General features: G+C 39.0%; 2 protein-coding genes, 4 long non-coding RNA genes and 1 other non-coding gene across 9 annotated transcripts; 4 read left to right on the forward strand and 3 right to left on the reverse strand.

The window, feature by feature from the left end:
- Positions 1-398: 398 nt before the first annotated feature.
- Positions 399-4,773, reverse strand: LOC133253822 (uncharacterized). The gene is made up of 2 exons (XR_009738454.1): positions 2,902-4,773; positions 399-2,252 (listed from the first exon to the last, which is right to left on the reverse strand). It is a non-coding gene; the product is annotated as an uncharacterized LOC133253822 (long non-coding RNA).
- An 83-nt stretch (positions 4,774-4,856) lies between these two features.
- HDAC2 (histone deacetylase 2) lies at positions 4,857-40,027 on the forward strand. Its single transcript, XM_061427534.1, has 14 exons — positions 4,857-5,173; positions 17,529-17,641; positions 18,751-18,868; positions 21,053-21,127; positions 21,646-21,784; positions 24,293-24,434; positions 28,123-28,215; positions 28,297-28,405; positions 33,671-33,811; positions 34,041-34,149; positions 34,799-34,929; positions 35,645-35,800; positions 38,594-38,651; positions 39,660-40,027. Exons 1-14 carry the CDS (start codon positions 5,122-5,124, stop codon positions 39,688-39,690), a joined length of 1,467 nt encoding a protein of 488 aa, XP_061283518.1. The 5' UTR covers positions 4,857-5,121; the 3' UTR covers positions 39,691-40,027.
- A 16,719-nt stretch (positions 40,028-56,746) lies between these two features.
- On the forward strand, positions 56,747-90,439 carry LOC133253827 (uncharacterized). 3 transcript variants are annotated; one of them, XR_009738462.1, is made up of 6 exons: positions 56,747-58,822; positions 59,484-59,535; positions 82,401-82,654; positions 83,167-83,266; positions 85,631-86,394; positions 90,137-90,439. It is a non-coding gene; the product is annotated as an uncharacterized LOC133253827 (long non-coding RNA). The 3 variants fall into 3 exon arrangements; XR_009738463.1 differs by having other exon boundaries at positions 90,203-90,439; XR_009738464.1 differs by lacking the exons at positions 56,747-58,822; positions 59,484-59,535 and adding an exon at positions 76,011-81,298 and having other exon boundaries at positions 90,137-90,438.
- A 19,057-nt stretch (positions 90,440-109,496) lies between these two features.
- Positions 109,497-113,357, reverse strand: MARCKS (myristoylated alanine rich protein kinase C substrate). Its single transcript, XM_061427535.1, has 2 exons — positions 112,696-113,357; positions 109,497-110,898 (listed from the first exon to the last, which is right to left on the reverse strand). Exons 1-2 carry the CDS (start codon positions 112,795-112,797, stop codon positions 109,999-110,001), a joined length of 1,002 nt encoding a protein of 333 aa, XP_061283519.1. The 5' UTR covers positions 112,798-113,357; the 3' UTR covers positions 109,497-109,998.
- A 649-nt stretch (positions 113,358-114,006) lies between these two features.
- On the reverse strand, positions 114,007-114,586 carry LOC133253825 (uncharacterized). The gene is made up of 2 exons (XR_009738460.1): positions 114,498-114,586; positions 114,007-114,218 (listed from the first exon to the last, which is right to left on the reverse strand). It is a non-coding gene; the product is annotated as an uncharacterized LOC133253825 (long non-coding RNA).
- Positions 114,587-115,819: 1,233 nt separating this feature from the next.
- Positions 115,820-200,310, forward strand: LOC133253826 (uncharacterized). The gene is made up of 5 exons (XR_009738461.1): positions 115,820-117,080; positions 187,527-187,628; positions 188,249-188,378; positions 199,237-199,562; positions 200,113-200,310. It is a non-coding gene; the product is annotated as an uncharacterized LOC133253826 (long non-coding RNA).
- TRNAS-GGA (transfer RNA serine (anticodon GGA)) lies at positions 117,712-117,784 on the forward strand. The gene has a single exon. It is a non-coding gene; the product is annotated as a tRNA-Ser (tRNA).
- Positions 200,311-288,358: the final 88,048 nt, after the last annotated feature.

Genomic DNA, 288,358 nt, shown 5'->3' on the forward strand with positions numbered 1-288,358 from the left:
GCTGGTTTTAGAGAAGGCAGAGGAACCAGAGATCAAACTGCCAACATCCCCTGGATCATCGAAAAAGCAAAAGAGTTCCAGAAAAACATCTATTTCTGCTTTATTGACTATGCCAAAGCCTTTGACTGTGTGGATCCCAATAAACTGTGGAAAATTCTGAAAGAGATAGGAATACCAGACCACTTGACCTGACTCTTAAGAAATCTGTATGCCAGTCAGGAAGCAACAGGAAGCAACAATTTGTTCACATTACTGAGTTTCTAATTAATCAACCCGGAAATGTTTTTATCTGAAACTGTCTGTATTATATGAAGTGGTAAATTTGCTCATATTTACAGCAATTTTTTTTATCTTGTATCAGTTTGTAGGGCTAAAATAATAATATACCACAGACAAGGTGCTTAAACAATTGAAATTTATTTTCTCACAGTTCTGGAAGCTGGAAACCAAGATCAAGACGTTGGCAGCTTCCGTGTCTCGTGAGGCCTCTCTCCGTAGCTTTTGGTTGATCACCTTTCGCTGTGTCCTTAGATGGTCCTTTTTCTGTGAGTACATGCCTGGTATCTCTTCCTCTTCTAATACAAATAAAGGCCATATTGGATTAAGGCTTTATCCTTATGATCTTGCTGCTGCTGAGTCACTTCAGTCATGTCCGACTCTCTGTGACCCCATAGACGGCAGACCACCAGGATGCCCCGTCCCTGGGATTCTCCAGGCAAGAGCACTGGAGTGGATTGCCATTTCCTTCTCCAATGCATGAAAGTGAAAAGTGAAGGTGAAGTCGCTCAGTCGTGTCTGACTCTCAGCGACCCCATGGACTACAGCCTTCCAGGCTCCTCCATCCATGGGATTTTCCAGGTAAGAGTACTGAAGTGGGGTGCCATTGCCTTCTCTGATCCTTATGATCTTAGTTAGCTTTAATTACCTCTTTAAAGGTCCTGTCTCCAGGACTGCACAATTGCACTCATTTCACATGCTAGTAAAGTAATGCTCAAAATTCTCCAAGCCAAGCTTCAGCAATACGTGAACCATGAACTTCCAGATGTTCAAGCTGGTTTTAGAGAAGGCAGAGGAACCAGAGATCAAATTGCCAACATCCACTGGATCATCAAAAAAGCAAGAGAGTTCCAGAAAAACATCTATTTCTGCTTTATTGACTATGCCAAAGCCTTTGATTGTGTGGATCACAATAAACTGTGGAAAATTCTGAAAGAGATGGGAATACCAGACCACTTGACCTGCCTCTTGAGAAATCTGTATACAGGTCAGGAAGCAACAGTTAGAACTGGACATGGAACAACAGACTGGTTCCAAATAGGAAAAGGAGTACGTCAAGGCTGTATATTGTCACCCTGCTTATTTAACTTATATGCAGAGTACATCATGAGAAATGCTGGGCTGGAAGAAGCACAAGCTGGAATCAAGATTGCCGGGAGAAATATCAATAACCTCAGATATACAGATGACACCACTCTTATGGCAGAAAGTGAAGAGGAACTAAAAAGCCTCTTGATAAAAGTGAAAGGGGAGAGTGAAAAAGTTGGCTTAAAGCTCAACATTCAGAAAACGAAGATCATGGCATCTGGTCCCATCACTTCATGGGAAATAGATGGGGAAACAGGGGAAACAGTGTCAGACTTTATTTTTGGGGGCTCCAAAATCACTGCAGATGGTGACTGCAGCCATGAAATTAAAAGATGCTTATTCCTTGGAAGGAAAGTTATGACCAACCTCGGTAGCATATTGAAAAGCAGAGACATTACTTTGCCAACAAAGGTCCGTCTAGTCAAGGCTATTGTTTTTCCAGTGGTCATGTATGGATGTGAGAGTTGGACTGTGAAGAAAGCTGAGCTCTGAAGAATTGATGCTTTTGAACTGTGGTGTTGGAGAAGACTCTTGAGAGTCCCTTGGACTGCAAGGAGGTCCAACCTGTCCATCCTAAAGGAGGTCAGTCCTGGGTGTTCATTGGAAGGACTGATGCTGAGGCTGAAACTCCAGTACTTTGGCTACCTCATGAGAAGAGTTGACTCATTGGAAAAGACCCTGATGCTGGGAGGGATTTCGGGCAGGAGGAGAAGAGGACGACAGAGGATAAGATGGCTTGATGGCATCACCGACTCAATGGACATGAGTTTGAGTGAACTCAGGGAGTTGGTGATGGACATGGAGGCCTGATGTGCTGCGATTCATGGGGTTGCAAAGCGTCTGATATGACTGAGGGACTGAACTGCAGTGAACTAAACTGAAACAGCCTAAATGAAAAGGAAAATAAAAAAGTATACATACATAAGCTTTAAAAGTATATATATATGTATATACACTTTGCTGTACATCAGAAACTAACACATTGTAAATCAACTATACTTCAATTAAAAATTAAAAATAATAAAATTATTTAAAAGTAGTTAATATAACAAGTTCCTAGACCAATCAAAATATGTAAATATATGTCCAGGCTCTTTTCACATGTTCAAAGGTAGGTTCCATGGATACCAATATTAATAATTATTACTAGTGTTATAACAATAATCCTAATACTCCCATGTATTCACATAGTTCTTCATTTTTTAAAAACTATTCTGGGGACTTATCTAGTGGTCCAGTGATTTAAGAATCTGTCTTGCAGTGCAGGGGACACAGGTTCAATATCTGGTCGGGAAACTAAGATCCCACATGCCATGGAGCAACTGAGCCCGAGCACCACTACTACTGAGCCTGTGTGTCACAACTAAGACCCAAGGCAGCCAAATAAATATTTTTAAAAAAATCTATTCTGTATTAATTTTCTTATTTGAGGTACTCTATATTCATATGAGGAATTACTCTCCAAGTAATACTGCCCCATTTTACAGATGAGGGAATTCAGACAATTGAATGACTTACGCATACAGATACACTTACCTGCAAGACAAACATAGTCTCTCCTCTCATGACACTGTTCTAATGAGAAGTTGCAGACAACTGCAGTATGGTGAGTGTTGAGCTAAAAGGGTACAAGTCACAACCACCAAGTGAGGGGCAGAAAAAACAGACTGGAGGCTGGGGAAGAAGTAAAGTCAAGGAAGTCTTCCAGAAGTAAACAAAGTCTCATTTCAGTTTCCACTCTCCTGGCTCTGAGAATGTTAGTTTCTACTAAATTAACTTATTTTATTCTCAGAATATACCAAGTTGATTTGGGGCTTGATAGCGTAAAAGCTGTAAAATAGTATCATGTAATTTTTAACCTCTAAAGTCAAAGTTTCTCACTCTGATTCTTGTACCAACTGTGTCCCTTACCTGGGTGCTTGCTAAAATCATGGACTTAGGTAGAGGGGGATGGAGGCTACCTTGGATTGATTTTTTTCTAAATTTCGTGGGGGTGAGATCCAGGAAAATTGCTGCTTTAAGTATGAACTACCTGGAGATTTTGAAGTCAAATATTTAATAGCAAAATTAAAAGGATAATTTTGTTACTGGCTCCCAATGATTCCTGTTTCAATAAGGACTTTTATTTGTTTTTTGATAGGGATGGGAGAGAATGTGTATTTGGGGAAACCTACAAATGGTAAATGGGCTTCCCAGATGGCTCAATGGTAAAGAATCCGCCTGCCAATGTAGGAGACCGGAGTTCCAACCCTGGATCAGGAACATTCCCCTTGGAGAGGAAATGGCAACCTGCTCCAGTCTTCTTGCCCAGAAAATCCCATAGACGGAGGAGCCTGGGGGGCGGGGGGAGGGGGCCACAGTCCACGGGATCGCAGAGTGAGACAGGGCTGAGTGACTGAGTCTGCACCTATACACAGTAAATGGTATACGGGAATAAGTTTTACCCATGCACTGTCAGCATCCCCCACCCCCACCCCAGTCACCTACAAGGTGGGTGGCTTACAGTAGGTAAAGGCTCCACGTTTGATGACTTATTGAACACAGGGGCAAAGGTATTTATAACGTCCCAAAGTTCTGAAAGTCCTTTCTCTGAACTTTATGCTGCGATCTTCCAGTGCCCGGCCAGCAGAAGCAGTCATAATGGAGTAGCTAGGATGTGTGGACTTTAGAGAAAGGCTGAAATCAAACCCCAGACCATCAACCTTGGAGAGGACCAAGTGCGTTATAAAGTCCATTTATAAAGAAGAATAGAAACAATACTTAACGTCCCAGCTTACTCCCAGTTGTTGGGAGTCTCAATCGAGTTAACACATATCTATTACAGATATAAATGAAATACATCATAAATTAAATACTTAGAACCCTAACACATACATGCATGCCATTACTGCCTATTTAAAGTCAGGCAGTACTCTCTGCTCTTTCATGTCTGCAATAGGTCCCCTTAACAGGGGGGACCTCCTCCGAGGTCAAAACCTCCTCCGAGCGATTATCAGCAGAAAATGAAAAAAATAAATGAAATGCACGACGACCCAGTACAGGGATCGTGGGTTGCAGCTCGGCGGGTTCGAGAAGGTAGAAGGGGTGGGATAGTGGTCTCTCAGCGCCCGGCTCCGAGCACGTGGTCCGTCCCGGCGGGAGCTTCGCGACAGAGGGGGAGGGGAGCAGCGTGGGACTTCGCGGAGGGGGTCCAGGCGGCCCGGGCTACGGTTGGGGAGGCGCCGACTGCGCAGGCTCAGGATAGGCGCAACCACTGCGCGAAGATTCGAAGGGGGGGAGCGTTCACCCGGCTCCACGCTCCCTTTAGTTACCTAATCTAAAAGCGAAAGCCTGCTCTTTTTAAAAAAGAATCCTTTTACGACTGTATTGGGTAGCCGTCCTGTGCAAGTTGCTCATCATAAGAAAGCCTCTTTTCCCAAATTGAAGAAGCCTCTTGCCCCCTCCTCCCCGTGGAGTCGCAGTGGACGCGCCCCACCTCCCCTCGGCCTCCGGAGGTGGTTTGGCGGCCCCCTCCCCCTCCCCAGTGTCGCGAGTTGGCGCCGCTGCCACCCCCTGGTCCGCGCTCTCGGCCCTTCGGCCGGGCGGTACCCAGCCCTCCCGGCACCCCCCCTCCTCTCCTCCCTCCGGCCTGCCCTTCCCCGCGGGACTGCCACCGTCCGCCTTCACCCCAGCCTTCTCTCCCCGCCGGAGCCGCGGAGGCAGCAGTAGCAACAGCAGCAAGAGGAGGAGCCGGAGGCGGCGGTGGCCGGGGAGCCCATGGCGTACAGTCAAGGAGGCGGCAAGAAGAAAGTCTGCTACTACTATGATGGTTAGACATCGGGCAGGCGGGAGGGTGGGCGGCCCAGGGCTGCGGCGCCGGGCCCGGAGCCGCATCGGCTCTGCGGCCGCCGTCGTGAGTGGTTGCGCCGGGTGCTGAGGGGTCAGGAGGAGGGACCGACTTTTGGCAGCATCTTAACCCATTCCCGACCCGACGCCGTCCGGCAGCCTCCGCGGGGAGCTAAACGGACGCCCCACTTCTCCCTCCGGCCGCTCTCGCTCCGCCAGTGCGGTCCGCCGCCGGCCTGCCCTGGCTTGGTGCTGGTGCGAAGGGGACGGCCCTCCCTCGCGCCTGTCCCGCCCGCCGCTCGTGGGAGGGAGGTTTTGGGGGTCCCCTGCTCCGGCCGCCTGCACCCGACTTCTCCTCGCGGGCCCAAACAGCTACCCCGGCCCAGACTGCACACAAAGCCCCACGGCCCCGAGAGCTCCGCCCCTCCAGCCCCCATCCCTCCCCTCCCCGCCTCTCCGCTCCTCTGTGTCCCCGGCTGGCCCGAGCGTCTCCTCCTTTTCTCTGCCGCCGGCCTCACCCCGGACCCCTCGACCGGGTTGGGTGCTGGAGAGTAGCCCCTGAGGTTGGGGGCCCACGTCCACCTTGAGGCTCGTTCGCACCCCTCTTTTGCGTGGACTCCATCCCTCTCCTTTGTTTGCCGGGTTCTCTGAGCGCCACTTTCTCAGCATTCAAATGAAAGGGCTTCACTTCCTCAATAAAAATGAGGGTTTTCGAGTTTGAGGTAGTCAGTCTTCACGGGAAATGTGACGGTGGTGGGGCAGCGTGCTGTCGCTGTTGCTGCTTGTGTTGTAGATCAGCCTCGATGGGTCCTGGCTTGCCTCTCTGAGAGGCGGTTACCACCCACTTCTTTGTTGCTCTTTGTTCGATCAGGAAATACACCCTGCTTTGGAGGTGTAGGACCGATAGGTTTGGCATCTGGCTTGCGAAAGCTGTTTCTAGGTGGTGGGAGTCCTGGTGTTGGAAAACTTTGAGGAGTACAGCAGAAAGTACTAAATAATCAGATAAGCTTGAGCTCATGGAACAGTAAATTATAAAAATCAAATGATTTCGTTTTAGAGGTTCTGACCTCATTTGCAATTTGAACAGTCTTTTTGAATCCCATTTCCTGTGCTAGTCTAAATTACACTAAAAGAAGTGGTTACCTTTTTTATAGTTTGCACGAAGACCTTAACTTATTAAATAGTTCCTAGTTAGGTTACTCTCCAGAGAAATTCTGAAATTTAACAAAGAAGCTAGGTTCTGAAAGTCCATCTGATTTGTGTGAAGCAATAAAAATTTTGGAAGCTGTTTCCTACATTCAGTGTATCATAAACCGTAAAATCGTAGACTAATGGAAAGATCTTAGAGGACTAGGTCAGAATAAATCTAGACTTTAATTTTAAAAATGGCCATATCATGTCTCTTCAGTTAGCAAGCATGAATCATTTTTGTGCCTGTTTATATAAAATAACCACCTGTGTCATTTGTGGAAAAATCTGAAATCTTACAGAAGAAATCTAAGTGTTAAATATTAACAGCCATGTTTTTAAAGTATTTTTTGAGAAGACTGCATGTATATGTGATACAAATTGATTTAAAATTATGCCATCATGGAGGGGTGGAGATGGGAGTAGATTTTAACTTTAATGTAAATTACTGAAGTTTCTTAGAATTGATTTTTTAAGAGTCCATGCGTATTTTGGGTCACTGCCTTGACTTGGGTTCCATGACCAAATTGAAAAGTAAATAACCACGTGTGTAAGTTAATTTTTAAAATGATATTGTTTCTAAGGTTTAGAGATGTGTTAGCAGGGCTTGGGGTAGAGAAGAAAGGTTTTAAAAGGTTAGGGTAACTGGTACTGAGGCTCTGCCTGCAGCTGTTAGTTGCTGTTGACAGTGATAGACTGATGAAGTGAGCTGCTTGAAACTTCTTGTCACTAGCCTTGAACTGCAGAACCAGAAGGTACACTTAAGTAGCAGTTTTATCAACAGCTATTCTTTTCCTGGGCCCATTTACAATGAGTCTCCATTGAGGGGCTGGGAGCAAGTATTGAGCCCAAGGGCAGGATGCAGACTTGATAGGAAGAGTAATCTTTGTGATGTAGTCAGTGCTTATAGTGGACCGTTCAGCTGCTTCATCTGATGACCGGCAGCAGGTGTGTAATTGAATGTTTAGATGTCTCGGGTTAGGGTATCTGTCTTTTGTCTATGGCTCTTCCTTGAGTAATTTTTAGAATGGAATATGTAATTGCTTACATCGGGAATATGCTTTGGGTTCTTTTTGTGGGGGTGGGCTAATAAAATATTTTGCACAGGTTATTAAATTGAATAAGTATCATTATGCTAATTCTTTGTAGGTGATAGTATGTTAAACTGTGCATAGTTAATTCCAAAAGCTTAGATTTTCATCACCAGAAAAACCCTATTTTGTCAGCTTATAAAGATAGTGATAGTAGTTTTTTTTTTCTTTTTTTAATTGTGAGGAAAGAGCTTGTGCATCAGAGAACTGACTCTAAGATAGACAAACATCCAGTATTCCTTGCTGGGGGAAGTTCTGTGGACGGAGGAGCCTGGCAGGCTACAGTCTGTGGGGTCCCTCGGACACCACTTGGCAACTAAGCAACAACATCAGTGTTGAAAATAATAGTGTCAGTGTCAATAATTTATGAAACTAGAATAGCTGTTTTTAACTTGTTGTAAAGGGAGTAGAAGGAAGAAAGATCAAATGGGAAGCAGTGAGGTATAGCAAATTCTGTAACCATAGGGATCCTACCTTTAGGCTTACTGGGACCAACAGGCCTACTCTTGGTGACACAGAGAGAATGTCTAGCAAATGAAAGGGACTTCTAAAGACGTATGTTGTTTTCTATGTTCACATTACAATCTCAGTATCATACCGTTTAGATCACTGGAATGAGAGTTTCAAGGCATTGATGGATGAAATATCCTTAGACCTTTGAGAAAAAGTAAGAGAAGTTTTGGGGCTTCCCCGCTGGCTCATGGGTAAAAAATCCGCCTGCAATGCAGGAACCACAGGAGATGCAGATTTGATCCCTGGGTGGGGAAGATCCCCTGGAGAATGGAAAACCAATCCACTCTAGTATTCTTGCCTGGAGAACCCCATGGACAGGGGAGGCTGGCAAGCTACAGTCCATAGGGTCGCCAAGAGTCAGACATGACTGAAGCAACTGCATGCACAAGAGAAATTTTTACTTTTGCAGCTTTTGACTCATGACTCGTTTCCTAAATCTTGATCACCTAGTATATACTGCAAGATTGTTGATAATCTATAAAACGATATAGTTATATCCCTTCTGGCTTTAAAATAATGTGATTTCTAGGAATTCCCTGGTAGTCAAGTGGTCGCGGTTTTGAGCTTCCCCTGCAAGGGGCACGGTTTCAATCCCTGGTCAGGGAACTAAGATCCCACATGCCACATGGCAAAAGAGAAAAAAAATAAAATGATGTGATTTCTGTACTTAAATATAATTAGCAAACCAAGCTGTGTTAGGCTCTGATACATGTACACGTATCTGTATGTACTGATACATGCATCAGTAATACTTTATCAAGAAATGTTAACTAGTTTGTTTTAAATTAGCTTAAGGCCAATTACCTTTAGTGTCTGTTTTATTGTATATACAATATATTAATAATAGGGTTGTATATCACAATTTATATGATTATATGCATTGCTCTGTGTTGTATTTTTCCGTTCTCTGATAGGGTTCATCATAAGATTTGGAGAAAAGTGATTCAGAGAAAATCACTCAACACTGTACAAAGATAGACTATAAAAGTTACCAGTATCATGTCTCCCAGTATACACCGAGTCTACTGTAGCACAGTATGAGAATTCTACTTGGCAGTCAACTATTGGCAGATTTCCTTAGATTTTATTTATAACAGTGATGCCAGAGCCTTTGCTGCCGCTGCTTAGTTGCTCAGCCATGTCCAACACTGTGCAACCCTATGGACTGCAGCCTGCCAGACTCCTCTGTCCATGGGATTCTCTAGGCAGGAGTATTGGAGTGGGTTGCCATGCCCTCCTCCAAGGGATCTTCCCAACCCAGGGATCAAACCTGGTCTCCTGCGTTGCAGGCAGATTCTTTACTGCTGAGCCACCAGGGAAGCCCAAGCCTTTTGCTAGGTAGTCTTTAATATATCTGCATGGGTTCTTAGTGGAGAAGGAAATGGCAGCCCACTCCAGTGCTCTTGCCTGGAGAATCCCATGGAGGGAGGAACCTGGTACGCTACAGTCCATGGGGTTGCAAAGAGTCAGACTCAACTGAGCGACTTCACTCACTACTATGGGTTCTTAGATATAGTATAAACATTATTATCCTTGAAATAGGTAATCTTTTCTTTGGAGGCAAATCTGGATACTGAATTATAGCAGCAGTTCGTAAATACCAGTGGTTTTATTGCACATCATTTATTTAAACATAGCCAAACATAAGACTGAGATTTTCATGTACTCGAATTCTCTTCCCCAAGATTTTTTTTTTTTACCATTTACTTCCTTCATATTTCACCTTAACAGAGAAGCTTTTCCCTTTTCCCTTAATCCCTGTTAACTGTTTTTTCTCCCTATCGGTTACACCTAATTTTTGTCTTTCTTCCTACTGCAATACAAACTTCATGAGGATAAAATCTGTTTTGCTGATGTCTGTACTTCTACCTTTTCATACTGTTCGTGGGGTTCTCAAGACAAGAATACTGAAGTGGTTTGCCATTCCTTTCTCCGGTGGACCACATTCTGTCAGACCTCTCCACCATGACCCGCCCGTCTTGGGTGGCCCCACACAGCATGGTTTAGTTTCATTGAGTTAGACAAGGCTGTGGTCCGTGTGATTAGATTGACTAATTTTCTGTGATTATGGTTTCAGTGTGTCTGCCCTCTGCCCTCTTGCAACACCTACTGTCTTGCTTGGGCTTCTCTTACCTTGGACGTGGGGTATCTCTTCACGGCTGCTCCAGCAAAGTGCAGCTGCCGCTGCTTACCTTGGACGAGGGGTATCTCCTCACGGCCACCCTTCCTGACCTTGAACGTGGAGTAGCTCCTCTCAGCCCTCCTATGCCCGCGCAGCCACTGCTCCTTGGATGTGGGGTTGCTCCTCTCGGCCGCTGCCCCTGGCCTCGGGCATGGGGTAGCTCCTTATGGCAGAAAGTGAAGAGGAACTCAAAAGCCTCTTGATGAAAGTGAAAGAGGAGAGTGAAAAAGTTGGCTTAAAGCTCAACATTCAGAAAACTAAGATCATGGCATCTGCTCCCATCACTTCATGGGAAATAGATGGGGAAACAGTGTCAGACTTTATTTTGGGGGGCTCCAAAATCACTGCGGATGGTGACTGCAGCCATGAAATTAAAAGATGCTTACTCCTTGGAAGTCCCTTGGACTGCAAGGAGATCTAACCAGTCCATTCTGAAGGAAATCAATCCTGGGTGTTCCTTGGAAGGAATGATGCTAAAGCTGAAACTCCAGTACTTTGGCCAGCTCATGCGAAGAGTTGACTCACTGGAAAAGATTGATGCTGGGAGGGATTGAGGGCAGGAGGAGAAGGGGATGACAGAGGATGAGATGGCTGGATGGCATCACTGACTTGATGGACGTGAGTCTCAGTGAACTCTGGGAGTTGGTGATGGACAGGGAGGCCTGGCATGCTGCGATTCATGGGGTCGCAAAGAGTTGGACCCGACTGAGGGACTGAACTGAACTGATACTCTACCAGCCTTAATAAAGATAAAGGTTTTTTTGCATTAATGATGAATAAATGATAAATACCTTGTACTTTTACAGCTGGAATCCTTTTATATATTCTAATTCTTAAAGCCACTCAAGTTACAAACAGGCAGGATGAGTGGCATTTTATTTATTTTCTCCATGAAAATAGATTTGTGTATCTGACTCAGCTCACCATCTAACCTTTTCTACATAGTCTAGTTTTAATGTCCAAGGAGAGAGCAACACCTGGTACCTAAAAGATTTTTCTTTTTTCCTTTGGTGACACAAGTTTGGAACTACTGCCACTGCTACCATAAAAAAAGAAAAGAAAGGGTTCCTCTGCTACCAAAAAAAAGTATTAGTAATTATTTATTTCCCTTAACAAAAACTTTAAATGCATGTGTTGACAAATCCTTAAAGGAAACTATTGCAATTGGGGAGAAAGGTTAATTGTCTCTTTGGAAATGATAATAGCATTGAAAGGTGGGTGAGGTCAGATTTAAAGTTCAAGTGTTGGGGTGATGTCAATTTTGAGTTCAGAAATAATTAAGTGGAGTTAAAGTCCTTAATCTGTGTTGTGTAGACAAAAGATTGAAATCCTAAGAAGAAAATATAAGACTATGTTAGAAATAAATACTGGAGAGGGTGTGGAAAAAAGGGAACCCTTCTACACTGTTGATTGAAATGTAAATTGATACAGCCACTATGGAGAACAGTATCGAGATTTTCCTTAAAAATCCAAAAGTGGAGCTACCGTATGATCCAGCAATCCCACTCTTAGGCATATATCTGAAGAAGATTCCCTGGAGGAGGAAATGGCACTCCACTCCAGTATTCTTGCCAGGAGAATCCCATGGACAGGGGAGCCTGGCAGGCTACAGTCGATAGGGTCACAAAAAGTCAGACATGATTGAGCAGAGAGGCATTTATCTGGAGAAAACTAACTTGAAAAGATACATGTACCCCAGTGTTTATTGCAGCAATGTTTACAGTCATCAAGACATGGAAGCAGCCTAACTGCATCAACAAAGGAGTGGTTAAAGAAAATGCAACACACACACACACACACACACACACACACACACAGTAATAGTATTACTCAATCATAAAAAGAATGAAATAGTGCCGTTTGGAGCAACATGGATGGACTTAGAGATATCATACTAAGTGAAAGGTAAGTCAGAGAAGGACAGATATCATGATACCATTTGTATGTGGAACCTAAAAAGATTATATAAATGAATTTATGTACAAAACGGATTCAGACTTAGGAAACACATTTATGGCTACCAGAGGGGAAAGGTGGGAAGGAGGGATAAATTAGGACTTTGTGATTAACATATACAAACTATTGTATATAAAATAGATAATCTGTATAATACTGTATGGCACAGGGAACTCTACTCAATATCCTGTAGTCACCTATATGGGAAAAGAGTGTGAAAAAGATACATGTGTAAGTATACTTGAATCACTTTTCTGTACACTTGAAACTAACGTGACATTGTAAATCAACTATACTCCAATATAAAGAAATATTTTTAATTAAAAATGTTTTTAAGAAGGAAAGGTAAGACTATGTTAGATAGTAAGTGAGGGGACCTTGGTAGGGTAAATTTAGACAAGGGAAGCCCCTGAAGGCGTAGAATGGGGCAGACTCCTTAAAAGAGTTTTCTTTCATAAGACACTGCAGACTTCAAAGGCTACATAGTTAGAAGAGAGCTGGTGCACTTAACAGAGGAAGCTAAGGGGAAGACATGGGAAACTCTAGGGTCAGGCCAGGTAGTAGAGAGCCAGACCACCCAAGACTGTGTGGTTAGAGATTTGGACTTTATTCAGGAAGCAGAAAGCCACGGAAGTTTTCTTAAGTGTCCGAAAAGTGGAGAAAGGATGAGAAAGAGTGATAGAATGTAAGACTGAAAGTAAGAATGAGTATATGTTGGTTCACATACAAGGTAATGAACGCAACTGATAGACATGGACATATTTAAGAGATTTTAGGAGTAAAACTGATAGAATTTGTTGATTGGGTTGGAAATGGAGTTGGGACTTTGTGACCACTAAATAAAAGATGGCTCCTAGATTTTTGAATTTTGAGCAGTTAGGTGCCTTATTCCAAGAGAAGAGGATTTAGAGCAGCACTGTTGATTCACTTACTTATTACTCAAGCACCCGCCTGGCACACAGTAGGCTCTTGATGTGTTAGATGAATGAGTGAACTTACGAGACTTGATAAATAAAGGTTGGTGGAAGAATGGCTGTGGGGTGGTATGAAATCCAGGAAAGTGGTATCATGGAAACCAAGACTGAGTATTTCAAGAAGTAGCCAGTGTGTTAAAGTCACTAGTGGTCTATCTAGTCTGTGGAAGACAAAAATAATACAGTATATCTCTGTTTTTCTTGAATCATTTTTTAGTCAACTTTAGGCATAAAGGTTAATTTCATAGTCCTGAAATCCAAAATTATCTGAAAAGTGAAAACAAAACTGTACAACTCATTTGGAATCAAAGCTTAACTTGAATTAATTTACCATCTTTTTTATCATCCCCTTATTTTGAATATTTACACATTTTTGCTGCAGAAATATTAATGTTTGCTTACAGAATGCGGCCCAGACTTAAGGTTGTCACAAAATATATGGCAAATATATCATATTACATTTATAAAATCAAATATATCTAGTCTCGAGAACTTTAAAGAAAAGAGATTGTAGACCTTGTTAGCCACTTCTATTCTGGGAGCTTCTTGAAGAGTGAGCAGTTTTGAAAATTTTTGCAGGTAATACCTAAATCTTTTTGGTAATTACTTCACATTGACAAACTTTGTTGTATTCAACGAACCACTTCAAGCTAATTTTTCTGACTACTTACTTTACTGGTAAAGCATTTTTTAGTATTATGATGAAAATCGGGGTAACATTTTAAATGCCCAAATTACATTGCATCCTTGCTCAGTTGTGTCTGACTCTTTGTGACCGCATGGTCTGTAACCTGCCAGGCTCCTCTTTCCATGGACTTTTTCAGACAAAGATATTGGAATCGGTTGCTATTTCCTAGTCTAGGAGATCGTCCCAACTCAGGGATTACACCCATGTTTCCTGCATTGGTACTGCACCGCCTGGGAAGCCCCCAATTACGTTCCTGACCATTTAAACGAGGTGAATGAAATCCGTAGATTTCTGCAACTAAGGAAAGCTATTTATCTTTATGGAAAAGTGGATGTCTGCAAAGCAGCCATGTAGAGAAGTTTGTGATACGGTTAAGCAGTTGTTCTAGTACTCCCTTACATTTTGGAAGAATTCTGCATAAACCAAATAGCAGTTGTCTGTAGCTTGGCTGCCTTTGTGGACATGTGTCATTTACATAGTGAGCATGTTCTTGGTAGAACTGGGCCCCCAAAGTATAGCCAAGAAACTTGTTGAAAGCTGTGTATATGCATATAAAATTTGAGGACCCTGTTGGTAGATAGGTAGTTTTTTTTATGTTTATATTCTTTAAATGTTTGTATTCCATTTTGTGTCCTTTTCTTGTCAGGCTTCCCCCTACAATTTCTTTCCAATGACTCTAAGTGCTGTTACTTTCCCAGTAGCTACTGCTTAAGAAGATTGGCAGAGTTGCTCTGCCCGAGTTTGAACCTAGTTCTTCTACTTGCTAGCTGTGTGACTTTCACAGTATCACATGACTTGTTTACATTGCTCCATCTTCACTTTAATAAAACAGGAACAGTAGTCATATTAATAATACCTACATCATAGGGTTGCTGAAAAGATTGACAGATAATAACATGTGAAGTGCTTGGAACAGTGCCTTCTTGGATGCTCTGAATAAATGCTAATTGCTACTAACATCTTTTTTTTCAAGCACTCTTGCTGAGAAATTGCAGCTATACTTTCCTTCTGCAGATTATTGTTGTCTTTCTCATAATTAGTTCAGTTCAGTCCAGTCTCTCAGTTGTGTCTGACTCTTTGCGACCCCGTGGACTGCAGCACGTCAGGCCTCCCTTTCATCACCAACTCCCGGAGTTTACTCAAACTCATGTCCATTGAGTTGGTGATGCCATCCAACCATCTCATCCTCTGTCGTCCCCTTCTCCTGCCTTCAATCTTTCCCAGCATCAAGCTCTTTTCAAATGAGTCAGTTCTTCGCATCAGGTGGCCCAAGTATTGGAGTTTCAGCTTCAACATCAGTCCTTCCAATGAATATTCAGGACTGATTTCCTATAGGATGGACTGGTTGGATCTCCTTGCAGTCCAGGGGACTCTCAAGAGTCTCCAACACCACAGTTCAAAAGCATCAATTCTTTGGCACTCAGCTTTCTTTATAGTCCAGCTCTCACATCCATACATGACTATTAGAAAAACCATAGCATTGATTCGACAGACCTTTGTTGGCAGAGGAATGTCTCTGCTTTTTAATATGCTATCTAGATTGGTCATTGGAGAAGGCAGTGGCACCCTACTCCAGTACTCTTGCCTGGAAAATCCCATGGATGGAGGACCCTGGTAGGCTGCAGTCCATGGAGTCACTAAGAGTCGGACACGACTGAGCGATTTCACTTTCACTTTTCACTTTCATGCATTGGAGAAGGAAATGGCAATCCACTCCAGTGTTCTTGCCTGGAGAATCCCAGGGACGGGGAGCCTGGTGGGCTGCCGTCTATGGGGTCGCACAGAGTCGGACACGACTGAAGCGACTTAGCAGCAGATTGGTCATAACTTTTCTTCCAAGGAGCAAGCATCTTTTAATTATTAGATTAGTGATAGCTTTTTATTGAATTCTCAGTATGTACATAGGTAGAGTATTTGATCTTAAGATATGGTAGATATTAGAGACATTTCATCTTGATAATTTTTACACAGAGAAGATGGAAGTTATGTGAAGACTGTATGTGCTCAGCTGCTCGATTGTGTCTAACTCTTTGCGATCCCATGGACTGTAACCCACCAGGCTCCTATGTCCGTGGGATTTTCCAGGCAAGAATACTGCAGTAGGTTGCCATTTCCTACTCTATGGGATCTTCCTGACCCAGGGATCGAACCTGCACCCCTTGCATCTCCTGCATTGACAGGTGGATTCTTTACCTCTGTACCACCTGGGAAGCTAGAGAGTCTTTATTTTTATTCTTGTTATCTCCTTTAGTAGGGATGATAACTTAGAAATACCTTCCTTGCATTAATTTAGGCCCGTGATACTTTGTAAATCTAGTGAGCTTTCCATATCTAAGAATTCACTGAGACCAGGATGCTTTCAAGGAACTTTAGTGTTGTCATGATGTAAAGCAGACATCATGACAATTTACAGCTAGGAAATTAGCTGTTAGTTTCCTATACTCTCCCCATAGCTCTGCTTTGCTACTTGTCTGTATTGTCTTAGCTTTATTGTTGGCACAGATTAAGAAAAGTTGACCATGTGTATATATGAGTTGTTTTCAGAGGAAAGCTTGTTTTGAAGATGAAGAGTTAAATAAATTAAAGGTGCAGCACCAACAAAATCAGTTAGTAGTAGTAGTAGAAATGAATATGTTATAATGTTACAAAAGTGAATGTTCATCCTGGACTACTATTAAAATATATGGAAGAGAGAAGCAGAAATTTTTGAATTCCAGTGTTGTTAAACAAACCAAAAAAAGTGTGTATTTAGGCAGGATTTTGAAAGATATTTTTGATCTACAAGGGGAGTAAACATCATTCTTTAGGGTTTATTATATTTATTTAAGGTGAGTTCAAACCATTGCAATCAGATTGGCTCAGATTTTAGACTTGGTTATTTAAAAACTAGAATTAGTACTGAAAGTAATTTCTGATAAACATTGTTGAAAAAATTGCCCATTGCATTAGAAAAATGGTGTATATTTAAGTGGCATCCTTAACACTTTTTATTATAGAAACACTGGCTCTTTACGTACTTAAAAGTATTAATTTTATTGGAATTTGGTAGGCAAAAATCTGGGTTTTTGGTGTTATTTAAAGTAAACCTTATGTGTAAATTGTTAAGACCTGGAATGTGAGATATCATAAAAAGATAGGAATTATAACTTTTTAATCATGAAGAATGAGGCAAAATATCCTCAGTAGCCTGAAAAATGTAGTAAGTATGTCATAACAAAACTTTATTTAGGATCCCAGTTTCAGTTACCAAAATTCCTTATTGACTGATATGGATGTATAAAACATTTCAGCCACGGTAATACCACCTGTATAGGATTTGAGGATGCCAGTGAATCATCTAAGAAGGAATAAATCATACTCGTGAAACTCCTTATGTACCTTACGCATCTGAATTTTCCATTGAAATCTAAAAGCAGGTGTCACTTTAAGGAACAGTAACTCCTTTTTGTAACTTGAGTAGAGTATTTTATTTATGCTAATCCCAAACTTCTAGTAGACTAAAAATCAGAAAAGCTTGCTTGCCTTAATATTTGAACAAACATAATGTATTGATGGAGTCCTCAGAGTGTAAAAACATGCATAGTATCTTGGTTTTCTAATACTTTGAGAGTTGCAGAATTTAATATCATTATTTAATATTTTAAATAAAGCTTATTTTATTTAGATGACATCTTCTAATAGTGAACAATAAATAGTTCATTAAGATTCTCTTGTCTGTATTGTTCATTTTGTCTTTCCTTTTTTAGGTGATATTGGAAATTATTATTACGGACAGGGTCATCCCATGAAACCTCATAGGATCCGCATGACCCATAACTTGCTGCTAAATTATGGCTTATATAGAAAAATGGAGATATATGTGAGTATACCTTTTGGTAAATATTCAGTTTTCTTTGTTTTTTACCATTGCTTTGAATTGTTTTCAAAGTTGGAGGGCATTTAGCAGATGAAAAGGACTGGAAGGAAACAGAAAGTCCTCTTTCTTTGTTTCAGTTTTCAGAGAGAACTTGAGAGTGTGGGAGCTGTGGCCTCCTTTTTCCCTTTTTCCTTCAACCATTTAAAAAAAACAGTCTCCCTCCCCCAGGTTTTCCCATAACTAGAGACCAATTCAATTTAGCATACTAAATATTTTTGTTAAAATAATTATTGACCTGTCTACGCTGCTGAAGAGTTGATCTGGGACTATTACAAAAGAATTAGGTAGAAAATTAATCATACAAATATTTGTTGGCATATGAAACACTGTATTAGTAAGCATGCAAAGTGTCTGTTGTGCAGAAAAGATAAGAATGTAGATAAACAGATAGAAGATGCAACAATTCCTGTCTGTTGGGTGAGAATAGGACGGCTTGGAGCAGTGAACAGAGTTGGGCAATATGTGTAAGCATCTTTCTTTGAGATCATAGACATTTAGAGAAGAGGAGTTGAATAGGAATTGCATTCAGGAAGCCTTGTGGAAGAAGGGTGTCATAAATGAAGTGAACTTCCTAGGAGCAAGGATGATTAGGATAGTCAAAGGAAAAGGAAGAGAGATTGTGAACTAATAGAAAACGAGTCTCATTTTACCTGGATGAGTCTCAACCTTCCTAAAAATTAATGGTCAGTGATGAAATTACTGGCTATGGAGCAGAAGGTTTATGATAAAAAATGTTAGAAAGTAGAGTTTTTGCACATGGGTTTGTCTTTAGAAGGATTGACCCATTTCCACTAAAAGAAAAGGAGTGATTAATTCATAGTTGGTGTTAGACCTGTGTAATCCTTTTTAAAGGAATATTGTTTTTGAAATTGATTACTGCTTTCTGAAACACACATGTATAAATTTGGATTTGCTTTGAAATTTATCTCTTTTATTCTGGCAGACCTAGTTCTTTTGAGCATAGTGGTAGGGGACATTGTATACTTTGTGTTTGGTAACCCTGATCTAACCAGTTGTAATTCCACAATTCTGACATTTATTTTTCTTCACAGAGGCCCCATAAAGCCACTGCTGAAGAAATGACAAAATACCACAGTGATGAGTACATCAAATTTCTACGTTCAATAAGACCAGATAACATGTCTGAGTATAGTAAGCAGATGCAGAGATGTACGTTTCTATGTTAAAAGTGTATATTAGTAGTGATAAGTATAAATAAGTACTTTCAGAACTTGCAATTAGAGTTACCTAAATCTAGATATTTTCCTGATCTAATTATTTTAATTGTTTGTTTATTTTTAAAAGTCCATATGACAATACTAAAACTGCTTAAAAAACAAACAAACAAACAAAAAGCAGCCTACCTGAAGCTTATTGGTCTGCCAAACTGCCAAAGAGCTATTTGGATGTTCTTTGCTCTTTGTTTTGGTTTGTGTTAACTTTGAGATAGTGGATGTTGGTAGGGAAACCTCACTCCCCTGCTTTTAAAAATATGACTGTACTTTGGCATTAGTCTGGTGTGTATATTTCTTGTCTTCTATTTGTGTGCTTTAATCCAGACTATTCCAGAAAGTTCCAAAAAAGCAAAACTTGAATTTGCCTCTTGTAGGCAACTATTTACATTGCATTTACAACTATCTGTTGGTGCTGCTAAGTCATTTCAGTTGTGTCCGACTGTGTGCAGCCCACCAGGCTCCCCCATCCCTGGGATTCTCCAGGCAAGAATATGAGTGGGTTGCCATTTCCGTCTCCAATGCGTGAAAGTGAAGTCACTCAGTCGTGTCTGACTCCTAGCGACCCCATGGACTGCAGCCTACCAGGCTTCTCCGTCCATGGGATTTTCCAGGCAAGAGTACTAGAGTGGGTTGTCATTGCCTTCTCCATTACAACTATCTACTTTCAACTTAATACAACTTAATTCAACTTAATACAGCTATCATTGTATTAAGTATTGAGAGTAATCAGAGATGATTTAAATATATGGGAGGATGTTCCATTGGTTGTATGAAAATACTGTATAAGGGATTTGAGCATCCCCAGAATTTGGTATCATCTGGGTCCTAAAAACAATACCTTGTTGATACCAAGGGACAATTGTATGTATATCTGTATTTTCCTTTGCTGTATCAATGAAGCTTTTGATTCTCTTCTATACAGTGTTCTATTTTGTAGATATTTTATTATAAGAGATTGAATGCAAGAAGATAGAGTGCAAGATGTCTTTCTAAAATGACTAGAACAGTGTTTTTTAAAGCTTGATACTGGAGTTCATTCCAATGTTTTTATTGATGGACTTCAGTAATGATTTTGTTAAAAGAAAACAGTATTGTTTGTTCAGTAATACTAAATTAAGTATAGTTGCTAGACATCTTATAAATTCATAGAATTTGATGTACGTTTTATTTATCTCAAATTTGATTCAATAAAATGTTGTATTATTAATTAATATTAATAGATATTATTTGCCCCTGTTTTTTCAATGGGGATTTAGGCTTAGATTAAGTCATAGCCCTAAGATAAAATGAACTAACAGGATTGGTTTTAAATTTACATAATTCTGAATTGTATTAAGATAATGGTCATATCTGAAGAGCAGGAAGCTAAAATGTATACGTTAAAATAAATGAAGGATGTGCAAAGCTATACAAAGTAATGACCCTTTTTCTTGAAGAGGATATAAATTGAGGGGTGAGGAGAACTGAGAATGGGTTGTACGATCTATGTCTATTTCGTCCTCTCAGTACTGAGAAGCTAAATACGTTGTGATGTGCTGTGTATCTATATGCATGTGTTGTCTCCTTGTGCATAAGTCTCTCTCATCTGCATCTTGGCTGTTAGGAGCTTAGTTAATTCTTAACCATCTTTTAAGATTAACATTAACCATGGATGTGGGCAACCAACTGTTATACTTTTTTGGTAATCAGTACATTTCAAAGTTATGGATGTTCTGTATACTTAAAGTAGTTTTAAAGAATGTAAATCATAAAGCAATTGGACTTAAATTTAAACTTTTTAGGATTTTTATTAATTTACTGTTGTATATTTAAGGAGAAATGCCTAGGAAATTTAACCTCATATTTTAATTAAATAACACCAAATACTTTTCTATTTTGATAGCTATTGATTTGTTTAAAAAGCAGATATTTTCCACAAATAATCATGTTAAGAATTGGTGGCAGTATTTCAGATAAAATATTTTAACTGCCTTGGATAAAATTGCATACTTTACTACTGTGATATGCATATTTTATGAATGCATCAAACAAATGTTATTTTTAGGATATAGTTTTTGTAAGAAAAGGCTTTCATTGATTCACAGAATGGATTGAAATTAATGAAATCCGTCTTCCACAGTTAATGTCGGAGAGGACTGTCCAGTGTTTGATGGACTTTTTGAATTTTGTCAGCTTTCAACTGGTGGCTCAGTTGGTAAGTGTCTTGATTTCGTCAAATTTAAAAGTTGATTTAAACTTGTGTGTATTTTTTGAGATGTTTGTTTGAAACAAGCTTTAATAGTGGCTGATTTTCGTAACAAAAGCAGTATGTGTATAGTATGCGTATAGTATGCGTATAGCTGTTTACAGTTACAGTTGTTTTCAGTGGCGCGCCACCCCCCCCCCCCAGTTTTGTGATCATAATGTCACAAACTTTTTATTTGCAGCTTTTTACTTCAGTTGCATTTTCACTTACAGACTTCTTTTTCCTCCCTTTCTTCTAGCTACCATTGTCACTACCGCTTTCCAACTATGTGCTCTGATTTAACCAGATCACAGCTACAGGAAAATATTTACCTAAAGAGAAACTGTTAGTGCCCATGACAGTGATCCTCCTATGATTTTATACTCATTTGCTTATGCATGACATCCTCTTTCCTCTAGGGCTTTTCTCTAGTTATAGTAACTTTTAATTTTGAACATTTAAAAATTTCTCCTATCTTTAATTGTTAGCTGGTGCTGTGAAATTAAACAGACAACAAACTGATATGGCTGTTAACTGGGCTGGAGGATTACATCATGCTAAGAAATCAGAAGCATCAGGATTCTGTTATGTTAATGATATTGTGCTTGCCATCCTTGAATTACTAAAGTAAGTTCATTGTGTTTGACATTTTTCCTGTAAAAAGTGTTTTAATTTATAATAAAAAACTGTGCCTTTTTTAAAACGTGAACAATGGGTTGAAAATAGTTAATAAATCATGTACAGATTCATTCTAAACCATTGTAAAAATGTAGGAAATTTGGCTAGTTCTTGTATGATTAAGAATGAGAAGTGCATATTAATGTCTGAGAGTTTATTAAGTACCTTCCTAAAAGTATTAGAAGTAGCTTGACAGTTTAGATTGGAGATGTAGTTCTAACTATTGAAAAAAAATGACGTGACCTGAAGTTTGTGTTTTAACATTTTGTAAGTTTTAACTTTTCAAGAAAAAAATTTGAAACCTGTGTTGAAATTTGTTTACCTGTTGAATGTGACCAGTTCACTGCCTAGCTCCCTCATAGAGTGAGGTTTTGTTCTCTACTAATGGATATAATTATCTCTATCTCTAAATTGCTAAAGGAGGTTTTGTTCTCTACTAATGGATATAATTATCTCTATCTCTAAATTGCTAAAGGAATCAGTTTTAAAGTTTTTCTTGACTGTCACTTGGAGAGAAAGATCTATAGAGGTATTTGTGATTTTGGAGATTTACAAAGTTAGACTTTTTTTTTTTAAACTCTCATTAGATAACACATCTTAGCCGATTCTACTTAAGATTGTAACAAATTGGTATTTTTCTCAAATTGAAAATGTTCTTGCCTGAAGTTATTCCATGCATGCTATTTATAAAGGCTGATTTTTCAGTCACTTAAAATTAGATATTGACTCAATAAACAACTGAGCTGTGTTATTTGACTAATAGAGAGCCAGGAAAACCACTTGAAATCATTTGCCTTGTTTTAACTCACTGTTGGTGTTGGTTCCTGTGTCTTCATCTCAGAGCAGTAGTTCTTGCCTGCATGCTAGTAGTCAACAAGCTTAGTCCAGTTTCTCTGGACACATTTCTTCAACTGGTACAAACTTGATTTAATTAACAGCAAACAGCTTTTGAGCCATTCAGACACTGTTCACGCTGTGTGAAAGTCACTCAGTCGTGTCCTACTCTTTGCAACCCCATGGACTATACAATCCATGGAATTCTCCAGGCCAGAATACCAGAGTGGGTAGCTATACCCATCTCCAGGGGATCTTCCCAACCCAGGGATCGAACCCTGGTCTCCCACATTGAAGGCGAATTCTTTACAAACTGGGCTGTGAAGGAAGCCCGTTACACGCTATTTTTATTTTATTATTTTATAGAAAGTCTATGATGAGACATTGTTTTCTAAGTTTCTGAATGTTGCTTTCCTGTGAGTTGAGGATATTCTTGTGAGGGCTTAGTCTTGTTTTGTCAGCCTGTATGTATTACATTCTTTTAACATGGCTGTGGTAGTATTGTAAAATGAATAATAGTACTATACCATCTAATTCCATAAAAATCATCACTTCCTTGTGCCTTGAAAGGATGATATATGACATTCACTTTCTTTATTTCTTGTTTTGACATGAGTTATCACTAACATAAGATGTCCAGAATGATGATACTTGTGACTCTGAAAATGCATTCGGATTCCGCTGTGATTGGTCGTTCTCCAAGCAGCACTGTCAAGTGATGAGAAGCTTGTGGTTTCTGTCACAGCCATTCAGTTGGAAAGAAAAAGAAGCCATAGAGAATAGTGAACAAACAAGCATGGCCATATTTTGTTAACACTTTACTTATAGACATTGAGAAGGCAGTGGCACCCCACTCCGGTACTCTTGCCTGGAAATCCCATGGATGGAAGAGCCTGGTAGGCTGCAGTCCATGGGGTTGCTAAGAGTCGGATACGACTGAGCGACTTCACTTTCACTTTCCACTTTCATGTATCGGGGAAGGAAATGGTAACCCACTCCAGTGTTCTTGCCTGGAGAATCCCAGGGATGGGGGAGCCTGGTGGGCTACCCTCTATGGGGTCGCACAGAGTCGGACACGACTGAAGCGACGTAGCAGTAGCAGTAAAGACATTGAAATTTAAATTGCATTTAATTGTCACATATGAAATTAATGTTTTTGATTATATTTTCAGTCATTTAAAAATGTAAAAAAAAATATGTTCTCAAAGACTGTACAGAAGCCATTGTCTGCATTTGAACTGTGTCACACCCTATTTTATAATACTAAAGATTTACTAGAGAGATGTGAGATGCTTTACAGTAGCAATTGTAACTAAGGTGTAATCTTTAATTATAAATATATAGAAACATGCACTATGTTTTCAAAGCAGAATAAGAGATATTTCAGAAAGTAAATACATTTTCTTACCTAGATATAAAGGTTGTAAAGAGAAGATTTATAAGATCTGAGGTTCAAACTCTGACTTGAGGGTGGTCTCTTTGAATGGTCTCTTAGGCTAGAAGTAAAGAAAAGAAAGGGGATTAAACATTCTGGAATGTGGGAGCTCAAAAACAGGTGTCCTAAATCTATGGTAGTTCTTCCTGTCTTAAAACCTTATTGAAAACTTATGGCTTTGTTTGCAGGTATCATCAGAGAGTCTTATATATTGATATTGATATCCATCATGGTGATGGTGTTGAGGAGGCTTTTTATACAACAGATCGTGTAATGACTGTATCATTCCATAAGTATGGGGAATACTTTCCTGGAACAGGAGACTTAAGGGTAAGGTTGAATTCTGTCTGAATAAATGTTATGAGATGAACCTAGAGGAGGTTAGTAATCTTACACCTGAACTAATATTTTTCTGGATCATTAATTTGAAGCTTATATGAAAGATTAAGTCATTTTTATGTGCTGTAATGTTGTTGTAATTCACTTTTTTGCTGACTATAAGCAAAAATTCAATAACTTTAAGGGCTTTCTTTTGCTGAGCTTTTTATTTGGTTGAATAAATACTTTGGAACATCCACAAAGCATGAAGCAGTTTTTTTGATGTTAAGTTTGAATCATCAAACCCTACTTGATTGTAGCCTATATTGCTATTGAACATAAAGATTGGTGGGATAAAATAATTGACTAGAGTCTTTTTAAGGTTTTTGTATTGCCCTCTTTTTGTGATTTGTCTTTAATTACTCAGACTTTAATCTCTTTTTTTCTTTAGGCTTCCCTCTCTCCCCCCTCATTTCTATCCCCCAACTCCCTCGCAATTTAGGGAGAAAAAGAATATCATAGCTTATCCTGCCTGCCTATTTATATATTAAGCACATTTATTTCTATTATATTTCTGTTATCTTCTTTCATTTAGTGCTTTGAAGTCCCCCCCACCTTTTTTTTTTCTTTTTGCTTCACTAGAGGTTTTGATTTTTGAACCAAACTACAAGCACATTGAAGTTTATTCAAAAATTTATACAGCTGCTTTTATTTTTTTTTAAACAAAAAGATTTTTATTGAGGAATAAAGTCTACAAATGAAAAGGCACAGAAAACATGAACTTTAAAAACACTAAAGAAATACATATCAGTATACATTTAACTCAAAGCAAAAAATTTGTTTACCATTTCCATTTTATTCTCATCTTTTTACTCTATAGGCCTTTGTGGGGAGGGTCAGCTGCTTTTAATTTAGCTGTATTATATGGGAGATTTCTTTTAGCATGCCATTCAACATTAGTCCTAAACTATTATGTTAAGGTAAGTTTTAAGTCTGTGATATGTCCTTATGTTAGAGTTTAACAACCAAAAGTTTAGAGTGGGCTTAAAGTAGTCTTCAAATATATGATTTAATTGTTTGATCACAAGGTTGTGTTCTTTCAGTAAGAGTGCAGATGATGAAACTTTTCTTTACCCGTAAGTGGGTAGGAGGTCATTTGTTTCATTTATTTCAGTTTAAATTATGTGGCTTTTAAAATAATTTATATTTTCAGTTCTTTCTTGCCTTGGTAGCTCATCCAGTGCCTTTACCCACTTGGTCTTATCTTACAGACCAGTGATTCCCAATGATCCTTAAACTAGCAGAGTCAGTTATACTGGAGAACTTAAAAGCACATATTCTCAGACTCCAGAAATTCTGAATGATTCTATTCTGCACACTAAAATTCAAGAACCACTGCTCTAAACCAGTAGAATTTGTCTATAACCATTGCACTCTGATGGAAATTAAGCAAAAACTTTCCCAGCTTTAAGCTTAAAGAAATTACACTGCAAGACAGTGTAATTTTAACTCATCTCAGAAATGGCAGTGGAAGCCTCTGTTTAATTTCTAACAGTGTACTTAGAATTGTTTGAAGTTGGAAGATACTGGAAAATGTGTGTTTTAAAGATTGAAAATGACTTTCAACATCTCTTTTCCTCTCAAGATTTTATACTCCTATGAAATGTCACATTTCTTTTCCCTTTAGGTATTAAAAGATATCCCCAAGTTTAGGAAACTAAGATCAGTTTCCTACATTGTACGTGTTGTTGTATTTGGACTTTCATGAAGTTCAAGTATTATATAATTTAGTAAACACTACCATTTCTACCTGAGAATTCATTCTAAATCAGAAAAGAAGTCTACTGTGAGCTTAGATCGTTGTTAAAACTATGCTTGCATTATTATTAGATCAGTAGTCTGTAGATGGAAGAAAAAAAAACAAAGGTGTGATAAGTAGTAGTAGTAGTCGTCGTAGGTGTAGTAGTAGTTACGGAGGGTATAAAACTTGGTCCAATAAGGGCCGCAGTTCTGAACTGTGAGTGAGAAGTGCTTTTAATTCACCTTTAACTCGAGTGAGAAGTGCTAACCAACTTTCTGTATTCTGAAATCTTAGTGTCAATGTGTATTCCGACTGTGTTTTTTTACTACAGAAGTCTCAGGATTTACAGCATTTTAGTTTGTCCATATGTGTTTAGTTTGTATTTAGTTATATAAAAATTTAGATTCTTTAAGAAAAATTGTGGGAGTGTGTGTGTAATTTCATGCTTTTTCATCAAAAGTTGGATCATAACAACTCTAATATTGAAGGGTAAAGGGTAAACTATGCTCTTTAAAAAATGGATTCAAGCTGAGATTGTTCCATGAGAAAAAAGTGAATAACATGTATTTGTATTAGTAATCCTAAAGATTCATATATATTGAGACATTATACAATTGACCCTTGAAAAACAAGGGGATCAGGGATGCTGACTCTCCTGCGATTGAAAATCTGCGTATGACTGACTCCCCAAAAGCAGGAATACTAATAGCCTCATGATAACATAAATGGTCAATTAACATATTTTGTACATCTACATATATTTTATGCATTCATGACATACTTTGTTCTTAATTTTCAAAAATATTTCTAAGTGCAGTTCACATGCAGGTTTTTTCATGTTGTTTCAAACCTCCAGAAAAATTTTCTAATACATTTATTGGAAAAAAAATCTGCACAAAAGTGGACCCACCATTCAAACCTTTGTTGTGTAAAACAGGTCAATTGTAATGAGAAATGTCTCTACCATCTCTTCTAAAATTATACAGTTGACTCTTGAACAACACAGGTTATGAACTTCTGAGGGACTTTTTTCACTAAGTAATTACTTCAGTGCTACACAATTTGCAGTTAATTGAATCCACAGATGCAGAATTGTAAATATGGAGGACAGACTGTAATGTTAAACTAAAGTTTTCAACTATGCTGTTGTTTATACCCCAGTGTTGTTCAAAAATCAACTATTCATAGTGTGTGTGTGTACATATATACACATATACATAAACATAGATTTACACATGCATAAATTATAATTAATAAAATAAGTATATATGTTTTGTATGTGTGTAGCTGGAACTCAGTTTCTCTCTTTTGCTTCTTTTGGGAGGTATTAATGCCTTGAGTGATACTTTTTTAACAAGTAGAAACAAAATTTATTTCAAGCCTAGTTAAATAAGACAGATTTCAGTGTTTTAGTCTGTAGCTGTTAAAACTTCAAGAAAGTCTTACCAGTATTAATCAACTCATACCAGATTGTGAGCCACAAGAAAAGGTTTTGCATTAGAGACAATGCAGGACAACCCTGTCCTGCAGGGTTCTTTGGCTCAGAGTTTGAATTTCCTACAGTTTGACTGGTAAATTTGTCTTGTGTATTTTGTTTATGACAAATTTCTTGAGTTAATATTTAATTTCAAACTGCCCTTAACTGTGTTAAATTTCTTTCCTCCCCAAAATAATCATTACAGATTAACTAGAATTGGTTCTTTTCAGCTTTATAAATATCCATAAATGTTGAAATACATACTTATTCTATATTATTTCCTCTCTCAGCCTATAAGATGAATTCAGAATTGGGTTTGTTACCTACTCTTTTAAATCTTTTTAAAATATTTGAATAATTAAATATGTCAAACTTTTTATTATAATGTATTCTCTAAGATCTACTTACACTATGTATTTTAGGATATTGGTGCAGGAAAAGGCAAATACTATGCTGTCAATTTTCCAATGAGAGATGGTATAGATGATGAATCATATGGCCAGATATTTAAGCCTGTAAGTATTACTATTTTTTAAAATGAAAAGGAATTCTAAAATGTTTTTTAGAGATATTAACATTTGTTACCTTATACATAGATTATTTCAAAGGTGATGGAGATGTATCAGCCTAGTGCTGTGGTGCTACAGTGTGGTGCAGACTCCCTATCTGGTGATAGACTTGGTTGCTTCAATTTGACAGTTAAAGGTAAGCGATTTGAAGGGTGATACTCCAGAAAAAAATTTTCTTCTTCCTAAGAACCTCCCATAAAAATTGTCTTCTTTTACCTGCTACTTAACACGGAACCACGTGTGTCTTATATTTTTTACAGGTTTTTGGCATATGTATGTATGTATTTCGAATTGATATATATAATTACAGTTAACCTAGTTTCAGTAAACTAGGTCTTTTATTTTGTCAAATTTATATATACATTTTTATGTGAGCAGTTTTATAAGACTTGTTGCTGTCCCAACCAAGGCAGTGATTTTCTTCTCTTTTTTTTAACTTATATTTGTTTATTTATTTATTCTGGTTTTATTAAGATGTAGTTGACATGTAGCCATGTAAGCTTGAGGTGCACATTATAATTTGACTTCAATAGCATGATTTCAGCATCGTGAAATGATTAACACAGAAGGTTTAGTGAACACTCATCATCTCCTATAGTTAAAACATTAAAGAAATAGATTGAAAATGTGTATATTTTTCTTTGTGATGAGAACCCTTAGGATTACTGTCTTTAACAGCTTTCATTTATAATATACAGCAGTGTTAATTATCTGCATCATCATGTACATTTAATCCCTCATACTTATTTATCTTTTAATTAGAAGTTTGTATCTTTTTATTATCTTCATCTAATCCCCTCCCCACCTCTGGTAATTACAAATCTGATCTCTTTTTCTGTCAGTTTGTTTGTTGTTTGTTTTTGAAGTATTATTGACCTGCACCATTATAGTAGTTATTTTCTGGTCCACAGCATTGTAATTTGATAATCTGTACATTTCCAAATGATAACCATGATAAGTCTAGTTGTCATCAATCATCATGCAAAGATATTATTTTGCTGTTGACTGTATTCCCAACACTATATTTCATACCTGTGTCTCATTTATATTGTACTTTTTAATCTCCTTCATCTGTTTCTCTCCCCTCTTGCAACTATCTTACTTGTTTTCTGTAACTATTTCTGTTAAGTTATATTTGCTCATTTGTTTTTTAGATTCCACATATTACACTTAGCATAATTTTCAACATTTTTGGTTGATTCTTTTGGTGCTTACCTTTCTTAAGACAATATGCAAGCTTTTTTAATTTTTTTTTGGCCATGCCGTGCAGCTTATGGGATCTTAGTTCCCCAACCAGGGTTTGAACTCTGGCCCTCAGCAGTGCAAGCCCAAGAGTTCTAACCATTGGACAACCCGGGAATTCTGCAAGCTGTATTATTATTTTTAACTTAATTTTAACCTTGTATATTTACTTTCCATTGTGAAAGAAAAGGGAGTCACCACTGTGTCCCTAACACATGCATTTACCCTTCCAGTATCCCATTTTTGCGGTTTAAATCTAGACCAGAATTTTAGTTATGGTAGTCATTGTTTATGGCATCATCAAAAACATTAAAGCATGGTTCAGCTTACTCAATTTTCCTTTTGCATAACTTGTTTTTCTGTGCAATTTTGTCATTTCCTTCGTTTTCTCAGTTACTCATTAATAAATGAAGGTGGATCAGGTTTTCTATCAGTTTTACCTTCTTGAAGAACAGCCTTCTGACCTGTTCTTGTTTGGGTGAATTTCCTCTGTAGATCTGTTAGAATGTTGAGCTGTTCTTTGCTTTTAAGTGTTAAAATCAACGTGATAGAGGTCCAGACCAAAGTAAAGATCACCATTATGGAATGAGCTGCTAGGGTGTAAGAATAAATCTGAAAATATTTTATAAGTTTTGAAAATTTATCGTACGTAGGTTAGTAGTATTAATCATGGATATTGTACAAGATTTTGGAGTTGTTTTCCTTGTGAACTTTTAGGTAACAAGTTCATGTTCTACTTGAATTCGCTCATAAAAGGTGAAGAATTCTCAGGTAGAACTTTTTCCAGTACTTACTATTGGCTTAAACGGAAATTAACAACTAAATTTAGATTTTAAAGACTATTTTATTTAATATTAGGATGGCTCCTGTGCCGGGCAGCATTAGAATTATTAGATAATCAATCTATTCTACTTATATTAGGTTGAACGATTTGAAATTATCTGTTTCCTCAAAAATGGATATGATCTTCTTAAAATCTATCTAATGTCCTCAAAGTGTGCATTACTTTGTCACTTTTCTTGTCTTAACTTTTTGAAAGTCCTTAATGCCTTTGTGTGTAAAAGTAATAGCTTTCATAACTATAAGCCACAACATTTACTCTTACTGTAAATCTACATTATATTTCAACTGACTGATAGAATGTAAGTTGTATAAAGCATATAAAGGTATTTGCAATCCCAAAGCTTAAACTTGATTCCAAGCTTTTTCCAGTGCCAGCTTCAAATCAGATTTCTCAGGTCTGCTAAAGTCAGTTTACCTCTTGTCCGTCTCCTTTCTATCTTCGTTTATATTGTTACGATTGTATGTTCTCCAGTCTTCATTTTTATAAGTTTTAGCCTTTAGAAAAATCCCTTTATAATCATTTTTGTCAGATTCTGAGATGAAGGAAAAGGAAATGTCCTTTTTTAGCCAGCTTTCTTTACTTAGAAGTCTTTAAGTTAATTTTTTGTTTGTTTCATCTTTAAAAATACCCAAATGGCTTTCCCCTATTATAAGAAGCATGCATTTTTGTAATTGCAGTAATAAAAATTGGGTTGTGACTCATATAATGTGACTATTGAATACTTAATGAAAATGCCCACAGTTATAGTTACATGAAGAAAACTTTAAGCTTTTAAAAATTAGGAAGAATTGGAAGGGAATATTTAAAAAAAAACTATCTTTGGATGATGAGGCTTCACTGGTAGCTCAATGGTAAAGAATCTGCCTGTCAATGCAGGAGACTCATGGGTTCGATCCTTAAACTGGGAACATTCCCTGGAGTAGGAAAGGGCAACCCACTCCAATATTCTTGCCTTGGAAATCCCATGGACAGGGGAGCCTGGTGAGCTACAGTCCATGAAGTTGCAAAGAGTAGGACATGACTTAGCAACTGAATACAACAGCAGCATCTTCAGATGATAGATTTTTAGGTAGTTTTCTTTGTACTTATTTTGATTTTTCCAAATATTCAACATGTATCAGTTTCTTCTGTAATTGAAGGATTTTGTTCTTGCTTTAAAGGTTGACTTATGTTCCTGAATGATGATAATACAAGAAGTTACTAGTGACTTGTAATTGATTATTGAATTATGACATCCAAATGAAATATTTTGTTTTTATGTTAGGTTTATATTTAGATTTCTATACAAAGAAATTTGTTAAAGTTGTTTTTAATAGTAATAATATAAATAAGTTAAGTGTCCATAATACCACTATCTAAAATAACCTATAGTTAAGCCTTAGAAAGCATTACTACGAACAAAGCTAGTGGAGGTGATGGAATTCCAGTTGAGCTATTTCAAATCCTGAAAGATGATGCTGTGAAAGTGCTTCACTCAATATGCCAGCAAATTTGGAAAACTCAGCAGTGGCCACAGGACTGGAAAAGGTCAGTTTTCATCCCAATCCCAAAGAAAGGCAATCCCAAAGAATGCTCAAACTACCACACAATTGTACTCATCTCACACGCTAGTAAAGTAATGCTCCAAATTCTCCAAGCGAGGCTTCAGCAATACATGAACCGTGAACTTCCAGATGTTCAAGCTGGTTTTAGAAAAGGCAGAGGAACCAGAGATCAAATTGCCAACATCCACTGGATCATGGAAAAAGCAAGAGAGTTCCAGAAAAACATCTATTTCTGCTTTATTGACTATGCCAAAGCCTTTGTGTAGATCCCAATAAACTGTGGAAAATTCTGAAAGAGATGGGAATAGCAGACCACCTGACTTGCCTCTTGAGAAATCTGTATGCAGGTCAGGAAGCAACAGTTAGAACTGGACATGGAACAACAGACTGGTTCCAAATAGGAAAAAGAGTACATCAAGGCGGTATATTGTCACTCTGCTTATTTAACTTATATGCAGAGCACATCACGAGAAACGCTGGACTGGAAGAAACACAAGCTGGAATCAAGATTGCTGGGAGAAATATCAGTAACCTCAGATATGCAGATGACATCACCCTTATGGCAGAAAGTGAAGAGGAACTAAAAAGCCTCTTGATGAAAGTGAAAGAGGAGAGTGAAAAAGTTGGCTTAAAGCTCAACATTCAGAAAACGAAGATCATGGCATCTGGTCCCATCACTTCATGGGAAATAGATGGGGAAACAGTGGAAACAGTGTCAGACTTTATTTTGGGGGCTCCAAAATCACTGCAGATGGTGACTGCAGCCATGAAATTAAAAGATGCTTACTCCTTGGAAGGAAAGTTATGACTAACCTAGATAGCATATTCAAAAGCAGAGATACTACTTTCCCAACAAAGGTCTGTCTAGTCAAGGCAATGGCTTTTCCAGTGGTCATGTATAGATGTGAGAGTTGGACTGTGAAGAAAGCTGAGCGCCGAAGAATTGATGCTCTTGAACTGTGGTGCTGGAGAAGGCTCTTGAGAGTCCCTTGGACTGCAAGGAGATCCAACCAGTCCATTCTGCAGGAGATCAGTTCTGGGTGTTCTTTGGAAGGAATGATGCTGAAGCTGAAACTCCAGTACTTTGGCCACCTCATGCGAAGAGTTGACTCATTGGAAAAGACTCTGATGCTGGGAGGGATTGGGGGCAGGAGGAGAAGGGGACGACAGAGGATGAGATGGCTGGATGGCATCACCAACTCAATGGATGTGAGTCTGAGTGAACTCTGGGAGTTGGTGATGGACATGGAGGCCTGGCGTGCTGCGATTCATGTGGTCGCAAAGAGTCGGACATGACTGAGTAACTGAACTGATCTGAAACCTGTATAGTCTTAAGTAATTTTTTTGTTCATGTCTGTGGAGAAAAGTGGTAACAAAACATCAGTTTAGATTAGGTTGTACTTAATATTTCATTGTAACCTCACTTATTTTTCCCCCCCAGGTAACCTTATATGAACATAGGATTTTCATATCACATTAATAAAAATGTGTTATATTTTAATCTTAATATAGTTGTATACTTGACTTTTCCATCAAGTACGCTTGTTAACATAGCCAGTTATGTCTTAATGAGTTTTGTATATTGTGTAAAAGGTGTTTGATGAAAGTTTTAGACTAGAAATTTTCTTAAAATTTTTATGTATTATTTGTTTTTTAAATATTTAGCAAAGCCATTTTGGTTGAGTAAAATTTTGTTTATATTTTAAAATTTTTCTTTTCCAGCTGTTAACAGTGTGTAAATATATTGTTACCCAAATCTTCTTTGTCTTAGGTCATGCTAAATGTGTAGAAGTTGTAAAAACTTTCAATTTACCATTACTGATGCTTGGGGGAGGTGGATACACAATCCGCAACGTTGCTCGGTGTTGGACATATGAGACTGCAGTTGCCCTTGATTGTGAGATTCCCAACGGTAAGTGTTCTTATTGTGATGTCTTTATTGGATGAACTGTCTGTTTGTAGAAAAAGATGGTTAGGTCATTAGAGTTGATTCCAAAACTATGTAAATAGGAGAGCAGCCACTAAATTCATTTTGTATTCACTTTTAAATATTTTCTCTGGAAATATTTTACAACTTGAGTCTGGATTTTGTGTATGGATTGAGCTTTTAATATGTAACTTTATTTCATTATTTTTAATAGAATTGCCATATAATGATTATTTTGAGTATTTTGGACCGGACTTCAAACTGCATATTAGTCCTTCAAACATGACAAACCAGAACACTCCAGAATATATGGAAAAGATAAAGTAAGACATCATCAAATTGATTTGATTAACATTATTAATGTAACTTTTGAAGCTTTTAGAAAGTCATGTGCAGTAGGTCAGTTTAACTTTATACATAAGGTATTCCCTTTTGTCAAAAGTATTTGAAACCTTAAGATTGTTGGTTTCTTTAATTTTATAAAATGATGGAAAATGTATAATAGATTATAGCTCAAAAATACTTCCATTTTCTGTTAGTTAAAATGGACTTTTTTGTTGAAAAGGGCTGTATAAGTTGTATATTTTCTTGCTTTACACAAAAGTGAAATTTATTTTCATTGAAACATTTGATAAACCTTTCTCTAAGAAATAGAGTTTGGAGAGACATTGTTTGTACCCAGGCCTGGGTTTGTGCCCTCACTCCATGACATTTGGCAAGTTAATTTGCCTTTATGCTTATATTTCCTCATCCTTGAAATGGGGGATGAAATTTAGTATCTACCTTGTAAATTTTGAGGATTAAACAGGTTAATAATAGGTAAAGTATCAGTACCCAGTAAATGTTACGATTTTAATTCTTAGGTTAAGCTAGATAAAAGATGCAATTTATTTTGCTTAATGTTTCCTCTTTCACTGAAAAGGAACTTGAAAGAAAATATTTTTTCTAATAACTATGCATGTTGTAATTTAGACAGCGTTTATTTGAAAATTTACGCATGTTGCCTCATGCACCTGGCGTCCAGATGCAAGCTATTCCAGAAGATGCAGTTCATGAAGATAGTGGAGATGAAGATGGAGAAGATCCAGACAAGAGAATTTCTAGTAAGATAGTCCTTTGATGTGTATTCTGTTACATTTTTCTGGTTTATTAAAAGCACACTACAGACTGAAGGTTTTGGTTGCCCAAGAACTTCACCTGTTTTCATGAGCACACTATTATTACTGTCTATTTTCATCATTTTTTAAATCTTATGTAGATTTAATTTCCTTTGTCTCAGAGCCTGATTTGAGTGTCAGCAATTTCATTTTCTACAAATTAACCACTTATGTGTAGTGTAAGTTGAATAACATTAAGCACCTTCTGTTTGATTCTACCATCTAATTCCACTTAATATGATTTGTAAGCTTTTAGCCTAATAGTATGCTATTATGGTATAGACATTCTAACATAATTGACATAAATGATATTTCTTATTTTCTCTCCTTCCCCTCTCAGCTCTGAAATAAAAGGTTACTTTTTATTTAAAGACATCACTCCTACTTCCTATCAGGAAAGCAATATTTTTTTCCTCCAAAGTTTTTTTTTTTTTTTAATGAGAACCTCTAATGTTCTTCGTATTCCTTTGAATTATTTCTTCCTAGATTAAAGCTAAATTTTCAATGTTTAGCAAGCCATGCATTCAGTTATAATCTTAAAATCTGTTTCCTTACTTTTAAATATGACTGGCTAGTTCTTCTATAGAGCAATGCACTTAACAGTTGTAAAATCTGTGACTGCCTTTGTCAAAATGTTATTAAAAATCTTTTAATGTGTCAGTTCGAGCATCAGACAAACGAATAGCTTGTGATGAAGAGTTCTCAGATTCTGAGGACGAAGGAGAAGGCGGTCGTAGAAATGTGACTGATCATAAGAAAGGAGCAAAAAAAGCTAGAATCGAAGAAGACAAGAAGGAAACGGAGGACAAAAAAGCAGGTCAGATTTATTTTTTGATGTTTTAATTGTAAGTTTTTGAAAGTGAGCAACCAGGCAATTTTTATAAGATCCTGAAATACTTAAACGAGTATCAGAAATAGGTGAGTATGCTAAACAAATAGGTGACTTTTTTTCCCTCCATGTAAGTAAACTTTTAGTTAAAGCTCTCCAAATATTATTAGTCACATTTGCTTCTATGATATAGGAAACTATCTCTTCTTGGCAACATAGGCTTAAAATATTGAACGTTGCACTGTGATCTAGACTGAGTGAGAGAACAGACTGGTTATAGACCCATATGTAGCCCATGAGCAGAGCGGAAATTCTAAGCTAATTTGTAACTGCCTGTAAGTTTATTTGATGAGAATAAAGCATAAAAGAAGACTCACATTATATAACCTTAGACCAGTTTCACCATTTTGAAAAGGCTCAGAGAACAGACTTTGTTATAATTTGAAAGAAACGTAAAAGCGATGGAAAGATGGGAAGGGATTTGAGAGCTGGGTTAGGAGGAGACAATACTTTCTGATGTCTTAACTTTAAAAATGTGTCTTGTCTGTTGAGGCAAATGTGTCAGTTTGTCTGTTGAGAAAATAGATGATTTAGGGCATTGCATTTGCTTTCAGAGTGTGTTATCTTTTATCTGAGTTTCCAGAGCACTTACACATATCTCAGTCATTTTATTTAACACATCATATTATAACACCTCATTAGGAACTTTACATCTCTCCCTGCTAGATTGAGCTGCTCTTGGCTAGAGAATGCAGTATCTTAAATACCTGAATTCTTGTACTTGGTGCATTTCCTGCTGGATACCTGCTACCTATATGCAGGTAACGGTGAGGAGCACAGGTTTTAGTTGACCTGTTAATTTTGACCCTATAGCATGTGGAAAACAGATTCAGAGGTACTGGGCCAACATCCTTTTTCTATCATATTGAAGTTACGTGAGTAAGCTGGCTCTCGTGTTCTTTTTTTACTAGAGAGTGTTTGGAATCTGTAGCATGTCTGCACATCTAGTTCTGTTTTGTTTGTGGATTGACTCCACTATAGGCTACTGTTCTCTGTCTATCATTTTATAATTTTAACTTCCCAATGTATTACAATGATGGCTCCAGTCTGCTCTTGTGTACTGATTGACATCCAGAGATTCCAGCTATGATTGAGGTAAGAAGGACTTAACTTTAGCTGTAGGATTTTTCTAGTATTTTTCTTTTCTCTGTCAATTTGTCTTTTCTGTAGTTTTTGTTTGTTGTTTGTCTTCCTTTCTGGCATTTATTCTTGCTTTTTAAACTTTTATCTTTCTATGCTTTTTCTTCCAAATGGGAAAGTGGGTGCACTAGAGTGCTTATCTTTCATTGCTGCTTTAGCTGAAAATGAGAGTGCCTTTTGATCTGGCTTTAATGGCCTGGTGGTGGATTAATCTCAGTATTTAGTTCCTAAATACTTCTGTTGCTGATAGTAATTGATACTTAAATTTCTTAGTTTAATAATGAAATTCTTCTTATAGTGTCTTGCATTTGTTAAAATCTTGCAACATACAGATAAAAGAAATACTACCATAGAAAACATTTTTAAAAGTCTGTAGTTCAGACCCTAAAGTTAGGAATATTTCTTTGCTCTTCATCCCTCCCCAAACCACACTTGGCACTTTTGTTTACATATCTAAAATAAAGCCAGAAGCCAAAACAAATGTCATAATAAACATGTTGCTCTATGTTTGTATTATAATCATTGCCTCACAACTTTGATTCATTGGCTTATCTAAAGAAAAAATTTACCACATTTTGGCTAATTTGTTTCAATGATCTTGAATGGATAGTGTTACTCTTACTATTTTGTTAATTTTTATTAAAATGGTAAAGTTCTGATACTTATATAGTGAAGGTTTAAAAAGTAATGGCTGTGTATATGTATGGCTAAGTCCCTTCACAGTTCACCTGAAACTGTCACAACATTGTTAATCAGCTATACCCCAGTACAAAAGAAAAAGTTTAAGAAAGAAAAGAGGGTACTAGAAAAGAAGGGTACTAGCGCTAAGAGTCGGACACGACTGAGCGCCTTCACTTTCACTTTTCACTTTCATGCATTGGAGAAGGAAAAGCAACCCACTCCAGTGTTCTTGCCTGGAGAATCCCAGGGATGGGGGAGCCTGGTGGGCTGCCGTCTATGGGGTCGCATAGAGTCAGACACGACTGAAGCAACTTAGCAACAGCAGCAGCAGCCTAACCATTATTTAAAAAAAAAAAAAACTATTGGTTATATAAGCAATAGAATTTAGCTTCTGTTTTGTCTCTGACCTTAACTGATTCTGTCCTCTTGTCACAAAACTCCAGCCAAATTGGTCTTGCAGTTTTTCCTTCCAACCTAATTCCTTGTTGCCTCAAAGTCCTTTTGAGCTTTCCCTCTGTTCAAGGTACTTCTTCCCTTTTCCCACTCAAAAGTGATTTGTTCTTCAGAATGCCTCTCAAAGGTCACTTGTCATAGCCTTTCCTGATCTACCATGGTGTTTGCGCATGTCTGTTGGCTGAATGTCTTCATAGTATATATCCTGCCTATAATGCTGTGATCCCATAGGGCAAAGTTCCCAAAGGCGGGACTGCAAATGTTGCATTGATATTGAACCTCTGTCATTTAGTACATCTTCAGAAGCTTAGTTAGTTGTTGATTTCATGAACAATAATATTGTGTATGGGAGTTTTTTATATTTTAAGTAAGATATATTTTAAAATAAAATATATGCATTTTATATTTCAAAATAGGTGTTAATCTTTTCCCAATTTTTGTTTTTAGATGTTAAGGAGGAAGATAAATCCAAGGATAATAGTGGTGAAAAAACAGATACCAAAGGGTAAGCTGTATTCTTTTTCTATTAATTTTTATATGCTATAAAAATAATGAGTATGTTTACTGGGGTTGGGGTGAGTATACATATATTCTTTGAGAAGTACTGAACTAAACCTGGAATATCATCAGTAGGTTGTTATGAGATGCTCTGAATTTTAGTATGGTATGTAAGACAATATGGAGAAGGCAATGGCACCCCACTCCAGTACTCTTGCCTGGAAAATCCCATGGACAGAGGAGCCTGGTAGGCTGCAGTCCATGGAGTCGCTAAGAGTCGGACACTACTGAGTGACTTCACTTTCACTTTTCACTTTCATGCATTGGAGAAGGAAATGGCAACCCACTCCAGTGTTCTTGCCTGGAGAATCCCAGGGACGGTGGAGCCTGGTGGGCTGCCGTCTGTGGGGTTACACAGAGTCGGACACGACTGAAGTGACTTAGCAGTAGCAGTAAGACAATATATATGTATCTTAACCATTAGCTTATATTTCATTTACTTGCTTGTTTTTCATTTATGTAACATGCCTTAAAAAATTACAAAAGCTAATAATAATCAGTGTTGTAACTGAATGTATTAAAATAGGTCAGTTTATATTCTTGAACATAATTTATCTAAGCCTTGTTTTGCTATTAACTTTTATATAGACACTCATCATCTTTCATGGTGCTCTTATTTCTATATACATGATTTTTTGGTGTTATAAGACAGGTAAATTTTAAGAATCACTGGGCTAGTATAACATAATTTTTTAAAAGACCATAATTGAGCTTTCTGTTGTCAGAAAGCATATAGATGCTTGGCCACACATAATTTTGTGTTAGCCTTCATAGGATGACTTGGAATAGGTTGTAAAACCCTCAGAAGGTCAAGGCAGTCAGTCAGTGCTCCAAAAACTCAAGGCACTACCAGCTTACATGTTTCTTGGTGGGAACCATAGGACTGATCTATTGGTCATTGCATTTAAACTGAGATTGTGCAGTTTTTAATATTTCATATTGCCTCTTTTAACAGAGCCAAATCAGAACAGCTCAGCAATCCTTGAATTTGAGTCTCACAACTTTCAGAAACCATAAAAAAGTGAGAAAATATTGGAAAGAAAAATGTTTTTTCTTTTTGAAGACTTCTGGCTTCATTTTATACTACTTTGGCATGGACTGTATTTATTTTCAAAATGGCTTTGTTTTTGTTTTTCTTGGCAAGTTTTATTGTGAGTTTTCTAATTATGAAGCAAAATTTCTTTTCTCCACCATGCTTTATGTGATAGTATTTAAAATTGATGTGTTATTATGTCAAAAAACTGATCTATTAAAGAAGTAATTGGCCTTTATGAGCTGATTTTTCCATCTTTTGTAATTATCTTTATTAAAAAATTGTACTTCGATTGTCTTTTGTCTGTTTATTACAACATGGAGTCTAATTTCATAGGCTAGTAACATGACCGTTTCTGTAGAAAAATAGAATACCCTAAAGCTGAAAGATACTGATGTCCTAAGACATCCATGAACTGTTTAGGAAATTACTGTGTTTACAGTAATTATTATTTCTTACTCTAATAGGAGTTCTACCATCTTGTTCTCTGTAGGTTAACCAGCCAATATTGGTGAAGATTAATATCTCATAATCATAATTTATCTTAGATTAATGAAACAAGCTATGCAGTTGAGATATAGGAATTAGCTTTGAGCTGAACCAAAGATTCTCAAAAACTGGTAATCGATTCTGAGTTGAAAGAAGAAATCTATGATCAGAAAAGGAAACTATAGCTTCCATACTGAGCTCTGTGGGACTCTTTTGCCAACCCCTACTATATACCAAGTAGACAAAGAATTGTATAGTGTGTTTGAACAGAAATTTCCTGTGTTTATGTCAAGGCTAAAATAAAACCTGCTGTTTAGACAAAACCTGGTTCTTGTACTGCATATTCATGGTACCCAGGTTCCACTATTACACCCAGGCTTCCAAATGAAGGAAATAAACACTTAAAAGTCATTTATCATGAGTTTATTGAATGTCTACCCACTTTAAGGCTTTGAGCATGCAACTGAACATAATGGGAAAATGCCTGCTCCCACAGCTTACACTTTAATGGTAGGAAGCAGACAAACGGGGTAATTTGTGCTCCTAGGATATGCAAAGGAGAGCAAAACATTTTAGAAACTTGCCAAAATCAATGAAATCTTTTTGTTGGGCCAAATTGATTATTTTGAGTTAAAAATTTGGACAGTACATCAGTCAAAAATATTTCTCTAAAAGCTCCTGTTAAATACTTCAGCATTTACAAAAACACCTGGACTTTTGTAATGAGCAGCTGTTCTCTCACCTGTATTTAACAGATATTTCACTTGCCATGTTGGTTCCAACTCTTTTTTTTCTTTAAATAAGTTTAAACAGAAGAAGTTGAAGCCCTCTTTATCCACTTTGTCATTTGATTCCCTTACGACTCTTCAGAAGTAACCATCCCTTATGCCTGTTTTCACTCTTGCTGCATATCTTGTAAGCATTCAAGCCCTTGTAGTGTTAGGAATTATGGAATTCAGTCCTTCATTCGTGAAATAGTTACATACATTTAGTGTTTGTGAAACACACAATGGTATTGCACATGTACACTTACGTAACTTGCTTTTTTACATTTTGATTAACCCTGTTGAACAAGTCCAACTCATTTTAACTGCTCTGTGTTAAGTTTCCATTTTAAGGACATACCAAAAATTTGTTTTAGTAGTGTAGTGAACCTCCTTGGTTACATTTAGGTTTTGTTTTACTATTTACAAATAGAAGCATCTACATAAAGCTGAAGCCTCAAGAGAATAATATGAAACATGAAAGCTCAGCAAAGTGACGTGGTACAACATTAATACACAGAAAACAGCAACTGGTAATATACACAAACAGCCAGATTTGCCAGAAAAAGTAAGGTCCTATTTATAAGAGCAGTAACAAAAATTCTTATAAATAAAAAATATAAAGAAGCTATGGTTCTGGCATATACTGAAAAAGATCATAAGATGTCAAGATAAATACCCTAATACATATGGAACAATATTGGATAAAATAATTCAGATTGATGAAGGAAGAGATTATTCCTTGAGTGGTATTGGGATAATGGGCAATCAAATGGATGAAAAGAAGTTGTATGCTTTCCATGAGAAGAGTCAGATTAGCTGGATGTTGAATTTTATCAAAAGCATTTTCTGCATCTATTGAGGTAATCAATTTTTATTCAATTTTTTCACGTGATTTAAAAATTAATTTTTAATTAAAAAATATAAACATAATTTCTGGTCAAAGGGATGGAAATTTTATACATCCTTATAGCTTTCATTTCCTTTTTTTCAAATTGTCTTGTGATGACTTACAAATTCATCAGTTCAGCATTTCTGGGACAATAGTGACTATCTTAAGTTTCATTTCTTCCTTGGAAGATTTACCTTGTGGCTACAAATCCTAACAGAGTCTTCTGGGAGAATCATATGGTCCTGATAGGGGTAGTCACTATCATTTCAGTTTTAAAAATGGCACTTTAAAACAGACCTCAACTTGGCAGGGAGGTAGGGGGAGTGGAGAAGCTCTTAAGGAAGATACTGCTATTTTCTCAATTTTTCTCATTTCCGTATGGCATGGATGAAAGCTTCCAAATTCCACTAGTCAGATCAGATCAGTTGCTCAGCCGTGTCCGACTGTTTGCTACCCCATGAATTGCAGCACGCCAGGCCTCCCTGTCCATCACCAACTCCCGGAGTTCACTCAGACTCACGTCCATAGAGTCAGTGATGCCATCCAGCCATCTGATCCTCTGTCGTCCCCTTCTCCTCTTGCCCCCAATCCCTCCCAGCATCAGAGTCTTTTCCAATGAGTCAACTCTTCACATGAGGTGGCCAAAGTACTGGAGTTTCAGCTTTAGCACCATTCCTTCCAAAGAAATCCCAGGGCTGATCTTCAGAATGGACTAGTTGGATCTCCTTGCAGTCCAAGGGACTCTCAAGAGTCTTCTCCAACACCACAGTTCAAAAGCATCAATTCTTCGGCACTCAGCCTTCTTCACAGTCCAACTCTCACATCCATATATGACCACAGGAAAAACCATAGCCTTGACTAGACGAACCTTTGTTGGTAAAGTAATGTCTCTGCTTTAGAATACGCTGTCTAGATTGGTCATAACTTTCCTTCCAAGGAGTAAGTGTCTTTTAATTTCATGGCTGCAGTCACCATCTGCAGTGATTTTGGAGCCCCCAAAATAGTCTGACACTGTTTCCACTGTTTCCCCATCTATTTCCCGTGAAGTGATGGGACAAGATGCCATGATCTTCGTTTTCTGAATGTTGAGCTTTAAGCCAACTTTTTCACTCTCCTCTTTCACTTTCATCAAGAGGCTTTTTTAGTTCCTCTTCACTTTCTGCCATAAGGGTGGTGTCATCTGCATATCTGAGGTTATTGATATTTCTCCCGGCAATCTTGATTCCAGCTTGTGTTTCTTCCAGTCCAACGTTTCTCATGATGTACTCTGCATAGAAGTTAAATAAACAGGGTGACAATATACAGCCTTGACATACTCCTTTTCCTATTTGGAACCAGTCTGTTGTTCCATGTCCAGTTCTAACTGTTGCTTCCTGACCTGCATACATATTTCTCAAGAGGCAGATCAGGTGGTCTGGTATTCCCATCTCTTTCAGAATTTTCCACAGTTTATTGGGATCCACACAGTCAAAGGCTTTGGCATAGTCAATAAAGCAGAAATAGATGTTTTTCTGGAACTCTCTTGCTTTTTCCACGATCCAGCGGATATTGGCAATTTGATCTTTGGTTCCTCTGCCTTTTCTAAAACCAGCTTGAACATCAGGAAGTTCACGGTTCACATATTGCTGAAGCCTGGCTTGGAGAATTTTGAGCATTACTTTACTAGCGTGTGAGATCAGTGCAATTGTGTGATAGTTTGAGCATTCTTTGGCATTGCCTTTCTTTGGGATTGGAATGAAAACTGACCTTTTCCAGTCCTGTGGCCACTGCTGAGTTTTCCAAATGTGCTGGCATATTGAGTGAAGCACTTTCACAGCATCATCTTTCAGGATTTGGAATAGCTCAACTGGAATTCGGTCATCTCCACTAGCTTTGTTCGTAGTGATGCTTTCTAAGGCCCACTTGACTTCACATTCCAGGATGTCTGGCTCTAGGTCAGTGATCACACCATCGTGATTATCTGGGTCGTGAAGATCTTTTTTGTACAGTTCTTCTGTGTATTTGTGCCACCTCTTCTTAATATCTTCTGCTTCTGTTAGGTCCATACCATTTCTGTCCTTTATTGAGCCCATCTTTGCATGAAATGTTCCTTTGGTATCTCTGATTTTCTTGAAAAGATCTCTAGTCTTTCCCATTCTGTTGTTTTCCTCTATTTCTTTGCATTGATTGCTGAAGAAGGCGTTCTTATCTCTTCTTGCTATTCTTTGGAACTCTGCATTCAGATGTTTATATCTTTCCTTTTCTCCTTTGCTTTTTGCTTGTCTTCTTTTCACAGCTATTTGTAAGGCCTCCCCAGACAGCCATTTTGCTTTTTTGTATTTCTTTTCTATGGGGATGGTCTTGATCCCTGTCTCCTGTACAGTGTCAAACCTCAGTCCATAGTTCATCAGGCACTCTATCTATCAGATCTAGGCCTTTAAATCTATTTCTCACTTCCACTGTATAATCAAGGGATTTGATTTAGGTCATACCTGAATGGTCTAGTGGTTTTCCCTACATTCTTCAATTTAAGTCTGAATTTGGCAATAAGGAGTTCATGGTCTGAGCCACAGTCAGCTCCTGGTCTTGTTTTTGCTGACTGTATAGAGCTTCTCCATCTTTGGCTGCAAAGAATATAATCAATCTGATTTCAGTGTTGACCATCTGGTGATGTCCATGTATAAAGTCTTCTCTTGTGTTGTTGGAGGTAGTTAATAACTAATGCTACTAGCTTTCTGTCAATAGGAGATGCTTTGAAGTTCTTAGAGTGGAGTAATTTGCCTTCATCTTCTGATTGATGTGGCTTCAGTAAAATTACTACTGAAGCTTCTCTGATACTGGAATTCATAACGTTTCTTATTGTATTGTGATATAAATGACATGGATTTTCAAGGTTTTATGAGAAAACTTCAATTTGTATGCTATCACAAGTAATAATTTTTGATTGTTTAAGATCCTTTTTTCTTCACAATCTTGTGCAAGTTACTAACTTCTCTGTGTCTTAATTGCTTCTTAACTTAAAATGAGGAAAATAATAGTAGTCCTCACCTCATTAAGGCTGTTGAGGATTGAGTTGATACAGTTAATGCTGTTAACTACTACTGTTGTTATGTCAGGTAAACAGAGATAGATGGGACCAGAACTGTGAGGGAAGTCTTAAATCTTCAAGTGTTATTTAAACATCAAAAATTGCTTCTGAGCCTTGTGTTTGAGTTTGATGCCTATTAGTACCAAAATACTAGGCCATGGTGGATAGGGAAACAATCTTTTGAGAACTAGTTTCAGCAAGGAATCTGTTAACATTTGGTAAATTTAGGGGGATCTTAGTGTCCCTGCAGTTAATTCACTGAACAGTAATCTGTCAAGCAAAATGGTTGTGAATGGATTATGGAAAAAATGAAACTATTAAATTGTTGTTGTCTGTTTACATGAGTAGCAATATTAATGTGAAGCAATAATCCTCAGAAGGGTTACAATATAAAGAAGCTACTCAACAGTTGCTGCATTTTCTCCAACTTGCCACAAGATGGCAGATGTTCCATTGTTTAAATTTTTTTTTTTTTTTTCTATTTTTTTGTTCATTTTCTCCTGTTGTCGCTTGATGGTCCATTGAACATGCTGAGTAACACTCATTGACAAGTTCTTTTGAATGCAGTGTTAAGACTCCATACCATTTGAATTAAGCTACAGTGTAGTTTACTGATTGGAATTTTTCTTTAGGTAGAACAATTAGAATACTAATTCCTGAGTTTTACATCCATAAAACAGTAGAGTGTATCTGGTAGTAAATGTTATTTGTGACTTTTCTAGTCAAAAGTAGAATGGAAATGAATATTAGAGCCAGAGTAGTTTTCTATTTTGGTTGGGAATGGAATCATTTAAGATACACAATAGAAGAGAAGGAATGAAATTTGATTCTAAAAAATGTAGTTCAGTATATAGTGAAGTTCATATGCAGGGATACTGGACTGCATATGAAATAGTTCCACAGCATTTGTTACTAAACTAAGTACCTAACCTCTTTGATCTTTGAAATTATGAAACTTTGAAGTAGTATGATTAGGATATTAGTTAATCCTGGTGGAATAAATTATAAAGGAGAACTGAACTTGGTTAAGTTGTTATTTGCTCTTTACTTAAGAATGTTTACTCCAAATGTTGATAAAATATGTACATGTACATTTATTTCTAAAATAACATGAACAGTAAAATTCTGGATTGGTAAATTTTTTTTCCAGGACCACCTTGTAACCAATGGTATGTGTTTGAGAGTAAGTTCAACAAAGTAATGATTGAAATCTAAGACTAATCTCTCAAGTTATGAATTTTGGTTCTATTGGTAAATCAGAAGCTTCTGGCTTCTCTTCTGTATTCTTTAACTTAGTTATCTTTTTTGTTTCTTCAGAAATCAACATTTCAAGGGTGACCTTCCTATACAGTAATTGCCTGATATGCAGGAAAAGTTTTTCAGTAAACAAATACCAAAAAAAGGTCACTGCATTCTGGCAACTAGTAAACTGAATGTTTGACTTAAGAGACAAGTGTTTCTCCTTTTGCCTTTTTTAATTGCATTTTTGCTGTGTCTCTAGGTGAGAAACACTTCAAAAATCTCCTTATTCTGTAGTCTAGCTGGAAAGTTCAAACATGGGTCACCTTTGATTGAATTCTAGGTGGGACTGAGCTATTAAGGGCACCCTAGTGTGCTCCTTTGCTAGATAACAGCCTTCCAGGTACAAGAAAGGAAGACCTACATCTCATCAGCCTTTCAGAAGTGGTCTGAAATGGGCTGAATTCTAATTTCTGAAGGATCCACCTGATGCGGACATACTCTATCTTCCAGTAAAAGATTTTTCTCTACAATCTGAAGTTCAAACTGTTACTAGCTATCCTCTTCCCCGTTAATCAATGGCAAATCTCTTTGGTGAATTGTAAGAAGTATATTATTTTTAGACATATTTAGTCGTATAATGTTCACATGTACTAGGCTTAGGTGCAATTTCTGTGCTGTTCCTTTTAGATGGTGAGTACGTTTTGGAAATCTCCAATTAATCTCAAATTTGGAAATCTGAGATACCTTGAAGTAAATGGTAAAGCATTGGGGTTTCTTAATGACTCAATGCCATCGTATTTCTAGAGTTAGAAAACATTGTAAGTTCATTTTATCTCAGATCTATTTCTAAATATGATGGGCAATAAATCTGAACTTCCAGGTATGCACCACAGATCCTAAAAGTTATTTCATGGTGAACAGCCTCATCTCTAGCCTTTTTTGTGCTTCTTACTTGGCCTGTTCAAAGCACCAGCACCACTTAGAGCAGCAGCAGGTAAAGAGCAGTGCTCTAGAAATCACAAATGTGGAGTAGGCCCCAGCTTTACATTATTTATTGAAATATTATTTACTTTATTGTTTTGGCCTCGTCATTTAAATTGCTATGCCTCGCTTTACTAATCTATGAAACTGGTCAGGTAACAGTTGACGAATACTTTGCTTTTCCATCATGTCTCTTCTTTTACTTGGGGTAGACATTACAAATTGATCTTTGTTTTCTGGCCTTAAAATCCTTCTCAACCCAGATAGCCATTACAGTTAATCAGAGATGGCATTAAATATGAAATGCTTTTGCCATCTCTGGCTGAAAGATCTTTCAAGTCCAAAATTAATAGTATGTCTTTTTGTTTTTTGTGTTTTTTTTTTGAATGTGTAGGGAAATATTCTGGTTTTGTAGAGCCAGCACCACACCTGTGTTCACAGGGCAGCGCTGTCACTTAAAAGTTTAAGGATTCCCTGCTTTCCTAGAGAAGTTTCTCAAAGCCTGGTAATTATAGATATTATGTAAAAACAGCTGTGTTTGCTGCTGTCTGGTCTCATTCCAGTAGCGAATCAATGCAGATGATTTGTCAGTCTTCCCAATCTTTAGTAGCACTGAGGTGGGTTTGTGGTGCTGTTGCTGTTCCTTTGCGGTTTTTTTGTTTGTTTGTTTGTTTTTTATTTTTTAATTTTTTTTTAATTTTTTTAACAATAATCAGTCCTAGCAATCATGTACACATACGAATACACAGTCTCACATCCCATAGCTATATATTCCTAAAATACAAACTTTTTAAACTTCAAAATAGAACAGAAGTCCTGATTAAAATTAGACATGATGTCTTTTTTTATCAATGAGAAATCAAATATTAATATGTTTTCTTTTTTTTTTTAATCTTTTTTTTTTTCTTTTTTTTTTCTTTTTAACCCTCCTCCCTCCTCCCTCCCCATACCATCCCTCTGGGTCGTCCCAGTGCACCAGCCCCAAGCATCCAGCATCGTGCATTGAACCTGGACTGGCATCTCGTTTCATACATGACATTTCACATGTTTCAATGCCATTCTCCCAAATCTTCCCACCCTCTCCGTCTCCCACAGAGTCCATAAGCCTGTTCTATACATCAGTGTCTCTTTTGCTGTCTTGTATACAGGGTTATCATTACCATCTTTCTAAATTCCATATATATGTGTTACTATACTGTATTGGTGTTTTTCCTTCTGGCTTACTTCACTCTGTATAATAGGCTCCAGTTTCATCCACCTCATTAGAACTGATTCAAATGTATTCTTTTTAATGGCTGAGTAATACTCCATTGTGTATATGTACCACAGCTTGCTTATCCATTCATCTGCTGATGGACATCTAGGTTGCTTCCATGTCCTGGCTATTATAAACAGTGCTGCGATGAACACTGGGGTACACGTGTCTCTTTCCCTTCTGGTTTCCTCAGTGTGTATGCCCAGCAGTGGGATTGCTGGATCATAAGGCAGTTCTATTTCCAGTTTTTTAAGGAATCTCCACACTGTTCTCCATAGTGGCTGTACTAGTTTGCATTCCCACCAACAGTGTAAGAGGGTTCCCTTTTCTCCACACCCTCTCCAGCATTTATTATTTGTAGACTTTTGGATCGCAGCCATTCTGACTGGTGTGAAATAGTATCTCATAGTGGTTTTGATTTGCATTTCTCTGATAATGAGTGATGTTGAGCATCTTTTCATGTGTTTGTTAGCCATCTGTATCTTTTTGTTTGTTTAAATAATAGGTATGCAATATATTTATTGGTTGTTGAATATAATATACTTACTATCAATTCTTTTTTAACAGCAGCCTTTCCCTCATACCTAAACATTTACCCATAGAGGTTAATTTTTAAATTTTTATATCAATTCATTATTCCAAAAATTGCTATTGGAAAAATATAAAAGTCACAAAAACGGCTTCCCTGGTGGCTCAGTGGTAGAGAATCCGCCTGCCAATGCAGGAGACATGGGTTTGATCCCTGACCTGGGAAGATCCCATGTGCTTCGGAGCACAAGCCTGTGCACCACAACTATTGAGCCTATGATCTAGAGCCCAGGAGGTGCAACTGCTGAGCCCATGTGCCACAGTTACTGAAACCTGTGCACCCTAGAACCTGAGCTCCATAACAAAAGAAGCCACCTCAATGAGAAGCCCAAGCTCCACAGCTAGAGAGCAGCTCCCACTTGCCTCAACTAGAGAAAAGCCTGTGCAGCAATGAAGACCCAGCACAAACTAATTTTTTTTTAAGTCACATACAATTTATGCCCCTCTCAAAAGTTACAGAGACCAAAGATTGCCTGTGCCAGAGTCTAATCATGAGAGAAAACCACAATGTGATTTGAACATGACAAGTTTTATATGCTATGCTATGCTATGCTAAGTCACTTCAGTCGTGTCCGACTGTGTGTGACCCCGTAGACGGCAGCCTACCAGGCACCCTGTCCCTGGGATTCTCCAGGCAAGAACACTGGAGTGGATTGCCATTTCCTTCTCCAATGCATGAAAGTGAAAAGTGAAAGTGAAGTCGCTCAGTCGTGTCCTACTCTTAGAGACCCCATGGACTGCAGCCTACCAGGCTCCTCCATCCATGGGATTTTCCAGGCAAGAGTACTGGAGTGGGGTGCCATTGCCTTCTCCGAAGTTTTATATAATCATTAATTATAACAAAATTAGACTAATGAAGGATTCTCCACTGAAAACTAGGGAGACTTAAAAAAAAAAAAAAAAGGTAAAAAAGAACAGATATAAGGAGAGGCCATTGGCCCTGAGAGTATCCCAAGATGAGCCCACCACCTGACCCAAGACTGAGACCCAGATTCTGGAGAGGATACATCTATGGCTCTCTGGCTGGCAGAGAAGTCACTGGGGATTGCATGGATGGAACTTGCTGGGAATCCACCCTCCAACAGTTGCTAGAAATTCTCCTAAGGTGGTAGGGAGATGCTGCTGCCCATTGTGTGATGGGTCCACGTGCCAGAGAACTGATTGGTGATGCAGGAGCCAGGTGCCAGAGAAGCCATTCACGCTGCAAGAACCTGCGGAGAAGAGCACACTGGAACCAGAGAAGCTCCTCCTCCAGCGCCTTTTATTGACACTTGGTATTGTGCCAGCTGGCAAAGTAGAAGTATTTAAAAATCAACTCTAGCATTGTGGTGCAGCCAATAAAGGATCTATTTGGAACTGAGAGGAAATAAACTCATAACTGGCCTGATCTTCTTCCCAAAGGACCCTGGCAAGAGCTATTCTTTGTAATGGAGTGGTAATAAAACTTGTTTTAGAACACTTGCTGAAGCCAGGTAACATTGGAGTAGCTGTAACTACTTAATGCTTAGTAAAGCTGTATAAGATAGTATAAAGATCACTACTTACTGTTTTTTTGGCCTTGGACAAGTTTCCCAAGCTCTGAGCCTCAGTTTTCTCATTTATTAAATGGAAATAATATTAATTTCGGATAGATATAAAGGTTAAATAGGAGATTGTCTCTGGTCCTTCTTAAAACCACTAATACATTTTTTTTGTTTCTCAGATTCTCAATCATGTCCCACTCTGCAAGCCCATGGACTGTAGCCTGCCTGGCTCCCCTGTCCTTGGGATTCAGCAAGTAAGAATACTGGAGTGGGGTGCCATTTCCTCCTCCAAGGGATCTTCCTGACTTAGGGATTGAACCCGCATCTCTTATATCTCCTGCGTTGGCAGGCAGATTCTTTATCACTAGCACCACCTGGAAAGCCCAGTAAAATATAAAAAGGAGCAAAAACTAAGTCCAAAAGGAGAATGGAAGTGGATACCACAGCAAAAAAAGAAAAATGATCATTTTGAAAAGTTACGGAAAGTGGTGACTGGAACCAGCTCCTACAAGGATGAAAGTCAGGAAGCAGTGAACTCCAGAAAGGCTTAGAATGGGAAGCATCACTGAAAGCTGCAGTGCTGAATGAGAATGAAAACGGGAAAACTGTGATGTCTTCAAGAGGATCAGCTTGATCTCCCTAGCCTGAGAAGCCCAACAGGCACCCCTGTCCTCCACCCCAACAGAAGAGGTTTGCCCTCTACAAAAGCTGGACCAGATTGGCTCTGGGCTCAGAAACAGAAGACCTGAGGTGACACCCTGAAAAAATAAAAGCCTTAATGCTAAACTGTGAGACCCGCTGTGTCTCAGTATAGATCTCCTCATGCTTATAATTCTTGGAGAGCATTGAGCTTATTAGATTTGTTTGTAGATTCATGTATTTCAGCAAATTTGAAAAGGCCAACAAAACTGACAGTTTTAACTCAGCTGACTAAGAGAAAGAGAATGCATAAATAATTAAAATCAGCAACGTAAGTGCAGACATTGCTAGCAAACTTACAGAAAAAAAAGAGGATTATAAGAGAATACTATGAAGAATCATGCCAACAATTTAGTAAACTAGAAGGTATGGATAAATTCCTAGAAATACACAAATTATCAAATCTGACTTAGACAGAAAATCTCAATAGATATAGCAAATAAAGGGGATTGAATCAGTTCAACAACAACAACAACCCAACCTCCCTACAAAGAAAAGTCCAGGACCAGATGACTTCACTGGCGAATCCCACCAAACATTTAAAGAAGAATTAATGCCAATACTTCTCAAACTCTTCCAAAAAGTAGAAGAGGAAGGAGCACACTATCTCATCCTTGAACCCAGTCTTTCTCTGATACCAAAGCAAGATGAAAATATAAGAAAAAACTACAAACAAATATATATATATATATATATATATATATGTGTGTGTGTGTGTGTGTTAGTTATATATATATTATATAATTATATATTAGTCAGTATTGTGTGTGTGTATATATATATATAGTGAAATGTTATAGGAATGCAGTACTAATACAATGTGGATGAACCCTGAAAACATTACAGTGAGTGAAAGAAGCCTGATACACAGGATCACAGATCATATGATTCCATTTATATGAAATACCAAGAATAGGTAAATTGTTAGATAATGCAAACTAGTGGTTACTAGGGTAGAGGGGGAATTTGGAAATAAGTGCTTAATGGGTATGAGATTTCCTTTGGAGGTGATGAAAATGTTCTAGAACTGGATAGAAGTGATGGTGGTACAACATTGCAAATGCACTAAATGCCACTAAATTGTTTGCTTTAAAATGCTCAATTCTATGTTATGTGAATTTTGCCTCAAAAAAAAAAATCTACATTTCTGTTAGAATCTCTTCTAAATATTTCTTATAGCGTTCACAGTACTGGCCCTAAATCTAATCTAATCTACCTTCTAGTCTCATGAAAGAGGCAGCATTAGATAAGCCAACAAGTAGACAATTATGTGGTTATGATTGTGGTCAGTGCTATATACAACAGAAAAAGGTGTGGCATAAGAAGAATATGAAGAAATTGAGTTAGATTGAGAAGTGAGGGATAGAGGCTGTCAGGAACGTCTATCTAAGAAAGTAACTTTTCAATTGAGAGCTAAAGAATGATTAAGAGGGTCTTACCTGGTGGTGAAGAATCTGCCTCCGAAGGCAGGGGAAGCAGGCTCAATCCCTAATCAGGGAACTAAGATGCCACATGCTGCAGGGCAATTAAGCCCTTGTACCACAACTAGAGAAGCCTGCATGCTGCAAAGAAGACCCAGAGCAGCCCCCACCCCCCAAAAAAGGAAGGAAGAAACAGCTTTGTAAATCAAATATACTTCAGTATAAAATGAAAATTAAATTGAATTTTAAAATAAAGAATGAATAGAAAGTGTCCTAGTGAGGAGTTAGGTATTACAGACTCCAGACAGAGAAGGCAGCATGCCTAGTGTCCTGCAGCAGAAAAGAGCTCGTACATGTGAGAAATGCAAAGAGTGGCCCAGCTCGGGCCCAGTGAGTGCCCTGAGTGACCTCAGTCAGTCCCTTGAGGGGCACAAGAGTTGCTCAGCGCTGTGTGGACACCCTTCAGTCTGCTCAGACTCTGACAATCCACTTCAAGTCTCCTGGAGGTGTGGGTAATTTCCTTGACTCTGCCCTGTCTAATAAATTTTTCAAATCAATTTTTTTCAGAAAGAGAAGGTAAAGAAAAGAAAGAAGGGGAGCAAAAGATCAAAATTGGAATCTTGTCTCTGCCACTACTAGTACTTAATTTAAGGTAAGTTATTTACTGTTGTTATTCCATAATTAATCAGTTCATTGGCTAATTAATTATCTTGTAGGGAGAAAAAGATGTCCTGTGGTCAGTAAATTAGAGAAATGTGTTGATTGGCTGAACACTTTCTGATCTTTGAATATATTCCTCTTTCCGTTTCCTATATTCAATCCGTTGGCCTTTGTTTCTTCCTTCATAATAACTTTCACTTGTGTCTATTTAAAAATCATATGTTAACATTATATACTAGGCATCTTAAAAACTATAATTTAGTCCTCACAAGAATTATATGTTATTTCACATTCATTTTCTAAGCAGAGAAACTGAGATTTAGCGAGGTTGGATATTTTGCTTGGGGTCACAGAGCTCATACATGATTGAGCTCTGATTCAAAGCCAGTCCTTTTTAACTCTGAAGGCTGTGGTTTTCCCAGGAGCACAGGCTATTTTCTTTCCATTCTATTGCCGTAACTTCCTCATTTTCCCTATGAACAATAGCAACGGCCTCCTGGTTTGCCTTACTTCCCTCCATCCTCTCTGCTTCAATCCACACTGTCCCACACTCTACCCTGCCGCCAGGTTAATGTCTCTTAAACACATATACCCCCAAAATCAAGGTCCCAAAAAACTTCTGATTGAATCTGGCAGAGGAGAGAGCTGAGGTTCCACTGGATTCATAGAACTTTAGCTGAAGGGAAAATTTTTCTGCACCCATTAAAGTTTTCAGAGGAAAAGAAGATGATAAATTATTAGAAGAAAATGAGACAGTTAAAACCTTCCAGAGTACTTGAGGTCAGGTGGGATAGCCCTCAGGTCAGGTGGGATCTGGAGAGGCACAGGACGTGCTGAAGGGACGAGCCAGTGGTCTGCGTATCGGCCTGCTCTCTCCTCTGTTCCCCACCCCACCAAGGGGAGGTGGGTCCCTCTCCATCACACAGGAGACCTGGTCTGGGAAACCTACCAACAATCCAGGATGGAAACTGCAAAAGGAAACTGATGTTTTGATTAAGCAAATATTTGAAATTATTTCATTCCAAAGAAAAATATCCCAATTAAAGTGCCAAGCATTGAGTATTCACAAACAGAAAACAGATGCAACATGTGTTCAGTTTGAAATCGACTTGGGAATAACTCTCCTGAAACTGAATGTGGACATATTTACACAATATAATTCATAACAGAGCTCTGGAAGGGTTTCTAAGAGGAGACAAAGGAGTACTATACACACATTTAGCTATCCCTGGAGTATGGGCATGTACCAAATGTAATAAATATATGTCCGCTATTTAGCTCTGCAATTTCCACATGTTTTTTAAGTGACTGCATTACTGATTACATAAGACACTAAAATCTTTTTAGAAATACGTATAATGGTAATGTTTTTAGAACCAAATTATAAGAATAATTAACAATTGGGAAATGTATTTTTTTCTACTTCTCAAGTTCATTGCTATCCTAAGAAAAAACTTCTTCCTGATTTGGAAAATGAACTTGGAGCCAAGATTTACTTTCTCTTAGGAAGGAAACTTCCATAAAGATTTTTCATCTTTTGATCCTCTTAGGAAAATGAGGTTTATCACTCTTTAGAAAACAAAATTCTTGATGTTTTCTTGCATTCCTTTTACACAAACATAGAAGTGTTTTTGAAGTGCAAAAACAGAATCATAGTTTTTTTAAATAGCTAACTTTTAGCCAACCTTCCATCCAAGTGAATCAAAAAGTTTTAAATCCATAAAATACTCCCACATGTTTCTAACTAGAAAGATGATGGTGGATACCAAATTGTAAACTTTTAGTCAATATTGTCTCAGTATTTTTGCATGTATTTTTTTGTTTTGTTATTTTTGTTTGTTTCAGCAAACGACAGTTCTCACATTTTGAATGTGTGGTTTTAGCAACAGTTCTCACATTCAAAATAAATTTATATAGACTCTATTCAACAAATGTATATTGAGTATTCCCAAAGTATGAAAAATTATACTGTGCTGTTAGCTTTCCATTTGGATTAGACTTTTATATTGGTTCATATATGTGTTAATTTTATTGACTAATTCTTAATTTTTTAATTAAAAAAATTTAATGTGATATATTTTGCATTCAGTGAAATTTTAAATTATCAGTCCTATTAAAAAGGTAGAAGAAGATTAAAAGAAGATTAAATGTAAGTAAAATTAGAAATATATAGCATATAGTAAGCATATGGTGTCATAGTGCTTCAGACGGTAAAGAACTAGCCTGCAATGCGGGAGACCTGGGTTCGATCACTGGGTTGGGAAGATCCCCTGGAAGAGGTCAGGGCAACCCACTCTAGTATTCTTCCCTGGAGAATCCCCATGGACAGAGGAGCCTGGCGGGCTACAGTCCATGGGGTAGCAAAGAGTCGGACACGACTGAGCGACTAAGCGCATATGGTGTAAGACTTGCAATATAAGCTTGTGTGGACATCTAAGATAGTATGTTATTGGCCCTAGTCGCTCCTCCCCCACTTGCTCTTCTCCATGTCCACACTTTGCTGGATCTCTTTTCCATTCTCTCCCACAGCAGGCATGCCTCTAACTGACTGACTTAGATTGAGTTCATTCTCTACCCTGGGCTTAGTCATTCGAATTGCTTTGGTTAATAGAAGGAAGCAGTCAGTACTTTGCTAGCTCCAAGACTAGGCCTCAAAAGATTTTTCCACTTTATCTCTTGTGCTCCTCCCATCCCTGGGTGCGACATGCCGGGGGCTAGCAACAGGTCCCAGAAGTAGGAATGTAGACATGGAGGGTGAGTTGCCCCAGGCAACTTGTCAAACACAGCCCAGAGCAGAGCTCCCAGTTCACTTGGACCCGGAGCCCAGCTCATATCTGCTATGTTACTTTTTAGGACTGTCACAACAAAGTACCACGGGCCAGGCTGTGTAAACAACGTAAATGTATTTTCCCAGAGTTCTAGGGGCTGGAAGTCTGCAATCAGGGCCTGGTAGGGTTGGTTTCTTCTGGTCTCTCTTCTGGTCTTTCAGATGAGTCTTCAAGATGACATGGTGTTCTCTCTCTATGTATGTCTATGTCCAAATCTCTTTTTATTAGAACACCAATGAAATTGGAATAGGGCCTGCCATAATGACCTAATTTTAACTTGATTAATTCTTTAAAGGCACTGTCTCCAAATACAGTCACATTCTGAGGTACTAGGGATTAGGATTTCAAACTATGAAGTTTTGGAGGACATGATTCAACCCATAATATTGGCCAAACTTAGTCTAGATCAAGCAGCCCAACAGACTCAGGAGCTATAATAATAAATTAGCATTTTAAGGCACTAAATTTTTAAGTAGTTTATAATAAAACTAACTAACCAATACAAATGATATAATAAGGTATTTACATAGTTACAGGTGATGAGATTTTGAGTAATTTAAAAATATTTTCTTTAAGAGCGACACTACATATTCTTTTAAACTAGTGTTTTTGACTATAAAGTAATACTTTTCTATCATTTTAAAAACAGAAGATATAGTAATATATAAAATATCAAAACAAATATCCAGGGACTTCCATGGGACTTCTGTGGAGGTCCAGTGGTCAAGACTCTATGCTCCCAATGGAGGAGGCACAGGTTGGACCCTGGTTGGGAAACTGAGATCCTACATGCTATGCAGATCAGCCAAATATATATACATATCTGCCAACCTGAGAGGAAATTATCTTCCTATTTACAAACATACATTCATACATATTTTTCCACTAACAGTCATACATATTTTTACCAAAACAGGTATTCTATCATACATACTTTAAACTGCTTTTTTTTAATAAAAATTTTTTCCAAGGAGAGCATTGTTAGTAAGTATAGAGCTCTCTCGTAATTTTAATGACCACATAGTATGCCATTTTATCAATTTCCAGAATTTATTTACTAACTTCTTGTTGACTATTATATAAATTGTACTTGGAGAAGGAAACAACAACCCACTCCAGTATTCTTGCCTGGAGAATCCCATGGACAGAGGAGCCTGGCAGGCTATAGTCCATGGGGCTGCAAGAGTCGGGCACAACTTGGTGACTAAACCACCACAGAAATTGTACTCATTTTTCATGATTTTTATTTTTCCACTAAACAGAAAAAAATGTAACATATCCTTCTAAAATCCTGTGGGACCTGGGATTGAAAACACAAGATACATGTAGAGACTATTCTTGCTAACTGTAGCTTATTGTAAGATTTAGTTTCTCCCAGTCTTACATAGATTTCTGCCAGTTTTACCTTGGTGTAAAGGTAAGTGGATTGAAATGAAAATTATGATAACAAAAAGAGAGGGGATATATGAAGACACATAACGGGCTCACTTTGCTGTGCAGCAGAAAGTAGCACAACATTGTAAAGCAGCCATGCCCCTGCTGCTGCTGCTCACTCACTCAGTCATGTTCAACTCTCTGTGATCCAATGGACTGCAGCCTGCCAGGCTCCTCTGTCCATGGGCTTTCCCAGGCAAGAATACTAGGGTGGGTTGCCATTTCCTCCTCCAACTATACTCCAATAAAAATTAACTTTAAAAAAGAATGATGGTTTCTTTTAAGCAGAGCTGATGGTTTCATTTTATGAAGCATGAATCCAATCAGAATCTCCTCAGTTATCTAGAAAGTGTGTGATGCTGGCCTATGCACTCCAGAAGTGAAGCAGACACAAATGTGGCTTCAAATATCTTCCTCCCGAGCAGGGGGAACAGACAGGGAGGTGTACAGTTGACCCTGAGGAATCGCCACCTTAAGTCCACAAGGTTGCATACGGAATGAGGAAGTAAGTTAGGAAGTAAGTTCAATGTAAATTTGGGAAAGAAGTATGTTTTCTAATGTTTTAATTGATAAACTATACTTCTTCTTAAGAACACTGCTTTTCTTTCTTTAAAAAAGTTTTTTTTTAGTTATTTGGCTGTGCTGGGTCTTAATTGCAGCACTCAAGATCTTTGATCTTTATTGCAGCATTTGAACTCTTGGTTGTGGCATGTGGGATCTAGTTCCCCGACCAGGGATCCAACCTGGGCCCCCTGCACTGGGAGTGCAGGCTTAGCCACTGGACCACGAGGGAAGTCCCTCCTTTTCTTCTTGGTTGTTCTTTCTGAATAAGAGAAAAATAAAATTAGTTTCCCTCACATCTGGATAAATTTAACAACCCTCTATCTCTCTAAGGAAGAACCTCCCAGGTGATTATTTTCTTTGAAGTTCTAGGGTGGTTACTTTGTCCCTGGAGGTTTGGCCAGCCACATGTTAGTTGCGGTTCTGGTTTCTTTCCTGCCTCCTCCCAGTCCCTCTCAGTCAGCCTGGCCACAACAGGAGGTCAGCACTGATCTGACAAGAACCCTACCACTTCTGACCCCTCAAAGGTGCCCGGTGGTGCTAAACTGTTGGTGCCATTTGTTCCCCAGTTTGGACACCCCTCCTTGGTGGTGACTGGGCACCAGAGAATCTTTACTTCTGGAGAATGTGGTGGTGATGTGCTTGCAGCGTTTCTCCTCCAGGAAGCAAGGTGCTCATTGTGTAAGTAATGTTCCACATAGAAGTGTTTTTCTCTGCAAAGTCAGGAGCTTCCTTGGAGGGAACAATATTTTTATCTAAACACACTGTTTGAATTTAGGTTAGTGTGATACAGAAATTGTACAAAAGCCATGCCAACCTACTTTCTTCACTTCTGTCAGTAAATTTAGAAAGCACAGATTAGTGTAGCTATATTGAGCTTCATTTCATTTAATGCTTTTAGCAATGCTGTATGTTTTTAATATTAGGATTCTAGGGGAAAATATGCCATCTGATAATGTAAATGACAAATGTATTTACTGTAAACTTACTTGCTTTGGATACACTTGGTCAAAGGTCTGGGATTGCATAATGATGAGACTGGGGACCGACAGGTGTACATATATTCAGTCAAGATGAAAAGGTCTGGGTCAAGGAAGAGATTAGATTTTATACTAAAGGATTCGTTAACAGAGGAAATATTAGAAGTGGAAGATAAGGCTAGAGTCATTATAACAACAACAATAATAATAGCAACATTAATGATAATTACAACAACTGTAGTTAATTGAAAGGTTCCTATTGCCAAGCATCAGCCTTAGCATGTCATATACTTACATTGTTTCTTCTCCACAGCATTATAGAGATAAATATTAATATTATCATTATTATGTCCATTTTTCAGATCAGGAGATTGAGGTACAAAGTGATTAAGTGACTTGATCATCACCTTAAAGGTAAGAAGCTACAGAACTGAGATTTTTACCAATCTTGGGCTTTGAATTACAGCAGTATACAACTTATGACCATCTTTCACTGCTCTGAACTGTGCAAGTTATTATTATCCATACTTTTGTAATAACTATAAACACTGAAGCGGAGAGAAAATTGCTCAAGTCTTCTTGAGAAACACTGTTGCAGGGAGCTAAGACCCAGGCCTCCCTCGCAATGGGCTGTATTATACCTACTATAGTCATTGCCAGATATCCTTGTCTAGATCTTTCTAAACACAAGATAAAATAGTACTTTTCAGGAATTGCTTTGGGACCTTTGCACAAAGTTTCCTACTGACAAATGCACTGTTCTTGCGGAGGACACCCTCCAGAACGTAGGTACTGGGTTGTCCAGGGTGGTCGGCTTGCAGTAGTTTCTCTCTGGCTGCCTCTCAGAATCATTAATAATGACTTTACCATCCATACTTTCTACACAAATGAACCCCACCCTTCCTCCTAGACCCACTCCTCAAGCCCTGTTTCCTCCTTAGTCACCTCCTTAGTCACCTCCATCCACTTCATTCCAAGGAAGTCCCTGGGCCCAGCCTCCTGGAGAACAGTGCCACTGTCAGTCCACGGATGGCCCAGGTGGTGATCCTGGCAGCCAGGTTGCTAAGGGGAGAGGGAAAAAGAGGCACTGCCCCTCTCTCACGTGCTCTTCAAGGTCAGCAGAAGCTGCCTTCTCGGGAGCACAGCAAGATTCCCGACCAGTCGCGAGAGAGGGGTCGTTTCTTTACAGATTTAACAAAACTTGAGAGTGATGAATAGCTTTGACATGTCTTACTGATGTCATGTCCAACAGGTATCTATATCCACATTGACTCTTACAAGCTGTGAATCTAACAGCATTTGGGGTAGGCATTGCACGGCCCAGTAATTAAGTTCATCTCAGGCCTCCTTGTTAAGGCCATTGAGGTCTATTACATCTTGCGTTTTCATTGACTGCAGAGAAGTCTTTGAAATTTTATTGTAATTTGTCCTGTGAATCTGGGCAGCAATCAACACTAAGTACAAAAAAGGAACAAACTGCTGATACACACAGACAACATGGATAAACCTCAACACCTTTATTCTAATTAAAAGACGGTATATGGTTCTACTTATAAAATTCTAGAAATGGCAAAACTATAGCAATAAAAAGACCAGAGGTTGCCTTTGGCCAGAGTTTGGAGGAGGGGGCTGACTTCAAAGGAAGGACACAAGAAAAATTTCCAGGATGGCAGACATGTTTTTATATTAATATCTTATGGTGGTGACTATAAGACTGTACAATTTCAACATTCATCAACTATACATATAAAATGGGTGAATTTTATTATGTGTAAAGTATACCTTAATACAAGTGGAGGAAAACAAAGTAGCTTTAAAGACAATGTGAGAGGAATAAGCATTATGAAAATTGAGAGGAAGGGGTCTGTTCAGATGACTTTAAAGGAAGATTGGTTTGAACACCCAGACATGTCATAGAGGCTTCTCCTAGTTTAGTTCTGCAGGTCTCCCACTGCAGGGTTTATGAAATTCACTGTACTGGGTTGTATATACAAAACCATGTTTCTGTGGATCACTTCTTGGATAATTTAAGGTATTTTCAAGAGTAACTTTGACTACACACGTTTGTGTTTCCTGTTCACTTCAGGTCCCATCGGGCTAGAAGACACAGGTCCACAGTCATAGTGCTGGGATGGGGCAGCTGGGTTGGATTTTAAGGTCAGGATCTAAGGCTGGACAAACAGCCTTCGAAAGAGAAAGCCGCCCTCTCCACCCATTCCCAAGGCTCACTCCCAAAGCGAGCCGTATTGCGTTCATCATAACTGGCTACCACATCACTTCGGGTGTTCACACTGTTGCTTCAGACACACAACTGCAGCAGTTGTTAGCTTCCAAGAGGGAGGTGTTTGCAGAGCTGGCCTCGTAATTACTTATGTTGGCGTCAGCTTCTCCTGGCATCACCTTGATCAGGGCTGTCACGTTCCCCCAATACATAAGGCGGAGGTGAACAGCTAGCAGCTATGCAATCACCCAGGCCTCACTTTTATCTTGGCAGGATTCTGTGTTAACTTCTCTGGTGTTGACTTGGTCTCTTGACAATGGAATGTTAACCATTCACCCTTCCCTAAGTGTCAGCCAACACGCATTAACGCTCTCTTCTGACTCCATCCAGGCCTTTGCACATACTGTCCCTCTGCCAGGCCAACTCCTCAGCATCCTTAAAGACTCCACTTATATCCCCTGCTCTTCAAGGCAACTCTCCCTGCTGCTTGCCACCCTCCTCCTCTGCAGTTGGGCTGAAGAGCCCCTCCTGGGGGTTTCTCAGCGCCTGGGTTTCCACCTGCCCAGTGAGGACATTCATCTGCGTCCTTATTGGTCTCCCCACTTGGCTCTGTGTACCCTAACCCAGAGATGCAAAGAAGATGGCTACTTTTCTTCTAAGCCTTATTATGACTTGTAAGAGTCTGGAAAATTTGTGTTAAATAGTAGAGGAACCGAATATCATCCCTCTAGGGCTTCAAATGAGATAGTGGATGTAAAGCATAAAACCTAACACCTGACGCACAGTAGACACAGTAGACAGTATTAGTCTTGCGTTCACTCCCCTAACTCCTCCAAATCCCGATTTTGTCTGACTCTGTCCCGCGGGGAGAAGTGATTCAATGGAATCCACTCAGAGTGATCCCTCACTGCAAGGAATGATGGGATTTGGTTGGGAAATGTATATTTCTGGAATAGTTTCAAACTGAACTAGTTTTAAGAGGATATAGGTTCATCGATGAGGACATTTTATAGAGTGACAAATGATGACCTCACTTCTTGGGGATATATCTAGGAAATTAGCTTGTACATTAGTTAAGTGATAATTGCATTTTGGTGTGATCTGAAACTCAATAAACACATTATTGAAAACTGATAATTACAAATCATAACAATAATAGTAGATGTTTAAATTTACTGTGAATATTATTGAGCATATTCAGAACATGGCAAAGAAATATTTTAAAGTACAAATTCAGTTCTAGAAGTTAAACTTTTTTACCATTAAAATTAGTTAAATATGAATAGGTGGCACAGATTTGATCAGGTGATAAGGACTATTTTGGCCACTAGAGGGAGCTCATACTTTAAAAAATATTTGTAGGGACCGCACTGTGCCACCAGCTGCCAATGTGGGTTTTAAAATTAGTAATGAAGGTGCCCTGAATTTTTTTTTTTTTTTTTTTTTTTGCAGCTTCTTTCATTATTAACGTTCCAAAGGGATGGATAAGTGACAAAAATTGTAAATCAATATGAATATATTAGAAATGTTTTCTAGCAATGTTCAAAAGGGTAATCTCTGATGGCACATACAGTTACAGATATAAATTACTTTCTCTTTTTTTCCAGAACATAAACTGTTTTTTTAAAGGTACTTTCTTCTAAATACAACATTTATTCAAAAGTAAAAGTTTTAGAATTATTTGTTTTCATTTTTTTCACGGATGGGAGAATTGGTATCATAATTTTACTATTTCACATATAATACGTGTGTGAAATATATAGTGTTTCAGGGTCATATGAACCTCTGGAATGTCTCCTAAATCTAGTTTTACCCTCTTCTTACTGCCACACCAAGTGCAAGAGCTTGTTCTCCCCAGATGGTCGTAACACTTTTTTATTGGCCTCCTCTCTGTCATAGACGACTCCTGCCTAGTGTCTCCCAAATGCAATTGACTGTATTTATACACTGCTCTCAGACTAGTTTTCCTGAAAAAAGTTTTTTATCACACACCTTTCTGCTCAGAAACCCATAGTAATTCCCTATTTCTATAAAACAAAGCCACAAATTCCTTCTTGGCATTTAAGATCCAATTCGATATCACCTCCTCTTCAGGCCCACGAGCTTTGGGCTGGATTAATCCTCTATTTTCCTCAAGTTCTTTTTTTTTTTTTCCCCCAAGTTCTCATGGTACTTTTTCTCTGTGAAAGTGGAAGTGTTAGTCGATTAGTCATGTCCAACTCTTTGAAACCCCATGGATTGTAGGCTGCCAAGCTACTCTGTCTATAGAATTCTCCATGCAAAAATACTGGAGTGGGTATCCATTCTCTTCTCCAGGGGATCTTCCCAACCCTGGGATCAAGCCCAGGTCTCCTGCATTATAGGCGGATTCTTTATCGTCTGTGCCACCAGGGAAGTATTGACCTTTATTTTATGGTTCCTTGTGAGCATGTCTCAGAGAAGGCGATGGCACCCCACTCCAGTACTCTTGCTTGGAAAACCCCATGGACGGAGGAGCCTGGTAGGCTGCAGTCCATGGGGTCGCTAAGAGTCGGACGTGAGTGAGCGACTTCACTTTCACTCTTCACTTTCATGCATTGGAGAAGGAAATGGCAGTGTTCTTGCCTGGAGAATCCCAGGGACGGGGGAACCTGGTGGGCTGCCGTCTATGGGGTCGCACAGAGTCAGACACGACTGAAGCGACTTAGCAGCAGCAGCGAGCATGTCTAGTGTAATATCCAAGAGCAACTTCTCTAAATGTATGAGTCCTTCCTCTGACCAGACAGCAAGATTTGCCTTAGCAAGTATTTGAAGCCAAAGTTCTGCCTAAGAGGACCAGACTGGGGAGACATTCAGAGGCGGCATGGATAGAACCTGGTGTTCTATTGCTATCAAGCCATCACACAATTATTGGTTTAAAGTAACAATTTGATATTATCTCTCAAGATTCTGGGGATTGTCTAGACCCAGCTGGATCATTCTTGCTTGATGTCTCAAGTGTGTTTGCAGTCAGATCGTGGCTGGGCTGGAGTCATTTGAATGCTCAACCAGGCTGGACATCCAAGATGGCTTCTTCACTTATGCATCTGCCATCCAGGCTGAGAGGGCAGAAATCTCTAGGGGCTCCCCAAGCATTTTGTTCTCTTCATGCAGTTCTTCCATGTGAACCACATAGGATTCCTCACAGCATGGTGGTCTCAGATTAGACTTCTTACATGGCGGCTGACTTTCCCCTGAACGGCCATTTCAAAAGACCCTAGTATGAGCAGCAAGGCTTCTTGGACGTCACATGGCATCACCTCCTCCATAGTGCCGGTCCAGACTCAGTGTGGGAGGGGACTGCACAGAAGCACTGTACTGGGAGGAGTGGTTGTTAAGGGGCCATCTTTGGAGACTAGTTCCCTCACCTGCCAACATTTTCAATATGGAAATCACCTGAAGATAGACCAGTCAGAAGAACTGAGAAGATCAAGGTGATGAAAACTTAATTGCAAGACAAAAGGGAGGGTCAGTCAATATTGTTTAGTATGTCCATAGATCCTTTTACATTCTCCCCATCGAGAGATGGGGGTTATGTTTCCTCCCTCCAAAACTGGACTGGCTTTTCTGACTGTGATGCTATGTAACTTCCAAGGAAAGTTCAAAAAAGGCAATCACGATATTTCTAACTTGCCTGTTGGAATACATGCTCTTGTTACCTTCAGCTTCTATATAAGCAACCTACTTTCCTGAGGCTGCCATGTTGTGAGGAAGCCCAATACAGTTCACATGGGATATTGTACATACGGTCATTATTTAGATGTCATATAAAGTGCAGGCTGGGAATTCCCGATATCCTCTCTCTGGAGGGATGTTTAAATTCTCAGATGCTTAGGAGAGGGTCACGGGATTTGGATAGAGAAATGATTTTGTAACCCTAAAGACCTTCTTAAGACAAAATTGAAGGCTGAATTAGGACTTGGCATGGGCAAGAATAAAGTTACAGAAGGAAGGATACAGAATATCCATCAAATAACTTTGGACCAGCTGCTTTTTCCCTCCTATTTTAGGCTAAGTGTTTAGTGTACTGTTCTTTCCTTTAGTTCACCCTTTGAAACTCTTTTCTCTTTTCTTTTCTTTTTTGTGTGTGTGTGTGTTTTTGAACTTTTGTATTGAGGTATAGCTGATTAACAATGTTGTGATAGTTTCAGTTGAACAGTGAAGGGACCCAGCCATACATATACATGTATCCATTCTTCCCCTAAACCCCATTCCCATCCAGGCTGCTACATAACATTAAGCACAGTTCCATGTGCTATACAAAATGTCCTTGTTGATTATCCATTTTAAATATAGCAGTGTGTACATGATCATCCCAAATGCCCTCATTATCCCTTCCCTCTGGCAACCATAAGTTCATATTCTAAGTCTGTGAGTCTCTTTCCATTTTGTAAGTTTATTTATATCATTTCTTTTTATATTCTACATATAAGTGATGTCATGGATTATTTCTTCTTCTCTGTCTGACTTACTTCTATCAGTATGACATTCTCTAGGTCCGTCTGTGTTACTTCTAATGGCATTATTTCATTCTTTTTAATGGCTGAGTAATATTCTTTTGTATATGTGAACCACATCTCTTTTATCCATTCCTCTGTCGATGGACATTAAGTTGCTTCCATGTCTTGGCTATTGTAAACAGTGCTGCCCGAACATTGGGGTGCATCTATCCTTTCAGATATTCTCTGGATATATATCCAGGAGTGGGATTGCAGGGTCATATGGTAGCTCTACTTTTAGCTTTTTAAGGAACCTCAATACTGTTCTCCATAATGGCTGTAGGAATTTACATTTCCACCAATAGTATAGGAAGGTTCCCTTCTCTCTACATCCTCTCCAGAATTTGTTTGTGGATTTTTTTGATGATAGCTATTATGGCTGGTGTGAAGTGATATCTCTTTGTAGTTTTTATTTGCATTTCTTGATTAATTAGTGAAGCTGAAGATCTTTTTATGTGCCCATTGGCCATCTGTGTGTCTTCTTTGGAGAAATGTCTATTTAGGTCCGCTGCCCATTTTTTGAGTGGGTTATTTGTTTTGATGCTGTTAAGCATCATGAGCTGTTTGTATATTTTAGAAGTTAATCCCTTATCGGTCACATCATTTGCAAATATTTCCTCCCAATCTGTGGGTTGTGCTTTCACTCTATTTATTGTTTCCGTTGCTGAGCAAAAACTTCTGAGTTTGAGTAGGTCCTATTTGTTTATTTTTGATTTTATTTCCAATTTCCTGGGAGATGGATCAAAAAAGATGTTGCCGTGATTTCTGACAGAGTGTTCTGCCTATGATTTCCTCTAGGAGATTTATAGTGTCCAGTCTCACATTTAGGTCTTTAATCCATTTTGTGAAACTCTTTATTTCTTTAAAGATCATTTCACTTAAAAGTTAAAGACTTGCCATGGGCGCTGTAGGTGTGAAAAGCCTGGAAGGAAACCGTTTGGGCATGTTTGGGGAAGTTATGATTGGAGGGGCACTGGCGCCGGGGTCCCACACCGACGCCTTTAGTCCTGCTGCTCTGCTGCTTGTGTCTCTGCAGCTCAGTCGAACATTCCCAGAAAAGTAGTAACAAACAAGCATCCAGTTAAGGAAAGAAGATGACATCGTTAGAGAAAAGAAAATGGGAAGACTTCTGGTCAAGAAGATGAGATAGTTAGGGGGAAAAAAAAGTCTCGAACCACTGGTCACTCTTTCAGGCTTCCCAGTGGAAACTTGGTGCTTCAGATAAACAAAGGCATTGGCAGGAAGGAAGCTGAAGCTCAGAGGAGGGGGCTGGCAGGCCCACGCAACTAGCAGGGACAATTGGAAGAGAAGCCTAGGCTGGCAATCCCTGGGTCTCTTCTTCAACAACTTTTGGGTCCCTCTTTCAGAAAGAAGGCTCCTGGGGACACCCTCTGGCCTGAGGGACGTGGGAGACTCTGAAGCTGCCCAGAGAGCAATAAATACAGGTTTTTGCGCTTGTAACTGGAAAGAAGTGGGCAGCACTAGAAGCAATAGGGTTGAGGGTATGAGGGACCTTCTTGCCAAACCCATTCCCAGACTTCCTAACTCTCTAGGAACAGAAGAGAGAATGCCATGGCCAGTTTCCTGTCATTCAATCAGTGGAGTCGGGGCCCCCACAAGTGTTCACTCTGAGAAAACAAACGCACAAGAGAAAAGGACGAAAAGCCAGCTAGGCAACTCCAAAGGAATCAGTGGCTAAGCTCATGGGCAACCCGCTTCAGTGCAGGAAATAAGAAGATCCGAGTGAGGTCATTTATTTTGGGGTGGGGGGGGAGGGGCAATAGTGCATACCTGCGCAATTAAGTCAGAGCTCCAGATTTGGGGCGCAGGGAGGAGCAGCCTGCCCGCACGCATTGTAGAGCAACCAGCCTGCTTGCAGAGCAGTCGCCAAGTCCCTTAGGGTCATTAAGAAACTAACCGAAGTTCAACACCAAGAGCTGCTTTCCTGGGAAGTTGCCCCAGGGAGGAGGGGTGGGGGCACTGGAAGGTAATGAGAGTTCCTAGGAGAACTTTTGTGATCCACTCAGAGTATGTTTGCAAATTCCTAGATGCATTCAAAGAGTTACCTTTTCATGAAAATGCCTTTCCCTCAATAGATCGTACTGATGTTTTGGAGTCACTTCTTCAGTGACTTCTTCAGTGATGCGATTTTCCTTTATGGCCTTTGATCGTCAACTCCCTGCGTGATGTTACTTTGGGGTGAACAATAGATAATAACTTTCTCATGGACTGTTTTGCTCAGCATGTGTTTCTAGAGACAGCTTGAGGAGCTTTGGGGTGTGAAAGAGTATCAGCATGGCCTATCACACAGTATTCTGTACCAAAAAATGAATGAGTTTAGGTATTACAAAGAAAAGAAGGCATAGGTCAAGAATCCAGAAAGGTCAGTAGCTCACCGTCTTTCAACAAATAGAGATTCCTTCACTCTTGGGTGGTACTTCCCACTCTTTTACAAAAGGTGGTACCTTTCTTTTGACTTAACTCATTCTGTTCATATTTTCCAGAACTCCAAATAGGCAGAATTGATTAACTTAAAAGTGGGGGTGGGGAGAGCAAATGCTCAGATAAAAAAAAATCTCTCCTAAGGACTTTTAAGTGGATCCGGCTGCTTTCACCTGATAACTGCTATCTTTTCTGACACTTTCTACTCTGGGTTATGACAAGTCACACCAGCCTTGTGAGCTCACAAGTCACATAGAGGGAAAGGTGGGGACACCTTGGTGCAACAATGGACCCAGAATGGGAAAGCAAAGGGAATGGGCAGCTGGCCACATTAATCAGATGATTTTGTATCCCAGGGAAATGTACAGGCTGCTTCTGGGTCTAAGATGCAACAAGACATTTCTTTGCAGGCTCCTCGCACATGCCACAGAGAGGGCCCTGACCTGGGCCTGCTGGTCTTAACGTTTTCCTTTACATTTTTTTTTTCCACTTAAACTTTTTCTCTGGAAACAATCACCTGGTGAAGATTCACCCTAGATGTCAGTGAGGCGTCACTAGGCACAGCTGGGTTCTCACACCGGTAGAAATGTGTATTTTATTTTATTCTACAGCAGCATGCAGCTCGAGGGATCTTCATTCCCCCACCAGGGATCAAACCTGCCGTCTCTGCAGTGCAAGTGTGGAGCCCTAACGCCTGAACCACCAGGGAAGTCCCAGGAATGTGTCTCAAATGGAATGCCCTGGAATGATTCATGGGGAATCCAGTGAACTGTTTGTGGTACAGGCCTCTGTTGCATAGATGTTGGTACAGGCAGTGCTTTTTCAAAATGGTAGAAGTTACAACTGAAATTTAATACAGTTAAATATATCTACATATATATTCATATCTAAGACAGCTGCATAAGAAAAATGCAGTTTTAATGTATCAAATGGGACTGCTTTTCCCTCCCCAACGTAATAATAAAACTTCCTCTTTCTCTCCTGCAACTTTGCTATGTTTGATTGTGTGCTTAAAGCAGATAGTCTAAAGAAGTTGTAACTATTGCCCTGTGATTGGCTTACAAGAAGCTGAGAAATGAAGAGTTCACTGTTGTGATTATTTAAGTATAACAGCTGCAACAATAAAAATGCCTATATTTGACTGCATTGGAATCTCATAAAATGTCCGTTTAAGTTACCCAAATTCAACCACCATTAGTAATAAGGGCTGATAACTGCCTTCTGGTTGTCTCAGTAGCAGATTATTTGGACTGAGCTTCCAACAGGAGACTGACTCTTCACCTGGGCTCAGCCAACAGTGTTGTGTTCTAATGTCGTATGAAAAGGTCACTTCATGTGACATACTTAGAGCTTGTACGGTGGAAGATTTTGAGATCTGTTTTGACTCTTCACTGTTTCTATCATACATATGGATGATGTGTTTCCACCTGGATACATGATGGTGTTCCAGTGAGGACTAATGGAGACAGGCAACCACGAGACATTCCTCTCCATGTGCTCTCACTCTTGATGCTTTGACCTGGAAATTAGAATTAGGAACATTAATATCAGGGAAATGGAAGTCAGTTACCCTGACATTCTCATATTATTGGAGAAAAATCTAAGTATAGAGCTTTATTATTAAAATCAAGCAATTTTATTAGAAACAAAAATATTTTCCTGCTTTTTTATTTCAAGTAGAATATTTGTCTGAAAACTGAGATTTTCTGCAGCCATCTTGCTGGGGTTCAGATGTGAGAAGGGATTTTTGCTCTCAGTTGAAACCCTCTACATCCCAATGCCACTCTTGTGCTCAGAGACAAATAAGTGACTGAGCTTGGTTTGGTTTTAAATCATAGTTAGGATGGAGTGTTTGGTAAGGGTGTTTGAGCAGGGACTGGGCCTAAGGTTGCTTGGCTCATGAGGCCTGATGTTTTTCCTGACTGAGGTGCTATGATTGAATTTATATGTTTTTATGACTGCAGGCTTATTTCCTGGGTTTTCAGATTTAAAGAAACTATTTGAAATAATAAACTTCCTTTTTCTCTTGTGATTGAATCTATGCTGGTAATAAAAAAAATAAGGAACAGCTGTGCAGAGGGGTAACCATGACTCCAAAACTTCTTGCCAACTTTAGTTAACAACAAAGGCCTGAAATGCAAAAAGTGAAAATCTTTTTGGGAGCCAGCATTCTGGTCAGCTTCATCCTAACCCTTGTGGTATTCTTGATGTTGCATGCTTGGGAGAAAGCAGTGAATCACGGGGTTTTAATCCTGGAGATTTGGGAGCTGGGGGAAGCATTATGGTAGAATTTCCTTTTTGCTACCTGGTCTCATTTATTGGTAAATCTGAACCCCACCATCAATCCCTCTTTTCCTCTCTCCAGGTATATATACCTACTCAACTCCCTAATGAAAATAAACTCTTCAACAGCAGACCTCATCCTAGACAAAAGCAGAAGGGAGCTGAACACGGACTTAAGGAAAGTGTATAGATTCCTTATCCTCTACAGAGAGAGAGAAAGTACAGAAAAATAAACATTTTTATTATCTAATATACACAATTTGACCTATGTTTAGTGCCATGCATTATTATTATACTGGAACCTGAGTCTCAAGAACAAGCTTCTGGAATGCCATTCTGGTCTGCATGTTTGATTCTGTCAAAGGTGTTTGGGAATTGAAATTCTGTCTTATTTCCCCACTAAACTCACAGTGATTATACATGATTTTCTGAAACTGAGCAGAGCCAATTTCTCATGTCTACAAATGGTTCATATTGACACAAGGTGGTGAGGAGATTGCTGAAATGGCTGTATCTTGGGAAAACTTTATAAGAAAGATGGTGTATGAGAAATGTTTGATGAAGGAAAAGGACAGACAGGTGGAGAAGAGAAGCCAGGGGGAGTTTGGAAGGGGGCAAAGAGCTTGGTATTGCAGGAGTGGGTGTCATGTGATGGGGTGGGATGAGTGGAACCGATTGGCTAGAACTGAGACCTCTGTCGAGTTAAGCAAAGGGTTGCAATGGAAGTGGTGTTTGGCATGAACCTTAAACTAATGGTTATGATCTCTAATTTAAAGAAGTAGGTTAGCAACTTAGATTCATGAAATGATTGAATGTTAGCTGTTGGTAAATTTCTCAGTGAGGTGCTATAGTTAAAATGGATAACCGAGGACCTACTGTGTAGCACATGGAAGTCAGCTCGATGTTATGTGGCAGCCTGGATGGGAGGGGAGTTTGGAGGAGAATAGGTGCATGTATATGTATGTTTTAGTCCCTTCACTGTCCATCTAAAACTATCACAACATTTTTTGTTAATTGGCTATACCCCAATACAAAATAAAAAATTAAAAAATTCTGAGTGAGGGATAATGTCATGAAAAAGAGGCATGAGAAAGATTATTCTTAATCCCTATGGGAGAATCTGGAGGAATGAACTGTAGAAAAGGTTGAATAATCTACAGTGGGGCCTAAAGAGCCATGACTTGAGTCAGGTGTGTAGCAAGAGAACAGATCAAAGTATTGTACGTGAAGGAAAGAATTACTGTGAGAGAGTGACTCCAGGGTTAGAGAAGAGGCTAAGAAACACTGTGGTTGAAGGGAAACCCAAGGTAAAGTAATGCCACCAATGACAATGGAGGAAGTGGAAAGAAAGAGGAACTGCTGCAGTAAAAAGAATGATCAGTAGGTGTAGAGTATGGCACGTAACAACTTCTTGAGAGGTAAAGTTAGCAGAAAGTTGTGGTACATAAAACATTTTGTTGATGTCTAAATGGCCATGTTTAAATTTTATGTTGTTATTATTGCTGTTCAGTTACCCAGTCATGTCTGAATCTTTGAGACCCCATTGACTGCAGCACGCCAGGCCTCCCTAACCCTACCCATCTCCCTAACTTTGCCCAAGTTCATGTTCATTGCATTGGTGATGCCATCCAGCCATCTCTTTCTCAGCCTTCTTCTCCTTCTGCCCTCAGTCTTTCCCAGCATCAGGGATTTTTCCAATGAGTCAGCTGTTCGTATCAGGTGACCAAAATACTGGAGTTTCAGTTTCAGCATCAGTTCTTAAGATTGACTGGTTTGACTTCCTTGCTATTCAAGGGACTTTCAGGAGTCTTCTCCAGCACCACAGCTTGAAGGCATCAATTCTTTGGTGTTCTGCCTTCTTTATGGTCCAGCTCTCACAACTGTATGTGACCATGGGGAACACCATAGCCTTGACTATACACACCTTTGTCAGCAGAGTAATGTCTCTGCTTTTCAACACACTGTCTAGGTTTGTCATCACTTTCCTGCCAAGAAGCAATCATCTTCTGATTTTGTGGCTGCAGTCACCATCCACAGTGATTTTGGAGCCGAAGAAGAGGAAATCTGTCACTGCTTCTACCTTTTCTCCTTCCTCCTTTCCCCATTTGCCATGCAGTAATGGGGCCAGATGTCATGATCTTAGTTTTTTTTAATATTTAGTTTTAAGCTGGCTCTTTCACTCTCCTCCTTCACCCTCATCAAGAGGCTCTTTAGTTCCTCTTCACTTTCTGCCATTAGCGTGGTATCATCTGCATATGTGAGATCATTGGTGTTTCTCCCTCCTGTCTTGATTCCAGCTTGTAACTTGTCCAGCTGGGCATTTCTCATAATGTGCTCAGCGTCTAGGTTAAACAAACAGGGTGACAGCAGACAGCCCTGTTGTACTCCTTTCTCAGTCCTGAACCAATCATTGTTCCATGCAGGGTTTTAACTGTTGCTTCTTAACCCACATATAGGTTTCTCAGGAGACAGGTAAGATGGTCTGGTATTCCCATCTCCTTAAGAGCTTTCCAAAGTTTGTCATGATCCACACAGTCAAAGGCCTTAGCTTAGTCAATGAAACAGAGGTAGGTGTTTTTTTGGAATTCCCTTGCTTTCTTTATGATCCAGCAAATGCTAGCAATTTGATCTATGGTTCCTTTGCCTTTTCTAAAACCAGTTGATGTCTACAAGTTCTTGCTTCACATAATGCTGAAGCCTAGCATTCAAGATTATAAGTGTGACCTTACTAGCATGGGAGATGAGTGCAATTGTCTGATGATTAGCACATTCTTTGGTACTACCTTTCTTGGGGATTGGGATGAGGATTGACCTTTATTAGTCCTGTGGCCACTGCTGGGTCTTACAGATTTGTGGACATATTGAGTGCAACACTTTGATATCATCATCCTTTTGGAGAAGGCAATGGCACCCCACTCCAGTACTCTTGCCTGGAAAATCCCATGGATGGAGGAGCCGGGAAGGCTGCAGTCCATGGGGTCCCTGAGGGTTGGACATGACTGAGCAAATTCACTTTCACTTTTCACTTTCATGCATTGGAGAAGGAAATGGCAACCCACTCCAGTGTTCTTGCCTGGAGAATCCCAGGGATGGGGGAGCTTGGTGGGCATCATCCTTTAGGGTTTTGAATAGTTCTACTGGAATTCCATCACATCCACTAGTTTTATTAACAGCAGTGCTTCTTAAGGCCCACTTGACTTCACACTCCAGAATATCTAGCTCTGGGTGACTGAGCACACCATCGTAGTTATTTGATTCATTAAGATTACGTAGATAATGTAAAAGACTTCTCAGAAAGATGTTTATTTTGATCTTTACCTTAGTGACAGCAGTTTGGCTCACAAATGTGTCTTTTAGCAGCTGGTAATTTCTTCCAAAGAATCACTTCCTTGGCTCTGGGAAGGCACACTTTAAGAAGTGCAAGAGCTGGGATATGAGGGCACAAGAAGCAAAGTAGATGAACAGTGACATGGGGAGATTAAAACAAAAACAGAGTGAATGTATGTACCATGTCAGGAGGTCTTGCTTGTGCTTAATGGGTTCTGGAAAATCACTGATGGTTTTTTAAGCCAGAGGGTGACATGGTCAAATGCATGTTAGAAAAACCCAACTGGCAGCAGTTAGGACTGGAGATTAAAGAAGAGGGGATCTTACAAGTGAGACTGCTGCCTGCAAGGGAATTATTTAAAGAATGAATAGAAATCCCATTTGCTAGAAAATATTAGTTATGAAGATTCTGATATTGGGACAACTAAATCACTTGGGCTAAATTTCCATTATTTTTAGACTTAACAGTATGAACAGGGTATATTAGAGCTATACTACAGAAGGTCATTGGATAGTTAGAGGTTGAAAAGGAGAAGAGGAGACTTGCATGGTGGTTCAGTGGTTAAGAATCTGCCTTGCAATGCAGGGGATGTGGGTTTGATCCCTGGTTGGAAACTAAACTGCCACATGCCACGGAGCAGCTACTGAAGCCGCGTGAGCCACAACTAGAGAGTCTGTGCGACACAAAGAAGGGAATCACATGACACAGCAAATATCCCAAGTGCAGCAACTAAGACCTGAGGCGGCCAAAGAAATAAAAATTAAAAAAGAAAAAAGGAGAAGGTATATAGAATATTCTTAGGATATGTGTGTATACAGAAAGAGAATTGGTTTACTCAGCTGTGGGGGCTAACTAAACAAGCCCAGGTCCACAGGATAAGCAGTTAGGAAGGGAAAGTAACTAGCCAGCTCAAGTTCATGGATTTCCAATTCATTATTCTGAGAGAAAATTATACCAAACTGTTGCCTCCACTTTTGATAGGAAGAAACTGGTGACAATTTCTATTTTCAACTTTTTTATTGTCAACTGTTTTTAAATAAGAAAATGAATGTAAGGTCTTCTCTGGTGGCTCAGTGGTGAGAAGTCTGCCTGCCAATGCAGGAGGCATGGATTCTATCCCTGGTCCAGAAGGATCCCATGTGCCACAGAGCAGCTAAGCCCATGCACTACAACTGTTGAGCCTGTGCTCTGCAACAAGAGAAGCCACTGCAACGAGAAGCCTGCACACTGCAACTAGAGGGTAGCCCCCACTCTCCACAACTAGGGAAAGTTCTCATCAGCAACAAAAACCTGGCACAGCCAAAAATAAAGAAATAAAATTTTTTTAAAAAAGAAAATGAATGTGAAATACCAAGTCAGGCAATACATTAAAGATTTCAAAGAGTAAGACAATGTAAATGAGGAGCTAGATCATATGAAATTGCTGGAAGAAAAAAGAGGAGAGAATAAAGAGAAAGGAGGAAAAAAGAGAGGAAGGCGTCTAGGCTGGCATTTGCTGGAGTAGACACCCACTTAGACCTGGCAATACTGCCACCCTCCAGTGGTTTGGACTTTTTATTAAAGAGTTTCAACTATGCCGTGCAATCCTTAACTTACATTGCTAAAGTAATTTATTCTTTCAATAGGTATCTACTGAGCCTCTACTACATGCCACGTATGGCATATGTAAGAGCTAGGTAAACAGCAGTGAGCCAAGGAAGGCTTGTTGTGGCTGTTTCATTTACCACATCTTTTCTCAAGCCTATGCATAATGAAGTAGGAATACATATAGGGAATGTAAGATATATTTTCATCCTAAGATAAAATCAGAAGATTAAAGAAATTCTAATCTGATGTTTAAATATTTCTCTGATGCTTCTATGTTTTTATTTTCATAGAAGGAAGTCATGATTATTACCCCTGTTTAGACACTTCCAGTCAGACATTACATGGTTTGTCCAAAATGATGCTTGTCCAATTTTTTTGAAACTTAATATAGATAATGAACAAAAAAAATCCAGAAAAACTGTGATTTTCCCAATGTTAAAATTTGATCATCAATAATTTCCCTTTGGTCTTCAGGAATTAAATTTGTTTAAAGGTTTTAAATTATCTTATAAGAGGCCTTGTCTTTTAAAGTATTTACATATCAAATAATGTGATGCTTAGAATTTTCTTCAAAATAATCTGGAGAAGAGAAAGTACATGAATGTATGGATGAAATAGGATTATGGAGTTGACAATTATGTTGAAATAGGAATTGGAGTTGATAATTATGAAAGCTAGGTGACAAGTACATTGTTGTTGCTGTTCAGTTGCTCAGTTGTGTCTGACTCTTTGAGACCCCATGGACTGCAGCATGCCGGGCTTCCCTGTCCTTCACTATCTCCCGAGTTTGCTCAAACTCATGCCCATTGAGTCAATGATGCCATGCAACCATCATCATCCTCTGTGGCATTCCTTATACTATTTTGTCCACTTTATATATATTTGACACTTTCCATAATAAAACACTTTTTAAACTATCATATGATATATAGAATAATATATCTAAATATATATGTATATATGGCATGTAATATATAATATATTTAATATAAAATATATAAACTATTATATGACTTTCTGGTGTGCTTAGAATCAGAATGTGAATGACAGATGAATTCAACCCAGAGAATAAGAATTCTGCCACAACAGTCCTTCAACAGTGTTTTCAACCCTCTGAATGAAATGCCAATGTGATTTAATGAGTCAATTCAATGGTCTTTATAACAATATTTTATGTGTACTATCCTTGAGGGTCATGTTCTTGAAAAGAATTAGATAACTAAGAGAAGAAAAGAAAAACTTGTAACATCTCAGTTGTTTAACTAATTTGGAAGGAAAATAAACAAAAGTGTTTTTAGAGCCAACTTGAACATTTGGTGTCCATGGAGAAATGAAAACACTCTGAACTGAGATTGTAGATACAAGGCAAACAATACTACTTACCGACTGGAGAACCACGGCTGAGCAGTCACGTGGCGGGTGCTGTAAGTGGGCTCGCCCGGTGTGCACACAAGCCATGTGTTTAATACAAGTATTTATGTTGAGTGATTCCATAAACACAGAGTTTATGAAGAACTGGGGCTTATGAGAGTGTTTACATAATAACAAATACCTGATGGAAAGTTTAACTTATAATAATCAATTTTAGTGTTCCTGAACATCTGAACTTTGGGTACTTTGCAGTACTTCTAGTGTTTACTGGATACTTATACTGCCCCAGGCCCCGCTCCGGGAACCGGAAAACCCAGAAGCAAAATGAGCAAGTTCTTGCCTTCATGAAGTTTATATTCTAATGGAAAAAATGATCAACATAATAGAGATGTATGTGTTGAGGAACAAAGTAAACAGGGCTGAGCAGGAAGTACAGGAGTGGGCGGGTAGATGGAGGAACAGTTGTCATTTTATAAAGAGAGCTTGGAAAAGGGGCCTGGCTAAGGACACTTATGATTCTGTCAACATGCAGACATTCGGGGACAGAATGCCATGCAGAGAACAGTGAGTCCCAGGCACTGAGATAACAGCATCCCTGAGGTGCTAGAGGACACCAAGGGGGCCATGGATCAGGAGCAGAGAGAGCAGGGGAAAGAGATGGAAGCAAAGTGGTCAGACCAGGAAAGAGGTCTGAAAGGTCTCTCCACCCCCACTGGGAGCTCGGCAGCAGCAAAGACTGCTTGTTAAAGTGGTCGGGGTGAGTGGAAAATGATCAAGTCCCTGGCCACCGCCTTAGTCCCTGATGGGACCACTGAGAAGAGTCTAGAAGGCTGAGATGGAGCCTGTCAGCTCAGCAGTGAGAGGCTGTCCAGGCAGCCTACTTCCCACAGCTGAGCTTGAGGTCTTTCTGGAAGCTCACATATAGACACAAGCAGAGCCTCCTTTCAATAAGTAAAATATCCAGGTTTCTCATGGACATGGGAAGAGAAAGAAAGAGGAAAAGAAAAAAAAATCCTGGCTTTTTCTTTTTATTTATTCATTGGAAGGACTGATGCTGAAGCTGAAGCTCCAATACTTTGGCCACCGGATGCAAACAGTCAACTCATTGGAAAAGACTCTGACGCTGGGAAAGACTGTAGGTAGGAGGGGAAGGGGACGACAGAAGATGAGATGGTTGGATGGCATCACTGATTCAACAGACATGAGTTTGAGCAAACTCCAGGAGACAGTGAAGGACAGGAAAGCCTGGCATGGTATAGTCCCTGGGATCACAAAGAGTGAGACACGGCTTAGTGACTGAACAACAATGACAGTTCACACTTAGGGTTTTACCCCTCCTTTGGCTAAGTCCTGCTGTAAACTTAGAAGCCTCCAGGGAATGAGGTGGGCAAGCCTAGCTGGCTTTTCTCTCCTTAGCACCCCCTCCATCAGTTACTGAGTGTAGCCTGAAGGGAGAAGGGATTAGAAGGAGGAAGTTCCCATCCAGTGAGGAGTAGGGGCCTCCCCTCCCGGTTATTGTCTCAGAGGCGGGGCTGATAATTTACAGTCAAGGATGTATTCATGGCCTCCGAGGAGAGAATTTCAATCCAGGGCCAGAGACAAGGCTTGATCGCTCAGAGCTTTTGTGTAGCAGAGTCTTGCTGCTGCTGCTGCTGCTGCTGCTGCTAAGTCACTTCAGTCGTGGCCGACTCTGTAGGACCCCATAGACAGCAGCCCACCAGGCTCCCCCATCCCTGGGATTCTCGAGGCAAGAACACTGGAGTGGGCTGCCATTTCCTTCTCCAGTGCATGAAAGTGAAAAGTGAAAGTGAAGTCGATCAGTTGTGTCTGACTCTTAGTGACCCCATGGATTGCAGCCTACCAGGCTCCTACGTACATGGGATTTGCCAGGCAAGAGTACTGGAGTGGGGTGCCATTGCCTTCTCCAGTGAAAAAAGGAATAGAGAAAGCCTCTGACATAGACACCAGAAGGGGGCAGAGAGTGCCCCACTCACTAGTTTGGGTGGGGCTTTATATACTTTTTCAACTGGTTACTAACAATAGAAAGGTCTTACCAGACCCACTCCCACAGCTTGAGTCTTAAGATAACAAGATTGGTCAGAAGGTTCCTTCCTGTTAAGGAGAAGCAGGTCCTGTTGTTATATAGTCATTAGTATAGAGCTTAAGGTAAAACATACCCTGGAGCTAGATGGGTGAGGAGGAGGCACTCCCCTCTGCACGAAATTTAATGAGGCACCCCTAAAGTGCAGTAATCAGAATAAAAGTAATATCTTAGTGGAATTCTATAAAACAGAAATTAGTGCAAAAAACCTTGATGAATGAGCTATCCCATCCTTCACAGCTGGTCTAGGACAGGGGTTATCGGCACCTGTGGCTTTGCTCTGCAGCTTTGAACCGTTGAGGCAACAGAGAGCTCCACTGACCAGCACGCTCTCGGACCATGTGTGCGCCTGCAGCCCACAGATCCACCAGACCTGCCATTCAGCACCTCTGTGACCAAGTCCTTCCTCACTTTGCCAACCTGGTGTGCCTCTCACTCCTCCAGACCCAACTCAAGGATCCTCTGCTTCATGAAACCTTGTGGACAGAGTGTTTGTGTCCCTCCAAAATTCCTATGTGGAAATCCTAACTCCTGAGGAGCTGGAATCTTTGACAGGTGATTAGGTCATGAGAGTAGAGCCCTCACGAATGAGATTAGCACTTCTATAAGAAGAGACGCCAGCAAGCTTTCTTCTTCCCCTCCACCAAGTGAGGAAACCATTAAGAAGGCTCTCACCAGAACCCAATCCACTGGTGCTTTGACTTCTCAGCCTGCAGAACCAAGAAAATATCAATTTGTTTAAGTCATACAGTCTATGGTATTTTTGTTATGGCAGCTTGAACTGACTAAGACAGTGACCCAGCCTTTTCCCTTTTCCCAGAAGTTACTAATTCCATTGCATCACCCTCATATCTCACTCACCCTGATTTTGCATCTCTCCAGTAAACCATGACATCCTCTAGATCACAAAAACCTTTCTTCCACTTCTTCAAGATCCTGCAGAATATCTGGAGCATAGTAGATACCTGGAATTTTCTCTCAACAATGTATTTTGGACATTATTATGTTTTTTTTCAACCATCTAATCTATTTTGTTTTACTGATGTACCATAGTTTGTTAAACAGTCTCCTAGAGATGTTTAAGTTTTTCTGATATTTTGCTAGAAAATTCATGCTGCAATGACTTTTGTTATGTTGACATCACTTTGCACATGAATAGAGTATTTGATCAACAATTCAGAGACAAGGAAGAATCACATTTGAGATTCTGTTCAAGTTTTATGTTTTGCTGAAACATCATAAACTTTTAAATTCTCACTATGTAGCACACCTTTTAGCATTTTTCTTTCTTCTTCTGCATATGTCTGACTCATAGAACTAATTATTTAAATCCTAAAATAGCTTTGATACATACAAACAAGTTGAACGTCAGTGGCATCTGTCCCTTCATCCAGTTTTTTTGGTGAGGACACACAGTGAAGCTCAGCATAAAATTAATGAAGAAAGAAAAGAAGAGAAAACAAAAAGCCATGACTCTAATGCATTTACTGTTGAGTGGCTCTTGTGGGACTGATCAACTACATAGAGCTTTCTGAGTATTACTTTGCAGATTTAAAAAATAGAAGCACATGAAAACAATTACACAGGAAAAAATCAAGGAAAGTTAAGAGAATTTTTAGGTTAACTAAATGAAGCAAAAACATAGGTTTAGAAACATCTTTGAAATTCAAACTAGATTTCTTGAATTATTTTGGAATAGCTGAGGACTGATGCGAAGAACCGCACACTTCAGACACAAATCTGCCTTCCAATTCACTGCTGTTTTGTAAGAGATAGTTTGTGTGTGTGTGTGTGGGTGTGGGTGTATAAAATACAATGTTAAAAAAAAAAAAATCAGGCCAACCATTTATAAACAAATCTTCCTAAATTCCAAGAATTTTCTGACAAAGTATGTCAACTCAGAATGTCAAAGACCAAGTTAATTAGCTGAAGGCTGACCTCAGAGGATACTCATTAGGCCAAGTGTTTCCAACTGCACATTGCAAAGTGATGGAAATGGACGCCTGAACACCCGAGTTCTGCACTCCTCCGGGTGTTCACCCTCAGCAGGCTCCTCAAAAATGCAACTGTAGCGGATATAACCTCTCATTTAGGGGTTGTTATAAACCTTTCTCCAGTCTCAGGCCACAGATGGTCTACTGAGTTCCACCGAGAAGAAAAATTTCTGCAGCGCTTGCTCTCCTGGCCCTCAGGTGAATGAACATGGTCCAGTAGGCTCACACCACCCTGCTGACCTTGGGCCTTCATTGCGAGCCACGTGACGCATGTTTAGGGTGCCTAAGACATGTAATGCCTCAGCTTGGGCTAAGGCGGGAGCCTCTCTGCAGGTAAGCACATCCATCAGTCACTTCCTGACACCCCTGGGCTGGGACCCTTTCCCTGGATAGAAACAAAAGAGATTCCTGCCTTCTTCCTGTTATCATTTTCATTTTCCTCTTTCACTTTGTTTTTCTGTGATCTCTAACTCCAGCCCTCTCCTGTCTGATACACTAAGGCACATGCCACCCTGGGAATGTTACGTCATTGCTAGAAGGGTTAGTTCCTATCATCTTTCTTCCCATTCTAAACCAAAAGAAGCTCATGCTGTTGCAAAAAAAAAAAAAAAAAAAAAATCTAAAGCTTTCATATTCATAAAGAGTCTAAAAGGACATATGAGGCACTTAAGTAGAGATTACCTATTGGATGGGTGTAGAAACTGGACAATTTGGGGAAAAAGATGGGAAGGATACCTTTTGTTGCATATATTTTTGAACTGCTAGTTTTTGAGCCATATACATTATCTAGTCAATGAAAGTATAATACAAAAATAAATAAGAAATATATCTAGAAAAAAATTACTTATTGCTACTCAGATCTCACTTTTCCATAGAGAAAATAATATAATAGGTCTATTTTGTTTTAAGTATATTAGTTTTGACAAATAAGTTTTTCTTTTTACTGAAATGGCCATAAATATGAATTATACTGTATCTGCATTATAGTATAAGGCAATAGATTTTTTTAAATGTTACTTCAACTTTCCTTTCTTATTCCATCCAGTGTGTAATAAAAATTTCTTGAGTGAAATGTTAACATTTGCAAAGTGCTTTCAAGTTTGCAGAGTCCTTCACATGCTCTGTCTAATTACGACGTTCACAGAAGCAGCCTGGCACAATTCTTTACTTTGCAGCTGAGGAAATGAGTTCTGACTTGTTCAAGGCCACAGAGCAAGCCAGTGGCAGAACTAGGATTTGAATCCAGTTCTCTTGGCTCTGAATGGTGCCTTAATGTTTTCTCTAATTTCAGGGTAAAATTCATACATGAAAAATTTAAATTCAGCTTGGAAGACTAGAAAGGAAAATGAAAAACTTAAAAACTACCCTACTGACACCACCATCATAACTCAAACATGTATTTTGCATTTCACTGTTTCCGTTTCTCTGCTCCTAGGTCTCCAGTGTGCTGCCCAGGAATGCTCATCACCATCTCAGAATCCAAAGTGGACATATTAATAGTGTCTCCTGACTTTGAAAGGAGTTAAGAGCAGAGAGCAGAAAATAGTTGGTCTGAATGGGAAATGAAAATCAAATATTCTTTTATTCTAAAGGGCGCTGTGAACAAGAATTAATAATGTAAGATGCAAGACATGCTATATAGCACTCTGAAAAAATATGATGCCTACGTATTTAGTTTAAGGCAAAATGGTTAAGTTGGATTTTTACATGTGTAACATATTATGAAAAAATGTGAAGAAAGGAGAATTTCACTGATGTTGAAATTTATGGGTTTTTTTTCACTCCCACAAGCAATTACCATTTTAGCAGAAACTGGAGAAAACCAAACATTTATTTATATCATTTAAGTGTTCCATTTTGTCTTGTCATCATCTTTTGGTTGAATACAAGTGAGTTTTTAATTGAGAAAATCTTAACAATCTAACTGCAGGGATTAAACACACGCAAACATGTGCTGTTATTCCTTAGCGTAGTTGTTTAAGGATTCTGGAATCAGGGTGCCTTGCTCAAGCTCTGTCCTCATCTTTCCTACCTGGGAGACTTTGGGCAACTAACTCAAACTCTCTGAAGACTGACTTCCTACCTTAGAATTATATGACAATCAAGTAAGATTATGAATTTAAAGCGAAAGTATACTTCTTGAAACACTGCACTGATTTGTTCACGCATACATTCAACTAATACTTACCTGTTATGTGCAGGCCTCGAACCCAGCCCCGGAGAGACAGCAGTGAACAGAACAGCAACCCCAGCCCCAGGGAGTTTACCTTCTCTGAAGGGAGACAGGAAATAACAGATAAGGTAAGTGCTACTGAAAAAAATCAATGGAGAGAGGAGAGAATGTCTGGGGCACAATTTTAAGTACATTGACTAGGGAAGACGATGCTAAGAAAGAATGGCTTTCCTAAATATTAGTTGTTATTATTATCATAATCTATTATTCTACATTCACTTACCCCATTTGCAAGTCTTTGTGAGTAGATGGACGAATCTGACACGGTTGGTGGCAAACAGAAGATTATCAGACACACACCGTCACCACAACCACGCTCATCCCACTTCTCTGCAAATAATTTAATATCCTAGAATTGTTCTCTGGCCCCCCTGTGATTAAACACCTGTTTTATGTGCAATTTTAGAATACATCTGGTGTCAAGGTTATAATAATGTTATGATATAAACTTGATATGATATATGATATGAACTTGTCAAAATAAATGTATAGAGTATATCTGTCTCTTTTTTAAAAAAAATGCTCTCTGCCATGTGGCCTGTCCATTTTGATTTTCCTCAACTTGGCAAAGTCACTTGCTCTGAGTCTAAGCCTCTCTTTGAAGCAGTTGTCGCATCTGGAGCAAACAGGCCCCAGCATCTGGGGTCAAAACATAGGGAATAGGTGTTTTATTAATTTGCAGGAAAAAACAGAATCCTTATCCAGATCCCTTTTATTATGATGACTTAGTTTTTCCCTTTCGTTTCTCACTTTCTTATACTTTTCTTTCTACCTTTTCCCTTCTTCACTACCTTTCTTCTCTCAGAGTCCAGCTTTTCATCCTCTCTTCTTTCCTGTTTTAGCCCTCTTCTCACTGTGAACCATTTAAAGTCTAGAGAGCAGTTTGCCATGGAGTGAGAACATCTTAGGCTCTAATGCAGGACAGGAATCCCCCCAGTTCCCAGGCCTCCGTTACCCTGGGCAGTTTGAGTCATCTGTAGGCTTTGCCCAAATCTCTCATAACAGGGAAAGAGAAATGGTGCCATGCACCAGCTGTGTGGTCCCAGGGAACTCAACCTCTGCAAGTCTCAGTTTCTTCAACTAACACAACTATACTTTCTGGTTAAAGCTTGTTTTGTAAGTTAGAAATAATATTTGAAAAGTACTTGGTCCCTTGGCATTGCAATGCAACTGCTGAGTGACGTACATGAATGAAGTTTTGAAGGATTGTGGTCTGCTCATTTCAATTCCAGTAAGTATATTAAGAACATTTTTAAGGGCCTGGCATAGTCTAGGCACTAAATAATGAGTTATTATTACCTTACTTGGCACCATCCTCAGTAGTTTTCTCTTTGAGCTTGATCCTTCCTTTCTGTTCTTTCTGGTATGTCTGTTCTTCTCTAAGATGGGCTTTATTTTTCTCAGTTTCTTTGCATGTTCCTGAACCACAGGTCCTTTCTTTTCAAGTCTAAAGACCCGGGCTTAGGCCTGGGCACGTGTCAGCCGAGCATTGTCTTTCACAGTGAGGCGTTGGCAGTGCCAGGGCAGGAACGGGGGGCTCCTTGACTGCGGGAGTGGGGCCCTTCCCTCACTGCACCATATGGCCTCTGAGAACCACATTTGATTTTCATTTAATTGAAATTCTTGTAGTAAACCACAACAATAGCATTAGCAGTAACCAGCTCTTTTAATTGTCAGAAGAATCTTTGTCTGTTTTTGTGCAGATGTTGTCTTGCGCCCAGGGCAGCTGTGAGTGTGTGAACGCCTCATCAGCGATTGCGGACACTGCCCAAATGGTGATCAGCACAGAAACCTTATAAAATTACCAACAGACTACCACTTCTGTCTGCCAGCACTTTCAATGCCAGCCAGCCTTGGGGCTTGTTTTGTTTGTTTTTTTTTTCTATTGGAGTAGGTTGTGATTTAGAATGAGTGTTTGTGGACCGTAAATGAAAATATAGGCTCACACCCAATTAACTAGTTTTGACGAATCAGAAGGGACATACATGGTTTATTTGCAAGAATGAACAACAACCTAGAAAACTAGGGATCTTTTTCTCCCTTCCTTTCCCTTAATAACCTAGGACAAATGTAATCAAACTCTCTTTCCCCCTCTGTCTTCATATGCTATATGTTGTGAGGAATACCAAAGAAGTGAGTTATACTTCCTGTCCTTCAAGGGCAAATATAAGAAGGTTGAATCACAATGACTGTGGTTTGAATCATTTACCAGGATATAAAAATATTAAGCTGAAAGTATCTATTTACATGTGATTCTATCTCTTTTGACGTCCAAAAGATGTGAGTGACATAACATCTCAGTTAGATGCAATTCCCCCAGTACCGAAGTGAACGTCTTTGTCTTATTCTTGCTTGGGTTACATAGTCATCCAATTTCCCCCAATGCCTCCTGCAACTCTCCCTCAATGACTTCTCTTATTTGTACTTTACAGGATCTCCAGAGACTCTACTTCTGTGAGGCCACCTAAACTATGATCCCATAAAATTAAAATGATGAGATGGAAAACCACAGAAAGCACCACACACCTGGCAGCTGAGCGGAACTTTGTGTTGCCAAAGGGGCCCAGGCCTGGGCTTCTGCCATGTGATTCCCTGCCCACCTTCTACCCAGAGGGGACTGCTAATTTTTAAAAATAGGTTTAATACAGTCGTACACTCTAATGTACTCTGTACTATCTTCTTCCTGTGGGTGCACTTTTCAACTGTTACAAGAAGTTCAGTCCCTTGTGAAGCATGAGTTTGTAAAGATTTATATCAGTTTTGTTGTCTCTGTTAATTTTAACCAAGTGGTGTATCCTGATATATTATATGAATTTAGAGTTAGTAGATCTCATTTCTGGAGAAGGAAATGGCAACCCACTCCAGTGTTCTTGCCTGGAGAATCCCAGGGATGGGGGAGCCTGGTGGGCTGCCGTCTATGGGGTCGCACAGAGTCAGACACGACTGAAGTGACTTAGCAGCAGCAGCAGCAGCAGATCTCGTTTCAACACTCTAGAGTTTGGAAAGTGTCCCAGAAGCCAGTAAGAAACCAAGCTTCTGCAGAACTGTGGGCAGGTGCTTTCACCTCTGTTTTCTCATCTGTCACCAGGGCACTACTATGGCCATACAAGTCTGTATACAAGTGTCATACAATTTCAAGGAGACTGTTCACATCGTAACTGAACAACAAAGCGGTCTGTCTGTAACAGGAAGATAGGTGAGCAAATTAAATCATATTTCAATCCCTTTGAGCTAAAATTTAATCATTATGACAAGGTGGTATTCCAACTTTTCTCTAGATTTTCTTCACATTTACTTTTTAAAATATCATTTTTTTTTAAACAATGCTTTCAAACATATGTTCTGGACTAAATTTGGTTTAGAAAATAGTTTTAAGTTTTGTACTATTTTCTGTAAAAGAATGAAATGGTAAATATTAAAAATTTTAGTGTTTTAAAACTTTACAGATTTCACAAAACCCAAAAATACATAATAAAAATAGCTTGCCACGGAGGTCTTCTACACAATGATTTAAACTGAGATTGCTAACAAATTAAATGGATTATTAGGTGTTTAACACTGTTGCTTTCCACTGTAATTTGAATGGAATACAGTTGGGCCTTAAACATCACTATAGACACTTTGCTCTAAAGCAAACCTATCTTTATCATTGGTCTTGGAATCTAATCAAGGGAGCTTAGGTGCTGAATTGCTGATAGAACTCCCTTGATGAACTGATTCTCCCTGTTAAGCAGCCCTAATAGTGTCAGAATCCAGTTCTTTTCCTATAGATAGTAATATGTTTATGTCAAATTGCTACACTCCATATCCAATTAGAAGGACACAGAGAAGCTTCAAAGTTTATTAATACCTTGTTAAATGACATCAGGTAGCTTTGCTTTGTAATTTCCAATTCAGCAAGATCTTACAGTTCAATGTGCAGGAAGTCTACAAACTTGAAGCCTAGCGTTTCCCGCTATAAATTAAACCTGTTTCCTTACTGGTATAAGCAAAATACTTAATGATGACTCTCCTCTTTCAATATCCTTTCACAGCATTAAAGATTCTTTGGTCTTATTTTTTTCACCTCTAGAAAAGGATATTAAAAAAAAAAAAAAACTTTCACCATTTTAAGGACTCTCCTTGGAAACCAAACCTAACTTAAAAACTGAGTAGAGAATTCCCCATGATATCTCAGTGCTTGCTCCGTACCAGGCACTGTTTGTGATATTGTTCTATTACATATGTTATTACCTCATTTAATCCTCACAACAACCCTAAGAGGTAATTCCATTATTGTTATTTTATAGGTGAAAAACCTGAAGAGGCTAAGTAGGTTACCCAAGGTCACATCATTAGAATTCAGCAGAGCAGAACCTTACTCTTAACCACCAGTCCCCACTCCCCATCCCCGCTTTGAGCTTACTTATTTGGTAGCCAAATTTCTAAACACTGATGATGCATGTAACTTATTGCCTTCGGAACACTTCTGGTAAGCAATGTTATTACAGGTTTATTATAGTGTTATTACAAGCTTGCTAACAGTACACACTCATCAGTGAAAAAAATGATGCTCTAAGCGTGCCTAGCCTGGCGCTGGCTCCTCCCAGACTTCTTCCACCTGTTTTTTTTTTTTTTTTGATTGTCTGTTTTGCAGATGATGCCTTTGATATTCCTTTTTCGTGTTGAATACATTGAATTTCACTTTAACTCTGAGATATTGTCCGTGCAGAATTTTTAAGGGAACTAAAATATAGAGATTGCATAGAAAACAGACTAGAATTGGTAGTCGAAAAGTAAAAAAGAAAGTCGATAAAATTACAATATAAACAAAATATAGTATTCTGAATTTTTCATACGATAGGCTAAAAAACTTCCTCAGAAACAATTTTCTATACGTCATTCTTATTCAACCATTACATGGGACAAATGTATATTTTCAGATAATTGGGGCAAAGCTAATGACTTCAAAATGATAAAAGCCTAAACAAACGGGAGCCATAGTTTGCAAGCTAAAACCCTATTTTCAGTAAGTCTAACTGTTAGTGTTTAAACTGCCCAGGAGTGTCTTTGCTCTTTGAATTGAAAGTCACTGCACACCAGTGGCCTCTTTGTGTCACTGGTGAGCTTTCCTAGGCCCCATTCTTGAATGTGTTTCCACTTAAGTGTCACAGACTTTCTTGCAAAGGCCACTGGAGATCATGGCTTTTATCACAGACAATCTTTTCCCAAGACATATAGGATTCAGGATGAAAAGAACTCTCCTGGCTAATTTATGTTGCTTAGAAAGCTGAAACAGATAAAGGAATCGCCTCTAAAAATCACCACCACACTGTAATATAATCAGGAACTGGGTGAACTCAACAATAGAAGGAAGTTGAATAGGCTGACCTTTCCCAACTTGTTTTTAAACTGACATGTGAGTGGAAGTTACTGGTGTGGTTTAGTTGCAGCTTCTGTTTTCCTAAGAAATTTGGAATTTGATCAGGGAAGTAGCCTTGTTCTTTAGACATAGAACAAGAAAGAATACACCCATCTTTCTGGGGTGTGGGGAGAGTAGTGGGTATTATTGTAGCTGGGATCCATTTCCCCAAAAGATACAAATAAAATTACCAACCAGTAACTTAAACAAGAAGTACTATTTATCTCTTACTACTGACCCATATAGTTCTACACATTGGTAGAGCTTGAGGGGAGCAAGGTTTCAAAAGGAGTATCAGAGTACACTGAGTTAATAAAAGGGTCTCTTCTCTCAAGAAGTTTTTACAGTTTAACTCAAAATTTTGCATTTTAAACATGTTTGAAAGTGCTTAGCTTTCTTCCATCATCATTTGTCAACTTTAAAAGTTATATCTGTAGTGTCTACATAAATTATGATTCCCAGGTTTTCTTACATGGTGCTAGAATACTATGTAGGTAGTATATTATGCTGTCTTTTCATGTAAATATACTAACAAGTCGCCAAAAAGTAGGAGCTGTTGTTAAACCATGTGTTTAGAGTTGAATATAAAAAATACAGTCATTTGACCCATGCCTGAGTGTTATGAGTGGACTTACCCAATTTACACTTATCAGTCAAATAAAACCTCGGTAATACATTTCTAATAACCAACACTAGAAGCCGAACCCCAGTCAGTCATTCCTTGGATTGTATCTGCACCCAGAATCATCCTGTGTTTGAAATCTTTGACTTCAAACCAAGAATCAAGTTGTCTTCTCCTTGTCTAACTTCCCTGCCCTTATTCCCATTCTGGGTCCTCTCCATCTGCTCATTTCTCATTGTCTCCCATTTCTACTGAATTCCTGTCTAGGATTGCAGGGCCCATCACTTTTATACCCCTCATACTAGGGTCCTTCCACATTCTTTTAACTTTCTCCCATACCTGTCCTGTCCATTGTCAACTGTGGATCAGTTCATTATTTGTTTTCTCTGTATCTGAGTCAGTGGAGAAAAATCTCATTGCTGTTGATGGCAGGATTGCAAGCGCAGATATTTTTTGACCTGGCTCATCTTCTTGTTCTTGCTTCTCTTACTCATTTCCTATAGAAATGCTGCCAAACTTTTTCATTCTCTCTAAGCCTTCCCTCTTATCCTGAAAAACTCATATTCAAGGGATGACCTTGCCTCCTCTTTCACATAAAAAACAGAAACCATAGGATTGACCCATCTCGATTTCTTCTCACTATAATTTACCAATATTTTCAGGCTTTTCACCCTTCAAGCCCTAGCATAAAAGCTACTCTGAATCATTCTCTCTCAGTACAAATTGTCAGTTCTGTTTTCTGAGCTCCAATAATGTTATGAATATAAATCCTATAAAAATGATGGATTTTTAGGAATATATCTTAAATTTCCTACTGTCTATTAAATATACCTAATGAGATAACAATTCATATTTTAAGGCAAGACAGGAAAAGTTGAAACATCTGGCCCTTTGGACCTCCTTCCTCCCTTCTAGGATGCATCATCTCAGTCACTCAGTAGTGTCTGACTCTTTGTGACCCCATGGACTGTATCCAACCAGGCTCCTCTGTCCATGGGATTCTTCAGGCAAGAATACTGGACTGGGTTGCCATCGGGCATCTGTATTATGCATAACCTGGATCTGTCCAATGGCAGAGATGCTTGCTCAACCATGAAGATCAAACTTTCTCCTCCTGGTGCCAGCCCTGCCACTCCTTAAAAGGTGACCTTCTTTTCTCAGTCCTATAAAGGGTCATAATGACCTACTACTTGCCTTGTGTATGCACATGCATGCGTGTATGCTAAGTCATTTCAGTCGTGTCCTACTCTTTGCCACCCCATAGATTGCGGCCCACCAGGCTCCTCTGTCCATGGGATTCTCCAGGCAAGAATACTGGAATGGTTGCCATGCCCTCCTCCAGGAGGTATTCCTGACCCAGGGATCAGACCCACGTCTCATATCTCCTGCATTGGCAGGTGGGTTCTTTACCACTAGTATCACCTGGGAAGCCCGTGCATGTAGATACTTTCGGTGAATTTTATGTACAATGCCAAAATATTATTTTGCTTAAAGATAGCAACTGCTAGAGAACAGACTAGGTCAGATGACCTGGGGAGATATTAGGCCTTACCTAACAGAAGTTCTTAGCTTAACCTATTACTTATATCCTGATTAATGTTACTTGCTATATTACTTATATTCTGCTTATTTATGAAATTATTGTTTCTTGTACTACCAGATGTGTGACTGAGCTGCTGATAAAATTAATGATGATTAGATGACTTGAAATGATTGACCAAATGTATAATTTTATGAGATCAATGGCTGTGTTAGTAAAACTTGAGATATGGGAAGAAGCAACAAAAGAGAAACATTTCCTGAACCATAACAGACATAATAAGTTAAGACAAATAGTCCAAAGGCTTTTGGCTACTGTTAACAAGACTTAGTTCAGTAATAGCACATTACCTGTCAGTGAACCCCTTAGCTGACCTGGGAATGAGCAACATGGGACAAGTTGGTCATGAAATGCCTCCCAAATCCTCATTTAAGTTAAGGCTGAAAAGGGGGGATTATAAGAATTTTGCCCACTATCAAGTTCTATAAGAATCAAGTCATTATCCACTACAGATGCTGACATATAATACACCCGGAAATGAATTCAGGGTGAAGATCTGAGCACGTTGTGCTCTGGGAAAACTGACAGAACTGGCCCTCAGATAGTCAGAGGTTTTCAGGAGAAAACTTTGTGAACTCAGTGTCTTGCATCTTCCTGTATGTAGAAAAACTCTAAAGTTATTAACTAAGATACCTATTCCTCACAAGGAGCAAGATGTGTGATTGATTACGTACATGTGCCCCTTCTCTAAAATCACGAACATACTGGCCTCTCCCCTTACCTTTTTGGAATAGTCCTTTGAGCTATCAGAAAGACTGTTTTCTGGGTTATAATCCTCAGGTTGGCTTAAGTAAAATTTTCCATTTCTTTCCGAATTGACTATTGATTGTTTCATCACGTATCTTTAGGAAATGTAGCCTGTAATAATTACTATGTTATCATTTTTATAGTTTAACATTTTAAAATAAATACTACCTTCATATTATGAAACATTCAAAAGGTAAAAAGAGAAATCACTGAACATTCTTCCTCTGGGTCTAGCTACCCAGTTTCTTGTGTATTCTCTAAAGACGCTCCTGGGTGCATGTAAACAATTAAGTATTCTTCTCATCCACACTTTTTGTATTGACAGTACTATCATATTATATACACAGTTATATACCCATTAATTAACAGTGCATACCGGAAATTATCAGATCAGTATATAAAGTATTACTTTTTTTCTTTTTGGTAGATTAAAGATGGCCACAAGTTCTTTGCCATACTTTTACTTAAGAGAAAGAGTCTATTTCCCTTGCTTTGAATCTGGCCTGGCCTTATCACTCATTTTGTCAATAGAATGAGTTAGAAGTGATTATTTCTAAGGCTGACCCTTAAAGAGAGCTACAGCTTTATGCTCTGGCCACACTCCCTCTTGGAAGTGAGCCATCTTGCTGGAAGAAGCCCAAGCCATAAGGAGAGGACACATGGAGAAGAGCTAATGCTAATACACTATGATCAACAGTCTCAGCTTACTTTCAGCCCAACAACCAGCACCAACTGCCAGCCATCTGAATGAGCCATTTTGGACAATACAGCCTCATTGAGTCTCCAGATGACCGCAACCCCAGCTCATATCACATAGAACAGAACTTCCCCAGCTAAGCATAGTCACCCGTCGAATTTTGAGAAGAAATCAATAATTATTATTGTTTTAAGCCACTATGTTTTAGGGTGGTTTGTGAATAGCAATAAATAACCCCAAAGCCAAGTATTCCATCATATATATATACCCCTACTTTACTCAACTTTTATTGATGGACATTCAGGTTGTTTCTACTCTTGTTACCTTTTTGCTACTACAAACAATGCTACAATTAATAATAATGTATATGTGTCATTTTACATGTATGGATATAATTGTGGGATGAATTTCTAGAAGTAGAATTTCTGGATACAAGGAAGTATGTGTCTATAGTTTTGATGGATATTATAAATTGTTATCAGAGATTTTGCTGACTTACACTACTATCAAAAATGTAATAGTAAAGAAACTTTGTATTCTGTTACAAGTTAATCACTAAGGGGATGCTGCCGTTAAGCTCAAATTATACATACATGGTGACCCTTCTTTGGGAAACCTGCCCCTCTAATAATGAACATTAAGCTAAAATGCCTTTGTGTAGCTCACAACAAATATCCTGACCAGGCTCACCTGGGACTGGCTGTTGTAAAGATGAAACTAGCGTATCCCCTCCAGAGTCTGACCAGAACCAGGACTTTGCCTACTCCCTTTGGCTCAGATGGTAAAGAATCTGCCTACAGTGTGGGAGACCCAGGATTGATCCTTGGGTTGGGAAGATCCCCTGGAGAAGGGAATGGCAAACCACTCCAGTATTCTTGCCTGGAGAATTCTGTGGACAGAGCAGATTAGTGGGCTACAGTCCATGGGGTGGCAAACAGTTGGACATGACTGAGCAACTAAAACTTTCACTTTTAGTGTAAAAGAAGCCTGAACTCTAACTCTGGGAAGAAAGTTCTTTGGAATTCTTGTCTACCATCTTCTCAGTCTACTGGCTTCTAAATAAAGTCATTATTCCTTGCTCCAGCAACCTGTCTCTCGATTGATTAGCCTGTCATGCAGCAAGTAGTACAAGCTTGGACTCGGTAGCAATAATACTTGAAAATTCTCCCATAACTCTCAATAACACTGTGTTATCAGATTTTTTGATTTTTGCTAATCTAATAGATAGGAAATGATATCATTTTAATTTGTAGTTCTAAGTGAAGTTGAATATATTTTAATATATTTCAGAGCCATTATATTTTCTGTTAAGTGAAAGGTCCATGTCCTTTGCTCAGATTATATTAGGATTTTTTTTAATTTATAAAAACTCTTCAGGGAATTTAATCCTTTATTTATAATATAAGCTGTAAATATTTTCTCCCCAATTTGTCCCCTTTCTTTTGACTTTGCTTAGAGTACCTCTTGCTATGTATAGCTTTTTGTTTTTATGGGTCAAATCATCAGAATGGGGTCTTTCCCATTCTAAGAGTTTGAAATTGTACCTTGGATTCCTCTTCATATTTTCGTTTTAATTGTTTATTTCATTTAAATCTTTTCTAAAGCATGAATCTAAATTTGTTTTCCAGTTGGCTTTCTGTTGTATTTCCTAATCTATTTACAAGTCTTCCTTATACCTCTTGATTTCCTCAAGGGCAAGAACCTTGACTCTTTATGGACATGTCCTAAATGCCTAGCACAATGGCTCATCTATAAGAGACTGTTGGTAAGTACTGATAACCATATGAAAGAAATTTTCATCCAGCCCTAGTTCCACAGATAAAACCACTCTTGTTGACATTATCTGGGCAGAGTTTGTTGAGAGAGAACAAATATGCTACTTAAAAGAAAATTATTTTAAACAATGCATTTTTTTTTAAAGAATTTATTGAATTTGTTACAATATTGCTTCTGTTGTTTATGGCCCTGAGGCATGTGGCGTCTTAGCTCCCCAACAAAGGATTGTGCCTGCACGCCCTGCATTGGAAAGTCAAGTCTTAACCACTGGACTGCCAAGGACGTACCTGGATGCTGTGTTTTTTTGTTTTTTTTTTAATTTTTATTTTATTTTTAAACTTTACATAGTTGTATTAGTTTTGCCAAATATCAAAATGAATCCGCCACAGGTATACATGTGTTCCCCATCCTGAACCCTCCTCCCTTCTCCCTCCCAATACCATCCCTCTGGGTCGTCCCAGTGCACTAGCCCCAAGCATCCAGTATCATGCATCGAACCTGGACTGGCAACTCGTTTCATACATGATATTTTACATGTTTCAATGCCATTCTCCCAAATCTTCCCACCCTCTCCCTCTCCCGTAGAGTCCATAAGACTGTTAACAAGCACATTGGAAACTCTAGGACTCAAGTCTCAGTGATGTAGGAATACTTCAGTCTCATTTTTATCTGGATATACAGTGTTGCTCCATGTCCTTTGTGATAGGTTCCAGGACCACTGAAGAAACCAAAATCCCTCAGATCCTTAAGTCCCTTATATAAAATGGCACAATATTGGCCTATAACTTACTCACATCCTCCCATATACTTATCTCTATGTTACTTACGTAATGTAAACACTATGTAAATAGTTGACTATAAGGCCAATTCGAGTTTTGCTTTTTGTAACTTCCTGGAATTTTTTTCTGAGTATTTTCTCTCTGTGGTTGGTTGAATCTGAGGATATGAAACCCACAGATACAGGAGGGCTGACTGTATTTCCTATCTATTAGGTATAACTGCTCTTTCTCTTAATGCTGATTATTAACTCAATGCCTGAAATGCCAAAGTCTTATTACCTTGCACACAGACCTCTTTTTAAAAAAATATTTATTTAGATTTATGTATTTTTGGCAGCACTAGGTCTTCATTGCTTTGCACGGGTTGTCTCTAGTTGTGGCGAGCAGGGGCTACTCTCTAGTTGTGGTGCATGGGCTGCTCATTGCCGAGGCTTCTTTTGTTGCAGAGCACAGGCTCTAGGTACATGGGCTCAATAGTTGTGGCTCATAGGCTGTAAAGCAAGGGCTCAGTAATTGTGGTGCACGGGCTTAGTTGCTCGGTAGCGTGTGGGATCTTCCCAGATCACGTACTGAACCTGTGTCCCATGAATTGGCAGGTGGATTCTTATCCACTGCACCACCAGGGAAGTCCAGATACAGACCTCTAATAGAAGTCTGGAAATCACCTTCAAATTTACCTAATTATCAAAACTTTTTACCACCTGGTCTCCACTCTAGACTTCCAAGTGATTAACATTTTTAATGGTTCCTTGTAATTGCTCTGATATGATAATGTATGCAAGCACATGTGCATTCAAAAATATTCTTTCTTCTTTATTTTCATTCCTGTGTGTTTTGGTCAGAAGAGGAAATGTTTTAGGAATGAAGATATAATGAGAAATTTGAGAAACCACACGATATCACTGTGATGAGCTGTGGTTGAGGGGAACCCAAAAAGATAACAAGAGTAGTTCTTTCTTTCCAAGTATGGCCAAATAATGATGAATGCATTTACTTAATTCCCCTTAAATGAATCAAGTACCTCTCTTCCATGGGTAAACTGTGTTATATACTGTCTTTTCCTTGTGTTTCTCAAAAGACTACAATAAAAACATTCTCCTTAGAGGTTTACTTTATTATTATTATTTTTGCTGCTTTTTGTGTTAGTTGTACATACTTCACATAGTGGTTGAACATGTAATAAAGATATATCTTTATCTTTGATGACTTGATGACATGGCTATCCTTATAGCAGATTGTATTCATTCAGAAGGGCTTCCCAGGTGGCTCAGTGATAAAGAATCTGCCTGCAATGCAGGAGACTCCCTGAGTGCAGGAGACATGGATTCCATCCTTGGGTCTGGAAAATCAACCTGGAGAAGGAAATGACAACCCAGTGAAGTTTTCTTGCTTGAGAAATCCCATGGACAGAGGAGCCTGGGCGGTGGGCTGCAGTCCATGGGGTCCTGAAGGGTCAGACATGATTTAGTGACTAAACAACAATAATTTATTCAGAAACTATGAAGTTGCCTATTTGAAATTATTTCCAGTAAAGTTTGTTAAAATACAACAGATCCGTTTGTCAAGCTTCAATACTCCCCACCCCTCACCCTCCACCTCTGTCTGAGCCAAGTGAAAAAAAAAGTGGAATTCTTATGAAGTTTAGTAGATTCCCAATAGGGTAATGCCCTAGGAAAATAACAAATGTTAGGCTGCAAAAATAATTGTGGTTTTGGTGAACTTTGACGTTTGATATTGGAATACATTCTTAAATATATTTTAATGTGCATTTCTCTATTTTTTTTTTTTGCTAATGACTTATTACTTGCTGTGTATTTTATATTTATTTTAGTCTAGGGAAATAATATTAGACAAAAAGCAAATTCAAGCAATTTTCTTATTTGAGTTCAAAATGGGTCATAAAGCAGTGGAGACAACTCGCAACATCAACAACACATTTGGCCCAGGAACTGCTAATGAATGTACAATGCAGTAATGGTTTAAGAAGTTTTGCAAAGGAGATGAGAGCCTTGAAGATGAGAAGCATAGTAGCTGACCATAGGAAGCTGACAACGATCAACTGAGAGGCTCATTGAAGCTGATCCTCTTAGAACTACATGAGAAATTGCCGAAGAACTCAACCTCAACCATTCTATGGTTATTCAGCATTTGAAGCAAAGTGGAAAGGTGAAAAAGCTCGATAAGTGGGTGCATCATGAGCTGACAAAAATTTTAAAAATCATCATTTTGAAGTGTCATTTTCTCTTATTCTATGCAATAGCAACAAACCATTTCTTGATTGTTTTATGACATACAATGAAAAGTGGATTTTATATTCAACCACCAACAACCAGCTCAGTGGTTAGACAGAGAAGAAGCCTCAAAGCACTTCCCAAAACCAAACTTGCATCAAAAAATTCTTCAAGGATCTCAGTAACTTTTTGCAAGGAAAATGCTTCCACAACCGGCAGGAGGCAGAAAATGTTTAGAGTTTGTGGAATCCCGAAGTACAGAATTTTACACTACAAGAATAAACCAACCCATTTCTCATGGGCAAAAAAATGTGTTGATTATAATGGTTCCTATTTTGATTAATAAAGACGTGTTTGAGCCTAGTTATAATGATTTAAAACTCACGTTCTGAAATCACAATTACATTTGCACCAACCTAATAGAATCTGATGTATCTATTTCAGATGGTGTTACTGAATTATGTCCTGCTGATTTTGGAATCTTGATCATTGATGTGGCTAATATATCAATAAAAGTGGGGAAAATGTTAGTCACTCAGTTGTGTCTGACTCTGTGACCCCATGGACTGTAGCCCACCAGGCTTCTCTGTCTGTGGAAGTCTCCAGGCAAGAATACTGGAGTGGACTGACATTCCCTCCTCCAGAGGATCGTCCCCACCCAGGGACTGAACCTGGGTTATAACTAATTAAATGTGGCTAATTATATCATTAATTAATGTGGCTAAAATATATCATTAAATGGTATAATTTTCTATAATATACAGTAATGGTGCTTACTATATGACTTTTGTGTTTATATCCATTTATAATATATCAAGGCATAACTCCAGGTTCTTTGAAGGACACTGCTTAATAAAGAGCAGTGAAAACTGAGGAGTTGATGGAAATTCTGACATTACTTCCACCTTCTTCCCCTACCACTGCTCTTACCATCCACAAGAAATTGTTCATGACCTCAGTTTGGAGTCATCTTTTACTCAGGAATATCGCATCTGTAACAGGTATTTAGTGCTTTAAGATGGCTAAAATTGCTTTGACACTCCTCCCACTAAGAAGTTGTGTCCATGTCCTTCTTTCCTAGAGTCGGGATACACTCTGTGACTCTTTTAACCGAAACAGAATAGCAGAAATGAGTTGTGCCAGTTTCTGAGACAAGGCTGTAAAAGACTGGCCGCTTTTACACCCTGTCTCTTGGAGGGTATCTTGAATCTTCACCTCAGGGAGGAGTTAGCTGCTGTGCGTGAAGCCTGACTATACTGACACAGCCATGGGTGAAGACTACATGCTAAGTCTTTGCTGGCCCAGCCATCCCAACCTGGGCACCAAGACCAGTAGTCAAGGAGCCATGTTAGGCCTCCTAATCCCAGCAAACATGCCAAGAAAAAAATGAAGATCCCAGACATATGGCCTCAGTCTAGCCATCCCAGCAGCTCCCAGCTATTCAAGCAACCCCAGCTGTGGCCACAAACGTCATGTATCAGACTCTCAAGCTGTCCCTGCTGTGCTGGCTCTAATCCCTGACCCACAGAATCATAGGCATCATGGACATAGTAAGAGTTTCACAGGTGTGTATATATTTGTGTATATAAAATTTTGCTCTTTAAAAATAGATGGTTTATTATTTATCCATTATATAGCAAAAAAGCTATTGGAAAAGAAAAAATTTAGATTATTGTTGCTATATACCACTGAGTTTTCAGGTGGTTTATGATCTGATAATAGATAAATGAACATGCATCTTCTATATTTTATGTTTGAGGTTTCCCTGGTGACTCAGTTGGTAGAGTCTGCCTGCAGCGCGGGAGACCTGGCTTCAATCACTGGGTCGGGAAGATCCCCTGGAGAAGGAAATGGCAACCCACTCCAACATTCTTGTCTGGAGAATTCCCCATACAGAGGAGTCTGGTGGGCTATAGTTCATGGGGTCACAAAGAGTCAGACACAAGTGAGTGACAAATGCTTTTATTTAGTAAAATTAAAAATATAAACATAGACAACATATAAACTTAAAAGATATATCAAATAGTTTTTTAAATAATATTCAATTTGTTTTAATGTCTATGTGATTAAGACTATAAGGTCATTGAATGTTTGACTTAGGAGAAATCATATTATGGATTGGTAGTAGTAGTGTTGGTATTGTTTTTAAGATGAGTGACTTTCCCACCAGAACAGATTTGAAGCATGCGGTATATTCACTCATATGTTCCCAGATCCCAGTCCTTTCACTAGACCACAGTAGGTGTTTAACAAATGTTTACTAAAATAAGAAATGAAGTATGAGATAAATACTTAAGTAGAAAACTCTCCTTTTGTTTTAATATCTTTATCTTGGACATCCTAAAACATGTTGCAAAGAGTTGCAGTGCACCAGCAGAGTGCATCTGAGGTATTCAATATTAAACCAAAAATTCAGATATATAATAACAGTGAACACTGATGAATGCCTCCTAAATGCCAGACATTAGAGTTGATGCATTCCTTCCTACTAACTGACATTCTTTTTATTCTCAATTTTACACACAAGAACAAACAGTGAGGCTCAGAAAAATAATATACCTGATACTGTAAAAAGTTTTCATGTGACTTCAGCACCTAAGTGCCTAATACTGCTTCATTCTTAGACTTTTTTACACAATAACATTATTTACTAAACAAATTAATATAAAATATCAATAAATTAACTTTATTTTCTAAATAAAATAACACAATTTGACCACATTGACCACGAAGAATAGGACCTAAAGAACACAAAAGTAAGAAAAGTCAGTAATCTTTATTCTGCCCATTTCTTCTTTATTGTGGGCCACATTTGTATGATGGTTATTATACCTGCCTGTTATAAAAGACTAATCAGTGGTTGAAACCAAATTAAAGATTCTCATACAAAGAATTTTCAGAGAAATCAATTTCTGATCCAAAAAAAACTTCCTTTAACCAAATCTTAAACCTCATTCCATCATTGTTTTCTACTCTATAATTTTAAGGATTCAGAAGATATGATAGTATATTCCAAAGACTTCAGGTAGCAAATGAAAGAGGTGAAAAATTAAAACTAGAGGGGAAATTTAAAAAAAAATTTTTAATATTAATAGTAGTGAGCACATTCAGATTTATGCCTGATTTTATATATATATATATAGAGAGAGAGAGATTTATAAAATATTTGTATGCTTGCTATATTAATTTAGTATACATACATAAATTTCTGTATTAATTATATATATATAACTTGTAAATATAGTTTTGATAACAAAATTGGTATACAGGTCAATAAGAAATTAGGGAGGAAGCATGCTTTATGAGGAAGCATGCTTTTTGGAGTAGAATGTGGCAACCCACTCCAATATTCTTGCCTGGACAGAGGACCCTGGTGGGCTACAGTCTGTGGGGCCGCAAAGAGTTGGACATGACTAAGTAACAGAGCACATGCTTTACAAACAGCTAGTTTTAATGAGTCTTCTTGATCTAAACAGAAAAGTATCAAAACTCTTCATTTTCTCATTACATATGTTCATTCTGTGTTTTAACTTATGGCAGAAATGTTTCATAGGAACTATTCACTTTCTATTACTGTGACTGTATTTTTTAAATTAATTGTACTGGTTCTTTGCCCACTAAACATTAATAAGCATGAAGAATCATTATGTTCTATATAAGAATGTTGAAAAATGTAGATTTTCTCAAGAGAGATGAATAACAACTTTCACTATAGTCTTGAAAATAAAACAAATGCTAGTATATTTTTTGTTTATTTTAATGTCTTTTTTTTTGGCCACATGGTACAGTATGTGGGATCTTAAGTTCCCCAATCAGGGCTCAAACTCACACCCCCTGTACAAGAAGTGCTGAGCCTTAACCACTGGACCACCAGAGAAGTTCCGTGTTTGTTTTAAATAAATACATCATTGGAGTGCTCATACATTTCATTTTTGGATCAAATGGAATTTTAAATTTAGAAGGTATGTACCAATATAGTTTTTAAAATTCTAATTAAAAATTTTTTATTCTCATTCCAAAATATCTACCAATAGTTTACATTTTTAAAATATTGAGACATATACGATAAAAAGAAAATCAGACATTTATTTGTACTAGTGTATTTCAATACTAGAACTATATAGTGTCCCAGAGATGGAAGGAAAATAACATTGTTAAGATAATTAATTTTTCTAGTTAAAAATCAATATTTTATAACATGACCTGACCAAGTCCATATGCTTTTTTTCTTTATCGTTTCACTGTGTTCTCTAATCTATAAAAATGTTATATATTTTAAATTATCTATTGCCTCGTCCAGTGCTTGCCAATTTCTAAAAAGCACTAAAATAAGTAGCTCTAGGCTGTAGTTTGTTTAAAAGAGAATATTACTTTATGGTCACTTAAATTCAACTTTCTCAAACTTCTTTATAAAAGCAACCAATTAATCTTGCCATAAGAGCCTCTGGGCTCTACAGTGAGTATAGTTTTTCTTTAAAAATTGCAATATCATTGACCCATACTCCATCACAGAAGTTCTAGTATTTTGCCAGGGAAATTAGTGATGCCTACTGGGCAATATGTTCTATTTAGTGTACCACTTCATCGAGTGCTAACATGTATGTCTCTATCACTAGTGACTGCTGAGTCTCCTCATGCCAGACATTGTTCTTACTACGTGGAGTAAGGTGTTAAGTTGATAGATTTTGACGACATTTAAACTGATTACTCAGCAGTAATTATTGGGTAAAAGAAAAAAAGACTGCACTGTCTCCCGTTTCTTTGAAATTGTATAAACAGAAGCCTTCTTGACATGACACCTCAACTAAAATTTAGTAAGGGATGTTCCAACACTTAAATATGTAAATTCATTTAGTTTGAGTAAAGTAAATATCGAGTTATGTTTATTTTTTAAGCACATTCCCCAGTATCTTAATAAAATTTAAACTGATTTCATTTATTGGTTCTATAACTTTAAAAGATAATCTACCATGAGTCCATTGGAGCATCATTTACATTGTTTATATCAAATAAGTTTAATTCTATGAATGTATAATGATACTAAACAAAAAATACTATCATTGGTCATCTTTGGAGGATATTAGGGAACCAAAGCTTTATTCTGAAAATCAGTAATTAGAGGGAAGAAATCAAACACTTATTCTGCCTTTCCATAAACAAATGTGCCTCAGGACAACCAAATGGTTGACGAAGGAAAGTTTCTTTTTATATAATTAGCTGCTCAAATCATATAAAAAGGAAACTCAATAAGAATAATGCCATTTTATCACTCTAAATTAGTTAATGGATTTAAGCAAAGATAAATTACTTCAAAAATCACAAAAAGTCAGGTTGCCTTCTGATAGACATACACACCATTGCCTATGACGTAGTCCTTTGAACCTGAATCTGATCAAGCCTCTTGATCTATTGATCAATTTATAGAAAATACAAGAAATACAGAAAATACAGAAAAGATGAAGGAATATGTTAAATGACAACAAGAAGTAGGGTTGGCAAAATTCACACTGTGGAAATTATAGGACAAACAACTCAGTTTCTTGCACAAATAAATTGCAAGGAAAATAAACAGTGATGGATAAATTCAGACATAACATTACATAGTATTTTTAGACATTTTTTTATTATGGCTGACAATATTTTTAATTTTATTTATTTATGGGTGACAATATTTTAAAATTGTAGTTATTTATTTATGGCTGCACGGGGTCTTTGCTGCTGTGTACAGGCTTTCCCTATAGTTGTGGCGAGTGGGTGCTGTTCTCTTGCTGCTGTGCACAGGGTTCTCCTTGTGTTGGCTTCTCTTGTTGCAGAACACAGGCTCAGTAGTTATGGCTCACAGGCTGTAAAGCATGGGTTCAGTATCAGTAGCCCATGGGCTTAGTTCTGGCATGTGGAATATTTCTAGACTGGAGATTGAATCCATGTCCCCTGCATTGGCATGATTCCCAACAACTGAACCACCAGGGAAGTCCCTAGACAATGTCTTTTTCTTTTTTTTTAACTATTTGTGTTTTAGAGATTGTTCCTGTTGTTGTTCAGTCGATTAGTGTCTGACTCTTTGCGACCCCATGAACTGCAGCACGCCAGGCCTCCCTGTCCCTTGCCATCTCCCAGAGTTTGCCCAAGTTCATGTTCATTGCATTGGTGATGCCGTCCAGCCAGCACATCCTCTGACGCCCTCTTATCCTTCTGCCCTCAATCTTTCCCGTAATCAAGGACTTTTCCAATGAGTCGTCCGTTCACATCAGGTGACCAAAATACTGGAGCTTCAACTTCAGCATCAGTCCTTCCAGTGAACTCAGGATTCATATCCCTTAAGATTGACTGGTTTGATCTTGCTGTCCAAGGGACACTCAGGAGTCCTTTCCAGCACCACGGTTTGATGGCATCAATTCTTTGGCATTCTGCCTTCTTTATGGTCCAGCTCTCAAAACTGTACGTGGCAGCTGGGAAGACCATAGCCTTGAATATACAGACCTTTGTCGGCAAAGTAACATCTCTGTTTTTCAACACACTGCCTAGATTTGTCATCACTTTCCTGCCAAGAGGCAATCATCTTCTGATTTCATGGCTGCAGTCACCATCCACAGTGATTTTGGAGCCCAAGAAGAGGAAATCTGTCACTGCTTCCACCTTTTCCCCTTCTATTTGCCATGCAGTAATGGGGCCGGATGTCATGATCTTAGTTTTTTTTAATATTTAGTTTTAAGCTGGCTCTTTCACTCTCCTCCTTCACCCTCATCAAGAGGCTATTTAGTACTTCTTTGCTTTCTGCCATTAGAGTGGGATCATCTGCATATCTAAGGTTGTTGATGTTTTTCCCGCCTATCTTGATTCCAGCTTGAAACTTGTCCAGCCTGGTATGTCTCGTGATGTGCTCAGCATATAGGTTAAACAAACAGGGTGACAGCAGACAGCCCTGTCATACTCCTTTCTCGATCTTGAACCAATCAGTTGTTCCATACGGGGTTCTAACTGTTGTTCCTTGACCTGCATACAGGTTTCTCAGGAGACAGGTAAGATGGTCTGGTATTCCCATCACTCTAAGAGTCATGATGCACGTAGTCAAAGGCTTTAGCGTAGTCGATAAAACAAAGATAGATGTTTTTCAGAAATTCCCTTGCTTTCTCTATAATCCAGCGAATGTTGGCAATTTGATCTCTAGTTCCTCTTCCTTTTCTAAACCCAGGTTGGACATCTTGATTCATGTCATGCTGAAGCCTAGCATGGAAAATTTTAAGCATGACTTTTCTAGCATGGAGATGTGTGCAATTGTCCGATGGCTAGCACATTCTTTGGTACTACCCTTCTTGGGAATTGGGGTGAAGGTCGGCCTTTTCCAGTCCTGTGACCACTGCTGGGTCTTCCAGATTTGCTGACATAATGAACGTAAAACCTTGATGGCATCATCCTTTAGGAATTTGAATAGTTCTGCTGGAATTTCATCACATCTACTAGCTTTATTAACAGCAGTACTTCTTAAGGCCCACTTGACTTCGCACTCCAGAATGTCAAAAGAGATACTTCCTATCAACTCATTAATAAAGATTTAAGATAGAGATATCTATTTTTCTAATTTTTAAACTATCATTTCTTTTTTCTAGGGTAATATTAATAATAAAAACCTCAAGCTAGAAACCAGTCTCTCTTTCTTTGAAGGAAGAGAAAAAGTAATCATGTAGAATTCTTTACATCCTGACCTAAGGACAGACAGCCTTTCCATTCTTACCCTGGAGTTTGCTAGGGCTGCAATAACAAATAGTAGACTGGGTTGGCTTTAACAGTAGACATTTATTTTCTCAAGTTCTGGAGACTAGAAGTCCAAAATCAAGGTGCTGACAGGTCTGGAGTCTTCTGAAGGAGATCTGCAAATCTCCTTGTTTTGCAAATGGCCACTTTTTTCCTGTGTCCTCACATGCTCTTTTTCTCTAAACACATGTGTTCTGGGTATCTCTCTGCATGTCCAATTTTTTTTCTTCTTATAAAGACATCAGTCACATTAAATTAGGGATGACCCTGACACCCTTATTTGAACTTAATCACCTCTTTAAGATTCTGTCTCTAATAAGTCACATTCTAAGTCATATTCAACATGAATTTTGCAGGGATGATTCAGCTGATAACAAGGCCTTTCAAAATCTCACCATGTTCATTTGTAATATCAATGCCATGTGCATGTGAGCTAAGTCACTTCAGTTGTGTCTGGCTCTGCAATCCTATGGACTGCAGCCTGCCAGGCTCCTCTGTCCGTAGGATTCTCCAGGCAAGTGTACCAGAGTGGGTTGCCATTTCCTCCTCCAGGGGATCTTCCTGACCCAGGGATCAAACCCACATCTCTTATGTCTCCTGCATTGGCAGGCAGGTTCTTTACCATGAATACCACCTGGGAAGCCATGTTAACTGCTTAAAATGGTTTGAAATCTAGAAAAAACTTCAGTGTTGATGTAAAAGCTAAGCCCTTGAAGCTCATGCAATTAATTACAAAGCTACACTTTGCAAATAGTCTGTAGCCAAACATTTCTAATCATTGACTCTCATACCCTAATTCTCTAGACATGAGCCCTCCAATATGGCAGCCACATGTGGCCATAAAGTGATTTTTATGTACACTTGGAATGAATGGTCCAAACTGAGATGTCAGTCTAAATCACTGAATTTCAAAGGGTTATTAAGGAAAAAACAAGTCAACTAAGTAATTTTTTTATTGATTACAAGTGCAAATATTTTGGATATGTAATTATTAAAATAAGTTAATGTTTCTTATTTAAAATTATGGTTACTAAAAAAGTTTAAAATGACATTGTGGCTAGAATTATATTTTATTGGTTGGTGCTTTCCCAAATGCAGGTATGTATCATCTGAATTAAGACTTGCTTTGAGTCTTTCTTAGACTTCCAATTTATAATTCATCACAAATCCCTTCTCTTTCTGCATCCCCACTAATCTACCCAGGGACAGAATTCTAGCACTTTATCCAGTCCATAACACATATTTCAAACCTAAGAGACACTTGCCATTTGTTGGGAAGACAATCTGTAATGCTAACAAATTCAACTGAAATGTTATATTTATTGAAATTCCAAGTGATGAGTAATCCTATTGCCTTTCATCTTTCCCCTGAGAGAATAAGAGTAGTTGACAAATATACTCTCACTTCTCACTTACTAGTAGTACTAAGAAGTCTTATGTTCTAATTTCACCAAAACACTAGAACTGAGATTATTAGGGTTTCTAAAAATTTTAAAGTGATTATTTTATGTACACGCAGCTGCTAGATCCTATGGTGGGATATGTGTTTTGGTTTGTTTTTAAAAATGTTGATGAGTTGAGAGGAAAAACCACAGATAGTATTTGAAGATCAAGAATTTATCACTTTTTTAGGAACATAAAATATGGTTAGCATTCACACCTTTTAGAAGTATTTATTTTCCATTTTTAAAATAGCATTGTTGGGTGTAATTTAAAGGAGTGCTAGAACTTGAATCCCCAACAGGGACCGGCACATTTACAGACTGAAAGCATTTTAAAATTTCTGTTTGCTATACCATGGTTTAAGCTCTTTCATATAGCTGGAAAGTGGACAGGGGGAAAAATGCTCAGTTTGCACAGTGAATAATTAAAGGAAAGATAAAAGCTAATAGCCCTGTTACTTAACCAATTTTTTAATTTTCAAAGCTAATTGGGCTATGTTCAACTACATGCCCCTCCCAGTTGGATCTACCTGATATATAGAAAAGCAAAAAGGAACCCTTCCTCCAAATCCTTAACCTTAATTGCAAAAGTTTATTGTTTATATCCATGAGGGGGAAATGTAAATAAATTACATTGTTTCTCAAATACATTAAGTTCTATCATTAAAGTTTTTGACTTGTGAGCATTGTAACTCACTTTCAATGGATTTAATTTTATATCCTACGTATGATGTCAAGCATACCTTCTAAATTCCTTAAACTGAATAAGTTATACTTACCATCAACACTGAAGATGTAAAATTTTTCTCTAAAACTTGCATTTTATAGTTAAATCTGTAAAAAATCCTATTTTAGCAAGCTTGATTATATCAACTGTTAAAACTTTATTTTACAAGCAATAGGAATTGGATCAAATAATTATTATAATCCAGAGGAATTATTTTATAACCATAGCAAATGCCATTATACACACTGCCAATACAGATTTAATAGACAATACTGAACTGTACAAGAAGTTATTTATTTTTCCTTAATCTCAAAGCTATTTTAGTAATACAAAAAGCCATATTAACATTTCTCCATTAGAAAACAATGTGATGTACAAAACTTTGGATGAAAAGATATATGTCAAATTTCACTTAATCATTTGGTGGAAAATCCACCACTTCATCGATACCACCCAAAGTGTTTTAGGCAATGATTAAAATCAAAGTAAGCATCTTAATAAACTCCAGCTGTTAAAAAAAAAACCAGACCTAGCAATATAGTTGGCTACATAGTATTTTTGACTACTCAGGGTTACTTTTTAAAATCCATTTTTTTTTCTGAGTCCTACCACATACCAAGTGCTGTACTTGTCCAAGTAGGTATTTGAGGAAAAGTTGGTAAGGTAGAAGACCCCATAAAGCAGTCCTTTGGTTACCGTATTTGACTTTTAACTTTTAAATGTCCTCCAAGATCAAGGAACCCCAACTAAAAGTACACACTCTTCCAAGTGTTATTTGATTTTATTAGTGGGGAGGGTGTTGGTAAAGAGGTCATGAACTATTATTTATAATCCATTATTCCAATTAAAAGCACATGTCAGAAACTAATTTGTTATTTTTCTAATGAGTTTAAGATCTGGCATTCAGTTATTACCAACGTGGTTCACCCTACAAGGCACACTGCTCAAAAACAGCAAAGCAGGTATGCATAAATGCTTTTCTTTGCATTTAGTGAAGTAATATTTGATAGCCATATTTATCTTAAAATTCAGTTTTTTAAGGTTCAGTGAAGAAAATAAATCCAGTTATGGGGTGGTAAAGAGCAAAGAAAGTTAACTAGTAAATTATTTCTATACAAAGAAATTTTATTCTCTATCTTTTCCTTTGAATAACAAGATACTAACACACTATTTTCATTAAAAAAAAAAAAAATGCTTGCAACTATTGAACTGAAGCAAGTACAAAGGCCCATAAACCAACAGTATCGTCCATTCATCACCATTACTTCTTTACATTAAGCTTGTTCTCCTAAAGTATAATGCATACTCTAAGCTATAACTTGGAAATTAGCCAAGCACTAAGCAATTACAATGGCAGGTAATACACCATCAGTTTTTAAAACACTTTCGGTCACTTTTCATGACCCACCTCCAGTTTGAATTGAATATATTCTCAGTATAAATTTGTTTTGGGATCCGCATGACAAAAAAAAATGTAATTTTATGACATTTTCACATAAGACATTTAAATAGTCTTCAGTTCATACCACTTTTGTATTAAATGATTCATCCTGACATGCTATATATAACTACAATAAAAATAACCAATTTTTAAAGAAAACTAAATGCAGATAAATGTTAACAGATTTGACATGGAATGTTGTAAGATATTCCTGTACGTAATCTGATACTACTGATTATAAATTTACGAGTTTGAAAAACTTCAGATTAAAAACCACAAGAAAAATTTACTCTTGATGGCATGCAAGATCTTTTTCAAAATGAAACCAGGACCTCAAAGTTTCAGTATTTTATCAGAACATAAAGAAACACAACAAATTTGTACATTTTATTCACATTTATTTTTCGCTTTTAGTGTGCTCACAGAAAATTAGAACACCTTAAGCAGGAGTTTAATAGCAATTTTTGTAAGCAAAGTTACATTCCATCTCTAAGTCAAATTGGTCAAAGCTTCTCCAGTATTTACAAAACATGATAGACAAGATGCTACACAAAACCATTGCATCTGAAGATTTTTTCCTTATTCTCAAAGACGACTGGAAAAGAAAGCATTGTCTGCTGTAATCAAAAACATACCACAGTATAAACAGTAACCATTCCACTTATCACAGCTTGGTTGAGTTTAAAATTTGTGTTTAAAAGGTCCAAGATGACTGCAGTTTTACAAAAATGGGCAGGGTGGAAAGTTGCAAACTTCATGTGCTTCTGGATATCAAGATTTGTTTTTATACAATAGTCACAGTTAAAAACACCCTGCTGGTAATACATAATTACACTTTATTAAGGTCATAAACCAGCAATAAACAATAAAGCCTATACAACTTGTAGTTCTACTTAATCACTGACTGGTACAGCTAACATGAGATAAGTGAAAAGTTCCTATGGTTTAAATGAACTCCTAAGACTATGATCTTTTTAAAAATCTGGGTATCGGTGTTTTTTTTTTTTCCTCTTTCCTTCTTAGTCAAGACTTGTAGTGTTGTAAACCTGCCTCACAAAATACATCGTAATAACTTTTCTTAAAAAAAAAAAAAAAAAGACTAAGCCTTTACACCATCATTTCTAGTGGTACATTATCTTGGCAATGTTATGCACCACTTAAATTTCTCCATGGTGGCCCCTATCACTTCATCTGATATCCCTTTTTGACCCACCCATCTCCTTCATATATGGGCATGTCCATAGATTGACAAAGAAAGTTTACAATTTTGAATAAAGATGCAAAGTATGCAAAAAACATTAATACTGATGCAAAAAATAAAAATAAAAGAGAAACAAGGCAGAGGAAGGTATTTAAGCTCTCCTCGACCTGTTGGAATGGTGGTAACAGAATGATCTGAGATGGGATCTGTGGGGAGTGGGTTAAAAACAAAATTTGTTGTTTAAAAAAAAGTAAAATAAAAAAAGACATCTTTAAAATCAATCCCTGGTTGTAGACAAGTTCTCCAAAACCAGTACCTGGCACCACTCCAACAAACAAACGGGGGGAGAAAAGTTCTTCGATTATCTCAAAAAATCTTGCCCTTTTACTCGGCTGCCTCCGCTGGGGGCGCTTCTGGACTGCACTCGGGCTGGGCCTCCTGTGAGGGGGCTGCGCAGGCTGACGACGCCGGGGCGGCCGCCGCCTCCTCAGCGGGGGCCGCCTCCTGCTCTGGGGGCACGCCGGGCCCGGCGGCCGAGGGCGCCTCGCAGCCGGCCGCGCTGACCCCGGCCTCTTCTGCCTTCTCTTCAGCCTTGCTGGGCTCCTCGACGGCCTTAGCCTCCTCGCTGGCGGGCGGCTTCTCGGGCGCGACGGCAGCCTCCTCGGGCTTGGCCTCCTGCGGGTCGCCCCCCGCCGCCCCCTCCTCGCCCGCGGCCGCCTCCTCGCCTGGCGCCGCTGTCGGCTCCCCGGGGGCCGCACCCGCCTCGCCGGCGGCCGCAGCAGCGCCCCCCGAGGCCTCGTCCTTGCCGCCTTCGGCGGAGGCGCCGGCGGCCCCTTCGGCCTCACCGCCCTCTCCTGCCTCCTTCTTGTTCTTCTTGAAGGAGAAGCCGCTCAGCTTGAAAGACTTCTTGAAGGAAAAGCGCTTCTTTTTTTTTTTCGGGGTCTCGTTGCTGGGCGAGGGCGTGGCCCCGTCCTCAGCCTTCGGCGAAGACGTCGAGGAGGCGGCAGAGGCGGCCTCCCCCTCGGCGGCCGTGGGTGAGCCGGGCTCGGCGGCCTCGCCCTCCACGGGGGCCTCCTTCTCCACGGGGCTGGCCCCGGCGTCGGGGGCAGCGGCGGCCGGCTCATCTTTCTCGGCCGCGGCAGGCGACGCTGCCCCACTCCCGGCGGCCGCGGGCTCCTCCTTGTCGGCCGCCGGGGCGCTGCCGTTGGCCTGCAGCTCCTCCTTGGCGCCGGGCTCGGCGGCCGCGGGAGAAGCATCGCCGTTTACCTTCACGTGGCCATTTTCCTGCGGGGCAGAGAAAGCGGGAGGTCACTGAGGGGGCCCGGGCCTGTCATCCCCGCCCCCACTTATGGACCGGGAGGGTCCACCGTCCCTCCGGGCCCCTCAGGTTTTGCAGATCCTCTCCCTTATGGGGAGGCGGGGTTGGATGCCCCGACGAGAGTTCCTCGAAGACCTGGGGCAGTGGTGTTTGGGGTGCCTAAAGGCACTGCGGGGGCCTTGACCACGCAACAAACTCCGAGGCCTTAAGAGGGCAGAGACCGAAACGTGGAAAGCAAAGGGTAACCCATTCCAACCTTCGCCTCATGGGCTTTAGGATAAGAGTCCTATAATAAATGATACACCAAACGCCCGTTGGAAGGAGACACAGACACAGTACCAGAGCCAGTGATCTGTGCCTAGGTTACACGTCCCCTTTTCTCCCTAAACTCCAAAGGCCTCTTCAAAACACCAAGAACTCCCAGGGGGGATCCCAGCGTTCCAGCCCGAAGCGCATGGACTGCGCGCGCGAAGGCCCTACGCCCCAAGACCTGGGGTCGGCAGGGGGCGCTGCGCCTCCACCAGCTGACCTTGGCGCAGGCAGGCGCGGAGGGGCGGGGCCGCCCGGCCACCCCGCCCTACCCGGTCGGGCCCTGCCCGCTGGCCGAGGCGCCCCCGAGCCCGGATAGCGCAGCCCAGAGTCCGCAAACAAAGCTCAGGTGGCATCCTGGTCGGCATAAAACCAACAAGGCAGGGGGAAAACCATTATTTCAGAGGTCTTGTCTCTGCTTCCACGCCCACCTTTGCCTGTGATTCTGAGAAGCCCGGGCGCGCCCCGGCGGCTCATTTTGCATTTTTAACGGGTTCAAAGCCTCTTGGCAGAGCCTGCCTTTCCTATTAGGTTAGGGCAGGCGAAGCAACACGGTCTCTGCTCTAGGAAAAGAGGCGTGGTGATTGCCCGGTGTTTGAAGCAGCCACCCTTGGCCGACCTCTCGCGCCCACCCAACTGTGGCCATCTGCCTGGATTCGGGCAGCGCCGGGGCAGCCCCCGCAGTGGTCCAGGCGCCACGCACACCAACAATCTCGACTGAAACACACGAACTGCCTCCTGTTGACCATCTGGACAGGTTCTTCAAGGACCCACAGTCTTCCCACCCTAGGGAGACCATTTAAAAGTCAGATGGGTGTGTAATTCCACAGACAACTACGAATAAAGACTTAGAACAGTGAGAAAAGCCCATCGAAAGGTAGTGAAACCTGCCCACCTCCAGCCACCCAGCAACCTTTCCAATAACCCAGGTCACGCCACCTCGGTTTACAATAAGACAGCTCTCCTTCCCTCCTCAGCCTTTCTTCACCGCCATCCCTACTGCGCTCCCCCCACCCTTCTCTACCCACACACATACAATCACACCAGAAATCCTGAAGGCGACCCAGTCTCGACAACAGAGAGCCACCAAAACACCTTTGTGCCCACCAAGCACAAATGCAACCTGGCTGGGGGTGGGGGTGGGGGTAGCACCTAGCTAGTCAGGTTCTGCCAAGCTCCAAACACGCCATTTTAAACGATTTATCACTTCTTTCCTCCCGTCTACACAAGAATTCGCCAGGATTCTCTGGGAACCATTACTTTGGGAGTCAGAGGAGACCCCACCTATGAGAAATTGACAATTTGGCTATCGCTTTCCATTCAACTTTCAGACTGGAATCTGGCCACGCTTCTCTCCGCCGAATGCGCCTCGGGCACGACCAAGGAGGGAAGGGGAAGGGCCGGGACTAGAGAAAGACACCAAATAAATGACCAGAACCACAGGTAGAATTTACCTGCCCATTCGCTTTAGAAGGCGACGAGGCCACAGCCGCCTCCCCGGGCCTCTCCGCGGTGGCTTCTCCCTTCGCGGCGGTCTTGGAGAACTGGGCACCCATGCTGGTCTTCAACAAAGAAACTCAACAGATCCAAGGGGGGAACAAAGAGCTTCGGGTTGGTGTAACGACGGGGCAAGCGGCGGCAGCAGCGGCAGCAGCAGCAGCGGCGGCAGCAGCACACACACCGGAGGGAGGGGGGAGTGGGGGTGGTGAAGAGGACAGAACAGAACCGATTAAATACACGCCGGATAAAAAAATTTTAGTCGTAGAGATCAAAAAGCAGCAGCGCAGGAGGGAGGGGAAAAGGGTGGAAAAGTCGAGCACAAAAAAAGGAGCCCAAGTGTAGTTTTTTAAAAAAAAGAAGTAATAAAAAAATCCCAGATTTGTAGCCGCACTGTAGACAAGAGGAAAATGGAGAAATCTCCCTGGTTGCTAATAAGATGCGGGGTCCAACGCCCAAGTGCACAGATGAATGGGCTCGCGGGCGCTGACGCGGCCCCCGCGCTCGCCGGCCAATCCGCGCGCCGCACACAAAGCAGGGGGTGGGGCCTGCGCTCCCGGCGAACAATGGAGCCGCGCTTTGCAAACGGTTTGAAAATCAGCCTCAGACCGAGAATTAATGTCCTTCAAATAAATAAATCAATTAAAAAATACCTGCCTTTCGCCTCCTTCTGCTTGAAAATAATAATGCAGTACTGGATTGGCTTGCTTTGTTTGTAATTAATTAACGCGGGGGGGGGGGGCGGGTACTTGTGGATGAGGGCGGAGAAAGCGTTAACTTGACTCGCTTTGGCTCTAGTCGGTCTATAACCGTGTCTGTCTCCTTCCACTCCCTCCCCTCCCCCATCTTTCCGTGTGTTTATGTGTATGTGTGTGTATGTACGCAAGTTTTTTAGACAATGGTTGGGATTTGGGTGCAGCATGTTTTCTATGTCTGTTCTATATAGGTTTCACAGATCTTGCACAGGGTTTGTTCTTCTAACTGTTGCAAATGTGAATTCGCCCCAAATCGAAAGGTATTTAAACCAAGAAGATCGAATTTCATCAAAAGAGATTGCGAGTTAGAATTAGGTCTGTAGGCCAGATGTGGAAAACGCAAAACCAGCAAGCAGACGAAGCCACACTCCCTTCTCTACTACACATTGACATGAAATAAAATATTTTGAGATTGGCCTCTGCGCTCGTCAACCCTCGCCCCTCCCCCATCCCTTATTAGTGATTACCACCGCCCCCCCCCCCGACACACACAACATTATAAAGTGAGAATCATGAACAAAAGATCGAAAAGGCTTGCATTTTATCACTGTATGAAATGACGGTTTTCCTCTATGGTGAAATGAGACAGTCTAGAGTGTGCGAATCCATATTTACAGTCGGGATGCGATTCGCGTCGCTATGAATCTTTTTCAGTCTGCTGCCAGGATCAGATGGACTCTCTTTTTTCTGAACGTGTGTGAATGTGCAAGCAAGCGAGTGGGATCCTAGAATGAAGGAGGCAGCAGCGATAAAATTCTGAAAAACCGGATTGATTATTACAATTTCTAAGGAGAAATTACATATTGAGAAATACCAAGATCCATGAACGCTCCAAGCCTAACTTGGGTTAGAGAAAAAGCTTCTATAAGGAAACCCAGGGTATCTCCAACTGCATCTCTTGTCGCGGAAATACCAGACGCTATTTGTGCGTGAAAGACAGCGCGCTGATTTAAATAATGGAGGGGGAGAAGGTAGGGGCAAAAATCAAGGATACACACACTTACACATACTCTTATAAGCATTCTCCTACCACCTACATTTTTGCTCCCAAAGTTTTCACTCGTGTCCAAATCAGACTACCTTTTTTCGTTTACATTTAGTGATCCTGAAAAGAATAACCTTTCGTTTATGGAGGTGAGAAGCAGTCGAAAGAATGGTTCATTTCTCCTGGTGCTGGCTCTGAATTCTCAAACAGTTTTATTTTTCTGCTCATTGTAGGGAAATGGGTCACACTCTAGAGTGAAAAAGACGGTTGGTTCAAGCCAATAACTCTTTGTTCAAGTATTGCTTTGAAAGTCACCAAGTTGCAGATCTTTACAAGCTTAGTCTTCTCACTGTCCACTACTTCAGATGCATCATTATTCCATCACGAAGTCATACTCCCCAGAGCCGACGTTAAGGCGTTTCCGTCGAGGTGTATCTTGCCAAACATGTTATCACCCTTAAGGGAGCCCGCTGGCCTGACCCAGGACCCCAGCTGCCGCGATGGATACGAATCCCTTGTAATAGCGGAGTTCCAACTCGAAAAGCAAACTGGTTGATTCAAAAACCACCATCCAGGCGATTCTCAATAGCTCTTTTAAACCGTTGATATCCACCCACCCCCAACGTGAATCGTGCCCCTTTCTTCTGCATCCCCCTCCTGGTTAAACTTGGGGTGTTGCTAGCTAGCTGTCGAATTTTTTCCAGACGCGTTCTTAGCCCTCCATTTGGGGGCTGCTTTTATTGCTCCTTTGTTACCAGGCTGCCGTGTAGCTTTCCCCCCTTTTCTTTCTCGAATGCCTATTTGCCTAGTATCTGCTTGTCTCCTTGACAACGGCCGGGGACGATTCGGAGCCCAGGGCGGGGGGAGGGGGAAGGGGCGGAGCCGGCGAGAGGGTGGGCAGGGAGGTGGTAGAAGGGAAAGAGGTGCTGAGCGAGAGACAGGGAGACAGACAGCGAAGCAGATGGCCGCGCGAGGGGGCGGGGCCCAGGCGGGGCGTGCGGGGACCCCGAGCGTAGCGAGTGCGACGGAGCCAATCAATTCCCTCAGCTGCACCGGAGCTAGAAAACAAGTGTAAACACGTAGATTCCCTCGCCTGGAGCGGTCGGGTAACTTAGTGTGGAAAAGAGTTTTCTTTAGATAGGAAAGCGCATTTCTAGCGCAGGTTGGAAAGTCGACAGGCCCCAGTAACTGGCGGGGGAGGCAGCTTGCGGGACGCTGCCGGGGGTGGCGGTTGCTGAGGGCTGCGCCAGTGTCGCCTCAGACTCCCCCGGCATTGGGCCAGACGGGGGGTAGGGTGGGGGGGAAGCTCAGAATGCTCGAGGGGGTGAAGGCGGAGAATGGGTGGGGAAGGAAGGGCTGGAAAATGGGAAGAGGTCGCTCTGTCTCGGAAACTACATAATGGCTGGGAAGGACTGCCAAACAAGACTGAAACCGGTAGGAAGTTGTACAATGTAAGTACACAGTTCCTCAGGAGTTCGGTGTTCACACACCCAGAGCTAAATGTTTCAAAAACACCTTTAAGTTAAAAAAAAAAAAAAAGATTATTTATATAAATAAGACTAAGGAACCCAAGTGGTCATAGTGAAAATGTAAAACTGGTAACCAACTCACCAGGAGTACAAATTCTTTATTTGCATTTTTAAAGCACACACTAGGATATTTCTAAGATGTTAACGATCTGTATATAGTTTTCTCTAGAAGAAGAACGCTTTATTTTATTTAAGATATCTCAAAGTTATTTTTTCCCCTTATGTTAGCAGTAGAAGGAATTTTTAGAAATGGTTCCACAGATTCTTGAGGGACTACTGTATGCCGCACATATTGATGTAGGCCTTGTTTTCTCACTAGTGAACAAGAGAGACGAAGTTCCTAGCCTCAAGGTGCTTACTTCCCATGCCGTCGCTGCTTGCAGGTTCTTGTTCCTCACAACTTACTGAATCCTTGTTCCCTTGCTCCCTGTAGTGGAAGGACAGAGTCCTAACCACTGGTTTTGTTGTTGTTGAGTTGCTAAGTCATTTCCAACTCTTTGTGACCCCATGGACTGTGGAACGCTAGGCTTCCCTGTCCTTCACTATTTCCCTGAGTTTGCTCAAACTCATGTCCATTGTGTCCATGATGCCATCCAAGCATCTCATTCTCTGTAGGCCACTTCTCCTGCCCTCAATCTTTCCCAGCATCAGGGTCTTTTCCAGTGAGTCAGTTCTTCGCATCAGGTGGCCAAAGTATTAGAGCTTCAGCTTCAGCATCAGTCCTTCCAATGAATATTCAGGGTTTATTTCCTTTGGGATTGACTGGTTTGATCTTCTTGCTGTCCAAGAGACTTTTAAGAGTTCACTAGCACCACAGTCGGAAAGCATTAATCCTTTGGCACTCAGCTTTCTTTATAATCTGACTCTGTACTGCCAAGGAATTCCCAAGGAGCTTGCATTTTAGTAGATAGTCTGCTTTAGAGGAAGTGGATTATCTAGTTTCATCTCTTCTCTTAACAGATATTGTCAGTTGGCAGAACCAGGAATAGAGTTCACTGCCTTGATGATTCCAAGTCTCCAGCTTCTTCCATTACTTCTGGTGCTTACCTTCTTTTGATGGCACAGATTTATTGGTAGGTTGCTTATTCATTCCCGAATTACTTAATTCAGCTCCTGCTGAGTACCTGGAAGGTGCTAGACATTCAGCTGACACCCCTGACGCCAGGGAAGAGGATGAACATGTCTGTCCTCACTTGTAACTTCCATTTCACATTATTATGTCTTAAAACTTCTTAGAATATGAAGAAAGAGAACAAAGGATGGGATTATGTGTGGCACTTTCTAGATTCCAAATTAAATATACCTTTTTCATTTGACATTCATTCAGCATTCATTCATTCAGAAAATACAAGATCCCACTGTATTTATGGTGTTATGCTCCATTTTTCATCTCAGATTTTATATTATCTGAACTTTAATTCCACATAAGTTGATTAGTTTGGAGTATAGCATGGAGCAGAGCAGACACAGCCTCTCATTCATTCAATAGGTATTTTTTGAATTCCTATCACGTGCTAGGCATGTGAAACATCTGTGAACAAAAGAGACAAGAAATCTTTATGGAGCTTACATTTTAGACTAGGGAGAAAAACAAAATTTAACAAATATAAATAAGCAGTTTATCTTTTTACCTTTTCACACTGTTCATTGGGTTCTTGAAGCAAGAATACTGGAATGGTTTGCGATTCCCTTCTCCAGTGGGCTTCCCTGGTGGCTCAGAGGTTAAAGCATCTGCCTGGAATGCAGGAGACCCGGGTTCGATCCCTGGGTCAGGAAGATCCCCTGGAGAAGGAAATGGCAACCCACTCCAGTGCTCTTTGCCCGGAGAATCCCATGGAGGGAGGAGCCTGGTAGGCTACAGTCCATGGGGTCGCAGAGTCGGACACGACTGAGCAACTTCACTCACTCACTCACTCTCCAGTGAAAGAAAAGAGTGAAAAAGCTAGGTTGATACTCAGCATTCAGAAAACTAACATCATGGCAGCCTGTTCCATCACTTCAGGGCAAATAGATGGGGGGAAAAGTGGAAACAATGACACATTTTATTTTCTTGGACTTCAAAATCACTGCGGATGGTGACTGCAGTCATGAAATTAAAAGACACTTGCTCCTGAAAGAAAAGCTGTGACAACCCTAGACAGTGTTACTATAAGACAGAGACTTCACTTTGCTAACAAAGGTCTACATAGTCAAAGCTAGGTTTTTTCCCAGTAGTCATATACAGATGTGAGAGTTGGATCATAAAGAAGGCTGGGCACTGAAGAATTGATACCTTCAAATTGTGGTGCTATGGAGTACTTTTGAGAGTCCCTTGGAGAGCAAGGAGATCAAACCAGTCAATCCTAAAAGAAATCAACCTGAATATTCATTGGAAGGACTGAGGCTGAAGCTCCAATTCTCTGGTCACCTGATGGGAAGGGCTGACTCATTGGAAAAGACCCTAATGCTGGGAAAGAGTGAGGGCAGGAAGAGGGTGACAGAGGATGAGATTGTTGGATGGTATCAGTGAGCAAACTGGGAGGTAGTGAAGAACAGGGAAGCCTGATGTGCTGCAGTCCATGGGGTTGCAAAGAGTTGGACATGACTTAGCAACTGAACAATAACAACAAGCAGATTATATGGAAAACTAGCAGTACATTAAGTGTTGGGAAGGGGGTGGGTCTGGAACAAAGTAAGGGGGATGTGAGTGCAGGGTTTGAATTCTATATAGGAGGGCAGGAAAGGCCTTGCTTGCTGAGAAGATAAACTGTGAGCAGATTTGAAGAAGTGAGGGAATTGATAAGGTGCTTCTAACCTAACAAGAGAAGTAAAAATTAAACAAAAAGATCACAAATAGGTAAGTAATTATAAATAATAACATGTGCTCTGAAGGAAAATTTGGGTTTAAGAAGGCCACTTCAAAGTAGGAAACCTAAAGAGGAAACCTTTAGGTATAAGTAGGCTTTAGCCTGGTAAAGAGGTGGAGGGTTGTGTTCAGATGGAGGAAAGCCCCCGAGGAGGGAAGAGTTCAAATGGATTTGGGGGGAAGGTCAAGAGATTGGTTTGGACATGTATTTGGATGCCTTTAAAATATCCTAGTGGAAGAGTTAAGTGTGCAGATGTAAGAGTCTGGAGCTCAGAGTTTGGTTTGGAATGTAAATAGAGATATGTGATCATTCCATATGTAAATACTTTCTGAAGCCAAGTCATGAACGTACACCAAGAGAGTGCAGAAGCACACCCTAAATACCTTCTGCCTTAAGAGGCTGGGTAGATATGTGTCAGTTATACCTTAATAAAGCGTAGCATAATTTAACAAAGTAATAAAATAATTGAACAGTAAAAACAAAAAGAGTGAGGCTGGGTAGAAAAGGAGGCTAGCTGGCAAAGAAGATTGAGAAGGAACCTCTAAGGAGACAGAAAACCGGAAGAGTGTGGGGTCTGGGAAATCAGTGAAGACAGTGTCTCAGGGAGTGGTTAGTTTTGTCAAATGCTGTTGAGAAGTCAAATAAAAGACTGAAAAGTTTCCATTGGTTGTTGCTGGTTACGAAACAGTGTTCTGTATGCAGAATATAGAAGTTACTAGTTACGGGCTGCAGAGCAGTTTTTATCTTACGTTGAAAGTGGAATCCAGATTTAATATGTTGAACAGTTAATAGGAGGTAAAGAAGATGACAATATAAATAGTCCCTTCTTTATGAAGTTTGACTGGGTAGAGGGTGTAGATAGACAGGGAAGTAGCTGTAATGGGATGATAGAATATTTTTTGTTTGGATTTGGGTTGACTTGGATGGAAGATAATAGAGCAAAGTTGACTGCTCTGAAAATTAATCCAGTAAAAGGGAAATGTAACCAGTATAACATTGAAAAGGAATAATGAATGGAATGAGTCCTCTAAGAATGAAGGAGGGGATGGAGATGTAGGGCACATGCTGAAATACTGAATTTTGAAAGACTTTGCTCCTTTCCTGTGACAGAAGAGGATGGTCAAGACTGACTCCCAGGAAGATGAGAGGTTTTCCTTCTGATGGTTTTTACTTGCCTTTGAAATTCATCAGCTAAGGGTGAAGAAGAGAAGTTTGAGTTTGATTATGTTACAGAAGGTAGAAAATAGTAATTGGGAAGCACAGGATTGAGACTTTTGGGTATAGTAAGATTTTAAAGCAATAATGAGTGCCCATTTGATGTTGATAAATCCCGATGATGATTACTCAGTATATCAGAGTTTCTCTCTTGGTATAAACTCTTAAAATTATTTAATTTGGGCTGTACTGGGTCTTTGTTGCTGCATGCAGACTCTGCCTAGTTGCAACGAGCAGGGGCTACTCTAGTTGTGGTGAGCGGGCTTCTTGTTGTGGTGGCTTCTTTTGTTGCAGAGCACAGGCTCTAGGGCGTGTGGGCTTCAGTAGTTGAGACTCCTGGAGTGTAGAGCGTAGGCTCAATAGTTGTGGCACACGGGCTTAGCTGCTCTGTGGCATGTGGTAACTTCCTAGATCAGGGATCAAATCTCTGTCTCTTGCATTGGCATTCTGTACCACTGAGCCACCAAGGAAGCGCTCATACAAACTCTTAACTGAATAGTCATATTTATTACAATCCTCTTTAAGATTACCAGCTATTCACTTTCCCAGCTTATACCCAATTTTTCAAAATTATAGTTGATTTACAGTGCTATGTCACTTACTGCTCTATAGCAAAGTGACTCTGTTATACACACACACACACACAGCCTTTTTCATATTCTTTCTTGTATGGTTTATCACAGGCTATTGAATATAGTCTCCTGTGCTATATGGTATAGCCCCTTGTTGTTTATCCATTCCGTATGTACCAGTTTGCATCTTCTAATGTCAAACTCACAATGCAACCCTCTCCAGCCTTGCCACCCCCTTGGCAAACACGAGTCTATTCTCTGTGTCCCTGATTCTGTTTCTGTTTCATAGATAGGTTCATTTGTGTCATAGTTTAGATTGCACATATAAGTGATATCATGTGGCATTTGTCTTTCTGACTTAACTTTACTTAGTATGATATTCTCTAGTTGCATCCAGGTTGCTGCAAATGGCATTATTTCGTACTTTTTATGGTTGAATAGTATCCCGTTGTATATATGTACCACATCACTATCCATTCATCTGTTGATGGGCATTTATGTTGTTTCCACGTCTTGGCCATTGGGAATAGTGCTGCTACTAATTGTATGATGCCTATACCATCAGTATCTGCACAAAAATATAGATTAAACTGACTGCTTTTATAAAGCTCTATTTCAGTTAATCCTGTATGGTTTTGTACAGATATGTATAAACAGAATGGAGTAGGGAAGAGAACCTACTAGGCACTAGGTACTGTACTGTGTGAGCTTGTGCTAGGCTTCTATTTCACCCGTACAGCAGACCCATGGACTTGAATAATTATCCCCATTTTACAGATTTGGAAATTGATGTTCAGTAAGATTTGGAAAGTGAAATTCAACTACTATGTTAACCATTGTCTGTTGAGGGCTATATGATTTTAGGAATCTAATAAAATTTCAAATGATAGTAATAGCACAATGGAATCTCATAGTAGGGGCTTCATTAATTTTTTAATAGGTACCATGTACTGAATGGAGAAGGCGATGGCATCCCATTCCAGTACCCTTGCCTGGAAAATCCCATGGACGGAGGAGCCTGGTCACTTTCACTTTTCACTTTCATGCATTGGAGAAGGAAATGGCAACCTACTCCAGTGTTCTTGCCTGGAGAATCCCAGGGACGGCAGAGCCTCGTGGGCTGTCATCTATGAGGTCGAACAGAGTCGGACACGACTGAAGCGACTTACCAGCTTACCAGCGTGTACTGAAATGTTAAACTTTGCTTTTGTGTTCTTTATTAACTATCCAATAACACTCAAATAGAAAGATTTCTTTCATGGTTGGGAAATATCAGCATCACTGGTTATCTGATCTGAAGACTCAAGGATTAACACACCTACAAAAGGAATGAAGTTTCTGGAATGTTAGATCCCCTCCAGATACTTAGGTGATTACTACAAAACCGCTGGAAGCTTGAGTATGTTTCTGATTACTGCTCTTCAGGCATATTGATTAATTTAGCAAGATTTTTTATATTTGAAAAACTTACCGAAGGGTAAGATACATTCTAGGTGATAGAAAGATTAAAGAAAAAAAAGGAAGAAAACAAAATTTTAAAGAAAAAAGTTTTTGCCAGAAATTTTGAATCAAAGCTTATCTACAGTAGCATTCCCTAGAAGTTGCAGTATTTACCCTTCAAGGGACAGGCTGAAAACTTTCCATGTCAGCTTTTGAAAGACCTGAGTTAGAAGGGAGAGAGAAACAGGCAAGTAAATAAAGAAAAGCAATCAAAGTTAACATTAAAAGGATCAGGTTCCTAGTCTTACAGAGTTATCTAATTAACTAGTTAGCCAGAAGGGACAGTAGAAAATTCACATGGAAAAAAGTTGACTCTTCAGTGTGATAGCATAGGAACCATGTAAAGGTTAGTTTTTCATTGTTATTTTAAAGACATAAATACTTTCTGATATTAAAAAGTAGATTAAATCCCTGGCTAGAATGAGATACTTAAACTAGTCTATGGCTCAAGAAATTAAATTATAAAATTATATTAAATATCTTTATTACAAATAATAATGGCATCTTTAAAAAATGATATGTTAACCTTTAGAAATCACTTGTTGCAATCAATAAATTGACAAGTGTTTATTAAGCTACTACTAAACCAGACCTCTGTAAGACCCCCTCTGTGTAATGGACATTTCAGTGTCTTCAGTGCTCTGTTGGGCTTTCTGATGGAATGATTGGGAAGGATGCTGACATTCATTTGCTCAGCTGGTATTTATTAAGTTTCTACTTTACACCAGGCACTGGATAATAGCACTCTGCCTATGATAGCTCACCGAATCCCCAGAGGTTACGTAATACGCTCAGATTTTTGTTGCTTATAAGTGGTCTGGGCTGGATTGGGTTGTGAATCCAGCTCTTGGTGGTTCCAAAGCTTCTGGCACTGTTTCCCTGGATACCATGCTGTATTAGAGTAAGAATTTTATGGGATGTTTCCAGTTCTCCTGGAAGTTATAAAAATGCCCAAGAGACACTAAAAATTAACTAAAAGGCATTCAAGTTCATTTATCCATTGTGAGAGAAATACTTAGGGCCAGGTATAAAATGAGAATTAGTATTCAAAAAATGACACACACACACACACACACACACACACACACACACACACTCACTCACTCAGAATCTGAAAGATCAGATTCTTGAACCTGGCACCATCCTTAGAAACTTTATCCATAATATAGTTATTGCAGAGTAGATACTGGTATAATTAAATTAAAACATGGTTAAGTTGCACTCAGAACTTACCTTTATCTTTTCTGGAGACAAAAATGTGAGTCTGGGTGAGGGCAGAGTGAAGCCGTTGGAATGTAGGTAAAATAGAATGTAGAACTCAAGAGAGGAAGTTACTTTTGGGAAGGAAATCAAGATATGAGATGTGTCTGGGAGCTGAGACCAGAGATGAGAAGGTGCAGACCTTCACAGCAGCACTGTGGGAAGTCTGTGAGCTTTCCTGGGAAGAAAGAAAATTGTAACAGAGAATGTAGGGGTGGTAAGAATGGGGTATTCTTCCATTAAGTCTGCAGTTGAAATTTGATGTACATTTTGGTTGTATGTGCTGCGTAGCTCAGTTGTGTCTGACTGCTTGCGATCCCATGGACTGTGGCCCCCCGCCAGGCCCCTCTGTCCGTGGAATTTTCCAGGCAAGAATACTGGAATGGGTTGCATTTCCTCCTCCAGGGGATCTTCCTGACCCAGGGATCCTACCCATGTGTCCTGTATCTCCTGCATTGGCAGGCAGATTCTTTCCATTGTGTCACCTGGGAAGCCTCTTTGGTTGTACAATAGGTTTTAAAATGTAAAGCAGTATTACGTATATTTCATTTGATACTCACAGTAAATTCAGGCATCAGTTAATTCCCAGTTATAAGAGAGCTGAATAATTTGCCTGAAGTTCTACATATGGCTGCTCACACCCGCCAGTATCTTGTGGTCGGCTGGGACAGGCAGGGACTGTCTCAATGGCTCTTCCTGCTGTCTCTGCCCTTGTGTAGCATTTTTCCGCTCCCATTCCACCTTAATAACTTAATAAAAAGAGAATCATGCCACATTTCAATTGATTTTGAGTTTTATTCTCATTGCTTCAAATATTACTTCTATGCTAGTGATGTTAAAATCAGAAATTCCTGTCCTAACTGCTACCCCACATTCCAGATGTGTATTTTCTGCTATATCATTACTGATCTGGGCGTTGCTGTGGGTATTTCTCACCACTCCCTCAAACTCAGGTTATCATTTTCCCACCTAAACCAGCATCACATTATGAAAGGATTTCTTTGGTTTTCTTGACATTTTGACTTATTCCTCTCCTTGACTTTCCAGGCTAAGAATAGAACCATATGTAAGACCTTCTTCAAGATTCAGTATGACCAAACTAGTCTGCTACCAATTAGAATTAAAAACTAAAACTACTGGTTCCATGTTATGTATGTATGTATGTCTGAGTCCCTTTCCTGTTCACCTGAAATTATCACAACGTTGTAATTGGCTATACCACAATACAAAATAAAAAGTTAAAGTAAAAAAAAGAAAAAACTAAAACAAACTAACCATCTAAAACAAAACCTGAAGCTTTTACGTGTTTAGTCAGCCCATAAACTTCTCTTTCCATCTCTACTATCTTTCTTTAACATTTTGAACACAGTTTTCTTATGTTGACTATTACTATTATTTACTATTAATAAATTACTATTCATTAGACTTTATAAAAATAATTCTATAACAAGGAAAGTACTGGGATTTTCATTGTATAATTTATTGAAACTCAGAATACTCCATAGATCATCTTTCTCAAGTTATGTTGATTTTTTTTCCTTTCAAACATCTTTCATATTTTCTCAATACGTGGTAAAACTGATGTCAAGATATTTAAGGCATCTGCCTAAATTACCTCATTGCTAGTTTCTCCCCTTTGTAGGGCAAGCATAGACCATATGCCTAGGGCAAGCATATGCCACCAGAAGGGGTAAAATGTCCCCCTGAGAGGAGGAGAAGAGAAAACAGCAGCTAAAAAAAAATCATAGACATTGCCTTCTGATTATGTGGACAAGACCAGTTTTTCCTTCTTCATGAAAAAATTTTGTATGTAACATTTCTTTTTCTCACACTGACACTTAATTTCCTTGGCTGGATCTCTTTTTTTTTTTTTTATCTGCATTGTTTTTTAAATGTCCTAAGTACTTTTAGTGAATTTAAACTATACAATGTCCATTAATTGACTAAAACAGGTAATAATTCTCCCTATATTTTTAATTGGAGGCTAATTACTTTACAGTATTGTGTGGTTTTGCCATACATTGACATGAATCCGCCATGGGTGTGCATGTGTTCCTCATCCTGAACCCCTCTCCCCTCTCCCTCCCCATCCCATCCCTCAGGGTCATCCCAGTGCACTGGGCCTGAGCACCTTGTCTCATGCATCGAACCTGGACTGGAGATCTGTTTCACATATGATAATACACATATTTCAATGGTATTCTCTCAAATCATCCCACCCTTGCCTTCTCCCACAGAGTCTAAAAGACTGTTCTTTACATCTGTGTCTCTTTTGCTGTCTCACATATAGGATCATCATTACCATCTTCCTAAATTCAATATATATGCATTAGTATACTGTACTGGTGTTTTTCTTTCTGACATGTCACTCTGTATAATAGGCTCCAGTTTCATCCACCTCATTAGAACTGATTCAAATGTATTCTTTTTAATGGCTGAGTAATATTCTATTGTGTATATGTACCACAGTTTTCTTATCCATTCATCTGCTGATGGACATCTAGGTTGCTTCCATGTCCTGGCTGTTGTAAACAGTGCTGCGATGAACATTAGGGTACACGTGTCTCTTTCAATTCTGGTTTCCTCGGTGTGTATGCCCAGGAGTGGGGTTGCTGGGTCGTATGGCAGTTCTATTTCCAGTTTTTTAAGAAATCTCCACATTGTTCTCCATAGTGGGTGTACTAGTTTGCATTCCCACCAACAGTGTAAGAGGGTTCCCTTTTCTCCATACCCTCTCCAGCATTTATGACTTGTAGACTTTTGGATAGCAGCCATTCTGACTGGCGTGAGATGGTACCTCATTGTGGTTTTGATTTGCATTTCTCTGAAAATGAGTGATGTTGAGCATCTTTTCATGTTTGTTAGCCATCTGTATGTCTTCTTTGGAGAAATGTCTGTTTAGTTCTTTGGCCCATTTTTTGACTGAGTCATTTATTTTTCTGGAATTGAGCTGCAGGAGCTGCTTGAATATTTTTGACATTAATTCTTTGTCAGTTGCTTTGCTTGCTATCATTTTCTCCCATTCTGAAGGCTGGCTTTTCTCTCCCTATATCTGTATTCTTTTCATTAGAAGGGAAAAGATATCTGCAATTTTGAGTTGACAAAATTCATGTTGTTATAATGTGGTGTCTTGAGAGTATCTCATAATAAGCAAAAAACTATTATTATATTTTAGACATTGTTTTTTTAATAATAATTTGATATTTGATTCATTCAATTTAATGGGAGAAAACAGTGAAAAATTATTTGACACCAGATAGGTAAATATTATTATGTCTGTATCTTTCAACTTATTTTTTTAAGTTGTTAATGAGTCTTGAGAATGACTCTGAAACACATTAAGATGTAGTTTATGTCACTGTATAAATATATATGTTACATCATATATTATTTAAATTTGAATTGTATATTATATATCACATATAACTATTATAGTGAGTGACTATGCATGGGGTAAAATAGGAAGTTGAGAACATTGATTTTCATTGCCACCACATCCACACTTATAGAAACAAGCAACTATACTTTGAAATGATCACTTTATCAGAACACCCATCAGACAAATGCCAATCTTCAGATCAATTTGGGGAACATTCCTCTTTGGTTGGGCCTCATGAACCACACAAGAAACTGCTTCAGTACTTTATAATTGTGTTTTATGATGATAATTTTTATTATTATAAACTGTGTTACCCACTTTGATCACTCACTTTAATAATACTAACATCTTCTAGGTACCTGAAAATGTGTTCAGTTAACTTGTAAAGTATAATTTTATTCACTGTGCTTTTCAGTTCAGTTCACTTCAGTCACTCAGTCGTGTCTGACTCTTTGCAACCCCATGAATCACAGCACGCCAGGCTCCCTGTCCATCACCAACTCCCGGAGTTCCACCTATACCCATGTCCATTGAGTCGGTGATGCCATCCAACCATCTCATCCTCTGTTGTCCCCTTCTCCTGCTCTCAATCTTTCCCAGCATCAGGGTCTTTTTGAATGAGTCATCCCTTCGCGTCAGGTGGCCAAAGTATTGGAGTTTAATCTTCAACATCAGTCCTTCCAATGAATATTCAGGACTGATTTCCTTTGGGATGGACAAGTTGGATATCCTTGCAGTCCAAGGGACTCTCAAGAGTCTTCTCCAACGCCATAGTTCAAAAGCACCAATTCTTTGGCGCTCAGTTTTCTTTATAGTCCAACTCTGACATCCATACATGCTGCTGCTGCTAAGCGCTTCAGTCGTGTCCGACTCTGTGCGACTCCATAGAAGGCAGCCCACCAGGCTCCCTGGTCCTTGGGATTCTCCAGGCAAGAATACTGGAGTGGGTTGCTATTTCCTTTTCCAATGCATGAAAGTAAAAAGTGAAAATGAAGTAGCTCAGTCTGATTCCTAGTGACCCCATGGACTGAAGCCTACCAGGCTCCTCCATCCATGGGATTTTCCAGGCAAGAGTACTGGAGTGGGTTGCCATTGCCTTCTCTGACATCCATACATGACCACCGGAGAAACCAGTGGTTTCTGGTTTTGGTTTCTGGACCTTTGTTGACAAAGTAATGTCTCTGCTTCTTAATATACTGTCTAGGTTGGTAATAACTTTCCTTCCAAGGAGTAAGCGTCTTTTAATTCCATGGCTGCAATCACCATCTACCATGATTTTGGAGTCTAAAAAAATAGTCTGCCACTGTTTCCACTGTTTCCCCATCTAATTGCCATGAAGTGATGGGACCAGCTGCCATAATCTTAGTTTTCTGAATGTTGAGCTTTAAGCCAACTTTTTCACTCTTCTCTTTCACTTTCATCAAGAGGCTCTTTAGTTCTTCTTCACTTTCTGCTGTAAAGGTGGTGTCATCTGCATATCTGAGATTATTCATACTTCTCCCAGCAATCTTGATTCCAGCTTGTGCTTCCTCCAGCCCAGCGTTTCTCATGATGTACTCTGCATAGAAGTTAAATAAGCAAGGTAACAATAAACAGCCTTGACGTACTCCTTTTCCTATTTGGAACCAGTCTGTTGTTCCATGTCCAGTTCTAATTGTTGCTTCCTGACCTGCATATAGGTTTCTCAAGAGGCAGGTCAGGTGGTCTGGTACTCCTATCTCTTTCAGAATTTTCCACAGTTTATTGTGATCCACACAGTCAAAGGCTTTGGCATAGTCAATAAAGCAGAAATAGATGTTTTTCTGGAACTCTCTTTTCCGATCATCCAGCGGATGTTGGCAATTTGATCTCTGGTTCCTCTGCCTTTTCTAAAACCAGCTTGAACATCTGGAAGTTCATGGTACATGTACTGCTGAAGCCTGGCTTGGAGAATTTTGAGCATTACTTTACTAGCGTGTGAGATGAGTACAATTGTGCGGTAGTTTGAGCATTCTTTGGCATTGCCTTTCTTTGGGATTGGGATGAAAACTGACCTTTTTCAGTCCTGTGGCCACTGCTGAGTTTTCCAAATTTGCTGGCATATTGAGTGCAGCACTTTCACAGCATCATCTTTCAGGATTTGAAATAGCTCACCTGGAATTCCATTATCTCCACTAGCTTTGTTTGTAGTGAGGCTTCCTGAGGCCCACTTGACCTCACATTCCAGGATGTCTGGCTCTAGGTGAGTGTGAGTGATCACACCATGATTATCTGAGTCATGAAGATCTTTTTTGTACAGTTCTTCTATGTACTCTTGCCACTTCTTAATATCTTTTGGTTGTCTGTAAAATTAATACTTGTCTTCAGAGAGTATGCCACTCTTGGGATGAATTCGCTGTGGTATAGTGGAACTCCAGTATTTCAGGACATGGGTTCAGTTTCAGGTGCAATCAATTAGTAGCTATGTAATGACCTTCAACAGTTGATAGGTTCTCTGAGCCCTTCGCAAGAAAGGGATAAAAATTTGTATCTTAAAGAGTTGTTGGAACAACAGACTGGTTCCAAATAGGAAAAGGAGTACGTCAAGGCTGTATATTGTCACTGTGCTTATTTAACTTCTATGCAGAGTACATCATGAGAAACGCTGGGCTGGAGGAAGCACAAGCTGGAATCAAGATTGCTGGGAGAAATATAAATAACCTCAGATATGCAGAGGACACCACCCTCATGGCAGAAAGTGAAGAACTAAAGGGCCTCTTGATGAAAGAGGAGAGTGAAAAAGTTGGCTTAAAACTCAACATTCAGAAAACAAAGATCAAGGCATCTGGTCTCATCACTCATGGCAAATAGTGGAGAAACCGTGGAAACAGTGGCAGACTTTAATTATTTGGGCTCCAAAATCCCTGCAGATGGTGATTGCAGCCATGGAATTAAAAGACGCTTACTCCTTGGAAGAAAAGTTATGGCCAATCTAGACAGTGTATTAAAAAGCAGAAATATTACTTTGCCAACAAAGGTCCGTCTAGTCAAGGCTGTGGTTGTTTCAGTAGTCATGTATTGATGTGAGAGCTGGACTATAAAGAAAGCTGAGTGCTGAAGAATTGATGCTTTTGGACTGTGGTGTTGGAGAAGACTGCTAAGAGTCCCTTGGACTTCAAGGAGATCCAACTAGTCTATCCTAAAGGAAATCAGTCCTGAATATTCACTGGAAGGACTGATGTTGAAGCTGAAACTCCAAGACTTTGGCCACCTGATGTGAAGAACTGACTAATTTGAAAAGACCCTGATGCTGGAAAAGATTAAGGGCAGGAAGAGAAGGGGACAACAGAGGATGTGATGGTTGGATGGCATCACAGACTCAATGGACATGAGTTTGAGTAAGCTCCAGGAGTTGGTAATGGACAGGGAGGCCTGGCGTGCTGCAGTCCATTGGGTCGCAAAAGAGTCGGACATGACTGAGTGACTGAACTGAACTGAAAGAATTGTTAATGTATTACTGTTTTAAATTGTACTTTGTAAGAGGTTTTTTGTTGGCATCAGAATGAAAATAGGCAGGAGATAAGAGCAATGTATTGAGGTAGTACATTTAATAGTCTGGGACTTAGTAAGCACTAGATAAATGGTAAATGTGGGGATTCTTTTTCATCTTGGAATAAGGGGGAATCACAGAGCTGTTATTAAGAACTTGTTTAAATAAGGACTTGTAGTTAACCCATATCTTCACTTTTCCCTTGTGCAGAATTCCTTCAGGAATTCTGAGAGAAGCTGACTTTAGAGACTAGAGAAGGTGCTGGAAGGCAATAGAATTGGTAGTTGTCTTTTTCTTCCAGCAAGTCAGGTGCTCTCATGAGGGAGGTGAGATTGTATTTCTCAATTAATATTAATTTTAATTAGCATTTAGACTTTTACATGATTAAGCAAATACTGTATCTCCACATTTTCTTTTTTTTATAACTATCTTTTCTTAATCTATGCTTTTCCTGAAATATCCTGCAAACCAGCGCTGTTTAATGTAAGTCATCGTTTTGCCCTCTTCTCTGGGACGTCTCTTTATCTGAGACCTAGCTGGGAGAGACAGCAGAGAGATGCCAGAATAAACAGCAATTTGAAAAATTCGCATTAGATTTTTTTTTAATCCCACCCTTCTTATAGAAAGTACAGATAGAATAATGAGTTTTTCCGGGTTTTCTCTCTTTTTTCCCTGAGTGCTAATTAAAAATTTTGTTATCAGCAATCTCTTAATAATTTATTTATGTCCTGGGTTTTTCTTCTTATCCATATGCAAATTTAATTTCTGAAGTTTTGCTTTTTCCTCAAGTTTTGAGAAAATATTAAAAAGAGATAATTTATAACAAACTACGGTCCTTGCTGTAATTATCATCATCATCATGATTTCAAAATGTAAAATGTGTATACCAGGAGGTAGGAAGCATCATAAACTCTCTCTGGTGTAGCAGTTAATAATTTTACAATCACATAAAATTAGCTTTGGGTCCAGGCTCTGTGAGACAAGCACTGGTATCATTTCAGCAATAGAATAGATACCAAGGCATGGAAAGCTTGACCCGATTTTGCTTAGATCACTCTGAAAATAAGCAGCGAATGTGCTCCAGGGGCCTGGAAACTGAGTTTAAAAATGCCCTTTCCCTTTCAGAGCAAGAACTTTAGAACTTCATGGAAGATTGGACATCAGGTTCAAATTGTGTTCTTGCTATGCAGAGCCACCAGTATCATGTGATTCAGAGTTGATGTCTGCCCCAGAGCATCACTGCACCAGAGCATCATGTGGCAGTGGTAGCTCTCTGGAGTTATTGCATCCTCATGGAAAAATTATGGACTTTTATTAATAGATCATGTCTATATCCAAGGTCAGCTTTAAAGGTTGGATTTGTGTATACAGTCCTCCCATAGTGTATGCCTGAGTTTGTATCCAGGACCAGCCTTGGATATCAAAATCCCTTGAGGCTGTAGTTCCACAGTCTGCCCTCCTGTATCTGAGGATTCCTCATATGTGGACTCAGCCAACTGCAGATCTTAAACTTAGTGTGTGATCCCTGGTTGGTTAAATTCATGGATGGGGAACACACATGAATACCTGAGAGCCAACTGTCATTGTTGTTCAGTTGCTAAGTTGTGTTGTGACCCCGTGGACTGCAGCATGCCAGGCTTCCCTGTCCATCACTATCTCCTAGAGTTTGCTCAAACTCATGTCTGTTGAGTCGATGACATCATCCAACCATCTCATCCTCTGTCATCCCCTTCTCCTCTTGCCCTCAGTCTTTCACAGCATCAGGATATTTTACAGTATGTTGGTTTTTCCCATCAGGTAGCCAAAGTATTGGAGCTTCAGCTTCTGGTTCAGCATCAGCCCTTCCAATGAATATTCAGTGTTGATTTCCTTTAGGATTGACTGGTTTGATCTCCTTACAGTCCAAGGGACTCTCAAGTCTTCTCCAGCCCCACAGTTCGAAAGCATCAGTTCTTCAGCACTCAACCTTTATGAAGTGCAGCTCTCACATTTGAACATGACTACTTTAAAAACCATAGCTCTGACTATATGGACATTTGTCAGCAAGGTGATATCTCTGCTTTTTAATATGCTGTCTAGGTTGGCCATAGCTTTTGAGCAAGCATCTTTTAATTTTGTGGCTACAGTCACCATCTACAGAGATTTTGGAGCCCAAGAAAATAAAATCTGCCACTGTTTCCAGTTTTTCCCCATCTATTTGCCATGAATTGATGGGATTGGATGCCATCATCTTAGTTTTTTGAGTGTTGTGTTTTAAGCCATCTACTCTCTCTTTCATCTTCATCAAGAGACTCTTTGGTTCCTCTTTTCTTTGTGCCATTAAGAGTGGTATCATGTGCATATCTGAGGTTGTTGATATTTTTCTTGGCAGTCTTGATTCCAGCTTGTGATTCATCCAACCTGGCATTTCATATGATGTACTCTGCATATAAGTTAAATAAGCAGGGTGGCAATATACAGCCTTGATGTACTTCTTTCCCAACTTTGGAACCAGTCCATTGTTCATGTCCAGTTCTAATTATTGTTTCTAGATCTGCAAACAGGTTTTTCAGAAGTCAGGCAAAGTGGTCTGGTAGTCCCATCTCTTTAAGAATTTTCCACAGTTTGTTGTGATCCACACAGTCAAAGGCTTTAGCATAGTCAATGAAGCAGAATACCTGAGAGCCAACTGTATTAATATATTCATTGTAAAGAACAGGGGTATTAGCAGACTCACACAGTTCAGCATTTTACTCTTATAAAATTTTCAGTGCTTTTGTATTAACCTGATCTTTATAAAAACTAGAGCTATTTAGATAAATATGAAAAATAAGGAAAAGAAATGAGTGAGTAACAAAACATAGCTCTAGACTTAAGACTTTGTAACTCTGCCAGTTAGTTACCTGACCAAATAGTTTTGTATAAGGTGGGAGCTATGTTAATAAAAATACTGCACATTGCTAATTCTGTTTTTTTCCATAGAAATTTTTAATGAGAAAAGATATATGTTCGTATTGCAATTTTTAAAATGCGATAGGAGAATATAAAGTAACTGAAAAAAATTCCCTTTCACTTTTCCTTCTTTTAGGAATTCTTTACTCTCTGTTAGTTGCTTGTAATATTTCTTTTTGAGTTGTTTTCCTATTCCTTTTCATGCTCACAGACCAATATGTACATGAGTTTTACAAATGGAATGAATGAAATTATTTTCTATAATCTATTCTATTCTGTGACTTTCTAAAACTTCATATCTTCAAGAATGCCCTTAAGAGTCCATATAGAAAAACCTCATTCTTTTCAAGAGGCACATTGTGTTTCATAGTTCATATGGAAGTATTAAAATGTATTTAGTCATTCTTATTTGTGAATATTTAGACAAATATTTAAATTTGTCTCTATAGTATCATTGGCTTCCCTGGTGGCTCAGATGGTAAAGAATCTGCCTACAATGCAGAAGACCCAGGTTCGATTCCTGGGTCAGGAAGATCCCCTGGAGAAGGGAATGGCTACCCATTCCAGTATTCTTGCCTGGAAAATTCCATGGACAGAGGAGCCTGGCAGGCTACAGTCCATGGGGTTGCAAAGAGTTGGACATGACTGAGCAACATTAAAATATATATATAGATTTGTCCACATCTGTAAGTATTTCTGTAGGATGGATTGTTAGAATTAATATTGTTTATCAAAGGTTATGATTAGTTGTCATAATCCTTAACATATTGGTAGATGTTGCCAAATTGACCTATGAAAATGTTTTCCTTGTTTGTTTTCAGATGTATAGTGATAAAAATGCCTATTTCCCCATTCCATTGTCAAAACTGCATAGCACCAATTGTTTGTTTTTTTTTTTTTCTTATATGATGAGAAATTATTCAAAACATTAGCCACTTTTCATGTTCTTTGATCACTTTTTCTTTTGCTCATTATTATTCTTTTACCTTATTGTATTGGATTGTATGTTATTAATTTGAAGGAGCCTTTTGTTCTCTACGTATTATAGCAACTAGCTCTTTCTGTTATGTGTTGCAAATATTTTCTTCCAGTCTGTCTTCTCTTTTAACTTTTTATGTTGTTTTTTCCCTTATGTCTTCTGGGTTTTCTGTCTTGTTTAGAAAGGACTTTGTTGCCTTAAAAGTACATACGTATTCTCCTGTATTTCCTTCCAATTTGCTTAAATTCAACTAGTTAATATTTGCGTAAGTTCAACTACTTAGTAACAGAATATTTGTCTAAGTTCAACTAACAGAATAAAGATTAGAATCCAAGTCTTCTGACTGGTGTTACCCCACCATAAGGCAGCTTCTTCTTCGTGCCCATTCTTGGTGCTATCTCTCTTTTTAAACCTACCTTCATGTTGAATAATGAATCTGATTGAAGGAAATATAGCATAAGCTCATAAGTCTCTGAATCTTAAGAAATGAACAGTAGACTCTTATAAGGTTAAAATTTCTCAAATTCAAGTAATACTTAGGTTGACAGAATTTTGGAATTTATTTTTAACCTAATATTTCTTTAAAGGCCTCACATAAGTGAAACCTCAGCAAAACTTCTTAAATATTTGTCTCAAACTTCATGTACAAAATAAAACTATAAAATGTCATCACATTCATAAAATTGAGAGACATTATAATTAAGCTTAGCATTTGTCTTGCATTTAGTGTTGTTGCAAAACAGAATTGTTTGATCACCGTCAACACTTGACGAAAAGATGGAGTTTTAGCAATTATCAGTACAGTGTGACTCTTATCATCAAGTGCTTTGACACTAGAATAAATCTGCAAATTTCAGTAAATAAATATGAAACTGCTGCTGCTGCTGCTGCTAAGTCGATTCAGTCATGTCCGACTCTGTGCGACCCCATAGACAGCAGCCCACCAGGCTCCGCCGTCCCTGGGATTCTCCAGGCAAGAACACTGGAGTGGGTTGCCATTTCCTTCTCCAATGCATGAAAGTGAAAAGTGAAAGTGAAGTCGCTCAGTCGTGTTTGACTCTTAGCCACCCCATGGACTGCAGCCCACCAGACTCCTCCATCCATGGGACTTTCCAGGCAAGAGTACTGGAGTGGGGTGCCATTGCCTTCTCCAAAAAATATGATACTAGGGATCTCTTATCAAAAACTTATATGGAAGTAGATTCTGACTTAATGATGCATCCTAACAGCTTCTACAGGTGGCTAGTCAAGAAGCAAGCCTGATGCATTGTGTCCCTTCATTATACAAAGATCTCCAGCACTTTCTCTAGAATAAGTAGGTGTGTATGCTAATTCCATATCATAAAAAGAAGAACACTGAAAGATTTAACTACCTTTGTATCATTTTCCCCTGTTTTTAAGCACAGGACCTCAAGTAAAATGCAGTTATGCCTGTTAGATTAGAACAAATATAACAGTAAAACTTTGAAGTGTGTAGTGTAGTCAGCACATGTAAATGTTGATCCAGTCAAAAACAGATTTGGTGGTGGCTTAGTTGCTTAATTGTGTCTGATTCTTGCGAACTCATGGGCTGTAGCCCACCAGGCTCCTCTGTCCATGGAATTCTCCAGGCACGGATTGGAGTGGGTTGCCGTATCCTTCTCCAAAGAATCTTCCTGATCCAGGGATTGAACCTAGGTCTCCTGCATTGTAAGCAGATTTTTTACTGATTGAGCCACCAGGGAAGCCCAAAAACAGATTTAGTAGATAATATAAATGTGACTTGTTCTAAATAAAGTTTAGGAAAGACCTTGTCTGAAGGAATCAAAGATGAGAGGAACCAGGTTGCCCAGAATGGAGGCCAGTTGAAGAAGTGAAGATCACAAAATAGAAAAAATATTGTCTTGACTCAGGAGGTACCTGAATTTCTAGTCCTTGTGGAGACAGTCATCAAATACTGGAGAAGGTTGGGGTATCTTCTTGAAGCCATCTGTGAGAAGGAAGGTTCTGACATGCTTGTTTTTCAAGGGGGTTGATCTTACCTTAATAATGATCCAGTTATGAACCTTCCATAATATCTGTTGTACAGAAGCCAAGGGAGTGTCCCACAAGTGATTGATGGGACTTAAATTAAGTATTGAATTTTAGTGAAATCCTTACATCACTCTACACAGAGGTCTCACAGGATATTCTGACTCCTGCTTTTGGTGTCTGTGGGTCTCCTCTGGTGAAATTGATAATGGGAAGTCATGGTGCAGAAGGTGATCCAGTACATTAAATACCATTTCTGCTTTGTTTTGGTGTCTTTATCTAGGTACTCTTGACAGGAAATTCATTATTTTTAAAAATGAAGTATTTCATTTTGAAATTGAAAATGTTTACAATAATTGTGTGTCAGCTTCAATATCTCTACTATGTGTTCCTTGTTTTCATTGCTGTTCATGTGAAACCCTCAAGCTCAATCAGGCAAACCTCCACTCTTTCATGAGGCAACCACACATGGAATGAGAACACTTATTACCTGATACCTGATAGACAGGAGTTACAGATAGCTCTCTCAGGATATCACTGTCCCAGCTTTTCACTGAAGAATTGATGCTTTGTTGGCTGACCCATATTTTCTCTCCTAAAGAACATTTGGAAGGGATCTTTGTCTGTAACTTGCCTGGTTGGCAATTTTGTTTCTTTCCTAGCCAAGAAGCAAGGGGTTCATCAAACCAAATTTGAACCTTCAGCTCCACTTGAAAAATCATGGTGGTTGGTGTAAGAATCAGCAAAGTCTTTGAAGTTCTCTAGCATGCAAGACAAATTATAATTTGCTTCTTAGCTGAAATGTAAGTTTCCTTTTGAGTTGTTTCGTATCCTTAGCACAGAGTTCCCAGACTTCTATAACCACCATCATGGGTATTTTTATATTAAAATTATACATTTTGTTTCTTCTTTCTCTCACTAGGTATATTTCATCCTTTATTTGAATAATTAGGCCTAGAGAATACAAATTTAGTCTTGAGTTGAAGAAATTGAAGTTACACAAAAATTGAAATTATTGTGAACCATTTTATTATCATGCTGTATTTTTATATCCAGTAAAGCACCAGCAATGGAGTTTAATCAAATATAATAGAAATTCACTAAAAATGTGAATCTTCTATAGACATTATCAATTAATGGAAATGGATATTCTATTTAAAGTTACTATAAAATATTGGCTATATTCTCTGTGGGGTATAATATATTCTTATAGCTTATTTGGTTTGTAATAGTAGTTTGTGCTTCTTAATCCTGTATCTTCCCCATCTCTTTTCTCTCTCCCCCTGGTGACCAGTTTGTTCTGTGTGAGACTGTTTCTGTTTTATTATACTCATTCATTTATTTCTTTGGATTCCACATATAGGTGATAGTGTATTATTCTTACTCTGATATATTTCATTAGGTGTGATACCCTCCAGGTCCATCTGTGTTGTTGCAGATGCAGAATTTCATTCTTTTTTATGGCTAAGTGATATTCCATTGTGCATGCGAGAGTGTGTGTATATGTGTGTGTGTTTGTATACCGCATCTTCACTATCCATTCACCTGTTGATGCATGCTTGGGTTGCTTCCATGTCTTTGCTGTTGTGGATAATGCTGCTGTGGGCATTGGTGTGCATGTATCTTTCTGAATTCGCACTTTCTTTTTCTTCAGATATATGCCCAGGATTGGGATTGCTGGTCATATGAAAACTGCCTATTTTCAATTTTTTGAGGAGCCTTCATGCTCTTTTCCATGGGGCTGTACCAATTTGCCTTCTCACTAGCAGTATACGGGGATTCCCTTTTCTCCACATCTTTGCCAGAACTTGTTGTTTGTGGTCTTTTTATGATGTCCATTCTGACAAGCATGGGGTGACATCTTGCTGTGGTTTTTGATTTGCATTTCTCTAATGTTGGTGATATTCAGCATCTTTTCAGATGCCCATTGGTGTTTATATATCTTCTTTGGAAAAATATTTATTCAGGTTTTCTTTCGAGCACTGCTTTTTTACGATTCTTCTTGCTCATAGCTTTTACTGTCCGGTGTGTCCCCAGGGTTTCTCTTCACTCTGCTGTTAAGTCTGTGCATCTCAAATGCCCCAAGTCAGGGAATCTTCTGGCAGGTCAGTCACTACCCATAGAGTATGTCTGTTGGACCAAGCCCTAGCACCAGATTAGCACCAGCATAGAGATTGATGGTTATCCTGGTTTAGTAGTTGTTCCAGACTCTGCCCCAAGCAAATGTGACCAAGGGATTGTTGTCATGTGATGTCTGCATTTGAGAAGCTTCTCAATGTGTTGTGTGGACACACTTGGCACCAGTGTAACTGGCAGAAGAAAATAATCATTCCAGGAGAATGACCTTTGAGGTCACTTCTATCTCTAAGAGTCTCTGACTAATTCTAATGAGATTTAATTCTGAATGAGATTCAGTTAGTATGTGTTGGATGATTGCTGCATGCCAGGTGTTCTTCCATACACTGTCGCATTTATGTCTTGTAACAAGCTAGGGAGTTGTTTTTACCTTCATTCATTGAATCTAAGATGCTACTCGTTATAAGCCAAACCATTATTTTATGTACCATTAAGATTGAAAGAATATTACCGGTTAAATTTTGACACAATATTCTCTTATTCCTTAGCATTTGATTGAACTGCACATATCAAAACAGCTTTCTTACTTATACAGACATAGTTTCTTATTACATATCATTTGTTATGCATTGAAAAGAAAATATAGTAAAATAAATGAGTTAAGGTATCCTGGAAAAAATAAAGATGGATATTCAATAAATCAGTCAACACATTTATTTAGTGCTTCTGAGTTTAAAGATTTTAAAGTGCTGCTATCAGACTTTTCTGTGATGACAATAGAGCTTCCTAGAACCTGGAAGTGATGGCATTCTCACTGTACTGGATAGTGGATCATTTTTTAGTGAGAGTTAGCTAACCAACCCTCCCCTCTATCATCGATCACTAACCTCACACACTAAAACGTTGACTTCTTGTTGTACTCACAGAAAATAGAACCCATGAGGTGCTCATGAACTTTTAAGTTGAAGTGCCATTATTGAAATTCATACAATGTGATATAACAGTGTGTGATCTACAACTGAAATAAATGATTACTTCTGTGAGATTAAGAAAAACTGTAAGTTAAATATGAGCATATGTGGTAAGAACTGCTTCTCTTCTAATTGCCCTGCTGTCTTTAAGTGCTTTTATGCTCTTTATAAGCCTAGTATTGCCCTCACTGGTTGGCCTTTGGTAACTTACCCTGTGGAAGTTTTCTTCCAGAGCACAATCTTCTATACCAAGAGTTAGCAACATTTTTATGAAAAGGTTCTGATATATTAGTTTCCTAAGCTGCCACTAAACATACGACTAAACAACAGAAATTCATTTCTGTTCATGTTTGAAAACAACAGAAATTAATTCTCTTATGGTTTCGGAAGCTCTGAGGAAGAAACTGCGTCTTTTCGAGTTTCTGGTGATTGCTGGCAAACCTTGGTGTTCCTGGGCTAGTAAATGCCTCACTCCAGTCTCAACTTCTGTCTCCACAAGATTCCTTCCTTCTGTGTGTCTCTGTATCTTTTTTTCTAATAAGGACACAAGTCACTGATTAGGGTCTCTGCACGAGCAAGCTATTCTAATATGACTTCATCTTAATTTCATCTACTAAGACCCTATTTCCACATAAGATTGCATTGTGAGGGTTCAGGCTGACATGAATTTATGAGAGATTCTGTTTCTGTTGAACCCATTACAGAGGACCAACTTTGTTGTCACAGAAGAGCAACCATAGATAATACATAAACAAATGAGTGGGCTGTGTCCCAATAACATTTAATTTATAGACACTGAAATTTGAATTATATATAATTTACACATGTCCTGAAACATTGTTCTTTTGATTTTTAATGCAAAAATTCAAAAGACATTTTGTTGGCTATATCAAAACAGGCAGGGGGTGAGGATAGCCAAATTTGACCCACATGCCATAGTTCACCAACATCTGATATATAGTAGTGGCTAGCAGACAGAGGTGACAATAGGGTAATTTTTCTCCCTTCTGCGCTTAAACAAAAGAACCAAATTCTGAGAAAATCTGTTTGTGATTTACATCAAGCACCTTTTGTTAGATAGCTTCATGTTTCAGCAGAGAGGAAACCAGACTGATCAACAGTGATGCCTGTTTGGCAGCATCATTCCCGGTGTGCTTGCCAAAATTTTGGTGAGGATTTTGCTGTCAAGATTAAGAGGTGATGCAGGCTTAAATGAAGAACATGACCTGGAGTCTTTACGTTGAAGGATTAGAGCATTTCCCTCATGGACTCATAGTACTGTTAATGCCAAATGTTTGAGAAATGTTTGAGTATGCTTTTGAGATGATTTTAAATTAAAGGCATTTTGTGATTTAATACTACATGGCATTCTGGTGAGATGTTGTCAGTCCCTAGATACTCATTCAAGGCCAGATATTAGATAATACTCTGAACATCTGAACAGACTTTATCTTCTAATGCTAAGAGTTGTTAAGTCATTCGGGGGCAAAAATAATCTAAACATTCGGGTTTATCATGCATATTGTTTCTAGTAAGATTTATGTAGTAAAAATGTTTTGAGGCTGTTATTAAAGATTGTGATTATCTATCTGCTTTTTCTAATTAAAAAACCAATACATGATCTTTGTAGAAATTAAACTAATGTCTGAAATTAACAATATATAAAGTGAAAGTTTCCCATAATCCCAATTCCCAGAGAGAATTTTTGAAGAGATGTTGGTAGTTATTTTTCCAAAACTTTCCACCCCATGTTATTATGGAAAGCAAATGAAAAAATACACTGAATAGATATTTTGTATGTTTTAAAGAGAATTGGGGACAAATTTTGTGAACATAAAGACAAAGTATTATTAGATATAAATACCTAATTACACATTAAACTTATAGTATGCTGATAATAAGGTATGAAAAAGTCCTATTTCCTGATCTTAAGACATACATCTTTGGCTTTGTTTTGTTTCCAAAAAGTAGAGAATGACCCAGTGTAACTAATAACTTTCATATACACATATATGATGAAATTCTGTTATTTGAACATTTATTCTGTCTTGAGTTCAGTGGATCTTTTCTCTCTACCACAGAGAGACTAAGCAGATACCCAACTTCTTTGATGACATCAACATTTTAATGAGGTTTTCCCATCCATAAAGTATATTAGCAAACATTTTATCTGGCTGGGAATTGAGAAAATCCTTTAAGCTCCAGTTTAGTGTAGGGAAGAGTTGATTTCCAGGATCTCAAGTGGATTTCAGTGTTGACTGGTGTGGTTTATGCACTAGCAGTCTGGAACAGAATGGCTGACTTACCATCATTCCTAGATGACATGGAAATCTTGTATACAAAAGTGGATAGATAATTCTCCACTTGTACACAAAAGTGGGTAGATAATCTTAACAGTATGCCTACAAGATGCCAACATACTCTTATTACTAGTGTCATATGGGCTTTGGGACCAGACAGACCTGGGCATGAATCCTAACGTTATTGTTTTTATCTACGGGGAGCAATAAGTTACTTAAACTGAGTTTTGGTTTTCTTATCTACAAAATGGGTATAAACAGTACCCACTTTGTAGGAGTGTTGTAAAGATTAGTGCTATTATGAGTAAGTGTCTTAGGAGGAGCGCAAATAATTTCTTTTTTATTGCTACTATTTGGGACATCTTTAGATGATTGAGAACCCCATGAACAGTATGAAAAGGCAAAATGATAGGATACTGAAAGAGAAACTCCCCAGGTCAGTAGGTGCCCAATATGCTACTGGAGATCAGTGGAGAAATAACTCCAGAAAGAATGAAGGGATGGAGCCAAAGCAAAAAGAATACCCAGCTGTGGATATGACTTGTGATAGAAACAAGGTCTGATGCTGTAAAGAGCAATATTGCATAGGAACCTGGAATGTCAGGTCCATGAATCAAGGCAAATTGCAAGTGGTCAAACAAGAGATGGCAAGAGTGAATGTCGACATTCTAGGAATCAGCAAACTGAAATGGACTGGAATGGGTGAATTTAACTCAGATGACCATTATATCTACTACTGCGGGCAGGAATCCCTCAGAAGAAATGGAGTAGCCATCATGGTCAACAAAAGAGTCCGAAATGCAGTACTTGGGTGCAATCTCAAAAATGACAGAATGATCTCTGTTCGTTTCCAAGGCAAACCATTCAATATCACAGTAATCCAAGTCTATGCCCCAACCAGTAACACTGAAGAAGCTGAAGTTGAACAGTTCTATGAAGACCTACAAGACCTTTTAGAACTAACACCCCAAAAAGATGTCCTTTTCATTATAGGGGACTGGAATGCAAAAGTAGGAAGTCAAGAAACACCTGGAGTAACAGGCAAATTTGGCCTTGGAATACAGAATGAAGCAGGGCAAAGACTAATAGAGTTTTGCCAAGAAAATGCACTGGTCATAGCAAATACCTTGTTCCAACAACACAAGAGAAGACTCTATACATGGACATCACCAGATGGTCAACACTGAAATCACATTGATTATATTCTTTGCAGCCAAAGATGGAGAAGCTCTATACAGTCAGCAAAAACAAGACCAGGAGCTGACTGTGGCTCAGACCATGAACTCCTTATTGCCAAATTCAGACTTAAATTGAAGAAAGTAGGGAAAGCCACTAGACCATTCAGGTATGACCTAAATCAAATCCCTTATGATTATACAGTGGAAGTGAGAAATAGATTTAAGGGCCTAGATCTGATAGATAGAGTGCCTGATGAACTATGGACGGAGGTTCGTGACATTGTACAGAAGACAGGGATCAAGACCATCCCCATGGAAAAGAAATGCAAAAAAGCAAAATGGCTGTCTGGGGAGGCCTTACAAATAGCTGTGAAAAGAAGAGAAGCAAAAAGCAAAGGAGAAAGGGAAAGATATAAACATCTGAATGCAGAGTTCCAAAGAATAGCAAGAAGAGATAAGAAAGCCTTCTTCAGCGATCAGTGCAAAGAAATAGAGGGAAACAACACAATGGGAAAGACTAGAGATCTCTTCAAGAAAATCAGAGATACCAAAGGAACATTTCATGCAAAGATGGGCTCGATAAAGGACAGAAATGGTATGGACCTAACAGAAGTAGAAGATATTAAGAAGAGGTGGCAAGAATACACAGAAGAACTGTACAAAAAGATCTTCATGACCCCGATAATCACGATGGTGTGATCACTAACCTAGAGCCAGACATCCTGGAATGTGAAGTCAAGTGGGCCTTAGAAAGCATCACTACGAACAAAGCTAGTGGAGGTGATGGAGTTCCAGTTGAGCTATTCCAAATCCTGAAAGATGATGCTGTGAAAGTGCTGCACTCAATATGCCAGCAAATTTGGAAAACTCAGCAGTGGCCACAAGACTGGAAAAGGTCAGTTTTCATCCCAATCCCAAAGAAAGGCAATGCTAAAGAATGCTCAGACTACCGCACAATTGCACTCATCTCACATGCTAGTAAAGTAATGCTCAAAATTCTCCAAGCCAGGCTTCAGCAATATGTGAACTGTGAACTTCCTGATGTGCAAGCTGGTTTTAGAAAAGGCAGAGGAACCAGAGATCAAATTGCCAACATCTGCTGGATCATGGAAAAAGCAAGAGAGTTCCAGAAAAACATCTATTTCTGCTTTATTGATTATGCCAAAGCCTTTGACTGTGTGGATCCCAATAAACTGTGGAAAATTCTGAAAGAGATGGGAATACCAGACCATCTGATCTGCCTCTTGAGAAATTTGTATGCAGGTCAGGAAGCAACAATTAGAACTGGACATGGAACAACAGACTGGTTCCAAATAGGAAAAGGAGTTCGTCAAGGCTGTATATTGTCACCCTGTTTATTTAACTTATATGCAGAGTACATCATGAGAAACGCTGGACTGGAAGAAACACAAACTGGAATCAAGGTTGCCGGGAGAAATATCAATAACCTCTGATATGTAGATATCAAAAGCCTCTTGATAAAGGTGAAAGTGGAGAGTGAAAAAGTTGGCTTAAAGCTCAACATTCAGAAAATGAAGATCATGGCATCCGGTCCCATCACTTCATGGGAAATAGATGGAGAAACAGTGGAAACAGTGTCAGACTTTATTTTGGGGGCTCCAAAATCACTGCAGATGGTGACTGCAGCCATGAAATTAAAAGACGCTTACTCCTTGGAAGGAAAGTTATGACCAACCTAGATAGCATATTCAAAAGCAGAGACATTAATTTGCCAACAAAGGTTCGTCTAGTCAAGGCTATGGTTTTTCCTGTGGTCATGTATGGATGTGAGAGTTGGACTGTGAAGAAGGCTGAGCACTGAAGAATTCATGCTTTTGAACTGTGGTGTTGGAGAAGACTCTTGAGAGTCCCTTGGACTGCAAGGAGATCCAACCAGTCCATTCTGAAGGAGATCAGCACCGGGATTTCTTTGGAAGGAATGGTGCTAAAGCTGAAACTCCAGTACTTTGGCCACTTCATGTGAAGAGTTGACTCATTGGAAAAGTCTCTGATGCTGGGAGGGATTGGGGGCAAGAGGAGAAGGGGACGACAGAGGATGAGATGGCTGGATGGCATCACTGACTCAATGGACATGAGTTGAGTGAACTCCGGGAGTTGGTGATGGACAGGGAGGCCTGGCGTGCTGCGGTTCATGGGGTCGCAGAGAGTCAGACACAACTGAGCGACTGATCTGATCTGATCTGATCTTAGTTGATTGAATCCAACTCTCTAATTTAACAGAAGAAGAAACTGGATTCAGAGGGCTTATTGCTCTTAGGTTGCTTAGGTAGTTGGTGGTAGAACAAAAAAGATAATTTTGACATACTGATCCTTTTTCAGTATTCTTTCCATTATGCATCTGTTTATTCTTTAGTCACCATTTATCATGTACCCCTCAAGTTCCTGGTATTGTGCTGAACCTTGAGAACATAAAGGAGAATAACGTATAGAATGTGTTGGAAAGCTTACAGTCTAGTGAAAAACAAATGCATAAACAGATAAATTATTGGTCAGTTTTTTAGAGGCTGTAATGGAATGATTTTATACATATTTATAAAAAATGGTTAAGATAGTGGTCTAATTCAGCTTTGGGGAACCATTAAGGCTTCATAGTGGCAGCATGATATCTGAGTTTAGCCTTGCAGTATGTTTTGAAGATTGCAAGGCATTTATGTGTTTGTATATGTGTGTGTTTAGGAGAGGATTGGTGGTTGGAAGTGGTATTTTAGGTAAAAGAAATAGGCTGTGCAGAAGTGATGGAGGTGTTATATTGTGGCATATTCATGACAGCTTTGATAGCTTGATGTGGTTTGAGTTGTGGGAAGAGGTGAGACCTGAGTATGTAACGCAGCATTTCTTATTCTACTGAAATGCTGTCATGCATTGTCTGGTAGCTGGTGTACTAACAAGAATTAAGTAAGGGGATAAATCAGAGAAGGCAACGGCAACCACTCCAGTACTCTTGCCTGGAAAATCCCATGGGCGGAGGAGCCTGGAAGGCTGCAGTCCATGGGGTCGCTAGGAGTCGGACATGACTGAATGACTTCACTTTCACTTTTCACTTTCATGCATTGGAGAAGGAAATGGCAACCCACTCCAGTGTTCTTGCCTGGAGAATCCCAGGGATGGGGGAGCCTGGTGGGCTGCTCTCTATGGGGTCGCACAGAGTCAGACACGACTGAAGTGACTTAGCAGCAGCAGCAGCAAAAGCAAGGTGATAAATGAACGTCTGTGAACTGGTTTGGGAAACTGCTTACTGTTTATAGCACCGGTCCAGCTTCAAAACAATGGGATGAAAATAAACATTTGGAACCCAAATTGTACAAAGAAACTCCTTATAATGGTTGATTTACACATAGTAGGTGCTGAATAAATACTGGCTAAATATTTTTATCCAGTAGTCCAGTTATTACAGAGTTACTTTTGATATGAAGCTTTAGGATAACGTAATAATGTATACAGTTCCATAGAGTACAATAAAACTGTATTGACAATATTGACATATATTACAATTATGGGTCTTTGGTTATTAATTACCATTACAATCTGATTAATGTTATTTGACTCATTTTCTTGATATTTAATTGAGATAAATTTGATTTTTGATGGTTGCTAATTGGACAAGGGGTATAGTCTGTACTGTTATAACTATGTATCCTTATTTCATTACATTATATCTCCATGTCCAGTTGAAATTATGTGTCATGTAGTTTCCCTGGTAGCTTAGACATAAAGAATCTGCCTGCATTGTGGGAGACCTGGGTTTGATCTCTGGGTTGGGAAGATCCCCTGGAGAAAGGAATGTCTACGCAATCCAGTAGAATGCCTGGAGAATTCCATGGACAGAGGAGCCTGGAGAGCTTTAGTCCATGGGATTGCAGAGTTGGACACAACTGAGTGACTAATGCTTTTTTCTTTCACTCACTCTTTTTACTACCTTTATCTATTCCCTGTTTTTTATTTTGTGGAGATGACTTACAGACTTTTTTTTTTTTGGTATGTGTGTGATTAAAAAGTCCCACCATGTGTCTCTTTGCAGCATAATCTAAATTACATCATCTTTAGAAAGCAGTTTGTTTTCAGTCTACTCCTCTAGACTTGATATCCTAACATAACCATATTTCCACATTCCTTTTTATTTTGTTGATTCCATGATTTATTATATTTCTTCTTGGTTTTTCATGGAGTTTTCACTGGGGCATGTTTATTGTGTTGCTGGGCTTGTTTATTTATTCAGAAAATCTTACAACTTTGTGGTATAATTCTGAATATGATCTGATTATAGATACTTTAGGCTTTGTTTTGTTGAAAAGGATTTCTTATTTACATTCATTAATGTGTATTAATCAGGATCATCCACAATTCAAGAATAAGAATATCTAGACAGGCTAGAGGGAACTGCTCAGAACTTTGCTATTCAAGGGGCAAGGGGAGGTGAGGAGTTGAGCAAAGAGGGTGATGTAAAATGTCAGTGTCAGGGTATAGTAAAAGAAATGTCAGGGGGTCTCTGATAAAATTTTTGCAATTGGTTTTATTTTTTTTAAGAATTTATGCTGTAAGTTTATTTGGAGAAGGCAATGGCAAGCCACTCCAGTACTCTTGCCTGGAGAATCCCATGGACGAAGGAGCCTGGTGGGCTGCAGTCTATTGGGTCGCTAAGAGTTGGACACAACTGAGCGACTTCACTTTCACTTTTCACTTTCATGCATTGGAGAAGGCAATGGCAACCCACTCTAGTGTTCTTGCCTGGAAAATCCCAGGGACGGAGAAGCCTGGTGGGCTGCCTCTATGGGGTCGCACAGAGTCGGACACGACTGATGTGACTTAGCAGCAGCAGGATGCTGAGTTCAAGAGTTTGATCCTTTTTTCAAAGAGATTGCACCTCTTAAAATGCTCTTCATATCTGCCTCGTGGATTATTTTTTAAGCAGTTTGTGTCTTACTATTAACATAAAGGTGCAGCAAATCTAGACCCAAAGTATAAAGTCATCAAAGCTGGTAACCTCCACTTGTTTTCCACTGAAAATGGTGTATTCTTCCCTGGAGCCTCCTCATTGTGCCTCCTACAGACCACAGAGGTTGTGAACCTCTAGATGCTCTGTCCCAAAATAGCCTGTTGGAAGTTCTGTGAAAGGCACAGAAGCTGAAGGTGGAAGCACACCAAGCACTCCTTTCCTCACAACTTTGTTCCCCTGTATTGCAGTTGGTTTTAAAAAACTTAACCAAACTATTGTTTACTTCCGGGTCATCTTTAGGGATTCTGAGTCTTAAAGGATTTGCTTCGTCCCAATGGCTTAGTCAGTAAAGAATCTGCCTGCTTTGCAGAAGACCTGGGTTGGATCCATGGATCAGGAAGATCCCCTAGAGAAGGGAATGGCAACCCACTCCAGTGTTGTTGCATGAACTCCATGGACAGAGGAGCCTGGTGATCTACAGTCTAAGGGTCGCAAAGAGTTGAACACAACTGAGCAACGAACCCTAACACACTTGGTTCCATTAGTTGAGTAACTTTCTTCAAGTAAAATGATAACTGCTCACAAATTCAGTGTTTTAAAGTCTAAGAGGTCTTTTGAGCATAGGAATAATCATTCCTTGAACAAGTCACTGAAGAGAAGTTTCTAGAAATTTCTGTAGCTGTGGCAATCATTTTAGGCAAAGGCATCAGTTATCTTTTGCTGCATAACCAACCACTGTAAAGTCTACTTGTTTAAGAAAACAACATTTATTCCTTCTCCTGTTTTGTTGGGCTGGCCTGATTAAGGTTGGAAGGTTGAGGATGGCCTCACTCACTCACATGGTGGGGACTCGTCTGGATGATGTGGGATGATTGAAATGCCTGAGGCCTTTCTCCACGTGGCATCATCCAGCAGGCTATCAGGTCTGGACTTGTTCATAAGATCCTAGAAGGAAAAGAACGCAAACACCGTTGAGCCTTTTTCAAATGTCTGTTGTGTCATGTTTTCTAATATCCCATTGGCCAAAGCAAATCATACAGCAAAGCCCAGATTCTCCCTTCTTGATGGCAGAGACAGCAAAAGGGGCTTGCATAGAGGGCTTAGAGAAGTTTGTGATCATTTTGAAATTGATCTCAGCCAGTTACCGTAGAAATTATTCTACATGTTTGTTAAGAGGTTGTAACAGTGAGCAAAACTGTCTATAGCTTCAAAAATTACTACATTCATGCAGTATTTGCCACAAGCTAAGTCTATAAAACTTAAAAAAGAAACAAAACAGCTATCAATTTATAAGGCATATAAAATTTATCCCAATTTTAAATTCTTCTGAATTTAAGAAAGAAAATAAGAAAATCCACTAACATTTCTATATTGCTTTTCATTTTCATTCACATCTTTTAAAAAAATATTTCAAGCCTCTTGGAGAAGTATTAGATCATTATCCTCATTTCATAGGTATAGACTGATGCCTATACATGTTAAGAATCTTACTCGGAATCACTTAACTAGTAAGAAAGGTGGGTTTTGCACTTATTTCTTTTGGTAGCCTTGCCTCCAAGCTGTACCCAGGAGTCCCTGGGGGTGCCCCATTGATCATTTAATGCAGCAAAGGACAAATAAAAGTAGTTAGTAGTCATCTCTGTAAGTTTAAGCCATACCATGTATGTATGTATGTATGTATGTATGTGTGTATATATATATATATATATATCATGCTTTCATTCCATGAAAAGTCTGAAAATCTATTTTTTTAAGGAAAAAAAAATATATAAATGATACTCTCATCAACAACTTAGTGAATTCATTTTCTGTCTGTTTCATTTCTGCAGACTGTTAATATATATTCAGTTATTTCCACATTAAACTTACATGTTTACTGAATTTCACAAATTTTTCTGGATCATAAATATTAACAGTTCCTATATCCATTTTACCATAAGAAACTGGTTTATCTTATATATACACATATACTGAAATTATGCATATATATGTATGTATGTATGCATATATGTCCATATGTGTAAATAAATATCACCTTATGTCTATTATTTCACTCTGCACAGACATGGTTTTCCAATAGAACTTGTAGACATTCCATGCATTCAATGTATAGCCCCAGAGACAAGCAGGTTCCCAAAGATTTTTAAGTGAGAGATCAACATTCCTTAAGCCTGTACTTTCACACAGTATAATACCTTACATACTTGATGGGAGGTTCAGATGAGGTAATATAGGTAAAAATCATTTGTAAATGCTTAAAAGCTATAGAAACATGAGCTATTAATACGAACTTGCCTTAAGGAAATACCATTAAGAGGAGCCAACATAATTATTTTAAATTCTTAATTACTGGATTTACACAAATTCAAGGATTTTTGGAACCACTCTCTGTACTTTTCCTATTTATTTAGGCTCACTGACAAGAAATATCCCAGGTCTGGAAATAATCATAACTGCTTGTGACTGTACAGAGCTAGGGACTTAGTCTAGCAGTGAAATTTTATGGATAACTTCTCTTCCCCATCACTGGGCCTCATCCCCCAAAAGAAATGGAGAGGGCCTGCAGAATCTCCTCAGGGGTCTGTTTGAGAGGCAATTAACATTCCTACCTGACCACTCTTCCCTTCACATTGAGCAGTACTTAGACCTGTCCTCACCCTTGGTCTGGATTCTTGTAGTGAGTCCTAATTATATTCATGGCCTGCCTTTCAGGCTGAAGTAAACTTTATAGCCAATTTATGGGCTATTTTCAAAGAAATTTCATAGTGTTTTACAGGGACTTTATTTACTTTCAGAAGACTTCAACATATTCATTATAAAGAACCATATAGGTTAGCTTTTCTACTCTTTTCCTTCACACTACAGCCTCTACAGGAAATTACCTTGCAGGCAGAGGCTTCACGCAATGAAAAGATGTCTCCCTATTCAGTGGAAGTAATTTCTGTCTTATGTGTTACTTTGACTGTCATAACATTCTCAAGCATGAACTTCACTCTCTTGATTAATATTTATAACCTCTTTAGGCACCTGTAATGTCATTGCCTGTGGGGATGGGAAGCTTAGTACATGGCAGGTGGAAGAGTTGATACAGTTAATAGTTAAAGAGACTGGGGTCGTCAAAAGGTCCCACTGTCAAAGGAGGCCCTGGGACTAGTTCTGGCTGCTCTTAAGTATTCCTAATTGGAGGTGGCATGACCCACTGGACTCGGGGCAGGAGATCCCAGCCCTTTGCTGCTATGTTTGCTTGCTGCTGGTTTTCTCTATGACTTTGGGCAATTCCCTTATGTTTGAAACCTTTATTTCTGCAACTGTAACATGAAAAGTACCTAAATGGGGCTTTTATCAATAGGACAAATGGTGTGTCTGCGTAGCCACTCTCAAGGCCTCCTGCTCTCAGAAAGGTTAAGGCTAGAGTGTTTTCCTCCCCCTGGAGTGAAGAGATTTCCTGGAGCAGTGTAGAATTACAGGCTCTGGAAAGACATGTCTGTTTCTATCACTCCATGGGTTCTTAGATACTGCTCACTTTGGGAGTGACACAACTATGTCACATACCTCTAGTAGATCATGATGCAAGATCTGGGCAAACTTAAAGATTAAGGAAACACAAGGGGATGGAGTGCCTATTGGATAGATAACTGCTCATGAGTCATTTGTGTAAACTTTTCTAATCTTTGTCATTGACATAGCGGGTGATATTCCCAGGTGACTCAGTGGTAAAGAAAGTAAGTGAAAGTGAAGTCGCTCAGTTGTGTCTGACTCTTTGTGACCCTATGGACTGTAACCTGCACCAGGTTTCTTCATCCATGGGATTTTCCAGGCAAGGGTACCAGAGTGGGTTGACATTTCCTTCTCCAGGGGATTGTCCCGACCCAGGGATCGAACCCAGGTATTCTGCCCTGCAGGCAGAAACTTTACCCTCTAAGCCACCCGCCTGCTAATGTAGGAGACATGGGCTCAATCCCTAGGTTGGGAAGATCTTCCTGGAGAAGGAAATGGCAACCCACTCTAGTATTCTTGGCTGGGAAATCCCATGGACAGAGGAGCTTGGTGGGCTACAAGTCCATGGAGTCGCAAAGAGTTGGACATGACTTAGTGACTAAGCAACAACAACAGTTTGATAAATCACCTTGTTTTTGTGTTCATTTTCATTATTCATTAGTTAGTTAATCCATAGTTACTCAGTCAGCACATATTCTTGGAGAACCCAGTATGTCTGAGACACCATAGAATGTAATCCTAATTTGGGGGTTCAGGTCTAATGCTCCATGAATTTTTTTTCTGATACTCTCAGTTGCAGATAATCTTTTTTTGCTCTGATTTTCTGCTTTCTAACTTTAGTACTTACTATATAATGATACATATTAATGTTATTTGTGTACATATTTCTTTCCAATACATAATTCTTATATATAATTAAACACCTGAACTGCCTAGTACATCCCCTTGTTCTTCACAGATAAATATGTAATGGGAAACATAGGAAAACAGAAATAGTATAAAACAATATATAATGTTATATGGGGATATGGTGCTACATGTAATATTAATAAGTGCTCAGGGAATTAAGGTGAATTGATGAGCAGAGAAATAGTTGGAAGAAGTTAAGGTGGTAACAGTCAGAGATGGGGCAAAGGCAATCCAAGTTGAGGAAAGGCATTAACAACTGACCCGTGTATAGAAACCATACATCTTTGGGGAGTCAGGGGACATGATAGACAGTAGCCCCTACAGGATAGGATGTTGCAGTTGCCAAGCTAAGGCAATTAGATTCTTCTGAGAGCAAAGGCTATACTACTCAAATATTTAAGATCAGAGAGGTGTTTTAGAAAGATTCCTCAGGTATGGTATCCAAGGTAGTGAGACCATCTAGAACCAGGGGGAATTAGACAAATTAGTTATGAGTACAGGAGTGTGTGAGAGTATGTAAGCACCTGGGCACAGATGTAAAGGCATGAGGCAGTGAGACTAGAGCAGAGAAGTGGACTCCACAGAGCATGAAGCAGGGATCATCAATAGGACAATTGTGATTGAGGATAAAGAAAAGGATGCAATAAAAGCTAACTACAAAGTCTTGAGTTTGAAAACAGTCATACCATTTATAAAAATTTATAAAAATCAGAAAATAATTTTAGAGGGAAAATAATGCATTCAGCTTTATACATTTCAGCTTGAGAAACGCATTAGACTGTGTGGATGCAGAGATCATGGGAGTTAAGCAGCTTGTTCAAAGCTCAGGACTGGAGCTTAGGAGGGAGGTCAAGGGTTAGGAAATGTAGATGCAATAGAGTTGTCTACTCAGGAAACAGTCTCAGTCTTTTCTGTCTCCTGGGAAATATTTTATTAGTGCAAGTTACCAAATTAGTTTATATTTGATTAAATATAGAATAACTTGAAAGGCTTTAAGCCAGTTACAGTTTGGATCCCTCAGTTAATTAGTATTTTGTACTTGCTGACTTCTCAGGTTCCTTAAAATTATCAGAAATCTATGTTTCTCTAAGTAAGATGGAAAAAAAAAACCTGCTTAGATAAATACACTAATCCTTGGAATGTTGAAAGTCCATTACAGCAAACATCTGCCCGCCACCCCCCCGCCCTGCTGCCATGTTTCCTCATTAATTCATCCAGCGCTGAGAAGTGATTGCTGAGCCTTGAGAAAGGGCACTTTTGGTTTCAGCTTCTGTAGCTTCTTAATCTGCTTCTCCCCTCCCAGCCTAGGAGAGCTCAAGCCATGCATCTTTCCAAGTGTGGAGGGAAGAAGTCAGCTCTCCCAGCTCCATCAGTTCTCAGAGGTGCTGGACTGATGCCTGGTCGCCCCTGGAGAATTGTGCGGCCGCCAGTGCAGCTGCGTTCCTAGTTACATGGTGACCAAGAAAAGTCCCTTTCTATGCACTGATTTCTTAGCCCGTAGACACTGAGGCACCAGGATGTTATGGGGATTGGGAGGCCCTCTTCCCTATAAATATATCCTCCTCAGAGTTGCCCCTCCTTGTGCTAGTCCAGCCTCCAGTTTACACCATAACACAGCAAAGAGACAGCTGCTGTCCTTTCTCTTTTCAAGAGAGAGACACTCACCCTGGCTGAAGTGCAGAGAAAGGAAGGAGGATAGGATAGTAGAGAAGGGCCTTCTTTTGGTGACAGAGCCTTCAGTGGCAGAGCCCTGGATGAGGACACAACAGGATGTCTACTCCTTCTGGCTGTGAGATACTTGACAAATCACTCTACCACTCTATCTCCATTTCCTCTTCACAAAATGAGCAACTCTAACTAGATGATCTCTAAAGCCTATTTCCTCTCCTAATACTGTAGTTTTTAAAAATTTTATGGGATGAAAGAAAATAAGCATTCCAAGTTAGTCTTGTCATAATCCCACTGGAGCACTGGGCAATGCCTATTCCACAGATAAACACTTCTTTATGCTTTTTAAAGTACTTTGGGCAGAAGCGAGTAAAGAAAAAATAAAGTTCAGAGGATGAAGTTGATCCTGATGATTCTATTAAATTCAGGGAACTACAGCCTTGGAGTAGTGTTCATAAACTGGCCAGAACTTGAATTCTGGGGAGGTAACCACTTCCAGGCTGAATTTCTGATTTATACTGGCGTTGAACAAGCAAGGGCTCACAGCATGAAGGACTGTGATACAGCAAGGAGGTAAACTGGCTTTGGATTAAACTGCTCCATCTAGCTTTGCTTCTGGTTGTTAGGGGGTGTGCTGTCAGTTACCACTGTGAGGGAGCAGTGGGGTCTGTGTAGATACTTGGCAAAGGATGGCATCTATAGGGTCATGTGTGTTGTTTGTGCTAAAATTCCATAATATCCCCAGGCAATTTAATTCTGTGGTAGAACCAACTTGAATAATTAAACAAAGTGAAGATTTGACAACACTGTACTTGTGGTACAACACAGCTGTGATTCTGTGAGCTCAGCGGAGAGAAGGAGTTGGGGGCATCTGTCACAGCAAAAGGATGCTTTGTAACAGACAACAATTTAGCAGACATCCAAAGTCCTACAGAACAGAGGCTACAAAGAATATGGTCTCTCGGGAGTGAAAGGGTTGTGGTGTCTGTTTGGGGAATGTTAAAGGGATAGTTGATGGTGTTTGCTGGGTCACCAGCATCTTTTGAAATGAAACTGTGCCAGAGGAGAGTCAATACACCTTCTTTTCCTTTTATAAACACTTTTACAGACTTGTTTATAGATGATCAGTAAGTAAACTGCTGCAGGGAGGAAAGATCACTCTTTGGAACAACTAAAAGTTTGATACCTTTTTTGTGTACCTGTGATAATCCTAAAGATAGGGAAGACTACAGACTGAAGTTTGTACCTATGAAACGAGTTCTTCCCTGCTGCCTTTTCTTGTTGGGTAAGGCTTTTTAAAAAATAAAAATTTCTTAAGTAACTAATTTTTCTGATGCTCGACCATGAGATGGTTATCCCCAAAGGATTCTCTTTTATCTTATCCTGAATGTGATGGCTCTTTGTGTTCCCAAAGAGTACAGGGGATGCTTCCCAATAGGTGTTTGCTCCCCAGTCACATTCATTCCTACAGACCCATTTGTACAAGTGAGAACTGGAGCATGTTAAGCATCAGAATAAGTCTACTGCTTGGTATTTCCACAGAGCAGAAATGATCTTGGAGCTTAATGTTAATACCTTTGAACTGTGGGGCTCAGTTTCATAAATAGATCTGCATATGAGTCTAAAAAGCAGTCATGTTATTTGTGTATTTTGACATCAAAAATCTCCAAGAATAATTTACTGTCATACTTTTGTTTTGTGATTAACATAACTGCAATGACAGTTTTTTCAAAAAATCAATTTACTTTAGAATTCAACTTTTTCTCACTTTTAGCATGGGCAATGCATATAGTTTGAGATCACAATAAAATGAAATGACGTATTTCAGATTTTATGGAAGATATGTGAAAACAAATGTTAAGTATTGATTTTTAAAAAGCTCTCTAAAGTCTTTGTATCTGAGCTGCCATGGCATTGATTTTTTTCTCCTTCTGTTTCTCTTTGTTTTTCCCTTCTTGACTCCCTGACTCCTCTTTTGGAGACATTCTCCTGTTTATGGAATGAGGTTCCAGTGTGAGTCCACGTTCTGTTCCTTGCACAGTTTCTTTACTGTGCAGTGTCATCCTCCTGGTTTGGTGACTGCAGCACCATCCAAACATCTGTCCATCTCTCTAATTCCTCCTCCATCAGACTTCTTGCCTCTGCTGCATAACAGCTGCCTGACAGTTCAGTCTACACAGTCCAAATTGTTTTCCACAGAAAGTTCTTCACTTTACTCAGTTCCTGTAGTTGGCTGCCCTTCTTAGAATGCTTAGCTGTTCTCACTTGGTGGATCCAGAACTCTAGCCTTTTTGTGCCTCTGACAGCACCCTCCCATTCTTAGTTCTCTCACACCTAGATATTTTTACTTGGTTTCCTGGTCTGAGCTTTCTCAACTCTTATCACTGCAAAATGTTTCATAACAAAAATTTCTTTTCTCTCTGTTATATTTGTGCCCACCTGCTTCAGAATCTTTCATCAGTTGTTTCTCATCTTTACCTTGATCTTTGATTTATCCATACATAATTTTTAGGGCAAAGCTCCCAGATTCCCACTACTTAAATATCTTGATTGTGCTGCTTGTATCTTTTCTATAAAGCCTTACCTACTGTTGGACACATTCCTTCCACAGGTTTACTTCCAAATGTGTTAAACATCTTTTTCTCTGTTCCGGAATGTACTCCTTCTTTTTCTTTGCCAAACCAGCACCTAGGCTGGGTAGTGGTTTAGAGCCTGGGTGCTGGGGCCAGATTGCCTGGGTTCCAGTTCAATCTCTGCCATATACTAGCTAATCCATGTTGTAGAGGACACTTAATCTCTTTCAGCTCCTGTTTCTTCATATATAACATGGGAATAATAACAACAGGCCTTACTTAATAAGGCTGCCGTGAGGAGTTTATGCACATGAAGTGCTTAGTGTTAAGCAGTGCTTAACAGGGTGAGCACTGCTTATGTATTCACTCTTATCATTCACCCCCATTCAGTGTTTCACTGCACATTATAGTCTAAGGTTGCATATGTCTCCCTAATCAATTTTGTTTTCATCCTCTGAGGATCTCAGAGTGGCTCAACAAATATTTGTTGAAATAATCTAGACATTGTTGGGAGACAGCTGAATTCCTTGGATTTGGAACTTGACTTTTAGTTGTCTGAGAACAGAACAGTCATATGTCACTATCATATGTAATATGACATATAGTGTACATTTAATCTTCAATTTTCAAAAGTATATAAATATATACATAAATTATATACATATGGTGGTGGTGGTTTAGATGCTAAGTTGCCCCTGTAAGAGGGTCTGATGTATGGTAAATGCTCAAAATATATTGTTTTAAATGTTCGAATAAATGAAGTGAATTGTCAGATTTCTCCAGATTTAACTTAGGAACCTCTTAGGTCACAATGAAATAATACATTTTTAAGCTAAAAATAATTTTTATTATTAGTAATAATAGTATATATAATATAGACAGACATTATATATATAATTATATATATATATTATATGCATATGTACAAAATGTAGTATATGTGATTATGTATATATATTATAAAACTATATATATATAGTGGCTCAGTCTGTAAAGAATCAGCCTGCAACGCAGGAGTCCCAAGTTTGATCCCTGAGTCAGGAAGATCCCCAGGAGAAGGAAATGACTACCTGCTCCAGTATTTTTGCCTGGGAAAACCCATGGAGAGAGGAGCCTGGTGGGCTACAGTCCATGGGGTTGCAAAGAGTCGGACACAACTTAGCAACTAAACCACCACCACATGTATATAATTTATGTATATATTTACATATATATATTTATATACTTTTGAAAATTGAAAAAAAGATTACATGTACACAATCCCATAACCAAAAATATCTAGGGTATAATTTTTTCAGATATTTTCCTGTGCATGGAAATGTAGATTTTTAAAACTAAAATTGAATCATACTGTATTTAATATTTTATAAACTCTATGACTTCATTTAAAACTGTAGTGTGAACTAGATGTCTACTATATAATGAGCACCAAAAGTGGATTAATCAGGCCATCCAGCTTTTTTCTCTTTTGCCTTTACATTTACCCTTTTAGTCCCACTTTCTTACCCTTATGGTGCCTACTTCGAAATAGTGTAATTTAAAATGCAATTTCCAAGGCATAGGGAGGTGCGGGTAGGTCTAACTTATGCTAGAACATAATTAGCATTTCAGAAAATACACTTAATAGCTTTGTTTTACTCTACAACTTTGATTTTCCTTTTACAATTATTTTTTAATTATTTTATTTTACATGAATCTATAGCTGAAATTCCCCATTGATTTTAGAACAAACACTGAAATTAAAGATTTAATAATAAAGCATAAATGTGATACACACCTAGATAGATATTTTCAAGGAGATCAAAAGCATTTTTTCTTTTTTCTATTCAACATCTATACAGTTCAGCTATATTGGGGGCCTCACCACTAGCTCTCTCTCCCTCTCAGTAAGTATCAAGAAAGACCGAGGACACTGTTCTTCCAAATTCCGTTTTTGTTTACAGAGAACTCTCTATTTTAAAGTATAATGTCAAAATGGCTAAGCAGAAGGGCACCAAAATTGACAGAAAAATGACTATGATTTAACCAAGAAGCCACATTTACACTGTAAATGAGATAAAGTAATAGAAAATGTGCTGGATCAAGATGATAGTTTGGGCCACGCTAATGAAATCCTCGGATGATAACTCCTTCAGTGAGCGTGCTCCTTTGCCTGGCCTTGTGAGTCGGATCTGGGGGAGCCACAGCTCTGTGCTGGGAACCAGGAAGTGTCAAGTTGTCCGTAAGCTATCTTTGCCTTCACAAATTTACCAGCCACCACCCTCTTCTCTTCATTGCTACAGAAGTGAAAAAAACAAGGGGAAAAACAATTGAGAAAGGAACATGATTTCAGGTTTATGAGGTATGAGAGAGAAGGAATTATCCTATTAAGGGACTAGTTAATGGGACTTTTTTAAAAAGCAGTAAGATTTTTGACTCTCCTGATTCTCTCAAACAACATAGCAAGTAAATGTTTAACAGAAACTCAAGGTGTAAGGAATAAATCTTAGGTAAAATCTATAAGTGAAATGTACATAAATATCTGATTTACAAGTTTAGCTGAGTTTCTAGTCTGGAGGCTAAAAGAATAGAAGGAGGGGGAAAAGTAATAATATACATCATATTAAGACTTATCAATGTAATGAGTTATGATAGATATAAGTAATATTCAATGAAATATCAAAGGTAAACAATCTTGCAGAAACAGACAATTTTTATAAGATCCCTATACTAAACTATGCCTTTAAACAAAAATTAAGTGTATATACCAATCAGAGTGCCCTTGTAAGACTTTGAATTATTGTTTGTGGCATGTTTTCTTAGTCCATTGGTTAATATTATGCTCAAGTCAGAGGTATTTATAATTCCAAAGGTTTTGTAAAATGAGTTTTTGGTAATGTCTCTATAGCTGCTGGTGGAAAAGTACATTTTTGTGATATTAAATTTTATTTTCTTAGAGTTTGTCTTCTAAATATGTAATGTCTGAAGAAAATGACAATCTGAAAGGACAGTGCTGCTTCAGCTGGTCAGTTTCATTTCTCCCTCCCTTTAAATCTGTCTTTCACTTAGGAAACACCAGCAGAATGGACTGACTTCAAAAGTGTTTATTTACTTTATAAAGAAACTGATTTTCCAACAGACTTCCGATACATCAAAAGGTCCTCGGGAATCAAACCTTATCTCTCTTTTTTCTTTCTCCCTGCCCTACTCTGTTTGGTAAAACTTGTAAATTGTTTCATTGACCTTGAACATTTTGTTCACATCCTTTGAAGAAAGGCAGAGATACAAAATAATGTTTTTGAAAGTACTGTGTTACAAAAGAAAGAGTGCCTGTTAGCCCATGTCCTGGATAATAATACTTCTTAGGCTTCTAATTTGGGAACGCACAAATAACCAGAATATTAAATCTAGGTAGAGTTTTAATGAAAACTTCAAAATCCTTTGATTTACTAGAAATAAAAGAGATTTTAGAGACCACTAAGTTCTGCTCTGAACCAAAACAAAATATCAGACATTTTTTCTTATTATAAACATAATATAGATGTTTAGTGCAAAGATTTGTGAAAAATAACAAATTTATGTGTACTCTGTCTAGCTTAAAATATAAGACATTATCCTGATCAGTATGTGGTTTAGTATTGTGTTTTTTCAACTTGATGTAAACGGGGATCATAATTAAGTGCCACTGGAGAAGGAAATGGCAACCCACTCCAGTGTTCTTGCCTGGAGAATCCCAGGGACAGGGGAGCCTGGTGGGCTGCCATCTCTGGGGTTGCACAGAGTCGGACACGACTGAAGCGACTTAGCAGCAGCAGCAGCAGTGTTCAGCGTTCTTGCCTGGAGAATCCCAGGGACGGGGGAGCCTGGTGGGCTGCCATCTCTGGGGTCGCACAGAGTCGGACACGACTGAAGTGACTTAGCAGCAGCAGCAGCAGCAGTGTTTTAAGTTCTGATTGTTCCATACCTTGCCAACACTTGATATTGATGAACTTTAAAATTTTGCTTTTCTGGTATATGGAAATGGTATTTGTGATATTATTTTGCATTTCCATGATAATTAACAAGATTGAATATCTTTTTGTACTTTTTGGATACATTCCTATTTTCTTTTCAATGATGCCTATTTTTCTGTTGGGTTATTTATATTCTTAAAATATATAGAAAATTTTCATGAATTTTGCATAAAAATTCTTTGTCAATTATGTTTTACAAATATATTTTCTCAGACTTATATTTTCGTATCCTTTGTCATACATATTATGGGGGTCTTATCGAACATCTTCAAAGTAAATTAACTTAGTATGCAAAATTATTATATATTTACATAAACACATAGCCATCACCTAGATCAACATATAAAACATCTCCAGAACTGCAGTAGAATCCCTTTATACCTTGTCTCTAGTTAATGTTACTGCATTTCTCACGCTCAGGCTTCCCTGGTGGCTCATACGTAAAGAATTTGCCTGCAGTGAGGGAGACCTGGGTTCGATTCCTGGGTTGGGAAGCTCCTCTGGAGAAGGGAATGGCAACTCACTCTACTATTCTGGAAAATCCCATGGACAGAGGAGCCTGGCAGGCTACAGTCCATGGGGTTGCAAAGAGACAGACATGACTGAGCGACTATCCCTTTCACTTTTGGCCAATGCTCACAGTATTCTCTTCTCTACCACTCTGGATCGATTTTTCCTGTTTTGAAATCTTAATGAATGAAATTATATAGTATGTTTTGTACAATTCAACAGTCATATACTTGTATCATACAATAATCATATAAAACATATTATTTTATAACTGGCTTCCTTCACCCCGTATTCTATGAGCAAGACATTGTATGTAAAAATATTGTTCTTTTTCATTGCTATGTACCATTCTACTATGTGACCATTTTACAATTTTCCATTCTACAGTTGATGCACATATGGGTTCTTGTGTTAGTCTATTAAACGTTTCTGCTATAAGCATTCCTGTACTTACCCTTTGATAGACAGTAGCCCTTACTATCCTTGGATTTATAGCCATGAGTGAAACTTTGGGACATAGTTGTATGTATGCTTGGCTTTAGTAGATATAGCCAGCATGTTTGTCAAAGTGGTTACATTGATATTTACTTGGAATAACAGTATGTGAGTTTCAGCTGCTTTATGTCCTCATCAATATTTGGTATGGTCATTCCTTGAATTTTAGTCATATTTTATCAGATTGGTCTGTATGCAATCATCTTCTCATAGGTTTAATCTAGTAGATTCTCATTTTTCTCTTTAATTTTCATTATCTTGGTGACCAATGATGTTGAAAAACTTTTTGTAGGCTTCATGACTATTCATAAATTTCTTTTTATGAAGTGCTTCTGTCTGTTGTTGTTTTTTTTTTTTGGGATTGTCAGTCTTTCTGATTTTGATTCATATTTCTTTATATATTATGGATTCAAGTCCACAATTATTAGACATGTAGTTTCTTCTTCTGGTTTATTACTTACCCTTTTATCTCTACGTGTTATCTTTTGATAAACAGAAATTCTTAGTTTTAATAAAGTCTAATTTATAAATTTTTTTATGGTTGATGCTTTTTAATGAAATACAATTTGTAAATTTTTAAAAGTTATAATATTTAACATTTGGTGTCAATATTGACATGATTGTAAAATTTTGTTCAGAGCTAAGCTAAACAGTATACTTTAAATACATTTCCTTTTTGTACAATCTTCTTTTTTTTTTTTTTTGCTGATTTTTTTTGTGTGTGTGTGTACCTATTACTAATTAAGCTTCAGACTTCTCAACAAAGCTGTAAAATTTATTTCAGTATGTTCAATTTAAGTAATATGTATATTTCACTTTTTCTTTTAAAAATCTTCCCTTTTAGCCTAATTTCTAAATCTCCATCCTAAGCAGAGATTGTCTGCTAACCAAGTTAATCTACAATGGGCATGTAGAAAGAGAAGTTAACCTCTGATGTTTTAATTCACTGAGATTTTGGGACGGTTTGTGTATTACTGCAGCGTAACTTACCCTGTACTGACTGTCAACAGTATTCCTTTGCTGAAAATAACTGCTTTGTTGCAAGCTGAACTTCAGCCATCCCATGCTTTGCCTCTGCTATCAATCTAGGAAGTCCTTTGATCTCTTCATTTTCTTGCATCCTTATTTTTTGGAATCTCAAGTCTTCCTTTTTCTTATTTTACTCCATTGTTTTGGTGGCACATATTCTTCAGTAGCTTCCTTATAAAAACTCATGGAAAATAAAGTTTTTGAGACCCTAATGTTGAAATATGTCACACTAGACATGATTTATAACTTGGCTGAATTCAGGTATTTATGTTAACAATGTTTCCCCTTCAAAATTTAGGAGACAGTTCTTTAATTACTTGCTGACAATGATATTATTTGAAGTCCATTGACATTTTAACATACCTGTTTTCCTTTCTAGAAGTTTTCAGAATCTTCTCTTTGTCTTGAGTGCTCTGAAATTTCAGAGTGATATGCCTTGGTATACCTTTGTGCTTTGTCATTGAATCTGGAAACCCATGTACATTAGTTCTGGAAGTTTTCTTATATTGTTTCTTTAGTAATGTTTTCCCTACCATTTTCTCTGCACTCTCTTTAGAATTCCTGTTATTCAGATCCTATCTTCTAATTAATTTTATCTTTTCTCTACCATTTTCAAACCCTTTATCTTTCTCTTCTTTATTTTTTGAATATTTTCTCAATTTTATCCTCCAACCTTTCTATTGGTTTTGCTTTTCATATATATTTTAAAATTTCCAAATCTCTTTTATGTTCTCTGAAGGTTGTTGTTCTCCCTTCCTTCCTTCCCTATTTTTTCCTTCCTTCCTTCTTTCTTTCCTCCTCCTTCTCTCTCTATATATATTTTTAATCCTTTTATTGTTCTTCTGCTCCCTGCATTTTTTCCCTGTGTGCTTTTATTTTGCTATTGTTAGAGATTTTAGTCAAATGTCTAAGAATCCTTGACTCTTCATTCGTATTATGAATGAGTCACTAAAAAGCTAACTGGAATGACTGGAACATGGGGTTCACCATGATAATTTTTGTTGTTGAATTCTGGTAGGTTCTATACAGCACATTTATTTAAGAAAATTTATTTCAATTACTAGTTGGCTAAGATGAAATAAAAAGTAAGAATGGATTTTGTATTTAAACAATGCTTTCTTAGCATCTATTGAAATCATCAGGTACTCTTTAACCTTTAATTTGTTAATGTAGTTTCCGAATGGTAGGGTTTCTAACAGTAGTGTTTCAGAATGGCCTTGTTGTCTTTCTTCAAGGAGAAGCTAAAAGTTTCTCCTTTTTAAGGAAGGGGAAACTGGAGTGGGAAGGCTGACAGTGCTGTCCACGCTGCCAGTGTTAGGTCTGGGTTTGCCCTCTCTTTGCTCTATGCAATGCAGAAGTTAAGATTTTACTTTTCAAAACAAGGATTTGACGTAGGAAGACTGTAGCATATATTAAGGAGTCAACTAAGTTTGTTGTTATTCTTAGACTTTCTGTGTTTAATATAGTTTTTGCTTTATCAAAGCCCAAGTGGAATTAAATCTCCTTACTAGCAATGACATCTAAGGTATTTGGTTTGACATCATTTTAGGGGTAAGAAAATGTATTTATAAAATGTTTTTTCAATGAGCTCTTCATTTGTGGTTTAGCTACTTTCCTTACCACAGCATAGCTTTCCACCTACTCTTTATCGTCACATGGCAATCAAAAGACCAACACTCTTTTTCCTTCTGCAATATTTTACTCTTGCACATACTTCCCCAAAGAAGAAGGAAGAGTGAGGCCTGTTCTAATCATTAGCATCAGTTGCAAAAGAGTGTCTGAGTTCCCTGAAATGCCAAAGAATATTTAGCTAGGATTTTTCCTTAAGCTAAGAAATTTTATGCAGAAGTCTTAGAAATTATTGGTATATTGAAAAAATGAAAAGCAGCCTAAAGGTATCATGGAAGAGACTTAGGTCTGGGAACCAAGCCAGGAAGTATTAGTTAGGCTCACTTCTCACTCACTAGCAAGTCACTAGCCTCTCTGAGCCCTTGTTTCTTTGTACATAAAATAAGAAGGCTTGACTTCCCTAGATTGTCTCTGTGGTCTTTTGGGACTCTAACATTCTTTTGTACTCAAAACAATAGCAACTCTAGGAAATAGTAAAGGGACTTGTGCAGTTTGTTGCTTAATTAATGTAAACTTCATTAATGTTATAATATTTCAGAATTAAATATTTTTTTCCTTTTTGTTATGAACACATTTGTTTTTAAATATATGAAATAGAAGTCTTCCTGGGGAACTATAAAATATCCCCAGAGTAGGCAGAGTAATATCCCCAACCTAAGATGTCCCATGTCCTAATCCCTGAAATTTGTTAATGTGTTACCTTCCATGACAAAAAGACTTTGTAGATACGATTACATTAAGGATTTATGTAGAGGTGGAGAGGTTATCCTGGATTACCCAGGTGCATAAATCTAATCACAAGGGTCCTTATATGTTAAAGAGGGAATTCATAGAATTCATAGAATGTTGGATCTGGAGTGCACCATAAATATAATCTAATGAAGTCTAGCACTCTCTTTTCACAAGAGAAGAAATTGTAACCCTTTGAGATTAAAACTGTGAGTTTCTCCATAATCATCAAGCTAAATTCCACGACACTATAGTCTTTCCAACTGAAAGTGCTAGGACATGAAACTGCTTAATAAATACCTTAGTGGGAACTATGAAGGAGTATGAAATTCAAATGCATCCTGTATGAGTCAACTCATTCTCGCTTGAGAAGCAGCTTAACAGAGTGCATCTGATCTAGGATGTGTATCGAGATTGCCTTTATGCAAATCCCATCTCTAGTATTTCCCAGCAGTGTGACCCTTGACAAGTTATTTAACCTTTCTATGCTTTTATTTGCTTCTCTGTAAAATGGAGAAGGTAATACCATTAACTCGTAGGGTTGTGAAAAAGTGAAAGTTAGTTGTTCAGTCGTATCCAGCTCTTTGCGACCCCATGGACAGTAGCCTATCAGGCTCCTCTATCTATGGAATTCTCCAGGCAAGAATACTGGAGTGGGTAGCCATTGCCTTCTCCAGGGGATCGTCCCAACCCAGGGATCGAACCCAGGTTTCTGCATCGCAAGCAGATTCTTTACTGTCTAGGTTGTGGAAAGAGTTAAATATATTAATAACTGTAAGGCCTGTAGAACAAGGCCTGGACCATATTTAACACTAAATAATTATGAGAAATTACTGTTATGAGCAGCAGGCTTTATAATAAAGACATGCTATTTCAGTTAAACAAAAAAACATATTTCTTAACATTTAAAAAATTTTAATTATTAATACTAATATTTGTTCCTGCTGTGGTTATTAGCTACCTCCTGTGGTGAAGGGATGAACACATAACCCTGAAACAAGGGCCGAATGTTCTGGTAAGGCTGAAAGTCTTGTCTTCTTCCATGCCCCCAGACATTTTGTAGACAGCACATGACTGTCATGAGTGCTCTTGCTAATTAAAGTCTCATTAATACCAAAGAAATGTACAGTGACTGATTCTATATTGTCGTTTCTGCAAGCTGCATTGTTTGAAGAACAAAGCAGCTGATGTTCTGTTTCGTTTCTTTCATAATGCTGAGCGTGGGTATCTGATAGAATTGCTTAGGTTGGCAAACTTTGTGAGCAGAAGTGCTAGATTTGTATACATCTTCAAGAATGAGGCAGCTCAAAGCTAAAGTGAGCTGGGAAAGAAACAGGAAGTGAAAAAGTAGAACGGAAAGACATAGGTAGATAGAGGAAGAAAAAAGAGGAAGGAAGAAAGGAGCCATGAAAGGACATGAAAGATAAATGAAAACACTTAAATGGAGAAAAGAGTTTTAAGAGACAAACAGGAGACTGTTTTATATGAAGTGTCTCTGATGCCTAAACCTGTCTTCTCAATTTTTAATGTCCATTAGAATCACCTGGAGGACTTGTTAAACTAGTTTGCTGGATCCCATTGGCAGATTCTGATCCAAGAGCTCAAAGTGGAGCCCAGTAATGCAGATTCTAACAAGCCCAAAGGCGGTGCTGATGCTGTTTGTCTGTGGACACAGAACCTTTGCGTTAAACAGTATTTACAAAAAATAAATAGCTTTTAGTGCATTTTTAAGCTATATTTTATATATAGTAAATAGCACAGATATTGATGTTCTTAGTTTCCTAATGTAAGTTGCACCCTGCTGCTGCTGCTGCTAAGTCACTTCAGTCATGTCCGACTCTGTGCGACCCCATAGATGGCAGCCCACCAGGCTCCGCCATCCCTGGGATTTTCCAGGCAAGAACACTGGAGTGGGTTGCCATTTCCTTCTCCAGTGCATAAAAGTGAAAAGTGAAAGTAAAGTCGCTCAGTCGTGTCCGACTCTTAGCGACCCCATGGACTGCAGCCTACCAGGCTCCTCCACCCATGGGATTTTCCAGGCAAGAGTACTGGAGTGCGTTGCCATTGCCTTCTCTGAAGTTGCACACTACTAGGTCATAAAAAGATCTATCTTTTCCCATATACTGTCTCTTCAAAGATACCAGTAGATTTTTTTTTTTTTTTTTGAATGAAGTCCTAGTGGCCCGATGTTGTTTTCCATCAGAATGATATAATGAACTTCAGTAGGGTTTTTAGCTTTTTAAAGAACAACATGTATATCTATAATCTGGAATGAATGCCAAAAAACTAGAAATACCTATATTACTATGATTACACCTGGAATTCTCCTGGTCTCATATAAACTATAGCCCATTTTCTATCACTTATTTATGATCCCATTTGAAAGGAGGATATTTTGTTGTGTTATATTGAATTCTCTTCCCATTCTTTGGATTAGTGATTTACAGTATTTCTGTAATAAGTAATCTGAGATGTTGGGCAAGGAAACTATTGAGTTGAAATTCTTGAGTGTGCTTCCTGAACTTCATGTGCATCTAAACCCCTAGGAATCTTGTTAAAAATGCATATTTTGATTCATGGGGTCAGATGTTGGGTTCTAAGTTACACTTGTGTAACAGGCTTCCAAATGACATCGATGCTGCCAATTTACAGCTCACATTTTCAGTAGTAAGGCCTTGTTTGGTGTGTGAAGGTGGTTCTCACACTTTAGGAAGTATCAGAATCAATGGAAGCCTTGTTAGAACACAGATTTTTGGCTTTTACACCTGAGTGTCAGAGTTAATGGGAGTGGGGCCTAAGAATTTACATTTCTAAGTTGTCAGATGATGCTGGGGAAAGTGCAGGGAAAAACACTTTGACAACCACTAATCTATTAACCAACCTCTTCATCTTGCTAATACTCATAGACTTGCCAGAAATTTATATTGCTGATTACGATTGCCCTCAGATGTCTCTGATAAAGTCATCAGTGGTCTCTTCATTGACAAATCCAATAGACTTCTCTCAGTCTTACGTGGCTTCTCAGTGGCTTCTGACTTGTTACTCTGCTCTTGATACCGCCATCTCTCTTGGTTACGATAGCAGTATTTTCTTTGTTTCCTTCTTACTTCTCTAACTCAGACTGTATTCTGTCTCGGATTCCTGTAAAAGTTTCTCTTTAATCCACCCCATGCTCTAATCTCAAAAGTCTGCCTGACCTCAGCCTCTTATCATGTTACGTTAGACCACATTAGGGCTCACCTAACCAATCTTTCTGCCTCGAATCTCTTAGTCTCCCTTCCCACTTCTACCAGTGATCTTTCTAAAATACAAGGGTGGGGATATTTATTACTGTGCTTAAAATCCTTTAGTAGCTTCCCATTTGTTCCCATTGTTCCCTTTGGATATATTCCAAACTCTGGCTTGGCTAATGTGGCTCTCTATAATCTAGTTCTTATCTGCTCTTTCCACTTATATCGTGCCTACTTTGGAATCTTAGTTGAGTTCAGTTCAGTCACTCAGTCATATCCAACTCTTTGTGATCCTCTGAACTGCAGCACGCCAGGTCTCCCTGTCCATCACCAACTCCTGGAGTTTACTGAAACTCATGTCCATTGAGTCAGTAATGCCATCTAATCATCTCATCCTCTGTTGTCCCCTTCTCCTCCTGCCTTCAATCTTTCCCAGCAACAGAGTCTTTTCCAGTGAGTCAGTTCTTCGCCTCAGGTGGCCAAAGTATTGTAATTTCAGCTTCCACATCAGTCCTTCCAGTGAATATTCAGGACTGATTTCCTTTAGGATGGACTGGTTGGATCTCCAAGGGACTCTCAAGAGTTCTCCAACACCATAGTTCAAAAATGTCAATTCTTCAGAGCTCAGCTTTCTTTATAGTCCAACTCTCACATCCATACATAACTATTGGAAAAACCATAGCCTTGACTAGACAGATCTTTGTTGGCAAAGTAATGTCTCTGCTTTTTAATATGCTATCTAGGTTGGTCATAACTGTTAATTTCATGGCTGCAGTCACCATCTGCAGTGATTTTGGAGCCCAGAAAAATAAAGTCTGACACTGTTTCCACTGTTTCCCCATCTATTTCCCATGAAGTGATGGGACCAGATGCCATGATCTTCGTTTTCTGAATGTTGAGTTTTAAGCCAACTTTTTCACTCTCTCTTTCACTTTCATGAAGAAGCTCTTTAGTTCTTCTTCACTTTCTGCCATAAGGGTGGTGTTCTCTACATATCTGAGATTATTGATATTTCTCCCAGCAATCTTGATTCCAGCTTGTGCTTCCTCCAGCCCAGTGTTTCTCATGATGTATTCTGCATATAAGTTAAATAAGCAGGGTGACAATATACAGCCATGATGTACTCCTTTTCCTATTTGGAACCAGTCTGTTGTTCCATGTCCAGTTCTAACTATTGCTTCCTGACCTGCATACAAATTTCTTAAGAGGCAGATCAGATGGTCTGGTATTCCCATCTCTTTCAGAATTTTCCAGAGTTTATTGTGATCCACACAGTCAAAGGCTTTGGCATAGTCAATAAAGCAGAAATAGATGTTTTTCTGGAACTCTGTTGCTTTTCCGATGATCCAGCAGATGTTGGCAATTTGATCTCTGGTTCCTCTGCCTTTTCTAAAACCAGCTTGAACATCTGGAAGTTCATGGTTCACGTATTGCTGAAGCCTGGCTTGGAGAATGTTGAGCATTACTTTACTAGCGTGTGAGATGAGTGCAATTGTGCAGTAGTTTGAACATTCTTTGGCATTGCCTTTCTTTGGGATTGGAATGCAAACTGACCTTTCCAGTCCTGTGGTCACTGCTGAGTTTTCCAAATCTGCTGGCATATTGAGTGCAGCACTTTCACAGCATCATCTTTCAGGATTTGAAATAGCTCAACTGGAATTCCATCACCTCTACTAGCTTTGTTCGTAGTGATGCTTTCTAAGGCCCACTTGACTTCACATTCCAGGATGTCTGGCTCTAGGTGAGTGATCACACCATTGTGATTATCTTGGCCATGAAGATCTTTTTTGTATAGTTCTTCTGTGTATTCTTGCCACCTCTTCTTAATATCTTCTGCTTCTGTTAGGTCTATACCATTTCTGTCCTTTATTGTGCCCATCTTTGCATGAAATATTCCCTTGGTATCTGTGATTTTCTTGAAGAGCTCTCTAGTCGTTCCCGTTCTTTTGTTTTCCTGTATTTCTTTGCACTGATCACTGAGGAAGGCTTTCTTATCTCTCCTTGCTATTCCTTGGAATCTTAGTAGACAGATTTAAAAACAACAAATTTCAGTAGAGGCTGTGTGATTTCATGCCTCCGCATCTCTGTTCATGTTCCATTCTCTTCCAGGAATTCTCTCCTTCCCATATTTGTTTAGCCAGCAGACATCTTCTCACCTTTCATATGTCCCTCCTCTTTGAACTCTTAATGACCATCCCAGGAAGCAGTGACCACTTTCTTCTTGTGGCCACACATTATAATGACATCAGCTATACTGTATTTATTTAGTTTATGTGTCTGATTCTCTTTATCAGATTACCACCTCTTGAGAACAAAATTATTATTTTTCCAACTCAGACTTTATTTTCTTGGGCTCCAAAATCACTGCAGATGGTGACTGTAGTCATGAAATTAAAAGATGCTTGTCCCTTGGAAGAAGAGCTATGACCAACCTAGACATATTAAAAATCAGGGACATTATTTTGCTGACAAATGTTCATCTAGTCAAAGCTATGGTTTTTCCAGTAATCATGTGTGGATGTGAGAGTTGGACCATAAAGAAAGCTGAACACTGAAGAATTGATGCTTTTGAACTGTGGTGTTGGAGAAGACTCTTGAGAGTCCCTTGGACTGCAAGGAGATATAACTAGTCAATCCTAAAGGAAATAAGTCCTGAATATTCACTGGAAGGAATGATGCTGAAGCTGAAGCTCTAATAACTTTGGCTACCTGATGTGAAGAGCTGACTCATTGGAAAAGACTCTGATGCTGGGAAAGATTGAAGGCAGGAGGAGAAGGGGACAACAGAGGATGAGATGGTTGGATGGCATCACCGACTCTTTGGACGTGAGTTTGTGCAAGCTCTGGGAGTTAATAATGTACAGGGAGGCCTGGCCTGCTGCAGTCCATGGATCACAAAGAATTGGACATGACTGAGCAACTGAACTGACATGTTTCTTGTTTGTTTCCTGAACAAATAAATGAATAACAGATTGAAGAAGCAGCGACTGATAAAGACGTTGGGTGAATGTATTAGCATATTAAGTCTGCTATAACAAATTACCATAAATTTGGTGGCTTAAAACAACAGAACCTTAGTCTATTGTAGTCCTGGAGGCTAGAAGTTTCAAATCAAGGTGCTAGTAGGGCCACACACTCTCTGGAGGCTTCCTCTGTCTTTCCAGATGCTGGGGCCTGTAGCTTTTCCTTGGGTTGTGGCTGAGTCACTTCATCCCATCTCCATTTTCCCTTTTTCTCTTCTTTCTCTTCTAAGGACGTTTGTCATTACCTTTGGGGCCAACATGGGTTATCTAGGATGATCTCCTCTTGAGACCGTTAGCTTAATTTCATCTGCAAAGAATCTTTTTTCAAATAAGTTCACAGTCACAAGTTCTGGTGGTAAACACACAGACGTAGCCTGTTGGGGGCCACTCTTCAACCCACCTCAGTGACTATGGGAAAAATAAAGATGGTATTCATAAACAGAAATAGGAAGGGGGCAGAAACTCCTGTTCTGCCCTCTGAATCCCATTTAATAACAATGAATAGAAGGTGGTAGGCATGCATTCTCTGTTTCTAGTAAACCGGTTATCATCCACAGACAAACTCTTACTTCTTAAAAAAAAAAGACACGTGTATGTGTGCATATGTTTTAGGAGGCATGGGTCAAGCACTAATGTTCTCCTTTCTGCCTAAATTATACCAAATCCTCCTTACGCTTCAAAAGAATAAAATAGAAAACAACAAAAAGCACAAGGCTCTCATCTATTAGTCTTTAAAAGGTAGCACTTTCTGAACTGATTTTTGTTTTCTTTCATTTACATTTGTCCTGGAAGAGAAGGAACTGTTTCTTTCTTTCTTTTTTTTTAGTAGTACCAGGCCTTCTTCACCAATTAGACACTTAAATACTTTTGATGAAAATATAAATTTGTATTGGATGAGATCAAGGAAAGAAGTAGGGTTGGGATAAGCAGTTATGGAAATTGTGGGGGTGGGAGACTGGGCAAAGGCTTGGGAATGCTGGTCCAGATTCCAGCCTCAGCACTTACTCTGCATTTTGCACATGATCCCCCAGCACTGAAGCCAGGGTTTCCAGAGCAAACAGCTTTCATTTCCATTAGTGACTGACTTATAGCCGCCAAGATCAAACCTTTTCCTCTGACTTTGCAATTGAAGGTCGAGGGCTTTCTCATCTAGTCTACAGATATGGGAGAGCTCAGGAAAAGTGAGGAAAACAGAAAAATACAGGATGAAGAAACTATAGAGCTACATTTCCCTTTATTTTTCCACAAGACAGGAGAATAGCACAGGATACTGTAATTTGTCAAATCCCCAAACAAAACAAAACAGGTCTGTTGTTAATACTGACAAACGGTCACAGCTGCAGAAAAGTTTCCACATGAAATCTTTCAGTCCTAAATAGTCGTTTTGCAGTTTTATAATTGCTTTTCCAGGGTTCTTTTTCCCCTCAGTGTTTATTCATGTTAACTGTTTGTTCCGTGTTGCAAGGATCCTCCTGTTAGATAGATTTCTGACAGTCCTGCTTTCCATACAGTAGTTTTTAAATATTCTATTCCGTTTCATCAGTACATAAATATCATTTCAATTGGCACAATAACTTTAACAATGAATGTTTTAATTACATAGAAGAACTACTGTTATACTCCCTCACTGTACCCCCATTCTCAGCATTTGGATGATACAACCCCCCACCCCCAGTCTCAGAAGCTTGTGGTTAACTGTTGTGCCACAAATTAATGCAGTGAAGCTTGAAACCCAGGTTGTCATGCAGCTCAAATGTAGGCCAGGTGTTGAGACTTTTCCAAGTTTTTTTTTTACTATATTTTGGTTAAGTTAAATTTTCTTAGCTGGCTTGAATTGCTGTAAAAGTGAGAAAGCCAGGCTGAAAGAACTGGTGTTTGATCATTTAAGGCTGAAATTTAAACCTCAAGTAAAACAGAATCCAAAACTGATTCAAAACAGAAAGAAGAAAGTTTTATGTGACTTTGCTTTGATGGAAACTGATGAGTTACACATTTTTACTGTTGATTCTTAGCTTGTCTTCCTCTTTTACCAGAATATATTTATCTCTTCAGGAGTAATACCATGTTACAATAAAACCACTTTCATTTTAACTACATTTGTGATACTCAGACACATAAAGGTTGATGTTTAATTTTGCACTGACAAGAAAGAGTTTCCAAAGAATGGTGTATCAGCTTGTGAGATAAATGTTTAGCCCTTGTAAGAGAAAAGGAATCTCTGGGCCTTTGTAAAACACTTTACCAGCACAGAAATAATTTGAATATAAATAATTACAAAATCAAAAGGACAGAGTATTCGTATCTAAAAGCAGAGTCCAAAGTTTTTTACTTGGCAAATTTTATAGACATTCAGAATTATTCAATATAAATTAAAGTAATAAACATTTAACTTAAATATCAAATAACTTTTATAATACTATTTACAATGTGTTCACTTATTCAGCTGAACTTTTATCTGAATTTGTAAGATATTACTGTATTTGTATTTGTACACAAATTTTCTAAAGATACACTTATTTACATGCATTTAAGCTATAGAAAGTGAAAGTGAACTCACTCAGTCATGTCCGACTCTTTGTGACCCCATGGACTGTAGCCTACCAGGCTTCTCCGTCCATGGGATTTTCCAGGCAAGAGTACTGGAGTGGGTTGCCGTTTCCTTCTCCAGGGGATCTTACCGACCCAGGGATCAAACCCAGGTCTCCCGCATTGTAAGCAGATGCTTTTACCGTCTGAGCCAGGGAAGCTTAAAATTATTTAAGCTATAATTTTACATATTTTATGGTACAGTTAAAGAAGGGAAAATAAACATATAAAAATGAAAATTAAATGTTTTATTCATTTTTAGGTATAATGTATTACAAATGGCTTCCCAGGTGGTGCAGTGGTAAAGAATCTGCCTATGCAGGAGATGCAAGACATTCAGTTTCAATCCTTGGGTTGGAAAGATTCCCTGGAGTAGGAAATGGCAACCCACTCCAGTATTCTTGCCTGGGAAGTTCCATGGACAGAGGAGCCTGGCAGGCTGCAGTCCATGGGATTGCAAAGAGCTGGACATGACTGAGCACACACACACACAATATTACAGGTTCATGGTCAAAAATTAAGGAAATACAGAAAACTCTAAGACAAGAAACCACTTCTAACTCTACCACTTAGTAATAACCGTTGTTAAAATTTTTAGGATTACTTTTAACACTTTTACATATATATTATCTTTTTAAAAAATAAATCAGTATTAACTAATGTGTCAATGCTGCTGGAACAACTGAGTATCCATATAGAGGAAAACAAATGAGCTTTGATCCATATCTCACTCCATACACAACAAATTAATTGAGATGGATCATAGACTAAACTTAAAACCAAAAACCTGGGAACGTAAAGCTTCGAGAAGAATAAAAGGAGTCTATGATCTTGGGACAAAAATTTCATGGAAAAAAACCCACTAAGACCATTAACCACAAGAGACATAATGTTTAATTGAATTGTGCAAATTTTCTTGGCTTGTTAGAGGTCATCATTCAGATATGACCAAACCATAAACCGGGACAAAAATATTCTCAGCACATAGGTATGACAAAATACTTGCATTTACACCCAGAATATATAAAGAACCCCCCAAATCAATAATAAAATAATACTATACAGTAACTATTGCTGTATAACAAATCACTAAAGTGAGCTGAAAGCAACAAACATTATTTCATACTTTCTGAAGATCAGGAATTTGGGGGCAAATTAGCTGGGTGGTTCTAATTGATTATTGCTTATGAGGCTGCAGTTAAAGTATTAGTTGGGACTGTAGTCAGCTGAAGGTCTGATTGGAACTGGAGGATTCATTTTCAAGAGATGACTCATGTGGCTTCTAGCAAAAGACCTCAGTTCTTATGCCGCATTGGCTTTTTTATAGGTTGCCTTAATGTCCTTCTGATATGGCACCTGTCTTCTCCCAGAGTGACCAATCCAAGAGAAAGAGCAAGGAGAAAGTCACCATGCCTTTTATGTTCTAATTTAGACATCCATGCCATCAGTTCCACCATAATTTATTTATTAGAAGCAATAATAATTGGACAATAATCTGGACTTAAGATTTAAGAAGTTAGGCTTCACTTTTTGAATGGAGGAGTATCAAATTTAAATCACTACAGACACATCACAAAAGAAGATACATATAAATGAGCAGTAAGTATAGGGACAAAAATGGTCAGCTTCATTAATTGTTAGATAAATGCAAATTAAAACCACTATCAAATACTATTCCAACCCACTAGGTGGGCTAAAATGAAAAAGATTGGCAACACCAAATATTGGAGAGGATGCAGAGCAACTGGAGCTCTCATCATTGCTGGCAAGAGTGTAAAATAGTCACATACTTTGATAAATTTCCTAGTGGTGTCTTATAAAGTTTACACTTAACTCATTCCACTTGTAATAGTTTCCTGAGAGAAGTAAAATATATGTTCACAAAAAGCATTAGACATGGGAATATTAAGTTTATTCATAAACACTTAAAACTGGAAACAGCCCAATGTCTGTTAACAGGCAGAAGGAAAAACAAGTTTACACAGTGGAATTCTTACAAAATGTGTATTTATACAATTAAATATTACTTAGCAATATAAAGGAATGAACTCCTAATATGAATCTCAAAATGTAACTATAAATGTAATTAATTATTAAGCAGAAGCAGCTAGACACGAAAGAATAAACATTGTATAATTTCATTTATATGAAATCCAAGAACTGACAAAACTAATCTATAGAGATAGAAATAAGGAAATTGTTGCCTGGTGACAATGGAGGAAAGGAATTGATTGGAAATGGGCAGGATAGAATCTTAGGGGGTGGATGAAAATGCTCTATTTCTTGTCTTGGATGGTTACAATAGTGTGTGCAATTTCCAAAACTCATAAAACTGAACACCCAAGATCTGTGCATTTTATTGTATTAACAATGCTGTAATAAATGCAGATGATATAATATTTTATTTACTGCTCTTTTGACTAAAATTACATTGTGTTATTCTATTTCCTTTATATTACTTTTTAAGAAAGTGTTGGGTGGCTACATATTGTTTCAGGATATTCAGTTCAGTTCAGTCGCACAGTCGTGTCCGACTCTTTGCAACCCCATGAATCGCAGCATGCCAGGCCTCCCTGTCCATCACCAACTCCCAGAGTTCACTCAGACTCACGTCCATCGAGTCAGTGATGCCATCCAGCCATCTCATCCTCTGTCGTCCCCTTCTCCTCCTGCTGCCAATCCCTCCAGCATCAGAGTCTTTTCCAATGAGTCACCTCTTCCCATGAGGTGGCCAAAGTACTGGAGTTTCAGCTTTAGCATCATTCCCTCCAAAGAAATCCCACGGCTGATCTTCAGAATAGACTGGTTGGATCTCCTTGCAGTCCAAGGGACTCTCAAGAGTCTTCTCCAACACCACAGTTCAAAAGCACCAATTCTTCAGCACTCAGCCTTCTTCACAGTCCAACTCTCACATCCACACATGACCACAGGAAAAACCATAGCCTTGACTAGATGGACCTTTGTTGGAAAAGTAATGTCTCTGCTTTTGAATATGCTATCTAGGTTGGTCATAACTTTCCTTCCAAGGAGTAAGCATCTTTTAATTTCATGGCTGCAGTCAGCATCTACAGTGATTTTGGAGCCCAAAGAAATAAAGTCTGACACTGTTTCCACTGTTTCCCCATCTATTTCCCATGAAGTGATGGGACTGGATGCCATGATCTTCGTTTTCTGAATGTTGAGCTTTAAGCCAACTTTTTCACTCTCCTCTTTCACTTTCATCAAGAGGCTTTTTAGTTCCTCTTCACTTTCTACGATAAGGGTGGTGTCATCTGCATATCTGAGGTTATTGATATTTCTCCCGGCAATCTTGATTCCAGCTTGTCTTTCTTCCAGTCCAGCGTTTCTCATGATGTACTCTGCATAGAAGTTAAATAAGCAGGGTGACAATATACACCAGGCAAGTATAAGTATCATGATATGTATAAAATTACATATCATGAAATGAATATACCAATATTGAATCTATAAATATTAAGATTAATCTCACATTTTATAATCATGAGTAGATTTTCTTATATCTCTAAGTATCTTGTTTTGAAGGTTAATGGTCTTTCATCATTAGATATTCCTTACTGAATCTTTCCCTCTTCCTTTCCTTCATTTCTCCTTCCCTGCTTGCCTCCTTCCCTCCTTCCTACTTCCTCCTCCTCATCCTTCTTCTCTTGCTCTCCCACTTTGTGTGTGGGAGGTTTTTTTTTTTTTTTTTTTGGTGGGGGAGCATGCCAAATGGCTTGTGGGATCTTAGTTCCCCAACTAGGAATTGAACCTGACCCATGACTGAAAGCCCAGAGTCCTAACCACTAGTCCACCAGGGAACTCCCCCACTTTGTGTATTTTACTACCTTTTAATTTAAAAATACTTCAGTTCTACAGAGAAGTAAGATGAATGATGAATATCATGAAATCTGTATACCTTTCACCTAGATTCACCAATTCTTAATGTTTTGCAACATTTGCATTGTGTGTGTGTGTGTGTGTGTGTGTAGGCACATACACTTTCTTAAGTCGCAGATGTTACTTCAGCATTCAGCAATTTTTCAGATGTGAAAAATTCTGCAAAATCACAATAAAGTGATTACTCTTTAGAAAATATGATACAATAATATTAATTATAGAGTGCTTACTCAAATTTTCCAAATGAGTCTCAAACTTTCCTTTATACTTTTTGTTGTTGTTTCAGGATCCAAAGATAATGCATTTAGCTCTTTCCTTAGTTGCCTTTAATCTATTCAAGAACAATCTGTCTACCTTTTTTTATTTGACATAACATTGATATTCTGAAAGATCTAAAATGATTGTCTTATAGAATGTTCCTTAGCCTAGATTTTTCTGATTAAGTCCTCATAATTAGGTTCAGGTTAAACATTTTTTGCAAAAATACTATGAGTTATATGTGTTGCATTATATAATATCACTGTGTACATTTACTGGTGAAGTTAAGCTTGATCCCTTGGCTAAGATATTTTCACCAGATCGCTCTCTCTTTGAAGCTAAACAATAATCTGTAGGATGATCATATGAATATCATGTCCTCTAATAAGTGATAGTTTTAACATTGATTAATGATCTGTACCTGAGACTCAATTATTACAGTGATGGTTACAAAATGGAGGTTGTTCTAGTTCTGTCCTGTTTTTTACGCTTTTTAGCTGCATTCTTTGGCATAATAATCTTATCTCTTTCTTTATTCTGTACTTTAGTACCGTAGATTCTTTCTAAACAATTGTTTTATTTAATGTGTTATAATCTCCTTTGGACATTTTAGAGTTCAAATTGCCCTGAATTGGGCCAGTGGAGAATAGAGGTAATAAATTTAAATCATTTTAGATTGTTTTAGGCCATTCTCGGAGAAGTCAATGGCACCCCACTCCAGTACTCTTGCCTGGAAAATTCCATGGACAGAGGGGCCTGGTTGGCTGCAGTCGATGGAGTCGCTAGGAGTCGGATACGACTGAGCGACTCCACTTTCACTTTTCACTTTCATGCATTGGAGAAGGAAATGGCAACCCACTCCAGTGTTCTTGCCTGGAGAATCCCAGGAACGGGCGAACCTGGTGGGCTTCCGTCTATGGGGTCGCACAGAGTCGGACACGACTGAAGCGACTTAGCAGCAGCAGCAGGCCATTCTAGCCCCCCCACCCCAAATTTCTTCATAGATTTTCTTTTTTTCTTGTTTTTTGAAGCTTTATTTTTATTTATTTATTTTTGGCCGTGCTGGGTCTTCATTGCTTCACAGGGGCTTCCTCTAGTTCCAGTGAGTGGGGGCTACTCTTCGTCGTGGTGCACCAGCTTCTCGCTGTGGTGGCTTCTCTTGTTGCAGAGCACAGGCTCTAAGAGTACTGGCTTCAGTAGTTAACGGCACGTGGGCTCAGTAGTTGCACCTCCTGGGCTCTAGAGTGCAGACACAGTAGTTGTGTTGCATGGGCTTAATTGCTCTGCGGCATGTGGAATCTTCTCGGACCAGGGGTCAAACCCTTGTCCCCAGCATTAGCCCACAGATTCTTATCCACTGTGTCTCTCACAGAGAGCTGGGACTACTCTCTAGCTGAGTGCTCTGGCTTCTCATTATGGTGGCTTCTCTTGTTGTAGAGCATCGGCTCTAGGGTGTGCAGGCTTCAGGAATTGCAGCACTTTGGGCTCAGTAATTGCAACTTCTGGGTTGTAGAACATAGGCTCAATAGTTGTGGCACACGGGCTTGGTTGCTCTGTGGCATGTGGGATCTTTCTGGATCGGGGATTGAACCCATGTATCCTGCATTGACAGGTGGATTCTTTACCACTGAGCCACCAGGCAAGCTCCTTTTTATCTACCTTTGATATTTTTCCTGAAAATCAACAAGCTTTTTATTTTGTTACCTTTGTTTTTAATGTCATTTGTTTAACGATAAGTTTGTGTAGTTTTTCAGTTTTAATAATACCTGTGTTTAACGACTGGCTCATCATATTTCTTGCCAAAGTGTAACAATTGGCTCTTAGAACAGGTACAAACCAACTTCAGTACCTGATCCCACTGTCTATTACCAGTCAAGGTCTGAGCCCAACTTTTGGATTCAATATTAAGTAAATATCAATAAAATTATACTTAAAACCAGATTGAAAAAATCTTAGCATATTTTTTTCCACAGAGGAATCACTCTGTCAACGAAATCAATTTCCTTCCCTCTTCTCCTTCTGTGCTTGATGCTCTTAGTTTAGTAGTGTCAAAAACCATTAAACCATCCTCAATTTACTGAACTGGAAAGTTGGTAAGAACTTCAGGTAATATGTGAAGGAGAACTGAAAGACCATTTAGGGACAAGAGGCCCTCATGTATCATCCTGTCCAGATATCCTGTAGGGGAACATACTCTTTATTCTGCCCAGCTTCCATCCCTTTTAGCATCAGCTCCCCTTTTCCTGGTAAATGTCCTTCCCTAGTCTCAGCTAAGGACCTTGCTCCTTCCCATAGTTTGCTCTTGGGCATTTTTGAACTGAATCTGGAAGAGTAATTCAGCTCTTCTCTGGAGGACAAGTATGATGAAACATGGGAGGAACTGGCAGAAGTTGTGTGACCAGATTTGCCCTCTAGTCTCAGTTCTCTTAGCACCATTGCAGGGCCCTGCCCCATGTGCTCTGTGTGTCTCGCGGGCTGAGGATGCACCTCCTTAAAGTGAGATGAAGAAATTAGGGTTGAGCCCCTGATCGCAAGGCCCTAAACACTGATTCTTAAGAAGATAACCATAATCTGATTCAGCTCAGATCGACTTCATTAAGTGCTATCCTTGTGGAAAGAAACAGTTTATATGCTGGGGGTAAAGGAAGAGAGTCATATTTTTACCTTAAAGGATCTAGTGTAGTAGGAGAGAAGTGTGTGCAATCAAATACATATAAATAAATGGCATGTCTTACTGCTTATCTATACAGTGAACACTTAGCAGCCATTTAAAATGATAATCTATATGTACATACATTTGTGAAATACTACATAACTACTAAATCACCTCTCTTAAGAGTATAGCTAGAGGAAAGAATCATTTTATGCTCATTACGTACACAGGCATTATATATATGTATATATATACATATATACATATGCATATATGCATATAAATATACAAAGCATGCATGTGTGCTATGTTGCATGTCCGACTCTGTGACTCTGAACTATAGCCTGCCAGGCTCCTCTGTGCTTGGGATTCTCCAGGCAAGAATACTGGAATGAGTTGCTGTGCCCTCTTCCAGGGAATCTTCCAGACTCAGGGATCAAACCCGCGTCTCTTCTGTCTTCTGCATTGGCAGGTGGGTTCTTTACCACTAGTGCCACCTGGGAAGACCATCCAAAGCTTATATATGTGTATAACTAAAATTTAAAAACATACATAATGGGGTGACTCCAGTCATTTTTTTTTTAAATGTATATACATGGGAAAAGGAAAGAAGGAAATACTATAAAGTGAGAAGTAGATGGTGGATTGTAAATGACTTGACTTCAACATTTTTTTCTGTTTTCACAATTTTCAAAATTTTCAGAGCAAGACTAATGTGACTGACACCAGTACTCAAAATATTTTATTGTTGAAGATATTGCTCAGTTACTGTAAGTCTTAATTTATACAGTATATAAATCTTCTAGGATTAATACAAAATACCAAAGACTAGGTGGCTTAAACCCAGAAATTTGTTTCTCACAGTTCTGGAGTTGGAAGTCCAAAATCCGGGTGTCAGCAAGTTTGGTGTCTCTTGTGGCTTCTTTCCATGGCTTGCAGACCACCGTTTCTTGCTGTGTCTTTCCTCTCTGTGGTCGCAGCATCTTGTGTCTCTTCCTCATTTTATAGGGACCCTAGTCTGTTGTGTTAGGACCCCACTCAGAAGACCTCATTTAACCTTAATTACCTCCTTAAAGTTCCTCTCTCCAAATGCAGTAACATCAGGGAACCTATTGAATTTCTGGAGAACACAAATCAGTCTATAACAAATGATTTCTAAAATGAATTCAAACTCAAAAATTGATTCAAGATAAAGTTCTCAAAGTAAAAGAAATTTTCATGTAGCTTATTTTAACGTGATTATTTTTAATGTCTTTGTAGACTTGAAAATTAGTGTCTTGCTTCTAAATCAATGTTTCCATCTCCATTTCCCACATCACTACCCAATTATTTTCTTAATTATATTGTTGTCTAATTATGTGAGTACCAATGATATTATTGTTAAAATACTCCATACTTTAAAATATGAGTTTATGTTTGAAACTTTTTTTTTATTTCAACAATTTAATTTTCTAAAACACAACCAGGTAAATTCTCTTCCAATTGACTTGATTTGATTACATTATAATGAATGAAAATTTACATTTAGACCTCTAGAAATTCAGTCCTAAATATAAGAATTTAGAAAACTTATCTTACCTGGCTTCTCAGTATAGATGGTGACCTGATGGTGACGAGTTTCTCCAAGATAAATGTGCCTGCACACAAATAAACATATGTATGTGCATATATACATGTGAAGTGTGAAAGTGAAAGTTGCTCAGTCGTGTCTGACTCTTTGTGACTCCATGAATTATAGAGTCCATGGAATTCTCCAGGCCAGAATACTGGAGTGGGTAGCCATCCCCTTCTCCAGGGGATCTTCCCAACCCAGGGATTGAACCCAGGTCTCCCACATTGCAGGTGGATTCTTTACCAGCTGAGCCACAAGGGAAGCCCATAGATAAAGCACATATTTTTCTCTGATTTAAAAATAACATATGTATGGGACTTCCCTGTTGGTCCAGTGGTTAGGACTCTGGGCTTCAACTGAAGGGGTTGTGGGTTCTATCCCTGGTCAGGGAACTAAGATCCTGCAAGCTGCCCAGCCTGGCCAAAAATAAAAATAAATTAAAAAATTTTTGTTCAGTGTAGAGATTTTAGGAAAAAGACAGAAAGCACAAAGAAGAAAAGCATACACTTCATCCTAATATCCAGAGATATCTGATGTTATTGTTTTGCTATATATTTGTTCCTGGCCTTCAAGATGGCATCTAACAATTCTCACCTCATTACAGTCACATCCTTGTGTAGCCTCCTTCCCTGTGGAATCAGACTAGTCAGTATGAGCATTAAAATCACTTGAAAGTGACTGTGTGTGAATTCTGAGACTATACCATTAAAGAAACCACAGCTGCTGTTTTATTCTCTTGGGAATCCAGCCACCATGTTTGGAGATACTCAGGCATCCCTAGAGAGGCCCAGGGTGGGAGGAACTGAGCCCTTCCTCCAACAGCCAACATCAACTTGCCAGCCACATGAGTGAGCCACCTTGGCAGTGGCTCCTCCAACCCTAATCAGATAGTCAGATAACTATAGTCCTGGCTAACGTGCTTACAGCCTCATGAGAGAACCTAGGTAAGAACTGCAAACTCTGCTCCTTTCAAATTCCTGACCTATAAAAAGTGTGAGAGATACTAAATGATTTTTGTTTTTAAGCCCTTAAGTTATAGCATGATTCATTATACAGTAGATAAGTAGTAGAATATTCTTCTAGTTTTCTATTATGTTTATTTTTTTCATTTGACAAGTATTCATTGAACACTTGCTACATGTCAGGGTTGACCCAGAGAAACAGAAAACAAGGGTATATATATATATATATTTATATATACATATATATATATATACACATACATATATGTGTGTATGTATGTATAAGATATGTGTATGTGTTTATTATGAAAAACTGACCTACATATGCTCTCATGGTGGTCACTAGCAAGCCTGAAGTCCACAATACAGGCAGGCAGGAAGGAGAGGTCATGAGCAGGTTGGAGCCCTGTGAGCACAGGCTGAAGCTTGTCTGTAGGCAGCAGGCACTCAGGAAGGAAGAGCTGGGGGAAGGGAGAGGAATTGGACAGCCAGCTGCTGTTTTGAAGTCTTTTAGCTCAGTGAAGTCGTAAGTTTTCTTTTAAAGGCCTTCCAACTGATGAAGCCAGGTCCCCTAGGGGTAATCTCTCTTTGGATTAATTTGAAGTCAGCTGACTTGGGACTTTAATTGTATTTGCAAAATCCCTTCATAGAAGCACCTAGCTTAGTGTTGATTGAAAAACTGGGAGAGAGAGCAAGAGAGAGAGGAAGGAAGAGAGGTTTTTATTATGAGGAATTGGCTTACATAATTATGGAGGCTGGGGAGCTCTGTGATTTATACTGTCTGTGAGCGGGAGACCCTGGAAAGTCAGTGTTATAATTTAAGCTGAATCTGAAGTCCTGAGAACCAGGGGAGTAGATGGGATAAAGCCCAGTCTAAGGGCTAGAGAAGATGAGATGAAGTATCCCAGCTCAATCACAAAGGCAGGAAAAAGGAGTGATTCCTCTATCCTCTGCCTTTGGCCCCCGATGAATTGGATGATGCCCACCCACATTGGGGAGCATAATCAACTTTACTGAGTCTATTAATTGAAATACTGCTCTCATCCAGGAACTACCCTCAGACACATACCTGAAATGATGTTTAATTCGGGCAGCCTGTGGCTAGGCAAGTTGACACATAAAATTAACCATCACAGCTGGTTTCTCTGGGCTTCCCCTGTGGCTCAGTAGTAAAGAATCCACCTGTAATGCAGGAGACCCAGGTTTAATCCTTGGGTCGGGAAGATCTCCTGGAGGAGGATATGGTAGCCCACTCCAATATTTTTGCCTGGAGCATCCCATGGACAGAAGCGTCTCGCAGGCCACAGTGCACAGGGTTGCAAAGAGTCGGACGAGACTGAAGTGACTTGAGCATGCACACACAGCTGGTTTCTCCATATTATCACAAAACTGTTGGCTACCTAACATGCTACTAGTTGACTAATTTTGTTTATTCAGATTCATATAACATGAACCAGGACATAATATCCTATATCAGTTCTGTGTCTTTAATCTGTGACATGTATAGTTTTTTAGAAAGGTTTGTAGAAATGTTCATGCTGTTTTGTATACTGATGAATATATTTAAGTCATCAATACAGAGCTATAATAACTAACTTAAATCATCCTTAAAAATTAAAAATTGTTCCAAGAAAGCAGTTTGCATTGTTTATTATCTATAGATTAATATTGTATCTTGCTTTTGGAGTGAGATTTTCTTCCCATTTTCAAAATATTTTCACATCTGTATCTTCCATGATTTCCACAGCATCCCTGAAGGTCAGCAGGGCAGTATACTAATATAAGACTTAGAAGGTTCAAGGGTAAGGAAGACTGTTTCTATCTTAAAGAGTTGTCAGTCTTGTAGGGGAGAATAATATGTAGGCAGATAGCTCTAAGAGAAGATTTGATGTGATAAGTCAGGTTATGACTAGCAGACAGGGATGGGTTTGGGGAACATGACAGAAGAATCGGATTGAGCAAAGTTATAGAATATGCCTAAAATTTTTCACCAAGAGGGCATATAACCATGTTCTTAGCACAGGTGTGCAATGAAAAGTTGGGCCAGTGGGAAGTCATGAATATAAGTAACAAAAGAGATATTTGAGTATGTCTCAAATAATGTTTCTTTGCAACTAAGCAGAGAAGATATTATTTTACCCTGTGGGGAAAAAAGCTTTTTGGAAAATGTTAACCCTTCTAATTGGAGAAGGAAATGGCAACTCACTCCAGTATTCTTGCCTGGAGAATTCCATAGGCAGAGGAGCCTCGTGGGCTACAGTCCATGGGGTCACACAGAGAGTTGGACACGACTGAGTGACTAACACACAACCCTTCTAAGGTCTTGATTAAACTATGAATTTTCTGTGGCTGAGAATTTTCATCGGGATTATTAATGACATTGAATAACATTTGATTTGGGAGAGGACTGATATCTTTTGAAATATGATTTTTGATTTGAAATATGGTTATGTTCATTAATGAAATCTTTTAGTATTTGAAAACCTGTGAGGCTGAACACAAGTGGAGCAGGACCAGAGAGAAAATAATAATGGCAGGAGTGTGGAAACCTTTCTGCCTGCTGACCAAGCTCAGGATGAGGCCTGAAAATATGTTCCTGGCTCTGGAGTGGCTGACATTACCAGCATGCCTCTGGTGGAACCACAGTGCCTGCTCCTGGGACTCATTGTGCAAGCACTACCAGACAAGAGAGTGCCTTTCTTCCAGCAGGGTAACTGCATTCACTAATTGTAGTCGGTGGAGCCTACCATCAAACAGGAGCGATAAATAGGCAAGCTCTGTCCTTTCTGTGGCAGGGGAATGAAACTAGTGGTCATTTACTTTACATATTTATCTTTTAAGAGGCATTTTTTTTTCTCCAATTGTAGCTAAATACTACTGTCAGTAATCAGGGTACTCTTGTCACAATATGCTAGAAACCTCTATGCAGAGTACATCATGAGAAATGCTGGACTGGAAGAAACACAAGCTGGAATCAAGATTGCCAGGAGAAATATCAATAACCTCAAATATGCAGATGACACCACCCTTATGGCAGAAAGTGAAGAGGAACTACAGAGCCTCTTGATGAAAGTGAAAGAGGAGAGTGAAAAAGTTGGCTTAAAGCTCAACATTCAGAAAATGAAGATCATGGCATCCGGTCCCATCACTTCATGGGAAATAGATGGGGAAACAGTGGAAACAGTGTCAGACTTTATTTTTCTGGGCTCCAAAATCAGTGTAGATGGTGACTGCAGCCATGAAATTAAAAGATGCTTACTCCTTGGAAGGAAAGTTATGTCCAACCTAGATAGCATATTCAAAAGCAGAGACATTACTTTGCCAACAAAGTCAAGGCCATGGTTTTTCCTGTGGTTATGTATGGATGTGAGAGTTGGACTGTGAAGAAAGCTGAGCGCCGAAGAATTGATGCTTTTGAACTGTGATGTTGGAGAAGACTCTTGAGAGTCCCTTGGACTGCAAGGAGATCCAACCAGTCCATTCTGAAGGAGATCAGCCCTGGGATTTCTTTGGAAGGACTGATGCTAAAGCTGAAACTCCAGTAATTTGGCCACCTCATGGGAAGAGTTGACTCATTGGAAAAGACTCTGATGCTGGGAGGAATTGGGGGCAGGAGGAGAAGGGGATGACAGAGGATGAGATGGCTGGATGGCATCACTGACTCGATGGACGTGAGTCTGAGTGAACTCTGGGAGTTGGTGATGGACAGGGAGGCCTGGCGTGCTGCGATTCATGGGGTCACAAAGAGTCGGACACGACTGAGCGACTGAACTGAACTGAACGTGGTGGTTCCTCTACTGCTATTCTAAGGTGTTTTATGGGCACAGTTTGAGCAACATCACTGTCTTATTAAACTGTGCTCAGGACTAATCCCATCAAATCCATATGTATATGTGTGTATGAATGTATTAATATGTATATGAAATTCCATTACAATAAAACTGGTTAGGTTGTAGATCTTTATAGGATGAAACTGTTCTGACAGCTTGCTTATTTCAAGTACTCTTTCCTTTAATATTTTAACCTCCCATAAACTTAAGACTTTCTTAGATCTCAAAATACATAAAAGGTTATTTCTAATATCTGAAAAAAATACAGTTATTCTTTAAACTATTAATATTCAAAGGAAAACCATGAGGGAAATATTTAGAACTTAAGGGAATGCTCTTTTTTATATAAGTGAGTGAGTGAAAGTCTCTGTCGTATCAGACTCTTTGTAACCCCTTTGTACAATCTTTGTAACTGTAACTGTTTGTAACTCTTTGTACAGTCCATAGAATTCTCCAGGCCAGAATACTGGAGTGGGTAGCCATTCCCTTCTCCAGGGGATCTTCCCAACCCAGGGATCAAACCCAGGTCTCCCACATTGCAGGTGGATTCTTTACCAGCTGAGCCACCAGGGAAGTCTTTATATATATAGGACTTGAATAATAAATATAGATAATTGCACAATAGAATTCAACTAGATGAATCAAGAAAGAAACCTTTATTTCATGTGTATGTTACCTTAATTTAGATTTTTGAAACCCTTAATTAACTTGAATTCAGTAAAGTGAAATTGTAAGGAACCATCATTTGCTTTCTTAGGATTTCTCTACAAGAAGAAAGACAAATCATAGAAATTGGCAGGCTCCATGGTGATCCAGTTGAGAAAAGAATGTGACTGCACCATACTTCTGCTAAGAGTCTGTGAGTAGCTCTAAAATTCAAACAAGAAAAAGCAGCTCATTTCAAAGACTTTAAAAGGCAACAGAATAATTGCATGATATTTCTTAGGGTCAATGTAGATTAACATTAGTATGTCATATTTTCCCAGTTAAATCTGCAGAGCCACTTTATTGTAATTGTCATCAATGACTCTAAGGCACTGTAACATTTTCAATCATAAAAGGGATTAAAGCAGCAATTTTTACTCTGTTTGCTAAAGTAGGAAATCTATTAGAAAATATTAGAAAGATTATCAGCTACTAGGTTTGAAACAGAAAGGGATTTCATTTGAGTCCCTCTGAAGTCTTCATTATTTAGAAGTTCTTGTTCCTCTAACTTTAGAAAATCACTGCCTTAACTTTCCATTTTGTTTAAGTCTAGGTATTGCTACTTCTAAAATGAATTTCAGTAGCTAAAGGCTTAATCTATTTAGTAATTACTGGAACCATTTCCTGAAATTCTGAAAAAATTAAAAGTTTCAAAATAAGAGTCTTGTGGATTTAATCACCTTTCTGCTCCCAAATTAATTATACATGTAGTCAGGATCAAATGATTGTGTATATACTGTATGTATTTTATTTGTTTGTTTTTACCATTATCAGTGCTAATTCACTCAACAAGGGATATCCCAAATGTGTGGAAAAAGAGCCAGGCATCCCATTCTAGATTTGATGTGGATGACAGGTTTGACAGGAAGAATATGATTTACAGATTGAAGAATAGGATATCAAAGTGAGTAGATATTTTAAAAAACATTTAAAATACGCTATATAGAAAGCTGATGAAAATATTGTATTAAAAATAGGAGCTCTCTCTCTAGTTGATTTATGTGGTCTGTATTAGCTTTTTATTTTTTAATTTGAAGAAAATTGCTTTTCAAAATATATCATTATTTTATATTCTATAGTTCTGTGGTAATCTTCTGTTCTCATGGACAAACTCAGTATAAAATGTGAACTTATTGGCAGTAAATTCCATCTTCCTCTTACACCAGAACTATTTAAAACTAACAAATACATTCCAGATTTTAGGTATATGTGCTGTGTGCTTAGTTGCTCAGTCACGTCCGACTCTTTGCAACCCCATGAACTGTAGCCCGCCAGGCCCTTCTGTCCATGGGGATTCTTCAGGCAAGAATATTGGAGTGGGTTGCCATGCCCTCCTTCAGGGGATCTTTCCAACCCAGGGATCAAACCCAGATCTCCCATACTGCAGGCAGATTCTTTACCATCTGAGCTACCAGGGAAGTCCTTGTATACTGAAGTTGGTAGCCTATTCCTTCTCAGGGGGTCTTCCCGACCCAGAAATCAAACTGGGGTCTCCTTCTTTGCAGGCTGAGCTACTAGGGTAGTGGTTATTTTTCCCCACAAATTAATTATTTTTGTAAAGATTCTATAATGTCTCCTTATTGTAAGTATTGTGAAAGCATGCATAGAACCTGGGGGATCTTCCTTCTAATGAAGACCATTTTCTGCTGGTGATTAACTTGGCATCACCAAGCCTTTGGGTTCAGTTTCCTAATCTGGGAATCGAAGGTTTACAATGGCTAGTTGCTAAAGATCCTTTTTATGATTCTATCTATAAGGACAATTATTTTTGAAATTTTCTTTTAAAATAAGAAATGTAGGAAATCTCAGATAGTTTAGTGTAAAAACTTCAGAAAATAGGGATCAGGAAGATATTAATGGATGTTACCCTAAGATACACACTTTTATCATAAAAACATTCACCCAGCACTAGGTAAAATGAGTCTCCTAGCCACAGTATCTGTATATTTTGTTTTGTTTTTTTTCTTGGTTTTAACATGCTTGAATATGCTGTTGTGCCAGCACTAACAAAACGAGTTTTCAAGCAATAATGTATCCTCTAAGGAAAAAATTAAATGCCGATTTTGTCTGTGTAGGAAGTGTGTAGGCAGGATTCTCAACTTTCAGGAAAATTTCTGTCTTCATATAAAGATATTTTTCAGCTACTCTTTGAATTACTTCCCTGAGAACAAAGAAAAGACTATGAAAATGGAGTTGTCACAGGACTTGCTTGACGGCAGGGGTGATCTGTGGCTGCCTCCACCTTTGCTGGAATTGAGAGCAGAATCTGAGAGGAAGACAGAGGTGGTATCACAATAGGGCTAGGGAGGTATTGGGAACAAAACTGCTTCAGAAAATGGCCCAATTGACTGGTTCTGCCCCAAAGACCCCAAATAGCCAAAGCAGTCTTGATAAAAAAGGAACTGGAGGAATCAGGCTCCATGAGGGCTATTAAATTGTTGACACCTGTTGTGAGTTGAATGAGTGCCACCAAAATTTGTCTGTTGAAGTCCTAATGCCTAGCACCTCTGGATATTATTTTATGTGGAGATGGGGTCTTTACAAAGAGTAATTGAGTTCAAGGTCTTTAGAGTGAGCATTAATCCAGTATAACTGGTGTTCCTATAAAAGGGGGAAATTTGGAAACAAAGACATATACGGGGAAATACCATGTGAACTTGAAAAAGACCAAGGAGCAAGGCTTAGAACTGATCTTTCTCTCATACCCCTCAGAAAAAACAACCCTGTCAACATCTTGTTTTTGGATTTCTTTCTTTCTTTCTTTCTTTTTTTTTTTTTAGTTTTTGGGCTTCTAGCCTCTGGAAGGGGGAGATAAAAGACTCCTGTTGTTAAAGTACTAAGTTTGTGGTACTTTGTTCAGCAGCCCTAGCTAACTAAAACAACACCCAACCTGAATAAATTTTAAGGAATAAGTAAGTAGCAGAAATTGATTTATATGAGTCATTCCACAGAGTAAAGTGAAATTTTGTTTGAAATGGAATTAAGAGTTTTGTGATTTTTATTTGTAGTGAAAAGAATTTTCCAAAAACAATTGCGTATATATATTCACACACATATTATTTTAAAAAGTTAAGCTATACATATAAAAAGTTAAGCAAGAATACACAGAAGAACTGTACAAAAAAGATCTTCACGACCAAAATAATCACGATGGTGTGATCACTCACCTAGAGCCAGACATCCTGGAACGTGAAGTCAAGTGGGCCTTAGAAAGCATCACTATGAACAAAGCTAGTGGAGGTGATGGAATTCCAGTTGAGCTATTTCAAATCCTGAAAGATGATGCTGTGAAAGTGCTGCACTCAATATGCCAGCAAATTTGGACAACCCAGCAGTGGCCACAGGACTGGAAAGGTCAGTTTGCATTCCAATCCCAAAGAAAGGCAGTGCCAAAGAGTGCTCAAACTACCGCACAATTGCACTCATCTCACACGCTAGTAAAGTAATGCTCCAAATTCTCCAAGCCAGGCTTCAGCAATACATGAATTGTGAACTTCCAGATGTTCAAGTGGTTTTAGAAAAGGCAGAGGAACCAGAGATCAAATTGCCAACATCCACTGGATCATCAAAAAAGCAAGAGAGTTCCAGAAAAACATCTATTTCTGTTTTATTCACTACGCCAAAGCCTTTGACTGTGTGGATCCCAATAAACTGTGGAAAATTCTGAAAGAGATGGGAATACCAGACCACTTGACCTGCCTCTTGAGAAACCTATATGCAGATCAGGAAGCAACAGTTAGAACTGGACATGGAACAACAGACTCATTGCAAATTGGAAAAGGAATACGTGAAGGCTGTATATTGTCACCCTGCTTATTTAACTTATACGCAGAGTACATCATGAGAAACTCTGGGCTGGAGGAAGCACAAGCTGGAATCAAGATTGCCAGGAGAAATATCAATAACCTCAGATACGCAGGTGACACCACCCTTATGGCAGAAAGTGAAGAGGAACTACAGAACCTCTTGATGAAAGTGAAAGAGGAGAGTGAAAAAGTTGGCTTAAAGCTCAACATTCACAAAACGAAGATCATGGCATCTGGTCCCATCACTTCATGGGAAATAGATGGGGAAACAGTGGAAACACTGGCAGACTTCAATTTTTTAGGCTCCAAAATCACTGCAGATGGTGATTGCAGCCATGAAATTAAAAGACACTTAATCCTTGGAAGGAAAGTTATGACCAACCTAGATAGCATATTCAAAAGCAGAGACATTACTTTGCCAACAAAGGTCCATCTAGTCAAGGCTATGGTTTTTCCAGTGGTCATGTATGGCTGGGAGAGTTGGACGTGAAGAAAGCTGAGCACTGAAGAATTGATGCTTTTGAACTGTGGTGTTGGAGAAGACTCTTGAGAGTCTCTTGGACTGCAAGGAGATCCAATCAGTCCATCCTAAAGGAGACCAGTCCTGGGCATTCATTGGTAGGACTGATGCTAAAGCTGAAACTCCAATATTTGGCCACCTCATGCGAAGAGTTGACTCATTGGAGAAGACCCTGATGCCGGGATGGATTGGGGGCAGGAGGAGAAGGGACGACAGAGGATGAGATGGCTGGATGGCATCACCGACTCAATGGACATGAGTTTGGGTAAACTCTGGGAGTTGGTGATGGACAGGGAGGCCTGGCATGCTGCGATTCATGGGGTCGCAAAGAGTCAGACACGACTGAGTGACTGAACTGAACTGATATATAAATGTACAATATAAAATGAGAGTCATCACTCTTCTTCCTCCAGTTTTAATCACCTGCTTAGTGCTGTTTGAAATCTAGCATTGTGTTTGTACAATGCTGGATTCTTAATATTACAGTGTACAAACTTGAATAAAATTCTAGTCCAAGAGTAGAGTTTTGCTTAAACATCACATTTAGAGTCTGTGCTGTGGGACTATATTGTAAGTTGAGTCTTACACTTCTCTTATTGCAGCACCATGGATAGGCTGTAAAGTAGTTAGGCTTGTTTTTTAAATTCTATCCTATATCACATGTTTAAAGTTTAGTATATTACCAACCAAGGGTGAATTTTTCAGAATCAACTATCATTTGAAGTTTTTCCTGACTTTGTTTTGTTTAGTGCTTAAAACATTGTTATTTTAAGTAGAATAACTGACTACATCTTATTAAAGCTCTTTACTAGGAATCAGTAATAAATCAAATAACAAATCAATACCTACCTTCTATGAAGTTTGAATCAATTATAGCAGAGTGATACCCTTGTGATGGAGAACTCAGTGAATCAGCAGCTCTATTGTGAATCTCCTACTTGATATAATAGTGCAGGGCTTGAGCTGTATGAAAACCTCTGAATAGACAACACAAACGTTACAAAGTCCACATACGAAAGCTCAAAGCTTTGTTGGCAGACATGTCCGAGTCCTTAGCTGATGTTTGTGAACTCATGGTTTGTATGCAGTACCAACAACCTTTCTTGGTATAGTTCCTAAGTTCAAAGCAGAGAAACAGTAATAAAAAGAGGATGCATTTTACTCCTCCCATGTACAATGACCAGAATCAGAAGGAAAATTTAAGCACTCAATGACTTGCAAGGAATTGCAAACTATGAAATGCTACAGTAAGTTGAACAACTGCCTGGAGTCATTTAATAACAGAGAAAAGAGTTCTTTAGATTTTGAGGTCATTTTTATATTAGAGTGTGATATTATAATTGATGATCAAAGTGGCCTCAAGTCACTGTGAAAAAATTTTTCTTGTGATCAATATTTCATATTTTAAGGTGGGCGCAGGAGCCTGGTAGGCTGCAGTCCATGGGGTCGCTAGGAGTCGGACATGACTGAGTGACTTCACTTTCGCTTTTCACTTTAATGCATTGGAGAAGGAAATGGCAACCCACTCCAGTGTTCTTGCCTGGAGTATCTCAGGGATGGGGGGGCCTGGTGGGCTGCCCTCTATGGGGTCGCACAGAGTCGGACACAACTGAAGCGACATAGCAGCAGCAGCAGCAAGGTGGTAGTTGTTCTGTAGCTGAGTCACGTCTGACTCTGTAACCGTATGGACTGCAGCATGCCAGGCTTCCCTGTTCTTTGCCATCTCCTGGAGCTTGCTCAAACTCATGTCATGTAGAAAGTTGGGTAATATATTTAAGAATAATTTCCATTTAAAATTGTTCAAATATTAAAATGATTTGGCATTTACAGAGGGAATGATTCAGTAATATGAAAAAACTTTGCTGTCTACATAGTTGAGGTTTTATTAGTATACCAATTAAAGTATGTTCTTTGCTTAGATGCCTCTATTTATGATTGTGCTTTAAGTTATTGGACCTTTATATTATATAGAAAGTGTTTACTCCACTGGTTGAAAATAAATAATGAAGTAATACTTTAAATCTTTGTGGAAAGTGTTAGTCACTCAGTCGTGTCTGACTTTGCAACCTCATGGACTGTAGCCTCCCAGGGTCTTCTGCCCATGGGATTTTCCAGGCAAGAATACTGGAGTGGGTTGCCATTTTCTTCTCCAGGGGATCTTCCCAACCTAGAGATTGAACCTAGGTCTCCTGTATTTTGGGCAGATTCTTTACCATTCTTGAGCCACCAGGAAATCTTTGTAGTACTCTTATTTATTTAGGCACATTGAAGCTGTATTGTATCAGAATAAGGGATGCCTACCATATCAGCATATAGGAGAAGTTCACCAAGATCAATGGACTTCAAGTGAAGAGACTTTATTAAATGTACATCTCTCATTGTGGGAGCGCTACAGCTAAAGGAGAAGCAAGAGACCATAAACAAGGTGGTGTATTTAGGCAGTTTTACAGATACCTCCTTTTCCTCAGCATCAGATCAATTGGTGCAGTATTATTCAAATTATATTCAAATAGTCCAATAATGTTGATTTAGGATTGAAAAACAAAGGCCGAGACCATATCAGATGAAGTTCTCAATACTGTAATTAAACGAAGGCAGTATTTGTCATGTTGAACGAAGAAACAATCTTATAAAATTTATTCCAAGTTTTGAACAAGGGGCTTATACTTGCCTGCTCTTTGGTGATTCCATGATAACACATCTAAGTGTTGTTAGGTGCTCCACGCTAACAGAGGAGAACAGCTTATTTACAGCAGCCTTGCAGGCAGAGGTCTTTCAAAGTTCATATCATCTTTCCTTCCCAAGGAGCAATTGCTTTGCACATATGCTCTACAAATACCAAATACAAGGAACCTGGTTTTTAATTACAAAGTAAAATATCATTCTAAAGTTGCATAACTGGTGGTTGCCTTTTGCAATGCAATGAACATAAGGAAACCTGACATTAAATCTTTGATGTGTTGCCATGACATTTTCTGAAATTTTATTTTATGCCACTTTTAAGCTGAAAACTATGTTAAATTTGAATTCTTTGGGGGATAATAGAGTGATGCAAAATTATAGAACCTAACTCTGATGTTGGAATGTCTAGGCCCACAGAGTGTATATTTCAGATTTTAGAAAAAAAGTAGATACAGAAATAGAGACACACTGGGGTCTTTATTCTCTCCTTACAGTAGTTCCATGTTTTTCTAGATATAGAGGCCATTTAGTCAGGGAGGGATGTCTCTAGCTTCCCCTTTGCGTGAAGGGAAACATAATAGAGTGGAGAAAAAAAACAGTGGCAGTCAGTGTCACCACAGTTGAATGTGCAGGCAGGCCACTGAAACTGAGAGAAATAGCACAGACTGTGTAGTGTGTATATAGGTATGTGCAGGTGTGGGGGTGGGGGACTGGTTTCAGGACTTCCTGTGGATAACAAAATCCACAGATGTTCCAGTCCCTTAAGTGAAAGGGTGTACTGCAGTTGGCCCTCTGGATCCACACATTCAACCAAATGCATTATCCCTGGATGAGGGGACCGGCTGTATTCCTCCAGGTTACAGAGTTGCTGGAGGAAGGAGCAGGAGCTATAGTAGGAGGATGTTGCTCTGGTTCTCTCTTCCAAAGTGCCTTTTGGAGTAAATACTATTTGCTTAGCAGGGTTCAGTACCACTGCAAATGTTGGCACGGCTCCATACAAACCAGAGGATATTGAACACTAGTTTTTCCCCTCCCCACATCTGCATTTTCTACACCTGCAACCTTTTTTTGTTCCTTACCCCCCAAAGATCTCTGACATTCTGAAAAGTGAACAGGCCAAATCTTAGAACTGGAAGACACTTTTTAAGGCATTATCTGTTCTGTCAATGAGAGAGCAAAAGGTAATTAGGTATCATGATTATAATTTGGGCTTATATAAGTAAAACATAATATAAAAAAGCAGGATCATCCTACTTGAAATGATTTTCAAAGGTTCAGTATGGTCCCAATGCCTTTGACCTCTGAAACCTCCAATACCAGCTAACCACGACACAATAAATTTAGTAAGTGAATTGTAACTATTTTGTAAATTATTGCGAGCACGGTTGTTACAGAGACTTTAAAAATTGATTGTCTTGTTTTTAAATTTCACACCAGTAGTTCATATATGCACTTTAACTCCAACAGTCAGCTAAATGTCTGGAAATAAATTCTTATTTCTTTCTCCAGCCCCACCTAGATTGTTCTTGCCTTCTCCCTGCCTGTCCTGACCTTCAGAGTGAGTCCAAAAGGTGATTGTCCATGGGCTTATCTTCATGAGACCTCAGTATTATAATTTTCATTGAACTTTTACTCATTTTCTTATATTTCACTGTGCCTAACAGAGTATTCTGCACAGAGTATTGTTAAACATTTGCTGACCTCAGTTAACAGCTGCCCTCTTGCCAACCTTAAGATACAATGTAGAATTTTTTTAGGGTCAGGAACTAAGTCATCTGTTTGTTGGCCTCCTCCTACTCTACAATGATAAAATGCATTCTAAAATAGAGAGATTGAACTGACCTCAGTGCTTTGCTGCTACTGCTACTGCTAAGTCACTTCAGTAGTGTCCGATTCTGTGCTACCCCAAAGACGGCAGCCCACCAGGCTCCCCGTCCCTGGGATTCTCCAGGCGAGAACACTGGAGTGGGTTGCCATTTCCTTCTCCAATGCATGAAAGTGAAAAGTGAAAGGGAAGTCGCTCAGTCGTGTCCGACCCTCAGGGACCCCATGGACTGCAGCCTACCAGGCTCCTCCATCCATGGGATTTTCCAGGCAAGAGTACTGGAGTGGGGTGCCATTGTGCTTTGCTAAGAACTATGTATAACAGTATGCTAAAATTACATACAATAAACGGAATCACTTTGCTGTACAACTGAATCTAACACAACACTGTAAATCAACTATATTCCAGTGTAAAATAAAAATTAAAAAATTTATTCAATAGGTAACATTCAGATTTTCCTGTATATCAGGCACAGCAAGGTCACTGTGCTGAGACTTTTTGTGTGTGTGTGCTAAGACTTTTATAATCATGATCTTACTTATAGCTCATAATTTTGTTAAAATAGGTGATAACATTACCCCATTGAGACCCAGATTCATTAAGGAATTTGCTTAATGCTGTTCAGCTCATTAATGGCAAAGACTTGAAACCATGCACTTGACTGATTCTGTTGTGCCTATTCAAGCACCCGGAGCAAGTAAATAAGTAGGAAGTACTGTTAAAGAGTTTTTAGTGCATGGTTGAGCAAACAGGTCATTTTGATCTTTTAATGCTTTTTAAAAAAAGGATCGTAAATCTAGTAGTACATTTATACTTTTAGGTACATAGCGATGTGTAAGCATGCATGCTTAGTTGCACAGTCAAGTCTGACTCTTTGCAACTCCATAGACTCTAGCCCGCCAGGCTGCTCTGTTCATGGGATTATCCCAGTAAGAATACTGGAGTGAGTTGCTATTTCCTCCTTAAGGGGATCTTCCTGACCCAAGGACCGAACCTGTGTCTCCTGCATTCCAGGCAGATTCTTTACCACAGAGCCACTTGGGAAGGCCCAGCTACATAGAAACCTTGTAGAAATATTAAGACATCTTCTAAATATGGCGTTTATGGAAACATGATATTTTAATTCAATTTTTAGTCTAAGAATTATGTTTCATTTGTATCAAGTGCTATAATTGACAAAGTATTTTCATATATACTATGTTATTGGATTCTTACAGCAGTTGAGTTCAGAGACTATGTATTATCTGGTTTTACTGCAGAGGATTTGAGTTTAAGAAAGTTGAGATAACTTCCTTCAAATCATACAGCAAGTAAATGTTCTAAAAAGAATTAGTTCTTTTTATCACTATAATGATTCTGGAATATCTCAACATGTATTAATATCTCAACATATATGTGCATTTGTAGTCAAGAGTAACCTACTAAAAGTGATTACAGTTTACTACTACTACTACTACTAACTTTACCATTTGCAATCAAGAATAAACTACTAAAATTTTTTAGTTTACTAATAACAATAATCACCATTTTCACACAGGTTGTACACATGAATTTTCATCCAAACCAGGACCTCCTGAGAATGACAAATGGCAAAGTAATTGGGAAGTTGAGGCAACAGTCATAAATGGGACCAGCTCGAGGAAAGAGGGATGTGTGATTCCCCAGTTGAAACAGTACCTGTCTTGTGCTGTCCTATTCTAAACAATTTACATGGATTAACTTCCTTAATTCTCTATCCTTATGAGATAGAAATTATACATATTTTTCAGATGAACATTTTCTGATGTGTTTAAGGTCACACAACATTCATGGATTCTTTTCAGTGCCCTGTGCTCTACTGAATCTCTTTGCATGCTTAAAAATAGGGGAAGGGAGAGTCAAGGCCAAAAAAATAAAGACCTGGGGAAAGGCAGGCAATGCTTATGAGAATTTTGTAGTTGAAAGAGCAGCTAGTTGTTTTCTAATGCTAGTGGCAGAGTTGAGGGAATAGTTTGTGGGAAAGTGGAAGTGTTAGTTGCTCAGTAGTGTCCTACTCTTCAACTCCATGGACTGTAGCCCGCCAGGTTCCTCTTTCCATTGAATTCTCCAGGCAAGAGTACTGCAGTGGGAAGCCATTCTCTTCTCCAGGGAATCTTACTGACCCAGGGATTGAACCTGAGTCTCCTGAATTGCGGGCAGAATCTTTACCATCTGAGCCACCAGGGAAGCCCATAGTATGGGGGAAGCAGTGGCAATTAACTGAGGAAGTATGGATAATATATCAACAGTCTTGCTAGTTACTGTGTTTTTTGTTTGTTTTTTTAAAATTTTTGGCTGTGCTGGGTCCTCACTGCTGCGTGGGCTTTTCTCCAGTTGTAGTGAGCGGGGGCTACTCTCTAGTTGCGGTGGTTGGGCTTTTCATTGCAGTGGCTTCTCTTGTTGTGGCCCCTGGACTCTAGAGCACCAGGCTCAATAGTTGTGGCATACAGGCTTAGTTGTTCTGAGGCATTTGGGATCTTCCCTAATCAGTGATCGAGCCAGGGGCCGCTGCATTGGCAGGCAGATTCTTTACCATTGAGCCACCAGGGAAACCCCTTGCCAGTTATTGTTTTTTAAAAATGATTACACATTTACACACATTAAAGATGATTTTGATGTACTTGGTGTTCTTGGATAATTATTTAACGACATGTGAACAATTAGGTGAACTCTAAGCAGTTGACTTTGTTTCTAGGTAAGATGGGTGAACCAATCAGGATTAGTTTGTTTTATTAATTGGATCTAGCCTGGGATAGATCCCAGTTTTTGACTGTGGGAAGCCCTCTGGCTTGTCTTGCTTCTGCTGAGGCTAAAGTTTGTTTGTTTTTTCCTAAGTGGGTGTCATCTGTGTGAAGTCCTGGACCCTTTCTCTAACTACATTCCTTTTCTTCTCTGCTCTATCCCCTCTTAGTTTGTTGAGAGAAGTCTATTGGCATTTCACTTCACTTGTCAGACTGCATATAAAGGCAAAGATTGGAGATCTACAAGTGAAAAGAAATATTTCAACAGACAATGCCTGGTACTTTGAATCTGATCACTTTACAAACAAGCAGATGCTTTCTCTATTGTACGGATGACCTCATCAGGGAAAGTGGATTAAGCTCTGGATCACTCTACTCAGAGTCATCCTCCAGCACTTCTGAAATCACAGGCCTATTCTTCTGCTCTACTCTTCCCTTAAAAAAACAAGGACAATTCTAAATAACGTTCATCTCATTAATTAAAAAAAACAAATAGGTAAGTATTTATACCCATAGTTAAATGTAAATAATGTTTCATTAAGTATGAATCATTAAGTTGCTTTCACAATGATTTTAGAGCAAACTGTATTTGGGGCAGACATTATGCTAGAAATTCTTTCATGGCTTATTTAATTCTCACAATATTCTAGAACTGCTACCCCCTTTTTAAATATAAGATAAGCACTGGTTAGAAAGATAACATAACTTGCTAAAGATCAACAGTAAAAAAATCTATTTACAGCTAATCAAAATTGGCTTTAACTGAAACAAGGTAGGTTTTTGTATTACAAAGAAGCTAAAGACGTCATATGACATACAGTTGTGTTTCATTATCAGTCATTAACTCCACCGTCTTCCAGATTATCTGGCAAAATATGCCATTTAAAAGATAGGAGCCCACTTTTCCAGAATGACCTGACTTTTCTATTTTGTTCTTGTTGATCACCTAACAAAATTAAAGAAGAATGTACCTTGTCTCACAACATATTTTAAAACAATATCTTTCACTGTTGTTTTTAATTTTTTTTTCTTTTCTTTTTTTGCAGAACTCTCTTCCTTAAACATCTATTAAAAAAAATTAGCATTTAACAGATGAAGGACTTCACTGGTGGTCCAGTGGTTAAGATTCTATGCTTCCACTGCAGGGAGCACAGGTATGATCCCTGATTGGGGAACTGAAATCCCACATGCCATAAGACATGGCCAAAAATAAATAAGTAAAATAATAAAATAAATGAAAACAATATACCAGTTGTAAGATCAGTTTATACCGTTTGCTTACTATTAAATCAGTCATGTTAAGAGACTGTTCCTATGAACATTGGTACTCAAAATCAAGAGTTAGAAAAGATTATAAAACAAGAGTTAGAAAAGATAGTTGCAGGGTTATATTGTTTTTACTATCCAATTGTTTTCTGTATTTTTATTTGAAAAGTAAAATTGATTCAAGAAACGTTACAGTTCATACTGTTAAGAATTAGTATCTGAATTTGCACTTTTTATACAGCCAGAATCTCTCTGGAATAAAAAGAAGAAATTCAGGCACATTTATTAATTGTTAAAAAATGACACATTTGCAATAAATTCAAATATCTGTATAGAGGTGTCAAGAAAAAGTGGCTCAAGTGAATGTATTGGTGGTTTCTTATTTGGTATAGAATGTATTTCAGTGTAGTATGGGTTTTCTTTCTAAATTATAAATCTATGTGTTATTGAATGTATTTTTATCATATTTTTTTATTTGAAAGCATATTTTTATAATGACATGTGAGCTCAATGTTTATAAAACAGATGAATCACCAGGAATTTTCAGAAAGTTTGAAAATTATAACCTTAGTTTTCTTTTTACTTATTCAAATTCCAGTGATACCTGTGAATCAAAACTACAAAGCATTTTATCATCTATATTTAGTCATTTTCATAGAGTTTGGTGTGAGGCACATGTGAAATGCTATGGAATGGCACTTAATTTTTTTAATAATGAATTAAAACCCTTTTATTTTAGCTCCTGTTATGAAGGAAGCTCTGTGTACTTTATTTTTTCCATCTGTGTTGCAAATTACTTCCTCCAAATTATGAAAAATTTTATTTAAGACTTTAAAAAAATAACTATTTCAAACTTACAGAAAATTTGCATGGACAGTTCAGAATATTTCCATATCTCATGTAGACACAATACTGAAAACTCTAGTGCACATTTCTTAAAAACAAAGATATTCTCCTCCTAATCCCAAATAATCCTCCAAATTAAGAAATTGATACACACTACCTTTTAGTCCACAGACCCCATTCAAATTTTGACAGCTTTTGCAATAGCAGCTTTTTCCTTTAACATCCAGAATCATGCATTGTGGTTATTTTTACCACTCTTTAGTTTTCTTTAATTTGGAGCATTTCCTTAGTTTTTCCTTAATCTTAGTCATGGATTCATGACATTGATAGATTGAAGAGTATAGACATTTCATTTGATAGCATGTCCCTCAACCTGGGCCTTTTATGAGGTTTTCTTATGACCAGATTCAGATCATTCATTCATTCATCAGAAATGATGCTGTGCCCTTCCCAAGTTGATCACATTATGGAGGCTCAGGATGAGCACCCATCCCACCCCAAGTGATGGCAACCTAGAGCACTCAGTCAATTGCCAGCCTTCTCCACCTTAAAATCACCATTTCTCCCCTTTGTAATTGTTAAAGATTTTATGTTGAGATAGTTCAAACCTATGCCAATAGCCTCAAAGTCTTTAAGCCTTCACTCACCAGCTTTGGCATCCTTTCCTGATTCCTGCCTGAATTAATGACTTTTATATGACTGTCAAATGATGATTTTCTATTTCCATTTGTTTATCAGTTGGCATTCTTGGATTGAATAGATTTTCCCCTTCTCCTTCATTTATTTATTCATGTAATTATTTATATCAGTATAGATTTATGGATTCCTGTTTTATTCAGTGGATTGTGATCTGTTACTATCATTATTCTGATGCTCAGTTTTCCAGAATTGGCCAGTTGGAACCTTTGTAAACTTGCTCCCAAGTCTTTTTGATAGTGTTTATATCATTCTTTGAACACTTCCTTACTTTCTATGACAAAAAAGATAACCCAAGCCCATATTGTATCTTCTTCACCCAAGTGCTGGGATCAGTTGTTTATCTAAGGAGTCCTGGTTCCTTTCAGTGGAGAATGGTATTGGAAGCCAAAATGTGCTTTCAGAGTACTCATTACTACTGGAGTGTCATTGCTTCTAGACTCTCTTGGGAAACAGATCTGAAATTCTATATGTATTGATATACATATACAGATGCATATATAGGTATGCATATATATTTATGTGTATGTATATATATGATGCACATATAATTATTATTTATGTACACTAATCTATATCTATCTATTATCTAAAACTACAATTTCACCTAGTATTTCCAATTCCAGTTCATAATCTCCGGGTTATTTCTAGCTTTCTCATTTCTTTTACTTTCTTTGACAGTGAGGAACCTGACTCTCATTACTGACAATATAGTTACATTTTCTCAAAGTGATTCTTTAAAACTGATCTTCCTATTTTGCTTTGTTCCTCCTCCACCATCTTCAAGAAAGAGAAGAAAACTGAAAGCAGCTGTAGTTTTCAGTTTACTTGGCAATTGTAGCCCTGAGAAGTCAGTACAGTGCCCCTCTAGAAGTATTTCCTTATCATTTTACCTGTCTTTCAATTTTTCTGCCTCCAAATGTGGTAGAATGATTATAGAATATCTTTGTGGAACTAGGGAATAACGTTCAACAGTTGTCCTCAGTCTAGCTACTGTTTCTTCATTTTACCCCTGCTTCTTCCTCTTCTGTTCTGCTGCTGCTGTTCACTTATTTCTTGATTGAATTACTTTAACAGGTTCCTAAATGCTACAGATCTTGTTGCCTTTAAGATCTTCTTCCCTATAAACACCAGTGTGATCCCTTTAAAACACAGAGCTGAGTACAACATTCTGTTGCTTTAAAATTTCTCAATGGCTTCCTTATTGCTCCAGATTCATTAATGTGGTTTATAAGAAAATCTATAACTTGATAGATTCTTGTTTTCTCTCCAAATTCATCTCTCATCACTTTCTTCTCTGAACTTCCTATGTCAGCTACAACAAGTAATTGTATATATACAAAAAAGTCATTGAATGAGTGTTTTTTGAATCCAAGGTTTCTGGATTGAATTCTCTCTTATTGCCTGATTATATATTATATATATATGTATATATATAATTTTATTTATTTATTTTTGATTGTGTTGGGTCTTCACTGCTACATGGGCTTTTTCTCTAGTTGTGGCGAATGGGGGCCACTCTCTAGTCGTGGTGCACAGGCTTCTCATCAGAGTGACTTCTCTGATTGTAGAGCACAGGCTCTCTGGCATGCGGGCTTTAGTAGTTGCAGCACATGAGCTCAGAGTTGCGGCTTCTGGGGCTCTAGAATACAGGCTCAGAACTTAGTGATATAAAACAAGAACTATTTTAAAACCAGATTTTGTGGGTCCAGATTCAGAAAAGGGTCAGTGGGGACAGTTCTATGCTGGGTCCAGAGGATTCATTTCTAAGATGACTTCTCACAAGTCTGGTGCCCAGGCTAATGGATCAGAATGGTTTCTGCTGGTAGCTGGACATTTTGCCAAGCGGCTCAGGGATCCAACGTGTGTGTTTCAGCAAACCAAGTGGAAGCTGCTTGGCCTTTTATAATCTGGCCCCAGAAGTTGCATAGTGTCACTTCCACTGTACTCTATTGATGGTAGCAAGATTCAAGGGTAGGAAACATAGATTCTTTCAGCATTTTAAAGCTGTTGCACCTTGGAGGTAAAATGGAGGTACTAGAAGTCTGGATTAAAAGAGACTTCTTATAAGGTGGCCAATACACAGTAAGTGGTTGATAAATATTAGGTATTTTTGTTTTTCAATGACATTTCTTCCTGGAATTCAGGTCCTGTTCTCATCATCTGATGAAGATGGAGATAGGTTAGTCCCTTTCCTTGGAAGTCTCTCTTAAAAGTTGCCTCAGGGAGTTTCCGGGTTGTCTGACCTCTACAGTGCATATGAGGCTTCTAGGGCAAAGATAATTAATACAGTATTTCTAGCGTGCAGGGACCCAGGACCCTGAGACAGGATGATCATATATCCAGTTTGCCTGGGACATTCTGCATTTACATCTGCTGTTGTAGCACAGTTATTAATAGTGCCACACTTTATTCTCAAAAAGTTCCCAGTTTAGATGATAAATAATGCAGTATCTACTCAAAGAGACTTCTAGAGCCTCAGTCATGTTGCTAAAGGAAAGACTGCCGTTGACCCTCTGACATACTTTACAATTGTAGCAGCAGGACTTGACGGTAACCCTGGAGCCTGGGAAACTTGCCTCTCACCCAGGGGGCTGGGGAGGCTATGAGGGAAATGTGCCTATGATGTCCCAGTGAACCAGCCTATAGTGCTGAATCACTAGCAGCATTTCCCAAAAGTGGAGTTAAGAAACTATTTCCCACTGACTCAAAGGGTGTGGGGCTGTCACTGGTCCATACTGACTAGAATAGAATTACCTGGTTTGCTTTGACTTCTGTTAAAAAAGTAGTCTAAGTCCACTCTGAAACCCCCATTCCCTGTTGTTCTCTAAAGATCTTCAGGTATTGCCCCCAGACGTCTTTCAGGAAATATTGGCTGATGAGTGCTCTTCAGTTGTGCTACAGAGTTTTGAAATGGCAAAAAGTTGAATTTGGACTAAATTATAAATGAGCTAATGCTCTGATGTTTGTACTTACCTGGAAAAACAGGTTTAAAAGATCCAGGAAATCAAGCCATACGATCACTCAAGAAAGAAGTTTGTAAGAATGTGCCATCACCTTAGATAGCCCTGCCAATTGCCATTTTTGGAAGTGAATGGGGACTTTTTTGCCTTTGGTTTGGTCTTCTGCATTTTTCAAGGCCCAGTTTAAGTCCTGCTTTGTCCAAGAAACTTTCCTAAATTCCCACAGACAGTCTCACCTCTCCTTGACCTCTGCTTTTCCTCAGCTCCAGGTATTTAAAAAATTTACTTATCTGGCAAATCTCCTGACCTTTCGGTCAATACCTTTGATACAGTATTTGTGTGCCAAGCACTGTGCTGAATTCTTTGCAGTAATCATTCCTTCTTATCCTTTACCACCAGGTAAGTACTGTTATATATATTTTATAGGTAAGGAAACACAGGTCACATTGCATTATTATTTATGTTAGATTACATCGCTTCTCCCCACCTACCTGTAATCCTCTCAAGAACTGCAAACAGGTTGCCTATCTCTTGGTATCCTAGTTTCCCCACACATAGTAGTAACTCAAAGGAGCAAATTGTTGATGTTAATGGCCAGTATTACTTTCTGTCTGCTCCATAAGACGGAATTTTAAGCATGAATACAGAGTTGTGCTCTATAGGCCATCTTTAAAGCCCTGGAAACCTCACATCAGGCCAGGGAAATTTAGTGTGAAGAGAAGGAATAATGCACATGTGAGACTTGCCATTTTGAGAGTCCATGGATGTTGGTTTTGAAACACGGAAAGCTTTGCTTCAACATTTGTTTCAAAGAGGAAGAAAATGTTGAAAGTTTTTTTAAATGTTAGGCACATTGTGATTATTTGAATATTCTCTTGTGTTGATTTCCTGCATTACATCTTTGAAAGTGTCCTGATTTTCGTAAGTATTCCAGTGCTGAGTGGTATTTCCTGTCTCAGCATAAAAAATGGGTTTTAACTTGCAACCAGAAGTGTCAGAATCAGTTGCAGTGATGGAGATGTTGAGGCAGTGACGAGCACGTGGAAATACATTTGAATTTTGATCTTAACGCACACTGAATAAGTCTAAAAATGTATATGAAATAAGTATGAGTGCCTTATCATAATTTTAAGTCTGATTTTTATTGTCAAGAATGTTTCCATTTAGAGTCCTTTTACTCTTGCCTTAAAGTGTTGGCCAAAGTTCATTTTTGTGTTTTTTAAGTCTCTTATACTCAAATTGTCAGGTATTATGTGTGATGAGGCCAGTCAAGGCAGAATTATGAAAATTACAGGTGGAAAATTAGGTACTTTTCTTTTTTCTTTTCCAATACCGGCTACTTGCCTTACAGAATATCCTCAAATAACTTTTCCATCCTCGTTTAGAATAATGTACACAAATGCTGGGGCCATTACAGGTTCCCCTAGGAGTTTATTCCTCAGAAAAATGCGATTTGTTGCAGGTACATTTTTTACCTAATTTTTAATCTAAACTTTTGTTTTGCTCAATTTCATTCTTTTACCCCTTGGACCACCCGTATAGTTCTTCACAGAAGTTTGCAGAATGCTTTTTTGATAGGAATACTCATAATAATTAAAAGGAATTAGGTTCATTTATGTTTGCCATGCATGGGTCTGCTTTATTTTTTGTGTGCTTATTGACATGGCCTAAGGAAGCATTCCATTCTAAAGGATATCAGTCCTGGGTGTTCTTTGGAAGGAATGATGCTAAAGCTGAAACTCCAGTACTTTGGCCACCTCATGTGAAGAGTTGACTCATTGGAAAAGACTCTGATGCTGGGAGGGATTGGGGGCAGGAGGAGAAGGGGATGACAGAGGATGAGATGGCTGGATGGCATCACTGACTTGATTGGAAGTGAGTCTGAGTAAACTCCGGGAGTTGGTGATGGACAGGGAGGCCTGATGTGCTGCAATTCATGGGGTCGCAGAGAGTCGGACACGACTGAGCGACTGAACTAAACTGAACTGAAGGAAGCATAATGATAAGTGGGCAATTCTTAAACATAATCACAGAACTGGATTATAAGAGGTTCATATATATTCTTTTAAGTAGGTGTAAAAAATATTAGGTCCTTTCTTTTAGGCAAATGCTAGGTCTCTCATGTATGGGAAAAGGAATGAAATAAGCAACCTGATCAGTTTGGTATTGGATTGTCTAGAACTTCTCCAGTAAGTTAGACTTGGATCAGTATGTTCAGTTCGACTTCATACTGTAGCCATAAATTGGGACGTTTCGATTTGCTGTATCCCAGAGACACCAACCTTGAGGCTTGATCTGGCCTTTATGGGTCTTTGTGTATCTATGATTGAGCCTGTGCCTGGCAGATGTCAGGTGTATGTTGGATAATTTAATGATGAAGTATGTGCCAATTAAGAAAAAACGAGTAAAGCAGCCATGTATCTAGTACTTTTGACACCCAGTGCCTATCATTTTTAATACCCTTATATGAAAGATGTATTTCAGTAAGATTTGTGCTATGAAATGAATAACAGCCAAAAGAAAAACATAAACAATAAACTTTCATTAAACTATATAATCATGCAAGTAAATTAAAAATAAAAACAAATGTTATAGAACAAAAATATTTTGGTTTTATAAAGTATAAGACATTAATGATTTCTTGGGAAAAAGGAAAATATTTTATACTGCCATGTACTCCATGACTTCCAAAGGGAGGATTGAAGTAACTCAAGTTTTCCTTCTTTGTCCTTACAAGCATTGTTTGTTTTGACTATTCCAAACACTTGAAGCTGTAGTACCATAGGAATTGGAGTTGCTAACTGCCATCCAGGCAAGCTCAAAGGATTCCAAACCATTTTGAACTTATTCTCTATATCTATGGCTGATTCATGTTGATGTTTGGCAGAAACCAACACAATTCTGTAAAGCAGTTATTTTTCAATTAAAAAATAAAAAAAAAGCATGTGGACAGCTGAGTCTCTGGGTGTACAAGTGGAGGTTCCAGATTACAGTGTTATAAATGATGCTTTATATAATATGAAGATTCAGTTCAGTTCAGTTCAGTCACTCAGTTGTGTCTGACTCTCTGTGACCGCATGAATCACAGCATGCCAGGCCTCCCTGTCCATCACCAACTCCCAGAGTTCACTCAGACTCATGTCCATCGAGTCGGTGATGCCATCCAGCCATCTCTCCTCTGTCGTCCCCTTTTCCTCCTGCCCCCAATCCCTCCCAGCATCAGAGTCTTTTCCAATGGGACAACTCTTCACATGAGGTGGCCAAAGTACTGGAGTTTCAGCTTTAGCATCATTCCTTCCAAAGAACAGCCAGGACTGATCTCCTTTAGAATGGACTGGTTGGATCTCCTTGCAGTCCAAGGGACTCTCAAGAGTCTTCTCCAACACCACAGTTCAAAAGCATTAATTCTTCGGCGCTCAGCCTTCTTCACAGTCCAATTCTCACATCCATACATGACCACTGGAAAAACCATAGCCTTGACTAGACAGACCTTTGTTGGCAAAGTAATGTCTCTGCTTTTGAATATGCTATCTAGGTTGGTCATAACTTTCCTTCCAAGGAGTAAGCGTCTTTTAATTTCATGGCTTCAGTCACCATCTGTGGTGATTTTGGAGCCCAGAAATATAAAGTCTGACACTGTTTCCACTGTTTCCCTATTTCCCATGAAGTGATGGACCAGATGCCATGATCTTCCTTTTCTGAATATTGAGCTTTAAGCCAACTTTTTCACTCTCGACTTTCACTTTCATCAAGAGGCTTTTTAGTTCCTCTTCACTTTCTGCCATAAGGGTGGTGTCATCTGCATATTTGAGGTTATTGATATTTCTCCCAGCAATCTTGATTCCAGTTTGTGCTTCTTCCAGTCCAGCGTTTCTCATGATATACTCTGCATATAAGTTAAATAAGCAGGGTGATAATATACAATATGTATTATTAAAACTCAGCAGTAACCACAGCAATTGTTTAGAACTTTGACGAACAAAAGGTGTTTTAAGTGGGAGGAGTATTTTATCATTGACTTTGTTTAGAGTTGACAGAGCATAGGGAAAATAGAAAGCAGTATGCCTTTGAGCTTATTTCTTTTGGTTTATTATTGAAAAATTCTTAATATTTTCAAATTTTATAATTCTCTACAGACAATAATGACTTGCCTGCACCTGGAGCACACTGTTCCCATTTCCCTGTCCTGGGTTCACTATTGTGGAAGATAGGAATTTTGCTTTGAGTACAATTTTAGGGGGAAAAAATGTTAAAAATATTCCATGACTTGCAGATATCCAATATATATTTTGAATGTCTAACTAGAAGAGAGAATGGAGGATGGGTGAAATCTCTCAGAAGACTATGGGTATTGGAGAGTAGCTGGCTAGTATCAGGCCCGTGGGGCAGCACAACAGAACATCAGCATTTTGCAAAGGGAAGTGAGGAGTAGAACAAAGAACTGATGTTCCATCCTATTGGTGATTGTTTTGGGTTGCTGATGGGAAGAGCAGAAGCAAGAGAGTTTTTCTAGGCTTAACTTCCCATCTCATTCTTTTAATTTCTGCCTTTGACCAGGGTTAGCCATACATACTGTTTTCTCCATTCCCTTGCTCAGTTCCTGAGAAGACCCCTCCTACTCTTCCTTCAGTGGCTTATCTGCTTCTGTCAATAATCTGGAAATTTTATAGTAAAACTGTGTGAAATGGGGAAACACTGAAATGCATCTCGTCATGCAGAACATTTGTATGCCAAATGTGTGGTACAAGTAGATACAAGAGAACATCATTGTTCTCTTCTCGGACTCAGTTTTCTCTTGCTGAGTTAGAGCTGGCATGGAAACCCCCAACATCCTTTGTAGGCATTTTTATACACTTCCTCTCCAGTCAGAGCAAAGGTATCCAAGAAGTACAATTCTCTGAGATGGCCCTTAGTCATTCTATTTTAGTCCTTATTGCTCTGTCCAAGAGAAATCTCCATATGAGAATGCCTTGTACCCTGTTTCATGGCACCTCTATCTCTTACTCTCTTATCAAAAATAGAATTTCAGCATAGCCATTAGGATGGCTACTATTAAAACAATAGAAAATAACAGGTGTTGGTGAATGTGGAGACATTGGAACCTTTGTGTACCATCAGTGAGAATGTAAAATGGTGCAGCCACTATGGAAAACATTATGACAGATCCTAAAAAAATTTAAAAAAGAGTTAATACATGATCCAGCAACTCCACTTCTGCGCATATGCCTAAGAGAATTGAAAGCAGAGAGGAGACATTTGGGCACCCATATTCATAGAAGCATTATTCATAATAGCCAAGAGGGAGAAGCTGCTAGTCCATTGATGAATGAATGGATAAACAAAATGTGATATATCCATACAATGAAACATTCAGTTCAGTTCACTCAGTCGTTTCTGACTCTGCGACCCCATGAATCGCAGCACACCAGGCCTCCCTGTCCATCACCAACTCCCGGAGTTCACTCAAACTCAGGTGCATTGAGTCGGTGATGCCATCCAGCCATCTCATCCTCTGTCGTCCCCTACTTCTCCTGCCCCCAATCCCTCCCAGCATCAGCGTCTCTTCCAGTGAGTCAACTCTTTGCATGAAGTATTACTCAGCCCTAAAAAAGAAGGACTTTCTGACACATGTGATGACTTGGATGAACTTTGAGAACACTGTGCTAAGTGAAATAAGCCAGTCACAAAAAGACAGATACTATATAACTTAATTTATAGAAGATACCTAAAGTAGCCAAATTCATAGAGATAGAAAGTAGAATGGTGGTTACCAAAGGTTAGGTTGAGAGGGAAACGAAGAGTTGTTGTTTAATGGGTACAAACTTTCAGTTTGCGAAGAAGAAAAGTTCAGGAGATGAGTGGTGATGATAATTGCACAATATGAATGTACTTAATGCCACTGAACTGTATACTTAACGATGGTTAAGATGGTAAATTCTCTGTTATGTGTTTTTAACCTCAATTTAAAAAAAGAAAAGATGACAAAATTACATACCTAACCCTAATCCCAGAAAACTGCATGTGAAAAAAATTATGGGTATTTTACCACAATAAAAGATAATTTTAAAAATAGAATTTCAAGTTTGTTACTCGTCACTCTTTGTTTTAAATTTATTTATTTTTGGCTATGCTGGGTCTTTGTTGCTGCATCACTGGATTGGGAAGATCACCTGGAGAAGGGCATGGCAACCCACTCCAGTATTCTCGCCTGGAGAATCCCATGGACAGAGGAGCCTGTGGAGCTATATTTAATGGGGTTACAAAGAGTCAGACGTGATTGAGCGACTAACATGCACTTGCACAGGCATGTGTGCATGTGTGCACGCACGCGCGCACACACACACACTGCTGGGTCTTTGTTGCTGGACAGGCTTTTCTCTAGTTGTGGTGAGTGGGGGCTTCTCTGTGGTTGCCATGTGCTTGCAGTGGCTTCTCTTATTTTGGAGCAGGGGCTCTAGGGTGCAAGGGCTTGGTAATTGCTGCTTGGGCTCTAGAGCACAGGCTCAATAGTTGTGGCCCATGGGCTTATTTGCTTCGTGGCATGTGGGATCTTCCCTGATCAGGGATAAAACTCATGTCTTCTTCATTGACAGGCAAATTCTTTACCACTGAGCCACCAGGGAAGCACCATGTCACTCTTAATATAAAATAACAAAGAGCTGTTTTAGGGATGTTAGACTCTGATGCCATGGGCCACATGCTATACCTCATTCCAAGCAAGTTTTGAAATCATGCTTGGTGGTCGCTGTGGTTTGAATACAACACATGGTTAAGCAATACTACCTTGTTCTTTCCAGATCAGAGACCAACGAAACAGTAAATCAGAATAGGAAATGACCACCACTGTCTATGATATCAGAGAAGGAGATGGCAACCCACTCCAGTATTCTTGCCTAGAGAATCCTGTGGACAGAGGAGCCTGATGGGCTGCCATCTATGGCGTCGCACAGAGTCGGACACGACTGAAGCAACTTAGCATGCATGCATGCATTGGAGAAGGAAATGGCAACCCACTCCAGTATTCTTGACTTAGCAGCAGCAGTCTATGAGATGGTACCCTCTTAGATGGAGAGCTTACATCCCTAGCTCATCTACATCAGATTTAAAGATCTGAACATTCACTTCAGCTCCAAGTAGAGCCTGCTTGTGCAAAATGATGTTTGGCAAAATGAAGTAAGCAAATTGGGTGTCATGGTGAATTAAAAGCACAATTTTGAAGAACAGAAGCCTTCAAAACCTGCAATGCAATATCCACATTTTGACATTTAGGTTACCAGGCCAGAGGTAGCATGGGTTATTGGTGAAAGAAAACTATGATTACCATGGAGACTATTTGGCAGTAAGAAATAGTAAAATAATGCTTTGATTTAAGCCATTTCTCCCCAGGGCCCACATATATAATAATTTATTTTCATAATATACTGAGGAACCAGGGAGGAATGGGTATTATTATCTCTACTTTATAGTTATAGAAGGTGAAACTGAGAAATAGAGAAATAATTGACATTGAGGCAGTGACTCATTGGCAAGGTAGCCTTAGAAAACAGGCTTCTAGTTTCCTAATCTTGGGACCTCTTATGAATAGCTTGCCTTCTGTTCTGTTGATCCTGTTGAACAGAGCTGCACCTCTGTGTCCCCAAACATGACAATAGTTGGCTCTCTGAATAAGTTTTTTAAGTAAAGAAGCCACACAAGAAGACTGGGATCTTTAGGCCCCTCCAGAAGCAAGCAAATGTATGGATGATGACCAAGGAACTTCAATGTTGGCTGGAGAACTTCAGTTTCCTTGACTGTCACATTTCTCTGTGTCTAATTTCATTTGAGAGGAAAAAAAGACAACTGGAATTTCAGTAACTCCATTTTCTTGGCTTAGAAGTCACAAGCTCCAGTTAAGTGCTGCCCTGAATAAGTGGCTCCTCTGTGTTGAAGGAGAGACCACCCCCTGTTGCAGTTTCGCAACACACATATGGAGGTTTCCAGAAGCCCTCAGCTGGAGCAACTAAATGTGACTGAGACAACACAGTCCCAGAGACAAAGGTCAGACCTATTTTAATCTCTGAGTAAGGCTATTACTCTGGGACAAGGCCCTTCTTGTCTGATATCCTGCTATTTTCAGTGATTCACAAGCTTGAATCTCTTTCATCTGGGAGCACAGAGTCCCATCCCCCTTTCAGATTTGTTTGTGAGTTAAAATACTTCCCATCCGCAGTCTTCTCAGAGTGTCTTCATCTAGCTGTAGAATTCCTCAAGCTGTGACCTGGAGGAGTCCCTGGGAGGAAGAGTCAGGGCAGCTTGGAATGTGAGCCCAGGGGAGGATCTGGAGTGTAGCAGGAAGTGGGGTTGCGGCTTGCTTGGAAGGTCCCGCAGAGGCTCTGAACCAGTAGGTCACTGGGCAGCTGACTGTTCTGACAGTGCTCTGGGAGGCTTGCTCTGTACTGTCTGTTGAGGTGTATGTGTCGTGCAAATGTTTCAAAGTCCAATCACTGTAGAATCCAATGGAATTAGGAAGAAAGACGCTCCCTTAGTTTCTTGATGACACAGCCCTCGTGTTAATTACTGATCCATTTGGATTGATCACCCTCATGTTTATGGGTTATTTCTCCAAAGTGAATGTTGCAATATAGAAACCTGCTTATCCAGTTTTCATATATCCTGTGGTTCTTGAGTTTGCCAGTTCCCTCCTTTCTTAAAAGCAGTTTTTTAATGGCTTCATCTACTATGGAAACATCTCAAAACTCTGTTTCTTAATTGTTTAATACCTCAGTTTGGTGTAGACAGAGAAGAGTTTGAGAAATGCAGTCAAAGCTAGCTTCAGAGAGTCTTCCCAGAGAACTAATAATGATGAATTACCACTTACTGATTTTGTACTGGGCAAATACTTTATACATATTATATAATTTGATCTATATAAGATCATTTTACTGAATACAAAACAAGGTTTAAGGTAGTTAGGTAATTTTCCCTAAATCACAGTTAGTTTATGACTAGAACTAAGATTCCATCTCAGATCTTCTTGCTGGTAAACATAATAGAACAATTTTGCTGAGACTTTGAAAATAAATGTTGGATCCTCTTCAATATCGTGGTCTTTGTGGATATCATAAAATTAAATATTTTCTAAATTTTCTTCTCTCTTATTCTTTTTAAATAAAAGGTCCCTGAAGTCAGTGAGAAACTGGTGAGTTGCCCTTTTCATTTGTTTATAAGAGGAAACATGAACTTCTGTGATTATTCCACACATTCTTGCCACTTCCCTAAATCAAAGAAAAAAAGAGCCACAAAGCATGGCTGTAATGCCTGTTTTCGTATCAAAAGGTCAAAAACTAAAGATCCTTTAGCATGCCATGAGGAAATACTGGAAAGAAAGTATTGTCACAAAAATAACAGGAGTTGCATAAATAAATAAATAGGAGTTTTGAGGGGGTACAGAAAAGGAATTAACATTTTGTTTCTGAATTCTGATCCAGAGTTAATGTTTTCAGAAGAAAATTCATCCAGCAAAAAACTGAAGGCTTTTGGATTTGATTGTATCAAAATTCCACCCACAAAATAAAATTAGAAATTGATTACCTCCCCTCCTGTTCTCTACTGAGGTCAAGCAAACAGCAGAATGCACTACCTTTGCCATAGACTTTATGTATACCCCAGAGCAAGGTGGAGAGATAAGCTAATTATCCAAATTTTCAAGCCAAAGAAACAGTGATTTGGCTTCAATTATCTGGTATAAAGTGTTTGGAAACCTGAATTACTTGCACATATTTTAATCTTTGCTTGATATAAATAGAGTGACTTTGTGTATAGGCCCTTTCACTCGATAGTTATCCAAGATTTCCTAGTTACTGAAATTATCTCTGCTCATGTAAAGAGAGGTAGTTTCATGTTCCACAGGGAGATAAGGACTGAGGTCAGAAATTTGGTTTTTAGGTCACTGCCAACAGTGAAGAAGGATGCAAATGGGGCTTCGTAGCCCCACCTTCACATGAGAATCACTTAGGGAGCTCTTGAAAGTGTACCAGTGGCCCTGGCCTCATATAAGGCCAACCAAGTCAGGATTTCCGAGATTGGAGTTGAGGTCAGTATATTTTCTAAAAGCTCTTTAGTGATTTGGAAGCATTCATGGTTGAGAATCATTGGATTCATCATGGATATTATCATGCTGATGATAAGTATAAAAAAGATGGAGAATATATTGGTTCTGTTGTCCAAATTATCCATGGACAGTTTATTTTTAAGAATATATCAAAAAGAGGTAAAGCAAAATGACAGTGTACGTTTATCTCCCTGCCCTTTTCATTAGTATTGTGGTCTCCTGTATCTGTCTCAAATAAAATGTCTTATAGTTCCCAAATCTAGTTATAAAAGCAAATTCTAAAGTACAAAAGCCTCCTTCAGAAAGATGAGAAAGAAAAATCTCTATGTTCTGACTGAATAGAGAACAACATTAACCAAAACACCATACTTTCAAATGATTCAGGAGTCACTTTCACAAATCCTTTGGCTTCATATTTTACTGTTCACACAGGCACAATTACTTTCCATATCCATTTGATGTTTTAAAGAAGTAGTGGTTCTTAGACTTTATTGTGCATCTGAATTACCCAGGGAACTTGGTAAAATCCAGGTTGCTGGGTCCTATTCTTGGGTTTTTCTGGTTTGAAGGGTCTGGGGTGGGAATCCAATAATCTGCATTTCTAACAAGTTCCCAGGTGAGGCTGGTCTTGGGACCACAGCAAACTAAAGTAGAACTTGAACACCTCTCCCCAAAAGTTCATTATAATTGTGTAAAGAATAATGTGAATATTTACTTTAGTATTATTTTTATTCCAAACTAGATTTGATCAATTCTCTAAAAGTATATAAATAGGTTAAAGTTTTAAATTAAAAAAAGAAGGTAAAGGAGACTTCCCAGTTGTCCAGTGGCTAAGACTCCACCCTTCCAATGCAGGCCTGGCTTTGATCCTTGCACAGGGCGCTAGATACCACATGTCACAACTCAGACCCAGCGCAGCCCAAGAAGAAAAATGGGAAGGAAATTTGAGTGAAAAGTAAAGTTTGAGTAGTAAAATAAAACCAAACAGCACATATATATATATATATATATATATATATATATATATATATATATAAGCTATTTTAAGAAGATACAGAAAATAAAATCTATTTTGCTATTTAATAAAACATACATTTGAGAGTATTAATTCTATATAGTAAATATGTCATTCCTGTGCTTTTTCTTGCTTCTAAATTCCTTAGAAACTTAAGTGATATAATATTTAGCTATTCCAAAGTAAAAGAAAATGGAAAATTGCCTCGCCAGTCCTAGGGATACTGGTCAATGATGTGAGATTCCGTTTTGCTCCTCTGTATGTGCTCCTCTGTGTGTGACTTCTTTCAAACAGAATACAGTAAAATGAAATGAGGGGTGACATGCTTGGTTTACTTAGTAAAACTGTGCATAGTAGATAACTGAAAAAGTGATTTGGAGGCTTGAAATTTTTAGATTCATTATCCACATGAAACACAAAGTCAAAGGCAGGAGGAAATCTGAGCAAATGAAGCCAGGCAGGTAGAGACTGACATGGTGTCCTGACTAGTGGGAGCATATGGCCCAGTGCTGTCAGATAGTTGATTTATTGAGAGAAGCTAGAACAAATTTTTATACAAAGTGTTATGCATTTTAACTGTTGGCAACAAGTTCAATTAAAATAAATAATACTATGTGAGTCAAACCAGATTTGGGCCAGCAAGATTTGGCCTTGCTAATTTGTAAACTCATCTTCAGGGATTCATTTTTCCTGGTTAATTACCAACTCCTCTTTGCATTCTGAGTAGATTTCTACCCAGGCAGCTAATTGAAGCAGAGCCAAACAAATTATTGACTCTTACTTGCATGGCTTTCCTTTAATCCACTGGTTCTCAAAGTGTCATCCAAAGTTGTATCAGTGTCTTCTGGGAACTTGTTAGAAATACAGCTTAAACTTGCCCATCTGAAATGGGCTAATTTCAGATGGCCTGCCCCAACCTTAGCCAGAAACTCTGGGAATGGAGCCAGAAATCTGTTTTAACAAACCCCTCCTTGTGATTCGGCTGCCCACTAAAAGTTGGAGGGCCCCAATTTACTTTAAGAGAACTTAAGGCAAACTTATTAAACCAGAACAGATCTACTGGTTTGGTAATAAGATGAACTCCTTACCAGAATCCAAGGCCAGAGTGCTCCATTTCAAATGGTGCCGGGTATCATTACCCCATTAATTGATACTTTGGTATATTTCTTTTTAAAAATATTTATTTATTTACTTCGCTGCATCAGGTCTTAGTTGTAGCACTCAGGATCTCTGATATTCATTGCAGCACTTGAACTGTTAGTTGCAGCATGTGGGATCTAATTCCCTGACCAAGGACCAAACTCAGGCTCCCTGCATTAGAAGTAAGGAGTCTTAGCCACTGGACCACCAGGGAAGTCCCAGACACTTCTGTATATTTCATTTAAAAAGATAATTCCAAAGTAGCATGGAGAGTCTCATTTGAGAAATTTGCTGAAGAATATCTGTCAGTTTAGGGGTTGTTGTCATTGATTAGTCACTCAGTCATGTTTGATTCTTTCATGGACAGTAGCCCACTAGACTCCTCTGTCCATGGGATTTCCCAGGCAAGAATATTGGAGTAAGTTGCCATTTCCTTCTCCAGGGAATCTTCCCAGCCCAGGGATCGAACCCAAGTCTCCTGCCTGGCAGGCGAATTCTTTACAGCTGAGCCACCAGGGAAGCCCCTAGGGATTGTGTCAGTGCTTATTTACTCTTTTTTACCAGCTGCTCCAGTTGTTGTGGTTGGTGTCAGATGAAAATATTCACACTTCCTTCTGTAGCTCACATTTACCAGTTTTCTGAGGGTCACTAGAATGTGAGTATAGTTATAGATCCTTGCAACTACCCTTCTAATGGAAAAACAGCTTCAAATATACAGCGTCAAGGTATATCTAAAGAAGAACATTTATTCTCAATAAAAGAGAATTTAATCTTAAATTAGTATATTTACCAATATCCAGATGTGTGGCAACAAATACTAGCATTTGAACTGCACGTGCTGTTTTCTTCCCTATATTAGACACCTCAGAGTTGGCTGGAGTGACATTAGAAGTGCTGATGGGCACTGAAGAGGCTTGGTTTCTTCTTGTCTCTCCCTATCCCTCCATGTACCTTCAGCGGGTCATTTGTGACTTCCCTTTTCTCAGCCTGTAAAAGGAAAGCCTAGATCTGAATGATCTCTTCTGAGAGCCTTTCAGATCTGAAAACATTCTGTAATATTAAAGGCTTATTGTCATGTGGGTTATGAGCCTTAGCTGAAGCTTCTTTAGTTGTTTGGCTATCTGTGGATTGTGTATTCACAGGCATTCCATTTAAATCTCATGCTCTGAGCTCATTTACTTGTACTTTTATAGTAATACTTAAGCATTTATATATTGCTTTTCATCTTCAAAGCACTTAACATACTTAAGAATCCTTCCAGCAACACTTTGAGGTAGCTAAGTATTATTAAAATAGAAAGAGGAAGAGGACAAGGGAGAAAGAAGGAAGGAGAGGGAGAGAGAGAGAATTTTAAGTCCTTTAATGATTTGTCTCTGGCTCAAGGAAGAGAATATACCAAGGGGGCACAATTAGAAATTTTAAAAAAATAGTTTTTTTAAAAACAGGGGTGGGGGGAGGAAGAATATACCAGGGCCAGAATTAAAACTACTTCCCTGTTGTGTGTTAGACTTGCTATCAAGCTTTTGTCCTTCCAAACGTTCTTAAGGGTTTAGAATCCTCCCTGTACTGCTCCAGGATTTCCTCGAATCTTTGTAGGCTGAAGGCATTTTGATATTGTCTACCTTCTTGGAGGGCAGAAACACATCTAGCACAAGTACAGTGCTCAGTTTATAACAGAAGTTTGCTGTTGGTGATGGTGTTATGGATCCTTTCCTGTTTTAAGCTGATGTAACCAAAAGCAGAAGGGAAAAGTGAAGATTTCTACTGCAGCAAATTCATGGAGTAGATGGTTTGGGCTGCTAGCTTGCGGGTTTGCAATCTTAAATTTCCCTGTAGCTTACTAGAGACCAACGCCTTTTAGAAATAATGCCAAACACATGTTGAACTTTAGTAACCTTTACTCTGTAATGAAAATGTAACTCTGAGCAGGGTGTATAATCAAAAACCTAATGATGAAATTATTGCTTAGAAATTTAAAGTTTGGTTTGAGGATTCTTAATGCTGACATGGAAAGAACAGTGTGAATGGAGAAAGAGGTTGTGCGGAGGGATGGCAGGGAGAAAAGGACAAATAGAGGGAAAGGAAGATGGGTTTTCTGGAGGAGACTCTGAAGAAGAACTTCAGCTATCACTACAGTGTCCTCAAGACATGTTCAAAGACAGGAAGACCAGTGCTGAGAGGTAAATGTCGGAAGTACCCATATGAATGAGTCTCTTGTATGAAGTTAGATCATTTTTAGCATAGTGCTATATATTTTACTTCACAAATTAGATCTGACTTTTTTTTGCAATCCACTTTAATCCAAGAATTCATGTCTTTGTAAATTTCTAATCCACTCTCTGACAGTTTTAGAGGTGTTACAGAAATTTGTGAAACAGCTGCTTAGGCTGAATTTTTTTTATATGTAAACTCGTTAAGTTCTGATAAAATACGCTGGCACACAAAACAACCCGAAGCTAGTTCATCAATATTTAATGTTAGGATGCAAAAAAATGGAGTTTTGCTGAACCGTGTTTCTAAGTTGGAGTCTTTTCCTGGCAAATATTTAAGACGTCCTGCCCTGGGACTTGTTATAACTGCCTTGCTCACACTGTTGTTAAACATGAATTTGCCTCAGAAAATACTTCCTTGTTTTTCTGTTTATTTGCTCACTGAGTTTTATTTTCCAAAAATACTAAAATTTACTAAGAGATGAAAAGACGTCATAGAGGAGGGGGCTAAGTGTGGCCTCCTGTTTGTTTCTGGCTGAGCAGCTTCTGCTGCTAACATTTCCCTGAAGTCCCAGCAGATCTTGTGCCTGGAGCTCATCTTCCCAAGTTCTGAAATGGGAGGTTTTCTATTGATTGAGGGTCGATAGGGCTTTCAGGTGATTCACTTTCTCATGCTAGTCTACTCATGACAGATTTGTTCATACAACATTAGTAATTTGCAGGGTGCAATGGAGATAGTTCATATTTGGAATTAGTCTACTCTAAAGAATTCCTTTAAACAAAACAGTCCGAATTGCAGTACTTGGATGCAATCTCAAAAAACGATAGAATGATCTCTGTTCGTTTTCAAGGCACACCATCCAATATCACAGTAACCCAAGTCTATGCCCCAACCAGTAACGCTGAAGAAGCTGAACGCTTCTATGAAGACCTACAAGACCTTTTAGAACTAACACCCAAAAAAGATGTCCTTTTCATTATAGGGAACTGGAATGCAAAGGTAGGAAGTCAAGAAACACCTGAAGTAACAGGCAAATTTGGCCTTGGAATATGGAATGAAGCAGGTCAAAGGCTAATAGAGTTTTGCCAAGAGAACACACTGGTCATAGCAAACACCGTCTTCCAACAACACAAGAGAAGACTCTACACATGGACATCACCAGATGGTCAACACCGAAATCAGATTGATTATATTCTTTGCAGCCAAAGATGGAGAAGCTCTATACAGTCAGCAAAAACAAGACCAGGAGCTGACTGTGGCTCAGATCATGAGCTCCTTATTGCCAAACTCAGACTTAAATTGAAGAAAGTAGGGAAAACCAGTAGACCATTCAGGTATGACCTAAATCAAATCCCTTATGATTATACAGTGGAAGTGAGAAATAGATTTAAGGGCCTAGATCTGATAGATAGAGTACCTGATGAACTATGGACGGAGGTTCGTGACATTGTACAGGAGACAGGGATCAAGACCATCCCCCTGGAAAAGAAATGCAAAAAAGCAAAATGGCTGTCTGAGGAGGCCTTACAAATATCTGTGAAAAGCAGAGAAGCAAAAAGCAAAGGAGAAAAGGAAAGATATAGGCATCTGAATACAGAGTTCCAAAGAATAGCAAGGAGAGATAAGAAAGCCTTCTTCAGCAATCAATGCAAAGAAAGAGAGGAAAACAACAGAATGGGAAAGACTAGAGATCTCTTCAAGAAAATTAGAGATACCAAGGGAACATTTGATGCAAAGATGGGCTTGATAAAGGACAGAAATGGTATGGACCTAACAGAAGCAGAAGATATTAAGAAGAGGTGGCAAGAATACATAGAACTGTACGAAAAAGATCTTCACGACCCAGATAATCATGATGGTGTGATCACTCACCTAGAGCCGCATATCCTGGAATGTGAAGTCAAGTGGGCCTTAGAAAGCATCACTATGAACAAAGCTAGTGGAGGTGATGGAATTCCAGTTGAGCTATTTCAAATCCTGAAAGACGATGCTGTGAAAGTGCTGCACTCAATATGCCAGCAAATTTGGAAAACTCAGCAGTGGCCACAGGACAGGAAAACGTCAGTTTTCATTCCAATCCCAAAGAAAGGCAATGCCAAAGAATGCTCAAACTATCACACAATTGCACTCATCTCACATGCTAGTAAAGTAATGCTCAAAATTCTCCAAGCCAGGCTTCAGCAATACGTGAACCGTGAACTTCCAGATGTTCAAGCTGGTTTTAGAAAAGGCAGAGGAACCAGAGATCAAATCACCAACATCCTCTGGATCATTGAAAAAGCAATAGAGTTCCAGAAAAACATCTATTTCTGTTTTATTGACTATGCCAAAGCCTTTGACTGTGTGGATCACAACAAACTCTGGAAAATTCTGAAAGAGACGGGAATACCAGACCACCTGACCTACCTCCTGAGAAATCTATATGCAGGTTAGGAAGCAACAGTTAGAACTGGACATGGAACAACAGACTGGTTCCAGGAAAGGAGTACATCAAGGCTGTATACTGTCACCCTGCTTATTTAACTTATATGCAGAGTACATCATGAGAAATGCTGGGCTGGAAGAAGCACAAGCTGGAATCAAGATTGCCGGGAGAAATATCAATAACCTCAGATATGCAGATGACACCACCCTTATGGCAGAAAGTGAAGAGGAACTCAAAAGCCTCTTGATGAAAGTGAAAGTGGAGAGTGAAAAAGTTGGCTTAAAGCTCAACATTCAGAAAACGAAGATCATGGCATCTGGTCCCATCACTTCATGGCAAATAGATGGGGAAACAGTGGAAACAGTGTCAGACTTTAATTTTTTGGGCTCCAAAATCACTGCAGATGGTGACTGCAGCCATGAAATTAAAAGATGCTTACTCCTTGGAAGGAAAGTTATGACCAACATAGATAGCATATTCAAAAGCAGAGACATTACTTGCCAACAAAGGTCTGTCTAGTCAAGGCTATGGTTTTTCCAGTGGTCATGTATGGATGTGAGAGTTGGACTGTGAAGAAAGCTGAACGCTGAAGAATTGATGCTTTTGAACTGTGGTGTTGGAGAAGACTCTTGAGAGTCCCTTGGACTGCAAGGAGATCCAACCAGTCCATTCTGAAGGAGATCAGCCCTGGGATTTCTTTGGAAGGAATGATGCCAAAGCTGAAACTCCAGTACTTTGGCCACCTCATGCGAAGAGTTGACTCATTGGAAAAGACTCTGATGCTGGGAGGGATTGGGGGCAGGAGGAAAAGGGGACGACAGAGGATGAGATGGCTGGATGGCATCACTGACTCGATGGACGTGAGTTTGAGTGAACTCCGGGAGTTGGTGATGGACAGGGATGCCTGGCGTGCTGTGATTCATGGGGTCGCAAAGAGTAACACGACTGAGTGACTGAACTGAACTGAAAGAATTCCTGGTTGGACTTCCTTTGTGGTGCAGTGGATAGGAATCTGTCTGTCACTGCAGGGGACATGAGTTCAGTCCCTGGTCCAGGAAGATCCCACATGCCACAGAGCAACTAAGGCCTTGCATCACAACTACTGAAGGGCCTGTGCTCCACAAGAGAAGCTACCACAGTGAGAAGTCTGTGCACTGCAACCACAAGTAGCCCCTGCTCATTGCAATTAGAGAAAGCCTGCGTGTAGCAACAAAGACCCACTACAACCAAAACTATTAAAAAACAACAACAACAAAGAATTTCTGGTCTTCAAGACATCCTAGGTCAGTAACCAGAAAACTTATCACGGTGAAAAGAATCACCACATAATAAATGGCACCAGTCAATATTGGAGGTTATTTTGTCTAGGCAGTTGTAGAGCCAGAGAAATTGTCTTCATACATGACCAGAAGTCACTTGAAGACCAAGAAGACTTGAAGACCCATCTTCCTTATATGGTGCTAAAGGAATGCTCCTAAATTTTTACTTTGCAATTCTTTTTTTTTTTGACAGTGCAGCTATCCAAGGCATATAGCTCTGTGCTCCGCAAGTCTGTTCCTTAATAGCTTACTACATTCAGCTTTGTATTTTGATGTACTGTGTTACCTATTTTTTTTTGTTGTGTTAAATTTAAGCTCTTTTAAAGAGGAATCATATTTTAGTAATCTTTACTATCTCTTTTTGTGCCTATAGTTTTGCTTTGCACTCCATAGAAGTTTAATACATAGGATTTGTCTATTCTATGTATGTAAGTATGTATTTATGTATGTTTATATATATGTATCTACTTATTGCGAGGCCCTCCTTTTTTTTTTTTCTTTTTCACCAAGTAGTTCCTTCTGTGAAGTGCCTGGTTAATGATCTAACTAGAAAATAATCTCTACCCCTAGTGTTTAAAATACATTATATCATGGATCCACAATACTTCCAAAGAAACACAGGGCAGCCGTCCTCCTCTTATATAGCCATCAAGTGTGAAACCATATGATTGGGAATAGATTATCTAACCAATACATCTCCTCCCACCCCATGCCAAAAAAAAAAAAAAAAGGCAAAGTGTCAGGTATTTCTTCAGGCACTGTGGGAAATGTATCAAAATATCAAAATAAAAATTGCTATATCCCCAAATTCTTCTCACATACTTACTCTTAAAAGAGTGCCAGGAAATAATGTTCAGGCCCCATGTATTTAAAATGTGTTAGAACATGCTTCATTGGGGTTTTGACTAACAGCATTGTGAGATGCAATTCAATTTAGTGCACAACATTTCTCTAGAGTGAGTTTTAAGAAGAAAAATATCTAAGGCTCTATTTATTAATGTCAAATAGACTTTGAAAACTAATTCATCTAATTTGCTTTCCTAACTCTTCATTTATTGACCCTTTAAACCATCTTTTTCTGTCCTAAATTTTTTTGAATAAGTAATATAGTTCCACGGTTCAAAAAACTGAAAGGTATAACAACTATTCAGAGGTAAGTCTCCTATTCTTATCCTTGTCTGGCTGCTCCCCATCCCTAATCTTTTTGCATTACACAATATTCCTCAGCTATCTTTTCATATTGTGCATAAGGAGTTTTCTTATTCTCTTTTAATGTTATAGAGTATTTGTAAGGATGTACCACAATTAGTATAAAGTCTTCAACTGATAGACACTTAAATAGTTTCCATTGTTTTAGTATTATAAACAATTATTCAATGAATAAATTTGTGCAAATGTCATTTTGCAAATTGGCAAGTTTATTGGTCAAATAAATTTTCAAAAATAATATTTCTGGAAATTTTCTGTATGCATTTATTAATCGGTTAATGTTGACAAATTGTCATCATAGAGATTTTGTCTAAATTTATACTCCTATAGGTACATTTTCAAGTCATTGAATTTTTGTCAATCTCCTAGATGAAAAGTAATATATGAGTGTAATTTTAATCTGTATCTCTTATGATGAGTGAGGTCAGTATCTATCCATATGTTTAAGAGTCATTTTTTTGAACACTCTGGTCATGTAACTTACTTTTAAGTTGTCATGTTTTTTTATTATTGATTTTAGGTGCTCTTTGTATATTAGAAAAATTATTTTTCAATTTAATTTGAAAAGTTTTTTTTTTTTTGCCAGTTTGTAAAATTACTTGGCTGTGTATGTGTGTCTGTGTCTACATTTCAGAATTTTTTAAAATGTTGTTGAACTTATAAACTTCTGTTATGGCCTCTAAATTTTGAGCCATATTTAAAAAGCCTTCCACATTCCAAAGTTAAAAAATATTTTTTTATGGTTTAATTTTTTATATTTAGATCTCTGATCCCCTTGGAATTTATCTTGGTATACAATATGAGATATAGATCAATCTTTTGACATAATCAGAAAAACTAAAATAAAACCTTCTTATAGTTTAGAATAAAAATTGAATCTCTTTTAAATAATGGGTCAGATTGGTTGTCTACAATGATTACTCACTCAAAAATACCCTTCACTTCATATTAGCTGCATAACTTCCAACTTTAACAAACTCAAGAGTCCAACCTTAAATTAACCAAGAATAGTTAACTTCTCATAGAAAGTGAAAGTGAAAGTGAAGTCGCTCAGTCGTGTCCAACTCTTTGCAACCCCGTGGACTGAAGCCCACCAGGCTCCTCCATCCATGGGATTCTCCAGGCAAGAATACTGGAGTGGGGTGCCATTTCCTTAATTATTCAGCATATCTTTGGCCACATAATGTGAAAAGCCGACTCATCAAAGAAGACCCTGATGCTGGGAAAGATTGAAGGCAGAAGAAGAAGAGGATGACAGAGGATGAGGTGGTTGGATGGCATCACTGACTCAATGGATATGAGTTTGAACAGATTCAGAGATGGTGAAGGACGGGGAAGCCTGGCGTGCTGCAGTCCATGGTGTTGCAGAGTCTGACACGACTGTCTGGATGTTAAAAAAGTGAGATTCAATTCTGGTTCTGCCATTTAGCTGCCTGATTGTGTAAACTTGAGCAAGTCACTTACCCTTTTGGTTCTGTATTCTGAATTGTTTGTCTTTGCTCTAGGAACGAATAACTGTACAAACTGTACCATGAATAACAACAACATTCAGCATATAATTAATGCCTTCAAAGGTCTATAGCACTGAACATAGTACATTAGTTTTGAGTTCCACTTTCAAATTCCTATAGTCTAATATGACTGACAGATCAAGTGAATACAGAACAAATATTGAGTTAGATATAGAAAATCTATATCATATACTTCAGATGGGGTATAACGGTCCAAAAACGAACATAATCAGTAGATAAAAGGTTGTAGTTCTAACCAGAAGGGCTCACTGAAGACATACATTTTGAAAAACCTCCTGAGGGAAATGGCGACAGGAGTAAATGGAACAGGGTACAAAGTGGCCTCATAGTAAAAGGAGCTTCTTGAAGTGCCTAGACAGATTTTTTTACTGGAGAGGACACAAAACAGGTGTGAGTTGTTGACAGAATTTGCCATCACTTTTAAAAGCCTACTTAGGGAAACCAAGTATGAAAGAGTCCATATGTTCCTAAGATAAGACTATACTGATACACTGGAGCTGTTGCTGGAATCCAGTATCTTACCACAGATAACAGGCACTTGAAGATGACCTGGCTAATAAGAACAAATGTAAAGGGGCAAACCTTACTCAGTCCCCAACTCCACACCACCCAGTTCACATCAAGAGGAATAGCTCCTGGTTGGTATGGTCACTAGTGACCACAATGAGAGTTTCATGGATTGCTAGTAGCCTGTTAGTTGCATGTAAGGAACAATTAATTGGTCAAAGCCATTGTCTTGGAGTAAATTGCTTTTTCAGATGTTCTAAATATCTCAGTAAAGTATTCTGTGTAGATATTTACATCGGTCATTTAAGGAGTTCTGAAATATGAAGAGAAGACTGGACTGGATGTTAAAAGAAGTGAGATTCAATTCTGATTCTGTCATTTAGCTGCCTAATTGTGTAAACTTGAGCAAATCACGTACCCTTTTTGTTCTGTGTTCTAAATTATTCATCTTTGCTCTAGGAATGAACAACTATACAACTCAATGGCTTACAACAATAGAACATAAACAGTTTTTCATGTTCTTGACATATGAGAAGCTGGATCATATGCATGTCTGTTTCCAGTGTCCTCTTCATTCCAGGCTGAAGAGGCTGTCTCTTCTAGGACATGTGAGTCTGTGGCAGAGGGAAAAGAATAGGGAGCTGGCAACATCACATGGTGACTTTTAAAGTTTCTGTTTGCCCATGGCATATGCAATGTTCCTTTTCATGCCAGCGGCCAAAGCACACGGTCAAGCCCAATGTCAACGGAGTAGAGGTATATACTTCTGTACCAGGCCAATGCATGTTATATTGCAATGGGTGGAATTAATTAAACCTTTCATATGAAAGGGAAATGAATATTTGGAATCAGAGATATAGACTATTTCAAGTTCTAATCGTAATTTTATCACCGCTTCCTAAATATGCAATACAATACTTTCTCTGATCTTCAGCTATTAAATGGGGGTCTTAAATGATCTTCCATCCTGTCTGTTCTGAAGTTCTATGATTCTGGGAAACAGTCATTTCTATTTGCTATCATAGTGTGGCTAGAAGAAAGGAATGGTGCTTCTGGACTGTGATGACCTAAAGGCAGGTTTCTTCATTCTATCTCTGCTCCTGTAAGTGCCTAGGGTATGATGAATGACAAGTATAACTGGTTATACTTATCTGGATGATCTCATTTCACTGGATAATAACTGGTGGAATTTGGATTAAAGTTCAAAGTTATTGAGTTCTCCAAGCTCAAATGTTCTTGTATGTTTAGGTCTGAATTTCCCAAATTCATCTGTGAATACAATATTTTTAAAAGTATAACAGTGATAAGACAGCAACTGGAGTTCATGAGAAATAGAGTTGAACTAACAGAAATCATAAAAGGGTCTCATGAAAAAAAACGAATTTCAATTAGAAGTTATTAGCATTTAATTTATATGCAAATATACAATTGACATTGGGTAACATTAAAAATACATGATAAAATTATGAGATAACTAACATAGACTGGTAATAATAATGGATAACACAGTTTGAGCCCAGCTGCTGGGTAAGTATAGCTTGTGTAGCAGTGGCAGACCTCACATCACATGGATTGTGCTATATCGGTTCACTTGACTGACATTCTTGCCAAACTCTTTTTAAAGGAAAATTATCACAAAAAATAAAAAGGTAATACCTACATGTTTGACATTTCTCTTATATATGTTCTAGAGTAATTTGAGAGAAAATGCTGCTAATGCTGAGAAGGTTTTGTTTTGTTTTCTTCTGTGGAATGCCCATGAATATCTCACAGAATGAGGTTTTACTTTGTTGAAATATAAACTGAGGCATGTTAGAGATTTTAAGAGTTTATTTGAGCAAACACCCATTCAAAGTGGGCAGCTCCACATGGGAAGTGTTTAGGAATACTCCACAGACAGGAGCATGTGTTATTGGCCACTGTAGATGAGCATGTATAATAGTCGGTCTCAGTGAATTCTGGCTCTGTGCCTGATGAAAACAGTTTTGTTTGCGGGGTGGTGGGGAGGTGAGCAGCAAGGAAATGAACCATCATTTAACATTTGCCCTCTCTTTTTGAAGATAAATTATAAAGTTGACTTTAGAGTTCACAGCTAATAGCCTGCAACATGTAGGTAGAATCAAAGGTGCAACACATTTATCCATATTCCTTCATTAGCATTGCTTAGCTTTAAAATATATATATACATATATAACACATATGTATAAATATGTGTATATATACATATATATATATAATAGTAAAATAAGTAAAAAAAATTTTTTCCATCAGGATATATATGCTATAAAATCTAAGGAGAATTTTGTTTATTTAGCTGTGTCAGATCTTAGTTGTAGAACATGGAATTGTCCCTGCGGTGCACAGGTTTCTTTCTAGTTGCAGTGCACGGTCTCTGTAGCATCCAGGCTCAGTAGTTGGGCACGCAGGCATAGTTACCCCGGGGCAAGTGGAATCTTAGTTCCCTGACCAGGGATCGAACCTGTGTCCCCATGTCCCCTGCATTGCAAGATGGATTCATAACACTGGACGATGAGGGACATCCTCAGAGAGAATTTTGGATCAACTTTTAACTAGAATTCTTTCCTTTTATCCAAATCATGGCCTTCATACATGTGAACATTTCACGGAAATGTGATTAGGAAGAAAGCTAGATCTTGTTTGACATTATTCTAAAGGTTGATAAGATTTTTAAAGGGAATGTAATGTATTTATTTTTGGCTGTGCTGGGTCTTCATTGTTGCACTAGGTTTTCTCTAGTTGTGGCGAGTGAGGCCTACTGTCTAGCTGCAGGATGCAGACTTCTCACTGTGGTGGCTTCTCTTGTTTGGAGCATGGGCTGTAAGTCTAGTGGGCTTCAGTGCTTGTGGCTCCCACTCTAGAACACAGGCTCAATAATTGTGATGCATGGGCTTAGTTGCTCTGAGGCATGTGGGATCTTCATGGATCAAGGATCTGAGCCCATGTCTGTAATACTGACAGGTGGATTCTTTACCCCTGAGCCACCAGGAAAGTCCTAAAGATTGATAAGATTTTAAGCTTCTGCCAGGAATTGAGAATTGGTTGTCGATAGGCAAGTAGATGACCTCTAAGATGTTCTCCATCTCTCTGATATGACTTCTGATGTGCAGAGGTAGGAAATGTTATTTATAGGAGAAATGCTTGTGTAGTGTGACTTTTTAAAAAATAACAGCTTTATTTGACTATAATTTAGATTAATGAAATTAACATATTTTAAAGTATACTATTTAATGGTATTAGTGTGTTTACACTAATACACTATGGCACAACCATCATCCTTGTTGAATTTAAAATATATTCTTCATCTCCAAAAGAAACCCAGTATTCATAAGCAATCACTCCTCATTCTCCCCCATCCATATCCTTGACAACCACTTTGCTTCCTTCCTTCCTTTCTTTCTGTTGGCTGTGCCAAGAGGCTTGTGGGATCTTAGTTCCCAGGTCAGGGCTCAAACCCAGATTCTGGGCACTGAAAGCCCAGAGTGCTAATCGCTGAACCACCAGGGAATTCCCAACCACTTATCTTTCTATCTCTCTGAAATGGCTATGGACTATGTAAATACTGACATAGGCACTAGTTTAATTATATATATACACACATACATATTTCGTCTGTCTCTCTATATCATACACACAAATACATACACACATATGCATACATGTATGTACATTTATGTGTGGGTGTGTACTAAGTTACTTCAGTAGTGTCTGAGTCTTTGTGACCCTATGGACTGTAGTCTGCCCATGCTCCTCTGTCCATGGGATTTTCCAGGCAAGAATACTAGAGTGGGTTGCCATGCCCTCCTCCAGGGTATCTTCATGACCCACAGATAGAAACTGCATCTTTTATGTCTCCTGCATAGGAGGAGGCAGGTTCTTTACCACTAGCGCTACCTGGGAAGCCCATGTACATTTATATGTATATACAAAAACTTGCCAAAGAATGTTCAAACTACTGCACAGTTGCACTCATCTCACACAGTAGCAAAGTAATACTCAAAATTCTCCAAGCCAGGCTTCAACAGTACTTGAACCGTGAACTTCCAGATGTTCAAGCTGGATTTAGAAAAGGTAGAGGAACCAGAGATCAAATTGCCAACATCCATTGGATCATAGAAAAAGCAAGAGAATTCCAGAAAAACATCTGCTTTATTGATTATGCCAAAGCCTTTGACTGTGTAGATCACAACAAACTGTGCAAAATTATTCAAGAGATGGGAATAACAGACCACTTGACCTGCCTCCTGAGAAATCCGTATGCAGGTTAAGAAGCAACAGTTAGAAATGGACATGCAGCAACAGACTGGTTCCAAATTGGGAAAGGAATATATCAAGGTTGTCACCCTGGTTATTTAACTTCTATGCAGAGTACATTATGTGAAATGCCAGGCTGGATGAAGCACAAGCTGGAGTGCTTTAGCACAAGCTGGAATCAAGCTTGCTGATATCAATAACCTCAGATATGCAGATGACATCACTCTTATGGGGGAAAGTAAAGAGGAACTAAAGAGTCTCTTGATGAAAGTGAAAGAGGAGAGTGAAAAAGCTGTCTTAAAACTCAACATTCAAAAAACTAAGATCATGTCATCCTGTCCCAATACTTCATGGCAAATAGATGGGGAAACCGTGGAAACAGTGACAAACTATTTTCTTGGGCTCCAAAATCATTGCAGATGGTGATGGACAGGGAAGCCTGGTGTGCTGCAGTTCATGAAGTTGCAAAGAGTCAGACATGACTGAGTGACTGAACTGAACAAAGACTTTTATGAAATGAACTCTTTCAGATTATAAAAATGGAGACACATCAGGCATTCATGTGCATTCAAGTGTTAGAGAAAGCATCAGATACCATTGGTTAAGGCTGCTGCTGCTGCTAAGTCACTTCAGTCGTGTCCGACTCTGTGCCACCCCATAGATGGCAGCCCACCAGGCTCCCTGTCCCTGGTATTCTCCAGGCAAGAACACTGGAGTGGGTTGCCATTTCCTTCTCCAATGCATGAAAGTGAAAAGTGAAAGTGAAGTCACTCAGTCATGTCCAACTCCTAGTGACCCCATGGACTGCAGCCCACCAGGCCCCTCTGTCCATGGGATTTTCCAGGCAAGAGTACTGGAGTGGGGTGCCATTGCCTTCTCCGATGGGTTAAGGGTTCAGTCCTCTAAGACTTTCCCTCCTTGCCCCTGTCCCAATGTATACACTACAGACTGCTATAGCAAGTCCATGTTGTCACTGGTGCTTCTGATCCATGGGCTATGGAGGGAACAGGGGGCAGGGCACAACCCTCCAAAGAATGACATTGCCGTGGAGGATATGGCAAAAACTGGTTAGAACCAGTTAGGCCCAACATGGTGGAAGATTTGACTTCCAGTAGACCTTGAGCCTCATTATGTGTGTGTTAGTTGCTCAGTCATGTCCAACTCTCTGCAACCCCATGGACTATAGCCTGCCAGGCTTCTCTGTCCATGAAATTCTCCAGGCAAGAATACTAGAGTGGGTTGCCATTTCCTTCTCCGGGGGATATTTCCAACCCAGGGATCGAACCCAGGTCTCCTGCATTGCAGGCAGATGCTTTACCATCTGAGCTACTAGGGAAGCCCAAGCCTCATTATATGCTCCTTGTAATACATTTTCATATGCCAAGTGACATACCCACAAATGCCATGACAGTTCGACTGACTACAAAAGGCCAAAAAATGGACAGTGGCCCAATTCCTGGAAATCCCCGCGCCTTCCCCTGAAGTTAGTTGGAATAACCCTCACACTTGTTCGCCTATGAAATTACTCAGCCCATAAAAACTAACCACCCAATATTTCAGGAATCATTTCACTTTTTGAGATGGACCACATTCTGTCTATGGAATATGTATTTTTCAGGGCCTCTTGCCTTCTGAGATGGTTCAAACTCATGGTCTATGGAGTGTATATATCTCTCAGTAAATCTGCTTCTTACCCTTGAAACAGCTTCATTAAGTCCTGAGACCAGATGTGTGATTTCAATTAAAAAACCATGGGTTCAAGACCCAGTCTGAGTTTTGGCTGGATTTGAATCCCATCTGATGTGGGATTTCTGATTGTGTGGTTTCAGCTATAGATAAGAGGTTCCCACAACTCCTTTTTTGGGATCCATTAATTTGCTAGAATGGCTCAGAGAACTCAAGGCAACATTTTACTTACTAGATCAATCTAATTATTATAAAATGATGTAACTCAAAAATGGAAAGATGGAAGAGATGCATAGGGCAAGGTATGTGAGCGGGAATGCAGAACTCCCATGCCCTCTCTGGATGGACCACTCTCCGAAAATCTCCATGTATTCATCAACCCAGAAGCTCTCCAAACCCTATGCTTTTAGAGACTTTTTGTTTTAAATATTTATTTTTTTATTTTGTCGTGCCAGGCCTTAGTTGCAGCACACGACATCTTTGGTCTTTGTTTCAGCATTTTAGTTGTAGCATATGTATTCCTATTTGCCCCCTGTGGGATCTAGTTCCCCGACCTGCTTTGGGAGCATTGAGTCTTAGCCACTAGACCACTAGGGAAGTCCTGCAGATTATACTCTTTGCAGCCAAAGATGGAGAAGCTCTATGCAGTCAGTAAAAACAAGACCAGGAGCTGACTGTGGCTCAGATCATGAACTCCTTATTGCCAAATTCAGACTTAATTTGAAGAAACTAGGGAAAACCACTAGACCATTCAGGTATGACCTAAATCAAATCCCTTATGATTATACAGTGGAAGTGAGAAATAGATTAAAGGGACTAGATCTGATAGAGTGCCTGATGAACTATGGATGGAGGTTCGTGACATTGTACAGGAGACAGGGATCAGGACCATCCGCATGGAAAAGAAATGCAAAAAAGCAAAATGGCTGTCTGAGGAGGCCTTACAAATAACTGTGAAAAGCAGAGAAGCAAAAAGCAAAGGAGAAAAGGAAAGATATAGGCATCTGAATACAGAGTTCCAAAGAATAGCAAGGAGAGATAAGAAAGCCTTCCTCAGCTATCAGTGCAAAGAAATAGAGGAAAATGACAGAATGGGAAAGACTAGAGATCTCTTCAAGAAAATTAGAGATCCCAGGGGAACATTTCATGCAAAGATGGGCTCGATAAAGGACAGAAATGGTATGGACCTAACAGAAGCAGAAGATATTAAGAAGAGGTGGCAAGAATAAACAGAAGAAATGTACAGAAAACATCTTCATGACCCAGATAATCACGATAGTGTGATCACTCACCTAGAGCCAGACGTCCTGGAATGTGAAGTCAGTGGGCCTTAGAAAGCATCATTATGAGCAAAGATAGTGGAAGTGATGGAATTCCAGTTGAGCTATTCCAAATCCTGAAAGATGATGCTGTGAAAGTGCTGCACTCAATATGCCAGCAAATTTGGAAAACTCAGCAGTGGCCACAGGACTGGAAAAGGTCAGTTTTCATTCCAATCCCAAAGAAAGGCAATGCCAAAGAATGCTCAAACTATCACACAATTGCACTCATCTCACACGCTAGTAAAGTAATGCTCAAAATTATCCAAGCCAGGCTTCAGCAATACGTGAACTGTGAACTTCCAGATGTTCAAGCTGGTTTTAGAAAAGGCAGAGGAACCAGAGATCAAATTGCCAACATCCGCTGGATCATGGAAAAAGCAAGAGAGTTCCAGAAAAATATCTATTTCTACTTTATTGACTATGTCAAAGCCTTTTCCACAATAAACTGTGGAAAATTCTAAAAGAGATGGGAATACCAAACCACCTGACCTGCCTTTTGAGAAACCTATATGCAGGTCAGGAAGCAACAGTTAGAACTGGACATGGAACAACAGACTGGTTCCAAATAGGAAAAGGAGTATGTCAAGGCTGTATATTGTCACCCTGTTTATTTAACTTCTATGCAGAGTACATCATGAGAAATGCTGGGCTGGAAGAAGCACAAGCTAGAGTCAAGATTGCCAGGAGAAATATCAATAACCTCAGATATGCAGATGACACCACCCTTATGGCAGAAAGTGAAGAGGAACTCAAAAACCTCTTGATGAAAGTGAAAGAGGAGAGTGAAAAAGTTGGCTTAAAACTCAACATTCAGAAAACTAAGATCATGGCATCTGGTCCATCACTTCATGGGAAATAGATGGGGAAACAGTGGAAACAGTGTCAGACTTTATTTTTTTAGGCTCCAAAATCACTGCAGATGGTGACTGCAGCCATGAAATTAAAAGACGCTTACTACTTGGAAGGAAAGTTATGACCAACCCAGACAGCATATGAAAAAACAGAGACATTACTTTTCCTACAAAGGTCCATCTAGTCAGGGCTATGGTTTTTCCAGTGGTCATGTATGGCTGGGAGAGTTGGACCGTGAAGAAAGCTGAGCACCGAAGAATTGATGCTTTTGAACTGTGGTGTTGGAGAAGACTCTTGAGAGTCCCTTGGACTGCAAGGAAATCCAACCAGTCCATCCTAAAGGAGACCAGTCCTGGGTGTTCATTGGAAGGACTGATGCTAAAGCTGAAACTCCAATACTTTAGCCACCTCATGCAAAGAGTTGATTCACTGAAAAGACTCTGATGCTGGGAAGGATTGGGGGCAGGAGAAGAAGGGGATGACAGAGGATGAGATGGTTGGATGGCATCACCAACTCGATGCACATGAGTTTGAGTAAACTCCAGGAGTTGGTGATGGACAGGGAGGCCTGGCGTGCTGCAATTCATGGGGTTGCAAAGAGTCAGACACGTCTGAGCGACTGAACTGAACTGAACTGAACTGAACGTAAACTCAATTGTTGCTGAAAGGAGTCTGTTCAGTGGCACCCCACTCCAGTACTCTTGCCTGGAAAATCCCATGGATGGAGGAGTCTGGTAGGCTGCAGTCCATGGGGTCGCTAAGAGTCAGACACGACTGAGTGACTTCACTTTCACTTTTCACTTTCATGCATTGGAGAAGGAAATGGCAACCCACTCCAGTGTTCTTGCCTGGAGAATCCCAGGGACCGGGAAGCTTGGTGGACTGCGGTCTATGGGGTCGCACAGAGTTGGACACAACTGAAGCGACTTAGCAATAGCAGGAATATAAAGGTCTGTTAACTTCTCTTATCACTTAGGAAATTCCAGGAGTTTCAGGAGTTCTGTGCCGGAATGGGGGATGAAAACCAAATGTATTTCTTATTATAGAAAAGAATATTACCGCCATGGAACCAGCCCTCCTGAGTTTGAATGTTTGTCAAGTCACTTAATAGCTTTGCTTGAGTGTTTCCCCATTTTTAAAATAAAGACAATAATAGAATGCACACTGTAGGAATGATGGGAAGGTTAGACAGAAGGACAAACATGGAGAACAGAGAACATTGCCTGACATGCTGTGTTATTTAGATATTAACTCTTAATACTGAGCTTTTTTCCTTTTGAACTTTTTATTGGTGTATAGCCGATTAACAATGTTGTGATAGTTTCAGGTGAACAGTGAAAGGGCTCAGCCGTACATATTTATTGAGCTTTTAATATATCTCTGCTGACTCAATTATTTGATCATTTTTTGAAATCGCTCAGTCGTGTCTAACTCTTTGCGACTCCATGGACTGTCACCTACCAGGCTCCTCAGGCAACAGTCATAGAGTTTTTCAGGCAAGAGTACTGGAGTGGGTTGCCATTTCCTTCTCCAGGGGATCTTCCCTGCTCAGAGATTGAACCTGGGTCTCCCACATTGCAGGCAGACGCTTTACCATCTGAGCCACAGGGAAGCCCTTTAATATATCTCTGATGACTCAATTATTTGATCACTTTTTGAAAGTGACTATCTGTTAGTAGTTTACACAACAGGGTGACTCAGCTTAATTTCAGTGAGCCACAGCTTCTCTCTACTCCATTCCCTACATCACGAGTTGTATTACCTTTTCTGTGGTTTTCTCTGGGCTTCCTCATCACTCCACCAATCACCAAAGCTTACGTTGTAAGGGTTGCAGCCTATAATAGAAACTATGACAGATTTGACAAATCCTAATAGAGCAGAGGGTTTCCCTGGTGGCTCAGATGGTGAAGAATCTGTCTGCAATGCAGGAGACCTGGGTCAGGAAGATCTCCTGGAGAAAGCAATGGCAACCCACTCCAGTATTCTTGCCTGGAGAATCCTATGGACAGGGGAGCCTGGTGGGCTACAGTCTATAGGGTCGCAAAGAGTCGGACACAACTGAAGTGACTTAGCACACATGCAGTAGAACAGAGAGTATCCATGTTGAGCACAATGTCAACCCTAGTACTGAATCAGGTCATGGAAGCAGAGCCACATGACAGAGAGCCTAGCTCTACACACACACACACAGCCACACCCATCTACCCCCCGCAACCCAACACACACCCCTGGGGCTTCTGAAAAGAGGGAAATATAATTTTCCGGCACCTTTCAAGGAATATCAACTACATTGTTGTTGTGACATGGGAAGATACTAATATTTACTATATTAAGTGAGAAAGGATACAAGTTTATACAACAATTCAAACAATGGGGGAAATTAGAAGAAAACATACAACTTAAAAAATATATTTTGGTTTAGTGAGTTAATGCTATCTCTCTCTCTTTTTTTTTTTTTTTTTTGGCCACACTGAGCGGCTTTCAGGATCTCAGTTCCACAACCAGGGATTGAACTTGAACCCTTGGCTCTGAAAGCACAGGATCCTAAACACTGAGCCACCAGGGAACTCCCTAGTTTTCCTTTCTAACCTTTAATATAATCAAATTCTATCTCCTGTGCTGATAGTACTTTATATAATATACCTTATAAGTAGTGAGTCTAAATGAAAGTTTTTTTTTTTTAAGAATAACTTTGTTTTATTATCATGATTTGTGAAAGAAAAAACAGGATAGATAGTTCAAGAAAGGACACAGACAGTGCCCTGTTTTAGGTCTCAAATTTCTTCTTTTTGATGGGTGGTGGGACCTGATGTCATTAAGGGGCCATTCTGCTGCCACCAGTGTTCTTTCATCCTAAAGATCTATAAAGAGTAGAGGCTTATATATCAGAAATTTGAAAAGCATGAGCTGTGATACATTCTTCAAAATGCAACCCTTTCTCCATCTAAGGAGATGCACAAGAAAAGCAGAATGGCAGTTAACTGCTTAAGAGAATTGAGTTGCAGATTTTATAATGGAGAAAGAAAAAAAGATTTCAAATCAGATTTCTCATGTTGTCCAGTCCCTCTTTTCATAACTGACACAATTATATAGTCCTCACCATGTTTATTTTCATCATCATGGAGACCATGTAAAGTCCTTGGTTCCACCTGCTTGTTCTGGACGTGCTGACTCTTCAAAACAGAGTTTTTGTTTTTGTTTTTTAATCTTTCTACTTGGAGGAATCTATGACATATGGCTCTCAGTTTGTTTTCCAGCTGTTTTCCGTTAACCCTGACTCTGAGGATTTTTTCCCCAAAATAATTTATATATCAAGGCAGGATGTAGGTCAGGGGGAAGTTGTCCTTTGAATATGAAGGTGCTGAGGCACAGAGCATGAAAAGAGAACACGATTATTCTAGCAAATTATACATGGGTGACTTCGACTTTCAGTTCTTTCTCTCTCTCACATAGTTTTCCTTCTCTTTCCTCTTTTGCCTTTATCAAACTTATAGATACACCGTGTTTTGCCCCCATCTGAATAACTTTTGTTTCTGGAGTGAATCTTAACCTCTCTGAGCAGCACCCCTTTTAAAGCCACAAGATCACAGGAGCAATTAATTAAAAACAGCAGGCTCTTACCTGATGTCTTCAGGATGACTTTTAATTACACAAAATGCTCTACTTTTCCCAGTGAGGATGCTGTGTAATCCAGCACATGGTTTTCCCCCCACTGCCTTTGCAGAAAAACTCTGTGTCCAGCAGGACTGTTGCTGCCTGCCAGCCCAAATCCTTTCTTTGTGACAAAGCCTGCCATTGTGTTCCTCATGCAGCCCCACTGATCTTTCCCAAAGGGCCTTTAAGAACATGTGCACACTTATTTCCATTCCCTGATGTGCTGGACGCGATAATAGAGAACCATGGTAACTTGCCTGGACTCACTGTCTAGTGTTCTCTGAAAGAGAACTGGCATATCTGGCAGCTGGATGTGTGTGTGTGTGTGTGTGTGTGTGTAGTTAGGGGAGGGCAATCTCTGGTGCTTTTGTTGGAGGGTGAGGAGGGAATAAAGAGCTTCAAAGTGTGACAAGGTGTCAGTGTCCTCCTAACTCAGCTGTTCAGGGGCCTAATCCAAGCCCACAACTGGATGTCTAAGGGACTGAAGGAGAATGTTCCTCCTGGCTAATTTCCAACTGTTTCCAAATGCACTTGATAAAGTTCCATGTGATTTTTTTTTTAAAGTCGCACCTGCTATAGCAATCCCAAAGCAACTCCCCCAAACCACCCCCCACCCCGCATTATACTGTACATCTGTTATTTTGCTGACATGGAAGCTAGCATAACAATTAGATTCATTACTTGCCCAATAAATTGATTCCAGCTAAGCTTAAAAGACCTCAGTGTATTCTTTGAGCATTTACCCAGTGAGAGAACACATTTTAAAATCCTGTCTAAAAAGACTTTTTCGAGTTAGACCAGTAACATGTCATTCATATAAGCTTGTTTCATTTCAAGGTGGTGATGAGATGAAATTAGAAGGCCTGAATGATGGGTAAGAAAATGAGAGGTGGCTGGGAATCATTTTCACTTTCTTTTAAGCTAAAGCAATTTTGGGAAGGTCCTTAAAAAAATTCTAAATTTTCCGCCTGCAGAACAGTTTTTAACAAATGAAGACCCTGATGGTGTGACAGTTGCTTTTTTTTTTTCTCTTTGCTTCTTTCCAAATATAAAAATAAAGAGAAGGTTCTTCTCTAGAACTAATTTTTTTCAGAATTAAAAAACATATACTTGGGACTTCTTTGGTGGTTCCATGGCTAAGACTCCACGTTCCCAATGCAGGGGGCCTGGGTTTGATCCCTGGTCAGGGAACTAGGATCCATGTGTTGAAACTAAAAATCCTGCATGCCACAGCTAAGACCTGACACAAATATAATAATTAAATTAAAAACATACCTTATTTGGATAGGGCAGAGATGAGGAGGAAGGAAGGTAATGTGTAAGTAATTTGGTTCAGCCCTAGACAATATCTTTGTGACTGTGTGGTGTACAGTAAAGTTTCACCAAATAGAACATCTTCTGAGAGAAAGAGATTAAATAAACTGGCTAATCCAAGGGACACGTACAGACTGAAAGTGAAGGGCTGGAAAAAGATATTTCATGCAAATGGAGACCAAAAGAAAGCAGGAGTAGCAATACTCATATCAAATAAAATAGACTGAAATAAATGCCATGAAAAGAGACAAAGAAGGACACTACATAATGATCAAAGGATCAATCCAAGAAGAAGATATAACAATTATAAATATACATGCACCCAACATAGGAGCACCGCAATATGTAAGGCAAATGCTAACAAGTATGAAAGGGGAAATCAATAGTAACACAATAATAATGGGAGACTTTGATACCCCACTCACACCTATGGATAGATCAACCAAACAGATAATTAACAAGGAAGCACAAACTTTAACTGATACAATGGACCGGTTAGACCTAATTGATATCTGTAGGACATTTCACCCCAAAACAATGAATTTCACCTTTTTTCTCAAGTGCCTACAGAACATTCTCCAGGATAGATCACATCCTGGGCCATAAATCTAGCCTTGGTAAATTCAAAAAAATTGAAATCATTTCAAGCATTTTTTTCTGATCACAATGTGGTAAGATTAGATGTCAACTACAGGGAAAAAAAAAAACTATTAAAAATATAAGCATATGGAGGCTAAGTACGCTTCTGAATAACCAACAAATCACAGAAGAAATAAAAAAAGAAATCAAAATATGCATAGAAACAAATGAAAATGAAAGCACGACAACCCAAAACCTTTGGGACTCAGTAAAATCAGTGCTAAAGGGAAGGTTCATAGCAATACAAGCTTACCTCAAGAAACAAGAGAAAAATCAAATAAATAACCTAACTGTACACAAAAGCAACTAGAAAAAGAAGAAATGAAGAACCCAAGGGTTAGTAGAAGGAAAGAAATAATAAAAATTAGGGCAAAAATAAATGAAAAAGAAAGGAGACTAGCAAAAATCAACAAAACTAAAAGCTGGTTCTTTGATAAGATAAATAAAATACACAAACAATTAGCCAGACTCATCAAGAAAAAAAGAAGACTCAAATCAACAAAATTAGAAATGAAAATGGAGAAATCACAACAGACAACACAGAAATACAAAGGATCATAAGAGACTACTGTCAGCAACTATATGTCAATGAAATGGACAAATTGGAAGAAATGGATGAATTCTTAGAAAAATATAACCTTCCAAAACTGAACCAGGAAGAAATAGAAAATCTTAACAGACCCATCACAAGCATGGAAATCAAAACTGTAATCAAAAATCTTCCAACAAACAAAAGCTCAGGACCAGAGGGCTTCACAGGTGAATTCTACCAAAAATTCAGAGGAGCTAACACCTATACTACTCAAACTCTTCCAGAACATTGCAGAGGAAGGTAAACTGCCAAATTCATTCTATGAGGCCATCATCACCCTAATACCAAAACCAGACAAAGATGCCACAAAAAAAGAAAACCACAGGCCAGTATCACTGATGAACATAGATGCAAAAATCCTTAACAAAATTCTAGCAAACAGAATCCAACAGCATATTAAAAAGATCACACATCATGACCAAGTGGGCTTTATTCCAGGGATGCAAGGATTCTTCAATGTTGACAAATCAATCAATGTGTTATACCACATTAACATATTGAAAGATAAAAATCATATGATTATCTCAATAGATGCAGAGAAAGCCTTTGATAAAATTTACAATCTGTTTATGATAAAAACCCTCCAGAAAGCAGGCATAGAAGGAGCATACCTCAACATAATAAACCCACAGCAAACATCCTCAATGGAGAAAAACTGAAAGCATTCCCCCTAAAGTCAGAAACAAGACAAGGGTGCCCACTCTCACCACTGCTATTCAACATAGTTTTTGAAGTTTTAGCCACAGCAATCAAAGAAGAAAAAGAAATAAAAGGAATCCAGATCAGAAAAGAAGTAAAACTCACTGTTTGCAGATGACATGATTCTCTACATAGAAAACCCTAAAGACACCACCAGAAAATCACCAGAGCTAATCAGTGAATATAGTAAAGTTGCAGGATATAAAATTACACACAGAAATCCCTTGCATTCCTATATACTAACAATGAAAAAACAGAAAGAGAAATTAAGGAAACAATTCCATTCACCATTGTGACAAAAAGAATAAAATACTTAGGAATAAATCTACTTAAGAAACAAAAGACCTATATATAGAAAACTATAAAACACTGATGAAATAAATCAAAGATGACACAAACAGGTGGAGAAATATACCATGTTCATGGATTGGAAGAATCAATATAGTGAAAATGAGTATACTACCCAAAGCAATCTACAGATTCAATGCAATTCCTATCAAGCTACCAAGGGCATTTTTCACAGAACTAGAGCAAATAATTTCACAATTTGTATGGGAATACAAAAAACCTCGAATAGCCAAAGCAATCTCAAGAAAGAAGAATGGAACTGGAGGAATCAACCTGCCTGACGTCAGACTATACTACAAACCTACAGTCATCAAGACAGTATGGTACTGGCACAAAGAAAGACATATAGATCAATGGAACAAAATAGAAAGTCCAGAGATAAAGCCACACACCTGTGGACACCTTATTTTTGACAAAGGAGGGAAGACTATACAATGGAGAAAAGACAATCTCTTTAACAAGCAGTGCTGGGAAAACTGGTCAACCATCTGTAAAAGAATGAAACTAGAACACTTTGTAACACCATACACAAAAATAAACTCAAAATGGATTAAAGATCTAAATGTATATAAAACTCTTGGGGAAAACATAGGCAAAACACCCTCTGACATAAATCATAGCAGGATCCTCTATGACCCACCTCCCAAAATAATGGAAATAAAAGCAAAAATAAACATATGGGACCTAATTAAACTTAAAAGATTTTGCACAACGAAGGAAACTATAAGCAAGGTGAAAAGACAGCCTTCAGAATGGGAGAAAATAATAGCAAATGAAGCAACTGACAAAGAATTAATCTCAAAAATATGCAAGCAGCTCAATACCAGAAAAATAAACAACCCAATCAAAAAATGGGCCAAAGAACTAAACAGACATTTCTCCAAAGAAACATGAATGCATGAAAAGATGATCAACATCACTCATTATCAGAGAAGTGCAAATCAAAACCACAATGAGTTACCATCTCACACCATTCAAAATGGCTGCTATCAAAAAATCTACAAACAATAAATGCTGGAGAGGGTGTGGAGAAAAGGGAACCCTCTTACACTGTTGGTGGGCATGCAAACTAGTACAGCCACTATGGAGAACAGTCTGGAGATTCCTTAAAATACTGGAAATAGAACTGCCATACGACCCAGCAAACCCACTGCTGGGCATATACACCGAGGAAACCAGAAGTGAAAGAGACACATGTCCCAATGTTCATCGCAGCACTGTTTACAATAGCTAGGACATGGAAGCAACCTAGATATCCATCAGCAGATGAATGGATAAGAAAGCTGTGGTACATATACACAATGGAATATTACTCAGCCATTAAAAAGAACATGTTTGAATCAGTTCTAATGAGGTGGATGAAACTGGACCCTATTATATGGAGTGAAGTAAGTCAGAAAGAAAAACATCAATACAGTATCAGTTCAGTTCAGTCACTCAGTCGTGTCCAACTCTTTGTGACCCCATGAATTGCAGCACGCCAGGCCTCCCTGTCCATCACCAACTCCCGGAGTTCACCCAAACTCATGTGCATCGAGTCGTGATGCCATGCAGCCATCTCATCCTCTGTCGTCCCCTTCTCCTCCTGCCCCCAATCCCTCCCAGCATCAGAGTCTTTTCCAATGAGTCAACTCTTCACATGAAGTGGCCAAAGTATTGGAGTTTCAGCCTCAGCATCAGTCCTTCCAATGAACACCCAGGACTGATCTCCTTTAGGATGGACTGGTTGGATCTTCTTGTAGTCCAAGGGACTCTCAAGAATCTTCTCCAACACCACAGTTCAAAAGTATCAATTCTTTGGTGCTCAGCTTTCTTCACAGTCCAACTCTCACATCCATACATGACCACTGGAAAAACCATAGCCTTGACTAGATGGACCTTTGTTGGCAAAGTAATCTCTCTGCTTTTTAATTTTCTGTCTAGGTTGGTCATAACTTTCCTTCCAAGGAGTAAGTGTCTTTTAATTTCATGGCTGTAATCACCATCTGCTGTGATTTTGGAGCTCAAAACAATAAAGTCTGCCAGTGTTTCCACTGTTTCCCCATCTATTTCCCATGAAGTGATGGGACCAGATGCCATCATCTTAGTTTTCTGAATGTTGAGCTTTAAGCCAACTTTTTCACTCTCCTCTTTCACTTTCATGTTATATTAATGCATATATATGGAATTTAGAAAGATGGTAATAATGACCCTATATACAAGACAGCAAGAGACACAGATATAAAGAATAGACTTTTGGACTCAGAGAAGGCGAGGGTGGGATGATTTGAGAAAATAGCAATGATACATGTATATTACCATATGTGAAATAGATCACAAGTCCAAGTTCAATGCATGAAACAGGGCACTCAGAGCCAGTGCACTGGGTCAACCTTGAGGGATGGGATGGGGAGGGAGGTGGGAAAGGGGTTCAAGATGGGGGACACATGTACACTCATGGTGGAATCATGTCATTGTATGGCCAAAACCACTACAATCTTGTAAAGTAATTAGCCTCCCGCTAAAATAAATAAATAAATAAAAAATATTTTTAAAGGGATGCTCTTGCTGAAGTACTAAGCCCCCAAAAGAGATGCTGGTAGTGGAAATGAATAAAGTTCTCCTAAGTGGGAAATTTAAATGGACAGGACAAACGTGTGCAAAGACACAGCCAGTTTATATAGTTCAGACTTTAACTTAGAAATTATTTCTGTCTAAAAAGTTTGCTTCAAATTTGGTTTAAGAAACACTCATGAAGCTTTTTAAAAATAGAAATATTCATATATGTAAATCCTATACAACAAATATAATTAAGCACCTACTATGCACAAGGAATTGTGCTAGCAGCTACAGGAAATAAAGATGAATAAGACAGAATCTTCTTGAGGTGTTTTAGGCTAAGTGCAAAAACAGGTAAGAAAGAATGAGACCTCACCGGAAATCTCTAATTGAGGGCAAAAGAAACTAAGTCTGACAATTAACATGTATTTTAAAATGTATTTAGAGCTTCAAAATAGAGATAATGTGCTGTTTAATAAGGGCTTCCCAAGTGGCTCAGTGGTAAAGAATTCGTCTGCCAGTGCAGGAGATAAAGGTTTGATCCCTGGGTTGGGAAGATCCCCTGGTGGAGCAGAGAGCCACCCACTTTCCTGGGAAATCCCTTGGACAGAGGAACCTGTCGGGGGTTACAGAATCACACATGACTGAGCAATTGAGCACACATGCACTGTTTGAAAAATGGATAGAATTCTAATGCAAGGAAGGGTACTCCAGGTCTAGTTAGCAGGGTAAGTTGACTGGAAATTTCTAGCTATGTCTAGCCCACAGAAGTCTGACATGTAAATGTATAAACTTTAGTATATATATCAGATCAGATCAGATCAGTCGCTCAGTCATGTCCGACTCTTTGCGACCCCATGAACTGCAGCATGCCAGGCCTCCCTGTCCATCACCAACTCCTGGAGTTCAGTCAGACTCACGTCCATTGGGTCAGTGATGCCATCCAGCCATCTCATCCTCTGTTGTCCCCTTCTCCTCTTGCCCCCAATCCCTCCCAGCATCAGAGTCTTTTACAATGAGTCAACTCTTTGCATGAGGTGGCCAAAGTACTGGAGTTTCAGCTTCAGCATCATTCCTTCCAAAGAAATCCCAGGGCTGATCTCCTTTAGTATGGACTGGTTAGATCTCCTTGCAGTCCAAGGGACTCTCAAGAGTCTTCTCCAACACCACAGTTCAAAAGCATCAATTCTTCAGTGCTCAGCCTTCTTCACAGTCCCACTCTCACATCCATACATGACCACAGGAAAAACCATAGCCTTGACTAGACGAACCTTTGTTGGCAAAGTAATGTATCTGCTTTTGAATATGCTATCTAGGTTGGTCATAACTTTCCTTCCAAGAAGTAAGCATCTTTTAATTTCATGGCTGCAGTCACCATCTGCAGTGATTTTGGAGCCCAGAAAAAGTCTGACACTGTTTCCCCATCTATTTCCCATAAAGTGATGAGACTGGATGCCATGATCTTCGTTTTCTGAATGTTGAGCTTTAAGCCAACTTTTCCACTCTCCACTTTCACCTTCATCAAGAGGCTTTTGAGTTCCTCTTCACTTTCTGCCGTAAGGGTGGCATCTGCATATCTGAGGTTATTGATATTTCTCCTGGCAATCTTGATTCCAGCTTGTGTTTCTTCCAGTCCAGCGTTTCTCATGATGTACTCTGCATAGAAGTTAAATAAACAGGGTGACAATATACAGCCTTGACGTACTCCTTTTCCTATTTGGAACCAGTCTGTTGTTCCATGTCCAGTTCTAACTGTTGCTTCCTGACCTGCATACAGATTTCTCAAGAGGCAGATCAGGTGGTTTGGTATTCCCATCTCTTTCAGAATTTTCCACAGTTTATTGGGATCCACACAGTCAAAGGCTTTGGCATAGTCAATAAAGCAGAAATAGATGTTTTTCTGGAACTCTCTTGCTTTTTCCATGATCCAGTGGATGTTGGCAATTTGGTCTCTGGTTCCTCTGCCTTTTCTAAAACCAGCTTGAACATCAGGAAGTTCACAGTTCACATATTGCTGAAGTCTGGCTTGGAGAATTTGGAGCATTACTTTACTAGCGTGTGAGATGAGTGCAATTGTGCGGTAGTTTGAGCATTCTTTGGCATTGCCTTTCTTTGGGATTGGAAAGAAAACTGACCTTTTCCAGTCCTGTGGCCACTGCTGAGTTTTCCAAATTTGCTGGTATATATATCAATAATATATAATTTGTATATGTATGAATATATTCACAAATATATTAATTGTAATCTGAACCATTATTTTATATATATATATATATATATATATATATATATATAGTTTGTATATGAAATGATTTATAAGTATCAACGAGGGGGAGAATATTAAAAGAAATGGTTTGTTTTCTAGGTTTCCGGAAAAACCTCTGGTGTGCTTTGCCAATTGTAGCTATGAATGTTTAAAAACCTACAATTTGAAATTTGGGAGTTAGTTACCAAGTATTTTTTTTATATGCTATATCATTGAGCACTCATGGTATAAGCCATGTATAGGCAATGAAAATATAACAGTGCAAAATCCTTACTCTTCTGAACCTTAAGTTCTCGTGGTGAGACATGACAGACAAACAGACAAGTAAATATATGATATGTAAGATTCTGATATGGGGGAAAAAATGAATTAAATAACAGGGAGAGGATGGTATTTTACATAGGTGGCCAAAGAAGACATGCAATGTGAACAGAGACTTGAAAGAAGTGAAGCAACAGCCAGGCAAAGATTCGGAGGGAGGGTATTCCAAGCAACAGAAACAGAAGTGCAGGGCAGGGAGTGTGCCTGGGGTGTGTGGAACGTGGAGACTAGTAAGGCTTGAGCACAGTGGGCCAAAGGGAGAACATTAGGGGACTGAGATCTGATAATCTGGGAGTAAGATAAGCCTTTTAGTCATTTTAAGAGCTTTGGCTTTGCTTTGACTGCAATGGAGACATTGGATGCTCTTAAAGAGAGGAGCTCTATGATCTGACTTCCATTCATTTAAATGCAGGTGACTTGGACCAGGGTGGCAGTGGCCGAGTTTGGATTTTGAAGAAAGAGCCAATGGGATTTGCTAATGAACTACAAGTGGAGAATGAGAGAGGAAGAGTCAAGAATAACTTGGAGGGTTTTTGCTTAAGCATCAGGAAGGAAGGAGGGCAGAAGAGGACAGTGGGAAATCCATAAGATAAGCCAAAACTGAATTACACCAGTATTTGCGCCTGGAAAATCCCATGGACAGAGGAGCCCAGCAGGCTACAGACAGGGGGATTGCAAGAGTCAGACACGACTTAGTGCCTAAGCCACCACCAACTACATGGTGGCCGTTTTAAAAAAAACAAAAACAAAAACTGAATTACAGTCTCCAGGAGTGGGCCCTGGGATTTCTCACTCTGTGAGAGGTGGCAGTTTTTCCCAGAAGTTGACAGTTGTCAGACTCCAGCACGCCACCATTCAGGCAACTGCAATAGGCGTGCATCCACATGCAGGATACCCATACGTCTCAAAGGACAAAAGCTGAAAAGGCTTCCTGCAAAGCTTTGCTCATAAAGGAGGAGGGCAGATGCATTTTGAATTTTCAGTTATTTTACACACTGAGGGTTAACAGTCCATAAAATTTTATTTGAAAGTGAAAGTCGCTCAGTCATGTCCGAGTCTGCGACCCCATGGACTATACAGTCCATGGAATTCTCCAGGCCAGAATACTGGAGTGGGTAGCCTTTCCCTTCTCCAGGGGATCTTCCCAACCCAGGGTCGAACTGGGGTCTCCTGCATTGCAGGCGGATTCTTTCCCATCTGAGCCTCAAGGGAAGCCCAAGAACACTGGAGTGGGTAGCCTATCCCTTCTCCAGTGCATCTTCCTGACCCAGGAATTGAACCAGGGTCTCCTTCATTGCAGATGGATTCTTTACCAACTGAGCTTTCATATGAACTTTATTTTCCAGTGGAGAAGAGAGAGAGATAATGAACAAATAGGCATGTAAATGTAAGGTATGTCAGATGTTACCTGGCCACTGGAGATTATTGCTCAGCTAGCCCATATACTCTAGAGTAAGAAAACATTCCTTTTTCATAATTGAATTAACGTCTAGACTAGTGCTGTCCAATAGATGTATAATGCAACCTACAGGTTTAAGCTATACAGGCATTAAGAAAGAAAAGGAAACAAGTGAAAATTAATTTTAATAACACTTTACCCAATATATTCTAAAGATTATAATTTCCACATGTAATTAACATAATGGGTATATTACATATGCCTTTTTCATATTAAATCTCCAAAACCCACTGTGTATTTAAATGCTTAGAGTATGTATTTTGTATTTACTCAGACAGATGGTCAGTAGCTGCCTGCGAGTAGTAGCTACCGTTTTGGACAGCATAGATTTGGAGAGTTCACAGATTTGGATTCAGTTCTTCTGTATTTAACAATCATAAAGAATGATCCAATTCTTTTTAGATCTGGCTAGGTTCTCCTCAGGTCATGTGTGTGTAAAAATGTACATCTACAAAGTTTAGATATATGATGTTTAGGTAGAACTAGATATAGCATTGCATTATTCATCAAAGTTAAGGTTTTACTGACAATCACTGAAGACAACCAAATGGAAAAATAAGTACTTTCCCTTCTCTGACTTTTCCACTTTGGGGAAATACATTTCAATCAGAGGAAAGAGGAAGTCTTATTTCAGGGTCAGTGTATGTGTGTTCTTGTGTACACATACTCACTGGCATGTTTGTTTACGCATTCCTGTGTTCTCTGAAAGATGAGTGGCCTTGTTGGTTAATGAAAGTCATAATGCCATGGAAGTACTGGTAAAAATCCTGGCCCTAGGACACAGAAAATACAACTTCCTGACTGCCATTCCAGTGTGGAGAGACCAGGATAATTATCCATGACAAATCAAAGTTGTTGAATATTCTTGAAGTAGAAGGATATATTCCTTCTGAGAGAGAATGTGTTGAAGCTCTGTACCTATAATCATTAGCTATAAAAATTATTTATGGCTGTGTGTGTATACATACACAATATTTGCAATACTAAACCCTAGATTCAGTGTATGTAGTTATTTGTCCACTGGGCATTAAAGGATAGGAACCAAATATATATATATTTGGTACATGAGATATTTAATGCAGTGGAATAGTTAACCTTAAAAAAAGACAGACATGTAATTATTAGTTTTTGAGGGGAATGCTAAAATACAGGATTTTGGAAAGATGGAGTGGGTGAAGAGGAAAAACCCAAATGTGAGAAAGTAATCAGAGAGGAAAGTGAAAGGACAGGAAAGGGAAACTATCCTACTTCATTATTTTGCCCAGAGATAGATCCAACCCCAGTGCACTCTTCCCAGCAGGCAGGGAAGCCTGCAGTCCCCTAGGCCAACCCTCTGCCCAGCAGAGAGGACAGGATAAAAAGAAATGCTAGTGAGCTTATTTTTCACACACTCCACCAACTAGAAACTCACTCAGTTGTGGACACCTTCGTACAAGAAATGTGTCACAGCAAAACTCATCAGTCTCGATAACGAGTTAATTGAACTGCTCAGGGCAGAACAAAAACATTTTGGGACCTATTCTCTGCCAAGTACTTTACACGTGTCATTTCAGTGAACTGTCACTTATTTATTTATATTTGTTTTGAAATGTTTAAGTTGCAGAAATGGTGAAAGAGTATATACTCATTGTAACAAGAAATTGTATATGAACCCAATGTATACATTAGACCACAGGGATTCAGAGAGGTTAGGCAATTGGTATGTGGCAGAGACTGGATTTGAAACTAAGCTTTACCTCCTTATCTAAGGAGTCTCCTGAATGACTTAGCTAAGCTATGGATATTTTAATGTGGAATGAAAGTAGGGTAGAGAATGAGGGCTACTTTTGTAGAACGAGAACTCTGTGAAGCAGGGTGAAGGGCTGTGAAGATGGGAACCCCATTGCTACTTCACTGTGTGTTAATGGCCAGGTCCTTCAGGCTTCCTCCTCCTGGCTTTCTTGTGTGTGGGTCCTGGTGATAATCCTTGCTTGTTTTGTGGATTTGGGGAGATAATAGGAATGACTTTTTATACTATGTAGTATACTGCTGATAATAATGTAGAGTGCTTGACGTTCATAAGGGTGAAAAGTAAAAGTGGAGGCTTTGGACAGTGGTTGGGCAATGTGTAACCGACATCTCAGTGGGGAAGAGAAAGAACAGGCCCCACAACTGAGAAGGAGGTTGGGAGTTACCAGAGATATACATCCCATCCTGACCTGTGTTACTCTGGTCCTGATCATTAATCTTTCAGTTCATTAACAAGAATTCCTCTGAGTGCTTCTCCAGTTAGATACTAGTTTGGCACTGGCCATACAAAGCCAGGGGTCTTCCCAAGCCAGGGATTGAATCCAGGTCTCCCACATTGTAGGCGGATTTTTTACCAACTGAGCCACCAGGGAAGCCCCATACCATGACGAGCATACTGATCCCTGTCCTGGCTGGGAAGGGCTTTTGTGCTCCTGATAAGCTCGTCTGGCAAGCAGGCTCTGGACATGGCAAAGCAGGTCCTATAAAATCGAAATTGCTGGCCATGCTACAAAAGTGAATATGTGCAAACCATTCACACCAGGAAAATCCAGTCAGTTTTGAAAAAGAAACAGGTGATCCCTTTTAAAGCAGAACAATAGAATGCAGAATACGTAAACAGAACTTCCAAAATAATACAATAGGGGAGTAATTATTTATCTTTGCTTCACTTAAAAGATTTCAACAAAGAGTTTCTTTGAATATGGAACTGTCTCAGTGCTCTTAAACATATGTTCATAGATGACCTGATTGAGAGCCAGATGGAACCAGCCCACTATGCAGAGTTAGGATTCAGTGCTAAAAGATCATTCATTAGCCGGGAAGATAAAGGGATTTCTGTGAAGAGACAGTTTAAGCCAGTGCAGTCAGTGGCATGGCAATGTGCAGAAAGAAAACTTCTGTCAAGTTTCAGTCATTGTTCTTTGAAAATAAATTATTGTCAAATTGTGTAGCTATAGATACAAGGAAACATTTATGTCAAGCTAGAAGATTTTTGAAACTACTGTAATGTACTTAATTGTAATTCCCTCCCCTTTCAAATACATAACTCCTCTATAGAAATGTTCATGTATTTAATAACCTCTCACATATTGCAAAAGATATTCTTGACCTTGGGATTTGAATTAGTTCCTCAGCTACTCTCTCCTGTTTCTGGCCTTGTGTTGCTCCTTAATTTTTGAAGAATTATATCAGATCTCAAAACCCTGCCACTGGATTGGCAGAAACCACGTGGTCAACTAGAAAGAGACTCAAAGTGAAAGCAGGAAAAACTTGAGTGTCAATTCAGCTTCACCACTATCCAGCTATTCGTTTTTAATTGCTTATGCTTCTTTTCTTTTTAATTAAAATGAGTGTGTGGGATTTTATAATTTCCAATAATCTGACACAGTTCCAAAATTCCATCCCATTAGTTTTCTTTTTCTGATGCCGTTTTTAGATGACTGTGAATTACTCAATATTTATATCTAAGCATAAAACCTTCTCTTTCCCTACAGATTACTGAGGAAAGCCAAATCTTAGTGGACAAATAGTGAGAGGGGCAGAGTTTTAGGGTTTCTTTTCATTCTTTGGCATTTTGCCTGATTTTTTAACTTTACTCTGATTTCTTTGAAGCTGTGTTTATTGTTCTTGCTGTGTGGAACACTTATCATGAGCTCTGTCATTATTTCACGGAAAAAAAAAAAGTATTGAGCACCTGAATGCCTTCTAGAACTTCTCTGATGAGACGCTAAAAAATTTTATGCTGTTTTCCAAGATGACAGCGGTGTTCTTCAAGGCTCCAGGCCTTTGTCTATGCTGTTCCTTTTCCTGGCTATTCTCTGTAACCCTCTCCATCCTTGAAAGCCAATCTCAAATATCATTTCCTCTGCAAAGCCTGCCAGAGAACTTCCACTTTTGCATTCATCACATTGCACTGTAATTGTTTGTTTACACATCTGTTTCCTCAACTAGACTCAGAGCTCCCTGAGGTCGGAAATCTCCTCTTGTTCAACTTTGCAGCTTCCTGTTGGCTGCAGGGAAGTCAGAGCCAGAAAGGTGGCCCACCCTTAGTAAGTATGTGACCCTTCAGGGAAGTTTTCCTGCCCCCTGTTTGCCCCTTCTTCTTCTTCCCTTGACCTTATCTGTCTTATCTACTTCTAATTCCTGTTATCTGGCAGCATTGTTTATATCTTAGTAAATCATCTGAAAAAAATTTTAAGCTTGGAAGGTTTAAGAAGGAAAATACTCATCTGTGGATCCCTAGGGCTTGACATAGCACTGGACGGTACTAAGCTGCTCAATAAATGTATGTTTAATACATGATATAATAATAGTAATATTTGAATGTTACTATGGACTAGGCAGTTTATACATATATAAACTCATTTAATTTTTCCAACCGAGAAGCAGAAACTGTTTTTATCCTCATTGTACATAAGAAAACTGAAGCCCAGGAAGTTTAAGTAACTAGTACTGTTTACACATTTTGAAAGTGTTTGGGTCAGTATTGAAACAAAGGTGATACAAATAAAGAAGCTAAATTCATTTGTTAGTCTGATCATCACCAGAATTTCATAAATGAAAATTATACATGTAAACTGAATGCCAAAGGGCCACAGATAAGGTATAATTTTGGCTTCAGATACAAATCACATGTGGTAGGTTTTTTCTTTAATTTACAAATCTATATTTTATAGGAATTTCTTTGGGAAAATGTCATCCAGGAGCTGCTATGCTTCTCATATCTCTGGGAATATTGAAAGGAAGCAGAGAACCCAGATGGCTCAGCGGGTAAAGAATCTGCCTGCAATGCAGAAGACATAGGAGATGTGGGTTTCGATCCCTGGGTTGGGAAGATCCCCTAGAAAAAGAAATAGCAACCCACTCCAGTATTTCTTGCCTGAACAATCTTATGGACAAAGGTGCCTAGTGGGCTGCAGTCCATGGGGTCACAAAGAGTCAGACACCACTGAGTGACTAAGCACACACACAGAACTGAGCACCACATGGGTCTGTCTTCGTAACAAGTGTGCCCAAAGCAGCATCTGCAATCCTTTAATGATGCAAAGAAGTGTGGAATCAGCAGCAAATTCCCTGGTCCTCATTTAACCTGGGTCGCATCATAAAAGATGTTATGTCAATGATTTAACTGACTGACTGAGTCATTCCAAGGATCCTGACTTCCATCCAGGTCCTTGGGCAAAGTGGAGGAGGAAAGGCAAGGAAAGGAGAGTGTCTTCCTCTTTCCTACCCTCTGAGTCAGCCTCCTTAAGTACTTCTTGCCCTCTATAGCTTCATCACACATTCTTCCCCTTCAAAATCTCCACTACTGATTGAAGTCAACATCCAATGTGCCTCAGTTTCCTCCTCTGTAAAATGAGGGTAATAATGGTAACTGGCTTCCCAGGTGACTCAGTGCAAAGAATCCATCTGCCAATGCAGGAGCCACAGGAGATGCAGGTTCCATCCCTGGGTGGGAAAGATCCCTTGAAGGAGGAAACGGGAGCCCCTACAGTATTCTTGCCAGGGTAATCCCATGGACAGATAAAACTGGTGGGCTACAGTCCATGGGGTCGCAAACAGTCCGACGCAACTGAGCACACACACACACAATAGTAACTACTTCCCAAGGGAGAAACAGGGAGGCACAAGGTACAGTGGGATCTGTGGAGGGGTAGAGGGGCGCCAGTAAAGACAGGATGAGGTGGAGACACTACTGGGGACATGCAGAAGACAAATACGAGTGAAACATGATCATAGGGGAGATTTGGGCTATTTCAAGAAAGGGCTCTGACTTACAAGGAACCAAGGGAGGGTGGGCTGATCCCAAAGCCTGTGCTGTTTCTCAAGCAGCAAATGGAGAATGTGGCTCCTGTTCGGATACAAATGAGACCACTAAGAGAGTTGCTGAAGGAAAGGAAATCTGACTATAATGCCTCTTCTCAGCTGACATCACAGGTTGTTGACCACCCTGCTGCACAGACATCTCAATCTACCACTGTACAATGACATCATTATATAAGACTACATATATTTGGGTCACTCCTTGGATATTTTTCTATGATGATTACAGATTCTAATCAGTGCACTTGTACATCTAATATTGTATTCAGAAGAGGGATAGTAAGCCCCACTACTCTAGATAAAAAGACCCTGAATCATCTTTTCATCCTTAGGTGGGGCAATGCTGGCTAATTTGTCACTATCTTGATGAGACTTTCCCTGCTGTAAAATAGTGTGATAGACCTAGGAAGGACCTTGAAAGTTATATAATCCTTTTCTTGGCATCTCAACAATAGCAAACAGATGAGGAGATTAAAGCCTAGGCAGTGATTCGAGGATTTGAATAACTGGGTGTTTAAATTTCTAGCTCTTTTGGCCATTAGTTGACCAGTTGACCATAGCTAAATCTCTTAACCTTTAAAATACTAAAGTGGTGTTTTCTCAGTGCAGTGCATTTAGAAAACTTTTAATCTGAGAATTCCCTGGTCCAGTAGCTAAGACTCTGTGTTCTCAATGCAATGAGTTTGATCCCTGGTCAGGGAACTGGATCCTGCATGCCACAGCTAAGACCCTGTACAGCCAAATAAATAAATTAAAAAGAACCTTTTTAATCTTCCATCACTACTCATAAACAGTGAAGGATGTGGACACATGCACTACAAATGCCTTTGCTGTTTCTCCAGTGAAAGGAATTTTCTAAATGACCATCTTCAGGTCAAGCAGACTGAGTCTGAAGGTAAGGCCAACTGTATCATTCATCTCAGTGGCATCCACCCGAAATGGAAGATTCTAATTCCAAGGGAAAGACAGATGGTGACAGCCTCCAGCATAGACCCAGTGTACTGGGTTATATCTGAGATGGATGGAAAAGCCCATCTGATCAAAATTACCTTGGATATATACAGCCCCCAGACAGTCATCCCTTTTAGTTAATGAGCTGAACTTCTCAAAGAGAAGCATTTCTGGGAAGGTTAACTCACTGTAGTTTTGTGGGTTTGTTTTTTTTTTCTCACTGTGGTTTTTTCTTTTTTATAACCCTTCACACCTTCATGTGACTTTGGATGCAGATAAGAAGACCAATCTTCTGTGTGTCTGAGGAAAGGGTAAGCTGCAGTGGGGAGTTGATGCAGTGACTCTGTCCTTCCCAAGAGCATCCCAAGAAAGAATCTTATTTTTTCAGGGAATAGAAAGCAAGATTAAGGGGAAAAGGGAGATTGGAGAACAATAATATCAGAATTGAACTATTGTGCTATGTCCTAATGATAAATGTAGGATTACTGAGCTAGACAGGAAAAAACACCTTATAATTACATATTTATTTTTAGTTTTTTTTTTTCCTCCTTTTTTTCCCCTCCATTTTATTCTTCTTGGAAGATGTAAGTTAGCATTTTCCAAGGAAAATCCGTGAGTCCCAAGTGACCAAAAGCTTTGCTTTGACTGAGAACATGCATAGAGGAATTTAGTTATGAGTTCTAGCTACTGAGGACAAAGACATTTGTTGGGGCCTCTTTCATGCAAGGTAGATTGAAAAAATTTCCATATTTTGAATATACATTAAAAAAAAAAACAGCTTTATTGAGATATAATTCACATATCATATAATGTACCCATTTCAAGTATATTGGGTTTTGGTATATAAAATTATTAATTTTAAAAAATTTTAGCAAAATATATACATATATGACATAAAAGTTTCCATTGTAACCATTTTTGAGTGACAATTGAATGCAGAGTTTTTAAATCATTTTTTACAGGGGAATTCTGTGACTTACCTCTTGCTTGTCACTGTGAATCTGAAAAGAAAATAAATATACTGAAATATAAAAGACCAATTGAAAAGACATGCTAACATGGACTCTTCTGTAAATGAACAGCAAGTTATTAACTGTTCTTAAGAGACTCCATCAGCAGCCAGGTGCCCTGTGACTCCCAGAGGCCTTATAGATCCCAGACTCCCTCAGCACCATCTGCCCAGAAATACTGCTTCAGGGTCATTACCACAAAAAGATAAGTGTTCAAAAGGAGGGTTTCTCACAGCTTCCTGGGAACTCTGGCTTATTAGAATGTTGAGAAAGCTCTCTAGGTGATTCTGATGCATGGTGACTGGCTAAAAACTGCTGTGATGGAGTTCTAATACTCAGATTGTTGACTGCCATTATCTGAGGTTTTCCTAGTTCAGTATTTCACAGTAGCATCATTTTTATGTTTTGTTCAAGCTTTTGGTTGAAAATAACAGTAGCTGACAGTTTCTGAGCACTTCTCAGGTTCTGTCTTAATTGCTTCACATACATCATCTCTTGTGATTCCCACAATAAGTCTGAGAGAAAGAGGCTCTTATTATCTCCTTTACATAGACAAAGAAATTGAGGTTTGGAAATATCTAGTAACTCATTGGCCTACAGTGGGGTCATAACAACTGGTAAGTGGCAGAGACAAGACTACAACCCAGGCCCCAGCCCTGGGCCAGGAGGACAGATCCCAAATAAGCTCCTTGAGTCCCTCCATCTAAGCTCCTGCTGTGGAAGGGTCTCTAATGTTAAATCAGGAAAGCTCTGAACCAGGCCAGCTCTGAAACGATATTCCTGTCCTCCCGGGGCTTTCAGTCCAGGATGAGAGAGTACAAGGTAGGCTCTAATAAGGCCTATAGTAAAGCTGCTGCTGCTACTGCTGCTAAGTCGCTTCAGTCGTGTCCGACTCTGTGCGACCCCATAGACGGCAGCCCACCAGGCTCCGCCGTCCCTGGGATTCTCCAGGCAAGAACACTGGAGTGGGTTGCCATTTCTTTCTCCAATGCATGAAAGTGAAAAGTGAAAGTGAAGTCGCTCAGTCGTGTCCGACCTTCGCAACCCCATGGACTGCAGCCTACCAGGCTCCTCTGTCCATGGGATTTTCCAGGCAAGAGTACTGGAGTGGGTTGCCATTGCCTTCTCCGTTAGTAATGCTACCAATAACCTACTCCAGTATTTTTGCCTGGAGAATCCCCATGGACAGAGGAGCCTTGTGGGCTACATGGGATCCATGGGATCGCAAAGAGTTGGATACAATGAGCGATTAATCACAGCACAACACAGCATAGCACAAAGCTACCAATAAAGTTGGGAAAACTCTTACAATTTAAATTTCTTAATAGTTGGATGCATTTTTGTTCCAGATACAATGATTTGCAATTAAAACGGGCCAGGGTAAAAAGATAAGGGCTTCTCAGGTGGCGCAGTGGTAAAGAACCCACCTACCAATGCAGAAGACACAGGAGACCTGGGTTCGACCCCTGGGTTGGGAAGATCTCCTGGAGAAGGGCATGGCAACCACTCTAGTATTGACTGGAGAATCCCATGGACAGAGGAGCCCTGCGGGCTATAGTCCATGGGGTCGCAAAGAGTCTGACATGACTTAATGATTAGAAAAGGATACATACTATACAAATCATTTCTTTAAAACTTATTTTGTAATTTCTGATACTTCGTTCTATAGTAGCTGCTGAGCTAAGAGGCCTCCAAGGTCCTGCAGTAGCTTTGAGAAAACAATGCTTGCTCCACTCCCAGAGCAAACATGCTGGTCTTTTGAGTGCTGTTGTAATTAGTCTGTTTACTTGAAACACTTGAGCTGAGTTTACAGGGCCGCTAACTGAAGCCTCCTTACCTTAAGGGCTATGTACCTCTCCAGGAGATGTCAATTACTGCTTTGCAAATTGTGTCAACTTCTTGGCAAAATGGCAGTCAGCTGTCAATGTGAACACAAGATGAATCACAGAACTCAAGAGAGGCAGAGGTATTTGCAAAAGCAAACTTTCAAAGAGCTGGACAAGCCTGCAAGCATTACAGCCTTTAGTTCCTTCATCTTTAACATCAACAAAGTATATCAAGCTCAGAAAAAATATTAATCCTTTTTAGGTCCCTGACTTCTGCACACCTCTCTTAACTTTTCTCTTTTTGACATTGTTTGCCTCTATCTTTAAAAAGTGCTGAAGCATAAATGCTATTCTAAACTGGTTACTTGTGAAAATACTTTTAAAATAATTTTTTGCTGCCAAAAGTAAAGTAAAAAAAAATTTTTTTTTCTTTTTTGCTTATGCTACTTAATCATGGATTTAGAAGCCAGGGATGGAAAATAAATAATCCAGGATAGGTATTAAATGTTAATGTAAAATGGTTAGATTAGCAGAATATCAACATCTGGGTTTTTTAAAGTGGGGCCTTATAGCACCTGCTTCAAAATCTCTTCTAGAAAACAAACAAATTCACTCAGGGCCACCTGGACTCAACTCTCTGGGGATAGAGTGCAGTTATCTGCATTCTTAATCAGCTTCCTATGATTCAGGAGCTTATTGAGGATCTTTCAAATTTTTTTCTGATTAAAAGTGACAGGCTGGAACGTTCACAGTTCTGATCAGCTTTTCCCAGTGACTGCTTGCTGCCACAGTGGGGGTTCCTAACCTTTATTTGTGCCATGATCTGGGAGTCTGGTAAGTGTACAACTCCCTTCTTAGGATAATGTTTATAAATTCATAAATAAAACATATAGGATTTCTAAAAATGAATTATACTGAAATGCAATTATCAAAGAAAAAACAATTATTTGCCTTTTAAAATGAATATATAAAATAATATTCAGTAATACCAAATGATAGGTATATTAACTACCAATATTTCAAAGCTGTGATGAGCATGAATGAAAATTTGATATTCTTAACAATTGATGTGTCTATGATTGTATTAATGACTTCTATTTCAGTTACAGATATAGCTAATACCACTGCTTTATTGCCTACATTCAAAAAGAAGGAAACGCTAAAGGTTAGTTAGAAGTTTGTGAAAATAAAGAAGTGATTTTTTTTCCCCCCTCATCAGGGAGTTCAACTCCCTGAATTCTAAACTTGAGCTTATATTCTGCTTGAATTCAAGCCCCAGCTTAAAATTCCCCTTGTATTATAGAAAGAGATAGATAGTAGTCATGTAAAAACTTCCATTTCCCAGTTCAAATATGTCAGTTCTAAGAAATTTCTTGCCAGTTAACTAGACAAAAAGACTATACTAAGTACAGCACATGGCAGGGCAGGGCAGCGAGCACACCCAGAAGTAACACTTGTTTGCCTTTATAGACCTCTGACCTGGCCACCTTAGAGACTGTGAGAAGTTGCAGACAGGTGTTGCTTGTGAGGTTTTGTCATCCCTTGGGGCAGCTTCTCCTAGGTCATTCATTCTCTAGATCCCTGGAACAAGCTTCCTCCATGGCTTCCTATACTGAGTTGGAGAGGGTGGAAAAAGATTGCTTATGTTATGCTGGTGGAAGGTTAGTCCTGGGCCCTGGAGTCGGGGATCTGAAATAGGTGTATGAAAATAAACCATTAGGCACATTTATCTTAAACCTTCCCCTGCAGCTCCATTATTTCAGGAAGGCCCTCAAAGGGCCTTTTTGCTGTGGGTGCTTCACCTCAGGAAGGCGAATGAAATGCTGAAAGCTCAGAGGATCCATCTTTTTGTGGAGACTTGGGTCTGTCCACACTTAGCCCCCATCATGGTGCAGAGTTGCTGAGTGAGCATGGGTTCTTTAGTGTGACCTCTACTGATCCCTTAAATGTGACCCTTCAGTGACCTGATGGTGGCAGGGGATCGCTCATCTGGGGAGGTGATGCACACTGAATTGGGTGTCAGGCCTGGCACGTGGGTCAGACAGACTGTGGTGCAAAAGCAGCTCTTTTTCTGTCCTTCTGCCTCGGGTTCCTCAGCTAGAATCAAGACAGGTGTATTAGATGATCTTTTTATGAAATTTAGCGATTGAATTGTTGAATTGTTCTTCTAGGGCTGCTATAACAGTGAACCACAGACTAGGCAGCTTACACAATGAAAATACATTCTTTTACAGTTCTCGTAGTCCTGGAGGCTGGCAGTCTGGATCAAGGTATTGGCTGGGTTGGTTCCTTCTAAGGGCTGTGAAGGAAAGGGTCTCTTCCAGACTTGCGGTTGGCCTCTTCTCCCTGTCTCTTCACATCCTCTCCTCTCTATGTGTGTCTCTGTGTGCAAACTTCTCCCTTATATGAAGGTACTAGTCCTACTGGAGTAGAGCTCACTCTAGTGACCTCACTTTATCTCGTAATCAAGATAAAAGGTGTTTTTTTTTTTGTAAAACCTTCTGTCTATATAACATCCCGTTCTATGGTGTACTTGAAGTTAGGACTTCAATGTACGAATTTGGAGGGGATACAATTCAACCTATGACAGTGATCTTTTGGGTCTCCTTTATGTTGGATGATTTTAGGTGTTAGATAATTGTTCAACTCTCCCCTAGATGTCATGAGTGATTTTGAGACTTTCCTACATGAGCTGGAGCACTGGTTCCTAAGGCGCTGAGCAGAAATGACCTGTCTTTGGCAAGTCTCTGCAGTGGCCAGAGGAGACTTGTCAAGAAAGCCATTCCTCACCCCACAGAGAAAAGGGACTGTCCTTTGGGAAATCCCAGACAGGACAGTCAGGAGGGCAGCAGTCCTCATCTCCAGAGGCAAACTGAGAAAATCTTCCCCCTAGGAAGTCTGTTTCAGCTTGGCTCAGACTCTCTGTGCTGGGGAGAGGCACAGGGTAGTGACTAATGAGCAATTTTCCCAGCCCAGGGGAGGGTCCTGGACCCACCTGACCCACGCCCTTGCAGCCCCACCTTAGACACACGGAGCCAAGCAAGCCTTCAGTTCAGGAAAGGAGCGCCATTGTGGAGCCAACCAGCTTTCACAAGCTTACCCTGGATTTCAACAGTAAATCTGGGTGTTCTCATAGTGTGTTATTTACTCTATGGCACTTTATCTGTGTTTATAAACCATCTACTTGGTTTTCCTGCCAACTTCAGTGTGGTATAATTGAAATTAAAAAAGAAAGAAATGAAGTGCCAAAGTCTGAAACTGTCATCTGTAAAACAGAATTTAGTCAGGCCAGCTGACTAAGCTAAAATATGTACAATCTGACGTACAACAATTATTTTAAAATAATTTAAAAACAAAATCCAAATGAGAGTGTCCTCAAAATACCAAGGAATTTTGAACATTTGAGAGACAAAAAATACACAAAATCTCACAATGACTTTAATTTCATTAATGTTTCCTTGCTACTTTAGATAGTTACCACAATCTATGAAATGTGAACAACAAAAAGTTATCTAAAATTATATTACAATGAGGTAAAAAGCGATTTAAAATCTATTTGGAACTGTGAATTTTCACCTAAATTTTTACATTAAAATTGTATCTAAATCTCTGTCGGGCGTGCTATTTTTCCCTCCCATAAATAAGATGTCACTCTGCTTTGTGATGAGCTTCTTTCACTTAGTTTTTTTCTCATTGGGGCTCTGCATAGTCTGGAATAAAGTGAGTTCAATGATTTTGTTCTCGTTGGGGCTCTGCATAGTCTGGAATCCAGCTTCATTTCATAGCTTTTCCTTTTGTGTCAGCTTCTGGGACTATTGTTTTTTTAAGTATATATGTTTATTTTCATGCTTTGTTTTTATATTACTCACCAAAAAGGTAGCTGTCATTTACATATCCAGTCATCTTTTTTACATCTTTCTAATGTTCCTCTCCTTTTCTGCAACTCTACTTGTTACCTGCTCCAGTTTTTGTCTGACCTAGATACCTCAGTTGTAAGCGCTTCAGGGTAGGGCTCCTGTCACATTTTGTAAGATGTTCCAGAAACTTCTTACCTGACTTTGAGTAATCATGATATGCAAACTGCTATAATTCAATTATGAATCTGTGAATGACAATATATCCTGCTGATAACATTTCAGATAACAGCTTGGTTAGGGTGTGGTTAAATAGTACAGATAGTTAGAGGTGGGGAAAGGATTAAGCCAAAGGAAAGTTGGACATAAATTTATTGAAAGTGTAAAGGAACTCAAGGGCTTCTCTGGTGGCTCAGTGGTAAAGAATTTGCTTGACATAAGAGATGGGAGTTTGGTCCCTGGGTCAGGAAGATGCCCCGGAAGCGGGCATGGCAACCCACTCCAGTATTATTGCCTGGAGAATCCCATGGACAAAGAAGCCTGATGGGCTACAGTCCACAGACTCACAAGATGTCAGCATGACTGAAGCAATTGAGTATGCACGCATGCAAGGAAATCCAAACCTCTTGCAATGTGGTGATTAGTGCCAAAGAGAAGTTGTGGGTAAACTCTCAAGCCCTGGAGAGGACTTGTGCTTTAAGAGACACATGAAATGGGCTAAATGAGAACATAAGAAAGCCCATGGCTGCTCATTTGGGCATGTTGGAAACCAGGAAAGAAAAACTATTCCTCAGGTACAGAAAAAATGACTTTTAAAAAAATATGGTTGTAATATACTGCCCTGATTGAAAACTGATCTGACTAGTCTGTGACCCAAGTGAACTTTCTTTCCTGTCCCTATATTGTTACGGTTATGATCACCACATCTCCTAGGAGCTTGAAAAGTGACAAATCAGAAATTTGGAGATATTCCTCTAGGGTGAGGTCACTTCTGGTCACTTCCTCATGGGCTTTATTAAATCAACTGAACAGCTATACTCAAAATCCCCATTAGGTATCTGGGGACCAGTATTTATAACTATCAAAAGATGTCATCTTCTCTTTTGAAAAACAAAGCAAGATAAAGCCATAGAAAATTTGGAAAAATTACAGAGTTAAAGAAACTAATATTTATGAGGCTTCCCTTATAGCTCATTTGGTAAAGAATCAGTCTGCAATGCAGGAGACCTGGGTTCAATTCCTGGGTTGGGAAGATCCCCTGGAGAAGGAAGCAGCAACCCATTCTAGTATTCTTGCTTGGAGAATCCCATGGACAGAAGAGCCTGTCAGGCTACAGTCCATGGGGTCGCAAGAGTTGGACACAATTTAGCAACTAAACCACCAACCACCAATGTTTATGAGAAAATGAAAGCCCTCCTCATAGAGATCACCCATGGGGACTGTGGCTTCTGAAAGCCACTTCCTGGTTATTGCCTCAGGGGTACTGCTGCAGCCATCCCCTGGGAGCGTGGTAGGGAGTGTGGATCTCCATCAAATGCCCATAGCTGGGAGGGCTCAAGTATAAAAGAGCTGTTCAAACATTGGGGTCGCAAAGAGTCGGGCACAACTGAGCGACTGAACTAAACTGAACTGAAAATAAAAATAATGTAGGATGTTGTGGACAGAATGTTTACATGCACCCCAAGTTAATATGTTGAAATCCTAACCCCGGGGTGATGGTATTAGGAGGTGGGGGCCCTTGGGAGGTAGTTAGGTCATGAGGGTGAAGCTCTTATGAATGGTGTTAGTGCCTTTATGAGAAGAAGGCTTTCTTCTCTCTCTGCTCTGCCACATGATGATATGTATGAGAAGACAGCCACCTGCAAGCCAGAAAGAGGGCTCTTAACAGGTCTGCTGGCACCTTGATCTTTGACTTCCTGGACTCTAGACCTGTGAGAAATAATGTTTATGTTTAAGCCACCCAGTCTGAACTAAGACATAGAGAATGCCCAGAACCTTGTGGGAGAATGTATCCTTTTGGGTAGTTTACAAAAAGATGAAAAGCTAAATATCTTTGGAGAAAAAATAAGCTTGAATTAGTATCAGAATTTGTATAAAGAATAAAACCAAGGAAACCCTGATTTAAAATCTTCTTGTTTATTGTCTTTGTTGGAATCTTTCCTATTACCTGAAAAGTTCCCTAATTAATCAATCAGAAATTTATACTCTGAGAACATTTCATGGGATTAGTAGTTTTGTAATTGTTTCTGACTCAGTTTGTACGTAGTGCGTATATAAACTATAGCACAAGAGTGTCAAACAATGGAACAGTTTTCTCTCACTATAATCAGGCTTTGCTCTCTCATATCAAAATTGCTGATTTAAAAATTTTTTCTTGCCAGCTTCAAGGTTGCTTGTTACATAATTTCTTATGAAATAAGCCACAGAGCTCAGTTGGTATTACTTTATGTCTTTGATGTGAAATCTGAGGAAGTATAGTTTAAAATTCTCAGTTATAACTGTTAAAATTGAGATTAAAGTCACTGACCTCCAGGTGACCAAATAAAAATGATTAAAATTAGTTGTATTAAAATATATTACTCAGTTCAGTCGCTCAGTCGTGTCCGACTCTTTGCGACCCCATGAATCGCAGCACGCCAGGCCTCCCTGTCCATCACCAACTCCCGGAGTTCACTCAAACTCATGTCTGTCAAGTCCGTGATGCCATCCAGCCATCTCATCCTCTGTTGTCCCCTTCTCCTCCTGCCCCCAATCCCTCCCAGCATCAGGGTCTTTTCCAATGAGTCAACTCTTCGCATGAGGTGGCCAAAGTAATTGGAGTTTCAGCTTTAGCATCACTCCTTCCAATGAACACCCAGGATTGATCTCCTTCAGAATGGACTGGTTGGATCTCCTTGCAGTCCAAGGGACTTGCAAGAGTCTTCTCCAACACCATAGTTCAAAAGCATCAATTCTTTGGGGCTCAGCTTTTCACAGTCCAACTCTCACATCCATACATAACCACAGGAAAAACCATAGCCTTGACTAGATGGACTTTTGTTGGCAAAGTAATATCTCTGCTTTTTAATATGCTATCTAGGTTGGTCATAACTTTCCTTCCAAGGAGTAAGCGTCTTTTAATTTCATGGCTGCAATCACCATCTGAAGTGATTTTTGAGCCCCCCAAAATATATTACTGAGAACAGTTTAAATACAAAGCTGTTACAATTTCTGCTAGCTCAGTTTCTAAACAAGATAGTTTGAAATTTTTGATGATTGTGACATCTTTTATAATTTAAGGAGAACTTAGTACATAGGATTGTTACCTATTAATAAATTGTAAACCTATTTGAAATTTATATGGTTTGTGGTTGAAAGATAAGCTTTCTTGTGCATTTTTTTACTTAAAGCAGTTCCATAGATGTTTCTAAAAGAACTCAAAGTAGTACTATTTATCCCACAACTTTCTTATTTTCTTTGTGTACACTCGGTGTTAGATTGGGCAGAGTTTAGAATATCAAAGCTTAGGAATTCAAATAACACAGGAGGTTTAAGTATTGAAATGATGCTTATTTGCAAGATTGTCATCTTTGCAGGTGACATATCCTAAAGGTACAAGTGGATGTTTATGTAGATAAATATGGATGTACATATACATGCAATTACATACATTTTTTCTTTATATAATTTGCATTTATTTTTTTAAATTCTCTCAACGTGTGTTGTGAACCTGATCACACTCCACCTCTACTGCCTGCCCTGTGCTCCCCTTCCTTCCCTGGGATTCCATGTAGTGTAAAGCATGTAAGAGTTGAGGAAGATTTGGGGGCTACATTTGGTGATGTATCCTTGGGGTAAATCCATTATGTCAGTTGTACAGAACAAGCAACCTTCCCACATTTCCTTTAATATCAATACCTTATTCAGGGGTCTAGATGCCATAAATATGTATTTGCTAGCCTTGTCCAGCAGGAAGCCTTCCCTGATAAGGCTTACCCCATAAAAATAGCTCATTCTTTTACATCACATCAACACTTAGAGTTTCAAGTTGGATTTAACTTTTTTTTCTGATTGCCATTTTTCAACCACTTTTTCCTCTACTACTTCCCCCAAAATGTTCATTTCAAGGTTACCTACTGTTGAAATTCTTGTCACCAGATCTAATAAACACTTGTCAATCAGTATCTTATCTGTTTACAAGTCGTCAACATTGTGATCACGCACTCTGTTCCCTGGGCTCCACCATTCAGTGTTTGTTCACCTCTTACTCACACGGGTAGTCCTTTTTCTTCAACCTTTCCATACCCGGTTGCCTCTGAAACCTGCTCTTCATTCAAAATCTGCCGTCTTGTTTAGTGAGAGGACCCATCCACCCCAGATGGTATGGATAGCAGGGTACTGTTATCTGCAGATAAGACAGTTGATGCACCTGAATCCAAAACCCGTCTTTGCCTTTTTGGATTCTCTCATGAAAATTACGTCTCTGACTCTAAACTTCTTTATCTGAGGTTGAAGTGGTAACAATTATGTCATAGAATTACTATGAAGATTAAGTAATAATCTCATAGGGTTATTATTGTACATATTAATGATATGTACAACTGGCATGATGCCTAGAACATAGAAAACTTTTACTTAGTGTTAGGCTGTTCTTAATTTTTTCCTAATTGCTTTAGCCAGAAGTTACCCTGGACCATTTTCTCCTACAATTAAACTCCATCTTACAACTGTTCACAAAGTACTATTGAGTCAACCTTCTAAAATCTTCTAGAATTTATTACCTCCATATTCTCATGGTTTACTTATTTATTGATTGTATCATTGCCACAGTTTCCCTAATCCACTTACAGCCAAAATAAAATTTTAAAATACAAATCTAATCTTGGCTGGGCCCAAATTAAATTCTTCTGTGGCTCTCTGTAGAGTTCACAGTCAAGTCTACCTCCACAGTGTGGTGGAGGGACAACTTTCCACTGTCCCTTTGAAGTTAAGTCCTGCTACTTCCCCCAACAAATCACACCTGGATTTTCTTAAGTCTCCAACTGTCTTTACCTTTCTGTGTGTGGTTATACCTTAGACTCTTCTTTCCATTCTCCTTTGATTCATCTGGTTATCCTCCAAACTTGCCTTAAAGTTAACTCAGGCTTTATGTCCTCTAGGAAGGCGTCCTGATGAGCCAGCCTGGTTTAAGTGCCCTTTCTTCCTCTGTGGTTGCCATTGTCATGTGCATAGTTTGGCCATGGCATGAATTACAGTATTTTTTTCCTCATGACTCAATTTCCATTTCCCCACTAGCCTGGAAACCCCTTGGGAACATGTTAAATCTCCTGGATATAATATATACCTTATACATACTATGTCTCAATATGTGTGTTTTGAATGAATGGAATGTTGAGTAATTTATTATAATAGAGTAAAACTTGAATGAATGAATGAATGAATAATTGGATGAATGGATTAATGAATGACTTGAATCTTCAGAATGGGCCAGACTGGCAGGCATTCAGTTTTTTTCACAAGTAGTTTTCAACACCTTTTGCCCTTTTCTATCTGCCTAACTTTTGCCTTCCTCTGCTGAGTTAAGTGCCCAAACTTTGAATCCCTTTAACACCCCATACATGTCTCTGTATTAATACTTGCCAGCATGTTCTTAACAAAAGATTGAACTAAATTAATCTCAGGGTCATTACTCAATAGAATCCAGAGTCTAGACTCATCAGTGAACTCTGATGGCCTTGTCTGATTTATCAACTATGCATTGTGGATATTATTATTAACCCTATTTAAAGATGAAGAAATTACTTAAAGTGGTGAAGTGACTTACTCGAGCTTATAGATTTCTGCAGTGGCAGAACTAACATTTCCAAATGCCATGCTATTCTATACTCCTTCTAAGAGTCAAAAACAAAGAAGAGACACATTTTATTTATTTCAGTTTTTACTCATGTGAAAGCTGCTGCAACTAAATCAATTGTAGTCTAATTTCTGGTCCTTAACTAATATTTAAAGTTCTCTGTAGACATTTTGGACTAATGTTATTATTTCTTTTAACAAACACAAATCAGTTGAGCCACTTCCTTCTTGTGTATGGTCAGTGAGGAGAAAGAAAAGAAATGGATTACAAAGTTTTACTCACATTTTGTTGGTTTATGGGCTATTCATATTGTTATCTACAATAATAAATGTAGTATGTATGGTGATTTCTGAGATAGTTATATTCAAACGTTGTAATTGACAACAGAAGAAAAACTCAAATATCAGATCAGATCAGATCAGTCACTCAGTCGTGTCCGACTCTTTGCTAAAATTGTTTCACCTGAGCTGTTGTTAGGGCATAGCCGAGAAATAACTTTTTTCCTTCTTATTTCCCACCCCCTTTTTTCTTTCATTAAACCTTTGTTTCAGATCCCTGTTTCTTCCATATAGAAGGGAGGCTTCTAGACAAGGCCTTGGTTGGGTAGTTAATGACCTCACCTGGACAAGTTCCCACCTTATCTTTTATGTCTTTTGTGTACACTAGACAAATAAAACAGATGAGGAAGAATATTTTGAGCCAAAGAACACAGTGCAGTTGGAAATTCTTGCCTCATGTAGCCATAGCCGTGTTTATTGTTGTTCTAGATAATAGATACTAAAACACAGACTGGAAGATAGGGAGCCCTAAACATACCACCCTCTTTCTCACGTCCACACCTTTGGTCCTGCTGAGATTGCTCCATGGACTACCCTCTTCTCTGCCTCTTGAGTGAGGAGAAGTTCATCTTTAAAACCTTAGCTCTCCAGCAAACCCTTTTAGGTCTGCCTCTTCTAAGCACATTTTGGGTCTAGCTCAGAGGTAAATGCCATATTGCATAATAACCATCTCCTTGCACATTTGTCTTATCTACTAGGTTGAGAGCACCTTGGGAGCAATAGATTGTGATTATTTCACAACCAGATCCTGAAAGCCAAGCTCTGGGTAAGCCAGACACATAGTAGTCACTCATATGTTTGCTGAATAAATGTGAAGTCTGGTCCTTAGTCTGAGATGATGTAATATTTGCAGCCATTGACTCAGATGATAAAATCCTAAGCCGATCAATTAGGCAATGTTAAGAAAAATGACTAAGGTTCTTTGTAGTTCCCAAAGTATATTGAATGCAGTTATTTTAAAGACCAGGTAAACATTTTGATTGAAATATGTTAGCTCTGTAGAGGGAGTTGGAGGTAGAATGGCATAATGGCTAAGAATGTGCCCTTTGAAATCAATATACCTGGATTGAAAAACAAGTTTTGGTGCTTACTAGACCTGTGACATTGAACCTCTTTCTTGCATCAGTTTCATTGTTTGTAAAATGAGTACAATAATGCCCACCTCACAGTGTTAATTAGAACATGTCAGTAAAACTTCCCCATGGTTCTCAGCACATGGTAAGCAGTGGATACGTGGTCTCTGTTATTAGCGGACCATGTGCTCCTAGGCACAGCTTTGCTGTGGAGTTGTGGGATTTTGGCCCAACAGTTATGTTTGTTTTCAAATGTTCCCTGATATGTAACTTGTTTGCAGGTGTTAGGATCTGACCTTAGCCTCCTGCCAACTTTGAGCCCAATTTTATATATGACCTTAAGTCTCACAGAATGACAGGGGACCCAGTTTGAGTGAGAATTGGCATTTTAAGGACAGGCTTTTTCACTCTCCTTCCCTTTCCACTCACTTGTCTCCTGTCTCTTTCCTATTGCAAGACTGTCCTCATAATGCTTGAAGAAAAAGATGGGAGCATATATAGATGACCATTTACTCATCCAAACTCTAGACATAAGTCTTGTGTCCTAGGGGCCTGAACTGGGTACAGGATTGAAACCCCAGGAGCTAAAGTAGAAGTGTGTAGAGCAGAAATTGATAGAGACAACCAAGTAGACAGTTGAACTAGGGTATCAATTCAAAAGTATTGCGTCTACCAGAAGAATTCTGCTCTGATGTAACATGATGGAAACTGGGGAAAGCAGAACTGAGAAATAGGGTTAAAGGAGGACAGAAGAGAACATATGGAGATATTCCCTGACTCATGGAGCAAAACCCCCAACAGGTAGCATGGAATAATGGAAAGGTCAGAGGCCTTGAGCCCGAACAGGCTGTGGGAGCCTAAGGCATTCCTCTAGCCTGTTCAAGCCTCATTTGTTACATCTGTAACAGGGAGACACTAGTGATTGTCCTACTGTTTTCCTGAGAAGATTCAGGAAAAAGGTGTACCTAAACTATCCAGGCTTTTTCAGATACTCAGCCCTCAGGCTTGGCTTTGACGGCGGAGGGAACCACCAAGCTACTAATATCAACAGAGATATAAGGGGAAAACCAGGGTTTCCACTTCTGTAGTCTCCAGTTATCCCTTCTGATCCAAGTTTATAAAGACAGAGGATGGAAAATCAGATGAAGCATTGTTGATGTTTAAGAAGAGGATGCCAGTGAGCTTAGAATCTGTATTTGTTATGGACAGCTAACCAGATGATTGGTTCTGATTGGGTGCTGCTGACGTCAGTCTCTAACTCAATTCCTGCCTCTAATTTGGAAAAATGGTGAATGTGGAGTCCTAGAAAACATTTCCCCAGGATAAAGCTACTTTCTCCTTAGAGATCCAGTGCCCACTTTTCTGATGGAATGAGACACCCCTAGTTTGCCTAAACTCTTTCAGAGAAACCATGCAGTTTGGTATTTACTCTAATTTCCTCGATGTACAGGAATGACCATGATAAGTCACAAGTATTTGATCAAAGTATACTGAGCATATATTTGTTTGAAAATGTAGTTGAGTACTTTGGATAAATGGCAGTAATTACATAGCATAGCATTATATAGATGATAATGTGAAATTCAGATGCTACTGATTGTATTTAATAGTGTTTAACTCCTTTCTTGGGAATAAATTTAGTTTGCTTCAACCTAATTGAGGACACTTAATTGAGGTGCTTGCTGTGACTGCCTTAGTGCTCAGCTAGGGGCATATGGAAAAAAGCCAAAGAAAACTGATAGTCAACAATAAGTTCCCTGGATTTGTGTGTGTCTCCCACGGCATTAGATTTTTTTTTAATTTTCTAAAAACTGCTTTTACATTAGTCCTTCATTTTTTAAACTTTTATAAATATCAGTGGCTAAAAATAGAAAGAGGAAATGGATATTGATAAATAAGAAATGCTCTTGATTCTTGAGAAACATGTTTTCTTATTTCTTGCTTGCATTTCCAAAGTTACCTGTCAGGCTATAATTATTGCGATCTTTATATATGGGAAGGATCTCACATGAGAGAAACAATAAAATGAGAACATTTTATGATCAAAATTCAGCACAGTTCTTTAAACTTACTGTTTTCCACTGAGTCCTGCAGTAGACATGATAGTGAGTTAAGAGAAAAACATTTAAAAAATGTGTTCTCCACACCTTTTCCCTAAGCGGGTTGTTTGGCTACTTTTGTATCCTGATTCATTTCCCATTTTCCCACAATTTTACATACTTGAGTGCTGAATCTCTCTCTGCTTTTTGTTGTCTTTCTAGCATCAGATAACTGTCCTAAATCAATAATTTGTTTTCATCAGAAACAATTTCCTTCCATAAAGAAAATATCATTGAGGAATAATTATTAGAATAAGCCTCCTTAATACAACTATGGGGAGAACTATGGGGACTGTGAGTCTTAAGATATGTGTTTGAGTCTCGACCCGGCCATTCTTTTGTGACCACTCTTGTGATCCTGGGAAAGAGACGTTTTTTTCTGAACCTCCGGTTTCTTATCCATGAAATGGGATGATGGTACTTTACAGTGATTCTAAAAACTAGATGAAATAATGTCACAAAAGCAGAACTGCTTGTAAATTCCAGCTGAAAACCTTTTAGATTTTTAGATCTCTACTGAACTACAGGGACAGTGTCTTCATCTTTTTTATCCTCAGCATCTAGCAACTGAGCAGGCATACAGGAGGACCACAGAAATGTCTGTGGAAGGAGTTACTGATATTTTCACAGGTGCCTGCTTCATGTCAAGGCTTCTTTAAACATCTGTGAACTCCTCTGGGACCAACGTTGAAGTTACCAGGATGTTTCTCACAAATCCTGACACTGTTCCTGGCATACCGGCAGTTGTCTCCTGAGGATTTCAGAATGAAAGAGCAGGGGCCGTGCTGGCTGCACACTCTGCTTCTGAGGGAAGTAAAATTACCATGTCATATATATTTGGCCATTCTTTGTAACTATATCATTGAGCAGAGAAGTCTTTAAACTTCCTTAATGACATGGAAAACTAGACAAGCATAATGAAAGAATCATGCATAACACTGGGAATGATAAATAATCCCAAAGAGATCACAGATGTTCTATCATAAGTACTTTAATAAACTTCATAAAGCTGTTTCCAAATAAAAGCATATCCTCCAATGGCAGTAATTAGAATCTGTAATAGAACCAAACAAAGAATTAGAAGAGATCATTTACTGTGAATAAACACGCTACATTTGCCCACCTGCATTTTCTACAGCTTTGTAAAAGACACATGAGTCAGGGTCATGACATAAGAGAACACTGTGCTGTATTCTTAAAACTAGACCCTGTATAATGGACTAGAGATAGAGCTTCTCCTTCTTATCCTGCCATTACTTTATAAAGTGAAGAAAAGCGAATCAATTAATGCCTGTGTGCCTTAATTTCCTAAACTCTAAAATGAGTATTATATTTGCCTTACCTGTCTCTCAGGGTGGCTATGAGGATTAAATGAAGGAATATAACAGATTGCTGGGAAATAAACATAAAAATCTCTTTATCCAGGCATTTTGTGATGATTCTAGCTATAGTAATCGCCCATTACTGATACAAGTCTATATGGTTTCTTTCATAATCTTCAGTGAAGATATTTCAATTGCCAAAGCCTTCAATTTCAGTTTCTGTGTTTTCTCTCCTAAAGACCATGTTGTTTCAGTTGTTATAACTTTTTAAAATATTTATTTGTCTGGCTGTGCTGGGTCTTCGTTGCAGTGCAGCATCTGGGATCTTTAACTGTGGCATGTGGAATCTTTAGCTGCAGCATAGGAACTCTTAGTTGAGACATGTGGGATCTGGTTCCCTGACCAGGGACCAAACCCAGGACCCCTGTATTGGGAGGGCAGAGTCTTAGCCACTGATCACCAGAGAAGTCCCCCAGTGTTATAATTTTTGTAAATCTATTGTGACAATCACCCCCTCAGCTGATAGCTAACACTTGTGAAAGTTGGAGCTTTAGCTGTTGAAAACCGTTATAATAATAATGTTTATCTAGTTTTTTTAGTAACCCTTATGTAAAGTTTTCAATCTTCTGGCAAAGAATGTGACTGTCTTGTTCATTACTTTATGATCATTTTGTAGCATAGGGCTGGGCATAAGTCTCTGCCTAATCAATATCTATGAAATAAATGAATGATTCTACTGTATTATTGAGAGATTTCTCCAAAGCAATTTTTAAATTTGTTTTTCATTTGGAGTGTAATTGCTTTACAATGCTACGTTAGTTTCTGCTGTACAACAACATGAATCAGCTATATGTATACATATATCCTCTCCCTCTTGAACCTCCCTCCTGCCCTCCCCCCGCCTTTCACCTCTCTAGGTTATCACAGAACACCGAGCTGAGCTCCCTGTGTTATGCAGCAGCTTCCCACTAGCCATCTATTTTACACATGGCAGTGTGTGTATGTCAGTGCTACCCTCTCAGTTCATCCCGTCCTCTCCTTTCCCTGCCATGTCCACAAGTCTCTTCTCTGCATCTGAAGCACACTACTGGTTTCTTTGAAAAATTCACAGTTAGGAAGAAAAATGTTTTGTGTAGATGTGATCAGCCATCAGATAAATACTCAAATTATTAGGTTAAGAACCATATACATAAGCTGCTAATTTGAGGGATATTGTCTGAGCTCAGGCTCCATGTGGACAGGAGCTGAAATCCAGTGACATCAGATGGTGTGATGGCTCACAGGTGGAGTTGTTTCAGCTCACAAAAGCTACTACTTTTTCTTTATTTGTAGAGTTACATTTTCAAAAAGACTTAAGAAATGTGTTTCTACATTAAATGGATTTTTGATGTAAGTCTTCATTTATTCAATGCATATTCAAATGCCTTTTATTTATCAGGAGTTGGGATACATGTTCAAGGAGACAAAGAAAGACCTGCCCTTGGGGGTCTTATTGTAAACCAATGATGCAGACAAATAAACAAGCAAATATGACTTTTTTGATAAGGACTAAGGGAATGCATAACAGGATCACCTTAGAGACTAGGGTAGGAGAGAGGGTCAAAATAAACTTTCTAGAGAGATGCTGTCTAAGCAGAAAATGGAGGGAAAAAATTGCCAGGTGGCATGAAAGGTGAACACACAGTAGGCCTGGTCCATTAAGTTGGTGTAGGTGAGTTGGGCAATAAATATTTTATAGAAGTCACCTGGGATAGGTCACACAGGACCTTGAAAGCAGTGTAAGAGTTTGGATTTTATCATAAGACTAATGTCAAGTTCTTGTAGGAATTGAAGCAGGAAAGTGATCAGATCAAATTAGTTCTTTTAAGATTCTTTCAGCAGGCAGTGCAGATAATGGATTGGAGGCTGAGACTAAAGAGAAGGCCGTTATAGACATCCAGAAGAGAGGATTAAGATCTGAACTGGGTTACTAGTGGTGTTGATGGAGAGAAGCAGACGAGTCTGAGAGAGCTCAAGGGGTTGAATTTGAGGGTTACTACAAATCTTTGCCAGGGACATGGCTGTAGATATGAGTATAATGCAAGAGGGACCATAGGATTGGGGTTTATTAGGCCATAAAATCTCACAAAGACCAAGCTGTGTGATCTCTGAGGACAAATCCTCTGCTAGGCCAGCTTCACGAGTGTACACCCTGTACAGTCACACAGACCCCTGACTTAGGCAAGGTGCTTTTAATGGTTTAACGTCCTATTGTTTATGTGTTGAAATTCTTCATAGTTTTTGAACTGGCCCCATAACTTATATGGAGGAGGGAGTTTTTAGCAACCCCCTCCAGTATTCTCACCTGGAGAATTCCATGAACAGAGGAACCTGGCAGGCTACAGTCTATGGGGTTGCAAACAGTTGAACACAACCGAGTGACTTCACTTTCCACAACTTATATAGCTGGTCTGGAAATTACCACTGTGGTTAAGATATGCTAGGTGTTCCTAAAAATCAGTTGAATGAAAGACTTCTATTTGTAAGCACAAGCAGTCAGCGTAGGAGTCACAAGGCAGGCAGGAAGTAAGGCCAAGTGCTCCTTAACACAGGCCAGTTCTCCTGTGTCCTGCTGCCTGAGGGTAGAGAGGTCTAGAAAATGTGTGCCAGCAGCTAAAGCTGAGCAGTCACACCTCAGGGATTTGTAACGTGGTTCTGCCCATCCAGCCAGCTGATTCAGCTACGTTGTCTCTTCAATTACTTCTACAGATCAGTCTTTATTTTATACTTATTTAGATTATCGTACAGTGATTTTTTTTTTTTTCCTACTGTGTTGACTTCTAATTTTGTATACAGGTTACTCAGATCATCTCTGAATCCTTGATTTTCTTTTGTCTTCTTTTCTGAACCAAGCATCATTTTGCTGCATTCAAGTGTCATGCTGTATAATTATTTTTAGATCAAGTATACTTACTGCTTCAATTGCTGAGAGCAAATTATATACTGTATATCCTGTCTATTGTTAGATTTAGGTATAATAGAATTATTTTAATCTTTCTTCATGTTAACTCTTGAATGCTTCTCTTCCACGTGTTTTCTTGCAATAACCTCAGTCATATCCTTGGTTGACATGTATCCTTTTGAAGAATGTATTCCTTCCAGGCTGTTTCTATTTCAGACATTGCTGATGGTCAGTCACTGGTTAAACTTGGTGTCTTAGTCTGTTTGAACTGCTGTAACAGAAGTACCATAGACTAGGTGCCTTGGAAACAACAGAAATTTATTTTTCACAATTCTGGAAGTTGGGAAGTCCAAGATCAAGGTGCCTGCAGATTCAGTGTCTGGTTCCTGCTTCCTAGCCCCTTTTTAAAGTACCTTTTTAAAGGGTACTAATCCCATTCATGAAGGCTTAGTTCTTATGGCCGAATCACCTTTCAAAAAGCCTTGCCTCCTACTAAGATCAGATATTAGGGATTAGAATTTCAATATATGAATTTGGAGTAGACACAGACATTTAGTTCACTTGGCAACCTATGAAGCCAAATAACGCCTTCATCTCACTTTTAGACCTGGGGTGGTAAAGACCCAAAATGGAAAAAAGCAAGGACTTGAGAGTCACTGAAATCTTGGTTTGAATGCTAGTTTTGCCAGAATAAGCTGTGTTTATTTGATTGTCATTCTCTTTATCTGCAAAAAAAAAAAAAAAAAAAAAGGCAATAATGCCTATCTTGCAGGACAACCTAGAAGAATAATTCGGTTAATATATAAAAAAAGTCCAGTATACACTAAGTATTCAACAATGGCAGCTACTCTGTAAAATAAATTCTGTATTTTCTTCTTAAACCTATAACTCAAGGAAGACTTGAAATATTCTTACCACGTATAAGGTAAGCAAGATAATCCTATTTATTTTTGTCTACCTTTTTATCTATCTATCCATCTATCTCCATTTTATAGATATATATAACTTAATTTCTAAGGGTTACCTGTAGTATTTTCTCTAATAAGGAAGGAAGACTCTACCTCAACTTTTTAACTTGAAAATTTTCACATCTACATAAAAGTTGAAATATTGGTAAAATAAATGCTGTATATTTTCCCCTGGGTTCATTAATTTTAATATTACTCAATTGTTAAATAATTACTACTAATATCTGTTATATGCATGCCCTTTTTTGTTGAACTATCTGAAAGTGGTGGTGAAGACATTATAATCCTTTGCCCTTAAATACTTCAGCATGTGTCTCTTAAGCATAAGAACATTTTCCTACATGACTGCACTATATCACACCTCAGAAATTTAATATAAAAGAAGTCTTCCACTATTTTGTTCATTCCCATCCCTCCAGTAAAGACAAGTCATTAAGAATTCTTGTCAGCATTAGTGTTAGTTTCAATTCAGGGACAGAAGTTCTCTGGGAGAGAGGGTTTGGTTCTTGGAAGTCAGAACTCAGTCAGTTGTTAACAGTATGAACTAGCAGAGCAGAGATCCAATTCCTAACATATTTATGCATATGTCTCTAACTCTATACTTCATTCAGACTAGTTTTTCCTTTCCTTAGCATATCTTTACTAATCATATTCACTTATATCTCCCTCTTCCATTCCTGATTCTAAGATCTTGCTTTTTCCACCTGTGGGAATTACCACACCCTCAGGTTTTACTTTGTCAGTGGACTTCCCGGAAAACATCAGCTCACACCTGTCAGCCTTCTCTGAATTGTTGTATACCTTGTATGCATCAATTTATTGAGCATTGTCTTACCTTGTTGTTCTCAAATTGTTTTATAGGATTTTTATGAGGCAAGATTTAGGCTCCATAAGGGCAAGGTCTTTGAGAACATAATAGATGCTTGACAAATATGTGTTAATTGATGGTTTTATTTTCAGTTGTGTATGTCTTTGAATAACAATGGCATTGAACTGACTCAGCATCTTGTAGCTCAGTAGCATCCAGCCTTTGTCAACAAAAAGTGTTTTTGTAACGAACACATTTGCCATCAATTACACTCACAGTTGCTTTGTATTATTGGCTTGCCTTTGTCAAAGGATATGTAGATCCATCATATGAATCAAGATCAGTAGGGGCATCTCCATTTAGGCAGAGGTTTTAAAGCCAGCTGGATGTCAGTTACCAGGACATTGTTCAGACTGCTTGGTGGCCAGAATGATGCAGATGTTTAAGTAATTGAAATAGCTGCAGTACCACATAGTTTGCTTTGTCATTTCAACTGTATTATTGTTCGACTTTTAGAAAAAGCAGTTGTGTGCATCTCCCACTACTTTCTTTCTGAAATCCATATTATTTAAAGTATGAATTGATATTTTAATGGATGTATTGGGTCCTTTTGACTTAAAACAAATGGTCACAACCTAAAAGTTGAGTTATGTTTTATTTAGTGGTAATTTTTAGAACTTCAGGGCTAGAAGACAGCATCTCAAGTAACCCTAAGAGAACTGCACTGAGGAGGCAAGGGGAGAAGTCAGATTATTTAGAAGTTTGCAACAAAGGGCAAGTAGTCTGAACATCAAAAGTATTTTCATGAATTAAAGAAAACTAGATATCTCAAGTTAAGGAATTTAGTGCTTTTCTATGTATGGGAAATGCAAGAGTCTGGGCTCCCTGAAATCATCGCTTTCATATGCATCTCAGCTATCTGGGGCCAATACCCTCCATTTTTCCTCATTGCTCACCGTAGGGAGTGGCTGCAGCCTGATGGCTGCTGGATCGCAGGTATAAAGTATTCTCCTTCCTGGTTGCCCTCAGGGCTCAGCGATTCACATTTGAGGGCCAGAATCACTGATAAATGTGACATCCTTATTTACGGATATGGCAGGACTACTCCATTTCTCATAGGTTTCCTAAAATTATAGAGTTTAATTATTTCTTAACACTTGTAATAATCTTGTTTCCTCTTTTATGGACACTCAAATAATTTTAGATTATTTGTATTTTTTTTTCTAAAATGTCAAATAATCTTTCAATCTCTCCATATAGGACTATTTGTATAGTCATAAAATGACTCCATTTTGGCTATGTAATTTTGGTTTAGGTAAGGAAAGGAGGTTCTGTTTAACTTAGTATATTTTTAAGTGTGCTCTTGACCAGAGTTTGTTGTTATTCTCTACTTTCTGATGCTCCAAGTTTTTCTCCAAGTTTGATTGGTGTATTTCCAGATTTCACAAATAAATCAGTTCTCTGAAACTGAGTCTGCTCTTTGTAGCAGTTTTCAGGGGTGCTTGTCCTGGTCTCCCCATCCCCATGCTATGGCAGATAGATGTTTGGGTCACCAGGTGACTGCCCTGGGGCCATACCTTCTTGCTGAAAACCTTCCCCCTCTCTTGTATTCTGAATTGAGGAAGTCTGCTCTGTTCTGTACACATGCACTTGATGTTTAAACATAAAAATGGCATTTTAGCTTTTTCCATACACTCACCTAAACTCAAATTCCACTGAATTTAGTAGAAGCAAAGTAAAACAAATACTATGGTTTGAAGCCAGTCTAGTTTGTCTTCTGTGACAGTCACAATAATCAGTTTGACTGAAATGTTCATGGTTCAATTAGTTCTGAGGACATACTTCTATAGAACTTCATTGTAATAAGTTTAGAAAGGTAAATTAAAGTGGCTCAGTCTATTATAATATGATGCTTTCTCATCACTTACCATTATTTATATTTATCTATTTTAAGCTGCATTTAGATGCCATCTCAGTTTGTTTTAATATTTAACTTGTAGGACTGTGTTTTGGAATGGACAAAATTGTTAGGTAAATGTCAAACTTGTTTCCTTCTGAATCTTTGCCTTGTGTGACTTCATTTTTACTTCGATTTTGATCCTGGGGAGTGATAAAGATCCATTTACATACCTCTTTGGGGACTTGAGCTTTCATGCTGAAAGCTGTTCCTATAACACTTAAATACATAAATTGTGGTGAGTAATTTATATGATGTGAGCAGCTTGGCTTTTAAAAATTCCTTGAAATGTTTTGGTATTGAATTTAGATTTGAATAATACATATTGGGTAGAAGGAAAATAGAAATAAGGTTTAAAATAATCAATATTCACTGAACATCTGTACTTTAATACTAGGTAAAATAACAGAAGAAAGTTGATATTTTATTTTTTGAAGATTATTTGAAAATTGTTTATTTCTTATTTCTCTTACCTTCCTTTGCATTTTCTGGCCTTTTTCAAATCACATTGGAGAAGTCATCAATTTTTTTTTTTATATATATTTCTTAAAACAACCTACTTTGTATGAGTATCTAGCTAAGGATTGAAACATGGACATTCTTACAGCACCAAAATTATTTATTTTCTTCTCTCTCTCTCTTGCCTCCCTGCCTCAAATGCCTGGAAAGATAGTTTAAACTTTCTTTGAACTAGATTCTGAAGAATGTTTCTGGTTTTGGCTTTTAATCAGAACCATTTCCCATAGCATGATTCTTTATATTTATCTTAAATTATTTTACTCTAGTTTCAGAGAAAATAAATTTGAGGGGGCTAAAATATCTCATTGTCTCTCATCAAGCAAAAACCTTCTAAATTCTAATTTGAGTTTTCAGAATACATTCTCCTTTTTCTAAGTTTCTGTTACTTTCACACATTTTCACCTTTATTTCACTAATTTTGGATTTTTCTTACTCAGCACTCCTCGACCTATATAACAAATCTATCCATATGGTCTTCTTCTTCATCCTTTTACTCCTCCTCAACTAATCACTTCTTATCAAGACCTAAGTACTAGGCCGGGTTTTAGGCCCTCCCTGTGTGGCATGTTCTATACTTGCAACAGCCTACGAGGTTTTATAGATGAGGAGGCCGAACAGTGGCCCCAGAGATGGCCATCTATCTCCAGAACTGTGAATATGTTACCTTCTGTGGTAAAAAGGGCTTTGCAGATGTGATTAAGGTTCAGAAATTGAGATGGATTATCTAGGATTATCTGGGTGAATCCAATCTAATTACAAGAGTTCTTAAATACAGAGAACATTTCCTGGCTGGATTAGACAGAATTGTGATGGAGGGGGATGTCTGCTGGCTTTGAAGATGAAGGGAATGGGCCATGAGCAAAAAATACAGGTAATTTCTGGAAGCTGGGAAAGGTGAGAAACCAATTTTCCTTAGGGCTTCCAGAAGGAACACAGCCCTTCCCACATTCTTGTTTTAGCTCACTGGGTTTTAGTTCATGTCAGACTTCTGCCTCCAGAACTAGAAAATGATACAAGATGATACTAAATTTGTGCTAAGATGATACTAAATTTGTGCTAATCTGTTATGACAGCAATAGAAAATGAATACAGATAGATTAAGTCACTTGTTTATGGTCACACAACTTTTTTGGGGGGTATACTATTTATTAATATTTAAATTTCACCATTAAGCAATGAGCTCAAGTATATGCAGGCCATATGTTCAGATTTTTAAAATAAAAATAAATGAACAGACAGCTTAAAGGGTGCAGGGTATTTAACATTACACAATATATTCGGCAATTATAGAAAATCTAGGGGTTTTTTATACACTTTGTAGCACAAGTGTAGGAATGAGCCCTGCAACTGGAGATAAAAAACTTATTCAGGACTGAACAGAGGTCCTTGGTTGCTGACAGAATCTCCTCTTGACTTCAGACTTGAGACAAGCTGAGGGGTCTGGCAGTATACAAAAATCACTGAATTCAAGTCAAACAATAACAGGACTGGTAAGGGCCAGTTCGGATTACGGGGGCCAATCTGAAGGGAGCAGGGTTAACTGGAGCTCAATTCAGGATCTGTAGATTAGAGCAGCAGTAGATTAGAACAGAATGTTGGTTGCAATCCTCTAAACAAGTTCCTAAATCCCAAACAGGGTGATCACACAAGTTTTTGAGTTGGAGCCAAAACATCCTTGCTCATTGATGTATCTGTCCTTCTTCCATGCCATACTGCTGTTAGTAGCCAGGACAGAGAACAGCTGTTTTTCTCAGCCCATCAAGTATAACTAAATCTTCTTCCATCATGCTTCTTTCCAGACTCTGGGCTGCTAGTTCATCTCTGCTCTTCAATATCTAGCACAGTGTACACTTCTTAATAGAACCCAGGCTATGAATGATAGTACAAAAATTCACACAATCTATGTGAATAACCTATAGTACTCTGTTAACCATGAGTTTGAAAAGCAAGAGATGCAAATTGAAAAACATTAGGAGAACCTTTATCTCTTTTATGGTATTTGCTAGCAAGAAAAAGGCCTTTGATCCAACATTGTTACAAGAAGAGGTACATTCCATTCTATTATAATACACTTGAGCTTAAAATTACAATTTAGTATCCAGTTTGTGTCCCAGGCTACAGCTGAATTTCATACCCCGCATGATTTCACCACTCTCCTTATTTAACTGTCTTTCTCTTGTTCTACATACAGAGGAAAAAAGTGATTTGTAAATATTGACTAGACAAAGGACACTTTAGAAAGGATTCCAGGAACTCCCTGTGCTTTTATTACCATTACACTGAAGTTACCGTCTAAAAAGTTGAAGATTGTAACTAAAAACATGCCAGCAGCTTGTACACCTTGAGAGATTGTTGTGCTGCACCTTAAAATTCAGGGCAGAAAATGGTGCTAGAGCAGTAGAATGAAGAAAATTAGTTGACTGAAAAAATTTTATGTGGTACCAAACATCTTGTTTTGTACAAATATTTATGAAATAAATTCTCTTCCTTTCTACTATGAGAATTCCTGAAAATTATGTTTGAAAGCTGAATAATAAGCTTTGAGGTAAAGGATTAACAAATTCATAACTGTCAAACAGCTTTTCTTCTCTAAGAATAAAGATTGCTAAATACTAGAATGGAATACTAAAGGAAATCGTGAACTACTTATTTATTTAAGAGTTCTTTTAAAATGGTGTATGTTCTATATCCATCAGTGATAATTAAAATAAGGCCAGTTCTGAATTTGAGAGAAGGCTTTACTGAATCCTCAAGATTTAATTTTTGTTGAATGATTCCATGACCACTTGTGGTAGGTACTGCCATCTTCCTTGGCCCTGACCTTGAGAACTGAGGAGGTGATTTCCTTTAAATACAAAGGCATCTTCCTGTCAGCATAAAGCTTTAACAATAAAAAGGGATTAAAAACAATCAACTATCTCTTATTTTTTTTAATTTCTAGTTACTATAGTTCAGCAAACAAAGCCTATAGTCTAGGTCCTTCATATGCTGTGTGTGTGTTAGCCACTCAGTTGCGTCCAGCTGTTTGTGATGTCATGGACTGTAGCCTGCCAGGCTCCTCAGTCCATGGGATTTCCCAGGCAAGAATATTGGAATGAGTTGCCATTTCCTTCTCCAGGGAATCTTCCTGACCCAGGGATCAAACCCATGTCTCCTGCATTGCAGGCAGATTCTTTACCATCTGAGCTACCAGGGAAGTTGCTCACTTTCTATAATTTACAACACTGATACATGAACCACAATGCTGAACAAGAGATTGGCCATGGTGTTTCAAGTGGGCATGGGGTTACAGTAATGATGATGATCACTTCCTCTTGGTTTTGACAACTTTAGAAGTTGTCAAAGGTTTGCAGAAGTTTGTCAAAACTTCTGTCAAAAGTGGCAAAAGTTTTTCCTTGAGATTAACCTGGGGATTCTTTAAGATGTAGAGTCTTGGGTTCTTTGGAATTTAACATTTTATAGCTGGAGCAAAGAGGAAATAAAGGAACATAGAAATAAATACCTAGTCTAGTCCAAGGGTGCCTTTTCTCCCAGATAACTCTGAGTAAATTTATTTACCATATAGAAATGCCTCCTGCCATTATACATTTTAATTTGATGATAATTATTATTTATTTGCATATCAATTTCTCAATATCTTCTTTCTTATGTAAGGTTGACATTTGTGTGCCTTTGCTTTCTTTCAATCTATGATAAGCTTCAGTAAATACAGTACAGTGTATACCCAGAGATAAAGGTATTCTATTTCTAGGCATTTGAATGGCAGCAACTTCCTATTTTAAAACAAAAGAGCTGACTTTTTTTCAAATGCCCCATGATGCCAGTGCTACTGATCTCCCATTGCCCTGACTTTTCGATGCCTAGGTTGAGTGAGCAAATCCAGTGAAGCATCTATGCAGGCTGGCCAACATGTCTCTGCTACTGCTCCCTTCATAGTTATGAAATTGGAAGAAACTTAGTGTGTAGATCTGTTGTTTTTACTGCTTTGTATCCATTCTTTCTTCTTCTGTTAGCCACATCCAGATTATTCTGGGGCGAGGTCACCATTGTCCCGGAACATGTTGTTCAGAAAGAGGCGACTTTACTCCTTGGTATCAAGGCGAGTTGGGTCTGTGTCTCAGATCCGACCATCCTGTGTGGTTTATCTGCTTGGCTGTGGTGATTTCTCCAAGGATGGGCATGTGATCCAAGATACTCTGTATGTCTATGGGGTCTGTAGGTCATTTACTGATACTATTGGGAATGAGACATCCATTCTGCTGGTTGCTAAGCTAGCATAGTGGGTTATAAATTTAACACTGTTGAGGACAATCTTAATACCACAAAAGTGCACGTGTATCCTCAGTCACTCAGTGACTCTTTGCAACCTCATGGACTGTAGCCCACCAGGCTTTTTTGTCCATGGAATTCTCCAGGCAAGAATACTGGAATGGCTTGCCATTTCCTGCTCCAGGGGAATCTTCCCAACCCAGGGATCAAAGCTGCATCTCTGCATTGGCAGGCAGGCAGATGTTTTTACCACTGTGCCACCTGGGAATCCCCACCACAAAGGTGAGCCTGCTGTAAAATAAAGCCCTGAGTCAGCTGGGGCTGAGGAAGGAGACACATTTCTAGTGAAACTGTTAGAGAATGTGGATCCAGCTGCAACTTTTCCCTGAATTATGTGAACCAAAAATTCTTTCTTCCTTTTATCTCTTGGTGTTCCATTTCCCTCACTTGGAACTGAGCCAAGTCCTAATTTGATTATAATAAGGGTAATGAGTCACATTCTAGTTGTATTCCAAGGAGCACAAGTGTGTTAGTTGCTCAGTCATGTCCAACTCTCTGTGACCCCATGGACTATAGCCCACCAGGCTCCTCTGTCTAGATTCTTCAGGCAAGAATATGGGAGTGGGTAGACATTCCCTTCTCCAGATCTTCCTGATCCAGGGATCGATCCCAGGTCTCCTGCATTGCAGACACAGTTTTCAATCTGAGCCACCAGAGAAGCAGTCAAGGATCCCCAAGTGAATCAGGAATCAAATGACTACCTTGTTCAGTACAAGAAATAGACTCTGCTATGGTGTCTGAAATATTGTATTTTTTTGTGCCCACAACAGATAATGCTAATCAATCAATATGGTGAACTCTGAGTGCTGTATAGGGCAGCATTATTGTAGTCCAAGAAGGTAGAACAGCATAAAAATGATTTAATCATGGTTCTTATATTTTTTGATCAGAAAAAAGAGATACAATGTGGGCATCTGTAGGTGCTTCCAAGAATCATTCAGGTGCCACTTGCTTCCACCGAGTGGTGGATACCATCTGATCTCAGGGGTCATGGAAGACACTAGAGTTTGCTCCCAAATCGTGTTCGGCTTCTACTCGGCACTCTCTGACTCCTGAAATTTTCCATCAGGCCTTCAGTGTTTGTCTCAGTGGTTGTCTATAATACATGCATAAAACATTTATGAGGAACTTATTATAGTGGCTTCCTTTGGGGAGAAGGTCTGGAGAAAATGGAACAGTTGACTCTTATTTTTTATTTTATCCTTTCTGCACAGTTGGACTTTTAAACTGTGCTTAAAATGGAAACAAAGGGTTTAATTTTCTAACTTTGTATTCAAGTTGTTTTATTAAAAAAAAAGGCAAGTGGATAACCTGTTTATTTGTTAATCTTTGCATTAAAAAAGCGTAATAAGTATCATAGTACGTACATGCATACCACATGCTCATTTATTTAAAAGTGTTTGAGCCTCTACTTTGTACTGAGCTCTGTTCTAAGTCATAGGCACAGCCATGAGCCTAGTGGACAGTCTCTGCCTTCATGAAGCTTCCATTTCAGTGTCCAGAGCTTTTCTAAGAATGTCACTTGAATTTGCTCATTTGCTTTTATCACAGTGCTGGGATAATGATTTTGTTTTACAGAGGAGGAGGCCATAAATGTAGAGGTGTTAATTCCTTTGCCCCAGGTCACACAGTAGTGAGTGGAGGAGGTGGAATTTGAGTAGAGGCAGTCTGACTTCAGCATCTGAAGATGACATTGGGACACACAAATGCCTCCCAGCATCTGGGAGCAAACGGACAGTTAATACCTGTTAATGCATAAATATCATTGGGAAAAGCATACTTACAGCTGTTATTCAATCCTTTGAGTTCAGCCAAAAGATGTGAGAGCAGATTTTTCTAGAGCACAGAAAGTAAAGAGCAAGAGGGCTGAAATTAGAGTGGTGACTAGAGGAAGAGGAGCAAGAGGAAAAAGAAGTGGGAAAGGAAGAGAAGGAGAAAAGGAAGGAAGGGGAGGAGGAGAGGGCAAGGGGGAGGAGGTGGATGAGGAGGCGGCCAACTTACTGCAGGGAATGGTGATATCCCCTTAGTGGCTTAGCACATTTTTGGGGTCTGGAATGGCACCCCACTCCAGTACTCTTGCCTGGAAAATCCCATGGACAGAGGAGCCTGGTAGGCTGCAGTCCATGGGGTCAAGAAGAGTCGGACACGACTCAGCGACTTCACTTTCACTTTTCACTTTCATGCATTGGAGAAGGAAATGGCAACCCACTCCAGTGTTCTTGCCTGGAGAATCCCAGGGACAGGGGAGCCTGCTGGGCTGCTGTCTATGGGGTCACACAGAGTCGGACACGACTGAAGCGACTTAGCAGCAGCAGCAGCAGCACCCTGAGTACTGGCACTTAACACATTATATCATTTAATCCCCACCACTGCTCTGTCTGGCGCCAAAACATATAGCTCATATCCTTCCAGCTTACTTCCAGCCCCAGCACAGTGTTGTCTGGACTCATTTCTGGGGAGAACCAACGTAGCAGACCTCAAAATGAGGATCTGAAGATTCAGAGCCATGACGTTCAAAGAGTGGCATGGCTGAGCCAGCCTTTTCTGGGAAGAGCATCCCACAGAAAGTTATTTTCTGGGGTTCCCTGGTGGTCCAGTGGTAGGGAGTCCACCTTGAAATGCAGGGGACACCAATTCAGTCCCTGGTCTGGTAAGACCCCACACACTGCTGGGCAACTAAGCCCATGAGCAACTACTGAGCCCATGAGCAACTACTGAGCCCATGTGCTGCAAGTACTGAAGCCCAGGCTATGCAACAAGAGAGGTCACCGCAATGAAACGCCTGTACACCGCACTAGAGAAAGCCCACACACACCAGTGGAGACCAGGGCAGCTGAAAGTAAAATAAATAAAAATTCAAAAAATAAATAATTAAACTAGGATCTAGGACTTCCCTGGTGGTCCAGTGGCTTTTTGTTTTTTTTTTTTTTTTAAAAGATATTTCCTGATGAAACATTAGTATTATTTGGTGGTGATGTTTTTGGGTATAAAGTTGTGGTGAGCTCCAAGCTGGATTCAGTCTTTTCTCAATGATTATAGCAAAGAATTTGGTCTGTTGGCTGGGAAAGTAGCTCCTAACCAGAGCCTGATGCGGGGGATGGGAGGGAAGAGGAGGACTCACATGAACCAGGCTTCCTGGACATGCTCAATCCCTAGAAGCTGAGAGCGCAGTTTGTTTGTTCCTGGCTTAATGGTGGTTGTGAATTTATTTGTGATAGTTTGACTGTACGTGAGAGAAAATGCCCATGTAGGGTGTTTGTGTGTGTGTGTGTTCTTTTTAATCAGAGGCTCACTAGAGTGAGTCTGGAAACAGATCATCTGAGGGCCCTCAGCAGCCACAAGAGTGAGCTTGGAAGGAGCTCCTCCCTGATCTCTTAGTAGGGCTGCTGTCCTCCCAAGAGCAAGTGATCCAACACAGAAGAGACAGCCCCCAAGACAGAAGTGACAGACATTTTTTTAAACTTTTTTATTTTTATATTAGAGTGTAGTTGATTAAAAAGCAAAGACGTCACTTTGCTGACAAAGGTCCGTCTAGTCAAAACTATGGTTTCTCTAGTAGTCATGTATGGATATGAGAGTTGGACCATAGAGAAGGCTGAGCACCGAAGAATTGATGCTTTCGAAATGTGGTGTTGGGGAAGATTCTTGTGAGTCCCTAGGACTGCATGGAGATCAAACCAGTCATTCCTAAAGGAAATCAACCCTGAATATTCATTGGAAGGACTGATGCTGAAGCTCCAATACTTTGGCCAACTGATGTGAAGAGTGATGTATTGAAAAAGCCCCTGATGCTGGGAAAGATTGAGGGTGGGAGAAGTGTATGGTGGAGGATGAGATGGTTAGATAGTATCACTGACTCAATGGACATTAATCTGATCAAACTCTAGTTTGACCAAACAACAATAGTTGATTAACAAAGTTAATCAATTAATTTCATGTGCACAGCAAAGTGATACAGATATATATATATATATATATATATATATGTATATACACCTATACTTTTTCAAATTATTTTCCCACTTATGTTGTTACATAATATTGAGCAGAGATCCCTGTGCTATACAGTAGATCCTCGTTGGTTTTCCATTTTGAATATAGCAGTGTCAGTTCCACACTCCCTAAAAGATGCTTGCTCCTTGGAAGAAAAGCTATGACCAATCTACACAGCATATTAAAAAGCAGAGACATTACTTTGCCAACAAAGACCCATCTAGTCAAAGCTATGGTTTTTCCAGTAGTCACGTATGGATGTGAGTTGGACTATAAAGAAAGCTGAGAAGGCTGAGTGCCAAAGAATTGATGCTTTTGAACCGTGGTGTTGGAGAAGACTCTTGAGAGTCCCTTGGACTGCAAGGAGATCAAATCAGTCAATCCTAAAGGAAATCAGTCCTGCATATTCACTGGAAGGACTGATGCTGAAGCTGAAACTCGAATACTTTGGCCACCTG

The sequence above is a fragment of the Bos javanicus genome, chromosome 9 (genome assembly GCF_032452875.1).
Source record: "Bos javanicus breed banteng chromosome 9, ARS-OSU_banteng_1.0, whole genome shotgun sequence".
NCBI lineage: Eukaryota > Metazoa > Chordata > Mammalia > Artiodactyla > Bovidae > Bos > Bos javanicus.

Excerpts from the sequence above, each read along its gene's own strand:
- HDAC2 (XM_061427534.1), top strand. The coding sequence starts at position 5,122 with ATGGCGTACAGTCAAGGAGGCGGCAAGAAGAAAGTCTGCTACTACTAT. Across the intron at positions 21,785-24,292 it reads GCCATCCTTGAATTACTAAA|GTATCATCAGAGAGTCTTAT; the intron begins GTAAGTTCATTG and ends CTTTGTTTGCAG. Across the intron at positions 34,150-34,798 it reads GAATATATGGAAAAGATAAA|ACAGCGTTTATTTGAAAATT; the intron begins GTAAGACATCAT and ends GTTGTAATTTAG.
- MARCKS (XM_061427535.1), bottom strand. The coding sequence starts at position 112,797 with ATGGGTGCCCAGTTCTCCAAGACCGCCGCGAAGGGAGAAGCCACCGCG. Across the intron at positions 110,899-112,695 it reads CTTCTAAAGCGAATGGGCAG|GAAAATGGCCACGTGAAGGT; the intron begins GTAAATTCTACC and ends TCTGCCCCGCAG.